The sequence below is a fragment of the Trachypithecus francoisi genome, unplaced genomic scaffold, assembly GCF_009764315.1.
Source record: "Trachypithecus francoisi isolate TF-2019V2 unplaced genomic scaffold, Tfra_2.0 Lachesis_group8, whole genome shotgun sequence".
Taxonomy (NCBI): domain Eukaryota; kingdom Metazoa; phylum Chordata; class Mammalia; order Primates; family Cercopithecidae; genus Trachypithecus; species Trachypithecus francoisi.
In genome coordinates this window covers 102388041-102676398 of record NW_022681473.1, presented here as the reverse complement: position 1 = coordinate 102676398, position 288358 = coordinate 102388041, and the positions used below count along the sequence as shown (strand labels likewise).

Below are 288358 nucleotides of genomic sequence, written 5' to 3'. Positions count from 1 at the left end.
AAAGAGAATTTGTATATAGGCAGCAGTCGTACCTTCTCCAGAGATGTTGGCCTTTCTGTTCCTGGAAAGATCTGACAAGATGCTCTGAAGTATGGAAATGGCTCTCACTGGAGACATTCCAGAGTCTCCTTCAAGCCTCAGACATTCTAAGCTGGCTCCCCTAATCTCCTGTGACCATGTGAAGGACTCAGATGAGGATTGTAAGCAGCTCACGATGTAAATGGCGACAGTGTGTTTTGAGAACCGAGTGCAGTTTTGTTCAGAATCAAAATATCTAGGCCACGAAGAGGCTTTGATGCTCAGTTCCCTCGGGTGGGAGGGAGCTCTCTGGTCGGAGGAATTGTGGATGTCCTTGTACCTAAGGTGATATTTCTTTTTATGCTCATCCACTGCCTGAGCACACAGCCATTTCCTCCAGGTTGAGCAGCCCAGGCACACTGTCAGCGAGATAATGGTAGAAAACTCAATGACTAGAGCTTTGGCCTTTTGCAAGTACCCAACATTGACATCAAAGAGTGTGGGGAATGATGATTGAGGTGTATTCCCTATAGAGAATTCTCTTATGCTACACAGGACCTTCTAGATCCTGGACAGTTGAGGCATGATGGTACTCTTCCTGGCATCACCAGATGCCAGGCTGCTGCCTGAAAGGCCCTCACACCCCAAGACCAAGTCCGGGTTATCCTTGGGTGCCAGTCTTGTCACTCTACTGCTGGGGAGCCTCTGCCAAGGCTCTGCAGTGCCTCTGCCATGCCCTGCACTTAGGTCTAATTTGGACAATTCACTTGCCAAACCTCCAATCTTCCTTGTTTCACCCATAAACAGAAAATCCCTCCATCCTCACAACCGCTTTGACCACTCGCCTTTTCCAACTAATGAGGGCATTCAGTCCTCTAGGGGATATGCATACGAGGTCCTGCCATCAACTCTGCCTCCTCCCAGAAGCCACTCCTCCTTCCTCTCTCACCAGTTGGGCCAATTGTCACTCTCAGTGGTTGAGTGGTCCCTTATGCTGAGGTCTTGTGGTTTTTTTTCTAGATATTTCTCCAAAAAGGCTTAGATCCATGGGCAGAATAACACAGCAATTAAGCATGTGGGCTTCTAGCCTATGTGAAAATCTTGCTACCACTACTAGCTATGTTACTATAGGCAAGTTTTACACTATCACTGCTAAGCCTTGGTTTCCCCACCCATAAAGTAGGAATAATGATAACAGCACATAATTCAGAGAATCCTTATGAGCACTGAATGCGCAAGTTGCATGTGGAAAACTGCATGGGAAGATCTCCATGTTCATCTGCTGTTGGCATTATTTCTTGTTGTATGTCAACTCCTCAAGGACCTCACACTGTAGTCACCAGACTCTAGTGGAAGAAAGGACATAAATTACCAACTTTCATTCAGAGTAATAAATGCTATAATAGAAATACAGTCAATTTTCATTATTCATGGATTCTAGATTTGCTGATTTTCCTGCTTACTAAAATTTGTAACCTCCAAATCGACACTTGCATCACATTTGTGGTCATTTATGGACACGTGGAGTGGTGAAACATCTGAGTTGCCCAGCACGCCTATTCTTAGCTGAGGTCGAACAAGGCAATGCTCTGTCTTTCTATTTCAGCTCTCATACTATAAACAAACATCCCTTTCATGGGCTGTTTAGTGCCATGTTTTTTTTGTTTGCTTGTTTTTACGTTTTTGTGCTTTTGGTTGGTTGTTTCACTCTTTAAAATGACCCCAAAGCATAGTGAAGTGCTGTCTTCTGTTCCTAAGCACAAGATGGCTGTGATGTGCCTTACAGGGAAAATACGCGTGTTAGATAAACATCGTGCAGGGGTGAGTCATAGTGCTGTGGGCCAAGAATTCAAAACCAATGAATCAACAATATACAGTAAATAAGGTGTTTTTAAAACAGAAAACAAAGTTATGCATTGGTCAGTTGATGAAAATTAACCAGAAGCTTGCAAGAAATTGACCCTGCAATTTTCCTAGGAGCAGTGGATCCATATTTACTAATTCAGTATTGTGATGATTTTATAGAATGTAATGACCACAGTAACAAGAAACAATTGTACATGGAAAGAACCCAGAGGAAGGTTTATCAGCTCTGCCAGAGGCAGGGACTTCTCAGCAGAGGGACTTCTAAGTTAACTTGACAAAGGACCCCAAGGCCAGGTCTGGGTCCCCTCTGGGTGCCAGCCTTGTCCCTCTGCTGCTGCGGAGCCTCCACCAAGGCCCTGCAGTGTCTCTACCACTGCCTCAGGCAGTTAGGTCCAAGTAGAAAAATTCATTTGCCAAGGCTAAGTACACACCTCACTTGTTTCATCTGTAAACAGAAAATCCTTCCTTCCACACAGTGGTTTTGACCAGTCACCTTCCTGGTGGATCCAGGTGACGTGTACAAACCCCGAAGGCCTGCAGGGCACATTTGTCAACCACTGAGATAAATGCCCAAAGACAACCCATGGTTCTTTCATTTAACAAGTATTTACTGAACACATTCGAAGTGTCAGGCATGTATGAATGAGGGCTGAGAGTGAGGGGCAGACGTAGGTGGGGCCATAGAGACAGACCCTGGACGCCATGCTAAGGGTTCTGAACTTGATCCCATGTGCCATGGAGAGTCACCAAAGGCTTACAGGCAGGAGTATGGAATGAGTAAATGTAGCCAGAGAGCAAAAGGCTTATGTAAAACTAAATATTTTCTTTCTTTTTTTCTTTATTTCTCCTAAAAAACAAAAAACAAAAATGGGATACATGTGCAGAATGTGCAGGTTTGTTACATAGGCATATGTGTGCCATGGTGGTTTGCTGCACCTATTGACCCGTCCTCTAAGTTCCATCCCCTCACCCTCCCACCCTCCAACAGGCCCTGGTGTGTGTTGCTCCCCTCTCTGTGTCCATGTTAAACATTTTCTTTCAGGACACGAACAGATACTTTTCAAAAGAAGACAGACACGTGGCCAACAAGCATATAAAAACAAAAGCTCAATGTTATCAATCATTAAAGAATTGCAAGTCAAAACCACAGTGAGATACCATATCACACCAGTCAGAATAGCTATTACCAAAAAGTCAAAAAATAACAGATGCTGGCGAGGTTGCAAAGAAAAGGGGATGCTTACGCACTGTTGGTGGGAGTGTAAATTAGTTCAGCCACTGTAGAAGGCAGTGTGGCAATTCCTCAAAGAGCTAAAAACAGAAATACCACTTGGCCCAGAAATTCCATTACTAGGTATATATCCAAAGGAATATAAATCATTCTAACATAAAGACACATACATGAGAATGTTCATTGCAGCAATATCCACAATAGCAAAGACAAGGAATCAAGCTAAAGGCCCATCAATGACAAATTGGATAAAGAAAACATGGTACATATATACCATGGAATACTATGCAGCCATAAAAGAGGAATAAGATCATATCCCTTGCACGAACATGGAAGGAGCTGGAAACCATTATCCTTAGCAGACTAACACAAGAACAGAAAACCAAATACTGCATGTTCTCACTTATAAGTGGGAGTTAAATGATGAGAACACATGGACACAATGGCAGGAACAACACACACTGGGGCCTACTTGAAGGTGGACGGTGGGAGGAGGGAGAAAAAATAACTTTTTTTTCTTTTGAGACTAAGTTTTGCTCTTGTCACCCAGGCTGAGTGCAATGGCACCATCTCGGCTCACTGTAACCTCCGCCTCCTGGGTTCAAGCAATTCTCCTGCCTCAGCCTCCCAAGTAGCTGGGATTACAGGCATGTGCCACCACACAGGGCTACTTTTTGTATTTTTAGTAGAGACAGGGTTTCACCATGTTGGCCAGGCTGGTCTCAAACTCTTGACCTTAAGTGACCCACTTGCCTTAGCCTCCCAAAGTGCTGGGATTACAGGCATGAGCCACTATACCAGAAAAAACAACTATTTAGTACTAGGCTTAGTACCTGGGTAACAAAATTATCTGTACAACAAACTCCTGTGACATGAGTTTACTTAAATAACAAACCTGCACATCAGAAAAAATAACTATTGGGTACCAGGCTTAGTACCTAGGTGATGAAATAATCCGTACAACAAATCTCTGTAACATGGGTTTATCTAAATAACAAACCTGCACATATACCCCTGAACCTAAAATAAAAGTTCAACAAAATGTTTCTTAAAAAACATTTTCTTTCAGTTACCCATTAGAATAAGCAACCCAAAGAAGCTATGGGTTCCCTCCCTGAAGCTATTGAAGGACAATAGAAGTCTGTGTTTCTCAAGGCCAGAACTTGTTACATCTTTCCTTAACTACCTTCAAGGGCCTTTCATTGTGCTTGTAATTAAGTACAAACAGTTTCAGTCTTTGTGACTCAGCTTTTGTTTCTCTCTTTAGTCCACCTGTAGCCAGCCATTTCCTCACTAGACTCTGTAGACCAGCCACATGGAACTTCCTTCGTGTCTTCACATGAGCCATGCTCTCTCCTGTCCCCAAGTCTTTGTTGCATTTTGTCTGGAATGTAGATCCTCCTCTCCCGACCCTTACCTGCAACATGCACCTTGCTGACTCTTCGTCCTCTAGGTCTTAGCTTGAAACTCACTTTCTCCAGCAAACCGTACCTACATGTGTTTCTATACGACCCTTTTCATACTGAATTGTTTTGTTTGATTTTATTGTCCATCTTTGCTGTGGTAGTCAGTTCCAGCTGCTCTAACACAATACCACAGACTGTGTGGTTTAAACAACAGATTTATTTCTTAGAGTTCTGGAGTCTGGGAAGTCTGAGATCAAGGTGCCAGCAGATCTGGTGCCTGTTGAAGGTCCTCTTCCTGGTTTGCAGATGACCCTCTTCCCCATATGTCCTCACATGGCACAGAGCTGAGCACAAGAGCAAAGCTCCTGTGTCTCCTTTTGTAAGGGCGCTAATCCCATTTATGTGGGCCCCAACTTCGTAACCCAGTTACCTCCCAAAGTCCCCACCCCTAATACCATCACACTGGGGGCTAGAAGGGGGGACTTTGGGAGGTAATGGGGTTATGAATTTATGAATATATATGAATTTTGAGGGACACAAACACTCAGTCCCTAGCACTTGGTAATCGACTACAAACTTGGAAAGGGCAGGGACCACGTATGTCCAATTTACTGTTTCTCTCCCTAGTACTTAGTGCCTGACACTTAGTAGGTGCCTCTGAGCCCAAACAGAGGGAAACAAACAGGTTCACCTAAGGAGACTTGGGCATTTAGCTCCCCTAGCCTAGGAATTAGTGGGGTTTTCCATTATGTGAAAGGTAAAATGTTCCATTCTCCACTATGGGGACTGTACTGTTCCCTGAGATCCAGGTTTCCTCGAGCCCCACTCTTCTAATGATTATAAAGTTACTAAGGGTGCTGAGTTTGCCCTCCAGCCAGCAGGGTCCTTTTTGAACTGTGAAACAATCAATTCTTCTCAAATGCACAAAGTACACTTAAATGTCTACAATTACAGTTGCATTTTCTAAAAGGACACTAATTATCTTTAATTCATGGATTATACTTACTGCCTGGGAGCAAGGAACTAAAAAGCACCTTGCATTTGTGGGGAGGCGTTCTGCTTCTTTGCCTCCCAGTGGGTCTTACTGGAGTTCTTTCTACTCACTCTTCAAGTTCCAGCTCCCATCCTGCCCCACTATGGGAGGTCATTCACCCTGATCTCTAGGAAATTAAAGAGAGGGATGAAAACATTTGGCTAGTGCAGGTTAAGTCTCAGAAAACATCAGTGTCTTATTTCAGTGTCTGGTCTTGTAGGTTAAGAAATGTGATTTTTTTATTACATCCGTGGCTGGTCTGGTTACTCACTTATGCAAGTCAGATTCATAAGAGACTGAATCAGCACCAGAGAGTGGACTCTGTTCACTTGGTATGAGAAGTTTGCATTTCCAGAATTTGGAATTTTGGAAGTTGTGATTCAGGGCATTTCTGTCCTCATATCCTAGAAGGTCAAAGAACATTAGATCCTCTCTCTCTCTCTTTTTCTTAGAGATGGGGTTGCACCATGTTAACAGCCTGGGCTGGTTTCAAACTTGTAGGCTCAAGCGATCCTCCTGCCTCGGCCTCCCAAACTGCTGGGACTACAGGCATGTGGCACCATGCTCAGTCATCTCTTGAGGAATGTTTTATGCTAGCTGTACACTGATAAAGCAGAGAGAACACAGATTACTATTCTCTCTTTGTAAAAGAGACTGAGGTTTTACCTGAATGTCATGATTTATTGGGTCTTGGAGTCATTATTTACAATTTAGGAGGCTGGAATAAGTCAAAGTTAAGTTTAATTTACTGTATTCCTAATAATCCAATTTAAATGGATGCATCACATAAGAATTTTCACTGAAAATGGTAGTAATTTAAGTTAGTAAAGCCTTAAACTGTTCACGGTTGGAGCTCAAATTTGGACCTAGTGCACAGGTCCAAATTTCAATTTCAACTTTTTTCCTTTGTCATAGTCTCGGTCAGGGTTCCACAGAAGCAGAGTCCAAGACAGGGATTTGGGAACATGTAATTCATTGAGGGAGTGCTCTTTAGGGAGAACTGGTTAGAGAGGGAGAAGGAGCCAGTCAGGGATGTGGCCTCAGGTAAAATCCAATCTTGGCCCGATCCACAAGGGGAGAGGTGCAGAAACAGAAACTGCATTGAAGAGTGTCCCCCAGTGCAGGAGGGGGACAAGGCTTTTGAATCCCCCTATCAGTCAGTCATGGCTATAGGTGAGGGAGGGGACAGTGACCTGTAACTTACTGTGTGTATCACTCTCACCTACCTGCCTCTACTGTGCTGTACTTGACTTCACTCAATTACTGACTGTTACTTGATGTTTTTCAGGTTTAAATCCTTTAGAAGAACATTGTGAAATCCTGTATGCAAAAAGCATTTACTGAGTACCTTTATTGAGGAGGTGGCTCTGATGAGCTAAGAGCAGTTCTCCTGAGAAGGAGCAGCTGTGAGCTGTGAGCTATGAGCACTCGGAGCAGCTGGGAGCTGGGTGTGCTGACCTGAAGAAGGGGGCCCAAGTGTAGCGCCGCAGCATCTACGAGGGTCACCAATCCTGTGTACCCTCCCTCTCACCTCTGGGTGTTCCCATACATGCTCTTCTCCCTGTCTAAAACTTGTTTTCTTCCCTTTTTCTTAGATAAATCTTACTTCACTTTAGATACCGCCTCCTCCAGGACACCTTTGCCAACCTTTCATGACTCGACTCGACTCTCCTGTGTTTTTGCGTCCACACGGCATTCCATATTAGAGCTGACAACCTGCTTATCTGGGCCCATCTTAACAGTGCGCTCCAGGAAGTCAGGGACCACATCTGTCTTGGGTTCCTCTTTATGTAACACTTGGACTCATTTCTGGCACTCAATAAATGCTTTTTGCATACAGGATTTCATAATGCTCTTCTAAAGGATTCAGACTTGGAAAACATCAAGTTACAATCAGTAATTGAGCGAAGCCAGGTACAACACGGTAGAGGCAGATAGGAGAGAGTAATACAAACACTATGACCCCATCATCATGAACTGTGAGTGAGTTTTCAGGGGAAAGTCGTGCTTGCGTTGAACAGCATTGTTTTGCGTGGATGAACAGGTGAACCTTGTAACTGATATTTCTCCTCTTTGCCTTGAAGGCTAGCAAGCTCAGAGCCCAAGCCCCTGATTAGGTAAAGGGGGAGAATTTTCTAATTTTAAATATGGGCACCAAAGTTCCTTTCAAGGAAAACACCTTGAAGGCTTCAAGGAAGTGAAGCCCCAGAGGTGTGGTCTCGGCTTGAAGAAGCAGGTGAAATGAAGAGATGAGTACAGGAATTCAGCAGGGAAGGCAAACAGCCCAAGAGGAGTGGGCTGGGGACCACAGAAGGGAGGATAGATGCCAGAGCAGCATGGCCAGGGTCAACTGAAGAAGACGAGTTTCTGAGAATTCCCCATGAGATTAACAGCAATGGTGCCAAGTATTTTAAGTTGGTAGGGTCCTAAGCACGAACCCCTTCTGTTGTCTTGAGGCTTTCGCAAAGGCTGCTATTTATATATTCTAGGGCCAGGGGAATTTCAGCAAATGAAGGGATCAGGATGGGTCTGGTTAGGGGTCATGTGCTGCAGAGAAGCATCAGGCCATGCTAGGAGTGAGTGATTCACACAATGGAACACAGACCGAGTGGAAGCTCCAATCCAGGGGTCACCAGGAGAAATACAAGTCACCACCCCCGACAGTTCCCTGCCAGACAAGAGGAATTATAGGCTATATGAAGGACACAGGGTTTGAGCCAATTTCACTTAAATCTTAAAGGATGGGATTAACCCAAGTGGTCCTTTAGTTAGAACTCTATTTTAACAAGTATTGTTCTCTAATTCATAAATCATAAAACACTGGACTTCACAGATATGTAATTCAGCTTTTCATTTTACAGTAGACTAAGGCACAGACAGGTAAAGTTCCTTGCCCCCTTAGAGTCTCCATTTCTTCACCCATAAAATAAGAGGTTTTGATTGGTAATTTTGTAAATGTTATCTCACAAGCAAGACTATAAATGCTGCAAGGGCAAAGGTCACATTAAACAAATGAGGTTTCTTTTTTTTATTTTTAAAAATACTTTTGTAGAGACAGGGTCTTGCTTTGTTGCCCAGGCTGGTCTCGAACTCCTGGATTCAAGTGATCCTCCTGCCTTGGCTTCCCAAAGTGCTGAGCCACCGTGCCTGGCCAACAACTGGGATTTCTATGGCATTTAACAAATATCAGGCAGCAGTGAGAAGGGGCCAGAAATGGGCCCTTGAGAGGTAAAGGAGCAATAAACTAACTGCTTACCCTCCCCTTTCTAGAAACCTCTTCCTCCTTCTAGTGCAAATGAAGTGTTTACATCCCTGCTCTTAAGAAGCATACCAGTCGCTTAGGTGGAAGGCTTCAAAGTGAGTTGGTTTTGCTATTACTGATGCTTCTTTTTTTTTTTTGGAGACAGAGTCTCGCTCTGTCTGCCAGACTGGAGTACAGTGGTGCGATCTTGGCTCGCTGCAACCTCCATCTCCTGGGTTCAAGCAATTTTCCTGCCTCAGCCTCCTAAGTAGCTGGGATTACAGGCATGCACCACCATGCCAGCTAATTTTTTTGTATTTTTAGTAGAGATGGGATTTCACCGTGTTGGTCAGGATGGTCTCCAACTCCTGACCTCAAATGATCCACCTGCCTCGGCCTCCCAAAGTGTTGGGATTACATGGGTGAGCCATTGCGCCTGGTTGCTATTACCGATCTTTCTAAAGAGCAGCCTAATGGTGTTTACAATTCTTTAACTCCTCTTCCGTTTAAACATTCAAAAGCTTTTCTCTGAAATGAAGAGAGACAATAACCTACCAGGAAAGAAACTACTTCCTAGCTTTCAATACTGAAGTCCAATAACTCAAAATTATTTGTTGAGAGTTTGAAATTCAACCCCAACCCTTCCCCCGAATTCATCAGACACTATTAAAGTACAAATTAAAGTGATAAGCATAGTGGCTTGGCCGGCAACTACACTCATAGAAAGACTTCTTCATTTTCTAAATATTAAAAGACTGGGGTTTGAAAAAGCACAAAAACCTTCTTTCTCTTCTTTGAATAAACAGCAAGTAGAAGGTGATGGTGAGTTAACTGCATAATCTAATAGTTATCATTTCTCATGCTAATCTGGCTAAGAGCCTCTCTACAGTTTATTAAAATTTGCATTTTGCGTATAGACCTAAAAGGGAAAATTTTAAATGTGTGTATCCATAAAAATAATTATCCATATTTTTGGTTAAAGAAAAATATGCTGAATTCCTCTTACCTTTTTCCTAGCAGCCTCAGAAGTAGAGTGTGAAAAAGGAGACACTGCGGAGAAGCTTCTTGTTTGGGAAGGTTTAACTCAATTTAAATTCCTTCGCGTATAAATGGTCAAATTCAGGAATGAAGGGCTTCAACAAGAGCCATGTGTACCCTCTGCTGGCAATCAGAGGGCCAAGGAAAGCGTTTGAAAGGCCGGGGAAAGCATCTGCTTTCAGTGTGAAACTGGCCAGCAAGGGAGATGAGAGGGCTAGACTCAGAAAGTTTAAATCCCTGCTTTCATTGGAAGACATGAAACAGAAAGCTTCAGTGACTTCACTCACAACGGTGTTTTTCTTTGTGATAATCTCCCTTAAACACATAATCCTAGCTCAAGACTTTTTTGAGTGAAGCTGATCTATGCATGAGAAGGTACAGCTGTAAGAAAGGCCTGGTTTGTCTCATTTGGGTGGGCAAAAGGTCCTGACTGGCTGACTTGAGTACCAAAAAAAAAAAAAATCTAGCACTTCTGCTCAGGCTGTGTCAGAGTATATTTCTTTCTGGTCTTCCTTGCTGGGATATAAGTCCCACGAGGCCAGAGACTGTGTCATCTTCAGTGTAGGATCCTCAGCTCAGGCCCAATGCCTAGCACATAACAGGGATGCAAGAAACATCTTCTGAATGAATCAGCAACTGTGAAGAAGGCTCTGGATTCAAGGTGCCTGTGGTGCTGACTTGCACAGAAAGCATATGCAAGACAGGTTTTGAAGGCCATACTCAGTTCATTAAGAAAGTTTTTCCAGTGTTAAGATTTTCTTACTTTCAATTTTGATTTTAGATTCGAGGGTATGTGTGCAGGTTTGTTACATGGATAGATTATGTGACGCTGAGGTTTGGGGTGTGATTGAACCCGTCACCCAGGTAGTGAACACAGTACCCAATAGGTAGTTTTCAACTCTGCCCCTCTCCCTCGTTCCCCCTTTTGTAGTCCCCAGTGTCTATTGTTCTCACCTTTGTGTCCATGGGGACCCCATGTTTAGCTTACACTTATACATGAGAACACGCGGTTTTGGGCTTTCTGTTTCTGGCTACTACACTGAGGAGAATGACCTCCAGCTGCATCCATGTTGGTGCAAAGGAAATGATTTCATTTTTTGTGGCCATATAGTATTCCATGGTGTAAATGTACCACATTTCCTTTATCCAATCCACCATTGATAGGCGCCTACTGGATTCCATGTCTTGCTACTGTGAGTAGTGCTGTGATGAACATATGGGTGCATATGTCTTTTTGGTAGAACGATTTATTTCCTCACTAAGGAACTGTTCACGAATGCAGCAACATGTGGCTTAATGGCTGTCCTAGAATGGGTTAATATTATCAGCGTTATCTAATACTTGTCACTTAACAGGTTACAAAATGTCTTCACAGGTACTTCACTTGATCTCAAAGCAGTCCTGAGAAATGATTATTATCCCTGTTTTCCAGAGGGGACCCAAGCCTGAGAAAGCTGGAATGATGCTCTTAATGACAATCAAGTGGTCAAACTGAGATTCACACATGTTTTCTCTCCCTTAGTCCTGTGCTTGTTCCATGTTCTCTGAGCCTCCGTAAGCTTTATTGGTCGCCTTGTATTCTCCGAGTTGACTGAGACTAAAATCAGAGGGGACAGGTACAGCTTTTAAAGCTCAGCCTAGTAAGTCGTACCATGGACATCTTTTATTACTTTTGACACCCAGATGATGGGAATCACGAAGACTGAGCTGCATGACAGCAAATGGGTTAACGACCTTTTTAATAGCTTTCTTCTCCCCACTCTTTCCCCAGGATGTTACACAGAGACTTGCAGCTTCCTGCGTCACAAAGGTTTGCTTAAAGTGAGACGGTTGAACATTTCCCCAGAAAGTGGGACCTTACAAAACCGGAGCTGGGTCAGTGGTCAAAGAGATTTACAAGTTGGGACCAGAATGACCCTAGTCCTTGTTTGCTCATGACTTGGTCGGTCTGTTTGATTTCAAGGAAAGCAAATGAAAAACCAGAAGCCAAATATTTACTTAGGTCCTGGCTTCAGTCGGAGAACAAACCTGTGAGGAGGCTGCTATCAGGAGGAGGAGTCATTTCATGTCTTTGTACACGTTGTTCCCTAGACTGCCCTTTTCCTCTCGGTTGCCAAACACACCCCTATTCAGTCTGCAAGGCCCAGAGCAAATGCCACCTTTCTTGCCATCCTCCCCCTTAGCACCCTGTGCTTACGCATCTCAGAGCCCTTGTCTCGCTGTGTCTTAACTGTTTGCATGTCTTAACTGTCTGCATGTCGATTTCTCCCCATGACTTGCAGTTCTTTAAGAACAGGGGCTATGGCTTTCATCTCTGTGGTAAAGAAAAATGTTCGTTATCAGAGAGGAGTCCCAGAGCCCAGAGAACAGCCCAGTGGCTTTCAAATGTTTTAAGAATCACAACCTAGATTAATAAATGCATGTTATATCAATAACAAATATGCATGTGTGAAAATAGATATTTGTAAAATGGAAACAAAATTTCCCCAAATAAGATACCACATGCAGTGCTAATATCTGAGATTCTGTTTTCTACTTTATTCTCTATTAGTTTTTAAAATATGGATTTGGTGCACCAAATTGATTTTATGATACACTGATGAATACAACTTGCAGTCTGAGAAATATTAGTGTAGGTAACACTTCATCTGCCATCCCCCACTGCCTTTGTTTTCTGATTTTCTGTTTGTGTCTATTGAATTATTGAATGCTTCATACTGGGGGAGGAAAGAGGAGTTTCTTTTTTTTTTTTTTTTTTTTTTTGAGATGGAGTCTCGCTTTGTCACCCAGGTCCAGGCAGTGGCGCGATCTTGGCTCACTGCAAGCTCCACCTCCCGGGTTCACGCCATTTGGAAGGAGGAGTTTTGATTGACTGAGCAAGAAACAGAGTGCTAGAGCAGGGATGGAGCACAGAGTAAACCATATTCTGCTATTTTCCATCCAGTCCCTTGGACTTGCCTTGAGCTCCCATAAGTAGAAACTGACCAGACTGTTCATGAGAAAATGTATACAGATGGTCCTTGGCTGATGATGAGGTAACATCCCAATAACCCATCATAAGTTGAGAATATCATAAGTCCAGAATAAATGTAATGCACCTAATGTATCAAACATCATAGTTTAGCCTAGCCTACCTTAAATATGCTCAGAACACTTTCATTAGCCAAAAACTGGACAACATCATCAAACACAAAGCAATTTTGTAACAATAAAAATAAAAGATCAAAATTCAAAATTTGAAGTACAATTGCTACTGAATGCATGTTAACATTTGCACCATCATAAAGGCCAAACATTGTAAGTCAAACGTAAGTTGGAGTTCGGGCATGGTGGCCCACTCCTGTAATCCCAGCACTTTGGGAGGCTGAGGTGGGCAGATCACTTGAAGTCAGCAGTTTGAGGCCAGCCTGGCCAATGTGGCTAAAATACAAAATACAAAAATTAGCTTGGCATAGTGGCACATGCCTGTAACCCCAGCTACTCAGGAGGCTGAGGCAGGAGAATTGCTTGAACCCGGAATGTGGAGGTTGCAGTGAGCCAAGATCACGCCACTGTACTCCAACCTGTGCTCCAAAGAAAGACTCCATCTCAAAAAAATAAAATAAAAGTAAATAAGTTGGGGATCATCTGTAAACTTCAGGCACAAACAAGGCTACTTAAGGGTCTAGATCAGGAGTCTACAAACTACAACCCTTGGGCCTAATCTATCCATCTGTTTTTACAAATAAAGTTTTATTGGAACAGAAATATGCACATTTGTTCACATACTGTCTATAGCTGCTTCTGCTACAACTGCAGAGTTGAGTAGTTGCAATTAAGACTGTATAACCCACAAAGCCAGACATATTTACTATCTGGGCCTTGACAGGAAAAGTTTACCAGTCCCTGGAATAAAGGGAAAGTGTTTCTTACCACTCTGGGAGGAAACCAGCACAGCTCTGAGGCATCTAAAGCAGAGTGTTAGGCATGGGCAGTATCTTTCTCAAAAGAGGGCATATTGACCCCTTTCCAGCATCCTCAGGCTGGGCTCAGGGCCACCAGCATTACAGCCTGAGCAGGAGAGCCTCAACAGAGGGGATTCTTGTGGGGGACTGCTGGTGCAGGTACACTACTGCCCTTGGAAGGACCTGGAAGCACTTAGGGTGTTTCTGGGACTATGAAGATGAGGGCTGTTGAGTCAGCTGACACTGGGATTTCATTTTCATTCTTGTGCCTGGTGCATGAAAGAAAGATGCTTGGAGAGTGCTAAATGTTTGGTAGAGATTTCTTAAATCAAAAAGGAATTGGCAGCATGTGGTATAGAAACCAAGTTTTATCACAGCCTCTCTCAAAGGCAATGCCAGTAAAGAGTCCAGTGCCTGCAGCCCAGAACAGGAATCCTCCCTCCTGCTTGGAGAACAAGCCATCTTTTTCTCAGCTGCTTTGGCAACTAATATTGATGATGATGCATATAATAATAATGATTATAACTAACATTTACTGAATGTTTATCAAGCACCATGCAATATTCTAGGTCCTTTACATGTAACAATTCACTTCATTTTATTTATTATTTTATTTTTTGAGACAGCATCTCACTCTGTCTGGAACACAGTGGTGCTATCTCAACTCATTGCAACCTCCACCTCCCGGGCTTAAGCCATCCTCCTACCTCAGCCTCCTGAATAGCTGGGACCACAGGCATGTGCCACCACACCCGGCTAATTTTTTTGTATTTTTAGCACAGGCAGGGTTTTGCATGTTCCCCAGGCTGGTCTCAAACTCCTGAGCTCAAGCAATCTGTCTGCCTCACCCAAAGTGCTGGGATTACAGGCATGAGCCACCGTGGCTGGCCACAATTCACTTTAATTATCTTAATAAAAAGACTATTTTAATCTCATTTTATATTTATAGGTGAGGAAACTGAGGCACTGCAAGGTTATGTAACTTGCCTAATGAGAAGCAGCTAATAAGTGGCAGAGTCTGAATTTGAAAATAGAGTGATCTTTGTAGCTCAAAAATTTTTTTGGATTGCTGGAATGAACAGAAATGCTGGACAGCTATTCTCTGGCCCCTGAGGCCAGAGTGGAGTCTAGCAAACAGCTATACCCACAGGGCAGCCTGAACAACGGCAGAGGCCAGGGTTTGGTAGACTCTCCAGGAAGAAGGCAAGAGTTGAAGAATAGGAGAAGCCCATTCCTGGGAAAGAAGGAGACAGCAGCGCCCCCTAGGAAACTAATAGTGAATAACTACAGACACTTCCCTGTAGGCAGGTATGGGCTTGAGTCCCCATAACTAGATGTTTAGGGAAGTGAGGTCTTCTTTTGTAAACACAGGCAATGAAGACTGGAATACCAATTGCTCATCTTTGGGTCCCATAGCACCAACATTTGTGTGAAGCTCCAAGTGGTCAGTGGATTGTTTGTAGACTGACCTCTCCAGTCCTGTCCTAGATGAACCATCAGGCCCCAACCACTGAGCCTCTACTCAGCACATGACTTGGCAGTTAGAACCAAGTACTGAAGTCAACTGGACAGGTCAAAGGAATTGCTTTAATTGAGGTCACAGGCATCACAGGGATCTGCTCAGCTTCCTCCCCACCAGGGAGAAAAGTCCTTCGTTGTTGGCCATGGTGGAAGAATAACTTTGTGAGATCACCTCAAACCATTCGATCGTGTAGCCAGCCTCTTTCACAGCAGCCTCTACTGCCTCCCGGCCCAGGGAGAGGCTGGAGAACTTCTGCTCGCCAATCATGTAGTAGCTGCTCTTCAGTGCGTCCATGATCACCAGGAAGCCCCCTGGCTTCAGTAGGCTGCCGAGGTTCCTGAGTGCCCTGCGGTAGGTGGGGAGGTCTGGGCAGGCAGCATCCAGACACAGCGTGCTAAGCAGGCAGTCAGCCAGGGGTAAGGGGACGGCCCCCAGCGGCTGGTTCTGAGTCACGTCACACTTCAGCACCTGCTTGACCGCCTGCCTCAACTTCTCCTCCTTCTCTGGACCCTTGACTCTGAAAAACACAAACCCACAAACATTGTTTTCCACTCCAGTCATGGGAAACCCAGATCTCTTGAGTCAAGGCTAAAAATGGCCATATTGTCCCAGTTGTGTATCCTTAGGGCCTCCTCTATTGGAAAAGGAGAGAAAGAAGAACCGAGGGGCCATTTTGGCATTTGAATGAGACGGTACTACCCCGAGCCACGTTGAATCTCTTTATAAAGTGAATAGTACGTGAAAATGATAATACCTAGCAGCCTGCCACTACCATGGACTTCCCTCCATGAAATGATTCCTCCTTCCCTGCTTAGTATAGCACTCACTTATACTATACTGGCTCATTTATTAGTATTTATTTGTTGTTATTATCATACTTGTCCCATCTTCCAAACTGTAAGGTAGTGGCTACTTGACCCATACAGAACAAGTATTAATAATAAAGGGTTTCAAATGCTGTAACATTATCTTTGCAGTAGTTGCTGATCAATAACAGTGGTGAGATCATCCATAGACCTTTTTAGGAACTATTGATCATCATCCCACAGCTGTGAACAGGGCACTCCTAGAGAGAAGAAAGCTACATTTCCCATTCTTAGATTCCAAAAAATATTGCAGATAGTATGTTTTCTGACAGAGATCGTGTTTTTGGTAGCCTAGGCAGGAACCCTGTCCTTTTCTGCCAAATCAATGGCATGTTTTGGGTTTTTTATTTTGTTTTGTTTCTCGAGACAGGGTCTTCTTCTGTTGCACAGGATGGAGTGCAGTGGCGCCATCATAGCTCACTGCAACCTCAAACTCCTGGGCACAAGGGATCCTCTCACTTCAGTCTCCCAAAGCACTGGGATTACAGTCATGCAACACCACTCTAGGCTAGTTTATTGTTTTATAGAGACAGGGTCTCCCTATGTTGCCCAGGCTGGTCTTGAACTTCTGGCCTCAAGTGATCCTCCCGCCTCAGCCTCTCAAACTGTTGGAATTACAGGTATGAGCCACCACCACACCTGGCCCAATGGTGATTCTCGAGAGAAAAATCAGTTAATAAAAGAATGAAAGAAGAGAAGGCAAGGGCAGGAGATGGGACAGAGTGGCTTGTATCCTATTTGAATTTGTTACAGGAGGAAGAAAGGAACAAACAAATGATCAAAATTCAATAAACAGAGTGCACAAGAGAAACTGGAGAGCAGGGGTGGACAAAGGAGAAAGAAGTAGCAGAAGATCAGATAAGTGACAAAAGGGGAAGAAACACTGAGTGTGTTAAGAGCCCAGGCCCCAGAGCACTAAGAATAGGAGTGACCCCTGGGTATTGAGCTCTTGGAAGGAGTTAACCAGCAAAGCATTGTGGAGCAGACCCAGTCTCATGCTCTGGAAATGCACACTCCACCATCTGATGCAGACTCCAGGAGAAGACGGCCACTTGGACATCAAGGCTTGACAGATAGCAGAGATGGCCCCACATTCCAGCAAGTGAGGGAGACTTTAACTGGGACAATTTCTAGTCATGAGGAAAAGTCAATGGTTTAAATAAAACTTGATTTGAGAGAGTAGACAGTAGACATGGGCATCTTAAATATTCACTTAAGATCTTAATCCTAGTGAATATAATCACTTCTTTGCAAACATGCTTTATGCTTGCTATAATTTTCCATTTAAGAAGCTTAGCAATTAGCATATGAAAACATGCTCAACATTGTCAGCCATCAGAGAAATGCAAATCAAAACCATGAGATAGCACTTCACATCACTATGATGGCTATAATAAAAAAGATAATATCAAGTGTTGGCAAGGATGTGCAGAAACTGGAACCTACATACACTGTTGCTGACAATGTAAAATAGTCCAGCTACTTTGGAAAACAGACTGGCAGTTCCTTAAAAGGTTAAATATAGAGTTACCACATGACCCAGGAAATCTGTCTAGGTATATACCCAAGAGAAATGAAAACATATGTCCATACAAAAACTTGTAATGAATGTTTATAAATAGCTAAAAGGTACAAACAATGCAACTGTCAACTTCTGAATAGGTAAATAAAATGTGATATACACATATAATGGAATATTTTTTGGCAACAAAAAGAAATGAAATTCTGACACATGCTATAACATGGATGGACCTTGAAGACATAGGTTAAATGAAAAAAGCCAGAACCAAAAGGCCACATATTGTATGATTCCATTTATATGAAATACCCAGAAAAGGCAAAGCTACAGAGACTGAAAGCAGACCAGTGGTTGCCAGGAACTGAGGGATTTGGAGAGAAATGGGAGTGGCTGCTAATGGGTACAGAGTTTCTTTTGAGAATTATGAAAATGTTGTAAAATTGATTGTGATGAAGGTTGCACAACTCTGAGAGTATACTAAAAACTACTGAATTTCACAATTTAAATGGGCACATTAATTGTACGGTATGTGAGTTATATCTCAATAAACTGTTATATTAAAAGAGAGAGAGAGAGAGAGATAAGCTTAGCAAGGTGTTGATTTCAGGGAATTCCTACCAACCACTACCTACCATTTAGTGTAGATACCACTAAACTGGTATCTACATAGAAAACAAAAATTATCCTTGGTTGGGTCTACCTGCTCCTTTGTCAAGGCTAGAAATGGTAGCAGGGTGACCACTTTGTCCTGATTTGCCTTGGATTTTCTAGTTTGAATCCTTAAAAATCCCATATTCTAAGTTCCCCTTGCAGTCCTGGACAAAGCAGACAGTTACTCATTCTAAGGTGGGAAACAAGTTACAAAGCTACCTCCCAGCCTTGATGCAACATGGATGATTTGATAGAACACCTTAAGAATAACAAAAAAAAAATGATTTAACACTGTGGAAGTGTGTGAGAAACATGCATTTGAATAGGCAAACTAGTCTAGAACAGAAAAACTTAAGTAACCTATCTGCACACAAGAATCATAATAAAGTGTATACCAAAAGGGAGAATAGTGACAACATGTTTTGGGGGATGTGTTTCGGGATGATCCTCTATAACGGGAACATTGTGGAAATGTTTGTTTGATTACATCAGAAGCAGAACCAATCTCTGTGCCCTATTGTGTATTAAGCTATTTGAAACTCTGAGTTACCACAGAACCAGAACTTGCCAGTCAGATGATGATGCAAATTGTTCCCAAACTGTGAGCCACACTGTGAAGTCTCCAAAGCTCACAGAGAATGTGCCAATTTGAGAGGGAAATTTGCTAGAAACACCCAGTGTGGTAGATCCCTGCTTGTCCTTGGACACACAGCAAACATTGGGGAAGTCAGTTGCCAAGGTAGCTGTGTAAAGCCTGCATACACCTTGGGGCAACGCAGGGAAATGGACTCACCGGAGACCCAGCCAATGACCACTTTGCCTCACATTTAGCTCATGGGGTGGGTAATAAACACACACCAGGAGAGTGCTATGCTGTTTTGCGGAAAGCTAACAGCGGCGTGGCCATTTCTTTAGTTCTAAAGATCTACCCTTTCACATGAAACAATATGCAAAAAAAGGCAGCCCTGTCCCCTGTAAATATGCATCTATAAAAGCCACACTGAGTGTGTTAAGAGCCCAGGCCCCAGAGCACTAAGAATAGGAGTGACCCCTGGGTATTGAGCTCTTGGAAGGAGTTAACCAGCAAAGCATTGTGGAGCAGACCCAGTCTCCACAAGGGGTATGGGGAGGGAGGGAGGGAGGCAAGAAAGGATGAAGAGGAGAGCCCCGGGAAGAACCCTTTCTGAGAATGTCTTCCCACATTCCAGGTGAACTATCCTGAGATTTAGAGGCGGTTCCTCCTGCCTTCTCTCGGCAACGCCAGCAGTGCATCAGAATCTCCCAGACAAGCTGTTTTTCATTGTTCTCACACCCCCAAAGCCCCAACCCCAGAAGTTCCTGCAGGCTCTCCTGAGAAAGAACCATCAAAACAGGTCAAGGAAATCAAGGCTAAGTAAGCTTGGAGGTCACTGTGAGAATTGTATGGGCAAGGAATAATCATTGGTGCACCTTTGATGCAGACCACACCCCACACCCAAATCAGGTGAACGATATTCTAGAAGGAAGAGTCTGAAAAGCAAAATGTGGGTATTCATGTATTTTCCAAATATGTTTTAAACCTCTATTATGTTACAGGAAATAGGCTGGGCACTGGGGCCACAAGGATGAACAAATGAGAAACAGATTCTAACCTCATGGAGATTGCAGACCAGTGGGTGGCGGGAGAAAGCATTAACCCGATGATCACTCACAGAAGTGGAAATTAAAACTGACAAACGCAAGGAAGGAAAGGAGCATGGCACTAATGGGGAGATGTTGGGAGCTCCCCTTGACTTAGAGAATCAGGAAAAGCTCTTCCAAAAGGGAGTCGGGCAAGCAGAGATATAGAGGATAAATATGTAGGAGTTAACCAGACCGAAGCAAGTAGGGAGGGCAGGAGGAAATTCCAGTAAGATGAAACCACAAGTGCAAAGGCCACGTGGTGGGAGGAAACAGAGGAGGAGAGTGCCAACGTGGCTGGATTGTGGGGAAACAGGTTGGCAGGAGCCAGACTAGGCAGGGCTTTGTGGACCATGACAGGAATTTTGCTTTTCATTCCAAAAGCTCCGGAGAGTCACTAGGGAGCACTAAAGAGGAGAGTGACATGATCGGATTTACATTTTGAGAGGGTCATTTGGGCTGCAGGGCAGAGAAGAATTGAGTGGCGGGGCAAGAGTGGAAGTGGGAGGGCAGTCAGGAGGGAAACGGGTAGCTGGGACCAGATGATGGTAAACATGGGAAGAAATGGGTTACAGAGGAAGTCAGGAAGTAAAACGGACAGAGCTTGATGTTAAGTTACATGTGGAACATGACAGAGAGGGAAAGGACAAGATTCACTTCCAGGTTCTGGCTTGTCCAATTTATTATATGATGGTGCCAATCAAGCAGCTAAAAATATCAGAAATAAAGCAGATCTGGAGCAGATCGTAGCTCTGTTTTGGACACACTGAGTTTGAGGTGCTCTGAGACCTGTGAGTAGAAATGTTTACAACTGAGGAAATAGTTAGTTGAAGGTTTTTCAACCTGCCCTGTGAATTTTCCCGGGGAGATAAGGTGGCAAGAGCACCTATTTAAGAGAGAGGCATCCTTGTAAAAGGCAGGAATGGTTCCTAGGTGTCACTGAAATAATTGTCATGATCATCAAGATCCTGGTTTTGAAAAAGCATATCAATATCCTTTTGCAAGTTGTGAAAGTCCAGAGATGCTTTAGAATAGAGGTGGTTCACTAGTTTGTGGAACACATTTGGCACAACTGTGTCTATATTTGGACAACATACAAACATCTTCTAAATAGAAATGGAGGTCTTTGCACAGATAGCATTTACCTCAGAGAACTACCACCTCGACAGGAGCCCAAGCTTTCTTCTCTCAGGTATGCTGAGGTTAAGAGGAGCATGCTACCTGACTTCAAACTATACTACAAGGCTACGGTATGTACTTTAAATTTCACATGGAACCAAAAAAGAGCCCATATAGCCAAGGCAATCCTAAGCAAAAAGAACAAAGCTGGAGGCATCACACTACCTGACTTGAAACTATACTACAAGGCTACAATAACCAAAACAGCATGGTACTGGTGCCAAAACAGAGATATAGATCAATGGAACAGAACACAGGCCTCAGAAATAACACCACACATCTACAACTATCTGATCTTTGACAAACCTGACAAAGACAAGAAATGGGAAAAGGATTCCCTATTTAATAAATGGTGTTGGAAAAACTGGCTAGCCATATACAGAAAACTGAAACTGGACCCCTTCCTTACACCTTATACAAAAATTAATTCGAGATGGATTAAAGACTTAAATATTAGACCTAAAACCATAAAAACCCTAGAAGAAAACCTATGCGATACCATTCAGGCCATAGGCATGGTCAAGGACTTTATGACTAAAACACCAAAAGCAATAGCAACAAAAGCCAAAATTGACAAATGGGATCTAATTAAACTAAAGAGCTTCTGCACAGCAAAAGAAACTACCATCAGAGTGAACAGGCAACCTACAGAATGGGGGAAAAATTTTACAATCTACCCATCTGAAAAAGGGATAATATCCAGAATCTACAAAGAACTTAAACAAATTTACAAGAAAAAAATCAAACAACCCTATCAAAAAGTGGGTGAAGGATATGAACAGACACTTCTCAAAAGAAGACATTTATGCAGCCAACAAATGCATGAAAAAATGCTCATCATCATTGGCCATCAGAGAAATGTAAATCAAAACCACAATGAGATACCATCTCACACCAGTTAGAATGGCAATCATTAAAAAGTCAGGCAACAACAGGTGCTGGAGAGGATGTGGAGAAATAGGAACACTTTTACACTGTCGGTTGGACTATAGTTCAACCATTGTGGAAGACAGTGTGGTGATTCCTCAAGGATCTAGAACTAGAAATACCATTTGACCCAGCCATCCCATTACTGGGTACATACCAAAGGGATTATAAATCATGCTGCTATAAAGACACATGCACACGTATGTTTATTGCGGCACTATTCACAATAGCAAAGACCTGGAACCAACCCAAATGTCCATCAATGGCAGACTGAATTAAGAAAATGTGGCACATATACACCATGGAATACTATGCAGCCATAAAAAAGGATGAGTTCATGTCTTTTGTAGGGACATGGATGAAGCTGGAAACCATCATTCTAAGCAAACTATCACAAGCACAGAAAACCAAACACCTCATGTTCTCACTCATAGGTGGGAATTGAACAATGAGAACACTTGGACACAGGGTGGGGAACATCACACACCGGGGTGAGGGGAGGGGAGAGGGATAGTATTAGGAGATATATCTAATGTTAATGACGAGTTAATGGGTGCAGTACACCAACATGGCATATGTACACATATGTAACAAACCTGCACGTTGTGCACATGTACCCTAGAACTTAAAATATAATAAAAAAAAAAAAAAGAAAAAATGAGGAGGAGCCACTCTCTACAGAGGCAACCAGGAGGTGCTCCAGGCCCTACCTGCTGTCCAGAAGGCCAAGGAAAACAGCTTGGACAGCATGCCTGCAGCTGATTCCCACCCACCTGTGTGTGTGTCCTGGCATACCTGGAGGGGAGCCCTGCTCCAGACACCAGTGCTTCTTCTACTGTAATGTGCATACCACCCTTAGCAGATATTACAGTGAAGGTTCTGATTCTGTAGGTAGCTAGTGGGGCCTGAGAGCCTGCATTTCCAAAAGCTCCCACATGTTGTCAAAACTACCAGTCCAGGGACCACAAGCCTAAGCTATGCATTCCAAGTTCCAGGAACCATAGGTTAAGTAATGCAGCTTCCACAATTCCTTAAGGAAAGAGCTCATATTCCTCTGTTCATGGAATAAGCTTGAGTAGTTGTATCTTAGTGTTTGACTTTCTTACGACTTTGTTAGATAGTTGTAAAAATGAAGGTTATTTATTTTTATTATTATTTTTGAGACAAAGTGTCACTCTGCCAGCCAGTCTGGAATGTGACCACAGCTCACTGCAGCCTCAATCTCCCAAGCTCAAGTGATCCTGTCTCCTCAGCCTCCCCAGTAGCTGGGAATATGGGTGTGTACCACCATGGCCAGCTAATTTAAAATGAGTGGTATTTAAATGCAGAGGTAGAAGAACAGGAGACAGTACATATGTCTTTGTCAGCCTTTAGCACAAGAAAAAGCTTCAGATAAAGAAGAAATCACCTTGACGTCTTGAAGGAAACAGGTTGTAGGTTGATAAAGCTACTTGAAGATGCAGGAAAGACATGAGTTACATAGGATCACTATCATTCTCAAAATAATTAAAGCTACAGGATCTAGCACAAGGATAACGGTAAGAATGCAGAAATTTACTGCCAAAAATGCAGTTTCCAACAGAGTTATTGGGAAGGGACAGTGTCTCAAGAGCCAGTTGTTCAAAGCTGACAATTCAGGTGTGAGATAAGCAATGCCTTTACTATCCTGTTAGATTGTAAGGGTTTATTTTTGAATGAGATGGAAAGGCCGGTGGTGGATACAGAAAGTGAGAACGAAGTTTCAAAAGCCTTCTTGACAGATGATTTGGACTTTGGAAAGGTGTGTTGTCTAACAATGACTGAAGACTTATTTATTTATTTATTTATTTTTACAAAGTTTCCCTGAGATTCTACAAATCCTGGGAATTTCCTTATTTACTAAATAATTTTAGATATTATCTAAATTGTCATAGCTGCAATTGCTTGTAGTTAATGTCAGTTTCATTCTGTGGAATCATATAGTCAAGAGAAAAAAAGGTGTATGAAATTATTTTTATGTTGAAGAATATAGCTCCACTTTGAAGGCTAGAGCCAACATAAAATTCTAAGTCAGGGGTATACAGGTAAAAATGGCATATGAAAATAGGCTCTCACCGGCCTGGGCAACAGAGCAAAACTCCCATCTCTACAAAAAATTAGCTAGTTACAGCAGTGTGGACCTGTAGTCCCAGCTACCCAGGAGGCTGAAGTAGGAAGATCACCTGAGCTCAGAAAGTCAAGGTTACAGTGAGATCTCACCACTGCACTCCAGTGTGGGTGACAGACCAAGACCCTGTCTCAAAAAAAATAGAATAACCTCTCTCAACTTCTTACTACATGTCAGGAAAAAATGGGGCAATATTTAAACAATTTTATGATTTTGTTCATGTGTAAGGGTGACAAATACATTCTCATATATGCATGGACTTAGAAAACATGTCACTGTGTGTTCTTCTTGAAACAAATATTTGAAGATCTATTCAGTTGACAGATGAATCAAAATTAAAGACTCAATATCTAGAAAACTTGTATAAAATGAGCACCAAATATGTCCAAATAATTCTAAATTTGATTACAAACCAAAAGCAAATGTCCAAACTGATCTTGAAAGAAAATATAAAAGTAATACTTTAAATTATAATATTTGAATTTTAAAATCTCAGGTTTCAATAATAAATACTGGGAAGAGAGATGCCAGGCGACTTTGGGTATCAAAAATTGTTAAATTCCTCAAGTTAGCAGAGAGGAAAACAATTACTAACTTTTTACCTGACTTGATAAGTTAAGAGAATTTGTCTCCAACAGACCTGCATTATAAGTAACACTAAAATAAGTTCTTCAGGTGAAGGAAAATGACGCCAAGCAGAAGAACAGATCCTGGGAATGGAATGAAAAACACTGGAGAAGAAAGGTATGTGGGTAAACATAAAAGATCTTAAACATATGCATAATATAGCCTTAGTTATTTTGGGCTCCTGTAACAGGATACCATAGACTGGTGGCTTATAAACAACAGAAATTTATTTCCCACAATTTTAAAGGCTGGAAGTCTGAGATTAGGATGCCAGCCTGGTCAGGGTCTGAATGAGGACTCTTCTGGACCACAGACAGCTGACTTCTTATTGTATCTTTATAAGGCAGAAGGAGAGCTAGAGAGCTCTCTGATGTTCCTTTTATTTTATTTTATTTTATTTTATTTTTATTTTTTTGAGGCGGAGTCTCGCTCTGTCGCCCGGACTGGAGTGCAGTGGCCGGATCTCAGCTCACTGCAAGCTCCGCCTCCCGGGTTCACGCCATTCTCCTGCCTCAGCCTCCCGAGTAGCTGGGACTACAGGCGCCCGCCACCTTGCCCAGCTAGTTTTTGTATTTTTAGTAGAGACGGGGTTTCACTGTGTTAGCCAGGATGGTCTCGATCTCCTGACCTCGTGATCCGCCCATCTCGGCCTCCCAAAATGCTGGGATTACAGGCTTGAGCCACCGCGCCGGCCTCTGGGGTTCCTTTTTTTGTTTGTTTGTTTGTTTTTTGTTTTTTTGAGGCGGAGTCTCGCTTTGTCGCCCGGACTGGAGTGCAGTGGCCGGATCTCAGCTCACTGCAAGCTCCGCCTCCCGGGTTTACGCCATTCTCCTGCCTCAGCCTCCCAAGTAGCTGGGACTACAGGCGCCTGCCACCTCGCCCGGCTAGTTTTTGTATTTTTAGTAGAGACGGGGTTTCACCGTGTTAGCCAGGATGGTCTCGATCTCCTGACCTCGTGATCCGCCCGTCTCGGCCTCCCAAAGTGCTGGGATTACAGGCTTGAGCCACCGCGCCCGGCCTGGGGTTCCTTTTATAAGGGCACTAATTCCATGCATGAAATCTCCACTTTCATGACCTATGACCTCTCAAAGCTCTGACCTCTTAATACCATCATAAGGGGGTTAGGATTTCAACACAGAAATTGGGAGAGAGGGATAAAAACATTCAGTCCAAAATTCCTATGTTTTTTGTATATTGTTATATGCATTGTTTAAAACTGTATACTGACGTATGTGACTGTACTTAACACTATTCAACTAACACTTAAACGTAGTAAACATAGTAAATTTTATTTTAAAAATCATAATTAAAAATAAGACAATAGAAATAAAAGCACTAACTAAAGCAAACTAATAACAATATATGTATTATAGTATTAAACATAGAAATAAAATATATGGCAAGAACATAAGGGCCAGGAAAGTCAGTTAAGGAAATTACACGTTGGAATATTTTACATCCTTCATGAGACAGTAGATATGTCAAGGATGCATATTGCAATTTCTAGAAAAACCATATAAACTCACACAAGACACAGAAGAGGTTAATAGAGGAGATAAAAAAAGAAATATTAAAAATATGTACACTTATACTAAATGGAATACTAAAAATTACTGCATTCACCAAGGGAAAACTGGAAGAAAGACACAGGTGAACAACAATCAGATGGGACAGATAGAAAACATATACCAAGATGGTAGACTTAAATTCAACCCTGTAATATTAGTAATTACATTATATGTAAATGGACTAAACAACCCAGTTAGAGGCAGAAATTGTCAGTCTGGATTAACAAGAGAAAACATAATCTGAAAACAGAAGGGTAGAAAAAGCTATGTAGATATATCATGTATATTAGTTATATATAACTGTAGGATAAATTATCCCCAAAATTTAGCAGCTAAAAATGACAAACATTTATTTCACTGTTTTTTGTGGTTCAACTGGGGGAAATTTAGTTCCAAGCTCACTCCCCAGGACGAGAGAGGAGGTAGAGAGAATACCCAATAAAAAGCTGTCATTTTTAAAAAATTGATTTTGTTTCTTACAGCAACATTAGGTTCACTGCAAAAATCAAGCAGAAGGCCTACATTGGCATACCATTATCACCCAAAGTCTATAATCTACATTAAGATTCACTCTTGGTATTGTACATTCCAGGGATTTGGACAAATATATAATGACATGTGTCCACCACTATAGTATCGTACGGAGTAGTCTCACTGCCCTAAAAAATCCTCTATACTCTACCTCCCTCCCTGACCCTGGCAACTGCTGATCTTCTTTACTTCTGCCCTAGTTTTGCATTTTCCAGAATGTCATATAGTTGGAATCATACATGTAGCCTTTTAAGATTTGCTTCTTTCAATTAGTAATTGTATTTACATTTCCTCCACATCTTTTTGTGGCTTGATAGCTCATTTCTTTTTAGCACTGGATATAATTTCATTGTCCAACTGTACCACAGTTTATTTGTTCATTCACCTACTGAAGGATATCTTCGTTGCTTTCAATTTTTGGCAATTATGAATATAGCTACTATAAACATCTGTGTACAGTTTTTTTGTGTGGATATAAGTTTTCGACTTTTTGGGTTACATACCAAGGAGTGCAACTGCTACATGGAATGGTTTTGCAAGGAATAGTCGAACTCTCTTCCAAAGTGGCTACACCATTTTTAATTCCCACAAACAATAAATGAGAGTTCCTGTTTCTCCACAGCCTCATCAGCATTTGGTGTTGTCAGTCTTCCAGATTCTGGCCTACATCTAATAGTGTAGTGGTGCTGTAGTCCTTTTTAATTTAATATCACAATTAAATTATGTGATATTATAATTTCACATAATTATATGTGGTATAATATAGCTGCATTCTACCAAATTTGTCAGTAATGAATCACTAAATCCAGTAGATATTCTAGGCAAGGGGATTACCCAAAGGTGAAAATACTGACACAAGGATTATTGGGGGCCATCTTAGAGGCTGCCCACCACACCATGCAAAATAGCAAGCACAGGAAGGCTGATGTAGCTATATTAACATCAGAAAAAGTAGACTTCAAGACAAATACATTACTGGAAATAAAGGGAGATATTTCACAATGGTAAAATGGTCAGTTCATCAAGAAGACATAACAATCTTAAAAATGTATATAACAGAGCTAAAAACAAGTGTCAAAATGCATAAAGCAAACGTTGACAGAACTACAGGGAGCAAAGGATAAATCAACAATCATAGTTTGAGACATGAACACCTCTCTCTCAGTAATTGACAGAGAGAGTAAACAAAACGTCAGTAAGGATGTAGAGAATTTGAACAATACTATCAACTGCCTGATTTAATTGATATCTATAGAAACTATACCTACAACTGAACAATATACACTCTTTTCAATGTAGAAAGCACATAGAACATTTACTGAGATCGACCATATGCAGAGCCACAAAATAAATCTCTGACTACAACAAAATTTAATTTGAAAGCAATAACAATAAGATATCTAGAAAAACCCCAATACTTTGGAAATTAAGCAGTATAATTCAAAATAATTTGCGGTCAAAAAAGAAATTACAAAGGAAATGAGACAGTAAGCTGAATTTGAAAATAAAAACACCACATACAAGAATCATGAGATGTAGTTAAAACAGTGCTAAAGGAAATTTGCAGCATTAAATGCCTACATTAGAAGAAAGAGATATGTGAAATAAATGGTATAAGCTTCCAACTTAAGAAGCTAAAAGAAGAATTAAAAACAAGAAATTTTAGAAAGCTAGAAAAAAATTAAACTAGAAAAGAATTAAAATTAAAATAAGTAGAAGAAAGAAAATTACCAAAAATAAGAGCAGAAACCAATGAAATAGAAAATGGACAGACAATAGAGAAAATTAACAAAGCCAAACTTTGGTTCTTGGAAAAGATTAATAAAATGATCAATCTGTAGAAAGGTTGATCAAGACAAAAGAAAGAAAACAAGACAAATTACCAGTATCAAGAATGAAAGAGGAGAGATCACTACAGATCCTACAGACATAACAAGGTATTAAAAGGATATTGTAAAAAAAAAAAAGTCAATAAAGTTGACAACCAAGATGAAAATGACAAACTTCTTGAAAAATACCACTTACCAAAACAGACCAAAGAAGAAACAGAAAATCCAAGTAACCATTAAAGAAATACTATTTTTAATACAGTCTTCTCTCACACAAACCTTTCAGATTCCCCTGGCTTCACTGGTGAATGCTATCAATCATTTCAGAAGGAAATTATACTAATAATACTCAAAGTCTTTCAGAAAATAGAAGAGGGGAAATCACTCCCAACTCATTTTATGACTCCAGCATCATGCTGATATCAAAATTTGTGAAGCACACTAGAAGAAAATTATAGCTCAATATCCCTCATAAATATAGATGCAAAAATCCTTAACAGAAAATTAGAAAACCACATCCAGCAATACATAAAAAGAATAATACTTCATGACCAAGCAGTTTATGCCACTTTGGTGTAACATTAAAAATCATCCAATGTAATTCACATTTTCAGAATACAGGAAGAAAATCATATGACCATCTTGATAAACGCAAACACATTTTGACAAAATTCAACATTTGATTAAAATTTCAAAAAAGCTAGGAATGCAGAACTTAGTCTGACAAAGAATATGAAAAATCGATAGTTAATATACTTAATGATAAATCATTGAACATTTTTTCTCCTAGAATATGGAACAAGGCACAGAGGTCTGCTGTCATCATTTCTATCCAAAATTGTATTGAAAGTTTTTGCAAACATAATAAGGGCAGAAAAATAAATAAAAAGTGTAAAGTTGGAATAGAAGAACAAAATCTAATTTTATTTGCAGATACTATAATTGCATACATTTGTCTTTTTATGCAGTTTGCAAAGAAGTCTGTGGGGTCTCAGCAATATGCATAGCAGCAGAGAAATGTTGCTCCAGGAGTGAATGATCAGTTGGGGAATAGACTGGAGATTGTCAGACAATCAGCAAAAGATGGAGATGCATAAGGACACGAGAAAGACAGTGAATTGCAGACATGGCTACCGCTGGCTAATAGGCTATTGCCAATTTCCCACGTTGGAAGAAATTAAAATTTATGTGAACAAATAAGATTCATTTGCATAAATTTATTTGTAGATATGGTAGAGTAAGATCTTGACCATTAGTTGTGAGCATATAAAGTCTACTTTCATGGATGGTGATTAATAAATTCTTCTCAAATAATTCCTTTATGTTGCTTACCTCAGTTTAAAAACCTAGTCAGCTTTTGGTTGTATCTGGTGATGTCAGCATTAGCCACACTCACAGACAAATTCTGTAGGCTTGGATGGCTATAACAGTGTGACAGTGAGGTGAGGGACAAGCCCTGACATCCAAAAGCTGCTGGTGAGAAGTTGGGTTAGCCTTTTACTTGCAGCTGTCCTAAACCTAGGTCCCAAGGTACTTGACTGCACACTGTTCTTGTCCCCACAGGCCTGGAAAGTTTGGGGGTTTACTCCTCTTTGCTCAGTATCCATTTCTTCCACCCTCTCCCTGTGTCTTCTGTTATTCTGGTGCACACATGCACGTGTACATACACAAATTTATAAACACGCATACACACAGGCCTATCTCATCTCTCTTGCTCTCGCTCTCTCGTTATCATTCATTCTCCACTTGGATTTCTCTTTGGTCCCTATCTGTTGCTTTTGCCAACCATCACTCAGGTAACTTCGAAAGCCAAGAAGTAGACACCAGTTTCTCTACCTGTTCCCTTCAAGATCACACACATAGGTCACCACTGGGGACCAGTCAAAGGCCTCTGGCTCTTTCTTCAGCCACTTCTTCAGCTCCTGCAGGTTCTGGTCTGAGTAGTCAGTGACGATGATCTCCTTAAAGGATTCACAAGCAGAAAGGAGCTGATAGATAGTGGGGCCAGAGCCGATGTCAATCAGCAGGTCTCCCTTCACACCATCTGGGTTAGCGGGAGGAACAAAGAGGAGAAGTCAGGCATCTCATGGCAGTGGGCAGAGTCAAATTTACATTGTCATCCCTGGGACTGTGCTGATGATCCTCAAAGACAGACCACTACTGTTCACAACTTTTCCCTCAAAATGTTCTTTTAAAACATCTTTTCTGGGCCAGGCACAGTGGATCATGCCTATAGTCCCAGTACTCTGGAAGGCCAAGGCAGGAGGATCATTTGAGGCCTGGAGGATGAGACCAGCCTGGACAACATAGTGAGACCTCATCTCCACAAAAAATTTTAAAAATTAGCTGGGCCTGGTGGCATGCACCTGAAGACCTAGTTATTGGAGAGGCTGAGGCAGAAGGATCCCTTGAGTCCAGGAGTTCGAGACTATGATGAGCTGTGATCACATCCCTGTACTCCATCCAGCCTCGGCAACAGAGTGAGACCTACATCTCCAAAAAATAAAAATAAAAAATAAAAATCCCATATTTTCCCAAAATCCCTGTAATTTACATCATAGTGACAAAGAAAATACAAATATCAAAAACACCAAAAATGTCTCACTTGAATTTTAAATAAAGCCCATGAAAAACCTCAAACATTAATACAATTTAAAGTAAAAAAGAAAAAGAAATCTTTTCATTTTTCATTCCCCAATCCAGAGTGGAGGCATGTCGCCAGGAATTTTAAGGTCTAGGAGAAGGTAAAAAAGATCTACTTCTGGTGTACAAACTGAACACCAGATCCAGAAAGGCTGTTGCACGAAGAATGTAAAAACTATTAAGCAATACTTTCAAGGAAAGTTAATTTAAAAAAAAAAATTGAGTTTATATAATGTATTTCTTCAAAAAGCACCCAGTTCTTCATATATTGGGAGGTCTTTATCTCACGCATATTCACAGCATTCCCTTGAGTTAGGATCAGAAAAGGTACTGTTTTAGAATTTCCACTTAAGTGGTCCTTTGAGGCTAAAAGTCTCCCTCAAGTCGCCTAGCAAATCAAGGTAGACTCAGGACAGCACTCCGGCCCTCTGGTTTCCTTTTGCATGACTAAGTGAGACAGTAGATACAAAAGCACTTTGTAAACTGTGGAATCGCTACACCAATATTCATTTTTATCCTAGTTAAATAAATGGGGATGCCAAAAGGGCTGTGAAGCAACAATGATAGACACAAAACCCAGTCATGCCCTGAGACTCTATCTATAGGACTCATGTTAGTGGGGAGACATGTGGACAACAGACTTACCTAGGCAGAATATCTTGAAAAGATTTTTCAGAAGGTGCTTAAGAATCTGGCTTTCTGCAGAGTGCCTAGACCCAAACTTATAATATTTTTCTAGGTAATCCCGAGGGTTAAAATGCCTTAGATAAGTGTCCTTGGAGGTGAAGCCTGATTCCATTGTGTCTCACTTCTGTGCCACTGGAGTGCTGCCCTCCTTCTGTCTCCTCCAGAGGCCAGGGAGTCACCCTGCAGAAGTTGTCTTCCTGAGTCTCAGGCTATCAGCATTTCTTCCATCAGTTCAGCCCTTCCTTTAGAATAGATGTTTGGTTAAACACTAACAGAGAAATAGACCACAAATGTTCTGGCTGTTCTAGGAAGTGATGAAATTCCTGGAGGAGGGAGCCTAGGAGAACAGGGGTGGAGGGTATGGTAGAGGGAGGGCCATGAGCTGTATGCAATGCTTGCCCAAGGGGTGAAGGACGGCCACCAGGGATTGTAGACCAGAGGGAGCACTTGGGCTCGTCAGGAAAATTATTTAATGCATAAGACCCCAAAGTTCAGAGAGACAGGACATCCCCTAACAAGCACCATCATTCTTCTCGGTCTTGCCATGATTCCCCCAGGAAAACAGGTCACAAAGAATGGTTTAAATTTAAACATGTAAAAGAAAGGAAAAAAGAAAAAAAAAGAGGAGAAAGATGAGGATAGGAAATGTATTCAGGGCTAAAGAATGTTGGCTGAAGAAGGAGTCTCAGATGAAGTCTGGAAAGAGTAATTTTAAAAGCCTGGATAAGGCTTTGTAAAGTCTAGTCCAGCCAAACATCCTTCATGCCCAGACCCCCTATCCATCCCTGCCCTAGGCTACTGCAGCTTCACCCACCACTGCCATGACCCAGTGTCTGGCAAGTACCTCCTCCCTAAGCCTCCCCACTCCTTTCGGTCAATCCAAATCCTGACAGTTCTTTCAAAGTTAACTTTACTTCCTTTAAGAATTCTTTAAGGCTGGGTGCAGTGGCTCACGTCTGTAATCCCAGCACTTTGGGAGGCCAAGGCGGGCGGATCACGACGTCAGGAGATCGAGACCATCCTGGCTAACATGGTGAAACCCCATCTCTACTAAAAATACAAAAAATTAGCCGGGTGTGGTGGCAGGTGCCTGTAGTCCCAGCTACTCGGCAGGCTGAGGCAGGAGAATGGTGTGAAGCGGGGAGGCGGAGCTTGCAGTGAGCCGAGATGGGGCCACTGCACTCCAGCCTGGGCGACAGAGTGAGACTCCATCTCAAACAAAAAAAAAAAAAAAAAAAGAATTCTTTAAATCCCCTTTTCTGAATTCACTTTGAGATAGAGTAGGGATGGGGCTTGGTTTCGGCTCACTCCCCACTAAAGCATTCTTTTATGCGTTCCCACTGATCACAAAACCCACACCACTACCTCACTGACGACATGTCCACTAGTCATCCTTTTACTTAATTCCAGGAACTGGCCTTAGGAGATAACCAATGTTGCAGGGTGTCCCACCTTGGGAAGGTATGCTGAGCAATTGATTTACAGTCTTGTTGCCACTGGCCAGACCACCAGGTGGCCCATTCCTCAAAATAACCATTGCAACCAGGTAATGCTGACCTGCATACCCTACTTCTCATGTGCTTTGCCCAGCAGCACACCCTACCTCTGACGTCAATTTCTGTGCTTTGCCTAATAAAAATTCCCTACCGGTTCTTTTCAAGGAGTCAGCAAGCCAGATAATTCTCTCTCTCTTTTGTTGTCTCTCTTATGCCAGGGCATAAGTTCCAGTAAAGCGTGTTTGGGAAGACTATTGGCCATGTGTCAATTTCTACACACTGAGAGCCAAAAAAACCCATGGTCAGTAACATTGTGGCCTTAGAATTTGTTCTACCCAGCCAGGCACTTGACCTTTTTTTTTTTTTTTTTTTCTTTTTTCTTTTCTCTCTCTCTCTTTTTTTTTTTTTTTTGGTCGCTATTTATTTTTCTTTTTAAAAACTTTTTGTGGGTACATAGTAGGTGTATATATTTACGGGTTACATGAGATATTCTGATAGAGGCCTGCAATACAAAATAATCACATCAGGGTAAATGGGGTATCCACCACTTCAAGCATGTATTTTTTTGTGTTACAAACAACCCAATTATACTTGCTTAGTTATTTTTGAAGGTACAATTAAATTATTTTTCACTATATTCACCCTGTTGTGCTAGCAAATACTAGGTCTTATTCAATCTTTCTAACTTTTTCTTCTTCTTCTTTTTTTTTTGAGATGGAGTCTCACTCTGTCACCCAGGCTGGAGTGCAGTGACAGGATCTCAGCTCACTGCAACCTTCACCTCTCGGGTTCCAGCGATTTTCCTGCCTCAGCCTCCTGAGCAGCTGGGACTACAGGTGCGCACCATCATGCCCAGCTAATTTTTATATTTTTAGTAGAGACGGGGTTTCATCATGTTGGCCAGGCTGGTCTTGAACTCCACCTCGGCCTCCCAAACTGCTGGAATTACAGGCATGGGCCACTGCACCTGGCCTCTAACTATTTTTTATACCCATTAATGATCCTCACATCCCCCCAACCCACCTCACTACCCTTCCCATCCTCTTGTAACCATCCTTCTACTCTATATGTCTGTGAGTTCAATTATTTTAATTTTTAGTTCCCACAAATAAGTGAGAACATGCAAAGTCTGTCTTTCTGTGCCTGGTTTATTTCACTCAACATTATGACCTCCAGTTCCATAAGAACAGGATCTAATTCTTCTTTATGACTGAATAGTACTCCATTATGTGTATGTACCACATTGCCTTTATCCATTCATGTGCTGATGGACACTTCGAGTACTTCCAAATCTTGGCTATTGTGAACAGTGCTGCAATAAACATGGGAGTGCTGATAGCTCTTGGATATACTGATTTCCTTTCCTCTGGGTATATACCTAGCAGTGGGATTGCTGCGTCATATGGTAGCTCTATGTTTAATTTTTTGAGGAACATCCAAACTGTTCTCCATAGTGGTTTTACTAATTTACATTCCAACCAACAGTGTACAAGGGTTCCCTTTTCTCCATATCCTTGCCAGCATTTGTTATTGTCTGTCTTTTGGATAAAAGTCATTTTAACTGAGGTGAGATCATATCTGGTAGTTTTGATTTGCATTTCTCTGATGATCAGTGATGTTGAGCACCTTTTCATATACCTGTTTGCCATTTATATGTCTTCTTTTGAGAAATGTCTATTCAGTTCTTTCGCTCATTTTTAAATCAGATTATTAGATATTTTACTGTAGAGTTGTTTGAGCTCCCTATATATTCTGTTTATTAATCCCTCATCAAGTGGTAGCTTGCAAATATCTTCTCTCATTCTTTGAGTTGTCTTTCACTTCATTGACTCTTTCCTCTGCTGAAGCACTTGATTTTGTGTTGGCACATATTTGTTCTCAGTTTTGTCTGTGTCAATGTTCCTTCTCACACTAAATTTTACATATATAGTCACCAGCTCAGTTAGCTCGAGGACTATTAATCAGTTCTCCTTGTATCCCCTATTCTACATCATGGGTTGGTCCACCTAGTAGGTGTTCAAAACATTGGTTGATTAATTGACTGTTGCCATATTGCACCAAATACAGTGGTATCCAATATTCCATGGATGATAACTTAGCAAGGACCCATTTGGTTACAAGGCACAGAAACTCACTCAAAGAATCTCAAGTTAAAAAGATAATTGTTAATAGAATAATATAATGGAAACAAATTTTAGGGTATCTAACTGGGCCTCAAGAAACAAAAAATCATTATTTAGCTCATTTATCTTTCTTTCTTTTTCTCTACTTCATGTTGCTTCTGTTAAAGGTCTATGGGCCCTATTCTCTGCAGACATTTGCTCATCCACTGCACACAGCTCCATTCTGGCAATTCCAAATGGTAACCTCTGCCCTTGAACTTAGATCACTCACTGATCCTGCTCACTGAGTGTGTTGGGGTGGGGAAAGGGAGTAAAGGAAACCTGTGTAGTATTAAGATTGCCCATTGCAAGAAGTTACATGTGGCAGGCAAATTGTCTCAGATTATCGCAACTGTTGTATCTTCAAATGTCAATTCACAGACTTAGGGGATGTAGAATGGAAGCCGGGTGTCTTTGTGGACTGACCCAAGGCACTGCTGCTGGAGCACAGACACTCCCTGCTTCTGCTGACTGCCCTAGTAATGGAGCACAGCAGGAGGCATCCAGAGAGTCCAAAGACGTAAGTTGTGATCCTGGTTTGCCACTAGCAATTTGTAAAATAGACAGCTGGAAAAACTAACTTTGGAGATTCTTAAGCCTCAGTTTTGGTGAGTAAAATGGACTTCACAGTACTTATTTTACTATTCAATGTGAGGTATTGAGGAATTTCAGTGATAGCTTTCCTTACGTTGAAGGCTTACCTTGGGAAATGTGTCCCATTCCCACTCATGGGTCAATTTACCAGGGAATTTTAGACATAGTGGTGATATAGCATATATGGGGCCTTGATAATGTACCCCTTTCCCCTCACTCTATTATTAATTTTTTCTACCCTCTCCAGACGTTTCCAAGATTTACAGTCAGAATCAGATTTTTTATTATAGATAGGAATCTGTTTCCTTGTAATGACCCTCTACCAACCCTTACATAAATGTTTGTTATGAGTAAATAAATGCACATACAAGGGAAGAAACACAGGGTGAGAAGGAAGGCAAGAAGAAAGAAAAACATGTTATTTCCATATTGTCTGGGTATTTGGTTCACTGGTGGCTGTTCTTCCCACATGGTCTGCTGGTAAAGAATTTGGTTCATCACCCCAGGCTATGACCTCATGAGAAAACAGTGCTACAATACTTAGTGTACAAAAAATCAATATAATGGGGCATTCTCCTAGAAAATAACACACTCTAGACTCCAGAGGTGCTAGATCAAATCCGTCGCTAGAAAATACTATACAAACCAAAAGTATAAACACCAGCATTGCTTATGTTGGTTGGGAAAAAATATTCCACATATTGACATATCATGTTCCAGTAATATGTCTGGCTAACTCTCAATATATATCCTTTTTCTGAAAGCCTAAAATATTAAAAAGCTAAAAATGCTGATATATAGATATACAATACCATGTATACCATATTAGCACTAGAGGAGTTTGACAGAATGACATATGTAATTGAATAGAACATTTGCAAATAGGAAGATACGCTAAAAAATTGTCCAAAATGTAACAGAGGGCAAAAGAGAAATAGAAAAAGTGAAAGAGAAAGCTAAGCGACATCAAGCATAGAGGAGAAAGGTCTGCTATATGTCAGACTGGAGTTCCCGAGAGAGAAGAGAGATCAAATGGACTAGAATAATATTTAAACAGATAAAGACAGAGAATTTTCCAGAACTGATGATAAATACTGTATCAGAATCCAGTCAGCAGACAGAAACCACCTTAAACTTGAGTCAAAAATTATTAATACAAAATTTAGTATAAAGAATTGACTAAGTAAAAAGTGGTTAACAGCTAAGAGAGTAAAGGTGGACTCTGGGGTGTAACAGAGGTGGCAAATGCAGAAAATCACCAGGCTGACAGAACAAGGAAACCAGAGGAAACTTAGAAACTTAGAGGACAAGTCCACAGAACCAAGCATCAAAAAGCTCTGATGAGAAAGCACAGCTACTGCAGGAATGCTGGACACCTGAGGAACCTAAGGAATGCCACTGCAGAGATGAGCCATGCATTGAGCCAAGAGCTGCATGAAGACAACCATTGCCAAGATTGCTCACAGCATCATAAGCCCACAACCAGACCTCAGTAAAAAAACAAAAAACAAGCAAACAAGCAAAAAAAAAAACAGGACATGGTAAGTCCCTTCCTCCTCCTTAAGCCTTGCATGTCCCTCCAGAATCTCTCATTGGCGGAACCTAACATAGAGGCACTGGCAAAGGAAAGTTGTGTGTGCAAAATCCAATTTGTAAATCTGTCCAATTTGCAATTGGAGGATAGGCTAAAAGAAATTATGCAAAATGTAGCAGAGGGAGAAAGGGAAATGGAAAAAATAAAAGAGAAAGCTAAGAGACATAGACTAGCTTTCACACCACAGAATACAGAAGGGTGGGTTGGAGCTATGAAGCAATGTATTAAGAACTGACACAGACATCAATACACAGAATCCAAAATAGGTAGCATTTATTGAGCACTTATTTGTGCAAGTACTGTTCTATATGTGCTTTACACATATGAACTCATTTAATCATTGTAACAGTCTAGGAAGGACTACATTTAGAAGTCCAGTGAGTCACAAGCAAAATATTTGAAAAGCAATTCCCTCCTAGACATTTTACTGATAAAAACCACAACACCAGAGACTACAAAAGATGTTAAAAACATCTAGAGAAAAAACACAAGAGATAGTTACACTAATAGCTGACTTTGCAGGACTAGGAAGCATGCTAGAAGATATGAGAATGATATTGTAAATGTGCTAAAACAAAGTAACTGTCAACTTAGAATTCTACAACCAGAAAAAGTCTTTGAAGAATTGGGACAAAATAAAGAAAGTAGCAGGCAAAACTAAAAGCTTGCCACTAGTATGTCCTCTCTAAAGGAAATTCTAAATGATGAATTTCAGACAGAAGGAATGTGAACCCCAGTGGACGGTCTGAAACGCAAGAAGGAATGAAGAATTAACTGAGAAGGCCAACATATGGGTGATTCTAATAGACATAAAAAAAATAATGCCATGTGTGGTCAAAAATAAGTAAGATGGAATTGAAGTGGCTGAGCCCTAGTTTTCCACATTAATCCACCCTGCGTCAGCTTGCTTGCTTTCTCTGCCTCACTTCCCCATTTCCTCAATGGTGCTTAGTGGGATCCAAAATAAAATACTTACACTCCAATTTTAGACACCACAAAATAATATAATCAAAGTGTATTAACTTCCAAATTAGTAGAGCAGGAGAACTAGAATGACAAAATACTGTCCATTCAAAGGAAGGCAAGAATGGAGAGAAAAAGAAACAGCTCTTGAAGGACAAATACAAAGTATCAAATAAGAAGATATTTGGTGGAGGATTAAAAACAGACAAAAGCCTCCGTTAAAATATATATTACATGAACAGCAGGATTAACCAACTTGATTTAATGGACATATACAATATACTGCACCAAAACACCCATTGCCATGATTTGCATGTTTGTCCCCCATCAAATTCATATGTTAAAATCATAATGCTCAACATGGTAGTATTAGGAGGTGGGGTCTTTTGGGAGGTGGTAGATCATGAAGGTAGAGCCCTCATGAATGGGATCAGTGCCCTCATGAAATAGGCCCAAGAGAGCTCATTCACCCTTTCGCCACATGAGGACACAGTGAGAACGTGCTATCTATGAAGAAGGAAACAGGTGCCCTCACCAGACACTGAATCTGTTGGTGCCTCGATCTTGTACTTCCCCGCCTCCAGAACTATGAGAATCAAATCTCTGTTGTTTATAAGCCACCTAGTTTATGGCATTTTGTTAGAGCATCCCAAATGGCCTAAGACACACATTTGTTTCAAGAATACATAGGCCCCTAATAAATTCCTGTACACTAGCCCATAAAGCAAGCCTCAACATGCTTCAAACGGCTGAAATGACATAGGACATGCTATTTGACCAATGCATTTAAGCTAAAAGTAAAAAATAAAAGATAACTAAAACACCCTTATTTGTTTGGAAATAAACACACAAACAACCTATGGGTCAAAGAAGAAATCATAATGGAAATTATAAAATATTTCTAGCTGAGTAGTAATAAAAATATTACATATCAAAATTCATGGGTTGCAGCTAAAGCAGGATTTAAAGGGAACGCTAGTCCTCAAATATGCATACTAGTAAAGAAGAAAAACTGAAAGTTAATGAGCTAAGGAAGTTAAGAAAGTAGCATCAAAATAGACAAAAGTAGAAAGAAGAGAATTCTGCAGAGCAGAAAAGCTAAGAATTAATAGGGAGAATCAACAGGCCCAAAAGTTGGTTCTCTGAAAAGATGAATACAATTAACCAATTTCTAGCTAGAATGATCAAGGCAAAAAAGAAAGAAGGCTCATATACCGTGTCAGGAATAAAAAGGGGAACCTCATGGCAGATGCTGCAGGCATTTAAAAAATAATAACAAGATATTAGAAATAACTTTATTTATTGTTATATGTATTGATTTGCCTATGTATTGAATTTATTGTTATATGTATTTATTGCCTATGTATTGAAACATTAAACTTAGAAGTTTCCAAATAAATACATAACACATATAAAATCTGAATTGCCTTGTAACCATTAAAGAATTTAAATGGAAAATTAATTTCATACAAAATCTTCAGGGCAGATGGCTTTACCAGTGAATTCTACCACATATTCAATTAATCAGTAATTCTAATCTTACACAAACTCAGAGAATAAAAAAAGAGAAAATACCCCTCAACTAATTTTATAAATCTAGCTAACACCTAATACCAAGGTTACTTATGAGAAGAAAAAATTTACAAGCTAAAAATCACCCATGAGCATGAGTATAAAAATCCTGAACAAGTTATTGTCTGGTCAATAAAGTAGCAAATATGTATTTGGTGCTTACTATTTTTCAGGAACTGCTTTAAGCATTTTGGACATATTAAAAAACTTTACAGTAGTTTTGTGAGTTAGGGGCTATTATTATCCCCATTTCAGCATATGAAAAAATCAAGGCATAAAGATGTAAAGTAACTTGCCCAGGTCACGTGCTAGACAGTGGTATAGCCAACTTTTAAACCTAGGCAGTCTAACACAAGAGCCTAGTTTTCTAGCAGCTATACGATGGCCAAGGTGAGTTTTTCCCAGGAATACAAAGTGATTTAACATTCAAAATTCAATTAATACAAATCATCACATGTACATGTTAAAGTAAAAATACTTTCTGATCCATTCAACAGATGCAGAAAAAAAAAAAAGAAAAAGCTTAAATTCTATATCCATTCACAACAAAAACAATTCTTGCCAAACTGGGAATAGAACAAGGCTTCCTTAATCAGATACAGATTACCTACAAAAACCTCAACGAACATCACTCTTCCTGATGACCCATTTACAAGCTTTCCTTTCAAGTTGAATAGACACAAAAATGCTAACAAATACCAATTTCATTCAACATCCTGGACAGTATAGTAAGGTTAAAAAAAAGTTTAAAATGTAAGTATTGAGGAGGAAAAAGAAAAATCTGTTATTATTAGCAGAAAACATGATGATATAGAGAGAGAATGAAAAAGTAATCTACAAGTAACTATTACAATTAATATAAGAGTTTAGCAAAATATCTGGATGTGAAATCAATATAAACATTAAATTCATTTCTAATCAGCAACAATGAAATTTAAAACAGACATTGCCCACAAATGGCATTGAAAAATATGAAGTACCTAAGAATAAATCCAGCAAACTATGTATAAGACATTAATGGAGAAAATAATAAAATTTTATTGAAAGACATTAAAGAAGACCTAAATAAATGGAGAAATACACCACTTCATGGATGGGGGGACTCCACATGGTAAAGATGTCATTTGTCGCCAAATTGATTTATAGACTCAGTAAAATCCCAATTAAAATCCCAATAGTTTTTTGGTGAAACTTGACAAGCTGGCTCTAAAATTTACATGACAGTGCCAAGGGCCAAGAGTAGCTACTCTTAAAGAAGAAAAATAAGGTGGGAGGACTTGCTCTACCAGATATAAATACTTATTATAAAGCTGTAGTAATTAAGACAGAGTAGTACTGGTAGTAGAATTGACAAATAGACCAATGGAACAGAGTAGAGAGCCCATAAACAGACCCGCACTTTTATGAACAGTTGATATATGACTGAGGTGATAGCTTAGATTGGTGGGGAAAAAGATAGACTTTTCAATAAATAGTGCTAAGATAATTGGGTATCTGTAGAGAGGAATAAGGAATTAGAACCCCACCTCACATTATGCACAGAAAACAATTCAGGCAGATTAACAAACTAAATATGAAGGGCAAAACTCTAAAGATTTAGAAGGTAATGTAAAAGAATATCTTCATGACCTTGGGTGCAGGTAAGGATTTCTTAAACCAGACACAAAGCCATTAATCATAAATAAAAGATTTATAAATGCTAGTGTATTACAATTAAGAATGTCTGTTCGACCAAAGACACTTTAAGGGTGAAGAGACATTCTACAGTGTGGGAAAAGATACTATAACACATAAAACTGACAAGTGAGAATTTATGAATTCTGACAACAGAATTTTCAAAGAACTTCTGTGAATCAATATGAAAATAAAACAAAAAACCTGAACAGACCCTTTCTGAGAAAGGAAATCCAAGTGACCGATGAACCTAGGAAAAGATACTTAATCTCATCAGTAGAATGCAAATTAAACCACAATGAGATACAATTACACAGCCATCAAACTGGCAAAAATCATATCTGACCAGCACCAAAGGCCTTGACCAACAGATGTCCTTGTGCATTTCTAGCAGGCGTATAACTTGATGCAGCATTATGAAAAACAGTCTGGCACTGACTGGCAGAGTTGAGTTGCTGCATACCCTATGCCCAGCAATTACAGTCCAGGTACACACCTAAAGAAAAATCCGGCACACAAACATGAATGTTCTTAGCGGCATTGTTTGGAACAGACTCCAACTAGAAATAACCTAAAAGTCCAACAACGGTAGAATAAATTGGAGTGCACCGCAATGAAAATGAACCAATTACAGCTACAAGCATCAACATGGATGATTCTCCAAATGATGTAGGGCGAAAGAAGAAAGTCCCAAGGAAGACCTCCTTTTCATTCCATCTAGAAAGTCCAAAAGCCCAAAACAAACAAGAGTAAATTTTATTATTTAGTGATGCATAAATGCGTGGGAAAACTCAAGAAAAACAATGAGATCATTACATTAGATGTCAGGATAGTGGTTGCCTGTGGGTGAGTGGGGAGTTCGAAGTTGTGCTCAGGCTACAGAACACAGCGGGAAGAGGGGCTTCAAAGATCCTGCAGTGCTAACTAGTGCTCATGCATTTTATATTAACCTTTATGCTCTATGTAAATGTTCTATGGACTTTTCTGTAGATGCATCTCACAATTTAAAAACCATCCTGCATATCCAGATGCAGAGTTCCTCGAAACAAGCACAAATTTAGAGATCAAGTCTACTTGATAATATTGGTCTTCCCAAGTTTCCTCTCTGAGTCAGGACCTAGCGTTTCTTTTTCACTTAATTTTACCCGGTGGGGCTAAACGACTCAATGGTACTAAAGGATAAACAATGATTTCTGCAAAAATGGGGCAAGGATGGAGGAGAACGTTACAGAAACTGCAGCTGAAGCTTTCCCTCCAAGCTTTTCTTTCCAATGCTGGAAGAAGTCCTTCTGTGCCTCAGATGACATCAAGGCCTACTGCAGATCAGAGGGCCCCAGGATGCTTCAGAGATGACACAGACTTCTGTAGGCAGTGATCTCTCTTTTGACACTCCTTGCCTTCTGCTTATCTCCAAGAAAGAAATGTACCCCTGGGTACACCACAGCAATTAGGAGCCTGCTCCCTTCACCTCTTCCTGCTGCAGTTGTGGGTGGGTATTCACATATGTTGCAGAGAAGCAACTTCTGAGCCTCTTCCTCTTTCTCTGTTCAAACCATACCTTGTGGCAGACATGAGTGCCCAGGAAAGAATTCCAAGGCAGAGCCAAATTAAGCAACTCCTAGAGTCAGAAGCATCAGTAATTTGGGAGCCTTTCATGTGCTTGGTAATTAACAAAAAATAAGCAAAATTATCACCAAAACTATAACTCATCAAATTTGATGTGCTCCCACAGGGCCTGCTCTAGATTTTAGTGGATATGTACGGTGAGTCCAGGGGTGATTAATATGAGCCTTAATTGCAGGGAGATAGGGAACCCTTTCTTGGAGTCCACAACCTGTCAGCTTCTCTCTTTTGTCACTCTTAAGTCGTGGCTACCTGTGGGGGTAAAAATGAGGCTGCAGACCATAAGGACATCACTGTATGTACACAGAAGGCTGCCTTCTGCCTCGTTCTCACTGTGTGCCCTCTCATAGAGCTTCGGGTTGAAAATCCATAGCCACAAAGACACTGATAAGGCCAGAAACTCTAGTTATCTAATTGGTTATCAACACTCAAGCGTCTCAAATATTTTAACTGGCTGCTAAATCCATTGCTCAGGTTACAGAAAGCATTGGGAAGGATGCCAAGGAGGGAGAGGAAGGGTGTAAGGTGGAAAGCTTCTTGGCTAAAGGAAGAAGAAGAATGATGGGAGAAAAGACATGTTGGGGCCAGGCACAGTCACTCGCACCTGTAATCCCAGTACTTTTGGAGGTCGAGGTGGGTGGATCAGGAGTTCGAGACTAGCCTGGCCAACATGATGAAACTCTGTCTCTACTAAAAATACAAAAATTAGCCAGGCGTAGAGGTATGCACCTGTAATCCCGGCTACTTGGGAGGCTAAGGCAGGAGAATCACTTGAACCCAGAAGGTGGAGGTTGTAGTTAGCAGAGTCTACACTACTGCACCCCAGCCTGGGTGACAGAGCAATACACTGCTTTAAAAAAAAAAAAAAAAAAAAAAAGACGGCTGGGCACGGTGGCTCATGCCTGTAATCTCAGCACTTTGGGAGGCCAAGGTGGGCAGATCACGAGGTCAGGAGATCGAGACTATCCTGTCTAACATGGTGAAATCCTGTCTCTACTAAAAATACAAAATTAGTTGGGTGTGGTGGCACGTGCCTGTAGTCCCAGCTACTCAGGAGGCTGAGGCAGGAGAATTGCTTGAACCTAGGAGGCCGAGGTTGCAGTGAGCCAAGATAGCATCACTGCACTCTAGCCTGGGCAAGACTCCATCTCAAAAATAAAAAAACAAAACAAAAACAAAAACAAAACAAAACAAAAATACATGTTGGGGTGAAGGTGGTTGAGGACTACTTGGAAAAGAAAGAGATTCCTGAGCCTCTGCCAGGATCAGTTTCCAGAGTCCAGCCACACGGTGTCCAGCCCTAACCCACCCCTGCTATACAGTTTGTAAACTGCAGGCAGATGGCATCTGGGGTGAGAGGGCCTTCGGCAGAGCCGGATACCAGCAGCGTTGCTGCAGCAGGTGGCCAGCTTGCTGGGGATCCACATCTGCCCGGCACAGGGAGGCTAGAAATCAGGGTGGACCCTCCCCAGTAACCTGCTGGCAAAAGCTGAAAGCCTGAGTGGCTTCTGTGCTATCTGCACTATTTGGCTTTGTTTCCTTTCCTCCTCTGCTTGATGCTCCTTTGTCACATGCTTACTTATAAAACTTACTGGGACCTGATTTAGGGCTATCTGCTCTGTTCCATTGATTTTTCTTTGCTTCCTACTAATTACTGTAATGGTACAATACCTACTTAGGACATCTGTCCTATCACTACTAATGCTATACAAATATCAAGATAATGGAGTTCACTCTTCTCACTCTGTTTATTACCTATGTAAAAAGCAAATCGTTTTATGTTCAGGGTAAAAGATGTTAGGACTAAGATTGGATCTTGTAATTCTCTTCTTCCTTTATTGTTTCATTTAGTTTAGTTTTTGAAAAAGCTTGAGGTCAAGTGGTTAAAAGAAAATGCTTATTAAATTGAAAAAAAGAGCAGCAAAGGCAGAATATAAGCTTTTTTAAAAATTGAGGATAGATGTAATAACCTCATGGAAATAAGATTCTGTAAAGAAAACTAAGCCTCAGAAGTAAAACAGCTGTGATTGTCAGTCTTCAATCTCTTGTCAAAACGCTTTCGGAATGAACTGAGAATCTGCACAGTGGAAGGAAATTCACTCATATGATTATATTTTCTTCCTCCCCTTTTATTTTCCACTATCATTTCCCTTTCACAGACAACCATCCCAAGGTGCTTGATGTCTATTCTTTATGTGCATTTTGGTAAAATGTGTGCTGCTGTTGCGTATGCATGTATTTTTATTTACATCATTTTCACTATACATTAAAGTCCTATCCCATTGTGTGTGTTCATGTGACCCACTGCTTCATGCCACTGCATAGTTCTTCATGATTTGCACCCCTCACTTATTTATCCACATCCCCAGTGGTGGACACCCAGATTGTTTCCAACTCCCCAGCACAATGATTCCAGAAACATCCTTGTCTCCTTCATATAGAGACCCATGTGAGAATTCCTATGGGGTGCATTCCCAGGAGTAGAACTGGTGAATCCTAAGGTATCCACATATTTAATTTGAGTAAGAACCACCAGATTGCCTCCAGCAAGGCTATACCAGTCTACATCCCCATCAGCAGTGTATGGGGTTTCTTGTATCACCACACCCCCTCCCATTCCTACCATCACTTTTTAGAGTGATCTGCTTTACTAATTTTTGCTAGTCTAACGAGAATAAGTGAAGTTGTATACTTTCTCTGATGAGTTTGAGCACTTCTAAACATGCATATCAGTATCAGCGAGGTAAGTTAAGTGATGTAACAGACCTCAAACCTCAGTGGCTTAACAAAATAAATGTTTGTGTTCACATCACAGACCATGGTAGGGAGCAAGGGAAGGGTACTCCCCCAGTGGTCCTTTGGGCACTCAGATTTCTTCCATTGTGTGGTTCGAGGGCCCCAGAGCCTTCCATTGGATTCTCTGCATCCAGCCAGGAGAGGAGGGGAGGGAGCTCACGGAGGAGACTGGAATGCGAGGGTTTTGAGGGCACAGTCTAAGTAGTGCTATACATTAATCTGTTCATATTCTTTGGGCCAGAACTCCATCACATGGCCTGAGGCACGGGGGCTGCAAAATACAGCCTGGATGTGTGCTGAAAAGAGGACATGCAAACTGGGGAGGAGTTAGACAATCTCTGTCACAAAATGCTTGCTAGCTTTTGGAGTTTCCTCTTCTATAAATTTCCTGATCACATTCTTGCTCCTTTTTGTCTTTAGACTTTTTCCTATTGTTGATTTGCAGTAGTTCCTTGTATATTCTAGAAGATATCTGTCCCCTGTTGGTTTTATTCACTGTAAATATTTCTTCCAGTCTGTCTGCCTGATCACTTTGGCAGGAATCTAATTATCAAGCAGGAATCTTTTTTAAAAAAAATTGTTTTTGTATTTGTTTACAATTTGGGGGTATTTATTTTTTGGTTTGTTTGTTGAGACAGGGTCTTACCAGGCTGGAGTTCACTGATGCAATCACAACTCCTTGCAGCCTCGACCTCCCAGGCTCAAGCGATCCTCCCATCTCAGGCTCCTGAGTAGCTGGGACTTCAGGTACATGCCACCATGCCTGGAGTTTTTAATTTTTAGTAGAGTCGAGATCTCACTACATTGCCCAGGCTGGGGTTTACAATCTTAACCTCTGGATTCCTCTTGAGTGTACTTCGTATCAGGCACAGAAGTCTTTAGTCACTTTACCTTCCTTTGTCAATTTTCTCATCGGTCTCCAGTTTGCAGAGGAGTCACTTGTTCAGGCACAGGGAAAAAGACGTTCTCCCAGAGAAAAAGGCCTGCTAGAAAGCTAATTTCCCTGCCTCTAATTCTCTTTTTCGCCATCCAATTTCCCGTAATCCTGTAGTCCCTAGTCTAGAGAAACTCGGTTCTCCAAAGCCTCTATGGAAATGGGCAAAACTGTTCAAGAAGCCCTTTCAACTGGCTGAAGAGGGAGACAAGAGCCAGCTCATGGAGCGTGTATCTATTAAAATGGTTGCAACAGTAAACAGCGCCAAACTGGAACTTTCTCAAACACACTGGAACTTCTAATCCATCTCATGTTGTGTGTTGACTTTGATTTCTTGCTCACACTGTCTGACCCTTTCCCTGAAAAGCCCTCCCTCCCTTTGCTTGTCTAAATTATTTTATCTTTAGTACTCAGCTTGGGCATGAATTCCAGGAAGCCTTCACTGACCTCCCTCCACCACACTCCCAGGGCTAGGTTAATGGACCTCTTCTATACTCCCCGGTGCCCTGAACATCTCTCTCTCACTAAACTTGCCACATGATGCTGCAATGGCCATTTGTCCACTAGACGGTAAGCTTTTTGGAAGAGCCTGAATCCCATTCATCTTTGTATTCCTCCCACTTACATGGGCCCTAATGCATGGATTGGCCTTAACAGCCGTTGAACGGATCTAGTGAGTTAATTGTGCCCCATCTGCTGCAATTGGCCCTACTACCCCAGCTTCATCGGCTTTAAGGAGGTTTTCACTACAGCAGAGAGAGGCTGGAAGCATTCTCCTGCAGGGGCCAGCTGGTGTGCCTCTCCCTTGGTCTGTCATCCAGGCAGCATATGGGCTAGCCTACATCCCTAGTGGGACCCTGGGCCAGCAGGTCTGGGTTCACTTTCCTGGGCCTCAGCTTCTGCGGTGGAGGCGGGGCAACACATAGAATACATGGCCCGGTGCAGGTCAGGGCACTCTGCGCTGGCTGCGGCCCTCCCCTTCCCGCTTTCCCCATTCAGAGGTCAGGATCTGGGAGAACAGGAGAACAGGCTGCAGGCAAATGAGCAGGCGGTGGACAAGCAAAGGAGGGAAGAGCCCTCCCACCTCACTGGCCCTGCAGCCCGCCAAGCTCGAGATTCGGCTGCCCTCTTGTGCCCAGAGAGTGAAAAACAAGGGAAATAACCCCCAAACAGGTCTCGGTCTGGTGACCGCAGCCACCCTGCTGTCCTTGTGCCTCCTGTTCCCAAAGGGCACATCCCAGAGACACACATGCAGTAGGATGACCTGGCTTGTCCCCAAGAATGGACTGTCCACCCCAGTCACTGCCTGTACCTTCCCCTGGAGGTCTGAGTACCTAAGACCCTTCTCTGGAAAGGAAAAAGGAAGGGCTTGAAAATGTATAAGGGAATCCTCGGGGGCAGGCTGGGCAGACAGGGTGTGGAACAGGTGGGATCAGCTCCTGTCTGCCTGTAGATTCTGCTTTTGGAGGTGTTCTCTGCTCCACCTTTGGAGAGCTCTGGTCCAGTGAAAGGGTGACTGCTGGGCTCAACACCCCTGCCCCAGGGGCTCCCCGCTCTCACACCACCATCTGGCTGTGTGAGCCCAGTCCAGGTCTGTCTATCCCAGGGACTTGTACTCAGCCCTCCCTCCAGCCCTCTGTCCCAGGTACTCTCCACAGTGCCATGCTGTGGGTTTTCTACTTTTAGGGCTTCTCCCACTCTGAAAGTCATATCCCCATCTTTATTTATTTTTTCATTGTCTGCCTTCCCTTCCCTTCTCTTCCCTTCCTAACTAGAATGAGAGCAGGGCCCTGTTGGACTTATTCTCCGTGGCCTCAGAATGCAGAACGGGGCCCGGCACATAGCAGACTCTCAGAACATGTTTCCTGATCGAGGTTTCCCAAACACGCTCAACATCCTTCCATGGCCCCACCTTTGTCACGTGGCTTCTTCCACCTTCAACACCTTCAACACCCTAGCCCACCACCACCTTCATCTCACTGCCTGCCTGGTAACCTGCTGGTTCCTGTTAGTTCAAACTCAGTGTGGACATATTCCTCTTTGTGAAGACTCTCTTATCTCTCCCAAATTCGGCATTTCTTTCTGTGTGCTCTCACCTCCTATAAGCTGCTGCCGTTACTGTCTGCAAGCCCAGCAAGGGCAAAAATTGTTATCCTCACATTCTTAGTGCCAGGCAGATCACAGATGATATATGAACACTTACTGGTGAACTCTGATTACAGGGGCTCCTAGACCCATGCCTGAGCTACCTTCCTAGCATTGTCTCCTTCTGCTCTGGCATAGGCAGCCCACCCTTGAGCTAAATGAAACGTCACATCATTCACCCAGCATCTTCCTAAGCTCCCCTTGGATGGGGTTAACACTCAGCCTCGGTCCCATCTGCTGCAAGATTCTCCTGGTATCCAACTCCTGATCTGAAACCCAGCACCATACTTTCAGCAGTGTTGTTTCCTCTAGCAGGAATGCCTTTCCAACCATCACCCTCCTTGAAGACTCATCTTCGCTGCAGCTTCCTCCAGGAAGTCTTCCCTGGTTCCCCAGCAGGAACTAATCCCTTCCTCTTCTGTGCTTCCCATCATCCCCTCGTATCAGAATTAGCCAATTCTGCCTTGTAGTAGAGTCCCATGCCTACTCAGTGGGGACTTAATAAAAGTACGTTGTGTGTTTTTTAATAAATTCAGTGAATTGTAAGCTCTTTACTGTCACTAGCCACGTCTTGTACATGTCAGTATCACCCTCCCTCCTGTGAGGCCAATAGCAATACCTACTCACACTAGGCCCATGTGTACATGGTGACTTGAGGATCAAAGGAGTCAATAGTCTCCCAATGTGAATGCTCATGTAACTAACACCAGGTCCTTAGAAGAACCTATCCCAGGACACACACTCTCATCCTGTGTGGCCCACGCTGGCACATCCTACCTTATGTAGCAAATAGGGCACCAGACAACCCAGTCCTGCCTAAGACACTGACTCTGGAAACCCTGGACATGTGCCTGGCTGCCTTGTTCTTTGCCTTATGCCTTCCCATCCCATCACAGCTTTCCAGCTGCACACTCCTGTGTACACTTGGAGCTCCCCTTGGATGGAGTTAGCACTCAGCCTCTGGTCCTATCTGCTGCAAGCTTCTCCTGGTATCCAACTTACGATCTGACTCCAGTGCCTGGGATCCGACCTCATTCATCACCCATGTGGTAGCAGCACTGGCAGATCTAGCCACCTTCCACTGCTTGAATCATCCCACATACATGCGCACACACTCACATATGCATACATAATACACACACACACACACACATGTGTGTGAAGATTAGGTCCACCTCCCACCCCTCCCAACAGTCACCTCTGGTACTCTCTGCCTGCTTGGAGCACTGGCCCGTTCTATCACACCAGGTGCCCAGAACATTAGTAGTGCCTTCTGGGGACAGTGTCACAACCTTTGTACATAAGTACAAAGAGAGTGTTCTTGATGTAGCTGATATAGTTTGGATATTTGTCCCCTCCAAATCTCATGTTGAATGTAATTCTCAGTGTGGGAGGTGGGACCTGGTAGTCGGTGTGTGAGTCGTAGGGGCAAATCCCTCATGAATGGCTTAGTGCCATCCTCGCAGTAATGAGTGAGCTCTTTCACAAGACAGCAGATCATTAACAGAAGCCTGGCCCCTCCTCCTCTCTCTCTTGCTCCCTCTCTCGCCATGTGACATGCCTGCTCCTCCCTTGCCTTCTGCCATGATTGTGAGCTTCCTGAGGCCTCAACAGAAGTTGAGCGGATATTAATGCCATGCTTGTACAGCGGGCAGGACCATGAGCAAAATAAAGCTCTTTTCTTTACAGATTTACCCAGTCTCAGGTATTCCTTTACAGCATTGCAAAATGGACTAACATAGTAGCCAATGTATTTCTTCTTTTAGTAATGGGTAAAGGATAAGGTAAAAACCACCAATGTCAGCACTAACGGAGAGAAAAGAGGCAGAGTAGGCGCATGAGGCAGAATGTGGTCAAGGGCTTATGTGTTGCAACTATGTTTAGTGTGAGGACCAGCCCTGGGCAAAGGTTTTGATGCTGAGCTTAGCACTGAGCTTTAGAGTACTCCACAAATATTTGTTGAATGAATCGATCACTTACCTGCCCACCTCCCATGCCTATCAAAGGTTACCTCTGGTCCTCTCTGCCGGCTTGGAGCACTGTTCTGTTCTACCACAGCCTTAGTAGTGCCCTCTAGGGATAGTGCCACAATAACATCTAAGGTTCTTTCACTTATCTTGAAGTTCACCTATGTTATTTCTTCTCCAGGTCTCAGGATGTGGGAATTCCTGCTCTTTACCCCCCAACCCCATTCCTTCACGTGGCTTACCATTAAATATCCTTTACATCTCACCAATGTGCTGCTACTTCCTTCAAAAAGTCTTTCCCTGAGTGCCTCCTCCCTGTCTCAGACTAGGTTAGATGGTTTGCATTGGATCAAGAAAGAAGATAGCTTCTCCAGCTCTCTAGCACCTCTCATTTCATGCATACAAATAAAGTTAGCCAAAACTCTTACATACTACATCACACACATAATTATTTACTAAGTGCATTCCTATTATATCTTTGGGGTTTTACGATAACCCTGGGGACAGGTATTATTATTTCTATTTCTTTCTTTCTTTTCTATTTATTTATTTATTTATTTTTGAGACAGAGTCTTGCTGTGTCACCCAGGTTGGAGTGCAGTGGCACGATCTCGGCTAACTGCAACCTCTGCCTCCCGGGTTCAAGTGATTCTCCTGCCTCAGCCTCCTGAGTAGCTGGGATAACAGGTATGAGCCCCAACGTCCAGCTAATTTTTGTATATTTTGTAGAGATGAGATTTCGCCATGTTGACCAGGCTGGTCTTGAACTCTTGACCTCAGGTGATCCACCCGCCTCAGCCTCTCAAAGTGTTGGGATTACAGGCGTGAGCCATCGCACCTGGCAATTATTTCCATTTCAGAGATGAGGAAACTGAGGCTCTGAGATATTAATGACCCACCAAACGTCACAGAGCAAGTAAGCCAGAGCCAAAGAGGAAAAGCCATGTCTCCTGATGCAGAAACTTGTGTTCATCTCATTTCATGGGGTGGGGCTGCAGTATTCGCAGGGGTGAGGATGGAGGTGCTGAATGCGCTCAGAAGTTGTGTGGTGACAAATTGCCTAAACTAGGAGATCATGGGGGGCTCTCCCCTCTTCTCTCTATGCAACCTTGCAGAGCCCTTGAAACAAGAAGCAGCACAGCTTTATTTCTCTGGTCCATTTCTTTCTCCCCCTCCCTGGGCCACAAGTGGAGCATATTATAAACCTCTCTGTTTGAGATCAACATTCCTATTTACCTGGCAATCATGTATAATAAGACTCTAAAAGCATTTGCTGGTAAGGGTTCTAAATAAAACGGACTAATTGGAGAGGAAAGCAAATGAGGTAGCAGGATGGTGGCTGCAAATCCCGCCCCTATGCACTCCCAGCTCCTACCAAGTCTGCTGCATCAGTCCCTTTGCCCGGCCGCAGAGAACATCCCCGGGTCATCTGAGCAGTCATGGAAGTGGCTCTCAGCTGCCTGCTGAGCCTTCTCCAACTTCTCAAAATCCAAGCCTGTCTTCTGCAGGGGCTTCTGCAGAAATTCCTCTCCAGGGGCAGTATGGAGAACCTCCTGTCCAACGCCATGTGGAAGGCTGGTCTCAAAGCCTCTGCCTGTTGCATACAGCCCCTGGATTGAAGCAGGGTCCCAAGTTGGCACAAGGTATCTTGGCAAGTACCCGGGGAGGGTGGGGGGAGCAGCCTGAAACCACAGGGAGAAAATGAGGCAGTCGGCCAGGGGCAGGACTGCAGGTTTCAGAGGCCATTCTTTCCAAATGTCACATGTAAGCACACTTGAGTAGCTTTCCTTAACCACTCCTCCTTTTCAGCCCACTTCTCTCTAGAAAGAAGGAAATGGAAGAGTGGCCAGCTGGGTCACGCTTACCTCATGGGACATATAGATTGCTCCTGGTCATTCTCTGTGTCTCATACACACACTTGCAGGATAACAGTATTTTCTAACCCTAATCCTAACTATAACCCTAACCCTAACCTATACACAACTCACAGGATATCAGAATATTCTAACCCTAACCCTAACCCTAACCATAACCATAACCATTACCCATACACACACTCGCAAGATATCAGAATATTCTAACCCAAAACCTAACCATAACCCTAACCGCAACCCATACACACACTCACAGAATCTCAGAATATCAGAATCAGGTCATTCCTTTTACAGATGAAGACACTGAGTCCTGGAGACATAGTTGTGACATCAGCTATTGGCACAGTCAAGCCTAGGGCCTGCCAACCCTGCAGTCAGTGCTCTTTCCACTTGCCGGCTCTCTCTCTGCAATGTGCTTCTGACAATCAGCCCATTCTTCTTTCTCTGCCTGGTCCATGGCTTAAAACAAGTCAGGCAAGTGCAAAGGGAAATAGAAAGTCTGCTTGGAACCAGCAGAGCAAAACTATTCATACAAAGTGAGCTTGGTAGACGTTGTTGAAGATGTCCAGTACCTCCATCATCTTTCCCTCCCAGTGTCCCCTGGCCACACACTCCACTCAGTTGTCACACACATTCTCTTCTTAAATACCTATTATAGGATGTGAGGCTCATTCATACTCAGGTATAAATAAGGACGAGCACTTAAAGGGTTACTCTTTACAGCTCTTCAATAGTATATTACAAATGTCATTGTCTTAATCAAAAGGAAGAAGGACTTAATGAACAACTTCAACCTTCTTACTTAACTGGGGTATGGGGTATTTTGGGAGTGAAGATGCTACGGCAGACTTTCCTGGTGCCCCGAAATTACACAAGCTAAGTAAATTCTATTCTGCCTCAAAGTTAGATTGGTCTTAATTCCATTCACAACTCCAATCCCAGTGATGGCCTTCTCTGTGTTGCCCTGTTCCCAGCAGTGAAAGGTCACTTCAGGAGACCCACAGAAACGTTCCACAGGTTTGGGGTCAAAAGTCTGGAGGTTGTAATTGGAACAACAGGAACACTGACCAGTCAGAACAGTTGCCTGCCATCAAAAGCCAGCAGACTATCATCCTGCCTGTTATGCATACGCCTGGGCTCAGATCTTGGCATCTGGGACAGTTTCCTTCTGGCTCCAGGCTTGTCTCTAGCCATCTATTTCGGTTCCCTCCTTTGGGCTTTATAGAACTCACTCTTCCTTTCTTCTTCCTGCAGTTCCACTGACATCCTTCTTTCTTAGTCTCCATCTTTCTTGCCATTTCTACATGAGCCCCACAGAAAATTCTTGATTCAGAGAGCCATGTGAAGCTCTGGCATCCTGAAGGTGCAAAAACAAACACCGAACTCCTTGCCTAATCAAGCTCACATACATATTTTACCACTGGAGACCAGTCAAATGACTGCAGCCTCTGTCTCTGCCACCTGTTCAGCTCTAGGCCATTCTTGTCCATGTAGTTGGAAGCAATGGTCTCCTAGACAGACTCCCAGGCAGAGAGGAGCTGATAATGGTAGCCTCAGGGACAATGCCAATTAGTCACTTTCCTATCAGCCCACCTATTTTAGAATAAGAATATTTCTAAATCATCAGTACTGAAGCATGGCTCTGAGGTCCACCCAAAAGGTTCTACTTTCTCTAAACTTATTAGAGAGACATGCTTGTTTGGGGTGAAGAGAGTCAACCACTTGGGAATGCAAACTCTAAGATTTGGAATTTAATCTGCCCTAACAGCCTTAGGCACCACTGAGCACAGTCCCCAGCATGGAGCAGGAATGCTTTGGGTAGGAGGGGAGTGTTAGGAGCAGGAAGGCACTGAGGGGTGGGGCAGCAATGAGTACAGAATCAGCTTTGTCACCTCAACTGCCAATCAACCACTGTAAATCAACTGTTTGGAGACACCTGGTCACATTCACGAGGACACCTGCTTTCCTATTCCAAGTGTTCTTCACTGAAGTGCTGTATGGCCGCACTGAGACCATCTGTAACGTGGTCTCAATTTTTTTTTTTTTTTTTTTTTTTTTGAGATGAAATCTCACTCCGTTGCCCAGGCGGGAGTGCAATGGAGTGATCTCAGCTCACTGCAACCTCCAACTCCTGAGCTCAAGTGATTCTCCTGCTTCAGCCTCCCGAGTAGCTGGGATTACAGGCACATGCCACCATACCTGGCTAATTTTTGTATTTTTAGTAGAGACGGGGTTTCACCATGTTGGCCAGGCTGGACTCACACTCCCGACCTCAGGTGATCCACCCACCCCAGCCTCCCAAAGTGCTGGGATTACAGGCGTGAGCCACCGCACCCAGCCTTAAACATTTATTAAGTGTCAACTGTGTTCTAAGAATCTCACTTGGCAGCATGGGGACTAAAATGAGAATATAGGGTCTACACACAGAACCCTTGGTCTCTTATTCCTATCTTGCCTTCTCTCCAGCTAGGGAGAGACTGGGTTGACACAAAATATCAATATCATTTGGATTCTGGCAAGGGGCTTCCAAAATGAACAAGGCAGTGAAGAGAGAAAACAAGCTGAACCTGTTATAATTCCTCCTCTGGCCCAGCCTCTAACCTCTTGTTCAGCAAGAAGCACCTCTTGCCATCTGCCTAAGCTGGAAGCTTTCACCCTCTTATCCCTGAGTTGTAACTGGTCTTTAAATGTCTTCAGATGGCAGAGCACCTGGAAGTCTTGGTCCTTTTTGTAGAATGACAGGAAATAGTCATCTCTTTAATTCTAATACACAAATTATGAACAATTTTGCCAGCAGGAAACATACCACACTACGGTAGTCAGGTCCATAGGCAATATAAATTCAGAGGCACATACATGCAGATCCAGGAAATACAGAAACACAGGCTATCGAACTTAGCATGCTTATTCACTCCTGGATTCTGCTGCTACTCTTCATTTGCTCCTCGCTCATTTGTTTTACCCATAGGGTACAGTGGCAGATAGGTTGAGGCAGGCATCAGAGGTTTAAGAAAAGTTTATGGCAGAAAAATTTTAAGTGGGAAAAGTCTACCTAGTGGGTTATGTTATTTTTTCCCCTGTTAATCATGAAAAGATACCCATTATTTGATTTCAATGGTCTAACCTGGCTAGTACCATTGTTTCCCTAGGGGCAAATCTGGACGCCATCCACAATGATGTTTTCATGAGCCACAGTGGTGACGGGGCAGAGCGGTCAAGGCCACCCTGCAGATGGAGAGAGGCTTCCTGCTTTCCGATGCCTCCGCAGCTTCACTCAGGACCATCAAAGATACAGCTCTTAGACTTTATGGGGGCAGAAACTCTAGACCTCGGAAACGTCGGAGACTTTGAAGGTCTCCCACCATGGACCATGTATCAAGTGGAACTAAAATTTTCCCATAGGGCAGTTTCACACACTCTGAAGGTCCAAAGTGTCTGTCAGTTACCTGGTGGCTCTCACCACCCCTGCCCCAGGGTTGAAGTAGATCTGCACCTGATTTAAAGTTTTCACAGCTACCCTGAGCACCCACAGACCTCCCGCAAGGTTGAAGGAGATCAGCATCTGACTTAATCATGTCATCGTAGTCCTTCTGCAGGAAATGGAAGAATCCATTTCCCAAAAGATGCTGGCCGGATTTGAAGTAGTCCAGGCGAGCTGTGGGCTCACAATCCACCCGAAAGATGTCAGGTGCTGTGGGTCTCCGAAGAGTCATGGAGGGCAGGGAGTTTGTCCAGGAAGGAGCAAACCATCTGATCTCCTGGGCCCTTCTTGACTGAGTTCAGACTCAGTAACCATCCCCCCAACCCCAGCTCCACCTCTAGACATTTAGGTGAAGAATTGAACAGCTGACGAAGGAAGTTTCCTGAACCTTCCTGTCCCAGGTATTCACCTCTGTCACAACCACCTCTCCCTCCTTCCAGTTCTTTCTCTGCACAGACGCCCCCCTCAGCCAGCCCCCAGGCTTTTCAGCGGCTTAGGGTTTCCCATCTCTTCTGCTCCACTGTACTGCACTCTCTTCTACAGTGGGTTTTTAAGTAGCATACATAATTAATTTTTAAACAAAATCTCATGTGAACCCCCAGGAGCTGTGAGATACTAGGATGAAGATGTCTTCACTGGGTTTTAGTCTTTAGTGTTTTCAGCTCCCGAACACAACACCCTGGTTTTTGTGCCAGACCACTGAGTGGATGCTGATAATTCGTAAACTAGGGAACACAGGAAGAAGAACAGGTTTAGATGAGGGTGAAGAGGATGACATGACGAGAAATGAGGAGTTTCATTTGGAGCATGCTTGGCTTAAGGTTGAAAAATTGACTCTAACCCAGATGCAGGTCAAAAACACAGAGAGACCTGAGTTGCAGCCATAGATGCAGTGGGATAAGTGTACAAAAAGCACCTGCTCTATAACTGCACTGAATTTCTTCTTCAAGTCCCCATTCAAATGGGTAGCAGACATTAAATCTCCATCATTTAGAGGCTCCCGTCACTGGGGTTGGGGTGGGTGGTACTTAGTGCCAGACACGAGGGCTAACATTTGTCCCTACTACTGTCACCTACTGAGATTATATTGTATAATTTGGTCTGAGATCACAGATTTTACAAGGTTGCAACATCCCCTTTACCCAATCTCAACATCTTTCTCCCTTTTAAAACAAACTTCCCTCTCTCTTTTATCCTCATTCTCCACTTTTATGGACTGAATTATGCCTTCCTCCCTGCCCCCTCCCAAAATTCATATGTTGAACCCCTTGGCTCCAATATGATTACTGTATTTGGACATAGAGCCTTTACAAAGGTAATTAGGGGCCGAGCACGGTGGTTCACACCTGTAATCTCAGCACTTTGGAAGGCTGAGGCAGGTGGATCACTTGAGGTTAGGAGCTCCAGACCAGCCTGGCCAACATGGTGAAACCCTGTCGCTACTAGAAAAAATACAAAAATTAGCAGGGTGTGGTGGTACATGCTTGTAATCCCAGCTACTCGGGAGGCTGAGGCAGGAGAATTGCTTGAACCTGAGAGGCAAAGGTTGCAGTGAGCCGAGATCGTGCCACTGCACTCCAGCCTTGGCAACAAACCGAGACAAGAAAAAAATAAAAGAACTAAATAAAAAGGTAACTAGGGTTATATAAGGTCATAGAATAGGGCCCTAATCCAGTAGGATTGCTATCCTTATCAGAAGAGGGAAGCATACACAGAGAAAAGGCCACAGGAGGACATAGTGAGAAGGTGGCCATCTGCAAGCCAAGGAGAGAGACCTCACTAGAAACTAACCCTACTGCCACCTTGATCTTGGACTTCCATCCTCCCAAATAGTGAGAAAATAAATTTCTGCTGTTGAAGCCACCCAGTCTGTGATCTTTTGTTATGGTAACACTAGCAAACTCATACACTCACCTGGGAGTAAGGGAAATCACTCTCCCTCTGCTTACAATACTCAGGGCTGTGAAACAACCATCAAAGCATTGCTTCTGCTTCAGCACGACATTGAGAATAGAGATGAGTCTGGGGTCTTGGCACTTTCTAGGCTATGCCCAGGGAAAGTGCACAGGTTTCCTCTGTTCACATGTTCCTATGTAAATGTGAATATAGAAGATATTAAAATGTAATTAATAATTCAAATCTAGTTAATTCACATATTGAATAGTCTAATCTAAAAATAGAAAATATACCTTCTTTTCAAGGTACCCATGGAATATTCACAAAAACTGACTACATAAAAAGCCATAAAGAAATTGTTTAAATTCTCAAAAGGTAGAAATAATACAAAATATTTTCTGATCAAATTGCAACAAAATAAATATTCAGTACAAAAACAAAAAGACTCTACCACCCAGAAATTTTAAATTTTTTTCTTAAACATTTTTGGACCAAAGAAGAAACCAAAAAAATTGAAAACTATCTAGAATTTTTTAAAATCTACACATAAGAATCTATAGGACACAAAGGATAGGAAAATCTATGACTTTAATTACTTACATTAATAACAGAAGATAATTAATACATGAATTAAGCATCTAAATCAAGAAGTTAAAAAAATAACAAGTACATTTAAATAACACTCAATGACAAAATTAATAAAAATAAAAGCTAACACTAGTAAATGAATAAAGTAATGAGTACAGAAGCCAGACTGCAGTGCTGGAGGTGAGAGGGTGTTGAGGAAGTGCAGGCAGAAAATGCAAACACCACCTCTGAAAGCTTGGCTGTGAAAGGGAAGAAAGACAGGGCAGTAGCTAAAAGTGGATGAGCCTCTGATAAACACTAAATACGTTGACAGTGGAGGAAAGGCAAGGACAGACGCCAATACAAGTCAAATTTATAAGGGATAAGTAGAAAATCAAGAGTTCACGCGGTAAATGGTGTTTTTCCTGAAAATAATGAATAGGGAGGTGCAGGTGTTTGAGATTTGGACAAAAACCCTATGGAAAACAGAAGGCAAAAACTAGGGAAATACAGAATTATTAGGGATCGTTGAGGGCCCAGATAACCTGACAGGAATTCAATCTGCCCAGAAGTAGGATTTTCTGCAGTGTGCTGAGGCGTCTCGGTGCAGAAGAGAAGACATTGGATTGAGGTAAGGTTGAGGTTTTTCTGGCAAGGAGAACAGAAGTTAAATGGGCAAGAAAGAAGAGAAAGTCTTCACTGCATTTATCCAAAATACATTCATTAAGCAGATATTATGTAAGATAATAGGTTGATGTATAAGAGCACAGAGTCTGGAGCTAAACTGCCTAGACTCAAAATCTGGCTCTAACACTTACAAAAATGTGTCTATAGATTAGTTGTTTAGTCTCATTTTGCCCCAACTTTTTTTTTAAATGTGTGAAAACACAAGGATACTAACCTACCTCTTAGAGTTGGTGAAAGGATTAAATGAATGAATTCAAATTTAAAAATCAGAATAGAAGTTTTTCTTCTGGCCATGACAGAATAACAGTTACTGGAATGGCCTTTCACCATAAACAACTACAAAACTGGACAAAACTGGACAAAACCTATGACATAGCTGCTTGCAGTTTCCCAGGTAGAGCACGCCCACAGATTCTGATTCAGGAGGTCTAAGGCAGGGAACCAGCTGTTTCAGCATAGTTTTAAACAGTCATAAGCTTGGTTGCACGGCTGGTTTGGGAACCATAGTAAGTCCCATGTATGGAGGCTGACCCTCTCCTAACAAGCTCCAGAGGAGGCAAGATAAAGAGGGAACTTTGTGAACAAGTGGGAGGACTGTACAGATGTTCTGCCTCGCTGGGAGAGGCTGGAAAAGTGACTAAAACAAGAGGTACAATTAGCTCATCTGTGAGGTTTCCTTCAGCTGTCACACGAGGGGCCCTGTTAGAGGAAACAAGCCACTGTTGATCTTGTAGCTCCCAAGCGTCTCAGAAAGGTCAGCGATGTCACCAGTCCACTGGCATAAAGCTGGGTTAACCAGATGACTCTGCTCCATAAAGTCTCTTCAGATCATTTCCTCCTTTCATTCCTGCTACCCAGCCCCATTTCAGGCCCTCATCATCTCATAACTGAATAGTTAATAATAATCACCCCTTTCTACAACAAGTTAACAGCATGGAGAAAATGAAACTTAAGAGGAATAACAAATCAATGCAGTGTGTGGGTATGATTTCATTCCTAATTCAAATAAATCAACTTTAAAAAGTTATTTCTGAAGCCATCAGGAACATCTGAATACAGACTGAGTGAGGATACTGAGGAATCATTCCTAATTTTGGAAAGATATAAATGGCATTGAGGTTAAATGAGAAAAATTCATTTTGAAAAATGCATGAATTGGAGAATGTCGTGATGAAACAACATGATGTCTGGGATTTTATTTAAAACATTTCAACAGAAACAAAAGAAAGAAAAAAGAAATGAAAGACAGAAAAGGAACAAAAGACAGAAGAATAGATGAAGCAAGTGTGGCAAAATCTGGACAATGTTGAATCTGGGTGATGGGGATTATGTGGGGTTCATCATATTATTCTATTTTTATGTATATTTGAAATATACATAATTCATTAAAAATATTAAAATATTGTTAACAGAGAAATAAAACAGTGTCTGGCATCCAATGACTATTATGTAGGTATTAGTATTCGTAGTCATAACAATTGTGTGGCAAGCACAGTTCCTAACGCCAAGGATATGGTGGCAGACAAGGCCCTGGCTCTCACAGGGTCCACATACCAGGGACTAGGACTTGATGTGACAAGTAAACGAACAAAGAAGATCATATCAAACAGTGTAAATGCTAGGAAAAACAAACTTTATTTTTATTTATTTATTTATTTATTTATTTGAGATGGAGTCTCGCTCTCTTGCCCAGGCTGCAGTGGCATGATCTTTGTGAACTGCAACTTCTGCCACCTGGGTTCAAGCGATTCTCCTGCCCCAGCCTCACGAGTAGCTGAGATTACAGGTGTGCACCACCACTCCCCCCTCATTTTTGTATTTTTAGTAGAGATGGGGCTTCATCGTGTTGGCCATGTTGGTCTTGAACTCCTGACCTCATTTGATTTGCCTGCCTTGGCCTCCAAAAGTGCTGGGATTACAGGTGTGAGCCACCGTGCCCAGCTGAAAATAAACTTTAGATGGGATGGTGTCTCAGTCTATTTTCTGTTGTTATAATTAATACCATTTTTCAAAGAATAAAAGTTTATTCAGCTCATGGTTTGGAGGCTAGGAAGTCCAAGGGCATGGCACCAGCATCTGGTGTGGGCCTTTATGCTGTCATCACATGGTAAAATAATTGCATGGCAAGACAGAGCAAGCAAGCCAGAGAGAGCTTGTTTTTCTAACAAAGCCACTATCAAGGTAAGAAACCTACTCCCATGATAATATTAATCCATTCATGAAGGCAGAGGAATTAAGTTTCCAACACATAAACTTCTGGGGGACACATTCAAACCATAGCAGATGGTCAGGTAAGACCCCACTGAGAGGCAATATTTGAGCTGAGACCTAAACTATATGTGAAGGAGGCAGCCATGCAAAGATATGGGGTAGGATTGGGGGTGGGGGTAGGCAAGGAGCTCTTGGCAGTGGGAACAGCACATGCAAAGGCCTGCCTTGTTTTGGAAACAAATGGATCAGAGTGAGGCTGGGTATAGAGGAGGGAAAAGAGTGGAAGAAGATGGTCAGAAGAAGATAGACAGTGGCAAGTTTATTTAGAGCCTTTGCTGGCAGCAAGAAGAGAAAGATGGCTAGTTAGAAAGAGCCCTGTGATAGGCATGAATAAAACATTTAGGAAAACTCTTGTCTGCAACAACTTAAAAGGTAAACTAAGTCAAGTATATACTAAGTCTATAGTTCTAAGGGAAACAGCGAGGTGGGGTGGGGGACGTAATATTAGTACGTGTTGATTGTTCCTTGGTGTTTGTAGCAAGATATTACTATGAAGAGATGCGTTCAGGTAATAACTGACAATTTCCCAAGAAGAAATGAATATAAGTAGGAGGAATCCAAAAATTTGGGTTTTCTTGGATATAGGAAACCTAACTGCTTCTGGACTCTAAATTACAGGAATTGAAACTGGAAAAGGCTTCAAGCATTAAAGGCTCACTATTAAAAATTATCTTACAAAGAGAGTACTGTGATAAACATCAGATTAAAGGTGTTGCTTTTCCCACCCAAGCTGACTTTCAGATGACCCCAAAGTAGCCACCAGGAAGATGACAAGGAGACTTGGAGGTGCAGAAGAAAACATAATAATAATAACAGATTGGACAACTAAGTCCAGGAAAGAACTTTAATTGTGGTTAATGGATTACTGGCATAAGAAATCGACTGGAAGCAAACACAGCCAAAGGCTATTTGTGGAGAAACTGAATTTGCCAAAAGTCCATGAACCTGGCCTGATAATGTCTTTGACTCTCAAAGCTAAAAACCACACTCAGTCTCCCAGACTTGCACAAGCAGGAATTGGGCTGGTCCTGAAAGCCAGGCTGTCCCAAGGCAGACTCAATCCCAGGACTCTCTTCAAACATGGCCAGGACACAGTTAAGGAATAATCTCCCAGAGGTACACCCTAAAAGCAACAGAAATAGATGAGACATCAGGGTGGGGGAGAATGTAACTAGATAAGGGAAGAGCGTCAAGGAACCTTTCAGAGATTGTCTAACATCCAGAGCTCCAGCGGGAGATGATGGGGCGAGCCAACGAGACTGAGAAGCAGCAGCCAGTGAGGGAGGGGAAACCAGAAGTGTTTCCAAAAGGAGCAAGTCAGTTATGTAGAAAGCTGTTGGGAGATCAAGGAAGATAAAGCCAGCTGTGATATTGTGAAATATATATTTGGTCTTCGTCCCTGTCTCTTGGCGTACAACTCCTAAAATCCTTGAAAGCTTCAAAGTGATTTTATGCTGAAAGTGCCTTTTCACATGTGAATGAGTTTACTGGGGGTTGGCAGCCCATAGGCAGCTTCAGGATGGGGGCTGGTTGCTGGAAAGACCAAGGCAGGATTAGAGGGTTGGCACTTTCACCCCCACCCCGCAACATCCAGGAAGGGGAGAGGGACTGAAGGTTGAGTTGATCTCCAATGGCCAGTAACTTAATCAATCATGCCTACAAAATGAAGCTTCCATAAGAACCCAAAAGGACAGGGTTCAGAGAGCTTCCAGACAGCTGCATCCCTGGAAGTTCCTGGAGAGTGGCACACCCAGGGAGGGCATGGAAGTGCCAAGCCCCTTCCCATACCTCGCCCTACATACCTCTTCAACTGTATCCTTTGTAATATCCTTTATAGTAAATAGGTAAATGTGGATGTTTCCCTGAGTTCAGTGAACCACTCTAGCATATTAATCAAACCCAATGAGGAGGTTGTGGGAACCCTGATATACAGCCGGTCATCAGAAGCACGGGTCAAACAACCTAGAGCTTGCGATTGGCATTGGACGTGAGAAGCACTTTTGTGGGACTGAACCCTTAACCTGTGGGATCTGATGCTATCTCCAGGTAGGTAGTGTTGGAATTGAATTAGAGGGCACCCAGCTGGTGGTGTCAGCTGCTGGAGGAGTGCTTGCTTGGTGTGTGGGGAGAAGCCTCCTACATTAGGTGTCAGAAGCTGTGTGTGACTATGTTGTGAGAGGGTAGCAGGAAGAAACTGAGTTTGTTAATCCTATACTTTCAGACCAGCAAAGAAGCCATTGCATTTTGCATGGTGGAACCACTAATGAACTTGAAAAGACAATGTTAAAGGAATAACAGAGATAAAACTCCAATTGGAAATTGTTGTAAGAAAAAGGAAGGAAGACAGGGTCTGCAGACAGCTCTCTAGAATTTTGCTCTTCCAAGAAAGAGAGCAATATGGGTGGAAGCTAAAGGGGGATGTGCGTTCAAGGAAAGGTTTGCTAAAATGGGAGGTGTTCTATGCTGATGTGAATAATCAGGAAGAGAGGGGGAAATGGATGTAGCAAAGAGAAGACAAGCACAGGAGCAAAGAGCTTGGAAAGACTGAGAGGATATGATCCAGAGCGCAAGAGTAGCTGACTTTAAGAGGAGGACAGACACATAGTCCATTAGAAACAGGAAGCCCACGTCACTCTGGGTCTCATTTTATCAGACTTATCAGTGGCTGGGATTAAAGATGGGCCCTGTCTCCTGAAACAGGCAGAGAACCAGGCAGGAAGGCATGATATGGGAGACCCATGCTGCTGCCTGTGAACCGGATGATCTAAAGTTATGCTGTTCTTAGTGTAACCAAAATGGAGGTTCAGTCGCTTGCCACTTGTAGAGTTCAACTAACAAGAGGTCTGGTATAAAGACACTGACTTTATTCCAAATTTTAGCTTAGGGGAGGAAGTCCAGGCTTCTGCATTTAAGGCTAGCACTGCACTTTTGGGGCAGAAAGTTGGGGCTTTTAAAGGGGGACTTGGTATGTACGGCATACAAGGGAGGGAGTGAGTAGGTGTGGGGTCTACATGGTTTGTGCGTTATCTACCAAGTGGTTGGGCTGGTGCCATCATGGGCAGAGCTAGGTTACAAAGTGGCCATGATCTTGAGATACTCTTCAGGTGGGAAAGAGTTTTGTAGTGGGCACACTTCAGGTTGTAAATTCAGGTTGTAAATTGACTGCTGTCTCTCAACACAGGCTACTGGTAGGAAAGAGTTCGGCTCTGGAGCTGCTAAGTAAGCACACAATCAGAGAAGTCTGCCCAGCAGGGAGTGTGTGGTGAAGGGAAGGTCAAGGTTATAATCATTTCTAAAGAGCTAAGTAGGAAGCAGGGAACAGGAGAAAGGAGAAAAGAGAAAAGAAAATAATCATAATTGTAAAAAATTAACTTTTTTTCTCTTAGAAACATGGGGGTAGTCAGTTTCATTGGTGCTTGTTTTCTTTTGCCATCCTTGAGACTTCAGAGAAATCTAATTTAAATGTCCCGGGCTGGTCTCAGCTGTGCCAGAGAATTCAGGAAAAGAATTCAGCTGGTCTCAGCTGTGGAGAATTCAGGAAAAGGTCAAGTACCCATGCTTGGGATGGCGGTGGAGGAGGAATGGTAATCGGCAGATTTCCGAGAGTAAGGTGAGTATCCTCAAGCTGAGCTGGTGGGGGCCAGTGTCCCCATCTCCCCTGCCATTTGTGATCCCTTCTTCCCAAATGGGGAGTTACTAGGGAAGATCTTTCCCTTACCTCGTCCATCAGAGGAGCCGTCATGATGCACCTCCTCTTTCTCTCCAGCTCGTGTCACTAGAAGCTCACTCTATGCTGAAGACCACACTGATCGTTGTGGAGGGGAACACAAAGTGAAATCTCCTGCTTTAAAAAGCGCTGACAGGCGATAGGAAGCCAGGGGTATGTGTTGCTCTGAGGATCTTGATAGTTGGCTCTATAGTACAGTCCTAGAATCCTAGAAGTTTTGGGTTGTAGGAGTTTTCCAAACCATTTAGTTGCATCCATCTGAGATGGCTGGAGGTGCCCAGAGGCAAGGAGAGTGACAAGATGGCCTGTCCTAAGATCGCTTCCAATCAAATCATCTGCGGACCCAGAGTCCAGAGGTTGGCTGGTCAACCGGTTCTTAGAGCTGGAAGTGGGGTGTGGAGGGTTTAGGACAGGTGCCAGGCTCACTCACTGCATTAAAAGGGCAGTTCGACAGAAAACCAAACACTGCATGTTCTCACTTATAAGTGGGAGCCGAACAATGAGAACACATGGACACATGGAGGGGAGCAGCACACACTAGGGCCTGTGTTGGTTAGGGGGTGAAAGGGAGAGCATCAGGAAGAATAGCTAACGAATGCTGGGTTTAATAACTAGGTGATGGGATGATCTGTGCAGCAAACCACCATGGCACATGTTTGCCTGTGTAACAAACCTGCACATCCTGCATGTGTACCCTTGAACTTAAAAGCTGAAGACAAAAAATGAAAATAAAAAAAATTAAAAAGGGCAGTTGGATTTAAAGGCAGGAGCTGACTTCAGCGACCCTCCATTATGGGTTTTTAGGCTCTTGGAAGGTCCAGGACCTCAGGAAGTAAGAGTTTGTCCCATTGCTCTGCAGCCTCTTACTGTCACGTCCCAGGGTCTCAGTGACCAAGCCCTAGGGACACTCTGGGCTCCTTCTGCAAACTCTTCGAGGACTGCTTGCTTCTTTCCCAGTCACAAAGCTTTCGAGGAGCTGAATTCCAGCTGAGTTTGATCTTACCTCAATACAAGAAGAGGCCTCGTGTATCCCTGGGGTTGGGGCTGACCCACAACAGCTTCCCATTCAGCTTTTTAGGGATGGGAGGAGTTGGCTTTGATATGGCCAGTTGGTGGACGGGAGAAGAACAGTCCAGAAAGAAATGATGAGTCAGGAGGACTTCTGGAAAGGCCCAGCTGAACACCGCCCCCCAACCCCGAGTAGTTTAAAGCGTTTCTTCTCTGGCACAAATCTGGACCACATTCCCTCCTTACTCAGCCCTACCCTGACCTGGGATAGCAGGGGACCCAAAGGAACCAAGGCAGCTTATTTGTTTTGAGACGAAGTTTCACTCTTGTTGTCTAGGCTGGAATGCAATGGCGCCATCTCGGCTCACCTCAATCTCCGCCTCCCGGATTCAAGCGATTGTCCTGCCTCAGCCTCCGGAGTAGCTGGGATTACAGGCATGCACCACCACCCCCGACTAATTCATTTTATTTTTGATTTTAGTAGAGATGGGGTTTCTCCATGTTGCTTAGGCTGGTCTCAAACTCCCAACTTCAGGTGATCCACCCGCCTTGGCCTCCCAATGTGCTGGATTAAAGGTGTGAGCCATCGCGCCCGGTAGAAATAAAAGGCAGGTTCTTTTTCGTTGTTTTTTTTTTTTTTTTTGAGACCGAGTCTCGCTCTGTCGCCCACTCTGGAGTGCAGTGGCGCCATCTTGGCTCACTGCAAGCTCCGCCTTCCGGGTTTACGCCATTCTCCTGCCTCAGCCTCCGGAGTAGCTGGGACTACAGGCGCCCGCCACCGCGCCCAGCTAAGTTTTGTTTTTTTGGTTTGTGTGTGTGTGTGTGTGTGGTGTGTGTGTGTGTGGTATTTTCAGTAGAGACGGGGTTTCACTGTGTTAGCCAGGACTGTCTTGATCTCCTGACCTCGTGATCCGCCTGCCTCGGCCTCCCAAAGTGCTGGGATTACAGGCGTGAGCCACCGCGCCCGGCCCCAAGGCAGCTTTTAAAGGGATGTGCAACCCCAGTTGCTTTCTGGGCGGCCTTAGCAGCAGAAGCACCTGCAGTCAGTGCCCACTAGGTGGAGACAGAGTCCCGGAGATGCCGGCAGCAGCCTCACTCACTCCAGAACGCCAGGCCCCTGGGTCCCGGCCCCGGGCTCCCCTTCCAGACCAGCCACAGTCTGTCCCCACTGATAACTCACGTTTATAGCATCGTGGTGTTTAGAAAGCTGATTCACATCGTTACTTTAGTCGGCTGCACACTTGTCCTGAAGATGGGTGGGCCAGGTAGTGCTGACCCCAGTCTTATGGTTGAGGAAATGGGGCCTTCGGGAGCCTTTGAGATGCAGTGAAGGTCACGCAGTGCACAGCAGAGCTGGCCTCAAACCCAGGTCCCCTCGACTGAATCCCAGATTCGGCCACATCTCAGCTGCCCCTCTTCTCTGGGGTGCACCGCATCGCAGCCACCAGGCTATCTGGCATCAGAGTAGAGCCTGGATACTTGGTTCCTTGGGTCTGTATGCTGCACCCTGATGGGGCCCATCTGGTCTTCAGAGAGCTGCTGTGCCCCAAGGCCAAGGCCCAGCTCTGCCTCAGGGGATTTGAGGGCACTCAGAGATGCAGGCAAGGACAGCGGTGTGTTTATGGGCACTTCCGTACCCCAGAATGGGAGAACCGGCGGGGCTTGACCATAGGGGAGTCCTCTCCCCAGACATCCCTGGGTGTGTGAGTGCTGGAGGGAAGTGGGGACTGGTGTCAAAGGTCTGACTTGGACCGGCTTGGTAAAGGCTGAGAGTGAAGGAAAGCCTCTATTCCCAAAGTTGCCAGCAAATTCTGGACAAGCAGGTGAATGAGGCAGAAGAGCTGAGAGCAAAAAAGCAGTTTCAGTTCCACTTAGGGAATGGCTTCCTTTGTGGTGGCAAGGGGTAGAAGTTATGGGAACACACAACAGAAATTGTCAAACCTGGCTGGGTGGGGGCAAGTGGGGTGGCCATCTCCTCGATGGACAGCATGCCTGAGACACCGCCTACCAGCTGTGGAGTCACAGCCTCAGTTTGCCCATCTGTAAAATGAGGCCAGTACTCAGCACCTCATTCCACAAGTGACGGCTGAACGGCAGCATTCTGAGTGTGCTGTGAATAGCAGATGCCTCTGGTTGGTAAGCTGTTGTGTGTTGTGTGCTCCCACTCTGTCAGAGTCAGAATAAGAGGAGCCCCGTTGGGTCCCGGAGCAGGTATGGCTGAAGCCAATGATTTCTCATGTTGTCTGGCCCTGAAGACTCAGTCAGGGTGGTGGGTAATGGGCCCTGTGCCAGGCTGCATCTCTGCACCCCGCCTCCCTAGGAAGATATGAGGGAATGGGTGCAGCCAGCCGGTGTACAGTTGGGAACGGCTGAACGCAGCGTGGCTTTGCTATTAATGTAGTCAGTAAATAAATAAAGGAGGGCTTAAGCTTAGTGTACAGCAATCAGTTTAGAACTACAGGGTAATTAGCGCTGCAGGGGGCCGCAGGGCTGCAGAGTCAGGTTTAAATGAGTGAGTTCACTTTCACTGAGGCACCCCCTGGGGAGCAGAAAACGCAGCCTGGAGAGGAACCTGCCCTCCTGCCAGCCCATGAGTGGAAGTGGGGATGGCGGCAGGGCTGGGCCTGAAACCACACAGAGAGCTGGGGGATGAACCTGCCCCCATGGGCCAAGGACCAGGTGTCTACATGTGCACCCCCTCACCCCCTTTCCTGCCCCACATCCTGCCCAGCAACACCCAGGCAGCTCCCAACTATGAAGTGCCACTGCCCTGTTGCCTCCTGCTCCTTCTTCTGGCATGTGGCAGACACGGGTCAGTCAGGTGGTCTATGAATCGGCATGAGCACAGGTGTGGGGATGCAGGAGTCCCCCACTGGGCCTCTGCCGCGTGTGTACACGTGTCCTGGGGAGGTGCGCGAGTGGGCATGTGATGTTCCTCCGTCGCTGCTTTCACTCGCCCCTGACAACTGCAACATGCGCCCCGGAGTGCTAATTACCTCTCTGTTTCCCTCCATCTCCCTCTCCTTCTTTCAGCCATTTGTACAACAAAGATTTACCAGGTGCCTGTCATGTGCCAGGCAGCGTGAGGCTCTGGGAACAAAAAGGTAGACAGCACACAATTCCTGACCTCAAGGAACTGACAGTCTGGTCGTGGTGACAGTTAAGGAAACAGGTGACTAAATGGTGCTATAGAGACTCTGTGCCTAATTCAGGTTCTGGGGTCCAGGGAAGGTTTCCTGAGAAGGTTTGAGCTGAAAAGTGAATAAGGAGAAGCTGAGAGAGCCAGACAGAGGGTGTGTGTGTTCGTGCAGCTCTCAGAAGAGGAAACAGCACGCGCACAGGCCCACAGGGGAATGGAGCTCGGTGCGGCCCAGCACACCCGCGGTCCCATCGGCTGAAGCAGAGTAGGGGTTGGCCAAGGGGCTCGAGTGATCCTGAGACCAAGTTGGGGTACTGAGCAGGGGCTCTGTCACTGAGGGTGTCTTGGAACTTTGTTAAGGAGTTTGAATTCCATCCTCAGAGTACTGAGGAGTCACCGGGGACTCTCATCCAGGGAGCGACATGATACTATTTGCATTTTTGGAAAATCGCTCTGGGCGGCAAGCAAAGCAGAGGATGGAAGCGAGAGAGGGCCTGGGCCGAGGCAGAGCACTGAGGTCAGCCATCTTCAGATCGCCAGTCCCCTCCCTTCCTGGTGCCAGGGCAGCGAGGGGCTCCCACGTGGGAAGGCCTGACCGTGCTGAGTGGAGGGAGGCAGCCTTGGCCTTGGCTTCTCTTATGCCTCTTCTCATGGGATGCAACTTGCTCGAGTCTTCAGCAAGCCTCTGCTGGCACCGGGCCTCCGCTCTCCACCTTGGGCAGGGGAGGAGTCCCTCAGAGGCACTGGGAGGAGAGCTGCTAAGGCTGACATGACCCAAACGCCTCCTTGAACGCAGCCAAGACTACGAGGCATGCAGGGAGCTCCTGCTTAAGGTCCCTGGAGAACACCCTACAGCCCCGCGGTGGCATCTTCCCAGCCCCTGCCTCGGGGCCTGTCCCCTCTTCTGACCCCAGCAATGTGCCCTCCTGGCGAGTGTGTTCTGGAGGAGGCTGCCCACAATTGCCAGGGCTGGGGCAGAGGGCAGCGGTGGCCGGGGCTGGCAGGGGGCGGCAGTGGGGCCGCCTTCCCCGGGCAGGGAGGAGAGGGGTTGAGTCAGGCCACGGAGGGAGCATTCTCAGGCTGGCCTGGCCAGGGCCCCTTTCTCTCCATGAGATCATATCTGGGTCAAAGAGCATGTAAAGCTGGCAGAGCCGGCGGCCACACAAAGCCCATTCAGCCCAGCCCCTATTCACTCACCTCCTCTCCCCAGCGCCCGCGCCGCCGCGACCCCAGCACAGCGCCTAAGCCCCAGCTTTGATGTCCAAGAACAGAAAACGGCGATTAAATGTTGTTTTAAAGAGGGAGTGCTCACTGCCCTCCCATCTGTCAAGAGAAAGCTGAGGCCTGAGGGAGGAGAGGGAAGCTGGGGGAGGGGCGAGGAGGCGTGTGTGTGTGTGTGTGTGTGTGTGTGTGTGTGTGTCAGGGAGTTGGAGCAGAGTGAAGGGGTGAGGAAATAGGCAGGGGCCCAAGAAAAGCTGGGATCAGGATGGCTTGGGGGAATGGAAGCAACCGCTCAAAATCGAAACATACAGAATTTTGGTTAAGGACTGGTTTCTCAGATGAGAAATATGTGGAGAGGGAAAATAAGGTGGGACAGAGAAACAAAAGCAAAAAGAAAGGAGAAAAGACAACAGATGAGGAAGAGGGGGAGGAGTGGAAAGGAGAAAAAAGACTGGGAGACAGGAAAAAGGTGAGGGGCAGGAGGGACGAACAAAGCAGAGCAGGCGGCAAAGAGGGAGGGGAGAAAGCAAAGACAGAGAAGCAACTTTTAGGGGCTGGAGGCCCCCGGGTTGCACCTGTTCCTTCTCTTGGGACGACTGTCCAGGGGTAAGGGTAGCTCCAGGTGGTTCTCTGCTCAGCAACCCCAGGGTCAGACAGACCCCGGCCTTGGGACCAGGAGAACAGAGCTGAAAAGTAACCCTCCCAGTGCCACCCCTGGCAGGCCGGGTCTTGTTTGGTTCCCCAGGTGCGTGGTGGTGACGCATGGGGTGATGGCTCCCCACGACTCCTGGTGATGCTGGAGACCAGGCCTGATGCTTGGCATGGGTTTACCACACCGGAGGGACCCAGCACAAGAATCATGGCTGTGTCCCCTAGGTCTTGTGAGGAGAGGGATTATTTTGGTCAGAGACAGACAGTGAGGAAGGCCTCAGGCAGAGGTGCTGAAGCACCATGTCTAGGATTGAGTGACTTTGGTTTTACAGCTACAGATAGGGCGATGCTTCCATCCCTGATAAGAGGAACAGGGAGAGGGCCAGAGAAGAGGGCTTGGCCCAGACACAGGGAGATGAGACAGGGAGGGATCATACCCATCGAGTGTTGCGGAAATCCTTTATTCTGTCCATGACAATGCAGAGCTTGCACGGCCGCCTCCCACCCACCCCCTCGCCTGCACGAGGCCACCTGCTCCAATCTCCTTTCTTAACAGCTCTTGGCTGCTACAGACGCAGGCAGGGACCTTTGATTGGGTGGAAGCTTCTTGTTGAGACATTTCTGAAGCTTGCTTAGCTGCTAAGGAGCCAGTGGAAAATGTCTCTCTAAAGACTGAGACGGGAGACTCCTGCTTTGGGAGCTCTGGAATAAAGGACACTGAGCTGGTGTCACGAGAGGTGGATGGAGTTCTGACTGCTGCTCACCAGCCGTGCAATCCCGAGCAAGTTATCCTAACATAGCAACGGACTCCGACTCAGCGGCTCGCTAGCGTGGTAGCCCCAGGGCAGCCAGGGTCTGTCTGTTTCCTCCCCTGCTGTAGTTCCCAGTGCCGACAACAGTAACTGGTACACGGTGGTCTTGCTGAGTGAGTGAACGAGTGCCTACCTAGCACCCTGTACCAAGGATCATACGATAGTCATGTATTTAACAATTTTTTTAAGTAAAAAGTATTAGGAGAATGTTATTCAGTGTGTATGTACCTTGTAAATGTGGCATAAAAGTGACACATAGATAAGGCTAAATATGTGTAATACAGAACTTTCTTTTTCCCAGTCCCCACACAGAAATCCTAATTCCTCTACCGTGTTCCCCACACAAGAAAAGGCAAAAAAAAAAAAAAGAAAAGAAAAGAAAAAAAACCAAGTACTTCAATAAAAAGGTGGGACGCTTCAAGCGAGAGACAACTGAATTAACTTTATTCTCTTCTAACTGCAGATTCAAGGTATACAACTGAACATTGCTATTTTTCTTATGAGACTTATAAATAAAAATACAAAAAATGTTCACTACAAAAAAATCTACTGTTAGTAGGATGTAAAAAATATTCTCTTTGCTATAGAAGGCACAAACTTCACTTAGTGACACATGGAGAGAGAAAAAACCTGCAGCAGGAAATTCATTTTTTTCTTATTTTTTTTTCCTTTTTTTTTTTTTTTAAATCTTGTCAGAAACACTGAAATTACAAAGAAACGCGTCAATCTACACGAAACGAAGGCAGATGCGGAAAGCTGCAACCAGGACTGCACAACTTCGAGTGAAACTGCTTCGGAACTAGAACAGATAAGGAGCGGCGAGCACAACTCAGGGAAGTGGGCTGGGGAGGGGCAGCAGGAGGCAGGAGAGAAGGAGAGAGAATGGAGCCGACAGAAATGAGAGGGGGAGCCAGAGGGAGGAGGGGAGGGTGAGAGGGGCAGAGGGAGAGGGCAAGGGTGAGAGGTGGGGAGGAGAGAAAGAGAAAGAGATTGATTTGTACAAAAAGTAACCAGTAAAATTGAAGAAACAAAATTGGGCAACCTCCTAAAATTAGGCTAAGAGGAGGTGCTGAGGTAGACATTAACTAGAACATCGATGAATTAAAAACACTATTATGTAATACAGAGCAATCCGACTGGCACTTGTGCTGTCACGACATAAGACAAGCCACAAAAACAAACAAATAACAAAACAAAACATAATACCCAAACCAAAAGGCTTAGTTTTGCTTGGTCCAGCAGGGCAGCAGGGCCCTCAGTGCTATAATTTACATACATATATATATATATTTATCTTTATTTATATGGGTCGGATGTCATGGTGCACCACCACGGTTTCTTAACCTTACGAAGATCATGCATAACACTATGTGAACAAATCCTATGATACACACCAGGAGGCTGGTACCCTGTCTGCGAAGTGGGATGCCAAGGGCCCAGGGAGGCCGCAGCTGCTGGCTAACCGGCCTGCAGGGCCTGCACCCCTCTTTCTCCCCGCCTTTTTCCCCCGACCCAACCTCTCTGGTTTGTCCTGCGCCCCTCTCCTGGCCATCTCTGCCTTTTTCCTCTCCCCATCCGTCCCACCGCATAGGGTGAGTCTCGCTTTTCGTCCTCCCACTGAAATATCCAGGTAAGTGCCACCATTACAGCCAAGTCGGCAGAGGCTCCAGAAAGGAGGAGGTAAGATGGGAGGGGAAAGATGACCACAGGGTGGGCCTAGGAAAAGTGAATGAACAGAGTCTAATCTTCTGCTTTTCTGTCTCACATCCTGGTGCGCCCCCAGTTTTCACCCTAGCTCGGCTTGCCGGGAAACAGGCCCCAAAACTACCCCAACCCTGCCACCCTTCATGGACAGAGTCAAAAGGCTGCCCCACCTCTGCTCACTCCTCTATAAGGAGGTAAGCTCAGTGGCCCTCTTCCATCCACAGCAGTTGTACCAATAGCATCCAGAAAGGTACCATACACTTGTGAAAAATTGCAGCACTTTTGTTTCTTTTTTTCTCAACATGGAAAAACTGTTCAGGCACAAAGATTAAACAAGCCCGCGTTGCACCCCTTGGATTGTACTGAATCACTGGGTCCCCCAGCCTCCCGACCCACCCCTGCACCCCAGATCTGCCTTCCCCATATTCATGGCCTCCTCCTCCAAAGCAGCCCAAAGCAGCAATGATATTTACTATTTTATATCAATCTCTTGCTATATATATATATCTATATATCTATATATTTGTCTATCCTATATATACATAGGATTTTAATGCTTTGAATGAGTGAAGGAATGAACAGGGAAAGAGCACATGAGTGAGGTGTAAATGTCACCAAACGCATTAAGGGACACACTTGTAGGAGCTGGATACGGGAAAGGGACTATTAGCCAACGTGGCCTTGCCAGGCTGGAGAAGTTTTTCACTGTGCTGGATAAGGCAGTAGCAAGCAGGGTGACCAGCAGTGCCACAGCTAAAGGCAGCCAGGTGGCCGAAGGAGTCAGACAGCGTGAAGAGGAGGGGAGGACAGATATTCAGATCCCACCTGCGGAGAGACCTCCCTCTACCCTCCTCCTCTCCCCTCAACTCCAGACACATATAAAGCCTCCAGACAGCCTCTCAGCTTGCCCCCGGCCACTAGGCCTTGCAACATTAGAACTGTTATGTCGTTGTGGGTAGGAAGTTGGAGAAGAGGCATGTTAGACTCTATTCAGGTGTCTTCATGGGGAGAGGAGGGTACAGCAAATTCAGAGGTGTCCCCAAACAGTAGCCCTCAGAAACCACACTCCTCTGAGCTCTCCCCCTACCTCCCTACTGGGGTCTGCAGGGCCCATCGGGTTGGGTGGGGCATCCGGGTGCTGATTTAGTACCATCCAATGCTGCAACACCAGATTACGACAATACTGCATGATTTAACACACAACCACACACACAAAGCACACACGCACACGCACACACATGTACAAAGGGATATTTTGGTGGTGGTGGACTTTTTTTTTTCTTTTGTCTTCCTATTCACATTACAAAAGGAAAGGGCAAGGTTCTGCAGAACTGACCAAGGAAATAACAGATACTACAAAAATATTACAATTTGTAAAGATTAGCTCAACCCTCTCAGCTTTTATGAATGGAGGGGGGAGGGGCCCAGGCTGAGTGGGAAGGGCAAGGGAGTGAGGGGGTAAGCTAGTTCTATGGAATAGTTTGATTTTTTCTCTTCCTTCCCCACCAATGTTGAATGACATCTTGCTGTTAAAAATACTGTTTTCTGGGATTTACAGATCCCCTGAGGGCCAGCCAGTCCCTGCTTCTTCCCAGACCAGAGGAGGAAGCCATAGTGCATACTGATTTCTTACAGACGGCCCCTCCCCCAAATGATTTCACCCTTTTCACATTATAAACATGACAACTGTTCTAGTCACATATTTCAAGTTTAACTTCTTTTCCTTTCCAAAACACTAAGTCGTTATTACAGTTGCAAAATAGCGCCCTCCCTACTTCATCATCCCTAATCAACCGTCTAGTGACACCGTCCTCCCAATTTGCATCCTCCCAACACACAATTTTAAGGCCTTCAGATTTGGTGGATGAGATTGAAGGGGAGGGCAGGAGGGCTGGGGCCGAGGGACAGGGAGGTCGTCACAGCAGCACCCATCCCTCCGGCTTCCCTACATTCCTCGTGATCCTTCTCCCCAAAACCGCTTCCCTAAACCACTTTGTAAAACCTAAGATCAAAACGCAGCCACAACTTTCTCGGCAAGAGAAAGGAAAGAAAAAATAACAATAAAAAACTCTTACACATAAAGCATGAGATGAAACGGAGGGTCCGTCCCAAAGCAAACACGAATATTGCAAATATGCTTTCCAAAATTCAGGAGGGTCGGGGGAGGTTGGGGAAAAGAGGGAGGAAGAGCAGCAGAGTGGGAGGCGGGAAAGGAACAAAAGAACTGGACAAACATAAGAGGTAGCTTTTAGAAAAACAACACCCCCACCCCAACACAACAAAACAAAGGCTGGATCCCGCCCCCCTCCCCAAAGACCAGCCGTGAAAAGAGGCCAATTCTGGCAATGAGAATGCACACAGAGGTGAGACCACACAGTTGCAAAGATCCAAACACAGGCCCTCAAACCTCAATGGCCCAGCGACTTGTAAGAAAGGTGGGATTCTCTCCAGAGTGTTTTAGGCTGAACGGATGGTGGCCACAGGTGACTTCGTGCACCGGCGGAGCCGACAGTGACTCCCTAGTGCCCTTTGGGGACCATGGGATCCCCATGCAACATCCCCTCCCCACCCACGTTTTTTGCCCTCCCCGGCCCTCACATTCAGATCCTGAGTATCAACTCCTCCTGCACAGTTCCTTCCAGCTGGGAGGCTGGTCTCCAGGGGCACGGGGAGGGTCTTGGCCAGCTGAAGTCTATAAAAACAACTATTAATTTACACAAGAAACAGAAAAGAACACCCTCCCCATTCCTCCAAGCCCCAACCAAAAAAAGAGATACAGAGGTTAAAAAAGCTCATGAGGTCACAAAAAACTGAGGTAATTCAAGTACAATGTGCTAACAGGAGACACAGAAAAGAAGCAAAACAACACAAGGCCAAAGCGCTTTCAACTCCTCCTCCTCCTGCTGCTCCTCCTCCTCCTGCTGCTCCTCCTCCTCCTTCTGCTCCTCCTCCTCTCCACTGTGGACCGAGGGGCGCTGTGAGTCAGGAATTCTGTGCAACTCTCTCTGGACCTGGCTTTTCTTGCTGAGCTCACTACATCTGGGGTCCCCAGTGTGACTCAACAACTTTCTCCCTTGCCCAGCTTCCCTCACCCCACGGGCTGGGTGTCCCCTTCCCCAGGTGTAGGGCCCCTCTAGAGACAGACATCCACAACCTCCCCTTGGAACATCAGCCCTTTCATGGATTCCTTCTCCTGGGACTGAAGTAGGGCCACGTAGGGACTGTGGTTTGTTTGGCAAAATATTAGGTATTTAGTTGTGATGCATTTCCATTTTGGAAGCAGCGCAGCAGGCATCTTGCTCACGATGGGTCTGGACTAGGGTGGGGTATTGGATTTGTTTTGTGTTCTCAGAAGGCTGAGGGAAGGAGGGGCTCTGAAGTCAGAGGCAGCTGTCCCACTAGGGAACTGGAGAAGGATGGAGACACCGCCAGGTCCCTGAGGGGCTGAGACTCCCCTGGGACTTGGAGGACAGGAGTCAAGGGGAGGCTGGGGACAAAGAGCTGGGGGAGGGGCAGGGGTCCAGAGGCTCTCAGAGACCACCAGGGGACACCCAGATGTGGCAAAGCAGAGGGAAGCAGCAGGTGGGCTGAGTGGTGGGAAGAGAAACAGAGCCCTTCCTCTCCCCAGTCGGCCGCCAGCAAACTAGAGCTGCCGTTTTGAGCAGCTAGTGACCCAGCCCAGCCCCATCGGCAGGGGAGCACCCTTCTGACTCCCCTCTTCCCTGCCTTCATCTTCTGGAGGTCTTGCGGGAACAAGGCCGGCAGAGACTGAGTGACTCTGATCAGAGGACCTCTCACCTGCTTTCTAGCCTCCGTTTCTGGACACATAAAGGAAGATCTGGATGAAGGGAGGAGAAAAATGTGCCACCATTTGAGTGAACAAAATATCCCACCCCATCCCACAAAATCAGGCAAACCTCCAGCCAGGAGAGGAGGGTGGAGGCCCCCAGAGGAGGGGTAGTGGCTTGGCATCCAGGTCATCTGGAGCCCAGAGAGAATCCAAGGCCAAAAAGCTATCAGGTTTCCTTTTTCTTCTCTTTTTTTTTTCTTTTCCTTATTTTTCATAGTCCTTCCTTCATCTCGCTCCAACACTTCTTTCCTGGCTCCCCGCTCGGCTCCACCGCCGCGGGCCTCCCTTCACACGTAGCACAGGTAGAGGTACGTCTTCTCTATCCTCCAGTCGGGCGGGATCTCCTCAGGCTTGTGGCCTTTCATGTGCTTCTGCATGGAGGAGAGGCTGGGGCAGTACTCTGTGCAGATGGTGCACTGGTAGGGCGAGGCGCCGTTGTGCGTTCTCAGGTGCTTGATCATGGCCGAGTAGTCCCGGGAGCGCTGGTGGCACAGCTTACACTCAAAGGGCTTCTCACCTGAGGGCGGAGCGACAGGGCAGGAGAAAGTGAGGACAGACAGAGGGCAGTGAGGGCACCATGTCACCCTCAGGCGTGCCAGGGAAGCTGGGTTCCTCCTGCTGGGCTTGTTACAACAGAACTTTCTGGGACAATGAAGGCACCACCCAAGACGGCAGCCACCAGTCACACATGGCTATGAATGAGGCTGGTGCGACTGGAGCTCTACAGTTTTCTAATTTTATTTCATTGTAACCAATTTAAATAGCTACATGTAGCTCGTGGACTACTGGATTGCCCAGTTCCTTGTCTTACTATTCTTAACTCCCAAGGCCACAGTCTTTTCCCTTTCTAATTAAGGAAATGGGTGTCTAGAAAGAGAAAGGCCCCTAAGTCCTCAGGAACGGCTCTTCAAGCCGCAGTTCCATCCAGGGAGCAGGTGGATCGAGACCTTTCAGGGCTACAGATGGTGGGGAGCAGGGGTGGGGGAAAATTGAGGGAACCCAGTCCTTCAAATATGCTGCACCTGGGAACCTCTATCCAGCTAAAGCCTTTTTTTTTTTTTTTTTTCTTTTTGAGATGGAGTCTCACTGTGTTGCCCAGGCTGGAATGCAGTGGTACGATCTCAGCTCACTGCAACCTCTGCCTCCTGAGTTCAAGTGATTCTCCTGCCTCAGCCTCCCAAGTAGCTGCCACCAGGCCTGGCTAATTTTTGTATTTTTAGTAGAGACGGGGTTTCACCATGTTGGCTGGGCTGGGCTGGGCTTGAACTCCTGACTTCAAGTGATCTGCCTGCCTCGGCCTCCCAAAGTCCTGGGATTATAGGCATGAGCCACCGCACCCAGCCTATCCTGCTAAAACTGCTAAGACCTTGCCCTAGACCCTGCCTCCCTCCTGAGGCTGGAATTGGGGGTGGGGTGGGATGGGAAGGATAAAGCACCTTGGAGTACACAGCCACACCCTAGCCTTCTATACCCCAACTTTCCTTCCAGAGAGTCTCCTAGAGCCGAGCAGAGGATGTAAGGGAACCTTGTTGCAATACAGTAATTAACTGGCCAGCCATCTCGCTATCAATACTCCTCCGTGCACAGGCCCCAGCAAATAATGAAGTAATGAACATCCAAAGTGATCTAACCATCGACCAGCTATTTACAATAGTCACTGCCAATACAGTTAATGATCCACCTGCCAGGTCACATCCCCGACAAGGGGCTAAGGAAACCCCAGGGCTCTGGGAAATCCTCTGGGTCACTACAGTTGTCAGCAATGGACACCCAACCCTGTCCTTGTGGGCTCAAACTGGGGCACGAAAACTGAGCTCTGACAACATGTAGCTCTGCTTACTGCTCCTTCTGTCCACCCTTCCCCTCCAAAGGCAATGTACTCTCTAAGCCAGCAGGACCTGCCTGAAGCCTCTCCCCCTTCCTCTGGACAGGACAGCTGTCTCCCCTGATCAGAGGGGGTGTCTTTGTTTTCCATGTTCCACTACCTCTTACCCTTCTGTAAATCAGCCTTCCCCACAACCAGCAATGTGCTGGTGGTAAATGTTTAACAACTGGCTTTCCAAAAAGCCCTGGTTTGTAGCATCTGCTGATTGCTATGATGTGAATACTCCTACCAGGGCCAATTTTAAGCAACTAAGGTGATGTCGTTGAACTTGAAGTTGTGAAGAAATGTGAAAAATTAGCTTTCAAAAGCAAGCTCCAGGACTCCACTGCCCCCAACCTCGGAAACTGTGGAAGACCCTTCACTTCTTTTGTCTTCTGACCTCAGGAAAGCAGTGGTCCACATTTCTTTTTCCAATACAAAAAATAATGTGACCGGGCACGGTGGCTCATGCCTGTAATCCCAGCACTTTGGAGGCTGAGATGGGTGAATCACTTGAGGTCAGGAGTTCGAGACCAGACTGACCAACATGGCAAACCCGTCTCTACTAAAAAAAAAATACAAGGCCGGGCGCGGTGGCTCAAGCCTGTAATCCCAGCACTTTGGGAGGCCAAGACGGGCGGATCACGAGGTCAGGAGATCGAGACCATCCTGGCTAACATGGTAAAACCCCGTCTCTACTAAAAAAATACAAAACAAACTAGCCGGGCGAGGTGGTGGGCGCCTGTGGTTCCAGCTACTCGGGAGGCTGAGGCAGGAGAATGGCGTAAACCCGGGAGGCGGAGCTTGCAGTGAGCTGATATCCGGCCACTGCACTCCAGCCCGGGTGACAGAGCGAGACTCCGTCTCAAAAAAAAAAAAAAAAAAATACAAAATTAGCCAGGCATGGTGGCACATGCCTGTAATCCCAGGTAATCGGGAGGCTGAGGCAGGAGAATTGCTTGAACCCAGGAGGCAGAGATTGCAGTGAGCTGAGATCATGCCATTGCACTCCAGCCTGGGCAACAAGAGCGAAACTCCGTCTAAAAAAAAAAATGTGAAGGCACTCTGAAATGGTAAAACATCATATGCATACAAGGATTATTAAATATATCTGCTCTTCTAATCTCAGAACCAAACACAATCTAACTTTACAATTTCCCAACTTCCATAATAACCTAATTCAATGCATCCTAATTCTTACTGTAACCCTTGAGTAACATGAAATTACCCCTAACCTTCACTTCCAGCTAATTGGACCAACTTACCCCTAATTCAGGACTCATATACAGATATCATTTTGCATGTCACCTCTGAACTATTGGTGTAGCTGCCTGGAGAGCTGGTGGGGGCTCATTGGAAAGTGTGCTGGGATTGATTAGTAATGTCTGCCTTGGCCTTGACTGGTGGCCCTCAGGCCACCTTGACTGGGGTGTGGTGGCCCTCGGGCCACCATACCAGCCTTTAATAGAACCTCTTCTCCTCTTTGATACAGCCTGGGATCATCCTCACTTAGGCTTCTCCAGGAGACCATCTGCTTCCCACCTCCACCCAGGTCCCAGAGCCAGCTCAGACCCCTCCCTGGCCTTCGGTACCTGTGTGCACCCTATAGTGCGTCTCCAGCTGATGCTTGAGGCTGAACTTCTTGCCACAGCCATTGCATTCATAGGGTTTCTCACCCGTGTGGATGCGTTTGTGGCTCTTGAGTGTGCTCTCATCCCGGAAGCAGCTGCCACAGAACTCACACTCGTAGGGGTGGTCGCCTGTGGAGACAAGCGGCTGGATCAGGCATTTGCCTCTCCCTGCCCCCTCTTCAGAGGACAGTAGGGCACATTCAGTGCATGAGAAGGATGAGACGGCCTGTATTCACCACCTCCAAAGACAACTTAGGGATCCACAGCCACACCTCCATTGAATAAACAAGCAATATCTGTGTTCACACATGTCCACACTTTACCGTGGCCCCATGATCATCCGCGGGGCAAGGGCCAGTCCTGGGAAAAGAGAGCCCATTTGGTTCAGGGATGGACAGCAGTCCCCAGAAAGCAAGCCCTCATGTGGATACATGAGACCTCACCATGTTGCTTCTCAGATGACCTCTTCTCCCCTTCCTTTAGGTTAAGAGTGAAAGTCACTCCAGGCTGACTCCTCAACCTTCAAAGAAATCTCTCCAATTCTGGGAACTTCACATTGTTCCCCAAATACCTTCTACAGTCCCCAATTTCCTTCCTCCACAGTCTCACATAGCTGTTTCCTCTGCTCGATTTCTTCTTTTCTCCCTGGTGAACTCCTAATCATCCTTCAAAGCCCAGCTCATATGATACCCCTGTGTGGACGCTTCCCTTTGGTTCTCCAGGCAGAATGAATCACACTTTCCTCTGTGTCCCCAAAGAGAAGAAATGCCCAGAATTTTGTTCTTTTATTAGTGTGGTATAATTTTTATGGCACTTTCGCATTAAAATGGCCCACGTTTCCTGAGCACTCAGATGTGTGATGTGATCGCATAAGGTGATCATGGCAACAACCTTAAAGAAAGATATTATTCTCATTTTATAGTTGAGAAAAAATGAGATGCTTGGAGATGCTTCAACATCATCCCTGAGGTGAAATAGCAAGTAAAGAGCTGAGCTGGGATTCAGGTTTGGGTCTGGCTCTAGAGTCTGAGTACCATATACTTGTCAGCTTGCTGACACTGTGCTGTATCTACTGGCTTGCCCACCCTACCTCCGGCATGGAAGCACCACCAGGATAAGAAGCAAGCCTCACCCATCCTTGTAGTCTCAGTGCATCACACAGGGAGGATCCAGAACAGACTCAGGAAATAGTGGGTCCATGAAACTTGGAGAGAACTACCTTTTCTTTTTTGAGGATCCCACTCTGAAATCTCCAGAGCATGAGAGGTTGGGGTGTGGAGAATAACCATCTTGCCTTTCATACCCAAAGTGGGGGACTTGGGGGATGAAAGGTGAGGACTCCAGCTACTTATTTATTACAGGAGTGAAGGCACAGACAATAAAGATAGATTGATCACCCCAGACTTTGTTCATGAATATTTAAATATCGCTGATTCGTCTTGTCACTGTAATTACAATTTCTCTGGGCTGCATCTCCAACAACCACAGTTTATGGTAAAGAATGGCCCACTGTATTTCACTTGTCCCTCTGCAGATGTGCGGGGCTGCCAACCGTGTAATGTCCTCTGCATTTCATACATTTTCTTCAGCTGCTGAAGGTTTAAGTCATCCACAATGACCTACGTTTTTTCATTATCCCCATGTCAAACTGCGCTCGTGCCTGGGCATAAATTGTCCTTCTCGTTATAGACTCGCATGCCTGTGCCTTCACTTCCTTTTTAAAATGATATTTTACTCTCTCCTCTCTCTCCCCTCCTCGGGCCACTAACCAAAGCTCCCCCCTCCCAAAGCTAGGCCCCTGTACCCACATAAATTCTCATCTCTTCTGATGGCTCTGAGGGGTTTTTAGTAAGGCTCTGTGGGGAGCGGATGCTGGGGTCTGATCAGTGACTTTCTCATGGGTGAAAGATTTGCAAGAAGCACCCATGCCATGTGAGAGGCACTTCCATCAAGTAATCAGATGGAAGAAGCTCAAAGAGTGGCATCGTGCCTTGACACCAGTTCACCCCAATTTATGGGGTGCTGCACTGGCTCAGAGGCTCAGCCAGTGAGTCCCGCACCTGCAGATCTGGGAATGGGCCAAGGCCTGGGGTTCTCAAAATTGCTACTTGCCCATCCTCACTGTCAGAGCCATGGGACTTCCTGGCCCCTAGTCCCATCAAATTCAAGGGGAGTGGAGGCCTGTGCAAACCCTGGTACTAATTAGTTGTGTGTCTAACACAGTAAGGGCCAGTCTGTGTGTGTGCGCCTGAACCCCCTCTCTGTGTGTCTGCACTCATAGTCCCGTCTGGTCTGACATCCAACTCCCCCTCCTTACTGAATCGGCAACGATTACGACTTTAATCAAAGATTCAGTATCCTCATTAAGGTATAAATAAATAAATAAAGCCAAGGCCACGTGAGACTTCAGCCGGAGCCGGTAATTAAAACGTACATCGGGCAGTCGCCCAGCTGGGGGGAAGGCAGCGGTGGGGGGGCGGGGGGCAGCTGCCTGTGCCTTTCACCTCCAGAGGGGTCCCTAACAATTTAAAAAACAAGGGGTTAAGACAGAGGAGTTTCTTTGATCCAATTTTTATGAATTTAATTATGAAGTGGAGCACATGTTAAATGAGTTTAAATAGGAAATCTCCTGAGTCTGCCCAGGGAAAAGAATAAAAAGACTTTAGAAGGAAAAATAACAACAAAAAAAGAAAGAGAAAGAAAGAAAAAGAAAAGTCACCAACACACACGTACCCCCATCCCGATTTGGGAGCACGGTGCGCACCTGGCGTGAAGTCCTCACCCTGAGAGCTGATTGTGTCAGTGTGGCCATAATGTACACAAAACTGGCTGCAGAACTCAAAATCCAATTTGTGGTATGTTGATTAACTCTGTAGCCTCTTTAATGAGCTTGACATTAAGTGCAGGACAAACGAGACTAATTAGAGCCCCCTCCAGCCTGCCCGGTGCACCTGTGACCCCCCCACTCCCCCCCCATCTGTCCTTACTTGGTGCTTTCTCTGGCACTGGCCAAGCCCAGTGTCTGTCGTCCTCCCCACCCCAGCCCCATCCTGCTGGCTCTTCAGGCCCCTCCCTCCTGGCCCCTCCCTTCAGCACAGCTGAGAGTTTATTATATGATGAGCCGTGTGAATCAGGGATCCATCAATGCCAAGAGCACGGCTGGACTAACCTACCAAACACAGCTGCTGATGCTAAACACCCGGCCCCAGCAGCAAATGGGCCAAGAACAACGGAATATTAATGAGGCATTGTGTGTGGGGTGTGCACAGCCTGTATATGGCTTGTGTGCACAGTGCCTCACTGGTGTGAAAACTGATGGGTGTTTCTCTGTGTGTGCACAGGCAGTACACATGCTCTCTGTGTCCTAGAATAAGAGGGGCTTCTCCCTATCTCTGCAAACAGCCCCTCCCTGTGGATCTGAGCCATGACTGACACAAGGGCATGTGACATTTTCATATCTGAGCTCTGAGAAGGTGGCATGGACAGAGGAGGGCATATCCTGGGTGGATTTAGCAGGACTGAGATCATTCAAGTCACATGAAGCCAACTGGTTGGACCCAGTGGCATGCTCAGAAGTGGCTGAAAGGTATCTAGCCATCTTTCGTCAGACCAAATGAACCTGGGGACCCGTTGAGGGAGGCGTTCACAGGAAGATGCACATACTTGCAGGGGAGACGCTTATGCAGTCCCTGCAGAGAACGTCCTTGTCAACATCCCACCCTCCTGGGCCCTTCTTATTGAGCCCACCCCTCTGGGCCCTACCTCCATCCTATCCCAGAAATTTTAAGTAGTTCTGTGCAAATCTGGTGGTGCTAAGGCAATGTGCTCCCCTGAACAAAATGGCATCCAAAAGTGAGAGCCAGGAAGGCTCCTTAACGAGGATACCTACTGCTGGCAGGCCAGGCCAGCTCAGTCCCTGAGAAGTAAAGCTCTTCCCTTATTTAGCAGAGCCTGCCACCCATGCAAGACCTGGTCTGCATACTCAATCTCTGAGCTGTGACAAGACTCTCACACTGAGGAGAGGGCCTACTGTTCCTTAACGTGGCATGCAGAGGTTTTGATGAGTATATGCTCTGTTACATACCCAGATAGAGACCTGACCCCAACCCTCCCTACAAACACAGCACACAAAGGCAGAGACACATGCAGACTCAGAAATGCGCATTCCTTTACCCAGGTACAGTCAGCAGAGTCCCAGTTTTGTCATAGAGAAAATAAGGAATTTAAGCCGTCCACTCCCCTGTTAGGGAAGACCGGGGGCTGCTGCAGGAAAGCAAATGCCTCTTGGCCATCAGGGACCAAGTGTCCCCATCCCTGAAGCCCTAGAGGCTGGTGGCAGGGAATGGCCAGCCTCTGGGCACCTGGCCCAGCCTCCTTAGCTCATAACCCCTCCCTTGTCCCATCACCTGGAACTGGCTGAGAAGCAATATTTCATTGCTCATCGTTTAAATCCCCTCCTTGTCTTCCCTAAACAGGGTTAAGTTCCGAGTACAGGCCTTTGTTATTGTGGGGAAAGTAGGACTTCTTCAACTTGCCCTCAGAAGCCCGAAGCTGACTTCAGAAATGTGTGTGGATGGAGTGGAGGGGCATCAAGAGTGGTGGGAGGCAGGGCAGACACTGTTAAGAGACCCAGCAGGTCAGTTTTTCTCAAAATTCATTTTGGGTCTACCTACATGAGAATCCCTTGGGAATACATATTAATAATGCTGAATCTGGGACCCCACCCTGGCCCCACGGAATAAAAGTTTCTGAGAGTGGGACCCAAGAGCCTGCCGTTTTAATGAGCATCCTGTGCTGAACATGGAAAGACTGTGAACCGACGGTCCGCAGGAGGGGGCTGGGAGAACTGTCCACATTTACCTGCATGACAGGCAGCCCCTGCATGTCCAAGCCTTGAGCAGAAGGACTGAGGGCTGACTCAGCCCACCACGTCCACTTTATGTCCTTAGAGGTAAACATAGAGACTGGCTCCCAGAGACCCCGATCCACCCATCAGCTTCACTGACCTACCTGTATGTGAGCGCAGGTGGCGTTTGAGGGCCGTGTGGCTGGGGAAGGTGCGGTTGCACTCGCTGCAGATGTAGCTGCGCACGCCCGCGTGGACCTCCATGTGCTGCTGCAGCGCGCTCTGCGCCTGGAAGCGCTTCCCACACAGCAGACAGAAGACGGCCATGTCAGTGCCTGCGGGAGACAGGAAAGGGGGCGCCTCAGAAGGCTGGGAACACAAGGCGCATTCTTTACCCACCTGGAGTGAGAGCCAGTGTCGGGACTCACATCTCCAAATCCCCGTGCTCAGGGGCAAATCCAGAGTTGGCCCAGGCTGGGTAACACTGAGCACCCAGTATGTGGCCCCAGGGATGGGCAAAATCGACGTCGTTCCTGAGCTCTGGAAGCTAAAGTCTAGTGGGAGAAGGAGAGACACTGATCAAATACATCACAACAGCAAGGGTAATGTGCAACTGTGTCAGGCAGTATATAAAAGGCAGCAAAATACTAAGAGGGCACATACCAGATGGACTTCACAGAGTCCAGGGCAAAAAGTGGGGGAGGCAAGGTAGACCCTGTGAGGACAAACACTGACAAAGATACCACGAGCCAGCTATTGTTCTAACGTAACTAATACAAATCCAAAACTCCAAAAGCTAGCCTCTGTTATCCTCACCCCTTAGACAAGGAGACTGAGGCACAGAGAGATTAACTATTTAGGCCAAAATCCCATAGAGCAGCAGTCCCCAACATTTTTGGCACCAGGGACTGGTTTCATGAAAGGCAATTTTTCCACGTATGGTGGGGGGATGGTTTCGGGATGATTCAAGCGCATTAATCATTAGACTCTCTTAAGGAGCGTGCAACCTGGATCCCCTGAATGCACAGTTCCCTATAAGGTTTATGCTCCTATGAGAATCTAATGTCGCCACTAATATGACAGGAGGTGGAGCTCAGCTTCACTCGCTCGCCTCCTGCTATGCAGCCCAGCTCCTCACAGGCCATGGCCCAGGGGTTGGGGACTCCTGCCACAGAGTTCATAAGTGGCAGGGCTGGGATTCACACCCACGCACCCTAGATTTTAATGCTTTCCCAAGACGAGATACAGACCCTTTTTTTTTTTTTTAACTACTTCTCCACTCACTAAAGCATGAATCTTAGGTTCATTCACTCAACAAGTATTACTTGGTGCCTTCTACAAGTAACGTTGTCTTTTTGGCACTGGGGATATAACCACGGAAGAGCATGCCAAGTGCCTGCTCTCATGACCGACGTTACCCTGAACACCAGGTGAATGGCGGAATCCAGAAGATGGAATAGTGTCTGTGAACACTCTGGGCCAAAGGGAAACGTGGCTGGTGGGAGGATCAGACAGAGGAATGGTGCAGTGCAGCTGGGGAAGAAGAAGAGGCTAAAGGGAACCGTAAGGGCCAGGCCATGCAGGGTCTTGCAAATCACGTTAAGAGCTTTAGGTTCCATCCTAAACCCGATGGGCAACTGTCAAATGATTGAAAGCTAGCGAGTGATGTGAGATTTTCATTTAATTCTAACTGGCTGTTCACTCCCACAGTACCCCACAAATATAGGCTGCTGTTTTCTGTTTGTTACCAACCCCTTTCTGATGCTGCTCTGGAGCCATGGCCGAAATTTCCAGCTACAGCACCACGGGAGGAAGAATCTGACCTTGTGTGTGAGTCCTAACTGGCAGCTCGGTGCCTAGCCTTTTGGGCTCTGTTTTCCTGAGCACAGGAGCCCCCTGGCAGGCCCATCTGTATGTCTCTGTGCTGGTACCTGGGCAATATCACTTGCACTTGGCCCCACACTGCTGTCCCCTGTGTGGGGGGCACAAGCAGGAAAGGTAAGTAGGCCTAGCATCTGTCAGCCCAGTCCAGAGTGGGTGGGGGCAGGGGGCAAAGCTTTGGCTGCCGGAAGCCATGGGCTGCTCAGCATGGAATCGGGAAGTGTCTGGTGGAAGGTAGGGGGAAGAGAAGGGATGGCACGAAGAACCTCCCTGCCTTCCTGGCCCATCGATAGAGGTAGCAAGGAGAGACCTGGTCCTCACCACCTCCGTCCCATTCATTGCTGGGTTAGGATGGACTAGTAGGCAGGCAAGGTCCACCTCTCACAGTCCCCCACACTTCTGTGCCCCTCATACTCACCCTGATACCCCTTCCCTTTGCAGACACTGAAGTCTAAGCACCTGGAGCCACACCCCATCTCGCCAGCAATCAGGAAGGCTGAGCAGGGAATAGGAATAGCAGCCAGCACTGGATTTTTGTCCTGGCCATCAAAAAGCAGGAAGGAAGGGGAGCAAAACTAGGCGTTATGCTAGGTGCTTTTTCTATGTTGTCAGCTCATTTAAAACTTGCAATCCTACAAGGCAGGCATTCTTATCCCCCTTTTCACTAGTGGAAAACAGAGAGATTAAATAACTTGCCTAAGATCACACAGAAAGAGGCAGAGTTGGGATCTGAAAATATCTCGGTGTGTCTGCTTTCAGAAACCACGGCGCTGGGCTCAGTGCTGCCTCTGGGGCCAGCTGCCCGCCTGTCTGCGCTTACCCTGGAAGAGGCCCAGTAAGGACAGTACAGAGCACCCCTGCCTCTAGTACAGCTCCAGCAATGGCTAGAGACCCCCTGGCCAGGAGTAGGCGGATGCTGGGGCTGGGTCACAAGACATAGCTCTCTGAGGCCGTGCAATCCCACTGGGAGCCACCAGGGTCTCTCGGAAATGTTGAGTAGGGTATTCAGCTCCACTTGCTGGAGGGGGACATAATGAGAGATGTATCTTTCCGGACAGAAGCAGTGCCAAGAGTTGACAGTGAGTCTTCAATGTCCCTCTCTGCTTGGCCTACACACAAAAGAGCACAGTGCATCTGCAATGCGTTCTGTGCCCGGTGGCCCCCAGTCCTTCAACTTGAGGGCCCCCAGCATCTACCCCCTTTCTGCCCTTAACCCCCACCCCACAGAGAGCCCAAATTAAGCCAGGTGTTCAAACAGCTGCCTTAAATCAGTAGGATTGAGTAGGCTTTGTGGGTCAGCCATGCCCTTTAAGAGCCAAGACTCCCCCTTACGCATCCTCTGAGATCCCCCGCATGGAAGGAACCTGGGCAGAGGGAACATGAATGGCATTGCCAGTGGGACATCTCAGCCTACACAGCCAGACCCAGAGGTGCTCTGAGGGTCAATATCACCCAGCAAGGCAGGCCACGGCACTCTCCCCCCTTGGTCTTCCCAAGACCCCTAGATGCTGCCCCACTATGCTGTCCCTACTTCTCAGGGTGGCCTGAACCCACTTCATGTCCATTCAGTCAACTCACTGAGCCACTACCAAGTGCAGGCACTGTGCTAGGTGACCAGGGGCAGGCTGAGGCTGAGCAGAGAAACTGGGTCCCAGACTAGTGGGAGACGCTGAGTTAACAACCACCCAGAGGGTAAGGCAGGGCAACTCCAAGAGCTCCTGAGATTTTGAGTTAGGCTTTTACAAGTAAAGAGTGTTTGAGAAGCAAAGGACAAGAAATTGGGACACATGTGCCAGGCTAAGGAGAGAGACACCACTGGCAAATGTCAGAGCAGATGGGGCCAAGGTCAGGCCCTGGGGATAGAGACAAGCTGGGAGGGTGATGGGAGTCAGACCACAGAGGGCTGCACATGCCAGGTAGGACAGATGGGACTTTATTCTACAGGCAATGCAGTGCCATGAAAGGACCGAGGGTTGGTATGATCCTAATGTCTGGGTCCCCCTCCAATTCCTTTTTTGAAATCCTAACCCCTAAGGTGATGGTATTAGGAAGTGGGGCCTGAGGGCAGATAATTAGGTAATTAAAATGGGATGAGTATCCTTGTAAAAGAGGGCCCAGAGAGCTAGCTAGCCCCTTCTACATGTGAGGACACAGAGAAGTCAGCAATCTGCAACCAGGAGGAGGACCCTCACCAGAACTTGAACGTGCTGGCACCCTGATCACAGACATCCTAGCCTCCAGAGCTGTGAGAAGTGCATGTCTGCTGTGTATAAGCCACCTAGTCTGTGGTAGTTTGTTATAGCAGCCTGAATTGACTAAGATGAGTGGTGCTAGCACGATCCGACCTGTGTTTGAAGCCAGTGACTCTGGACACACATAGGAACTAACAGCAGCAGCAAGTGGTGAGAAGCAGCGAGAGAGCTGATGCGCCACTGGAGGAGGGTGGGGACCAGACCAGGGCAGAGGCTGCCAGGGCAAGGGGAGACAGAAAATCCTAGAAAGGTGGGACAACAAGGGAGGAGTGGCACGCACAAAATCCCAGATGGCAAGTTCCACACCTGGCCAACAGGCTGGAAGTTATATTGTCACCACCTGGAAAGGAAATGCCATGATGTCCCTACAGTGGTCTCTCTCCCCTTCCTGGGACATTCCACAAGGTGCAGGGGTGCTCCTTGGCCACGTATCCACCAACCAAGGCTCCCAGGGCAAGAAAGGGGGGCCTCTGAGACTCAGCATCCACTTCCCCCATTCTTCTGCTTGGAGACGAACAGCTATGATGATAGAAAAGTATTTAAAAAAAAAAAAAAGGAAAGGGCGGGGGAGATGTGGATGAGACACAAGAAAAGCTATTGGTGCATGTGAGTTAAAAATCTAGAGACTAGATGTGAGTTATTAAACAATTTGCTGCTGTTTCAGCCTAGCTGATTGTTCGCATGTATGATGAGTCAGGGCAGATTCTATTACACTGGGAGATTAAGCAAATAAATGCTAGCTTTTGGAAACACATTAAAATGTGAGACTATGGAAATAAAATTATCTAGAAAATTGTATTAGCAATTCATTAGCTGCAGTGAGATGTGCGGCGGGGCGGGGGGCCTGGAAGCACTGGAACGCTCTGCTCCCTTCAACACCTGGGTTCTGTCCTCTGCTATGGAGAGACGTCAGGCCTCGTACCATTGGGGAGAGGGGCGGTGCTCTGACAAGACCCTCAGAAGTCAGATGGTCCGCATGACACAGGGGAAGGAAAAGAAGCACGGGGTCCCAGCTCTCCCATATACTTGCCTTGTGGCCCTGAGCAAGTCATTTTACTTCGCCAGATCCATTTGCTCCTTATCCACCATATTGTGGTTATCAAGAACATCCAATGAGACATCCACACCAAAAAACTTTATAATGTGGTCACAGAGCCAATGCCAGCCAAACAACACCTTCATCTGAATTAGAAAATCATGTCTCCTCCTCCGGGCAGCCCCACAGACCTGGTGAGCACAGAGAGGGCTGGGTTTTGGGCTCTTTCCTCTTCAGCTGGGTACCCTTGTGCAGTGAACAACCTGGATCGTGAGTCATGGCATGAGTCATGGCAGCCCTGCACAGTACACATGCCTAAGCTGTTTTGTTGTCTCTGGGCTGCTGCTTTCTGGGAAGCCTAGAGAAGGCATCTTTGAGGAATTACACCACTTAGGATTCAGTGCCAACAACACCATCTTCCTCTGAAATCCCTCACTGTTGTATCTGGTGTGGTAAAGCCCTGTATTGCATTTATTTTGGACTTTCAGCTCTGCCTAATAGATTATAAGCCTCCAAAGTAGGAACTATTGTATTCATCTTTATATTCCCCAACACACAGCACATGGCCTGATATAGAGTAGGCACTTAATAACTGCATGTTGAATTAGTAAATAAATAAGGGGCTGTGAGACAGTCACAAAGGGTGGGGGAGGAGGTATGAGGAGAGCCATGGTACAGACAGAGGGCTAGGGATGAGGAAAGTTCAGACCACAGTCCACAAACGAAACCACGACTAAGAGCATCCAACCGCTCTCCTTGGAAATCAGTAATGACAAGTGACCCACAGGCAGCAGATCTCAGTGAGGCCTCCTGTGTCTGTCTGGTGGGCTGGACAGGACTCCTTAGTTCTTACTCCATGTCTGAGCTCTGTTGCTCAGAAGCAAAGACCCAGACCATAGAAGGATTGGTTTTGCCATATTATACAGTGAAACAGTACAAAGATCCCAATTCTGGCCCAGAGGTGCAGCCCTTCTTGGATTTGTGATCCTAGTCCAGGCAGCTGTTGTCCTTAACCTCAGTTTCTTCATCTAGGAAAGAGAATTCATAACTAATCTGCCCTTTCCAGCCCTAACTTCACAGTCCTGTTAGGATGCAACTGACAAATGTTTTTGATTATGTAAATCCTACAAATGTATTGCTTTCTATCAATGTACATTTCAATGTAAATCAGATATATAAGTCAGCTTTTACCCAAGAAAATAATTTTTCAGGTCAAGGAATTAGCACCTCTGCTCTTCTGAAGAATGAATGGGACTCAGTCTTAGCCTGGACTCCCAGGGTATCTGCTCAAAGGGAATCTGAAGTAGGAAAAGGGGATGCATGTGGAAAGGATGACGCTATCAAGACTCAAGGAGCACGACTCTTAGTAATATGGGCAGGGTCCATGCAAATATCTGGGACCACATTTGCATAAATCGTATCTCCAGGGAAGGTGACCCACACCAGACCCCCGAGTGGCAACACAGCCAGTTTTGACTATAGGGCATGTATGACTCAAAGTCTTCCAATTTAAAACAAGCTTAATTTTAGTGAAACCAAAAAAAAGGAGAATGAAAGAAAAGAAAAGAGAAAAAGAGAGAAAGGGAGAAAGCCAGGCCAGGGTGGAATAGTAGGCAGAAGGGGTGACACAGACCTAGGGTATTTCACCCAGATGATGACGGGGTCTGAAATTATGAAACACAAAACCCCTCATGTTTACACCTGTGCCATTTCCATACCAATTATCTCTTTAATAGATGGGAAGGAAGAGGATCAGAGGGGGACACAGCTGGAGAAGAAAGATGTTCAGGTGCTACACCTTCTTGGAGCAAAGCTCTTATTATCTCCTGCTATAAGCAGTTTCTTAATCAAAGGAGCAGAGGGATCTAAATATACTCCAGCTTTTTTTGGTAAGCAGGCTGGGACTGCTGTGTGTGCATGTGCTGGGGCGTGTGCATGCCCGTGTGTGCGTGTGCATGCACATGTACCCCGGAGGGGCTTCTCATGTCCAGTCCTACCCAACCTCACCCAACAAAGGAAGGACTTCCTCCCCTGCCACCCCAAGAGCTTCTTCTCCCCACAGAAAGAAAATATCAAATTTAGGAGGGTGTGAAAACCTTGATTTAAACTAGAAACTTCCCCTCCCTCCACCCCTAGACCCCAAATCCTTCAGATATGTCTTTCTGCTCCCTCTGACATCCTGGGGGATTACTCTTTCCTAAGACACCATCTCCAGCATGGGCAACCTTCGTGACCACACACTCAAACCTTGGCATAAACTGATGGCCTTTTCCTTTTGCCCATATTCTCCTCCCTTTGCCCCCAGGATGCTGCTGAAAAAAGGTAGCAGAGTTGCACCATCCACTCTGCAAGACAGAAAGAGAGGCAGAGACAAGCAGCACCGGGCTGACTCCTACCCAAGGCAGGAAGGCTCTGTCTTCATCTTAAGAGGATGGAGAAGGCTGGGGTGAGGTGAGGAATAGACAGAAAGGAACAAAGTCCAGCCCCTGAATCTGAGTGGCTCCCCCATTTTGACTTCACCTGTGCTATCATTTAGGGCTCAGCTCCTTTTCAAGGAATCTACTGGATTAAGGGCCAATAGCCCTCTCTTTATTTCTCTGGTTGTCCTCTTGAGCATGAGTTTCAGGATCATTTAGGATGCACTATTACACTCCCAGCGTTCCTCAGAAGGCTAGCTATGTGGGCACTGAAAGCCAAATCAGCCCATTGAACCCTGGAAACTCCAGTCAGCTGCTGGTGAGTAAGAGACAAGTTTCCCAGTTGCTTTTACTGGGGTAGGATACACTAAGACACCATCTTGGAAGACTTGTCTCAAACTCAATTAGCTTTGAGCTCACGCATGGGTGTTTGTCTCCTGTGTATAGAGTCACCTACTGCTGAGGTACTCAGTTACATCTTCCCAAACCAAGCCAAGAGCCAAAAACCTTAGCATCAGTTGTCAATTTCATCCTTGTCAATTTTAGGTCTCTTTATCCAGCCCTCTCTGCCTCTTTTTCCTTCCTTTCTTATCTGTGTAGAATCACGGAAGGCATCTATACATCTGTATGACATTCCATTTCCACAAGAGAAAGGGGGAATGTTATGGTTTCAATACCGTCAGTCAAGGGAGCAAAAGCATCTTCATTGCATAACAAAAAAAGGGGAGGAGCTTGAGCAGCTGATTCAGATTTGTTTTAAAACTAGGCAATGGATGGGAGAGTGATTACATTTTTTAAAACACATGCACACATACAACTTTCAGTCTCTTGGGGAATGTGGCTGCATCCTCAGGCACAGCAGCTAGCAGAGCTGGCTCCCGGAAAACCGTGTATTTGTTTAGCAGTGAGCTGCAGACACAAGTGCATTTCATTACTCGGCACCTCCAGCTACAGTAAACAAATTTGTCAGCTCACTAGCTCATTAAGGTGCGCCCTGGACATGGGGGATTTATTGAGACCTGCACAATAAAAGTAACATGAATGGATTTACTAATTTTGTCAATCACTCCAACAAACGAGCCCAAGAAGGGGAGAAAATGAGGGAGGGGGACAAGAAAAGGGGTGGATAAAAAAAGGGAAGGAGGTTTTAAAAAAAGGAGGAGATGAGTTTGGTTTGCAAGAAGAGAGAGAATAAACGGGTTAAGAGGGGACAAGATCTGCATCTTCGTACTGGGCTACAAAACCACCTTCACATTCAATCTACCTCCTACTCTGGGTTGCCCTTTCTAGGGTTCAGGGGCCTCTGGCAGGAAGGGTACATGCTAAGTTGGAAGATGCCAAATCAAGTCCTGGTTCCCTGGCAGTGCCACACCGATGGCAACATCCTCCTCCCTTCCTCCCAGCATCCGATATGGAACTAATGAATCCGAGGATTAAAAACCTTGTTCCAGGAAGTAGCTGCTTCCAGGCACATCAGCGGAGACTAATATCCTCGGCTAGTACCTCCCACCTGCCCCAGCAGCTCCTTCTTGGTTTCCAGTCCAGTGGCTGGACCCTTCCAGACATTCCAGAATGAATTAAAACTTCTCCAAGAGCAAGCGGAGGAAGAAGGAAAGGGATTGTGTGTGTGTGTGTGTGTGTGTGTGTGCGCACGCGCATGCACGCGCGTGCAGCGGCTGGGGGGCGGGTGAGTTGGGGTGGAAAGTAAATCCGGAGAAGTATGCAGCCCTCTGGTCTGTAACTTTCAAAATGACAGCAGGACTAGGGCAAAGGTCACGGGGTCCAAGGCCTTAAGCACCTCCGCCAGCTGTGGCAGAGAAGCCTGGAGCCCGCAGGACGCCTGCCCGTATAAATCAGCGGTAAGCAGCACCCGCTGGGGGCGAGGACAATGGGCCCACACGGGGGTGGGCGGCAGAACAATGGGGCCTGGCCAGTGCGCAGGCCCGGAACAAATGTGCCTTGGCACCACGGGGGCCCCCATTTGTGAAACTAATTGGCCCACGATTGAAAAATCGGACCAACTTCAACAACGCAGAGAGAAGGGCAGCTTGCAGTAGCCTAACCTAGCCCAGCTCTGCAGAGCAAGCCTAGCCTAGCCTAGCCCAGCCCAACCCAGCCCATCCCTGGTGGGGCATGTGCTGTGGAAGCCTCTCTCAGGTACTGCCCATGCTGGCAGAGAGGTGCCTCTGAGATGGGATCAGGCTGGGAGAATGATGGACCGTGGGATGGAGCAGGTAGGCATGGTGCCGACTTGAGGGCCCCGTGCTCAACAACTTCTCCCAAGATGCAGGGAACTGTTTTCCTCGGTTTCTCTACACTGCTTGTTCTGTAGAAATAAAGTTCAAAGGAGAGAGACAGGCACCTGTTTACTCTCAGGATTCCTAAAGCCAAAGGGCTCCCTACTTCCTGCATTTGGGGGTAGGTGGGTAGCAAATAAATCAAAAGCTACAATCAGTTTCTTCCTAAATCCATTCCCTGGCATGTATTCTGCCTGTAACGCTCTGCAAGGTTGCATGAGCACTGCAAGAAACGTGGGTCCCTTGGTCTCAAATTCAGCTAATCTTAGAGGCTTCCAGGAAAAGAAGCCCCAAAGCGGGTGGGGGAACATCGGGACACAGCATGAAAGGGCAGGCCAGGATCTTCACATCCCAGGCATCCTCTTGCCCTCATGTGGCTTTTTACTGCAGACTCCCAACTGAACAGGAACAAAAGAGTAGAAAACCTGGCCTCTAGTCCTGGCTCAGTGACTAACTCGCTGTGCACTCCTGGGTGGGTTACTAGACCTCTCTGGGCCTCAGTTTCCTCATCAGTAAAATGAAGAGGGATATAAGTGATCCTTAAAGGGTTTTTCTCCACTCTAATATTCAATAATTCTATTGAAGAGGGTGCTGGCTGGTTGAATGGTCCTTTCTCCCACTGAGATGGACGTCAGCATTTTCTCTTTCAAAGTCAGACTTGACAGCCTTCTTTTAGCTAAAGAGAATCCCTTTAACTAAAAGGGAACCACATTCTTAGGCTAACAGAGGGACAGTCACAGACAAGGCAAAGAAAGGATCCAACATTGACTGGGCACCTACTGGGTGCCAATCTACATTCAACCTTTCTCAAGCAGCACTGTGAGATGGGGATTTTTAGAAAGATGGGAAAATTTCACAAGACTTGAGAGAACCTCTAGGTCCCTTTTCTAGGGGACTACCAGTTAGCAGCTTAAGACCTCCTAGAACTGGCTGAACACTCACAGAGGCAATTATTGAGTAGCTGGGTCTGAGAGTACCTGAAGCCCCTCTGTGCCAGGTGAGGGCTGGGCAGTTGGGGTGGCGAGTATGGAGGGGGAGCTTTCTCTCCCAAGCCCCCAGCACCAGAGTGATAGAGAAGACCCCCAAGAAATCCTACATAGAGGGCAAGTCACAGAACCAGACCCTCTGAATCTAGCAGTTTCACTACAAGACCATAGTGTCCAACACATAGTAGGCATTTACATTCTGGCAGTGTGTCCAGAGCTTAACGGGAGGCATGGGAGCTTCCGTGTGAAGGTAAGACCCAATTTCCTTGTCTGGACAATAAGTTATTCCCAGGACTCTTTCATCTCTAGTATTCTTCAAGTGTTAAAGATGCTTTCTATAGACGGTCACTCTCTCTAGTTTCAGACATTCCCAAAGTCATCCTGAGGCCCCGGGAGAGAAACTGCAGCTCAGGAGTGGGGTCTCTGGGGAAAAAAAACCCCAAAAACCTCAGCTAGGCTCTCATGTACAATTTCCAGTAAACCCCAATGTATTTCAGAGATAGGGAGGTGGAGGCAGAGGCAGGAGGCAGGAGGAGACCCAGACAGAAAAGAGAGAGAGACAGAGGCAAGACAAAGGCCCAGGGAGACAGAATGGAGTGGGGAGGGGAGCAGGGGTTGGGCGAGACAGAAATTCAAAATAAAACGAAATACTGATTGTTTCAGCGCCATTTAAATACCTCACAAACACTAGCCAATGAAAACAAAAACTACCCCATATAAATAAGCAAAACAAAATAACAAAAAAGGAGAGGGTGTACTCATTTTACTGACATTTTAATGGCGCCTCTCCTTCCCCCCACCCCCCCAGAAGATGATTACAAATTAAGCAGCATTTAAACGCTTTTTACTGTCAACAATTACAAGGAGGGCTGTGGGCCTGAGAGTGTGGTGGGCATTCATTCCCACGGTAACCAGGCTATCAATATCACAGACACCATGTGGCCTTCCCATACTGTACGGCACACAATAGCCAAAAAGGGAGAAGTGCAGACAGATACTGTTAATTTTGCAGGACATTCAGAAGCAAATCAAAATATTAAAAAGTTCCCAGCACATACACAGACACCAACAACAAGGGCAGGGCAGGTTGAGCTCATGGAGTTGGTCTTAGCAGTGGCAGAACGTACGCACAGCCTGGTTACACCTGATTCAGGGTTCCTTGCGTTTGTTTCATGGGCGTGCATGTGTGCGTGTGTGTGTTGCACACGCACGTGCACAATATAGGAAGGACCCAAGGGCAGAGGTTGTTTTGCTAGGGTCAGAGGAATAAACAATAAATCGAGCCCAGGAGCTCTACGCCAGACCCAGAACCAGCCAGGGAGTAGAAAGAGGACACGCCCACTGCCCCAACCTGGGCTTCAACTGAGATGGTGCGACCACCAACATTTACCCTTCCAGCACCTGCACCACGGCCTTCTCCACTGGACCACAGGCAGAAATCAAGTGATTCTGATTTCACTGTGTTCAGAGGAAGGGATTTCATCATTCCAGGTGGACCAAAGGGACACATTTGATTTTTCAGAAACTGACTCTCTTTTCACTATTCAAACTATCATTACCAATTCATGCCCACCCCCTGCCTGCCCCCGCCCAATACCACCCCCCTTCACATCTTTCTGAAAGGCTAAAACCTCATCTGTGTTAGGTCCTGGTAAATTCTGTTGCTAGAACTCTCTTTTAGCTAACTCAATATAGTTTCTCAGCATCCATATCATCACAGGTACCTTTGAAAATAATGGAATAATGAAAAGTCATTTCCAGAATAAAGGGGAAGAAAAGAAAAGGGTTAAAAAGATAAAGGAGCAAAGAATGTAGCTACCAATTTCCTTTCCGGTCCTTCAGAGAGGGAGACGGAAATCACAGAAAGTGAGAGTGGGCTACCAGGTGGAGGGCGAGAGGCTGGATTTAGAAGCAGCCGGGTACACTTCTGTACCGTAAAGTTTAATATGCAGGAGGGATGACAGAGAAATAAAAGAGACACGTCCCCTTTAAAAGGAAATATAATTTACAGTGTGCAGCCAGGCGGCCCATAGTTTCAATCTCGTTTACTATAGAGAAAACTCTGCTAGCTGTTCTCTATCCCACAAATCCGATTTAATCAGACAAGCCAGCCAGCGTGGCTTGGAGTAAAAACGGATAATTAGTAAACAGAGAGCTACTCCAGTGCTTCATTGGCATTCGAGTTGGGCTACTGTGTCGCATTTAAAATGCAGTCTGATGAAGTTTACAAAATCAAACCATTTGTTACTCCTATTGAAGAGGCTTGAGGCCACTTGCAATTAAATTGGAATTAGTGCTCAGAATGAGACACAGCAAATTCATACTAAAAAGGGATCTGACTTTGAGACATTTGACTTCACTTCAACAGTTTTCTGTGTGTGTGTGTGTGTGTGGGTGTTACTGAAAGACTCCTCACTCACCCCGACTCTGCAGGGCTCCCCGACTCCCCACAACCTGCTACTCTCTGGGCTGGCTGCGGGGGATGGGGCACCAGGGAAGGGGAGGGACAGCTGACACCAGGGCGCCCGCCAGGCCCGGCATTCACACCAGGAAGATACTGTACTAGGGAAAATGTGTCCACAAAGGACCATATGGCTACCTTCTGCATTGAGCCCTTGGACAAGAGGGTGGAAGGGGGCGGGGGAAGCTGCCAGAAGGCACACTTCTAGGGGGCACTGGCCCCGCCCACCTCAGACAGCAGGCTGGCGGCCTGGGGAGAGTGGGGGCACCTTTTCCCCTTGGCTGGGCTCCTGTGACGCCCTACACAGGGACAGCGTCACTCACGACGTCCTATGTATGCATCCGCACGCTCCCAGCCCCGTGCACGGCCCCTCTAGGCAGAAAACGGGAGTAAGCTCAGGTCTAGGCACGGCTTCTTAACCTGGAGTCCACGGAACCCCTAAGCTGTCCAGGGACAGAATTCAGGAGGTTGGTGAACTGAGAGAGGGAAAAAGTGACATCTTGATTTTCACCAACCTCCAACTGAAATTCAGTAGCTCCTTCCATTAGGAATATAAGCAACCAGCCAGTCCTATGGGCAGTACTGGTAACTCATTGGTCACCGGTAGACACGATGGGCATTTTCACATCGCACTAGAAATGTTGCAGTCATCTCAAAATATCATCTATGGAAGCCACTCCTGCAAAAATATGGTAGTTATTCAACCACGGCCTGATCTTACTGGTTAACGGGATAACAAAGAATCACACATATTACTATATTACAAATGGTCTTTTAAAAATATTTTGGCACCTGTATTTCAAGTTTCCATGACAATCCTATGTATTTTACTTTCTGCATTTACAGACCTGATTCTGAGGAAGGGTTCTGAGGTTTCGCCAGACTGCCCAGGGAGTCCATGGCACAAAAAAGTTAAGAATCCCTGTCTAGGCACCAGGGAAGGAATGGGGAGTTAGTGTGTAAAGGGTACGAAGTTTCTGTTTTATAGGATTATATGAGTTCTGAAGATAGAGTGTGTTGATGGTTGCATGACAGTGTGAATGTATTTAATGCCACTGAATTGTCCTCTTAAAATGGTTAAAAAGGCAAATTTACGTGACATATAATTTACCAAAATTAAAAACCAATCCTAGTCTGAAACTACATGTATCCTTCTGCTGCCCAAAAGTATCTAGTCCAAACTGAGATTTATTCCCTCAAACTTCTCCATCTGCAATGGAGAGCCAAACTAAATGCTTGGCCTCCCAGGAAGCAGGGAGTGTGGGGCCTTGCAAAGGACACTACAGGAGGCCCAGCCTCAGTCTTCAACTGTGACACCCACAAGACTTAGAGACTTGCTTTAAGTTCAAGGTTTGCTGTCTTCCCCACCTGTCAGAATGAAAGCTGCATGAGAGCCGCGACCTCACTTCTCTCATACAGCACTGTATCTCTTGGTTCTGACAAGTGTTCAATGAATATTTATTGGATGGAGAGAAGGACGAATAGATGGATAAAGGCTTGCACAAATTTATTTGATTTCTCTGGACTTCAACTCATCTGTAACATGAGGGGGACAGGCTTTGTGATCCTGTGATGCTCCTATTGTTCTAAGGGGCTTCTCCAGCATGACATCCTCCCGTCTGCTGACCACACCTTCCCCCAGCACATGGGGCCCAGGAGGTGGAGGGTGGGGGTGTGCACGGTGCACACAGGTGGGGGACACCTGATGTGCAATATTGGAGGTGATGGGCCACTGTCCTCCTGGGCCCCAGGAGTTTCCTGCAGGCCTCAGAGACAGCGCTGCCCCAGCTGCTGCACAAAGCAGTATCCACCTTGCTGCAGTCCTGCTGGAGTCCACTGGGCTCACCAGGACACCTTCCCTGCCACAACAGGCTGGTGGTGATGGTGGTGGACAGGGGACAGTAAATTTATAGGCTTACGGAACAGGCAAGCAATGAGAGGGAGTCCGTAGGCCTGAGGGAGAGGCTTTTATGCAACGTCAGGTGGCATGCAAAGGCTTTTAAAACCTGGAAGGAAGATACTGTCCTTCTTGCTCTTTGGGGAGGGAGAGACAGGAATCTGATTATGGTCAAGAAAAAAATAAACGACCACATTGCCCATTAGCCCTTCCCATTACCCCCACATCTGGAACTACCCTCCTTTCAAGTAGGCTGGTCTCCTGATTCTATAAATCAGTTTCAAGAAAGGAAGATGAGTGTCTGGCAGGCATCCAGCTGGACATCAAGGTCATGTTAGGTGGCGTGCATGCTCCTCAGTGGTAGCGTGGTCCTCCCCCAACACCCGCACATGTTCAGATGCGCCAACCCTGGATACTCTGAAGGAGGGTCTGGAGAGAAACCCCAGCCTCAGATACTGACACTAAAAGGAAATGTGAAGTGGAACGTCACTTCGTGGTCTGGGGTTCTCTCCTCCTGTGTGGGTTTTGTTACTTAGGTACCTCCCCTTTCAGCTCCTCCTCTGGAGTTTCTAGGCCGCTCCCTGACAGCTCTGGAGCCTGGAGTTGATATGGGGGCAGATGGAGGCCTTCAGGCTGACTCTCTCAGGCCAACCACAGGCTCTCCAGCACCCTGGTCAGAAACAGTAGTGAGGAGAGACATCTCTGTTCTAACTACCCAACACCAGCATTGCTTGATGGCCAAATCCTTCTGCTCTCCCTTTCTTCCATCCAATGCTCTTTATTTCTCTCTTTGGGTGATGGTGCTTTATCTCCCTTGGGGAACAGCATTAGAGAGTTACTTTATGTACCCCTCTCTCAATTACTCCCTCACTCACACACCTCGTATTTCTTGAGTTCCAATTCTATATAGGAATCAAACCCGGAGGCTACGCAATGATAAGAAAATACTTCTTGGCCCCAAGAAGCTTACAGTCTGAGAAGTACAAAGCAAAGAGCCTGGGCTTTGAACTCAGACCATACCTGGGTTCAAATTCTGACTCTTCCATTTATTTACTAGCTACATAATCATATGCAAATCACTTAGTATCGCTGGGTCTTAGCTTCCTTTCTGTATTAGAGTCATAGTACCCACCATGCAAGGTTGCTGGGCAGATTAGAGATAATATATGAAAAATGTCTATCACAGTGACACATGATTAGGGGAAGGAGAAAAAGTAGCTGCTTACAACACTGATGCAGTGGGTTGGGTGAAGAAGGGTGTCGGGTACAGATATTTAAATCAGTGGGCTGTGGTGTTTTAACTTAGGTACTTCTGTGGTTTAAATATGTCCCCCAAAGTTCCTGTGTTGGAAGCTTGATCTTAATACAGCAGTGTTAGGAGGTGGGGCTTCATGAGAGGTGTTTGGGTCACAGGGGTTCTGCCCTCACGCATGGAATGTCATTCTCAAGGGAGTGGGTTCCTTAGGAAAAAATGAATCTGGCCCCCTCTTGCGCTCTGCTCTCTCTTGCCCTCTCGCCTTCCACCATGGAGCGGTGCAGCAAGAAGGCCCTTGCCAGATGCTGGCATTCTGATCTTGGACTTAGCCTTCAAAACTGTGAACTAAATACATTTTTGTTCTGTATACATTATCCACTCTCAGGCATTCTGTTACAGCAGCACAAAACAGACTAAGACAGGTACCATGAGCTGCACTTAGGCCCCCTCTAGGAGGTGCTTATAGAGAACGCTCCATGTCTTTCATCACCAAGACGAGCTCTATCTCTATAGTGTTATATTCAAACCTCACTCCCACCCTTTAAATTCTCCCATCCAGTTTCTCCCACCAAACCCATCATTTGATCTTCAGAAATCTCCCTAGCATGTCTTTCTTTTCCTTAGTTCTTTCATATTCAGCCCACACTTCAAGGCCCATCGTCCAACTACCCACTGACTTCTGGCCAGTTCCTGAACTCCCCTGCCTGGGATCCTTCAATTTCACCAGCCTGCTGTACCCCTAAGCTTGGATCAGTCTAACTAGTCACCTCCTCCACTCCCAGAGCTGCCTACCCATGCTGCCTCTATCTCCCAAGTGCTCACTAACTCCTCAGTCCACTGTAATCCCACTCCTGCTTCTATCACTCCACTGAGACCAAAGCTGTTTGCCTTTGATACCCAGTGACTGCCATGTCACTAAGTGCAACAGACATTTTTTAGTCTTCCTCTTAGGGGACTTCTCAGCACCATTTAAAACTGACTGCTTTTTTCTTTTTGAAACCTCCTCCTTTAGTTTCCATGACACCACACTCTTCTGGTCTCCCTCCTATTTCTTCCAGCGACTCCTCAATCTCCACCATGGATTGGGATTGTTCTGGAGGGGTGGAATATGTTGGGGTTCCTCTGGATTCTATTCCAAGCTCTCTTCTCTCTCCATATTCTCTTGTTATATAAACTCACCCACTTCCAAGGCTTCAATGAGCATTTATATGTTGATGACAGCTCCAAAATTAACATATCCAGTGGATCTCTCTCTTCTGAATTCCAGATACATCTGTATACCCACATGCCTCCTAGGCACACCCTACCTTTGGACATCATGCACACCTTGCTACTGTAATATGAAAACTGTTCAGTATCCTAACAACAACAATACAAAAGCTCTTTTTTTGGTATTCTTCATTTCAGTAAAGAACTCCACTATCACTCAGTTGCCTAAGCAAGAAAGGTGGGCATTAGCCTAGATTCCTCTCTCACCTCTCAGAAGAGATCAATGACCAAATGTCTTCGGATTTCTAGTATCTTTTTCTGCATTTATTTATCCACCCCCTCATAGAGTGACACTGGTCCAGACTACCATATTTTTTGCCTAAATGATGGCAATATTATCCCAATCTCCCTGCCTTCAGCTTAGACCCTCCAGTTGAGTCACAACTATGTAGTCAAAGTAACTTTTCCACGACATCACCTGATGTTCCTCTCCTGATTAAGATCCTTTCATTACTTCCCTATTGCCCCCAGAAAAAGGCAAAAACTATTTAAAATGGTTTTCAGGGGCCTTTCACCAGTTAATGCCCATTTACTCCTCCAAGCTCAGATCTCAGCCCTCCTCCCCACTCCCATTTTCAGTTCCATGAACTTGTCTTACTGTCTTCCTACCCTGGACGTTTACCTACGTTGACTCTCAGCCTGGCATTCTTCCCTTTCTCCCCCATTCCTTCATTGTCTTAATTTCTTCTCATCCTTCAGATGACAGCTTAGATGACACCACCTCCAGGAAGGCTCCCCAGTACCCCATCCAAGTTGGAGGTTGCTCATGTGTGCTCTAATAACATCCTATACCTCCAACATAACATTATTTATCCTGTATATGACTTGCTTATTTTCTTATATGTCTCCCTAGAAGGTACGAAACTCATGAAGACATGGGTTCTGATTTGCTCACCACTGTATTCCCAGAGCCTAATATACTCCTAAGTACAAACGGGTGTTCAATAAATATTTACTGAATGAATTAACAAACAAATATATTAAAAATAACCTATTTATACTTCTGTGGGCTTGGGCCAGAGCTCCAAGCAAGTTATAATTTTCAGAGCCTAAGCTATTACTATCTGATTCTGACCAACCTCAACTCAAGTAAATATGCTGGTTTACTCTCCTTTCTCAAGCCACCCACCCACCCACCAGCCCCAATTCCCTATGAGTTGCAGGCTTCTGAGCCCATATATTCCCGTATCTTTTAATACGTGTGATTTTTAGGTGTACACTCATATCCACATGTGTTAGGAGCAGGGCATAGGCTTTTGCAGGTTTGGTCTCTCCTCTCAACCTGGAAGTATTCATTCATGTGGTACCCAGTGCAGTGCTACCCAGATGTCCCTACCTGATGAGGAGTCATTCACATCAATTGAAGACACAGATCTCTGGGTGAGAGGCCTGCAGAACTGCTATTACACTATGACCAAAGCTGTGAGATTGCAGCCAACAAGCCCCTACAGTTTGGGATCTGAAGTCAAACCTGAAACTTCTGGGCACTGCTGGAACATGGACCTGAGGCTATAGATGTCTCCTGGTGCACATTTCCTGTCTCTTTCTCCTCCAAGACCAGGGCAGGCTCTCAGCTCTCCCTGCAGGGCCTGCTGTGAGCTGCCCTCAGGCACATAAGCTGACCTCAGAGGCTGAACCCTCTACACTCAAGCAATGAACTCCCACAAATCACACTTGGTGGGGTTTCGTCCCTCTTCAGATGGTGATTATATATGATATACTGTTTTGAGATCAATTTTCACAGCATATGGGGACTCTCTGGAACAGGGATGCTAATGGAAATGCCGAAAGCCATGTCACTAGCATGCCCAGAAATGACGACCTCCGACACCCTCCTGCTAGGAAAATAAAAAGTGGATTTCTTTTACGAGGTGAATAGGCTTTTGTCAGATGTGAGTTGCTCTCAGTCCTGGCCAAAGATCCTGGTTCTTGTGGATCTAGAGATGATCTGACAGTGGTGGATACAATGCCAGGTGTCCTCACAAGCAAATGTGACAATACAGGCAGCCCCAGGGATTTACCAGCTACCAGACAAAGGATCCCTCATCCTTATCACATCCATTCAGGTTTCTGCCCAGAATCACTTTGTTCACTCCTACATTTCCTGATCCTTCTCTCTCAAAGAACCCCTAAAAATAAGAAGGACAAGCCGTAGTGTTTATTCCATCACTTTTATGCTTCTTTCTTAACGTTTATTTTGGGGGTTGGGGGAACTGTGACTTTCAGGCTGGTCCAAGAGGCCACTGAGAATTAAACAGCATGGATGATGCTTTCTGTTCATTCAGGTTACAGTAATTGTGGGCTTGGATTCTTCGGGCAAAAGTCATTGAAAGGAGTGGATTTGAAGAACCTTCTAAATGTCCCCATTTTAACCCAGATGGAAGTTCTGTGAAGTTTTCTTTTTTTTTTTTTTTTTTTTTTTTTTTTTTTTTTTGAGGCGGAGTCTCGCTCTGTCGCCCGGGCTGGAGTGCAGTGGCCGGATCTCAGCTCACTGCAAGCTCCGCCTCCCGGGTTTACGCCATTCTCCTGCCTCAGCCTCCCAAGTAGCTGGGACTACAGGCGCCCGCCATCTCGCCCGGCTAGTTTTTTGTATTTTTAGTAGAGACGGGGTTTCACTGTGTTAGCCAGGATGGTCTCGATCTCCTGACCTCGTGATCCGCCCGTCTCGGCCTCCCAAAGTGCTGGGATTACAGGCTTGAGCCACCGCGCCCGGCCTCTGTGAAGTTTTCAGCACCTCAAGGATCAGTGAGAAAGGCAAGAATGAAAGACCCTGTGATTCCAAAGACGCTTACACCAAACATGGTTCCACACCACCCCTCACCCAAGACTCACTTGTTTCATTAGTGTATTTTCTGCAGGCGACAGCAGAGCCAAGCTGGATGGTCATGCATGATCATGGACACTCTGTAACATGGGTCTCCTCTTGCCACATACCCATCCTTTATTCCTCCTTTATTCACTCCAAAAGCTCCTGGGCCATACATTTCACTCATCCTATTCCCCTTTCCTTCCTCTTCCTGAGTCATTCAGTTGCCGTTGTTTTCTGAAATAGCCTTTTAGGAGAAGACTGTTGTTTCCTAGTAATACCAGCACAGTCAGATAATGCTAAAGACTGCCTCCCTCAGAGGGGCCGTGGAATGAAACGCTCAAGATAGGGCCCAGAGGACCATTCAGGATCTCAGATATGAATGGGACAGAAACAACCCCCAAGTCACCCACCTCGGACCTCTGGCAGCCTGAGTCTTGGGTCTTCTGAAGCACCTTACAGTGAGTGCAAAGTCAGGATAGCATGACGGGGGGTGGAGTGGAGAAGGGAGATGGGTGTGGAGTCCCTGCAACATTCTCTAACTCAAATGCTTCCAGGTCTAAGGTGTCTTCAGTGGTCTCCACTGTCATTTGCTTAATATGCACTTAATTTTAAGTTTTAAGACATGGCAACTTATTTAATCTCCCAACAGGCAAGATCTGGCTTGATTCTCCAATGGAGCTTATTCCCCAAAGGATGAAAGACCCCAGTGATCTGATTTAAGCAGAGCTGGATCAGCAGTTACACACGGTTGGTACAGAAAGACTGCCTCAGAACACGAGGACAAAGCGTTCATATTAATTAAGATCTTCATAGAAAGAAAACTCTCTCCAGGGAGTATCTGCTTGATTATTCCTATTTACTCAGTGATATTGCTGCTTGGCTCTACCCTACCCTCCTTCCTAAGAAGCCTGAATGGGTTCTGAAGGGAAAAGGAACTAGCACAGCCTTTGAATGGAGACTGTAGGGCATGAGGGGGGAGTGGGTGGGCTCTTCCCTTGCAATGTTGGCCACTATGCCAGAAAAACCACCACGGATTGCCGTGATGCTCACACGTATTCTACGACCTGCACATGCCTGCACGTCTTCAACCCGGGAAACTGGGGAAGCTGTCTACCTAGAAAACTTTTATGACAGAAACTCCTGCTCTAAAGCCACATTATCTGTGGAGTGTCCCAAGTACAGAAATAAACGACCTGCACCACCCAAAACTCTATGAAACTGCTGTGGTGCCCATCCTCACCCCAGCTCACTCTGTCCTTATGACTGTCCCTAGAGGGAAGTTGTGGGAGGAATAGCTGATACATTCATTTACTTATATGCTACTTCATTAACGGGGACTGTGACTGCAAGGCAATGGAGAAAAATAAGAATGTTGCTAGAACTTTTCTCCGTCTATGTCTATCAAGCACCCACCAGCCCCTGTGCTAGGTGGTGTCTGGGGAGCCACTGATACAGACTCGTGTATGAGACTGACACAGTCCCTGCCCTGGTAGGGCTTCCCATCTACTGAAGGACACATTAATCAAATGACTCCAGTACTTACACAACTCTCAGGGTTGGAATTTAAAGTTGAGAAGGGCTCCAAGGTAAAAATCTCCCTGCACCAGCTCCTTGCAACACAAACATCCACTCTTCTGTAAGCATCGGAGGCTAGAACATGACATATTTATACATACTCACATGCATGCATTGCTCACACACTTACACGCATGCATTGCACACACACATCCCCCATCCCAACACCCACAGTGGAGGCCTGAATGGCTGCTATTCAGGGCCAGGGGCCTGGGCTATGTCATTAGAGAATAGCAGGCAAGCAGTTGCTCCTACTTCCTTGTACTGGAAGTCTGCTTCTGCCTGAGCTGATTTATTCCAAGGACCATCTGGGCCCAGAGAACAATGTGCTCTCCTATCTGAATGACCAGCCTATTAGTCATACCCTCTTAACTCGACCCCTCCGTCCACTAATCTTCACACTTTCCTTCATTCCCTTTGACGGAGGCCAAGGACTGGCTCTCTTTTCTCACCTCTCTCTAGGCTGGAGAAGTTCTTCTGGGACAAAGAGCTCTGGCCTCATGCCTGTGGGTCCAGCAGTCAAACTGGGACAGGCTACGTGAAAAGGGACCCGCAGCATTCCCCCTCATTCTCCTAGCCCTGTGGCCTGGTTTAGACATGGGGTGAGCTCACCCTGACAGTGTTCACCCCAGGCTTTCCAAGGCTTCCAGACCCCAAGCCCAACAGAATGGAGAATTCGCTCAAGATAACTCAGGCCTAAAAGCTCCCTTGGAACTCACTCCACACCACTCTGCACACTTCCCAGAACATCTGCAAACAGCTTATATAATGCCATCACATCCTTACTCACATTTGTCTTAAATTGTCCTCTGACTGTTTGAAAGACTTTTTTTTTAAAGCTACAGTTCCTCCAGGGCAAGAAAAAAAAAGACCGACTTTTATCTCCCTCACAGCCCGGGACATAGCTAGGCCCAGAGCCACAACTCGATTTTGCAGTAAGAATGAGTGACCTCAACACAGAAACCATAAATCTTCTGGTTGGAGTAAGGAGCCTAAGATGCTTCCCATCCCACTCCCCAGCACCCCATCCAAAGGCCAGGCATCTCTGGAATGGGAAAGACCCAGCCACTCACTCAGACCCCTCATCCAGCATCACACACTTGCTCAGGGAATTCTTTTTGACATTTTAACTTGGATGCTACAGGTCGCTCATGTCTGTGACCTGGAGTGTTTTGTTGGTTGGTTTGTTGGTTGGTTGGGGCTTTTTGTTTTGTTTTTTTTACTTAACTAGAAAGAGTGACGAAAAAAGGGAACTCTGATCCATGGGGATGTAATAATCTTCAACTCTTCCTTCCCTACCCTGGTTCCCACATGATGCCTCCCTGCTGTTGTCTCCTCCATTCTAATGAGGTGGAGATCAGTGAGTGCATCCACCACTCTGCCCTAGCCCCACTATACATACACACGCATGTACATGCATACGCATGCCAGCACATGGGTGTGCACATGTGCGCGTGCACACACACACACACAGCTCTCACTTTATGCCTTGTGCCAAGACAGAATTGATGGTGATGAGCGAAAGAGACAGGAAAAAACTCAAGCGGACGATTAGCTGGGTGAGGTTTATGGCAACAGGCAACAAACTCACTCATTTCATGTTTTGCAGAATATAAAAGCGCTGAAACATTTTAATTTTAAATTCTTATCATTGAATTTACTGCTTTTCCCTCGCAATGATTTGTGTTGCTTTTTAATTTTTACAGTCTCTACAGAAGCCAGATGCTACTGCCTAAGGACAAAATAATAAAAACCTACTGCAGTCATGAGTTACAGAACAAAAAAGAAACAAGCAGTTGACAGAAGTTAATATCTCAATTTAACAGTGCTGCTTTGCTAATGATCCTTTGATATGTGTTTATTTAGAAAGGTCTGATCTTGACCTTGAAGGCAAACTCAACCACAAAGTCTTCATGAGAAAAGAAAAAGACTTTATTTATAGATTGGCTTTATGTCAATCACTCCAGCAGCTGGTCCCACAGTGCCAAGCCACTGGAGGAGGGTGTAGAGGGAGAACAGCCACCCCTCCCAAGTGGAGTGCTCATTCCACGATCAGTGTGGGAGACGAGAAGTGGAACAGGGGTTTCAGGAAATGTAAAGCCCCAATGGAGCAGGACCCAGGGTCCTGTACTCCCCTTCTTTGGAAGGAATCAGGGCACTTGTATTCCCTCCAGACAACGCAACAGAACCAAGCATGACGACCCTCAGAAAAGAGACACATGTGCAAAGGGATGGTATGTGCAGCAATGGAACCAGCAAGAAGGGTTTACCTGGGTTGGACTTCCAGGAAGGTCCGTGCAGCAGAGCAGGTCCTTCGCTGAGAGCTTTCCAACAACAGCCCAGAGGATTGCCCATCCAATGCCCCTGGACCAAGAGGGTGGATCTGCAATCCCGTAAATCCCCACCAGTTCTGAGATTATTCTTCAGCCTGTCGGCCTCTTCTCTCCCACTCCGGGGCCAGGGCCCTGTTCACAGGAAATCCCTGGGATTTGAGAATGCCAGGAGCTGGGAGAGGAGAGCACTCCTCACCCTGGAGAGCCCCATCTGTCTGCAGGGATCCTCACACTGGGCCATACCTTGAGAATCCTCCTCTGAGAAGCCCTCTGCACCTGAGGTCCCAGGCTTCCTGCCTTCCTCACCTTCCAGGGAGCCTAAGATGCTGGCTGAAGGAGGCCGTTCTCTGCTGAGCAATGCCCTTTGCCCCAACTCTCATCCCCACTATGGTGTTCTGCCCTTAACTCATGATGCTTCATGCCCTGACATCTGCCCAGGTGAACTCTACTCTCATAGTCTCAGTGACCATGAGGAAGCCAGGAGGCCTCCAGCCCAGACCTCTCTTCTGAGCGCATACACCCAGCTGCTCCCTAGATGTTCCACAGGCATCTTATATTCAGCCTGAATATCCAAACCTGAAACCCACATCTTCGCTTCTCAAACCTGCTCGGCCTGGATCTCCATCTCAGCTGTCAGCACTAACATCCTCTTGTCACTCAAGCTAGATGCCTGGATGTCACCCCGAAGGTGTCGATGTCCTCCTGCCTGACATTGGGATTGGGATACCCCAATCCAGCTCATTTTCTATCATGTAAGCATCCCTCATCAGGATAGCCACAAAAGTCTCCTAAACACAGCTCACCTCCCTCTGATCTCAGCTGCACAGCACCACCAGTGCGACCTATCCAAAATGTATCTGATCTCATAACTTCCTTTTTAAAGGCTTCCAAGAACTCCTTGTCATCTGTGGATAAAATCTAGGCTCCTAAGCACAGCCTAACAAGGTTCTGTGGCCTGGGCCTGCCTATGCCTCCAACTGCATCTGCCATGTTCTGTCTCAGCTGAGCTACTCAGAACACAGCGTCACTGTTTCTAAACACATACAGTTCCATTTCTTCTGTCCTTCTCCCCCTTCATCCTGGCTACTTTCTACTTCTTTAAAATCTTGTGGTGTCTTCCTCTCTAGAAGCCTTATCTGTCGCCTGGGTATCTGCTGAGCACCCTTCCTCTGGGCTCCCACAGTATCCTGTGTATAAATATCTCTATCGCTGCACTCAGCATTCTGCATTATAATTGCCTGTTTATGTGTCTGTCTTCCTCACAACTCTGAATTCCTTGAATCAAGAGACTGGGTTTAGTCATCTTTCTATTCCCAGCATTTAAGCACATAGTAGACATGCAATAAATGTTGAATGAATGAGAGGCGAGCTGTCTTGGTTCTTCCGAAAATAATAGAGAATGGGGGATCTTTTAGTGGCATGCCGACTCAGTGAGAAGAGGGGGCGAGGCGTGGTGACTTCTTATTTCCCTCCATGTCCAGTCTCCCATAAGTCAAGAGAAATGTGTGCGTGCTACAGGCTGCCTCCAGTGTGATGAGTTTAGGCTGATAGCACTGTCTTGCCAGAATGTTCCTATGGGCCCCAAACCAGCTGGGTGTGCATCCCCTGCCAAAGGTTGCCAGTGTCCGAATGCTGGGCTGGTGCAGCAGCCCCTCCCCCTGTCCTTGTCACCCAGCCTTCTTCTGACCAAAGATAAGGGCTGGGTCAGAGCCCCTGTTGACCAGAACAGCAATTCATCAGCCTGGTAAGGGTGGGACAAGGCAGAAGATGGCCCACCAGCCAGTCTGAGCACAAGGCCAGCAGAGGCAAGACTCAGATCACGGGCAACAAATGTCCTAGTCCACCCCCTGGCTCTGTTAGGAAGTAATCAGCACCCAGAACAGGGACTGCATTTGTCCCCACCCATCCAATAGACCAAAGCTGCAGCCTTTACAGGTGCCTGTGTGTGCAAGGGAGAGGGTGCACTGGGAAAAGAGGGTGGGAGAGCTCGTATCTGTCCTCTTCACAGCTCAACAGCTCCATGGAAAGGTTCGCTCAGAGCTGTAGGGCCTGTTCTCACTCAAGATAAGCGAGAGAGGTCGTAACAAATGGAAGCCACAGCCTTATCTTGGCCTTCCTTCATCAACGCTCCCACACCCCTACCCTGTCTGCTCTGTTCAAGAGCTTCCCTCCTCCAAAAGCCCTTCCATTTCTGGGCTGTCTCCCTGAGTGGTGTACTGGCCTGTGAGTCCAGGCTCCTGCCCCTGACTATTGCAGATGGGAACAGCCAACCTTTCTCAAATAGCCATCAGAGAATGCCTGAATATTGTACCTAACTCTACCTATAAGATTTGTAATCACAAAATAATTCAAATTAAAATTTCAAAACATAAAAAAAGACAAAAACTATAAAACGATAAGGGCATCTATATATGTGCCCACTCCCAACTGAAGCAGCTCTAGAGATGGATGGTTATCAGTCTCTCTTAGGAACATCTTTGCAACTCAGGAAGGTCTCACCAATGTCTAACCTAATGCGGCTGCTGCAGCTTTAAAGCTCTTTACCTCTTGCTGTAGGGTAAAGACAAAAGGAATCTTTCTCTTAATTTCTCTTTTCTTCCCTAGCACACCAGGCAACTTCTAGGTAGAAGCACTATGCTGCACCAGAGAGACATCTAAATGAGCCACCATATCTTTTCCTTCCCCTTTTTTGGAAACAGCCAATGAGATGTGAGGTCTTGGTCATCCTGGACTGGCAGGGAAGGTAGTCTATCTCAGTCCTCCAGAATGAGAAGTCCAAGCCTGATCTTCAATGAGAAGAAAGAGCAGAGAAGGGAACAAGTGAATTCCTGGGCCACTCAAGAGAAGCAAGAAGGCCAACTTCTTTTTTTTTTTTTTTTGAGACGGAGTCTCGCTCTGTCTCCCAGGCTGGAGTGCAGTGGCCGGATCTCAGCTCACTGCAAGCTCCACCTCCCGGGTTTACGCCATTCTCTCGCCTCAGCCTCCCGAGTAGCTGGGACTACAGGCGCCCGCCACCTCGCCCGGCTAGTTTTTTGTATTTTTTTAGTAGAGACGGGGTTTCACCGTGTTAGCCAGGATGGTCTCGATCTCCTGACCTCGTGATCCGCCTGTCTCGGCCTCCCAAAGTGCTGGGATTACAGGCTTGAGCCACCGCGCCCGGCCAAGAAGGCCAACTTCTAAAACAAGTTATTTTACGGCAGGCAGCCAGTGTAGGTCCAGACTGAGTTATGTGTCCTTTGTGTTGAACAACTACTAGTTATCAGGTAAGTCATAAAGGAACATTCGTAAAATTAGATTCACCACTTGTTTTTATAGCACTCATTAAGGGACATAAAAGACAATTCTTTTCAGCATTTTGGTGCTGAATTATAAATTCAATTAACTGGACACAGTTAACCTCATAGATCCAGAAATCCTTATATCAAAGAAGCAACTTCCACCTATAAGCAGGAAAAAAAAAAAGGATAAGCTCCTCTCTCCACCTTCCAAATCCCTCCACCCCAATTGAGCAGTCTCTCTGACATCGTCACTCATGTCTGCTTTTTCCCCTTCACTTGTGCCTTCTTCTCTGCTTTAGAAAAAAAAATAATTTCAAAATCAAGAAAACAAACAAACAAACAACCACAGTCTGGCCAACATGACAAAACCCCGTCTCCGCTAAAAATATAAAAATTAGCCGGATGTGGTGGCGCATGCCTGTAGTCCCAGCTACTCATGAGGCTAAGGTATGAGAATCACTCGAACTGGGAGGCAGAGATTGCAGTGAGCCAAAATCACGCCACTGCACTCCAGCCTGGGTGACAGAGCAAGACCCTGTCTCAAAAAAAAAAAAAACAAAAAACAAAAAACAAAACCGCCAACCACCCTGAGACTTTAAATCTTCCAGCAAAATACAGAACCTCTCTTCAGCCTCAGTTTACTCCAGGGATAGTAATAGCCATAATAATAGCCATAGGGCTGCTGTGAGAGTTAAATACAACATAATAATAACATAAACAATAAACCTAGCTGAGTACCTGGCAAGTATGCCATAGAAGATAATGCCATTAATATCATTTTCAAAAAACCTCACAAATAACTATCACGGTTATTAACATCATTTTCAAAAAACTTCAAGTCCCATCTCCTCTACTAACTCTTCCCAGTAATGTAATCAGCACTTATCGAACATATAACGTGTACCAGGCCCTAACTTAGGTCCTGGGGATGGAAAGATGAGTAAGGCTCTGTCCCCTTACTATGGGGGTCCAGACATGAGACTAAATACTATATCCTCGTTAACATATTCCTTCTCTAAATTCCTCTCCACGCACCACCCAGGCTGGCATCTGATTACACAGTGACCTTTGGCTGGTCTCTGGCTGATTTATACATGCCTATTATATATGTCTATATATAGTGTCTCCCCAGCAGATTGATGTCAGAATAGTAGGAAAAGACAAAACACAACACAAGCGCCAGCATCAGGAAGATGGGGGTTCCAGGCCAGCTCTACAGCTTAAAGAGGCAGAGCAGCAAGTAGTGCAAGTGTGAACTCTGCAGTCATTCATGATGGATCAAATCCCACTCCACCACTACTACTGCTGTGTGACCTTAGGTAAGTTACCTAACTCCTCTGTGCCTGTTTCATCTAAAACCAGGATAACAACAATCCCTATCTCACTGGGATTTTATGTGGATTCAAAAAGACGACGTGTTAACATGTTTAATACTACTTAGCTTAAAGCAAATTATACCCCAGAGAAGGCTACCTATGTCTAGCCCCTGGTGTTTCTCATCTGGACACAGGAATGTTCATCTTGGAACGTTAATACGAGGACCAAATAAAATAGTCTGAGGTAAGCACTGGCACAGTGTGTGGCACCCAGTGACTTCAGTGAGAATCCAATTACTGCTGGGGTCTCCTCTCACGAGCAAGAAGCAGATCTTTCTTCACACCTTCTTCACAGTGGTGTCCCATCAGTCCAAATTAGCATTCGCTAATTTAATTTGAATGGGAATTGGAGGGAATGGAAAAGAATGAGGATTTCTAAAGCTATTCTTTAGAAGACAATTCTTTGTATTGCATTTTTTAAATGAGGAGGTGATGGGATGGGGAAGACAAACAACAGGATACAGGACACGTGAATTTCATGCAAGTCCTACAAATACCTATCTCTTGGCAAATGATTTTTCTGCCCGGTGTCCACCTTGGTTCAATGAGTTGAAAGCGATGGCAAAGCATTTCATCAAGGCCTCACGTCACCGAAAGCCTGGGTGAGAGTTAAGAGGGTCAATGTTTCCCTGCAGCAGCCAGGCCATGGTGGAGCAGCACAATAGACTGAAGTGTCCTGGCCAGTCACAGCTCTGGGGAGCCCCCTGTGGGCACACAGGGGGTCGGGGGGAAGGGGGAACAGACAGACAATCTTCCATGAGTGGGCCACTCCTGAGCCACAGGAGGAAGAAACAAAGTTGACTGTTTAGAAGAACATCCAGACCATCCAGTGATGAAGGGAGGGGTGCTGGCATTTTCTACCAAGCAGAAAACACAGAGCCTTCCTTTGCAGATTTTTAGAAAAGGGATCCACAGCAATTCCTCTGGCACATGTGAGCACGGACTGCCCGCTCTGAGGCAGGCGATGGGGAATGGGGGCATAAGCCAGGTGGTCCCTCAGGGACCCTTCCAGCCCAAGGAATCTAAGAGTTGTTCCCAAGTCCCGAACATCCAGGACTGAACGACAATAATGGTATCATTACGTTCATCTTCACTTGGCATCCGAAGCAGTTCAGGAAGCAACCTGGCAGGCTCAAAGGAGCACTAGGAAATATAGAGAATCAGAGCCCAGTGCCTGACTCCGCAACCGTGTAGCTGTGTGACTCTGTAGCAAAGTCTTTTCACCTGTCAAGGCCCAGTTTCTTCATCTATAACAGGAGAAAACTGGAGCAGAGAATCCCCAAGTCCCTTTCTAAATTTGTATGGCTATGTTAAAGGAGACGAATGACCTCTTCCCTTCCTGCTTTCCCAAGCAGGGTCCACATCAGACAGGAGTGGACAAGAACTCCAGGAAACTTTGGAAATGCCTGGGGGAGGGGGAGAGACACAACAAAGCCCCTTACTTTCTTTCTTTCTTTCAAAGTCACTCCCAGCTTCTTTGGGACACAAAAGTATCTGTTAAGGTAAGTTAAACCTTCTCAAGATGAATTTTCCTGCTACTTTTAATTAAAAGTTCTTTAGAATTTAAAGAACACTATTCAGAAAAGGATGAAAAAAAAAAAATTCATTGACACTCCCCCCTCCCCCTCTCCCCTTTCCCAAGGAAAAGAAAAAGCTGTTTTGTGCACAGCTCGCCCGGTCCACACTGTACAAAAGGAGGTGGGCTGGCGGCAAGACACATGAGATGACCCTTTGACCCCGAACCGCTGACAAGTCCTCAATGGCATAAATACCAGATAATCAATCACATGCCAGGAGGGAGAGTCCCCCTGCCCTCGCCCCAGCATTGGGGTTTATGAGAGATACACTGTAAATAGACACTGGCTTCTTAAAAGAGGCCCCCCTCAGCATTCCAGGGGCCAGCCATAATCCCGAACCGGGCCTGGCCAGATCCTTGACCATCTCGTTTTACAGCTTTCATCGCGAGCTTATAAAGCGCTCTGCTCTCCCAATCCCCTGCTGCAAGCTGGCCTTCTTGGTCTGAAATGAAGTCAAACTCCCCACTGTGAACGCAAACGGGGACTCTGGAAATCACTGCAAAGAAGGCGAGGGCAGAGGACAAGCAGGAAATGGGGCAGGTTGCCAGTAACAGCCCAATGCGGGGGAGAGGGGAAGGGAGCCAACCAGGACCTGGGGAAGTGACGAAGAATCAATAAGGATGATACTGATGACAGTGGTAACAACTGTGCTAACAGTAAGTTAGTACTGGCTCAACACTTAGTAAGCACCAAACTCCACAGTAAGCACTTCATGTGCATTGTGTTATCTATCCTCAAAAATAACTCCAGGAGGTGGGCACTATTACTGCTATGCCCATTTTACAGATAAGGAAGCTAGGTGGAGGGCTCAGAGTTCAAATAATTTGTCCAAGGCCACAATGACAGTTAATGACAGGGAGGATGAGATTTAAACCCACGGAAATGGCTCAGGTCTAGATATACCTCCACCCCACACCACGAAGTCTATAGATTTCTGCCCGGAAGGAGAAGAAGGCAGAAATCAATCTGCACTTTTAGGTCACTCACATGGCTCATGCCTGTAATTCCAGTACTTTGGGAGGCCAAGGAGGGTGGATCAACTGAGGTCAAGAGTTTGAGACCAGCCTGGCCAAAATGGTGAAACCCCTGTCTCTACTAAAAATACAAAAACTAGCTGGGTGTGGTGGCGCACATCTGTAATCCCAGCTACTGGGGAGGTTTAGGCAGAAGAATCACTCGAACCCAGGAGGCGGAGGTTGCAGGGAGCTGAGCTCACTCCACTGCACTTCTGCCTGGGCAACAGAGTGAGACTCCATCTTAAAAAAAAAAAAAAAAAATATATATATATATATATATATCTCAACATATCATCTGAATAGTCAAATCTCCAAGATAGCCAGAAACTAGGCTAGTTTTACAGGAGAAAGAGTTTTTACATCCAACCCACAAATTCTGAACCCCACTGTGGTACAAGATTCTCATCTCTGTCCTTTAACCCACCTTAGACCCCAGGAGCCCTGGCAGTGAACGCCGTGTCCGGAATGTCTCTAAGGCAATGATGGCCTTCCAAAATTTTGCTCTTGCTCTGAAGCAGTTTACCAAGATTCTAAACTAGCCCTGGCAAACAGGGAAGTGGGCGAGGAGAAGAAGACAGATGCTCTTGGTAACTAATTTTGATATGCTTTTGTTTCAGGGTCAAAGGTTAAATATGGCCACACTAATCCACTGCTTCCAAAATTAAAGCACAAGGGAGATTTTTCTGTAGCTTACCAAGAGGGCTTTTTCTCATTGCTGGGGAAATGGTACTGATCCCGCCCATTGAAGGGGGATGCTCGGCTGTTCAAGACAGAGATTTATGCTAATTTGGACAGAACATCCCAGCTCCTGGCTGCAGCGTTAAAGTTATTTATTATTAAGACCAAAGTGAAAGAAATGCAAAGTGATTCTTAAAAATTTTAATAGTCCCTCTGTCCCACCCCACCGGCTTTTGAATAATGATTCCTGAAATGTCCTACAAAGGAGAGAAGAGAGTAAATGCTTGGGAACCTGATACTCACAAACTGTACACACACACACACACACACCACACACACACACACACACACCAGCTTTAGCTGTAAGAGAAACCATTAATGATCAACCCGCACATTTGCAGTGTTTCACAGAGTGCAAAGTACGCCTCCTTCATCTGCTCTTCTCAGCAGGCTCACTGGGCAAGTGGCTTTTTGACTCTCTTCTACCAATGAGGAAACCAAGCTTCTAAAAGGACAAGCAATTTGCCCGAAGTCTTGCTCCTAATAAGTAGCAGCACCAGGGCTAGAAATTTCTTTGTTCCTGTGGCTGCATTCCTGAGACTGTAGCAGGCATACAGATATCCTTCATGAAGAAATACGGGGTCCCCTCAACAAACCTGAGACCCACAGCAGGATGCCAGAAAGAACTCTGGTCAGAAATGCCTCTCCCGAACCCATTTTCCTGAAGCTTATCCCTGGGCTATGGTGTACTCCTGAAGTGGCAGGTGAGAGAGGGGTGAACACGCCTGGGGGCCTGAAATTGAAGATTCTCTCTCCTTGCCTCCTGCTCTGACCAACAGCTAAGTTTTCTCTTCCTTAACGCTGGCTGGGGGAATAATCACCACCCTAAGGCAGAGGAGAGCTCCCCAGGGAGGCAGTTGCCTTGCAAGAAATGATTGTCCAAGTGTCAACAACCTGCTGCTTCCCAGAGCCTCAGGGTCAGAGGCCAGGAGGGAGCACAATGGCTTTCTGGAGCTGAAGGGTCCGGGGAGAGGGGCCTCTGGGGATCTCTGGAATGTGAAGGCTCTGAATCCAGGCACGGGGTCTCCTGTTTTTGCCCTTTTTTATCCTTCCTCCCTCCTCAAATCCCAGACAACACTAACCTGAAAAACAGTAGATCAAGAAAGGAAGGGGATTAGTAACAGCCTACATACACATGCATACACAAAAAAGTTTATTTCACAAGAAATGGCCAGCAAATCCTTCTCCGGCACCCAAAGTAAGTGCACCCCAAAGCAGCTTTGAGTGTCTCCTCCTCCTGCTTCCAAACCTTCTCTGCCCACTCACCCCACCAGAGTTGGGTTATTCACCTTTTCTGCACCCATCATGCAAGCCACAAAGAGATCTCCTTTGTCTCTGCCCTCTTCTTGTCTGCTGGCTCCTGAGGGCAAGTCATCTTCGGATGCAGGCACCTGCACAAGTGGCTGCTTGTCAAATCTCACTGAATGAATGAGATTTGCAACAGAATTATACAGTTTGGGGAATCTCTTCCTTCTGAAACTTTCTACAATCTAGAGGTTATGGATCTGGAATGGTTTGCCTGTGGAATCTGTCTCATTGACCCATTTGGATGACACTGAATCAAAAACCTTAAGATAATCTCTCTTCCTAACTTCTGCCCACCACCTAACACTGAATACTTAATTACTGAATACTTAATCACTGAATGGACCAGTGTTTCCCTCATTATTTTCTCTATCATTCAAAACAATAGTGATTAACTTGCTTTTGTACCGCACTGGAGGCCGTGGTATGTACAGGGAGAGAGCCAGGCAGGTGCAAGATAAAAGAAGCCAAGGGAAGAAAAGGGCCCAGAAAAGCTGGGATGGGAGGCTGTGCAGAGGGCACAGACTGGGGTGTATTGGCATTGCAGGGCACCCTGAAGCCAGAGCCCATGACAGGAAACCCCAGCAACAGGAAACATCACAATGACATCACCTTACATCTGAATCGTGCTTTACTGCTTGCAAAGACCCTACCCCATTCTAAGACCATTTGGTCCTCACATCCCTTTTTGAGGTATGAAGGGCAGGTATGGTGTCCTAATTTTTCAGACAAGGAATCTGAGACTTGCAAAGGTTGAGTGACTCATCCAAGGTCCTTCAGCTGACAAGTGAAGAGCAAAAATCTGAAGCCAGACAAAAACAGATTCTTCATTCCTGCTTCTAATCGGGAAGCTCCCTTTTGTTTTTGATAAGTCATGCAATAAACATTTATTGAATGACTATTTGAACTGACACAGTAGAAAGGCCCAAGGCCCCAAGGTGGTTCAATCTTCACCCTAACTCATGGAGTGGCAAGATGGCTAAGGGCAAGTGGTGTACATCTATGGTGCCGGACACCAGAAGGGGGTCAGCTGTGAAAAAGGTGTCATAGAGAAGACAAATGAGCTGAGAAGACTCTATTAACACCAGGCAGGCAAGGCTAGGCACGGTGGCTCATGCCTCTAATCCCAACACTTTGGGAGGCCGAAGTGGGCAGATCACCTGAGGTCAGGAGTTCAGGACAAGCCTGGCCAACATAGTGAAACCCCGTCTCTAATAAAAAATACAAAAATTAGCTGGGCATGGTGGCGCACGCCTGTAATCCCAGTACTTTGGGAGGCCAAGGCAGGAGGATCACCTGAGGTCAGGAGTTCGAGACCAGCCTGGTCAACATAGTGAAACACTGTCTCTACTAAAAATACAAAAATTAGCCCGGTGTGGTGGCACATGCCTGTAGTCCCAGCTTCTCAGGAGGCTGAGGCAGGAGAATCGCTTGAACCCAGGAGACAGAGGTTGCATTGAGCTGAGATCTTGCCACTGCACTCCAGCCTGGGTGACAAAGCGAAACTCTGCCTCAATATATGTGTGTGTGTGTGTGTGTGTGTGTGTGTGTGTGTGTATACACACATATGTATATATATGTGCATATATGTGTGTGTGTATATATATATACGCATATATACACACATATATATCAGGCAGACAAGACACATGAGAGTGTGGGGGTTAGTGGAAGATGTATGGAGGAGAAAAACAGCCAGGAGAGTCTGGGAAATTCTCAGTGGCTCAGTACACGCATCATAGGGGGTGGCAAAAGATGAGGCCTGTGACTCTGATTGTGAGGGACCTTCTAGGCCATGCAGTAGAGTCTAATATTATCTGGAAATTCTAAACCCTGGTTATACATAGGAATCTCCTGGGGAGCTTGAAAATACATCCATATCTGAGCCCCATGTGGGAGATTCTGATTCATCCGGGTTGAGGTGGGAGACTTTGCTTGCTATTAATACATTTTTTTCATAAAGTTCCTCTAAATGATTTCACTGTGTAGCTAGGGTAAGACAACAAGGATCCTTTGAAGGATAGGAGAGAGAGATGCGAGAGTAGGTATGGGTGTTAAGATGCCAGAGCCATCCTTACCTAGGATGTAACACGTGAGGTCAAGCACCAAAACCCTGGGCTGCAGCCATCAACTCTGCATCCACCCTCCATTGCCACCTTTGTCTTATAGGAGTGAGGCAGTCATTCAAAGACAACAGGGCATGCCACCATCCTGGGGTCTTCTGTGATAAAACTCTCACTAGGGTCCTTTGCCGGTGTCCCTTGCCTTCAGACCAACAAGCTGCAGCTGTCAAACCAAGGGCTCCTGAGAGATCAGGCAGAGAAGTAACATGGGGGAAATAGGTGTCTGGCCACAGCAGACTGGATTTGGGGCAGACAAAGGGATGGGGAACCTAAAAACATCACTCCTCAATTTTCAGTGCAGGTATATCACATCCAATTGCCTTGTTTTATTACTTATCTTTTTAGATATGTATGTTTTCCTCCCTAGCAATAGTTAGCTTTCTGAAAGCAGGGCTGAGCCCTGATTTTTCTATTTTGTAAACATGTACAGAGTGCTCAGAACAGCACAGCTAGTAGGCAGTGAGGTTGGAGAAACTCCAGGCCATCAGCATCAGGCTTGCTACTGGGGCTCCTCAGGCCCATGTAGAGCCCTAGGGCAGACCCTGACTCACAGATGGCCAAGGAGGGCTGCCTAGGGGCAGAATCTCCTACTCTGGAGATTTCCAGGAAAGGGAAAGAGGAGCTTTTCTGGAGATGGCACAGGGTTGTGGGTAGAGGGAGTGGTCTAAGACCAGGGATTCCTGGGTTCTGGCCTACAGTGCGTCTCTCTAGCCTGCTGTGTGATCCCAAGCAAATCAAAGAACCCCTCTGAAGCTCAGCATCATGCTCCCTAAAGCCCCTTAAAACGGTTCTACAGTCTAGGAGTCTACAGATTTTAGAATTCTAGGATCCCTAATTAGTCTCTCCCAATGTGAAAACACCCCAACACTGGGCTCAGTATATGTAAATGGCAATTCCAGGCTGTACTTTTGAAAGGTGGGCGATGTGGCACCATGACTTGGTACTGGATGAGACATGACTCGGTACTGGATGAGACAAGTCCTCTTTCTGAGTAGCAGCCAGGCTCCCTCTTGACATCCAGGGGCATAAGATTTGGAGCCCAGTGAGTATCCCAGAAAAAGGAATCTAAGCTAGGGAGCCAGACGAGGTCAGTGCCAAGACCTTGTCCTCTGGACCACTTCTCTGGAGACAGGGGATCCCGAGCCATTTCAAAATAGAAAAACCCTTGGTGCTCATTCATTTGTCAAAAGCCTCAAGTGTGTTCCCCAGAGGAGAGCAGTCAGAGCGACTCTAGGGCCCAAGGGGCAGCTTTCAAATGCAGAGTCTCTCCCTTGTCAATTCCTGTAACTAAAATGAATATGGAAAAGATAATTACCTTTAAAACATACTTAATACTTGAACACATTATCTCTACCTGCAGAAAAAGAATGTTATCTGATGGGATCTTCCCCATAAGCTTAATCAAATTGCTATCTTAAAACTCTCTGGAGTCCTGTGAAACAGTAATAGAAAATCCGAAGCAGAGGCTGGAAGCATTTTATATTTGTTTGGTTGAGGGGAACGCACGTCCCATCTGACAATGCACACTTAAGAGACAAAGTCATTTCCAATCTGTAATGGATCTTCTCCTACTGGGGGCAGGGAACATTGCATCTGACCCAAACCTGCGATCCCTCTGTTAGCTAACTTCTCCTAAGGTTCAGAGAAGAATTTTTTTTTTTAATGCCTTTTTCCTAATGCCTAGTTGGGGCTCATCAGCTCCAGGAAATCTTCCCTAGTTGAGCCTGGGATACTTAATGTATGGAGATGCTTAACTTGTTACTTAACTCTGGGTTTTAACGTGGCAAATGAATTGATGCCTGTATTTTCCTCAGTCTGCCCAACCCCCGGGCAGCGCCATTCGTTAAATTAGTAGCAGAAGTAAATTACCTGCCCCAATCCGGCTCAGGGCGAGTGACCATTTGCAAGCCTAGAGAAAACCAAAAGGGAAACAATTTCTAAGAAGACTGAATGTGGGGATTGGATGTGTTCCCAGCATCTCAAGCTTGCCTGGAATGGTCGAGTAAACAGCTACTGCAAAACTGCTTGGCGGGCCCAGTTTATCTTGTTGACAGAAGCAGCAATAGGTGAGAGGTGGTAATGAGTTGCATCTCTGTTAGACACTTCTCCTGCCTAGAGCCCCTGGAAGGTCCTCTGGATACCGGGTCTGGTCCCTAGTGCACAAGTAAGGAACATCAGAGATTACGGGGGAAAAAAATGAATGGGTGTAGGGAGAACACTAGGAAACCATCAAAATGATCATCAAGACATAGGTCTGTTGGTAGGCAAATCACAGATTACAAAACAGCATGCACTGAATCTCATAGCCCCATTTGTGATTAAAAGAAAAATGAGACCGGGTGTGGTGACTCACGCCTGTAATCCCAGCACTTTAAGAGGATAAAGCAGGTGGATCACCTGAGGTCAGGAGTTTGAGGCCAGCCTGGCCAACATGGTGAAAGCCCATCTCCACTAAAAAATACAAAAATTAGCCGGGTGTGGTGTTGCATGCCTATAATCTCAGCTACTCAGGAGGCTGAGGCAGGATAATCGCCTGAACCCGGAAGGTAGAGGTTGCAGTGAGCCGAGATCATGCCATGGCACTCCAGCCTAGGTGACATAGCAAGACTCTGTCTCGGGGGAAAATAAAGATAGTGGGACAGAGAGAACATATTTCTTTTGTTTGTAAGTATTTTCTAATTTCCCCACACTGAAACCGTATTACAGGTATGATTTTTCTTAAAATGGGGTGCCTGGGTCAATACTGTCCACATCTTGTTTTTGACAAGAGTGACTCCTCCCAAGCCAGATGATGGTTGGTTTCTCTTCTAGAAATCTACACAGAATGCAACTACCCCGTCTCCTCCTGACTTTGCAGATGTCAGACTCACTACTTCACTAGATCAGAGTCCGGACCTGATCCTTCCTCCCTGTTTCTGAAAAAGGAGGAATGAGGAGGGCAAGGAGGCATCCTGGAGCCACCCCACTCCCTGCTGCCTTCTGTGAATAGAATGATTCTAAAGGTGCCACAGTCCTGCACTGTCTGAATGGTCACTATATATATATATAATATATATATATAATGCAAAGTGTTACCTAGACAGTCCTGTGATGCTGCAGGTATAGGAGACAAGGTTAAGTCTGTAAGAACCAACAACATACCTGGAAGTTGTTTTTTATTTTAATTGAAATATAATTCATGTACCATAAAATTCCACCCTTTTAATTTTTGTTGTTGTTGCCGTTTTTGCGGGGGGGTGTTTTTAACAGGCAGGGTCTTGCTCTGTTACCCAGCCTGGAGTACAGTGGTGCCACCAAAGCTCACTGCAGCCTCAAGCTCCTGGGCTCAAGTGATCCTTCTGCCTCAACCTTCCAAAGCATGAGCCACTGTGCCCGGCCCTTTTATTGGTTTTTAATATATTCACAAAGCTGAATACCATCACTACCACTATCTAATTCCAGAATATCTTCATCACTCCAAAAAGGACCCACATACCCATTAGTAGTCACTTCCCATTTTCCCCTCCCCAAAGCCTGTGGCACCCACTAACCTACTAACCGTCTAGAGCTTTCTGTTCTGAACATTTTCACATAGACGGAATCATATAATTCATGGCCTTTCATGTCTTGCTTGTTTCACTTAGCACGGGATTTCCGAAGTTCATCCATGCTGTAACATGTATCAATATTTTACTCTTCTTATGGCCAAATTACAGTCCATGGTATATGGATATACCACATTTGTATATCCATGCATCAGCTGATAGACAGTTGGGTAGTTTCCACTTTGATTGGCTACTGTGAACAACACTGCTATGAATGTTCATGAGGAAGTTTTTACATGGACACATTTTCAATTCTCTTGGGTTGGGAGTTACTTTCTGAAAATAAATTCTTGTTATTAGGTTGTCATTTGTCCCTCTCCCACATTAAAACCAAAAAGAGCACAGGATAGTTAAAAAGATCTGAGACGTCCAACTACTTGGGTTCCAAATAATTGATACCTGCCTGTCCTTACAACACTCCAATCTCTCACACACACTTTAACTGCATCCCCTCTACTCCCTCAGCCCGGGGCTCCACAGGACCCCATCCTTAACCCACAGCCCTCACCAGCCCAAATTATGCCTCTAAGCAGGAATCTTCACTGCAGCATATGAAATATTTAAGCTGCTTTTCTAAATATATACATTATTTAACCTACAGTCTATAAAATATTTATACTGTTTGTCTCTACCACCCCCAAATATCTGCATTATTTACAGTACAGTTGGGGAAACATTAACCTGTGGGTTTTGCCTTGTGCATTTTTGTTCCTATTCCCTGTGTCACTGGGGCACACACAGACTGGAGAGAGGCAATAGTGACAGTTCTCTTGCCCAGGTCACACAGAAGGCCCTGGGAATGCAGGAGATAACAGTGTCCAAAGCCAGATGGTCAGCACTGTAGTCACCTCTGCGACCTCGTGGTACCATGGGAACAGGCAGCAAACACCCCGTTATTTCCTGAGGACAGTTTTGTATTCCAAACTCAGTGCCCCACTGCTGTTGATATTTAATTGATCCCCAAGTCTCCCACATGGGGAGTCACTCCCACTTCCAGCTGAGCTCATTCTTATTTGTGGCCTCTGTCACCCCCTCCAGGTGTGACCGCAGTCCTTATGTCACTGTAAGAAAAAGCTCTCTTCTTACTCACTTCCTCTGTCAGGCCCATAGTGAACAGAACAGCAGCCCTGACCTCTGAGTGCTGGCACAGGCCCATTCCCCTGTGCTGCATTCTCCATCTGGCATTTATCTGTTCTAACAGCGGGAAACTGAGGCATCTGCCAGTGTGGCTGAGATACTGATGTCCATGAATGCTCCCAAAACTCATTTACTTGTACTTGCAGCCTTTTCTTTTTAGAAGTCCTCCTTCCATAGACAGAGACTCGAAGGTGATACTTTTCTTATTTATAAAGTGACTTTAATTTTTAAAATTATGTAAGTGATATGTGCTTGTAAATCATCACTATTATTACTCAAAAATAGATAAAACAGAAAGTAAAACACCTTTGCCCTATAATCCCACTTCTAAAGATCATCATTGTTAACAGGTATAGAACATTACAGAGTCTTACAGGATAACTTCAGTATTTTATATGAAATGGGACCACACTACATAACCTGTTTTCTCTAACCAGCTTTTATCATGCAAAACATCATGGGCATCTTTCCATACCACCATTAACAGACTCCTTACCTTTGGATATTTAGGCCATGCTCATTGCTTTGTAATTACAAATAATGTTGCAATCAGCATCCCTAAGGAACGTTTAGAAACTCTGGTATATAAAGGCCAAAGTCGGGAATGAAACGCCAAGGGTTTCTGAGCCTTTGCCACACTGTCTCAGGAGCCTGCTGATAACAGGCCCTACTGCCACTGCGGTCGGTGGTTGAGACACTGGTCCCCGGACTCCTCAGGGAGCAACCCTGGGCCCGGCTTGGCGGCACACCCCTCCTTAACTTAGACACCTCCAATGAAATGCTGAGAGTGTGCAATGAACTTTCTCCTCTCCTGGCTGTCTAACACAGAAGGTTGTCTCCAACTCCTCCTCCTCCTCTTCCTCCTCCTTCTACTCCTCCTCCTCCTCCTCCTCCCACCTCCACTACCCTTGGGTACCTCTACTTACCCTGCCTCTGTTTTGAATCTCTAAAATAATGTGACAAGTTAATGATGGTACAATTATCTAAATGTTTAACAGACATGTTATCTAAGTGAGTCGGATTGAGATTCCATCCTGCTGACAATAAACATCAATGGTGGAGCAGAAAGCGATAGGCAAATTATAGCAAACCCTGCAATTTCAATGCTATTAACTTTGGAGGAATAACAGCCTTGAGGCCTGTAAACTCTGAATAAAATAGGCCCTTGTGTTTGTCCAACTATTAAATCAAAATGCTACCAACATCCTAGAAAAAACAAGGCGATTTATGGCCTTTCAAGTTTCAGTTACACATTGGTTTTTATTAACTCCTTTCTGTCATCGGGCAGCCGTGGCGTCACTAAGGAGAAGGGTGAGAAGTCAGAGAGGAAAGACAGGAGTGGACGGACAGTGGGAGAGAGAGGGATAAAGGAGAAGCTTGTGGGGCTGAACATGGGCACGAGGGGAGACAAGTGGAAACTCCAGAGCAAGACTGAGGTTGATTATCAGGACTCAGATGTGGGGACAATTCTGAGAGTGAAGGGGCAACTCAGACCAGTGAGTACGGTGAGTCCCACCAGATCACCCCAAGAAACACCAACCTGGAATCCCAGTCCTGCCACTGGATGAGTCATATTATTTAAGCCTCTCTGAGTCTGTGATTCCGCATCAGTGATGCAGACAGCAAAGCCCCCTTAGTGGTGTCCTGATGACTATATTGGACCATACATGAAAAGCAACAGTGCTGGGCACAGACCATGCTCTGAATAATCGTCCTCAAAGATCAGACTCTATCCTTCCCCTCCAATTTCTAGAACAGTTTTTAAGAGGCAAAAGATCGTCATCTTTAATCCCTTCTTCACACACAGTAGGTATTTAATACATTGTTACTGAATAAGCTACTAAATAAAGTGGAGGAATTCTTGTCTACTGGTGAGGGACAGAAGTTGCAGGCCTCTAAAAATAACAGTAGCAAGCAGCTACCACTTATGCATACATCAGTCCTCCTTTCCAGGGCTCAGGGCTTCACGTGTATGATTTTTTTTCTTTTTTTCTTTTTTTTGTTGAGATGGAGTCTCACTCTGTCACCCAGGCAGGAGTGCGGTGGTGTGATCTCTGCTTGCTGCAAGCTCCGCCTCCCAGGTTCACACCATTCTCCTGCCTCAGCCTCCCAAGTAGCTGGGACTACAGGCGCCCACCACCACGCCTGGCTAATTTTTTGTATTTTTAGTAGAGATGGGGTTTCACCGTGTTAGCCAGGATGGTCTTGATCTCCTGACCTCATGATCCGCCCACCTCAGCCTCCCAAAGTGCTGGGATTACAGGGGTCAGCCGCCACACCTGGCCCCACATGTATGATTTTATGTATTTCTTACGGCAACCATTATGATTATTCATCATAGTTTACAAACGTGAAAAACTAAGGCTGAGAAAAATACAGACCATCAACACAAGATCAGAATCTTAGGCTGTCCTTGGAACCAGAGAAACCGCCAAAGAGCACTTTTCTTGCCCAATTCCCACACCCTACCTTGAGAGAAGCAAGGAAACGAAGCCATTTGCCCTATATGAAGCAAGTCCATAGCAGAGCCAGGATAGGAACCTAGTCCTCCTTCTCCTAATTCATTATTGCTTCCAAACACCATGCTGCCTCCACATCCCCAGTGATAATTTGCAATCACATTTCTGCTAGGGTGAGAGGCCGGGGAAGGGCAAGGTCTGTGTTCTGCCCCCTGCCCAACGGCATCCATGTCCGGCATCCCCATCCCGGGGCCCAGCATCCATGTCCAGTATCCCTGTCCCGGGATCCAGCAGCATCCATGTCCGGCATCCCCGTCCTGGGGCCCAACATCCATGTCCGGCATCCCCCTCCTGGGGCCCGGTGGCATCCATGTCCGACATCCCTGTCCCAGGACCCAGTGGCATCCATGTCCGGCATCCCCATTCCAGGGGCCCAGCATCCATGTCTGGCATCCCAGTCCCAGGTCCCAGCATACATGTCCAACATCGCTATCCCAGGACCCAGCATCCATGTCTGGCATCAAGCGACACTCAAGATGTCTGTGGAGGAAATGAGCTTCAGCCCTTTCTAATCCAACCCTGCCTTGCATGGATTCTCCTTCTCCAATCCCAAAACACCATTGATCCCCTCAAATCATTGTCCAGGAGAGTGATGCTTCATATAAAATGCGCTGGGGTGATGAAAGGGCAGAGCACAAAGGACTTTCAGGACAGTGAAGTGGCTATTCTGTATGATACAACAATGGTGGGTGCCTGTCCTTACACGTCTGTCCAAATCCAAAGACCGTATTTTGAGTAGAGATGGGGGTCTCTAGTACCGAGGGTCCACAGGAGGGAACCCTCATGTGAACTGTGGGCCCTGGGTGACAGTGATGTGCCAGCGTGGGCTCACTGATTGTGACAAACGCACCACCAATGTGGTGTGGGATGTTGATGGTGGAGGAGGCTGCACACTTGCGCGTGAGGATAGGGGGTACAACGAGAACTCTATACTTCCCATTCCATTTTTCTATAACCTAAAGCTGCTCTTAAAAAAATGAAATTTATTAATTTAAAAAATAGTATCGGGGGCCCCTCCAGAAGGTGGCCAGAGGGGCCCTGGGAGCCGCTAGGATGAATAATGGAGAGAAAGAATGGTTGGTCTGGGCCAGCAGGAGATGGCTGGGTTGTTCCTCCCTACTCTACAGCAAGCGGCTCCAGCACAGCCGAGAGCCTGTGCTTGGAAAATAAAACTCTATATTAGGCATCAAACATGCCTTTATAGTAACAGCATGAAATTAGGTCAAGAGTAAATCTATGCTGGGGCACTGACTGTACAAACAGCAGCACATGACCCTCCTCCCAAAGTGCCTATGACGTTCCACGGCCGTTCTTGAGCCTGAGCTTTCTCATGTTAAATTCCTTGGCACAGAATGTGAAATGCTATACAAATCACCTCTGATATTTATAAAAGTCAAATGCCATTATGTTTTCAATGGGGAGGTCACAGCAAACCACATGGAGTCTGCTTGACCCTCTGATGACTCACTGTCCTATCCTCCCCGATACCCTCCATCTTGGGCAGGGGTTTGAGGCTTGTTCAGACTTTTTTTTTTTTTTTTTCCATGTAAAGTTTAGGTAGATTATTTGTCATCATCTGGTCCCCTCCCAGCTCCTCCGGCACCGGCCACTGGGAGGCTGTTCTTGAGAGGAGGAACCAGAACAGTTGCTACTTTTCCTATCATTACAGGACTCCTTGGTGCCCAGCACTGTCCCTCGTGCCAAGCTCAGGGCAGGAGGGGGCAAGGCCAGCAGCTATCCTGAGGGAAGCAGCGATGCTGCTCACCCTTTTAAATCCTCTGCCTTCTGCACTCCAGCCGGCTCTGTCTCAAAAATAATAATAATAATAATAAAATACAATACAATAAAATAAATCCTCTGCCTTGCCTGCTACTCCCACTCTACCCCCTTCCCCCACCATGATGACGCACTACAGAAAATTCTCCAAACAAGGACTTCATTTTCTACTCTGAAGTTCAGAGCCAGGGACTGTCCCTGAAGCTTCCTCCAAATATTATTAACATATCAGGAGAGAGAGAGGGGCCAGTGCAAGCAGGCAGCCAACAGCAAGATTGGAGACACAGTTCTGCACCTCCAAAGGGGGAAGCCACACAGTGCAAACAGAAAGGGAAACAGAGAGAAACAGAGAGTGCGGGGAAGAGAGAGTATATGCCTCCTAGCCTCCTTCACACTGAAACCAAGAGGACCCTTTGGGTGGGGTTCCCTCCAATGCCCACTCCCTACTAGGAGGGAAGAGCAGAATCTGCAGCATAGACCCTCAGCTGCCAGAGGTGTGCTGTTTCTGGACTGCAAGACTCTTGCAGCCAACACAGTGGAGGAGGACCAGCATCTCAACATTTGCATCTGGTTGAGTGGCTTCCCCTGTCACACAGTAATGTGGAAACTAAGCAACTTTTTCTAGGCCAGTAAAAGAAAGTACTTATTTTGCAATCACAGTGGAGAGAACCTTGGGCTGAACTTGTGGGCCCTAATTCTAGTTTGGATTGTTCTTAACTGACCCCCTTTTTCAAATAGGGGCTTTGATCCATTGATCCGCACATGAGAGCTGATAGCCAGGCCACCACAGGGAGGGAAGACAATGCTAACATGTAGGCTCTGGGGTACAGAAGGCCAAGGCACACATTCAAGTCCTGCCCCAGATTAGTCTTCCTTAACCTTTCTGGGACTCAGTTTTCTCTGGCAAAGATTAGGGAGGAAAAAAGGTCTCTATTTTTGGACTATAGTGAAGACTTCATAAAATAATAACTCAAAAGTATCCAAAAGAGTACAACTATTGAATTATCTGTGCCTGAGGCAAGTTCAGCCTACATGCTCATTTCCTTCACAACACCGTAACCGTCAGGAAGGCAGGGCCCAATTTCTGTTCACTATTACGTATTAAGTCCACAAAGTACCGAGCATACAGTAGGTACCTAAAAACTCAGAGAACGAGGAAATGAAGGAACTACAGGATAAGCCAGCTATACACGCTGTTCTGACACCAAACTTGAGTCACTAACCTGGCAGACCTTGCAGGGCAGGTTGAGGGCCAGAAGAGAGAGCTGAATTGCTCCAGGGTAAGTCTAGGGTCTAGTTCAACCTAGTACACTAGGCCTGCAGAGGGTACCCTTAAGCTTCCCAGCTTCAGAACTTCTAAACCTAGGAATGACCTGAGCTATCTTTGTCTGCTTCTTTGCCTCTTTTTTCTTACTGGGGAAAAGGTAGGATGAGGTAGAAGGTTCTGTTTGAAGAAGTCAAGAGATAGGGAATACCCAGGTTCCTGGTGATAGCAGACATGGTTCAGGACCCCACCAGCAACCCAAAATTCCTGAGCCTTCACCAGTCACTGAAGCCTCCTCTAAGATGTGGAAGGGCACAGGCCTGGTGCTCCTGGAGGCTGGTATACCTGCTTAGTCTCGATTCCAGTTTTGCGGCCTGTCTGGCCTGGGTTTACATATCATGTATTTAGATATCAACAGGGAATGGTTCCTTTGAGAATCTTTGGGCATTCCAGACCTCAGGGCCTTAAGATCTACCAAATCTGCTCCATGAGATTGCTCAAGGTATGGAGCTTCAATCTGTCCTCACTTCTCTCAACTCTTAGTTCAGTAGGCACATTGCAAATGTCCTCTTGGCCAGAGGACATAGTCAAGGATCCTGGAAGACCTCACCATGGCCTTGCAAAGCAGGTGTATACTGTTCCTTTTCCTCCATTACCATCCTCACTGACTTGGCCCTTCCCCGTCACCAACCCAGTGGGAGAAATACATGTTCTCAGAGGCCTCTAAGGAAGACGAGGATGATGCAATGAGAGAAACTGGCACCTCCATTTCCTGAGCGCTTACTCCATGCAAGGCCTATATTGAGATTATTCAGTCTGTAATGGGGCTGGAATTGGAATCTAGATAGTCTGACACCAGATCCCAAGTTCTGGGTCACTATGCACCAAATACCCTGCACTTGACACCCCGATTTTAGGCTTCCTGGGGTTCCTCTTCCCTGCAATTTGCATGACAAACCTGCACCACTCTGTTAGGGCTCAAACTTTCCTAGGAAGTAATGCCCTCTAGAGATCATCCCATCCACTTCCCTGCCTTCATGCAGGTCTTGTGTCCCCAGGCAGTCATTTGCCCATCCCCCTTTCCTGCTCCCTGACACCCTCAGTCTCTCTGGCCAGGTCCACACAGACCAGCCCTGGCCCCAACTCCCCCATGTTCAGATTACAAATAGGTAGCTGCTCTGTGTCCCCTACAGATGGACTGAAAGAGTTGAAGGTTCCTACAGGTCACCCTGGTGGCCTCTTCACTCAGACCTCCCATTTTCTCCCGAGGGCATGCTGAAGACTGCCCAGCCTCCTACCCTGGAGCTCAGCAGCCAAGTTATCTCACTGCCCTCTAATTAACACCACGGATCCTGTCTGTTGCCCCCAGGCCTGTTCAAGTCCCAAATGGGGATGTACAGTGGCTTGAACAACATTATGATTTGTAAAACCCACTCCTAATTAGTTTGACTTTGAATAAAGAGGGTAATTATTTTTAAATTTATTAACTGCTGCCTGGCCAGAGAAGTTTCCAGATCAAATGACATGGAGAAGCTATTTCTGCTCAGTGATGCAGCAATTTATATTACTGATCGGTCATTAAAACCTCTGGCACAAAACCACTTGTGTTTCCTGAGCCAAGATAGTGTCCGTGTGTCAAATTTCAAACCCACAGTATAAATTAAGCCATTAATGGTATTTATCAGTTTATCTGGACTTAAAGAACTACTTGCTAATTTAAGACATTCCTGATATAGAAGCCAGGTGGTGCGGTGGGTGTGCACGTGGGTGTGCACGTGTGTGTATGTGTGTTTTCTCACTTTTATTTCACTGAACAGTGTAAAAAAATTCTGATGTGTAAATGAAGCACAAGCATCTCGGGAACTGCCTAGCTGTTAATTCCTCACTGCTCTGCAACCCAAACATTTTGGAAGCAGCAGTGTTTTGCAATATGTATTTGTCATAATATAAAAGGTGTAAAATGATCTCTGTTTATCTCCTCAAAGTCTTCGTTGTACCAAAACAGAAAACTGAATGTGACAACAAAGCCTGAGCCCAGCCCAACCGTCGTCAGCGTGGCCTCCTAGAACACCAGCTTGAGCCCGTCAAGATCTTGAGGGCAGGGGGCATGGAGGGGTCACACACACCAGGACAGAAATCCAGGTCAAGTAGGGTCAAAAGGGGTGAGATGTGAAGATGCCATTCTCTTGCATAGACTGGAATTGGAAATAGTTTCCATTAAGTTCATTTTCCAGTTTCAAGAATACCTGTACGACACCATAACCACCTGCCCTATGCAAAGCCACATGTGAACTCCATGAACTCCCACGTGGCAGCCTTGGATATGAAACTGATCTGATTCAGGCAAACTGTATCCTACTCCAGGAGGAGGATGTGCACATCAAGGTGTTGGGGCTTCACAGTGCAATGGGGCACAGGGATCCAAAAGAGCTCTTCCCAGGCAGGGCCATGAGCTCAATGACCTCTAAACAGGATCACTCTGAACCATTTAGCCTACAGACTCTTGGACAACGCTCAGTCAATGCGGAGGCAGCCAGGGAGTAGTAGAAAGAGCACTTGAGTTGGAGTTGGGTCAAGTTCCAGTTCTCCACTTCCTAGTGGGTAGTGTCTAGGGCCCCATGGTCTCCTCTGTTAAATGGTATAATAGACGAAAGTGTTTTATAAACTAAGGTAGCAAAAATATCAAGTGGCATTGGCAGTATTTTCACTGTCCCAGGGTCTCCATTCCTTCTCTTTTTTTTTTTTTTTTTGAGATGGAGTCTCGCTCTGTCGCCCAGGTTGGAGTGCAGTGACACGATCTCGGCTTACTGCAAGCTCTGCCTCCTGGGTTCATGCCATTCTCCCGCCTCAGCCTCCCGAGTAGCTGGGACTACAGGCACCCACCACCATGCCTGGCTAATTTTTTGTATTTTTAGTAGAGACGGGGTTTCACTGTGTTAGCCAGGATGGTCTCATCTCCTGACCTTGTGATCCGCCCACCTCAGCCTCCCAAAGTGCTGGGATTACAGGCGTGAGCCACCATGCCTGGCCCATTCCTTCTCTTTTTCAGAGCGCTTCCCTACCTACTCTTCTGTTGGCTTCCCAACGATACCTGGTCCCCCACCTGGCTTTTCCCACTCCAACAGCTTTAGTGATATTTTCAGCGTTCCCTGTCATCAGGCAACTCCCTTCCTCCAGGGTCCCCTTTCCTGGAATAGAGAGGGGCAAATAGATTTCAGATTGTATTCTCTCATTGATTATTAGGGGAACTGAAAATCCACCTGAGTTCAGCAGGAAGTAGCGCTATGAGTGATGAATGAGCTCCGCCACATGTCAGAAAGAGTCACCAGGGTCACACAGGACCCCTCTTTGCCAGCCCTATCCTGAGGATAAGGCTGCTGTCAAATCTCCCCTCGGCACTGAGCACAACACCTGCCCCACACAAGGAAGTGGCTCTTCCCTGCTGGGGGAGCTCGCCCACAACTCACACTAAGACTGGCAGGGAGCCTTTCTCAAAGCATCCACCTTGGTCTCTCACCCCTAATTTGGATTCATTTTCTCCATTCCCCATCCTTTCAAGAGCTCAGTTTACTCAATCTCTATTGAGCACACCACATGTGGCCTATTGAGCAAGCCACATTTTACCTTAACATCAGCAGGGGGCACTCGGTAGCTGACCTCTCCCTCCTCCAGCAGAGAAGCCCCATCCACAAGATCTTTGGGGGAAAACAAAGGGCCCAGACCACCATATTCAGACCTTCAGCTTCTTTCAAGAACACGGCGTGTGCCTGAATTGGTCACCATCATATCCCCAGCGGGTGCCAGGCGCACAGGGGATGCTCCATACATCTGGGGTCTGCCTGGGAACAACCTCCACAGCTGCTCATCCCTCGGGGACTCAGCTTGCTCCCCTGCCTCTGGCTGAGAGGGCAGCTTGCTTCCTGATGCTGCAAATGTAATCGGGATGGACAGAATTAAGCTGCTTGGCAAAGCTGGCTCACAGCTCATTCCCCCAGATTAGAACTCTCAGAGTGGGATTCTCAGTTACCTGCGGTCTAGCAATAAGAAAATGGCTGGGACCCTGGGAGACTCGGTTCTCCCCTTGCTTTCATGACAAGCAGCTCTGGAACCCTGGGCAAAATAACCTAGTCAGGTCACCTTCTCTATAACTGAGCTAGGGACACGCTGACTGGAATGTCAGCTCACCTGTAAAGCTCTCCTCCCATCATGACAGGGCAAGACCCCTCCAGGCCAAAGCTCAAGGTACCATTTAGGAGGCATGTTGTCCACTCAGAAAAGGACAAGAATGCTGAAATATTGATGACAATAATCTTAACAGCAGCTGACTGGTGTCCTTCCTTCTTCCACTTGAGTCCCCTGTGGCAGCTTGTTTCCAAAGATGGCTGCCATCAATTCCTCCTTCCCTATAGGTTTCTGTCGCTTCCCTACTGAGAAGGAGAGTCCAGCCTTCCACCACCTTCCATCTGGGGCTGACCTATGACTATCGAATTGATGAAACATGGTGGAAGTAATGCTGTGTACTTCCAGCCTAGCTTTTAGAGGGCTGGCAGTTCCTGTGTCCTGACTCCTGGAAACCTGAGCTGTCACACAACAAATGCAGGTTACTCTGCTGAAGAGAGAAGCCATGCAAAGGAACACTGAGACTCAGATAATTGAGTGAAGGAGCCATCTCGGACATCCAGCCCAGTTGAGTCTTCAGATAACATCAGCTCCAGCCATTACCTGATGGAAACCACATGAGACCCCAAGTGAAAACCACCCAGCTGAGTCCAGTTACCCACAGAACTGTCGGAGACAATAACACTTTACTGTTTCAAGCTACTGTTGCAATGGTTTGTTACATGACAATACTCTCTATGGTCAATCCTCAACACAAGAGCCAGAATAATCTTTTAAACACATAAATCAAGTCATATCATTCTCCCAGTCAAAACCCTTCAACGGACTACTTTTCCACTTTCTCTATAAATGCGCATCTCTGTGTGTGTGTGTATGTATTATATCTCAGTAAAGCTATGTATGTATGTGTGTGTGTGCATGTGTGTGTACAATCAAATGTCACTTAGTGATAAGGATATGTTCTGAGAAATGTTTCATTAGGCAATTTTGTCTTAAATAGGGCACAGGGAGCCAAAAGAGCCCTGCCCATGATGGGGTACTGAGCTAAACGATCCTGAGCCTTTTAGCCCATGGACAACACTCAGTCAATGTGCAGGCAGTTGGGGAGTCATGGAAAGAGCACATGAGTTGGGTCAAGTTCCAGTTCTCCACTTCCTAGTGAGTAGCTTCTAGGCTACATCCTAGAGCACACTTACATAGGCCTAGATGGTACGGCCTTCTACACACCAAGGCTATATGGGACAGCCAATTGCTCCTAGGCTACAAACCTTTAGAGCATGCTACTGTACTAAACACTGCAGGCAATTATAACACAATGGTAAGTATTTATGTATCTAAACACATCTAAATGTAGAAAAGGTACAGTAAAAATATGGTATTATAATCTTATGAGACCACTGTCATATATGCAATCCATTGTTGACCAAAATGTCATTATATGGTGTGATGTAGTTTGGATATTTGTCCTGCCCAAATCTCATATTGAACTGTAATCCCCAGTGTTGGAGGTGGGGCCTGGTGCGAGGCGATTGGATCATGGGGATGGGTTTACCCTGAATGGTTTAGTACCATCCTCTTGGTGCTATTCTCATGACAATGAGTGAGTTCTCTTAGAGAACTCGTCATTTAAAAGTGTGCAGCTGCTTCCCCCTCGCCCAACTCTCTCTCTCTCTAGCTCCTGCTCTGGCCATGTGACATGCCTGCTCCCCCTTTGCCTTCCACCATGGTTGTAAGCTTCCTGAGGCCTCCCCAGAGCCTGAGCAGATGCCAGCATCATGCTTCCTGGAAAGCCTGCAGAACTGTGAGCCAATTAAACCTCTTTGTAAATTACCCAGTCTCAGGTATTTCTTTACTGCAATGCAAGAACGGTTTAATATATGGCACATCACTCTGTGCGTATATGTGTGTGTATGTATACATATGTGTGTATATATGCGTGTGTGTGTGTATCTACATATGAAAGAGAGGTGGCATGAGTGATGCCAGTGACTCTTCCTGACACTGGCAGAGCTCATTTATATACATGTACACACCCATGCCACTTTTCAGAGATCTAATACACATACCATACAATATAAAATTCATGTATTTTAAAGTGTACAGTTCAACTAATACATAGAATGGTCCCTGACTTAGGATTTTTCAACTTTATAATTGTGGGAAACCATCACAGCTTTGAAGTAATGTACAGGATATAATAAATTCCATGAGATCTTCAACACTTTTATTATAAAATAGGTTTTATATTAGATGATTTTGCCCAACTGTTGGCTAATGTAAGTGTTCGGAGCACATTTAAGGTAGGCTAGGCTAAGCTATGATGTTCAGTAGGTTAGTTGTATTAAATGCATTTTCAATTTATTATCTTTTCAACTTATGATGGGTTTATCAGGACACAGCTCCATTGTAAGTCGAGGAGCCTCAGTATTCAAAGCTGTGCAGTCATCACCACAATCAATTTTAAAACATTTTCATCACTCCACGAAGAAACTCCGGCTTCATCAGCAGTCACTCTCCATTTCCTCATAACTTCCCCAGCCCCTGGCACCTGCTAATTTACTTTCTGTCTCTATAGATTTGCCTATTCTTGATATTTCACATGAACACAATCATTTTGCATCTGGCTTCTTCCACGGAGCATGTTCAAGTTCACCTGTGTTGTAGTATGTATCAGTACTTCATTCCTTTTTAGGGCCAAACAGTATACCATGGTATGAATATACCACACTTGGTTTATCCATTCATCAGTTGATACACATTGGGTTGTTTCCATTTTTTTTTGGCTATTATGAATAATGCTGCTATAAACATTCATGTACAGGTTCTTGTGAACATATCTTCTCAGTTCTCTTGGTTGTATACCTAAGAGAAGAACTGCTGTGTCATATGGTAATTCTATGTTTAACCTTTTTTTTTTTTTTTTTTTGAGACAGAGTCTCACTCTGATGCCAGGCTGGAGTGGCGCAATCTCAGCTCACTGCAACCTCCGACTCCCTGGTTCAAGTGATTTTCCTTCCTCAGCCTCCCGAGTAGCTGGGATTACAAACACATGCAACTATGCCCAGCTAATTTTTGTGCTTTTTTGGTAGAGATGGGGTTTCACCATGTTGGCCAGGATGGTCTTGATCTCCTGACCTTGTGACCTACCTGCCTCAGCTAACCTCTTGAGGAATCGCCAGAATGTTTTCCAAAGTGGCTGCACCATTTTACACTCCCACCAGCATAGCATGAGAATTCTGGTTTCTCCACATTTTTGATAACACTTGTTATTATCTGTATTTTTTATTGTAGCCACATTGTAGTGGGTGTGAAGCAGTATCTCACTGTGGTTTTGGTTTGCATCTACCTGATGGTGAATGCAGTTGAGCATCTTTTTCATGTGCTCATTGGCTATTTGTCTATCTTTGGAGACACATCTGTTCAAAACCTTTGCCCATTATTTAATTTGATTATTTGTTTATGTTTTTTGAATTGTAAGACTTCTTTCTATTTCTAGCTATAAGTTCCTCATCAAATACATGATTTGCAAATATATTCTCATCCTCCAAAGGACTCTTAGCACATGCAGAATAAAACCCAGATCTTTTACCAGGGCTGAGAGACTTGCCAGATCCTGTCCTCATCCCTCACCACTCTCTACACATCACTCCCAGCTCTCTGGCCACCACTGCTCTGCATGCGGGTCCTTAAACCTGTCAGACTTGACCCAGCCTCGGGGCTTCTGTAAGTGCTCCCTTTGCTTAGATATTCTTCCCAGAAAATTTCTGAGTGGCTTACTCCTTCTCTTTTTAAGACTCTGCCCAGATACCACCTTCTTGGAGACGCCTTCCCTAACCATTTTATCTACAACATTTCTCCCTAAATATCCATGATATTTCTTCTCTCCCTATTATTCTCTACTCCTTATCCTTTTCTTAGTAGCACTTAGTATGTCTCAGCAGACATGATATCGTACACTTATTTGCTGATTCTGTCTCCCAGCTAGAAGCTCAGTTCCATGAGGGGCAGGAATGTCGTCTGTCTCATGCACTACTACATCTTAAATGCCTAAACAGTGCCAGGCACATTGTAGAAACTCAATAAATATCTACTACATTAAATATACCTACTACTACTTATTGAGTGCTTACTATGAGCCAAACACGCCATGAAATACTTCAAATAAAATACCTTATTTCATCCCCACAACAACCCTAATGCTAGGAGGTAGACACTAATATTACTCCACTTTTCTAGCAGATGAGAAATCTATATTTAGAGAGTTTAAATAATTTATCCATGGCCCCACAAATAGGAAGTGGCAGTCAGGATGAAACTCATGCAGTCTCAGCTCTGAACTATATGGCTCTACCACACGTGTCCCCATTACCAACTCCAGCAAGTCACTTTCCCTCCTTTCAGCCTCAGTTTCCTCATCTGTGACGTAAGAGTAGCCTCCGACCTTACCTTACAGTGTTACTGAGAGATTGGCCAGGTGGGATCACGTAAAGCAGTGGTCCCCAACCTTTTTGGCACCAGGGATCAGTTTTATGGAAGACAACTTTTTCACATACGGCAGGGTACAGGAGGGTGTTCCTGGGATGATTTAAGCACATTACATTTATTGTGTACTTTATTTCTATTATTACATTATAATATATAATGAACTAATTATACAACTCACCATAATGTAGAATTAGTGGGAGCCCTGAGCTCCTGCAACTAGATGGTCCCATTTGGGGGTGACGAGAGACAGTGACAGATCATCAGGCATTAGATTCTCATAAGGAGCACACAACCTAGACCCCTTGCGTGCACAGTTCACAGTAGAGTTTGTGCTCCTATGAGAATCTAATGCTGCTGCTGCTGCTGCTCTGACGCGAGGAGGAGCTCAGGTGGTAACGCGAGCAATGAGGAGCAGCTGTAAATACAGATGAAGTTTCACTTGCTCGCCCACTGCTCGCCTCTTGCCATGCAGCCTGGTTGCTAACAGACCACCACGGACACCAGTCCATGATCCCGGAGTTGGGGATCCCTGACGTAAAGCCCTGAGAACAGTGCCTGCCTCACTGTGAGTGTTAAGTATGAGCTGCTGTGACGATCTGGTGACAACTCTGATCACAATGATCAGATGACTTTGGTGCAGTGAAATCAATCCCCTTGAAATCAAATAAAGCTCTATCATGTAAGTTAGTATTGTTCAAATGCATCCTGTGTACAGACTGATTTTAGACAATGTCTCAGCTCTCGCAGAGGGAGGACCAGCCCACCATGGCCACAAGAGGGTTTCAGTCTCATCAGATGGGTGTGACAGATTTCCTGACCAAAGGAAGAAGATGTTTTGGTAACATCACAGACTAAGGCCTCAACAAGAGCGTACTAGATACCTACAAGAAAATGGGGTCTCAGTGGCTGCTCAGAGACAGATCCTGGCCTAATCTAGGACAGTCATTCTCATGGGGCCATGTCATAATTGTAAACTTCTGCTGGGCCAGCCACACAGCCAAGGGTAACTGAACATGGCAGAAGCCCACCGTACTCACAGCTCCCCCAGGAAATTACTGGATGTTACATTTGCTAAAAAGAGGTTGCCCCCCAGACAGTTCATGTCCATGTGCTACCAACACTGTGGAAAACCTGGAGAATAGGAATCCAAGTCAACTCACCAGTATGGGTCTGCCTGTGCGTCTCCAGGGCATCCTCCTTCGAAAACTGTGCACCGCACTGATCACAGACAAAGGCTTTGGCACCCGCTGAAAGAAAGGAGAGGCAGTTACCACTAGAACAATAGTCCATTGGTGAGGGGGGAGGTCCTGGGCCACAACTGTGCAGGTGGACACTAGGGGAGGGGACTGGACACCTGCGAAAATCCTGAGTGAGGGATCATCCACAGTTCAGACCCTCCTCTAAGAGGTGAACATTCACCCAACTGAGTTCCAAATGCCCTTGTCTAGGGCTCTTCCAGAGAGAAGGAGAAACAAAATCAGAATAACCAAGATAAACAGAAATGGGCTCCAAGTTAGATACCTCAAGAAGAAGGAGGATCTGAAGACCTACCTCCAGGTGATGGGAGGACAGGAGAAAAATGATACCAACGCAGGGAAATGTGTCCTGTCGCCTAAACTATACTTTATGGGAAGGTAAGAATTGCTGACATACCTCTACCTGGATGAACACAGGGACCTCTGACTCAGTGTGTCCAAAACTAAACCCACCGTCTACCCCCAACTGCTGCCTGCATCTGACCATTTAAAACCCCTGAATGACTCCCCAGTGCCTGGAGAACAAGGTTCAAACTCCTTACTGTGACTCACAAAGCACTTCTCGGTATGCTCCTCTTTCCTGCTTCGTCTCTCACACCTCACTCTTGCTCTCTTTTCTCCAGCTACACTGAACCACGAGGGCTCCCTGGAGGAACCATATTCTTCCTCATTGCTAGGCCTGAGCACATTCTTCTGCATGTCCTCTGCCTCTGACATTCTCCCACGCTTCCCTGGCTGCTATGGTGCGGTTGGAGGTCCTATTCATCATTCATGCATCAACTTCAATACCCGGGCCCCCATGTGTAGGTGAGGCAAGGCTCCTTTATGCTCCAATAGCACCTGGTATGTTCCAGTTCTTGGCCCTTGCTGTGCTCCATTCCAAATGCCCGTGGCCCTGTCTTTCTCTCTCACCACATGGTAAGTTCCCTGGCGGAGGGACCATGTCATCTTGTGCACAGCTGCATCTGCCTGACACACAGTGGAAACCTATTACTATACATATTTGTGGAATAAATAAGATTAATTCAGTGCAACTCAATTTAATAAACTTTCTCAGAACTGTCATTTAGAAGGCTTAAAGTGATAATGCCACCATGTCAAGATGAAACAGTACTTTTTATCATTGGCTAATAGTCTTCATGGCTCTACTATATTATCTGATCCAGGGGTTACCTGTCACAAGCCTTGGCATTTTTCCTTCAAGATGTCTCGTAGATGTACTCTTCCACGGCATTTGGTGCAGTGATTCCACTGCAGTCACCACCCCATTCAGGCCCTTGCACCGTCACACTCAGAACACTGTAAGACGTGAGGTGGTTTCCACACCACCAGCCACCCGCAATCTACTCAACACATGCAGGTTCCTCTACGGCCACTTGATTTCTCACACTCTCTTACTCAAGAAGATACAATGCCTCCCAATGTGTACTGACTCTAAATTCCTCTACTTGGCTTCAAGGCCTTCCATAACCTGTCCTGGTTAGCCACCCACCTCCATAGGTAAGCTGTCCTCACCAGCCCTCTCTGGGTACTGCTTGACCTTCCCAGAGTCGCTGTGCTTGAGCAATGCTCAGTCCTGTTCCTCCACCTGTTCCAATCCCACTCCATTTTCAAGGCCCGAGTTTTTGGACATCAAGCTCTCCAGCCCCTTTCTGCCCTTTCCAATCTGCCACTGCACTCTGTTCCTTTCAACACATCTTAGCACTTTGTTGTTGTCATTGTTTTTGAGATAGGATCTCTGTCTGTCACCCAGGCTGGAGTGCAGTGGTACAATCATAGCTTACAGCAGCCTCAACCTCCTGGGTTCAAGCGATCCTCCCACCTCAGCCTCCTGAGTAGCTGGGACTACAGGTGCACGCCACCATGCCTGACTAATTCCGTTTGTTTGTTTGTTTGTTTGTTGTTTTTTATTTAGAGATGAGATCTCACTGTGTTTCCCAGGTTGGTCTTGAGCTCCTGGGCTTAAGTGATCCTCCCACCTTGGTCTCCCAGAGTGCTGGGGGGTTCCAGGTGTGAGCCAGTGTGTCTGGTCATCTTCGCTCTTCTTTATATATGCCTGTGTTTTAGTTTTGTATTAGAGCCTCATACGAGCCAGAACTACTTTTTACACAAATTTGTAGCCCACACTGCTGTTTTCAAATCACACCTCAGATTTCCTGAGTCTTGACTATATACCAGGCATGATGCTAGATGCTTGATATGTATCATTCGTCCTAACAACCACCATTTATATAGTACATGCTATCATTATCCCCATGTAGCAGATGAGTACATTCAAGCCCAGAGAGGGTAAGCACTTTGCCCAACGCCACACAGTGGTTAACATAGTAAAGGTGAATTCAAACACAGGCAGCCTCATTTCAGAGCCTGATTTGAGAGTAATCCCCGTACCCTTCGGCCTCCCTAGGGTTCCATCGGCAAAGATGCTTTGTGGATAAGACTCCAGGGGTGGGGTCTGAGCTCCTATCTCTGAGTGAAAATTCAATTTACCTATTTTACACATCAGGGCTTTGGGGCTGGAAAAATGGCTCCACTACTTTTCTAGAAATTTGGAAACCTCTGCCTTGGAGAATCAGCACATACTGAAGGAATGTAACTCCAAATACAAGCTGTTCCAGCACAGACTTCAATACCAATAAATGCTTCTTGCAGTGAAGAATATGAGGACCCTAGAAGAAGTCTGGAATGTGGGGTCCTCTGGAGGTATCGACTTTCTCTGTCTCACTGACACCTATCTTCCCACTGATGAGCAGGATATACTCCAGCAGGTGCTCAATAAATGTGAGTAGACTGGCCAGATAAGTGGGTGACAAAGTACCCCAGGGAGGACATGAACTCGCTTTTCCTGAAAAGCTTTAAAAATAAATATTGTCATTTGCCTTAGGTGGCTGGGGTTGAATTTCACCTGGAGGCACGGAGAATCCCATGGTGACCTCTGGGTGTCCCTTCAAGCCACAGGGCACCCTCAGGCCAAGCACCTGATACACGGCTTAGAGAGCTTTGAAGAAAGAGCCAAGAAAACTTCTAGCCCCTAGTGATGGCAAAGCAGTGGTGACGTGTGTGAGCAAGGGTAGCAGCCAAGACTACCTTTCATCCATTCACACTGGAAATGCAGAAAGCACCTCCAAGAGCAGAGTGGGCCTGGATGGGAAAGCTGGGGCTGGACGAAGTCACAGCTCCCTCACAGTTAGAAACTGCCCCCAGTCCCAAATCATTAGCCATCAGTGATTTTCTGTGGATCTGTAAGGAATCTGATTTTAATTGTTACTTCTTCCTTGGGTTCTATCCGCTCTCACGGCTCCGTAAAGGAGAAAGGGGAAGCAAAGGCCGGAAGAGGGAAGCACTGGCTGGGAAGGGGAGGGCACCCTGTGGGCTCCCACACTGGAGCCCTGCAGTCGGCAAGGAGCCCACCATGCCACAGGCTTCCAAGGGATGTGGTCCGGAGGGTTCTTAGAAAACAGCCATCACTGTGGGCTGGAGAAGCTTCTCGCTTTAATGACTGAGAAGCAGAGAGAAAGGAAGGAGGCCAGGTAGGAAATAAAGGGCCGGATGTGTACCATCAGACAAGTGCAGAGGAAGATGAAGACAGATAAGCACACATGATCTAGTAAAAGCGGCTGCCTCGGCCCAAGCCTGACCACATCTGCTTGCCTTCAAAGTCCCACCACTCCACCCCCACCTCGCTGAAGTCACGACACTCAGCTGAGCGTGTGAAAGCCTCTGTCCTCACTGACTCTGGGCCAGGTCCCTCCTTACACGTGGATAACACAAATGTCAGCTCCCACTGCTAGCCCCCACTCGCAAAGCCCCAATACTCCCACGCCCACCCGGACAGGCTCTGACTTCCCCCAACTCTCCAGGGTGAGAGCAAAGACAGGCAGTTCCACGGACACGTGAGCGGAGCAGAGCGAGACAGACAAAATCCTCTCTCCCAAGGAGTCTTGTGCCTTTAAATTGTCTCTGTAATGGCTGGCTCAGAGGCAGAAATATTTGGCAGCCCTGAAATTAAAAGTGATAAATTTCCTCGCCAAGCTTTGATCGATAATAGAGGCCTCATCTGTTAATCAATAAGACAGTCTCTGCCTGTTTACTGTGCATATGTTGTTCACTGCTGCCTTCAGTATGATGTCAGGTTTGCATTCAAAGCAACTCAAGTGTGTATAAACCACATGGCTATTCCCAAAATGCATTACGGTGACATCATGCAGCCACTAATACATTTATAAAGCATCAATGGGAGGGGGTAAAGGAGGAGGGAAGAAGGTCATGCCAGCTGAACACAGCGGGTGTGCATGGACCTAGCAGCAGCATTTACACCCACAAAATTTTCTGGGGCTCAACCTGGAGTAGGGAGAACTCCAGGCACACAGCTCTGGGATGGCCATGACTTGCCATATCCTTCCTACACATGGGAGCTGGTTTTTGAATGTCCAGTAACTATATGCCAAGAGGTAGATTACAGGAAATAAACAAAAGAGACGAAATCCCTGCCCTCAGGGAGCTTATGTTCAAGAGGGGAGGGCGGATTTTTAAAGAGCAAGTAAATATAAAACAGGCCAGGTGGTGATAAGTGATAAAAAGAGAAATAAATTAAGTGAAGAGGGCCAGGCACAATGGCTCAGGCCTATAATCCCAGCACTTTGGGAGGCCGGGATGGGTAGATCACTTGAGCTCAGGAGTTCAAGACCAGCTTGGCCAACACGGTGCAACCCCATCTCCACTACAAATACAAAAACTGACCAGGCATGGTGGCTGATTTTAAATCCCAGCTACTCAGGAAGCTGAGGCAGGAGAAAAGCTTCAGCCCGGAAGGCAGAGGTTGCAGTGAGCTGAGATCACACCATTGCACTCCAGCCTGGGGAACAGGAGTGAAACCCTATCTCAAAACAACAACAACAACAACAACAAAGCATTAAGTGAAGATAAACAGAGAGTACCAGGGGCTGTTCTTTTACACAGGCTAGTCAGGGAGGCCCTAGCTGATGCACTGACATCTGCATACAGCAAGGCCACCACGTGACAACATCCACGCTAGGCAAGGGAAGAGGAGCAAGGAGGCCAGCTGCATGGGATGGACAGAGGTTGAGGTGGGAGACGCGGGGATGGGGGAAGTTAAGGGATAGATTGTGGGAAAGAAATTAAATAGCAGAGGAGAATAGTGGAAGATAAAGGGCGCTAGACCCTTGCTATCCATAGCAATCACAGATCCAAGCAAACCAAGGACAACAGCAGGATCTAGAGGTGCAGGCATGAGATCCCACGCCTAACCTGGCCACTCACAACTAGTCATCACACCTCGATGAACTGATTTCCCAATCTGTAAAATGGGCGTAAGCCTATCTGTCTGCCTCCCTGAGGCTGCCGTGAGGAGCAAACAAGATAATAGACATGAATGAATACGAAACTCCTTGCAGATCACAAAACACTCTGTGGACAGCACAGGTCCTTGGTACCATTTATACCTCAGGAGGCTGCACAGTGTGGTTACGAGCTCAACATTTAGGTCAGACAGATCAGAGGTCAAATCCCAGGCAAGCTAGTCGCCAGCTGTGACCCTCAGCAAGCTGCCAATCTCAGGGAGCCTGTCGCCTCAGCTGTAAAATGGAAACAGTAAGGAGAGGTCCCTCAGAGAGTTGCGACAAGCTGGGGAAAGTGCTCCACCCCACAGCTGGTGGACAGATATACAGAATCAGTAAGTCGCAGCTACCATTTATCTCCAGTCACTTTTCCTTTAAAGAAACAGCTCCCTTCATGCAATTAAAGTATGGCTGATTTTACTGGAATTGGATGTACAGTTATTTGGGGGCCATTTAGCTTGTGTAAAGTGAGTCTCACATTCATAAAGACATATGGCACCACACGTGCACATACATGAACACACACACACACCCCACCTTGTTCCTCTAATTTAAAGATGAGTGATTGTTTTGTTCAGGGGAGCAGAAAAATGTGCCATCGAACCAATATGTCCGTATCAGCAGCTATTCACCAACCTGGCTCTGAAATCTCCTCTGGATAAGCCCCTGGAGCCCCATTCAACTGTCCTGTATTTGGGGCTCTTTTCCATCTTCCCAGTGGACTGTAAGCTCTGTGAGAGCAGGTTCCCACCTGTCTTGGGCTTTACCATATCCCCGATGCCCTGCGCCATGCCTGGCACACAGTCTGTGCCTACTAAATGCTTGTTAAGCAAAGAAAGCCCTAGGCAGGTTCCTAGGTGCAGAACTCACCTGGGAAGGGCGCAATGGCCACTCAGGGCACTGCCAAGCTGTCTGTCCCCTAGGGGGTGGCAGAGTCCTTATTCTGCACACTCAGTTCTCTACTAACCCCTATTTAAAACTCAAGGACATGGTCTCTGGCTAGGTCTTAGGCAGCTGAGAGGAAAAGAAAGGAAAGGTTAGGAAGTGGGGCTGTCTGCTTCCTCTGGTGCGAGACCTCCCTCTCTCATCAGTGTGTCTGCTGCCAACCCAGTCCAATGCTCACTGTGGCAGCCAACAAACAAGCCTTCCCTCCACTACAGTCAGTGAGCCTCCTACCCCCAGGCAGTGATCTGCCGAGTGACTACTCCGTCCCCCAGGCTCTGAGTTTACCTGAGATTCCAGGTACCCAGCTGTGAAAGAGACAGGCAGACATCCTTGCCCCTGCCAGTCTCCCAGGGACCCTGCAGATGAGGGCTTCGGGATGTTCTAAGCACCGCCTTGCAAGGAGCTCCCTGATCATTTTGGGTTCTCCAGACCCCTACTCTTCTCCTCCTTTTTCCCTGACTTCCTGACACCTCCAGAAGGTTGGGGATAAAGGAAGGAGGAAGGTTCAAAGCTGGTTAAAGTTTGGTGGAAAGAGAGGACGCACATGCCAGAGGTGGGACTGAGGCCTCCGTGTGTGGGAGCAGCTCTCCCTCTGTGCCAAGGATCACCCCAACTCACAGGAATCAAAGTCGGGAACAGCCAGCAGGGTACTTTCAAAAATATAAAGCTTTCTCTAAAAGCCCAGGATCCCGATGACAATTAAAGCTGAAATCCAGTAGAAGCCATGACAAGCTCCCTGCAGCTGCCCCTCTCCAGACCCTTGACAAAGAGCCTCTCTCCCTACCTGCCCTAACCAGAAATGAGGCTGAGGAGGTCCCGGGCATCCAGGAAGGAAGCAGAAGACTTGGACTGCAATCAGATATGGGGTGGTGTCTCTCTGAAGGAAAGAAGGCAGAAGCCAATGAGTGAAGAAAAAAAAATCCAAATCCCTCCCTCTCCAAAACGTCTCCCACCCCCATGCTAATAATAAGAAGGGGGAAAAAAAGAACCACTGAAAAAACACCTAATGTTTGCCAGCATCTAATGCTGAGTGGTGTGTCCTTTTTTCAAAATTCCTTGAGATTTTAAAATAAACATCTTGAATGTTCTGATGAGATCTGCACGCCTGCTTACATAAGGAAGTACAGAGTGTACCAAAACAGCAGACCCAAAAAAAGCATAAGCTGTCAGAACAATGAGTACAGACGCGGGGCATTTTACAACAGGCCACGGTGTACAGTTTTATTTACAGTACCTCTTATCAGACAGAGAACAGCACACTGGCTGCCAATTCCAAAGGCCGGCACTGTGTGTTCTTTCCCTCAAGGAGATGTGTACTCCCGGAGAGGAGCTTGAAGGCTCTCTCTCTCTCTCTCTCGCGCTCTCTCACTCTTGCTCTTTCTCCTTTATCAACAAAACAAAAAGCTGATCCAGAACCAGAGTTTCTGGAAGGTACACAGACTCAGGAAAGAGGGAAAAGGGAAAGCAGGTGAACAAATGCTGGCTGAAAGGAAAACAACCAGCCCCATCAATCCGTCCAGGATATGGTTCAAGGGTAGCTGTGGTTGACGAGGCTGTGGGGAAAGGTCCTCAGAGCCCAGCCTCACTACAGGATGGGAGGGTGAATGAACTAATGATACAGGACCGAGAAAGACACCAGGAAAGTCTCCTGGGCTGAGCAACAGAAAAATGGGAGTCACCTGGGATTGAGGACAGGTGGTTTTCAGATCTCCAAAAGCCAGTGTCCTGCCAGTGACCTGGCAAATGACTGACACCTTATGTGTGGCTAAATATCCACTCTGCAAAAGAGGAAACCCTGGAATGGGTCAGGAGGAAATGCTGAGACATCTCTATGGCTGAGAGAACATTTCTTATCCTACCTAATAAATGTGATGCTACTAGGAAGCTGCATGGTGCCCTTGTCTCTTAACTGGGATCCTGGAGTCCCTCTCTCAAGTCGCACAGGGAGCACACGGTCTACCTTGTCCCTTATCCCTGCAACTCAGTTCTCAGCCAGAGTGGCTTGGAAAGCTCTTTTGTTACTCCTTTTAGCACCAGCAGGTAATCCAACAGGCTTAGAAACACTGACCACAGCCAGAACACACACATGCACTCAATATCAAGCTGCACAGGAAGGTAGTGAAGAGCACACTCTCTGGAATCAAACAAACTCTGGTTCAAGTCCCAGTTCTACCATGTCTAGCTACCACCCTGGAGATTGAATTATCTTTTCTGGGCCTGTTTCTTACCTAGAAAACTGGGCTCAAAGTGTTTATGCCACACTTTGAGGGATGATTAATGTAAATAATATATGTAAAGTGTTTAATACACTGTCTGGCATACAGTAACTGCCCAATAAATGCTGGTTGTCATTAACACCAACATCATCATTGACACGAGGAGATAAAATAACAGCAAGGTATAAGACACACACAAACGCCAAATGCATGCAAGAGATACATCACGCCATTTAAAATATTCTTACCTTTCCAGCCAAAACACACCAGTAAAGACGGGGTCAGATCAGTCTTCCCCAGGAGGAGATCAGGCCCCTACCATCAGCTGCCATCATCACTCATGGCCAATGTTTAATGGTATTATTACCCTCCTACTGCCTACCCAGAAGGGAACCAGAGAATGCAAACCAGTTTGAGATGATTTATGTTTTTAAAAATACATGAGTGAATTATTTTAAATAAAATGCAAGTAAGATAGTAAATTTGTTGTAGATTTTTAAAAAATACAGACCAGGTGCAGTAGCTTGTGCCTGCAACCCCAGCCTGGGTGACAGAGCCATACTCTGTCTCCAAAAAAAAAAATACAAATCTTCCTGAAGTCTAGGAGTAGTGACTCAGGGGTTCACCTTACCATTGCTTCTAATCTCTTTCTTCTCCTGGCAACTTCCATGACTGGGCAATCATGGTATGGTGGTGATCAGCACAAGGACACAAACTCTCTCTTACTACAGGAATGTCAGCCCCTGCTGTGATGAACCAGACTTCCTTCCAGACATGCCTTGCCAACTGAGAGATCTCTCAGAGGTTAATGGTCAGGCCCCTCATAATGAAGTTTCAGGCCGGGTGCAGTGGCTCATGCCTATAATCCCAACACCTTGGGAGGCTGAGGCAGGTGGATCATCTGAGGTCGGGAGTCCGAGACCAGCCTGACCAACATGGAGAAACCCCATCTCTACTAAAAACACGAAATTAGCCCGGCGTGGTGGTGCATGCCTGTAATCCCAGCTACTCAGGAGGTGGGGGCAGAAGAATCGCTTGAACCCTGGAGGCAGAGGTTGTGGTGAGCCAAGATCGCGCCATTGCCCTCCAGCCTGGCGACAGAGCAAGTCTCTGTCTCAAAAAAAAAGGGGGGGGGGAAATAAAAGAAGTCCCACAGCAGCTCAAAGCCAGAGACAGCTTTAGGGCTCTACTGCTCATTGATGGTATGGTACTAGCATCAACTTCACAGCCTCACTTCCCTCCTGAGAACGAAGCTATTCATCCTCACGTGACAGCTTAAACAAGAACCTGTATGAAGTACCTGGCATACAGCAGGTGCTCAAGTCACAGTAATTATCACGATTATGGAATAATTTCACTTCATCAAGCTGATGAGCTCCAGGAGGACAGACCCTGGCCACAGCCTACAGGGTATGCAGCCCACAGTATTTCCAGCCCCACAGCTCTGGGAGGAGGCCCACTCGCAATAAGTAAATGGCCTGTGTAAATGAGATACTACGTTCTCTGGGGTTCTCGTATAGATGATATTATGCTATTGGGAATGGGAGACAGGACCAGCCTTAGGTGAGGCAGGGTAGATAATTGGCTCAAGGAGGGTTCTGTTGGCCAGCACATCCAAGATTTTCCAAAGTACCAAAAGAAACTGACTTGGGGTCTTGACTGTCACTGCCTGAGCTGTGTAATGTAACCTCGATGAATCCTTTCATCTGTCCATCTTGAAATGACAAGTTTTAAACTGGGACCTCTCTAAGGGAGAAAAGATGAACAGGTGTTCATGAGAAGCTGAGCACTCATGGCAAAGAAAGTTAAACATGGCCGTACCCGAGATCTCAAATGCTTACAAGCCTTGGTGTTTGGAAGGTGCTGTTGAGACCAAATGAGGGCTGGGTTCCCGGGTTCAGCCAGCAGAATCCTTCTCAAGGTGAATACTCTGCTCTATCAGGCAGGTAAAGTGGAACAGAGAGTCCAGACATTGGGAGAATCATTAGCCAGAGTCAGGCTGGGCCAGTGCGGCTGTGCCAAAGACTGACCCGAGTTCCAGGGAACACCTGGGCTTTCAAGTGTTCATAACTTTGTTTTGTTTAAGAGAGAGAGCTTTGCAAGCTTGGCATTTGTGAGAGGCTGGATAATAAAGCCAGGGACATAAGAGTAAGGGTTTCTGCCATGATTTTATGGGACACCTCCGCAACTCCTAAACACCAACAATCACCCTCCTCCCAGGTCTCTACTTGGGGATTCTCAGGAGAGAAGTTCAGAATGAAAAGAGAAGTTTCTGCTGGTCCCCAGCAGCCCCAAACTCGGCCTGTGATCTGAGCCTTCGGTCTCCTCTTACCCTCATTTATTCTGCTCCTTTCTTCTGAAGCAACTTCAGAATGCTCCGTCACAGGCCCCCACCCTAAAGGTGGCATGGAGGATTTTACGCACATTCACACACACACACCCGTCTCCCCTGAGTAGGATTCACAATACTGGCTGGGAAATGGAAAAAAGAAAACTAAGACCCCTCCAGGGTTGGTGGCAAGGATCCAAGTGCCTACTCCACCCATTTCAAGCTGATACCTGGCCCCACCCCGGTCCCCCAGCATCTCCTGCCACTCCTGCCAACTGACTTTTCATTGGCGGTATTTTAAAGGGAATAGGAGGCAGTGTTCCTCAGCCTCGACGGTGTGCTGGACCTCCCTCACTTTCTCCAGGGTGGTTCCTGCCTCCCTCATTTCCCACTGACTGAAGAGAATGCTGAGTCCTCTCACAATGTTGAGATCTCCTTGGGATCTCGATATTGATAATTCCTTCACTGCTTGGTTCTCAGAATCCCCTGTCCTCTCCATTCTCCTAGCATCTCTCTCCAATGCCACTTGCAACTGTCTTTGTAGTGTGTATGTGTGTATTTTGTTTCTAAGACAGAACATCCTTAGGTAATATTTCAACAAATGAAAAGAAATAAAGCCTTTTAGAAGGCTCCAGATGCTGTCACAAGTGTGATAACCGTTGCACTCTTCAAGAAACCAATTGGCAGAGCTCTGCATACAAGTTATCTGCTGACAAGTGGCTGTGAGCTGTACAAGCTCTGCAGATGAGAGCATCTCTTCTCCTGGAAAAGTCCACAAGGAAGCAGTGCCATAGACCCTGAAGACATCCAGATCAAGCTGCAGGGAAGAGGCAGGGTTCAGTATGCATAGAAGGCTGTCTAAGCTGGGCCCTTGCTCCCATCACAGGCAGTTTAGTGGAGAACCTGGGTTTGATGTTGACAGAACTTAGATGTTAGCTCAGCTACCCACTAGCTAAATCAGGAGTGTTAGCAGCTAAACTCTCTGAGCCTTGGTTTCCTCACCTGTTAAAGAGATAATGATACATCCTTCCTACCCTAAAAGCAGGACTTCAAAGTTGCACAACAGCAGTGACACCACTCACTCAGAAGTGGGACTATAAGGTTGTTGGAAGGTTTAAATAAAATGATACACATGAAGGTGCCCAGCACAGAGTGTGGAGCTCAACAGACACACACCACCAATACCTTTACACCTTCCCTTCCAAGATCCTACAAAGGCTGCCCTGCAATGAGGAGTCACAATGCTGCTGCTGCCAGTGTTGACAGTAATCACAATAAAAATACTAATAACATGTGTTGCCCATTCATTATGATGCAAGCATTGTGCTAACTACTTTATATGCAATATGCCATTGAATTCTCCCAACGACTCTAAGATTACCCCCCATTTTATACATAAAATGTATACAAAAAAAATAAAAACTTTTCTTTTTTTTTTTTTTTTGTTGAGACAGAGTCTCATTCTGTTGCCCATGCTGGAGTGCAGTGGCGGGATTTTAGCTCACCACAACCTCCTCTCCCGGGTTCAAGTGATTCTCCTGCCTCAGTCTCCCAAGTAGCTGGGATTACAGGCACATGCCACCACACCCGGCTAATTGTTGTACTTTTAGTAGAGATGGAGTTTCACCATGTTAGCCAAGCTGGTCTCAAACTTCTGATCTCAGGTGATCCGCCTTGGCTTCCCAGAGTACTGGGATTACAGGCAGGAGCCACCATGCCTGGCCTTAAATGTGCAAACTGAGGTTTAAAAAGCTTACTTCTCTTGCCCAGGGTTTCATAGCTAGTAGCTTTAAAAAAAAAAAAAAAAAAACCCTCCATCAGGATGGCAGCATGGGAAGCCCACCTAACTCTCTTCTCCAAGTCCTTTGCCCATTAAGAACAATGCTCACCTCCTGGTCCAGGCATGAAACAACACTGTCTATCCGAGAAAGCCTGGGCTGGGAGCAACACAGGGTCTAGACCTGCCTCTGCTTAGATTTCAGTGTATTCTAAGATCCTGCTTTTCTTGGCTTGTTTCTCCATCTACCAAGTGGAAGTCATGTTCCTTGCCCCTCCCAGCACTTAAAGCTATTATAGAGAGGAATGAGCTCAAAGGTATGAAAACATGTAGGAAGGAAAAGGTATAACCCATCTTCTAGAGTGACTTATAATAAAACTCTAGACATATACCTCCATGCTTGACTCCCTTCTTAGGCATTCTCCTTTCGACTTCTAAGCAAGCAAGATGTTCTATCATAAAAAGACAATCAGTTGCATTCGCTGAAAGTAGAAAAATGGACTCTCACATTGATGAATGATAGCAAACGACAAAGACCGATGTAGACAAGGTTTCTTGGTTAACCTTCCGTTCACCAAAAAGTCCTTTGATGACATCTTCTCTGAGCACCCTAGTTAATCAAGGCTTTGCCGAGCAGATCCTCACTCTCAGCTGTAAAGGCCTCTGCTCTTCCCCATGTCCCTCTGCTTGTGCCCCTTATAGTCTGCCCTTTACTCACTGCCCAGATTGGACTCCTTCCCCCAGAAGAGCAGGTGGATTCAATTATCTTGGGGCTGAGTGCGTACATTTTAGAACCAGGCATCCCTCCTAGAGACTCCGGAGTTGTCAGTTACTTTAAATTCATTAATACACATATACAGGTACAGATGTGCTTCCACTGTGCTTCCACTCTCGGCGAGAGCTGGGAAAGAGGCCCCACCACCTGACCCATCCGTCACAACACCCACCATCCCCATCTCAGACACGGAGCCCCAGAGACTGCCACCCTCCCTTCCCCTTCCCCGGGCCCCTCAGTGGCACCTCGAGGCTGCCAGTCTCTCCAGGCCTGCTGTGGCTTTTAGAAAACAGAGCATGTCTATTTTTAGCCCTTCTCAGCCTAATAATACTCCCCAACACCCATTCAGCTTAATCACTTTATTGAGGACAAGAAGCGGGCTCTCTAGCCCGGGTGCTTCTGATGTTAGGAAGTAGTAAAATGTTCAAACTGGTTAAAAATGACACTCATTGGCTTGCCTTTGGTGTTTCTGAAACCTTAATTGTGGCTCAGGCTGTGGATCTAAAGAGCCTTGCAGGTTTCAGAGTCTGGCTTCCTTACCCCCTGCACCATAATTGAGGTGTTACATTACAACGACGGCACTGACATTTGCAGGCTCAAAATTCAGAAGCCTTAAAATGCCACACTTTTCAAAACAGAAATATTGCCTGCCACACTTAATGCCCATTCTAAGTATGAACCACCTCCCTGCCGGAAAAAAACCAAAGCAAAACAAAACAAAATTCGTCTTTTCTGGCTGCCCCCATGCCAAAGGCCCAGGTGGGAAACTATTTGCCATATTAAGCCCATAGTTGCTTGAAAACAGAAATGTTTGTTTGGTGTAATTAGAAGACCTGCAAGTTCGGTGTGTGCAGAAAATAGACTGTTGGCAGCTCTTCCGCGCGCACCTTTGAGACCGTGACTTCCAAAGCTTCGGGGTGAGCATCTGCAAGCGTGCAATCTGTACCACGTGAGCCATGGGCTGCGAGAAGTGGGCAGCCTGGAAAGGGGATGGAAACAACTTTGCCTCAGACCAGGGGCTTCAGGGTCAAGCGGCCCTGGGGTCACAGCACAGCTCTGTCTCTTACTTGCTAGGTGACCTTAGGCGAGTAAACTCAGTCTCCTCATCTGTAAAATGGACATCCTAACAATACCAACTTGAAATGGGTCTTGTGAGGCTCAAATGAGATGATGAAGTAAAGCAATCTGGCACGGTACCTGGCACCTGTAGGCCTCCAGGAAATGTTAGCTGCCACTGTCATTATCTTTGGTTTCCTCCTTTCTACCATGGGCTCCTTCTAAGACAAAGTGTTTAGTTTTTGTCTCTTCTGCCTTGCCCAGGACAAAAAGGACATCTGGGCACTAGAATGGCTAACCATGGCCAGCTGCGTGCGGTCGCGGGACATTCTCGGACATGCAGTAGGGAACTCCCATGGACTTGGAGTGGGTAGATGGAGCTGGAACCAAAGCAGGAGCATTGAGGGGATGACTTCTCAGGTCCCATTCAGCTAAGCGAGTAAAGGTCACATCCAAGGCCTGGAAATTCACCTGGACCAGGCTCTTCCACATTCCTGGGCAGCTTCCCCTGCTGCTCCTGTCTCTCTTTCCTTCCTTCTCAGGCAGGGTGCTTCGAAGCACCTTCATAAACGTCCTGCTCTTCAGCAGGCAGAGGCGGAATGCCTCATTAACTTTCCTAGCTAATTTTACAATTTAACCAAACACCACATTCCTGCTTCGATTCAGCCAGCCTCTGACTGTGACAAACTTTTATAATGTTGAGATGGAGGAAGGAAGCAGAGAGTCCATGCCAGAGACTGAAGATGAAGTTCCGAAAACTAAAGTGGGAGACGGAGAGTAGGAAAAAAAAATAGCTCTATGAGCTCTAGGTATGCCCCCAGAGCAGAATTCCAGGCTGTGCAGGGCTGAGCAGTAGGGAAGAAAGCCATGCCGGCCTTGTGGTGTCAGAAAGATGGAGTGCTCCCGTGACAATGACTCTTCCTGTCACCTCGGGGGGGCGGGGGCTATATTGGGAAGCACAGTGACATGCTGTCCTCTGAGGGGCACGATTCAATCCTAATGGGCAGCAGGCCAGAGGTGAGGCAGGCCACCCAGAGGACGTGTTCAGCTTGGCAAGGGCCCAGCTTTGCAGGGCCCCTTCCAAAGGGTACTGAAAGGCCCTTCCCAGCCCACTGAGCCGGCTCCCAGCTCCCGATGGAGATTCTGGCGGGGGGTGGAGTTCGGTGGGAGACTGCATGTCTAGGAATGTTTCCCCATCAAGAATCCCATGGGCTAGAAAAGATCCCCAGGGTAGTCATCACAGTCCTACACACGCTGGTCCACGCTTTGCTCGGCCGGGACAGACAGGACCTCATTAGAGACAGAGAGTATCATTCGGCCTCATTATCTATAATCAGACCCTGCTCTCGGTGGACAGATAAGTAATGAAGACAGTGCACCGTGATTCTCTCTACTCCCAGTTCAGCTTCAAAGGCTGCACCTGTCCCTCTCGAGCCTGTACTCCAGAGCGTCTGACTCCAGACCCCAAATCTCAATGAATCCAAAACTGGCCCCCCAGCAGTGCTCTCTCAGATGTGCTGTATTATGTCCATTAGGCCCCAGTGAAGGCACTGGGAGATCTGGGACATTCAGGCAAGATAGTGGCCTCCCAAAATATCTAGTCTCTGGGCCTTTATCCTGGGTTCATATTAGCAAAGGCAACTGAGGAAGTAAGACTCCAGCAAATCCAAAGTTTCAGAGAGTTCTGTCTTTACCCGGAGTTACCTTGTTACTGAAAACGACTGTGGCCTTGCATAATTACTCCAACAAAAATGCAGCCGCCAATGAGCTCCCTGTGCTCAATTAGCTTATAATAGTCAGTGAGAGAGCTGCTGAGGTTTAATCCAACTACCCCAGAAGACTTTTTATCCCAACTACCTAATGAAAAGTTTAGAATTTGCTTTTTTTTTTTTTTTTCCCTTGTCCCAGGCAAGTGAAAGAATTCCAATCAAAATGGGACTGGTTTGGGGGAAGGAGGAGGGAGTGCGTTAACTACTGGGGAAAAGTCTGGAAGAGATGTCTTTGTCAGGTTGAATCCTGGAGAGAGCCAACAAAAGGAGCCCCTGACTACAGAGGCATCCGCCCCTCTCTCCCACTGGCTTCCATCTATGCGGTGAACAAGCACAGTCTTCACTAAAGGCATACACAGGGGCTTTACCCATGTGGACTGAGGAGGTGGGCCGGAGCACATCCTGAGACGGTCCTCGGACACTTCCTCCATTTGCCCTCCAGGGTGACCAACTCTGTCCTCAGCCTCACCCAGAGGCAGCCTTCTGATCTGTCTTCTCAACCTAGGCTTTGTGGGGTTCTAGGTACTCATAACATAATTTTTTAGTCCATCAAGTCCTATATGAGAAATTTACAATCTTCTGGGTCTGCACCCAATGTTAAGCCTCGCTTTCACATGTGTGTTTGTTTCGTGGATGCCTCAACTTGGAGGGGCACCCTGAAGTGGCAGCTTTTCATCTTTAATGCAGTGTTTCTCAACCTCCAGGCCAAGGAGGCCCATAGCCATCTCAGGGATCGGAGGACTCCCAAGTGCAAGAAACTGGGCTCTAAGTCTCTGCTCGGTGGCTGGGGGCAGAGGAGGATGAGGAGGAAAGAGGTGCCTGCCTGGCTGGTTCCAACTCACGGAAGCTCTTGCTTCCTCTTGTCCAGAAAAGTACGCCCACTCCCACCACAGCACTCCTTCTGGATACTCTAGCAGCAAAGACCTCATCAAAATCCCATGAACCTCCTTCCCGAAGCTTTCCTCATCCCCCTGGTTCATAGGAACTTCTCCCTGCTCTAAATGCCTGCAGCGCTCAGCCTTTCCCCTTGTGGTCACAGTGAGCACACCCAGCCTTGCTCAACGCCTTCTCTTGCCAGAGGGCTTGTGTCACCCTCTCAGCCAGACCACCAGCTTCTTGCAGACAAGGACACTGGCTTCAACCTCTCTGTCCGCCCTGCCTAGCTTTGCACACCACTGGCCCTAGGTCCAGTTGCTAACTGATGAATGACTTCACAAACGATTTCCCACAAAAGAGGGCCACACGTGTGATCCAGAGTAGTCATCGAGGTTTCTCTGCTGCTCAGCCTTCACCATCTGGTTCCCATTTGGCTGATGTTTCGCTCCCCAGAGAAAGCTCCAGCATCCCCAGCATGTGCCTGGGGAAGATGAGGCTGTCAGAGAACGGACATAACCAGCCTCATGTTAAATGGTCCAGCTTCACTGGACACAATCTGAAAGGTCAGGGAGGCCACAACCTTCCTGACATGTCATACTCCAAGACGCCTGAAGTCTAAGGTGCTAGTAATAGCCCAAGTGGTCACAGCTCTCACATTTCTAGGCTGCAGCACAGGTCAGCTGCCCCTTTCACCCCACTCCAGCATCACAGGGTGTGTCTGCCAGAAGCAGAGCACCCAGTTGCATCACCACGCAGGAGGGACCACAGGCAGCTCTCTCCTCCTACTCCGCCTCTCTACGTGGCAGGGTAGTGGAAAGGAGGAATGGGGGGCATGACACAGTCAAGCTCTCCCTGGGTGGGAGGGCCACACACTAACCCACAGACCCTCCTGCAATGTTCCCAGAACCCTCCTATGCCCAACCCTACGGCACTGCAGAGAACTCACAGCCACAACTCACAACCACTGAACACATGCTCCTCTGGCAGAACAGGAAGAGGCTAATAAGCCACACCTGCTCCTGGTGGCACAGGTGCAAGGCACTCAGGCAGCAGCCAATTACTATGCCACCTTCCCCACCCCCAGGACCCTTGGGCACAGGGCCTTCCTGGTCTTAGCTCCCCAGTTTGAGAGATTGGTTACCTCTACAAACAGAGAAGCAGGCATTTAGGCACTCATACAGCACAAGGCCAGGGGCTAGGTATAGCAGCATGCTATACTATAGTAGAAAAGCAAGATGCAGGGTGGAAGGAGAGAGAAAGAGAGGGAGATTTGAGTCCAGCTCTGCTACTTTCTAGCTTTATGATCTTAGGCAAGTTAACTCTTTATTGTCCTCATCTGCAAAACAGAATCGGCATATCTGTCTTCCAAAGTTGAAGAAAGATTGAGTTCAGATGTGCAGAACACACAGCACTGTGCCTGGAACACAGCAAGTTTCAATAAATGTCTTTCTCTCCTTCCTGCATCCAAACCATGCATCCTGAGCGCTTCACTTCTTCAACAGATATTTCCTGAGAGCCTGCTATGTGTCCGGCTGTGAGGATGCAACAGAGCATACTACTGACAAGGTCCCCGCCTTCCATCCTTGTCTTCTCATCCAGACTGCTGACTCCTGGGGCCGGAGGGAAGCAGGCAGCATCTCAGGTCTGTTCCTTACCATGTGCATGCCTGCTCACTCACCCATTAGGTTATTTTTCAAATGACTGAGTTATAACCACCATTTGGGTTACTAAGCAAGTAGTATAAGGGGACACGAATCACATGTTCTCAAGAAACTTAGAGTCTAGTAGGCAAAAAAGGCCAAGCAAATAAATAGCTGTGTAACAAAGAAGGTGACAGGTGCTGTAAGAGGGGGATAGATAAATGGCTAAGAGCGATCAGACGGGGGCGGCCTCTCGTCTTGCCCAGACAGACGCATCCTAGGGCTGAGTCGGCTGACTTTTCAAAAGAGAAGAGAAAAAGGAACACTCGCCGGTGGGGCACCAGTCCTAGCATGGGAAACAGGCAGGACCCATTTAAAACAACTAGAGGCAGCTTAAAGCCTTTTCTGGCAAGTCCCAAAACTCGTGGAGCTGACCAGACAACCAGATAGAACCAATACTGTCAAAATCCTACAGATTTTTAGAAAACCATTTAGCTGTTACCGGGATGATAAAAGAATCTTGCCATTCTAAGGGAAGGTTTGGGCTCAGAGGAAGGAGGGGTTGCTGAGAGAGGAGGAGGGGGTTGGGGAGAAAAGGGAACGCCCTACAAATATAGATCAGGGTTAGGGAGAAAAACCAGACGGCCAAGGACATTTATGCATTGTAGTTGCTTTACTACCTAATTAATTCAGTAATTTCAAAAACAATTTTATTTATGTTCCATTTACCACATCAAAGGTGAAAAAAAATCCTACTGATGCTAAAATAATACCTTAAAGCATCTATTTTTAATCAGTTAAAAAAAAAAAAGCGAGGGGTGGAGGAAGAGTTTTAAAAAAAAAAAAAAACTCGCCCTGGTTTCTATACAATCTCTCCTGGGCAGACCACCAACCTGAGAGAGAGGGAGAGGGAGAGAGAGAGAGAGAGAGAGAGAGAGAGAGAGAGAGAGAGGGAGGGAGAGGGAGGGAGGGAGGGAGGGAGGGAGAGAGAGAGAGAGAGAGAGAGAGAGAGAGAGAGAGAGAGAGAGAGAGAGAGAGAGAGAGAGAGAGAGAAACACAGCCAAGCCCTCTCTGAGAGCCTTCCTGGCTGCTGAAAACCAAGCTTGTCAAAAAAAAAAAAAAAAAAAAAAAAACCCACAAATCCATAATGGCCCGAGGCTCCTCTCCAATCTATTTTCTGCTCAGCTGGTTTTAAATGAAGTTATTATGAGTCATTAAAACACCCGCAAGCCAGTGGAAGTCAGCCAATTACAATTTTAAATTTAGCCTGTTCTCTGCCCCATTCTCTTGTTTTCTTCCTTTGCCCACAGAATGCTGCTGCTGTTATTTTTTCCCTCCCTTCCTTTACCCAAAGTGAAAGAGACAGTTATGAAAATGCATAGTATTGCACAGAGCACAGAATCATTCATATGAAACTCAAATTATTAAATTAAAAAAATACAAACTTCTGCCCCCTCTAAAGTCAACCCAAGTCTTGCCTCAGCCCACTGGATTCCTCAGAAACTCCAGTCTAAGCCCTAAAGGTCATGGGGATATTTTTAAAATGAAAAGGTTCTTCTGTGGGGTCTTGTTGAGAAATGTTCACATCCATCACACAAAATCAACATTTTCATGGCTGAATCCAAAAAGTGGAAACACACCACCACCATCTGAGAATTAATAACAAACAATGAAGTTGAAATTCAAAGGTAAAGCAGGCTTTGCAATCAAGCATGAATGTCGGTGGAAGTCACTTGATATGATGAGCTCATTTAGTTTTTAAATCTTCAAGGTAATGGTCTGTGCGGGCCCATTACAGCAAAGGAACAAATTTGAGTATTTCATGTAAATGCTTCTTCTCAATCTCTTTTTTCCCATGCTTGCACACACAAACACACACATGCACACATGGTGTTCTGATGAGGACTCTGTCCCCATTTCTAGGAATATCACTGCAGCCTTTCCATACCCTCCAACAAGTGAGTCCCTCTACCAAAAGGACTGTCTAATCCTGCAATCTTCACCAACCTTAGTTAATGGATGAGTCTGCAAGCTCCACAGAACAGATGCCCAGATGTCTGCAAACACTTTCCATCACCTCCAGACCCCCTCTCCCTCATGGTTACACACACACACATACACACACATAGACCAGTCCTCTGCGCCACCATACTTGCAGTTCTACTGCCCCAAGAAGGCAGCAGAGCCCCAGCCACAGACCCAGGCAGTTGAACACCTGGGAGAGGAGTGGATGCCATGCCATTTCATTGATAGTCACCGAGAGTCAGTGTGGAGGCCAGGATGCTACCAACAGTGGCTGCCTACCTGGTGGCTCTGGGTGAGCTGGAACTCAGGGTCCATCCCTACCAAGCAGCCTCACTGAGAAGAGCGTGTGAAATACCATGATGTTTCCAGGCCCACTGCGACCTGCAGCCATTTACCAAAGGCAGGAGGATTTGGCCTGACCTCTATGGAACATAAACCTGAGGCCTGTGAGCACAGATGTCCCAGGCTCTGAAGGTCCCCAGAGCTGGGCAGATGTCACCCTCCTATCTTCACCCCACTCAGTAGTTCCAAGTGGCACCCCTCACAGCAACCTGTCAAGTGGCTCACCGAGACCTGTTCTCCCAGAAGCCAGTAAGGCTGAAGCTTCAGGCCTCTCCCTGGCACTGACCCCTTCCCTGAGAGGGGCTCTAACACTTGGTATTTATAATCCTTTTCTGAGAGACAGCACCCAAAACTGAGTACTCTTCAGGCCCCACCAAACCCAGATCTGCCCTAGTAGTACAAACACTTTTATAACAGGATATTCATTTATTCGACAAATACTATCAGTGCACAACACTGCTATGTGCCAGGCACTCTGCCAGGGCATGAGTACATGAGGGCGGCTGCTGAGTCCTGCACTCAGGTGCACAGTACAGGCCCAGGCGAGCACAGTACCAGCAAAGTCCAATAAGGGCCTTGCAGAGTCTAACCCTGCTCAACTACTTGCCCATCCTCAACACAACTGGGGTTTGCTGGGAACATCCAGAGACCTAGGAAAAGCAGGGGCCAAGCCAGAGAAGCCCCACTCTGGCCCCTGAGAGGCAAGGGACAAGGGCACACGAGGTTCTAGGTGCTGGGAGCATTCTAGGGACACCGGCTCAAGAGTCTTCCCCTCCGGGGAGACCTCTGGGCCAGAGTGACATTTTGTTTTCCATTCCAACCACTGCCCAGCTTCCTAGCTAAAAACACTTTGAGGTGGTGGGTTAGGACAGGGAGACAGGGAGGCAGGGAGAGACAGAGACAAAGACAGAGACAGAGAAAAGACCAACCAAGACAGATAGAGACAAAGACAGATGAAGACATAAGAAGGAAGACAGAAAATACACAGGAGTGTCAAGAAAAGGCCGAAGCTGACACAGACACAAAGGACAGGGACAAAGAGATGAAGTGAGATGAAAGCAGACTGGGGAGAAATAGAAGAAGAGAAGAGCTGAAAAATAAATACCTGCCACCACAGAGACCTGGACGAGAGCACTGAAAGTAAGAGCCACAGTAGCGTGATGGATGCCTAAAGCAGGGTGGGGCCCCTTGGGCACAGCCTGGATACAGAGACCCAGGCCCACCCTGGTTAGAGGGCTGGGAAATGGGGCCAAGGGCAAGAGAAACCAAGGCCAGGCCTCCTAAGAACTCTTCCGGCAGGGTGTGTGTCTGCGAAGCCAAGGGAAGACGAAAAGACCCTGGAAATCAGAAATGGCATTGCCACTATCAAGTTGATCCCATGTAAATATCCCTCCCCAATAACCCCTTATCCATCCATCCTCAGACAATAACAAGGGCCAGCAAGGCAGCCCAGAATGGAGGAAGGATGGCAGGAGCAAAGGAGAGGAAAGGGAGACTAGGAGAATCAATGGCAGACAGGCAGATGTCCTAGCATCCATCCCTCTAGGGCACCATTCATTTCCTAATAAGACCGTCATCCTCTAGCTGTGCAAAATCATGTGGTGGCATGAGAGAGGGTATGTGTGGAAGAAACCACCCTATGCTGAGATAGAAAAATCATCGAGAGAGGGAGAAGGAAGAAGGTTATTACATAATTTCCACTTTCTTCCCTCCACCCTCAAAGTAATGTTCTATCTGACAGGCTCCTCTCTGAGGGGGGAAAAATGACAAATCCAATCCAAAATTCAACAGCCTGTGTTCTGTTCAGAGAGCACACAGTGTACTGTACAGCCCATAAAACTCCAAACAGCCTCCAGACACTGCCGCAATCGTCCTCCATCAAAACACTTTGTCTTGCATACAAAAATAAGATACAGCGCTGAACAGAATACAAAATCAGCCCATTACAGTACAGGGAGACTGCTACTTAGCAACGAGGGGGCTCTAAAGCCTCGATGCTCTACAGGAAGCAAAATCTGTCGAGCCTGTTGGGCAAATGATAAACATTAGCAGTATTAAAAAACACAAAAGCCATGTAAATGGATAGACATAATGTGGAAACGAATTTATAGAATAAATTGGGATGGGGGATTTGCGTGGTGGGAGGAGAGGCTGGGATCCAGAGGGGTAGATGGAACAAGCTTCCCCAACCCCTGCTAAGGCACCATATGGAGACAGAGACATGTGTATTTGGGGGCAGGGACATGTGAACCCCCTCTTCACACAGGGGCTGTAGGTGAAGGGGTGGGAGAGAACTGGTGAAAACACTGTTTAAAACCATGACCTGCAATGAACTTTCCCAACTTTCTCAGTTCAGCTGGCCTGACTAGGGCCGGGGGACCCAGGCACAGAACCGCAGCACTAAGGTGGCAGTTATGTGGGGGATTTATCTGCCCTGGGGCCAGCATCGCACCCAGCACCATCACGGAACCTGATACTTGCTGTAAACAAAATCCCTGGCCAAAAAACAAAAACCAAAAAACACAAAAACAACCCAGATAACAAAACCAAAAACACCCCATCTGGGCTGGAAAATCAGTATATTTCATCAGGTAAAGGGGAAAAATACTCTGGCTGTGAATCAGCAGCAGGGTTTCGGATCCCAGCCAAAACAGGAGCTAAAAAGCAAAACCATATTCTTCTGGTCTCAGTTTAGGCTCTTGAGGCAGAAAGCGAGAAGGGGCGGGGGGTGGGGGTGGGGGGGACTGAGGACGGGTGGGGGGTGGAGAGTAAAAGGGGAGAGGCAAGAAATGTATTTTTCATCAGCTAGTGTATAATTTATAAACAGCATTAAACAGTTTTTGTTTTCTTTTTCCTCTCTCCCGTGTATGGGCTTGGACGGTAGTCAAGCCTGCATTAATTTCTGCTTTGGGTACAGTGTGTTCTTGGAGGCGCATCTGCAAGCGATCATAAACTCTCTGGAATGCTGGCAGAACATCCAGACCTGCCGGCAGGCCAGTGACGACACCACTCTGGGAAAAAGTTCGGGAAGCAAGCCAAATTCAGAGTAGGGAGAGAGAGAGAGAAAGAGAAGTGTGTTCAAGAGCAAGCTGGGGGAAAGTGGCTCCCTTCACCCTTTCCTCTCTCTACATCCACATCACCCATGCGGACCGAAGGGAGGACAGCCCAGCCTCTGAGCCAGCCCCATCTGATCTTCTCCACTTCCTTGACCCAAAAACCAAAGGTTCCCCCACATAAGGAATGTGGAGGGAGTCGAGGAACATGAACAAAGTTTCTTCCTGGTCATCTCCCGGGCTTGCCCTGGTGGTAGGAAGCTAACCACAAGGGAAAGTTGGTATTGACTGGAGAGTGGGCAGAGGGTGCATGGATTGGCCATGGGCTCTCACAAGCCTGGGCAGCCCCCAGTCTCTTGCTCTGAACAGATACCTAATCTGGGAGGAGAGAGGTAAATGGGAGGAGAGACAAGGTGATGGGGAGCCATCTTTGGACTCAAAGGCAGCTCTCCAATCATCAGCGTGGGGACCACCTCACTCCATCTCCTCCCAGTCACATGGAATTTTCCAGCTACCTCTCTTCCCCCACCTTCTCTATCTTTGAGAAGAAGAAACTGAAACCCACAGCTCAGTGCTCCAAAAAAGAATAAATAAATAAAACAGAACAAGGACAACCCACAGATCTTTGCCATCTTGTAATGCTTTTTTTCCTCCATCCAACCGCGACAGAAGAAAGTCTAACAGATCCAATCTTGCGGACCCCTCCAGCCCTTTTCCCTGCCAGGAGGGTGACCCAGGTCCCAGGTGATAAGCCCCAGCCACTCCATGCTGCTGCTGAAATCAGAAAATCTATCAACGAAAGCCCTCATTCTTTCCCCATGGCTCTGACTCTGGGGAAGAGCCTTGTCTCAGGGACGCTCCTCAATAGCCAGGGCTTACAGTGCCTGACAAGGGCAAGAGAGGAGTGGAAGGATGGGGCCTCCCACCTGGCAGAATGGGGCCACATGGCCCTAACCAGCACAGAAGGCACAGGCCTCTCAACACTCCAGCCACACCCCAACATAGATGACCAGTCTTCATGTTCTCTATGGGGCTTTATTTACCCTATATTCTAGCCTAGTGTATATAAAAAAGCCCAACAGTCCCTTCTATTCCAGACACAAAAATGGGTCAACTTCTTACTCAATCATTCAGTGGCTCTCCAGTGCTTCAGGGAGAATGTAGATCATTTTGCTACTCCTTCCACAGATGTATCTCATCCATCTCTTCTAAACCCTGCACTCTGCTCTCTCCCTGCAGGCCCAGCCTACACGCGCAGGTTACACCACCCACCTCCATAGGTGGCTTGGGCTTCCCCTCACTGAGTCCTTTCCAAATGCTGTTCTGTTACCCTCTGGCACAAAACACCCTCCTACTCCGACTTTCTCCTAGATTTCTTAGCACTTTGCACACATTACCATCTTGTATGATGATTGGATAGTCATACTCATCTCCCACGCTAGACTTAAGCTCCTTGAGGGCAGGGATGCTGTAGTAGTCTTCACTGTTACGTGCACAGAGCCTGACACATAATTTGTGCTTATTAAATATTCTCTGGTTCCAAAAATGAATAACACTCCCAGAATAGGAGCAGGCCATACGAATACTCAAACCCTAATCGTATGCAGCCGAGTCAAAAATAGGGACAAGCAGTTCTAGGCATGCTCACTTATAAGCCACCAGGACGTTAAGCCACGCTGTGGGAAATCTACCTGATAGGAAACCTTACACTGGCCCATCTCAGAACCAACTTGAGTCACTGCATGTGTCTGTGGTCTCTGCATGGACATCTCAGAGCTAGGAATCACTTCTCATGTTACAACAAGGAGTGGCAAAGAGACAGCGGATCCATAGATGCTTCAAGGCCAGATCCCCAGAAGGGGTCAGGTAGCAGAGGATGAGGAGAGACACAGTCTTCCTGGGACACAGGAAGGGGAGGGGCCACAGTCCTACACCCAAGCTTCACCCTCCACCAGGGCTGGCTTTGCAAAGCCTTGGAGACCATCTCTCTTCCCACCCCAAGCCTCTTTCCCCAGTACACAAACCCTTCTGACCCCCAAAACCACCTCTGAGAATGCAGGGCCTGGTCAGATCATCTCATTAGTTAATGAGTTCAGTTACTGATGGGTAAACTTATTGTGATCACAGGTATAGCTCATAAACACTTGATTAGTTCACACATTCAAACTGAAATTAAAACTTCAATTAAACTGAAATTCACTACTACCATTTAGGGTCTTTAAAACAAACCCTAAAAACAGAAAGTAAGGGAGAGAGAAAAAGGGAAGGCACTGTGTCTCAGAAGGGCCTCCTACAGGGCAAACTTCTAATTAAACAAATTGTCAATTTCAACACAATGAAAACTGATTTAGGAGTGTAATTTTAGTATTCTAGTCACTGAAAATAAGAACTGCATTGTCGATCTCCTATAGGCTGATTTCGTGTGATAGGGAAATGAAGAGGAGAGGAGGACGACAGGGAGAGAAAGGAGGAAAAACTGCGAAGGGAGAACAAGCCGGAGCGCTGTCTCCCTTTCAGAAATGACATCTCTGCGGAATTCAATGCGGCCTATTCTCAAGCATCGGAGAAACTATTTTCTTGCCTCCTCCTTCACCCCACCCCAACCAGATTAGAAAAAAAAAATTAATCGTGTATGATGACAAACTTGGCTCGGTACTCACTGTACATACTGTACCCACAAGTCTGGCTCCCAGCCAGGCCTGGCCTGGAGCCAGAACTACAATAACAAACACAGGCAATGCTAGCCAAGAGGGGGTGGGGCAGCACGCAGAGCTAGCCAGGAAGTGAGCGCCGTTCAGCTCCGCTGAACAGAAGAAAACAGCAGGAATGTGCCAGTGCAAGGGTGGCAACATTTAAGGGGGCAACCACGACCCCTACCCAGATCCTGGACTTGTTTCTCCACAGCCTGCCCCTTTTGAAAAAAAAAAAAAAAGCCACCCGCCGCCCCTCCGCCCCCCACCTAGGATTCTAGAGCAACTACTGTTCTTCCAGGCTGTGGGCTGCTTCAACCCTTGGTCATCTTCTGTAGAATGAGTCTACTCTATAGACCTGGAGCACCCATTCTCACTGTCCACTTTCTTCATGGAGCCTTCAAACTAGAGCAGCAGGAAAACCTCACATCATCTAATTCAATGTCTCTTCTAAAACATCATCTAGTTCTGTGTTCAGGCATCTGGGAGTAGGCATCAGAATATGTAAACCACCACTGGAATCTGTAAGAAGACCCAGCGACACCAGCCCAAGCCTCTGACCCCAACTACCCAAAAAGGCCAGGTCACTCCAGAGGCCCCCAGGGCCTGTTTAACAGGGGCCAAAAAATTCAGGAAATAGAGTAGCCTCTAGCCTCACTAAGCCCTTTGTGCTGTTTTATTTTGAAGACCTCTCAGCATGGGGGGGTGAGGAGTATGCTGGACAACAGAAAGAAAAAAAGAATAGAAATATCAGAATGTAGGCTGGGAGCTATCTGCAAGGGTGAATTAAAACACGACTATGACTCATCACACCTGCCTAATCATCAAATCATCCTTTCCAAGGGCACTGGCAAGTCACTAGCAGAGGGAGAAATCATTGCACATAATCAGCCTTCAGTGCCCAGTAAGACAGGCATGGAAAGGAAAAACTAGGAAAACAGGACCCAACTCCCAAAGCCTCTGGAGCAGCCATATGAGATCAGGGGATCTGGAGGCAGCATCTTAGGTGGGACCAAAGTCAGCTTCCCCAGGGAACTGCCAGCTCCGCAGGGCAGTTGCTCAAAGTCGCGCTCTTGTCTGAACTGGGGACACCGGGCCCACCTGACATGAGTATGCAAGCAGCCCTTTCCTCTCTTCAGCCGCTCCCACCAGCCCACCAATGCCGCTGATGTGTGATTCACAGCAGAGACACTGGCTAACTCACACTGGGTCACGCTGCCTGGAAGAGGGATACAATATGAGCCAGGGGCTCCTGGCTGTCCCCTCCAGTGAGTCCTTGGGACATAAACAGTTCCTACCATAGGAGGGACTTGTCCGGAGAGAGGAGTTTCCCTGTTCATCGGCCTCCCAGGCTGCATCATTCACTCAACAAATACTTGCTGGCACCAATAATGTGCCAGGCAGTGTGCTGGACATAATGCAGACAGGATCTGACCCCATTACATGTTAGGCATGGTGGTATGTATTCAAGGTGAGCCTCACAGTTTCTCTGAGATAGCGTTAAATATTTTCATTTTACAGATGAGGATACTGAGGCTGTAAGAGCTTATGGTTCTTGCCCCAGATCACATCAGCAGTAGGTAGGTGTCCAGATTTCTTCCACTGTGTAACCCCGCCTCCCAAGTAAGGGAGATAAGGCAAGTCCATAAATAACCGTAACACAGAAGAAAAACTGCACCCAAAAACAGCTTCAAATGAAGAAATATGGGCACAGAGAAGGCACGATTGCTTCTGGCTGGAGGTGGGGAACAGCTGGGAACGGCATCATGGAAGGGACCTTGGAAGATCTGGGAAGATGGGAGATGGGTTATTCCAAGCAGACAGAATGGGGCAAACAAAGCCACAGAGCTCAGAAAGCAACAAGCCCATGAAGCAAACCAAGAAGATTAGTCTGGCTAGAGCACTGGACTCAAGGAAAGGGCAATAAGAAAGGATGCTTACTGGGGCTGAAAAGGCAAAGAGGCTTTACCAACAGGCTAGAAGTGCGCTGCCCCAAAAGTGCCCAGCACCACACAGGGGTCTAGGGCAGGACACGCCACACTTTGCAGTAAGGCAGTGGTGAACTAAAGCAGAAAAAATCAAGACCAAGAAAGCAAGGGAAGGGTAACCAACCTGGTAGGCAGACAGGTCATGAAACCCACCACACCCTGAACCTTAAGTAGCGTACAAAGCTGAAGGGAAGCGCAGAGATACAAGGTGTAAGTCACTAAAACAGAAGAAAAAGTATACGTGAGTGCCAAGCAGATCCGGACGCAGGAATGCCTGGAAGTTAGGGCTCTGGGCCGAGGTGAGACAAGTGGGCAGGAGGAGGATGATTGAGGGGAGCCAGGGGTCGGGTAGGGAGGGCCCACAGGAAGGAGGAACAGAATGCACGAAGACACAGGGACGGTAGACATGCGGAGACAGATAGCTGCCAGCTGCCTGCTGTGGACAAATCCCTGCGCCTGGAAGAGGGAAGAATGGGAAGTGAGAAAGACTTAGGACACTTAGGAAGGACCATGAGGACCAGGGGGAGAGGCCACATCCAACACAATGCAGAACCACATGGGCCCTGCAGCAAGGCAGTGGTGAGCTGAAGCAGAAAAAGCGACCGAAGAGCACTTCCACGACTGTACACAGGATGGGCTCAGGGGAAAGAGAGTACAAGCGGCCAGGCAGGCAGGGAACCAGCGGATGGGGACACACCTCCGGGGCAACAGGCTCAGAAACAAGGATGAGGGAGGAAGGTGCAAGCAGAAACCGTTAACATTTATTAAATGCCAACTGTATGCCAGCGGCTTACTACAGATGCCTTCAACATATATTCTGTCACCTAATCCTCCAAAAAATTATGTGTTAACACCACCAGCACTTGACAGATGCAGAAACTGAGGTTCACAAGATGAATGCAGCTAAGTTCACACAGCACATATCACAGACAGGATTTGAACCTTTGTCTGCCCAACCCCGAAGCCCATTTCACAAAAGCCAAACTGCTTGGAGAGCCAGTTTCTGGAGCCAATATGGGGAAAGGGGAAGCAGGCCTTGGCCTACATGAGGAGAAGACAAAACCAAATAAAACAACAGCCCTCTCTTCTCCCCTAAAAAATGACTCCGACCAGGCGCGGTGGCTCAAGCCTGTAATCCCAGCACTTTGGGAGGCCGAGACAGGCGGATCACGAGGTCAGGAGGTCGAGACCATCCTGGCTAACACGGTGAAACCCCGTCTCTACTAAAAAAAATACAAAAAACTAGCCGGGCAAGGTGGCGGGCGCCTGTAGTCCCAGCTACTCGGGAGGCTGAGGCAGGAGAATGGCGTAAACCCCGGAGGTGGAGCTTGCAGTGAGCTGAGATCCAGCCACTGCACTCCAGCCTGGGCGACAGAGCAAGACTCCGTCTCAAAAAAAGAAAAAAAAAAAAAAATGACTCCAAGGTTGGAAGGCAAGGGAATTAAAGGGAAGAGAATATGCGCCTGGCAAAGAAGAGTTGAGGCCTCCACAACTAAAGTCAGGTGACCTAGGCCTCAAAGCCACCGTATCAGACCTGCTAGATCCTTCCCTCCACCAAGAACACCCGGGCCTGTCAAATGTCAGGTGCTTCTCCCCATTCCAGGCCTGGTGAAGCAGAGCAGCTTTGCCCAAACATGAGCAAAATTACCAGCAGCCACCCAGTCGACCTCACTAGAATTGAATAAAATTAACTTGCAAAAGACAGCAGGCTATAACTAGCTTTGTGTTCCAACCTTTCTATATCTATTTAATTAAAGGCTCCTGTATAATGTGAACCCAATAGTCAGATTCATTAGACAGCGAGAACTTAATTCCACAACTGTTTCGCTAATGCAACTGCAGTCTACTTTGGAAGGTAGATCACACGGAGCACTGGTTACCAGTGATGCCTAGGAAACCGAGGAGAGCTTGAAGGTGGGTTCATCCAGGTAGCCCCACCATCAGGATGGATCTTCTGTGTCATGAGCCTGGAGGGAGGGTCCAGGGAACAAGATAGACCAGGGCCCCAGTGGGCAGTGGGGACATGCAGGCCGCAGCAGGCTCTGACTAGGAGGGAAGGCAGGCAGGAGATAGTTGCCTGTATCTGAACGGGTCACTAAGGTGACCTTGCCTACCTGAATGAGCCAGTAAGTGCATTCTCAGCCGCAAACTATCCAGGAACCGCTTCCCGCAGAGCTCGCACCCGTACGTCTTCATCCCACTGTGCAGCTTCCTGTAAGGGAAAGGAAAAGAGAGGTTGCTGCTGCTCTGGCTGGATGGGAGGCATAGCCATCCACCACCTGGCTTGGCAGCCATCCCTCCAGCAGGTGACAGGCGGAAGGGAGCAGGAGGGCATCAATGGAAACCCATCCCTGGATCCTCAGACAGTGTAAATCATGCCCTCTGCCCAGGGACTGCTGCCAGTGAAGCACCCATTCCTGGTCTTGTCCATGGGCTTTACCGCTGGCACATGGACCGAGAAAAAAAATCAGATCCATTTCCAGAGGGAGAAAGGATGAAACACCCAGGACAGTCAGACAGACATAATGCTCACTGTCAAACCAGCACAGACCTCACAGGAGGCCCGCAGCCTCTGCTCACCTCTGTGCAGCACTGCCTTCCCCGGGTGGTGACTGTGAACAAGCCCATTGGACCCAGGAGGGCTACACCCGTATCTTTTCTCTCTCCTACCTCCAACTTCCACTACAGTGACTGACATAAAGGAGGCTCTGAATAAGCCTATGAATAAATGAATGCCCTTATAGACACAAGATACTTCTTTCTCTGGCATCCAGATGTTCTTAGGACTGCAGTGACCCCCCCCAACATGCACAGCTTTCCCCCAAGGCTCGGCTTTAGAAGTATCTTCCCTCTGTCTTGCCCCAGCAGAAAGCAGAGTTTCAAGAAACTGGATAACATCATTCTATAAATGTAGGGTGGTCATAGTCATCTGTAGCTCTTCATACACATTCTCTCATTTTGCCATCACTATGATTCTGTGAGGTGGACTGGTCCCATGTCATCACCCCTGGGAAGACCAAGGTCTCAGTAACAACCGGTCACAGGCCCAAACTGCAGCAGTGCTCCTATCCCAACTCCCAACCCAGGGCCTCTCCCACCAGACCCCTGGCTCAGTCACGAGCTAGCACGGGAGCTGGTAAGATGCAGGGAACCGGGTGCGCAATCAGGGAGCCGAGCACTGGGGAGAGGCTCCAAGCTGCCGCCCACCCACACTTCTGTTGTCAGGCCCATATATGCTATTGCCAGATCCAGGATCCGGCCTCCACCTCCACCCCAGTCTCTGCACCATCCCCGCAACTTCCCCAGGGGCCTTGGCCCTCAGGACAGGGCAGGCGTGGCAGCCAGAAGCAGGATCTGTGGGCGGTGGAGCAGGCAGAAGAGAAAACAAAGCCCTCCCTCTCCATCAAAATGTTGACGTGTTAAGACCGTAGTAAAAGGCTGGAGAGCTGGTACTGACAACAGATAAAACTGCAGGTGGGGAGAGGGAGTATCACACACTCAAGCTGGCAGCATCTAGATGGTAGCAAAACCGAGCCACCCACTGCCACCACCTTCCAAGTCCCAGAATGACAAGCCAGCAGTGTGTCAAGACCATGTGGTGGACCCAGGTGAGCCTCTTTAGCGCCACAGTCAATGGGCTCCCGCAGCATGGGGACCAGCATACGGTATCCACTGTGGGCGGCCTTCTGATAGGGATCACACAAAGTTCTCTCCGCAGAGCTCTTTCTCAATCACATTGTTTTGTTTGCATGCTTTCCCTTTCCCTACTTGCCAAAGACAAATGATTTCTCAATCACAAACACATACACACACACACCCTTATCTATGACACTGTAGGGGTACCACCCCCTCCATGTTCTCTTGCTCCTTGCCACGCTGATCCACCCAAATTGGGAAATATTAACAGTACAGAACATTTTAACTGAACATTCTTAACTCTAAATAGATTTCACAATGTTGGGCACTGGGACATGTCCTAATAGCATTTTGGACAAAGTATCTTTTAAACCACGTACCTAGGTCTGTGAGTGCAAACATACACAATGGTGGAGTATTCCTGTCACTTGCCCGGGCATGAAAGATACTTGCTTCTCTAAGAGATGTTCTATAGGGTGGCAAAGGCTCTATTCACAAAGGGTTCAGCAGATGAACTCACACACAGTCATGGTAAAATCTGGTGGATGGCAACATAAGGGTTTCAGTTTATTTTCATCCTTTTCTTCACCAGGGATTTGTTAGCTCCTGGGGTGCTCACTTCTCAGGGGTGGCTGTCAAGAGGAACAGGAGGACGAACACCCATTTGTATTTATTTTCCAAAAGGACACTAAAATGACTGGTCTTCAGATTTAGGAGCCACCACCAGGCTAAACTCCCCTCTGGGTCTCCCATCTCTTCTCCTTGAGGGTTCCAGATCAAATCCCTCACCATGATAAACACTCTTGGTTTCGGTAACACCATTGCCTTTTCTTTAGCTGTGAATGGATTTGCCTGGCAATTGGTGGAAGTGGCTTATCTTGGCCAACTGGATCGGCTTGGTGTGAAAGATGACAGGCACTTGCCCTTTTACTACAGAGGTGGCAGAGTACAGAGAAGAATGCCCAGCTAGCAGCCAGAAGCCCTGCATCCTCCCACCTGACTCAGCCATTAACATTGGACAAGTCATGCTATCACAATCTCTCTGCATTGGATCATCTATAAAGTGATGTAGATCACATCAAATATTTTGAATAGAGACAAAATTTTATCATTCCAAAGTCTTACCCATATTCTTTTACCTAGCCTACAAGGTGGTCCTCTAAGGGGCACTATTATTCTCCCTGAGCCATGTCCCACTTGTTACGGTGCACTGTGATGTCCTCTGACACTGTGGCAGCCAGGCTAGGATCGCCCAAGCAAACCTCTAGACCCAATCCCAGCAATCTGGTCATTTAAAATCTATTCCAAGTGGCCTGAGTTTACTCCTTCACTCACTTGCTCTTTGTCTTTCAGTGAAAGAAACTTCCAGAAGTTACCACCAGCCTGTCCTCAGAATGACTCTGTTGTCACGCATTTCCCTGCCTTCAGAGACCCGGGTGTCCTATCCTGTCTAATCCTCAGGATAAGGTGACTGCCCTGCAACTGACCCACTAACTCAGTGCCCCATCCAGGTTGCCAGAGATTAATATGGTGGCCATGTGATTCCACATGAAGTACAAGGGCAAAGGTCTTTCCTCACTGGCAGAGAGACCTGGGCAAAGCACACAAAGTTCATTAGAGAAAAAGGGAACAACCTCACAGGCCCAGGAGTTCAACAGAGCCCAGCACTGGTTTGCTCATATCTTTAATTCTTGTTCACATACCAAACGAAGAATGTGGAAAAGTGAAGGCTTCTCCTAATTCAAAGAAAATAATGGTGGAGAATTTCAGTGCATTTGAGGGACCTGGCTACCAGCAGACTCTCCATGGCACAGTCTGCAGAACAGCCAATGTGGAAATAGAATTCCAACTGGTTCCTGGAGCAAAAGTGCAAATTCGTGTGAACTCACAGTCTATTCCCTCTTTAGACCACAACCTCCCACCACTACCATCACCACATTATGCAACTGCAAAGCATTTAGATCAAAATGGAAATTCTATCCACCTCCTTCTTCCTTACCACATACTCACATCTTCCCAATCTAGTCCTGTCTTTTCATAAGGTTTAATTGCACGTGGCCATCTGAGATTATCAGCCTCCACTGTGACAGGAAAGGAAGACATCTGGGGACATGTTTGCACCTTTCTGCACACTGCCTTAGTTGGTGGTAGAGTTTTCACACTCTCTTCTCTGAGAAGAAGCTACCTTGCTGAACACCATTTTGAAAGTAACCCAGTTCTAGTACAGCCCACGCATCTCCAACCTATACTCAGTGGAGATTCCATTGCCCCATATGCTTCAGGTCCTCACCCAGGTTCCTGGGGAACAGACTCAAGTTCTCCCCAACTCTCAGTGGCTCATTAGGTAAACTCACCTTGCATGTAACAGATTTTCACTTATGTCCAAAAAGACAAAGAACACATTAACCTCTAACAAGTTTCTATTTTCTCAAGAAAGCTGAATCATTATGAGAAATTCAAGCTAAACAAATCTGAACCTTTTAACAAGTAACTGAAGAGAAGAATTCACTCCTTCTCACTGGTTTTCAACCACACAACTCTCACTAGTCAAACGAAGCTAGCAAGATACAAGCTCATCGTTTGAACCATTTCTGTGCCACTGTGAGTCTGAAAACTCACAAAGATTTCACCTGGTTTAGAGTGCAAACTCCATAATGGCAGAGACCATGCCTATATTTCCTTTCCTCATGAGGCCTCATTCAAAAGGGACTGATCAAGGATGCTGGAGAAATCCCTCTCTGTAAAGTGGCATCTATGGCATTCCTTTGCTCATCCTAACAATATTTCAAGTACAACAGCTTCATAGGCGGCCTCCAATTAAAAACTGGACCCTGTCCTGTGGCTCCTAAAGTCCATACAAGGAAGGCTAATGGCTACTGCATAGAAGCATGAAGCCATTAGACCAACCTGTCATCTTCAGGATAAGCCTTGATCAACCTAGCCTACCTAGAAGAGCAACAGCAGCATAAAGGGCAGCGAGGAGAGACCCAAGCCATACTCTATCCTCCCTACCTTCAGCTTCCAGAGAGAGCTGACCACAACAGTTGACCCCCAAGGGGGCATTCACCATGTCTACTCTCTGCAGGGTAAGCTCGGCCCACTTCTGTCCTATGCAGCCAGGGACCAAGGGGAGAAGGCTATGAGAAGAGCTCACTGCACTACCAGGTGTCAAAGGGAAAAGCCCAGCAGCACTGCCTAGCTGAAAGAGAGAGGTTCATGTCCCAGCACTGCCAATGTCACATTGCTTCCCAGGTTCCTGAGCCCAGGGGCAAATGCTCAAGTTGGAGCAGACCAACAGGCAGGGAAGGTTTAGAGAAAGAAACCTCAGTTTCAGTAATCCAAGGGTTGAAATTGTCTGACCTGTGAGTTTTGCTGGAAAGACCAGCATGGGGAACTAGGACCTGTAATTGGGAAAAGTGAATGGGAGGGCTCCACAGCTGGACTACCCACTGCTCTCTCCCGTCTTTGAATGAGGAAAAATAAAGTGGGAAATCCATCCTGTAAGGGTATTTATAAGATGATGTTGTCCTTGTTTTCAGCCTAACTGATCCATCCTCTGAACCAACACTCAGACCACATCAATGCAGTATATAAGGTCCTTCTAAACTCACCCTATTGTAGGTATGAGGCCACTCCACATGCAAAAGTCACCTCAATGCTTTGGATTTTTGCTTTCTGGTTCTATGACCATCAATTTGACCACATTAGTGCAAAAGTCACCCCGATGCTTTGGGCTTTTTGATCCTATGACCATCCCTTTCTGATCCCATGACCATAAATTTGACCTTCTCAGTGCTTCAGGCTTTTTGATCCTATGACCACCCCTTTCTGACCATAAATTTGATCTTCTCAGTGCTTCAGAGGAGTACTCAGAATAGATAGGAAGCAGATGGGAGATTCTGTAAGATCCAAGCCATGACCTAAATGATCCTCTCTTCTCCAAAATGTCTGCCGTCCCCATGAGAACCAACACTCTCCAGGATCATCTACTTACCCAGCCACCATGCAAACTTTCTGGTCCTCTGGAGCAGGACCTGGGCAGTTGGTGCTGACATGCAGACTTGGGCCCCACGTGGGGACAGCATAAGGTAGGTCCCTTTATGGAGCTCTGCCAGTGCTCTCAGCCTCAAAAGCAACTGACTCCTAAGCTCGGTGATAAGAGAACCTCACCCTAGCCTCATTCACCTGTCCAAGTAGACACAGAATTGAGTAAAGGGAAAGCTTAAGTACTTTAGTAATGGGCTCACTCTTCCTCCTTAGACCTTTTAGTCAAAAACACACTTTCAATGTCCACTTACCTTTAATTCAAATGACAAAGGAAAGGTGAAATAGTCAATGCCATTCTGTGCTCTAATTTTGAGAGGAAGGGATGAATGAAAAGTTATGAGGCTATCAGTATTTCCTCCCCAGAGCAACTTCCAGGGACACTGCAGAGTGTTTCCATATTCAGTCCATTCTCCTGTACTTTCTTTTTTAAAAAATTGTTTTTAATAGAGACGAGGTCTTGCTATGTTGCCTGGCTGGTCTTGAACTCCTGGGCTCAAGTGATCCTCCCATCTCGGCCTCCCAAAGTGCTGAGATTATAGGCATGAGCCACCATGCCCAGCCATTCTCCTGTACTTTCTATGTGTCTTTTTGTGGGAAAGGAATACTCTAAACAGAATCTGTTCTACTAGCGGCCTCCACCCTAAGCCAGACTATGTTACTCATAGGGCATCAGGATACTCTGGGGAATGTTCCCTTCCTTCTAAGGGTGACATCATGTCTTCCCAAGGAATGTCTCTTCATGCCACCAAAAGTGCCATATTCCAGGCTATGTAGGCCATTAGTCACACCCAGTGTCACTCTCCTTACATATTTTGTAGGAATATTAAGTTCAAGATTCAAGACTAAACCATTTATAAGTTCCTTAAGACTATACACTCTGTGGGGGCAAGCACTAGGTCTTTATCTCTGTCTTTCATGGCCTCAGCACAGATTTAGGCAGCCGGAACAGATATGTGAGAAGTTATTGCTAGTGAAGCAATTTCCAAGCACCCTAAGACAAAGGGACACCTAACTACTAAAATCTAGCCCTGGGACTGCCTGGAACCAGAGAGGAGGCCTGGTATCCCAGGGGAGAAAAAGAAGCACTCATTCTAATGTTGGCTGGGGAATGGGTCACTTTCATTTTCTTAAGGCATAAGGGAAATTACCCTTTTGCCCACTTTTTTTAATGTTGAGATTAGATAGTCATTTGACAAGCTGTGAATGCTTAGCGGGTATTACTACAAATTATCCTTCTAGCAATAGAGTTCGTTGCTCCCTGACTAGTCAATATTAATAAACATTACCGAATGCTTTTACAACACAATTTATTTTTTAATACAGCTCTTTATGTATGCCATAAAGTAAATATACCAATAAAAGTCAAGGATTTCAAACAACAGATTAAGAAAAACAACCAAGAACTAACTGAGTGCTAGTTAACACCTTCCATGCTGCAGGTTTTGGGAGCACACAGCAGGTGCCTGTCTGCTGGGGATCCAGACCAGGAGAGTTATGGAAAACAGTGGCCATTTGGTTGTTTTGGAGCCATTTAAAGGGAGGGGGAGAAAAATACCAAACCAGCTGTGTTTTCTTAAGAATCACCTTTAAAAAAGTGGTATATTGACCATGTATATATGTGTACATATATATACACTGGACTGAGTGCAGGGGACTCGGCTTTCACTCCAGCTGTGCAAATGTCCATTAAATAACCTTGGCCAAACCACTTAGTTTCTCTAGATTTCACCTGACACCTCTGCAACAATGCAAAGGTTGAGTTAGATGGCTTCTTAGGCTCTTTCCAATCAGGTTTATAAAACTGAAAGGCTGTGGGGCTGACATGGGTCTGTGCTGGCTGGATTAGATCTCCTGCATAAGGGTCCATACCAGATTCGTCCTCTCAGTCTTCCTTGCTGACCTCAGAACATAGCAGGGGCTCATTTTTGTTGACTGAATGAGCAAACAAACAAGAAAGGGAATCGGAAGAGAAAAATGTAGAGGTGGAAAAAACTCACCCTGTGTACACACATATGCAGACACACAGACACACACACACACACACACCAGTCAAAGAACAGTTTCCCCTACCATCCAAAAGAGAAGCTCTCTATGGGATTCTTAGAAAGAAAGCCATGCAGCTGGGCGCAGTGGCTCACACCTGTAATCCTAACACTTTGGGAGGCCGTGACCAGCGGATAACAAGGTCAGGAGATCGAGACCATCCTGGCTAACATGGTGAAACTCCATCTCTACTAAAAATCCAAAAAAATAGCCAGGCATAGTAGCAGATGCCTGTAGTCCCAGCTACTCAGGAGGCTGAGGCAGGAGAATCACTTGAACCCACGAGGCGGAGGTTGCAGTGAGCCGAGATCACGCCACTGCACTCCAGCCTGGGTGACAGACGAGACTCCATCTCAAAAGAAAAGAAAGAAAGTCATGCATCCTATGCATCCTGCCTCGGCATGGATGAAGGCCAATCTAGAGCTGACTGAAGAGTGGAGGGAACTGTCCTGAGCCTTGAAAATATGAGGAAGGGCCGGGCGCGGTGGCTCAAGCCTGTAATCCCAGCACTTTGGGAGGCCGAGACGGGCGGATCACGAGGTCAGGAGATCGAGACCATCCTGGCTAACACTGTGAAACCCCGTCTCTACTAAAAAAATACAAAAAACTAGCCGGGCGAAGTGGCGGGCGCCTGTAGTCCCAGCTACTCGGGAGGCTGAGGCAGGAGAATGGCGTGAACCCGGGAGGCGGAGCTTGCAGTGAGCTGAGATCCGGCCACTGCACTCCAGCCCTGGCGACAGAGCGAGACTCCGTCTCAAAAAAAAAAAAAAAAAAAAAAAGAAAATATGAGGAAGGACAACGGCATTCCCTGGGGCCATGACCACAGCGAGTACAGCACTTTCAGATCAGGCTGCCTGCCAGTGCTAAAACACAATGTCAGAAATGACAAAGGGCACACTAATCTCCCTGCAGCAACTGCTCAAGGAGGGATCTTCATGGCTGCGGAGCACCAGGAGGCCTGGGCTTCTGGCTGTTACGTAACCGGTCCTTTGTTTTAAAATACTGAGTTCTCCTAAGTCATTTATTTGAAATATCTCTATCAACAATTTCACCAAGAACAAAAGTTTTTCATTTGTGCACTGGGCTATAGGATGATCTTATCGCACACAATCTCATACAGTCTCTTTCAACAAGGTCTTAGCGTGCTTATCTGTGAAGTTCCTGGTAGCCAAATATGATTGAAATGTTCTATTTATGCTCACTGGATTAAGGAGATGTTGCAAAACTGCACAAAAACCTGGCAGATGTAAGCAAGGTATTACAGCCAGGGCAGTTAAGATCCAGGGGGAAGAGATCAATACACACTTTTGTAGTTTCCTTTCTTTTTCTTTTTCTTTTAAGAGACCAGAAAAGTTATGCTTTTAGAAAAGGAAAAGGAAAAAATAGTAAAATGCCTTAAAGATTTATAGCTTCTCTGAGCTTTTTCCAAACCCAAAACAGGGCACCATGATGCATACTTGATGATGTCAGCCCAAGGGAAACAAAAATAAATCCAAAATATTCTCTCCAGATCCTAAAAGGCCCTATAAGGGAATTAAACTATGATTATGGATGAACAGGGTTTTTGTTCTCCCTCTCCCGTACAAGGCTTTCAACCAGCACAAATAACCAATTCCTGGGAAAACAGTTCTCAAAAAGCTACAGACTTTTCCTTTATCTCCTTGATTTGCCTGGATACATGTGGAGGAAGTGTTGTCTCCTGGTTATCTAGGATCATTTTTATATGTTTCCACTCTAGCCAGGAAGCCACAATGCTACCTTCAGATCCCATGGACCAGCCATGGAAACTCAGAGATTGTTGAGAATAACTGAGGTTTATTAAAGGCCTAAGAAGAAATTTCCTCTGGAATTAAACCATTCTGAACACCTTTTTAATGTATATGGCCTCATTCTTTCTGCTTTGGTACACTGAAAATTAAATTACTTTTCTATGAGGATTCTGAGCTGGAGAGCTATCACTCTAAACATCAATTATGAACACAAGATAAGAGATTGAACGGATTACCTGTACGGGCACCAAATCACACTGTAAACATTATCATCATTTTAATGAAGAAAAAAGGCAAAAGCCAAATAGATATTAGCTTCTTTACTGGTTCTTTCTTCTTTTCTTCTAGAAAAATGCAAAAAAGAATATCTCGTCAACTGAGGCTTTTTTTGTTTCGTTTTTGTTTTTAAGATGGAATCTCACTCTATCACCCAGGCTGGAGTGCAGTGGCACGATCTCGGCTCACTGCAACCTCTGCCTCCCAGGTTCAGGCGATTCTCATGCCTCAACCTCCCGAGTAGCTGAGACTACAGGCACATGCCACCATGCCCAGCTAATTTTTTTTTTAATTTTTAGTAGAGAGGGGGTTTCACCTCATTGGCCAGGCTGTCTGCAACTCCTGACCTCAAGCGATCCACCCGCCTCAGCCTCCCAAAATGCTGGAATTACAGGCATGAGCCACCACGCCTAGCCCCAACTGAGGTTTTAATAATAAAGAAGGTAATGCATTTATAGATCATGTCTGACTTTGAAAGGGCTTCTTGAGGATCATCTCAACCACCTTGTGGCTGACATGGAGAGTACAGAGCCCATTTTGTGGATGGGGAAAGTGAGGCCACATGACTTACTTGCCCATATAAACAGACAGACATGGCCAGACTTCTCACCTCAGGGTCTGCCTTCATATTCCTACCTAAGCCAGAGTCCTTCCCTGAAAGGGGCAGGAAAACCAGCAGCTAAAAAGGAGTCACCGAGAACATTCCTGGGCTTTTCCCAAACTAATTGAATAGAAACAAGAACAGAGAGGCCTCTAAGAAAAACAGTAAATTGAATGATGGCACCCAGAGTCCGCTGACAGGCTGTGAGTTTCACAGGGACTTCATAACCTCCTACAGGGAAGGCATGCCGACTCATGCCCCACTGCTACTCACCCTAGATCTGTTAAGCGCCTACTGTTTGCTGGACTTCAGTAAAGTCAGGCTGCTCCTGAATCACAGCCCATCTAGGTAGGTTGTCCATCAACACAATTTTTCATCATTGCATTTTGTTGATTTCCTCTATCACATTTAACACAATTTTCAGTTATATATTTTTTATTAGTATTCTTTATCTCTACTAGACTATAAGTTACATTAAGGCAGAAATCATCCACTATAACCTCAGAGTATGCCAGTGTGTGCTGTACAGAGTAGGCATTCAGTACACTTTCCTAAATAGCTTTGTTGCGATACTTTCCACGTACCGTAAAATTTAGCCTTGTCAAGTATGCCATTCACTGGTTTGTAGCATATTCATAGAACTGTGCAACTATCATCACTATCAAATTCCAGAATATTTTCATCACCCTGAAAAGGAACCTTGTACCCATGAGCAGTCACTCTCCATTCCCCTCTGCCCCCAGCCTTTGGCAACCACAAATGTACTATCTTCCTCTACAGATTTGCCTATTTTGAACATTTCATAGAAATGGTATCATACAATATGCACCCTTTGGGGTCTGGCTTCTCTCACACAGCACGTTTTTCAGGCTTCATTCCTATGACGGGTTGTATCAGTACTTTGTTCCTCTGTAGGGATATACCACATTTTATTTATCATTCATCGGTTGATGGACATTTGGTGGTTTCGACCTTTTGGCTATTACGAATAATGCTGCTACGAACATTTGTGTACAAGTTTTATGTGTGGACATATGTTTTCACTTCTCTTGGGTATATACCTAGGAGCAGAATTGCCAGCTCATATGGTAACTCTATGTTCAACCTTTTAAGGAACTGCCAGACTGTTTTCCAAAGCAGCTATACCATTTTACATTCCCATCAGCAATGTATGAGGTTTCCAATTTCTCAATACATTTTTGGACTAAGTGAATAAATGAATAAAGATTCCTCCTGCTGTAAAAGCCCCTGAAAAAGGGGATACAGTTCTGAGGCTTCTTTAGTAAACGAGCATCTTCATCTGCAGACATGACATGCTACACTCATGTTTAACAGAAACCCCAAAGAATGCTATTTATATGTAGTTCCTTTTAGAGAATCAAGTGAGAAATGAAAAAAAGGAAAGAAAAACACCAGACAGCTCAAAGTGGGCACTGCTTTCACGTATGTGATTTCAACTCCTACCCTCCAGCCCATGTCTAAACTCAATAATTTAATAACGCACATTCCTTGAACAGATTTAGTTGAAAATATAAAAGGGATCCTAACTCAACTGAAGTCAGCTTTGATTTGGTCAACAGTGAGGAAAACATGATTTGACAGCCCTCCTGTCTCTGGTAGAAAGCTTGAAAATATACTTAATAATAATAATTAAAACAAAAATGCATGAACAAAAATATCCCAGGCAAGCTCCAGGAGTGGGACCCACGGTGCTGGAACCTGTTGAGAAGACAGCCAAGGGCGAGAGCCTCTCTTCTTGGGCTTGTTACAGTGGGCAGGGTGTCCCAGAGCAGGCTGCGGCAAGAAGCTCCATTAAGGGTTCCCCAAACTTCTTTTTCTCCCCCTTTTCTTTTTTGTAAAAGAAGTCAGCCGTACTCCTTTTTGCACAGACTTCTTGCAAAGAACAAACAAACAAAGGCTGGGACAGAGCAAGGCCCTTTGCAAGCTGCAGGTAATTAAAACGGCCTGTAAATGCCCCAGCAGAAAGCACTTCAAAGAGACAGTAATTCCAGCAATGGCTAGTCAAGGCTGTATGGTGTAAAAATTATGAGTTTTCCCAACAGGGAGCTTTGTGTGAAAAGGACAGGGGTTGGTGGCAAAAGGAGGGTGAACCACAAAGACAAGGTTTACAATTGGTGTCCATGCCCAGTGTGCGTGGGAGTGTGTGTGTGTGTGTGTGTGTGTGTACGTGTTTGTGTCTGGCAAACACAGGCCAGAGAAAGGGGATTGTGTGCATGTTTGTGAGAGCACACATTTATCAATGCTGAGACGGTCCAAGCGTGTGGGCATGGAGATAAAAGGAAAAATAAAATAAAAGCAACAAATACGAATCCTCTTCCCTGCTGGGCCTCATTTTCATGGGGAAAAGTACCAGGCAGCTTGCGTGCTCCTCTTGCTCCTTACATGCAAGGCTGCCGAGCACACAGGAAATGCATAACACCCTTGACTCCAGGCCCAAAGAGCACCGAGGCCAAGCAGCGGCTCTCTGGAAACGTCCACACTTTCAGTCTCACAACACGACACAATAGCCAACAACGTACTTCATGCTATGTAATCTCAAAACAGAGAATGAAGAGATAGACTCTTAACCTCGACTCTGACTGCATTTGCTAAGTCACCTGTGCTACCGCCTGGGTGCCCTGTGCTTAGATGATGCAGCGATGGTGCATGGCCTGGAGGAGAAGGGAGGCTGGAGCCTCAATGCACAAGGATGTTGGCCCCAATATTACAATACACTGACACACATCAGTGATCACCTGACCACAACATCACACATCTGGGACAGAGGGAGGACCTGTCACTAGCATATTTTTTCTACGTTTTTGTGTGATCTCCCTGCAGGAACCTGATACTTTCAAAAGGACATTTCACTAGGCAAGAGGGTCACTACCATTCCTAGAAGCCTTCTCAGTTGCTCCCCTCTGTCCCCTCTCAAAGCTGACCCCCTTTTCCCCCCAGCCCCTGCATTTTAAGTGGGTTTCTGTTGGAGCAGATGTACTCACTAGGGTGCATCTGCTTGTTTCTCTGTCTCTCCAGCTGGATGGGCAGCTACATGAAGACAGGGCTTTGCCTCATTCATCTTGTATTCTCAAGCCTTGCAAAGGGCACAGCACTAGTGGATGGATGAGGGGTGGATGCATCCTGGCTGTACAGTGGGTAATAAATCAATTGGGATTTGGATGGAGTAGAGCATAATGCTTAGAGCCGGGTACCCACTGCTCCTCACCCTCATCAGCCAGCACATGTTCATCCTGTGCACAGGAGCCTCAGAACCTGGGAGGGTAGGTAGGAGCAAGCCCACGCTCGCCAAGGCGGCAGAGAAACCAACGCTGGCCAGGGGCTTTATTTCCCCACAAACAAAATCCTGTTCTGCCTCCCTCACAGCCCCACTCACTAACTCCTCCCTGACATTGCTGGTTTTAAGCCCACACATAAAAATGTCCTTTACTATTTTTATTTAATGAGCTTTCATTTTTCCTCCCCGTTTTTGTAAATAAGAAAGGAAAGCCCACCTCCTAATGGGGATGGGGGGAGGAAGCAGAGTGGAATCTTTTTTAAACGGGCCATAACTTCATGAAAAGCTTTCTCCTCCACAATCCCCCCAGCTCCCCCTCCCCAAGGCCCCATGTTCCTCCATCCTCCCTACATCCTCCCTTCCCACCATTCAAAACAAGATGCATGGATTTTGGACATTTGATTACTTTTAAGTATATATTTTTCCCTCAAATAGACTGAATACAATGGTTAGGAAATGTGACAGAAAACTATTCTGAGCCATTTATTGCCTTAATACCCACCTTTGTCCAACAGGCAGTTTTGACAACAGCGATAAATTCCAAATTTATGTCAACAGAGCATATGTTGAACACCTCATTTCTGAGCTAAAGCGGCATGCTGCCCTATAAATCACCATTCTGTTTGAAATGAAAGTAGATTACAGGCCTGTGTTATTGAGCAGTTAGAGCTATAGTCATATAAATCAGAACTTTTAACTCTAGGCAATCCGTTGTGCAATTAACTAAAGGGTACTTTGTCATTTCAAGGCTTGTGCACAGACTTGGCAGGGCATAGAGCTACTGGGGAAGGGGGTGGGAAGGAAAAAAAGTTTTTAGGCAACAGGAAGGTTGTTGGCTGTGGCCTCCACCATACTCCATACAATGCCTTAACCCCCAAGCACTACTGCCACAAGAACCTGCCAAGCCTGAATACAGGCAAAGACAACCTCATAATCAGCATCTGCCACAAAGACAACATCACACTGAGGATTTGTCACCACGTCACCTCCAGAAACCCAAATGCCTTTTCAGTCATTCATTAAGCATTTCCTGAGCACAAGCCAAGAGCAAAACATCATCTCAGGTGCTAAAATGATGTCCGAGAAGGCCGGGAGCGGTGGCTCACGCCTGTAATCCCAGCACTTTGGGAGGCCGAGGCGGGCGGATCACAAGGTCAGGAGATCGAGACCATGGTGAAACCCCGTCTCTACTAAAAATACAAAAAATTAGCCGGGCGCGGTGGCGGGCGCCTATAGTCCCAGCTACTCAGGAGGCTGAGGCAGGAGAATGGCGTGAACCCGGGAGGCGGAGCTTGCAGTGAGCCAAGATCGCGCCACTGCACTCCAGCCTGGGCGACAGAGCGAGACTCCGTCTCAAAAAAAAAAAAAAAAAAAGATGTCCGAGACACAAAAAGTGATAACTATAATACCAACAAGAATGTTTAGATGATATTGATGATGAAGAAAAATTAGAAGCAAATCTGTACAAGACATATGTGAGCACTTACTATGTGCCAGGCACTATTCTGTGCATTTTTATGCCTTATCTCATTCAATCCTCAGGACAACTCTATGAAGCAGATATTTTTATTTCTATTTCTTTCTGAGGCACAAGGAAATAAACAACTCACTGAGGGTCATTAAGCTTGTAAGCGGCACAACCTGATACAACTAGTTAGTAGAACGAAAAGTTTAAGAACTTAGGCTGACACCAGCCCTGTTTGCCAATTCCGGATCTACAACTTACTAGGCTCTAAGACTTTGGGATCCTCCAAGTCTCGGTTTTCTTATCTGTCAAGTAGACTAACAATACTGTTACCTCAGAAGGTAGATAAATGTGACTGTGCATGCGAAACAACTTAGCATAACACTGAGACCATAATGTCTTTATGAATAAACGTGTAGCTACTGTAAGTCTAAAGAAGAAGAAAGGCCCCTGTTCCTGGCCAGTCCATAACCTGGTGGACAACAAGGCAGAGCTGGAGAAAGAGACAGAGGAGGACGTGGTGATGTGCCAATATGTCAACAAATGACTGTGGGTGTGCAGAAGAGGAGCAGACCAATAGCAGCTGCCGTCACGGGAGATGGTCTGAGGACATGGTGAGATTCAGTTGGTCCTTTCGGGGGCTCTGGAAGTTCCGAAGGGTGCTAGCTACCCATGTTTGGAAATGTTAAGAATGGAAAAGCCTTGGATGAGACGGGGAGCACCGTGTGATGGGGGCATTGCATAAGCCAGGACTTGGTGTTAGAAAAGCATGTCCTGCCGGGCAAGCCTTCAGGAGGCTGGCCTGGCTTATCCACGGTGGGCAGGCGGTGAAGACAGTGGCGAGGAGCCTGCGGAGGCGGCAGAGTGGGCTGATGATGCCGAGTCCTGAGACTGATGCTGAGGACTTTGGTCCCAGTGCCGCAGTCATTGAGCAGCCCCAATGTCCGTCTTGAAACAATGGAGCTGGCTGGGCGTGGGAGGCTAAGCGTGGGCAAGGACCATGGAAGGAGACAGACAGAGAAAAGGGCCTAAATTCTAAATTGAGAAGGAGAATGTTTCCAAAGACAGTAGTTAGGTCAGCCTTCCAGAACAAAATGCCAACATGATATCACCGTCACACATCTACAGGACATTTCTATTCCCTAGGAAGGTACAAGAAAAGTGAGACTGGAACAAACCTCCTATTTCTATCTACTCCCGAGCAGGTGCCTGAGTGACTCCACGGAGTACGAGTTACCACGGCAGGGCACTCAAAAGAGCTGTTGCTTCTGTTTGTTACCTCCATCCAACTAAACATGCCATCCTGTACTCATCAGAACGCAGATGGCAGCAAGAATGGGCAGTCGAGGAGCTACACTTCTTCCCTTCAGCACCCTGCACTGGCTACTGACTCAACATGGCTAGGAGGCAGGTATCCTCTGTCCTGGGCCTAGGCAAGTTGAGAATCCATTGATTTGATTGATTGATTGATTGATTGATTGATTGACTGGTATTTATTTGGCATAGTGAAGGATACAGCCAAAGCATAAGACATCAACCTACCCTCCTAAAGCTTTAGTTGAAGAGGGAAGACAACGCACACTATAACAGAAACCTGTACTTACATGTGCACGTCAGGTCCTTAGGACAATCTCAACACCCAGCCTGAGTGCAAATCAAAAGCTCAGGCCTCGCCGAGGAGGGGGGCTCATGCCTGGGCTCAGAAGATACCAAGGAGGCAGCAGACATAGAAGAGGAGATGGTTGTTTCAGATGAGGGGGAAACAGGCACCAAAACAGCATCATTCCAGAAAAAGGGACAGCCAGCCTGGGGCCAGGCAAAGCAGAGGCGAGGTGAGTGTCGTGGAGGGGTGTCAATAATGAGTTTAGACCAGAAAGCTCATGGAGAAAGAGGTGTGGCTGAAAAACAGACAGAGAGGGAGGCATTGTTCATTCTTGACCGAGGACGGAAGGGGGCATGAGGATTACAGAGTTCAAGAGCTGAGGTCTGACACGCTCTAGGAGCCCTCGGTGCTATCCTTCCTATCCTGACATATGGTACTACAGAACATCTGGCCGTGGAGGCTGGCCAGCCACTTGCTCCCCCGGCCTCCTCCACAGCCGCCCATTCATGGAGAAGCAGATTCTTTGCACGAATATCAGGGTGATGGGCCTTCCGGACACTCGCTCTGTTTGGTCACTTGCCAGGATGCTCTGTCTTGTCCGTAGTTGGATGCCAAAAAGGCAAGAAGATGCTGCAGAAACTGGCACCTTCCATAAGAATCCCCTACTACACACACACACACACACACACCACACACACACACACATACACGTGGACCGCGGGCACATACCCACACACGCCATCTCTCGCCATCTGTTTGTGCAAACTGCTGGTCTCTGAGCAGGGGGGAAAGGAAACCTCTTAGAGATATTTGTTTAATATCTGAGCAGTGGGGGAGCAGATGAAGTATGCAAGTTTCATTTAGAAAATCGTCAAGAAACTATTATAGTAAAATGAGGCTTCCAGTTTCCAAATAAAGCTAAAATGATCACACGGAACAAACTGGCGAAGCTGGAGAGTGAAGAAGCAGGAAGGAAGTACAATAAAAATAATAACAGGAGGAAAATAGGAAGTCATGAGATGCCAGGAATTAGCAGCAGACCCCATCCCCTTCAGGACTGCGGATCAGAGAATCAGTGTGAGCAAATGGCAATGGGAAAACCACAAATCAAAAGCAACAGCCTGGAGAAGGGTCTCCTTCCATCTTCAGAAGTGTGGTCTCCATGCTCCAGCAATTCCTCTGTTCCTAGACGTCCATTTGCATCTCAAGATTTGCATTGTATAAATCCTCACAAAATCACTTTGGAGGAGAAAGAGACTAGCATCCATCTCTTACCTCTTTTTTTTAGAAAATTGGGCTGAGAAAGCAGGTGAGGATCAGGAAATGAGTAAGTAGCCCTGTAAGAGGAAGGGAGAAAGATGGGCACAGTGGCTCACGCCTGTAATCCCAGCACTTTGGGAGGCAGAGATGGGTAGATCACTTGAGGTCAGGAGTTTGAGACCAGCCTGGCCAACATGGTGAAACCCCGCCTTTACTAAAAATACAAAAATTAGCCAGGCATGGTGGTGCACACCTGTAATCCCAGCTACTCAGGAGGCTGAGGCAGGAAAATCTCTTGAACTCGGGAGACAGAGATTGCAGTGAGCTGAGATCGCACCACTGCACTATAGCCTGGGCAACTGAGCAAGACTCTGTCTCAAATAAAAAATAAAAAAAAATTTTTTTAAATAAAAATAAATTTAAAAAAAGAGGAGGGGAGAAAAGAGTGGTAGTTGACTCAAAAGTCAACACAAGCTTATTGCCTACTAAATGCAGGGCATAGCATTAGCCACTACAGAGAGATTCAAAGAAACATAATACACAGGCACTGCCTTCAAGGAGCTTAAAATTAAGTAGGGAATGCAAGACATATGTATGTAAAAGACTTTAAAACAGTGCACACTAATAATATGTGACAGGAATAAGAGAGATGCAAAACTTAGTGCTAGATGAAGAGGACTGAAAGTTTAGAACATAGGCTCCAGGCAACCTAAGTAGAAAATAACCTCTTCTCTGCGTGAAGCTGTTTGCCGTCTGGGAATACCACACCCACCTCCAAACACCTATGCCTCTGTCCTGCAGCTCTCACATCCTCTCCTGGCCTCCAATGCAAAATTCTACATCTACCAAGCTTAAAATATGAATGCTACCTGCTCGTCAGTCACATGGCCTGTTTTACTCTAAAATGGCAACCCCCATAACTGTCATTTTACATCAGACCCATGACCGGTCCTCCTGCCCTACCATGCCACTTGCCTCTCTCTCCAGTGTGGGAACAGAGCCTGGCAGCTGGGCCTGCCAACAGGTCCTGTGCACACTTTCATCCTGCTCCATGACAGGCTCTGCCCCAAGGGCCCCAGAGCCCACACCTTGCTCCCTGCCTTCTTAAGAAGCTGCCAGAACAGCAGCACCTGCCTGAGCGGTCCTCTCATCGATGCACAGCATGGGGCTGGCCACACTCACCACCAGAACACACGGATGTGCTCAGAGCAGCCAGACAGCACCTTTCCCACTTCTGTCCTATTCCCTAGGGGAGGAAGGAGACTCCATCCAGGTCCCAGAAAGCCCCCTACTCCAGTGTGGGCATTTCTCCATTGCCTTGCTACACTGTTTTCTCCAGAGAATCCATCCTATTCCCTCTGCCCAAAGAAAAGGGCATGGTCAACCTTAATGAAATAAACTGTAATAGAGTAGGCAGGGAACTTCATCTCCCTTCCAGAAGACACAATCTAATTCACACTCTAATTGTCTCACTGGAAGCCTCCGGGCCTCTCTCCACAAGCGGGCTGGAAGGATGTGGAAGTGTCATGGCCTGGAAATCCTGGAGTCTAGTCATATAAATACTTAATTGCCACTGCAACATCCACATTGTGTCACTTTGGTATATCCAACCAATGCGTGGCCAAGTTCCTTCCCTGGTGAGGCTGAGACATGGGAAGTGCCATCAGCGGCCTTTTCATCTTTCTCTTTCCACTTCCATTTCTTTCCCAAGAGACTTCCATCTTGGAGAGCTCTTCCTCCTGAGAGCTAGGATGAGGGCAGCGGTATGAGTGGGAAGAGCAATGGCTTCTTTAACTGCTGCTGGCTGTAACCTTAATCATGACAATGAAGTTTAGTTTCTCTTTTGGTAGAGAGATGAGAATAGCAGAACTTCAAATGGTAGAAAAGGGTCGGTCTCCTGAACAATGTACCCCAAAGGTCACTGCTGCAAGCAGGAAACAAGAGAAGACACAGATGCAATGTCTGTTTCCATAACAGTTTAACCTTCTAAGAATCAGAGGGCTCAGAGAGCCTGGGATGTCCCTGGACCCTCTATGCGTGCAGGAATAAATGAATGTACTCAAGCATTCCAGACAGATCTCCCAGAATATTTTTAAAGACCTCCAGAAAATAAATGCTGTATAGAACCTGGGATAATTGTGGTGATCTTGGTGAGGCAGGAAAATGGGATAGTAAGTGTGAGTATAGGACATGTGGCTAAGGAATGAGAGCTAAACCCCAGAGACAGCACAAGGTGACCTACAAGGCGGCTAATGCCCTGCAGTTAAAACTACACTTGAATCTTAAAAATAAAACGGAAGCAGCAAAGACAAAGTCATCCTCAGTAGAAATATTCTCAGGTTCTGTGACGAAGAGTAAAACCTTCCCCCCAAAAAACCCACCCCTTTTCGTAGGCAGTGATGTGCCTGATGGTTACTTCCATTCATCTCTTGGTGGGGGCACACTGGAAAGCTCATCTCTGTAGCTACCACAACTCATCCACAGCCCTCAAACTGACAACAGTAGAAGGTAAGAACCTCAGAACATTCCAAACATCGCCAAAGTAGGGAGAACAGCTCTCAGACTGTCACAAACTCTCTGTAAGATCTCGCATGGACCACTTAAGTTCTCGAGGCCTCAGTTTCCACATCTGTAAAATAAGATGTTCTTTCCTACTGAGAGCCCGTGGACAGATCTGTAATCTATGAGCTCAGGAGTCCCTCCCTTATGTGCACAACACCTGGAGAGACAAACCAGACTCCGTTTCCACAGCTGCTTTTGGGTGGCCCTACATAGAGCACCCTCAGCCCCCAAACAATGCGGGCTTTAACCTTTGCAAAATGCTGAGACAGTACTTGAAGGCTCATGCTATTTTTAACACTTCTAGGAGAATTTGCTTATTTTAAAAACCACACCCAGGTTGTTCACAAAAGGAAGACAAGTTACAAGAAGGACTCCAGCAAAGGAAGGTTGGGAAGGATATCAGCACCCCAGGAACACTCTCTAGGGTCCAAGCCTAATGAATTCAATGGCATTCCATGCAACCCTCATCCTTTACTCGGAGCCCTTGTCATGAGATTCCACACCACAAAGTGAACTCACTGCAGAAAAGGAACCTCCCCAACAAGAAGGAAGTGAGGGGTACAGAGAAGATGTAGGGAAAAGGCAGATGTTCTTTCCTTTGAGCTGAATAGGAAACCAGCTGAGTAAGAGTCCATCCTCCCTGGCATTTCAGATAAAAAAGGACTTCTGCAAGTCACTTCTTGTGGCAAGAGCGCCTGAAAAAGTAAAAGGACAGCACTGGCTCCCATTTGCCTAAGGATGAGCCACTCAGATTTCTTCTGACTCACTGTATTAGTTCGTATTAGTTCCCTTTTGTTGCTATAACAAATTACCATAAACTGAGTGGCTTAAAATGGCACAAATGTGTTATCTTATAGTTCTGTAGGGAAGGAGTTCAAAATGGGTCTTGCTAGGCTAAAATCAAGGTGCTGGCAGGACTTTGTGGATTCTGGAGTGTCAAGGGGAGACTGTCCCCCTACCTTGTTCAGCGTCCAGAGGCTGCTCTCATTCCTGGGCCCATGGCTCACTCCTCCTCTGACTCTGACACTGACACTGACTCTTCTGCCTCCCTCTTCCACATTTGAAGACCCTTGAGGTTATGTTGGTTACAATGGATCCAGGTGGATAACTCAGCATAATTTCTCTATCTTAGTCAGCTGGTAAATAGCCTTAAGTCATTTCTTTGCCATGTAATCTAACATACTCACGGGTTACAGAGACTAGGATGAGAACATCTTTAGGGAGTCACTATTTTGTCTACCACACTCACAAATTGTACATCTTTAGGAGTGGGTGTTTCATTTCATCATGGCAGCCACAAGCTGCCATAAGGAGGTGGAGTATCCCACAGAAGGACTCACAAGTCACCTTCCTAAAAGCCCAGGCACAGTATACCAGGAATTTCTGGAGCACTTGAATGTATAGTTCCCACCCGCATGATCCACCAGCTGTATCTGCCTCTGTGTGTGCACACATGGGTATACAGGTATGTGATCTCAACCCTCAAGAGAAAGAACTACAGCCTATATGCATTCTTGCATCTTCCAGGGGATCTGGCACAACTCTGGAGTCTGAATGACTCAGTGAATACTGGTGGCTTATCTGATCCTAGGGCCAAATAATCCCAGAACCAGGGAACTGCTAAATCTTAGCTTTGGAATTAATCTGAAAGGTATTTATTTAAAAGAACATGGCAGTGTCTACCATACAACACGCACTTAAAAGTTTTTCCCTCTTGCTTCTCTCTCTGGTTCCATTTCTTTTATCCATTTTCATTGTTTAAAAAAATGACTTCTCCTGGCTAGCTCGGTGAAACCACGTCTCTACTAAAAATACAAAAAATTAGCTGGGCATGGTGGTGGGCGCCTGTAGTCCCAGCTACTCAGGATGCTGAGGCAGGAGAATGGTGTGAACCTGGGAGGCAGAGCTTGCAGTGAGCCGAGATGGCGCCACTGTACTCCAGCCTGGGCAACAGAGCGAGACTCCGTTTCAAAAAAAAAAAAAAATGACTTCACAGATGAGGAGGGTGAGTTAAAAATATGCAATATGAGTAAGCACCAATAATGAAGCTTTTAGCATATTTGAGGATTTTCAATTCTTTGAGCCTTACCTATCTCCCACCCATCAACTTCATGGTCCTAGGAACCCTAAATTTCAACTGTGCTAATTATACTCCAACTGTGCTAATTAATTTCAACTGTGTGGTCAATCCTAAGTATAAAGGGTTGTGCCCAGTTTCTCCAGTAAGCCATGGACTGATCCCATTCCCATTTATCAAAAATAGTAACTAACCCTTTCCTTACCCTCACATCTTAAGAGACAAATGAGCTTCTAAGCCTATGATACCAAAAGCCCTCTATTTCCCACCTTGCCTTCTGCTACCACTGAGTTTGGATACCAAAAAGTAGAAAAGGAAAAAAGAAAGAAAGAAAAGACAATGAAAGACCCAGTACGAAGCTGTCATGTGAAAATACAGCTCTGTTTGGTGGTAACGCAACCAGAGTTGGGAGATCAAACCAAATCTGCCGGAGGTTTGCAAAGCATTCTTTCCCTTTACCTACTTTGGTGCCAAGACAAACACCAGGGACACAGCAGAACGCCAATGCAATGATTCTGGTGAGCTCCCAGAGTCCTACTGAATTAAGTGTGGAGCCCATATTCAGATTATGTTAAGCATTTTTCACAGCCCTGCCCATGCTAAGAAAAACTGTCATGATCCAGTGTGGAGACACAATCAGCTGTGCTCCTGTGCGTCTCAGAAGCCACACTTCACGCCTGCCAAGCTCTCCACTTTGGGCTTTTTGGGTACTGGTGAAAAGACGAGGCCACTGAGCCCACCTCCATGGGAGATATCAATATTTCACCAGCCTGTGGGGGCCTCTAAGGAGATCCATGAGGGCTAGCTGCCTGAGAAAGGTGTTCTTTGACACTGTAATCTGGCCATCAGCCTGTTCTGCGGTCCTGCTATAATCATAATAGGTTTCTGAGGACCACGGGGCCAAGCCAGTGGAACACCTGTGCCACGATGCCCTTGGGCATTTTCCATGGATGGAAAATTTCCATGGATGCTGACCTGCCAGGAGACCCATTTCCTCTACTTACAGTCCCTGATCTAGTAAACCAGGGCCAAGACCACTGAGGCGCCATTTTCCTGCCTTATGCGTGGGGTCACTGAAGGGACCACAGGAAGAGGACCTGAGAGGGAAATCTTAACAGCCCGATGACTGCTCTGTGCCAGGGCTTCAGCTGAAGCTCAGGCCTTAAAATTTAAAAGCCCCTCAGGGGTCTGTTGGACCTCAAACTTACCTGTTGCTTTTTAAATTCCAAGATCAGAGTGAACTTTGGAGAGGCTGGGCCACCTCCACTCAGTGGCTAGTGGGCACGCAGGAAAGGGGCACGGCAGAAAAGGCAGATGCAGACCTTCCATGGAAGACCCAGTGGGCACTCTGCCAGCAGGCCCTGCTGGGGCTGACCAGCACCACAAGGTGCCAGGGGGTGGGGCAGAGCTGGGGAGGAGCCAACACCTCTGGTTTAGGGCATTCACTAGGATTGAAAACTGCACCCCCACATTTTGTAAATGGACCCATCCACCAAGAGACTCTGGACACCTCAGCGAGGCAGGACACCAGTCAATTTTGTGAAGAAGGGAGTAGAGAGATGGACAGGCAGCAATTTTGATTTTGGCGAGATTTGGAAGGTTACCAGCCCTGTGAGTAGCTGCACTATAAAAAGAGTCAGACACTAAGTATTTCCTTTCCCATAAAATATTCATTGCCGCATGGAAGAGCCAAGAAGCCGAAACCTCAAGCATTTCTAACTTTGTACTGCAGTAATAACAGAGTTTTATAGGAACCTTCTGATTGTACTTACACCAGGCTATAAATACACTTCTATCTCAGAGAAAGGAGGGGAGACACATCTAGCCCCCCTCAGAGTCCGTACTGTAACAAGAAAGACCCCAGGTACACCCACAACTCCATTTAGCATTTTGGCTAGCAAGCAGCAGATGGAGTGATCCGTGATAACAGTTCTTAAAGGAGCACCTGCCGAGAGGCTCCGGCCTCTCTCACAAACAATGCTCGAGATGGACTCGAAACCTGGTTTATAAATGGTATTGCCGTTGCTTAACAATGGAACGATGTCCAGAGCACTTGATGTTTACTCAGCTCTTGGCAATTTACAGAGGGCTTTCCCGTCCCTTCATCCTGAAAACAAGCTTGCAAGGGGACAGGATGGAGGCTCAGGGAGGGTCAGCAACTTGTCCAAGGTCACACAGCTAGAGGGCAGCGGAACTTCCTCCCTCACTCTGCCCCCAGGCCTCTGGTGCTGCCATTGTCCCTACTGACAGACCTTGTAAGGCAAAAGGCAAAAATATAACTTGAGAGATGAACTGTGTTTGGGCTGCACGGCTGCCCTCTGTGAGTGATGTAGAAAATCAGTCAGTCTTGCAGGAATAGTTTTTTCCTTTTTACTTTATACGAAATAATGAGCCCCTGCCAGAGGTTACCATGATAGGTAATCGGCACAATAAACCAAGTATTGAATGGTGTATCTCTAACTACTCATATGCATTCACCAGACACACACAGACTTCATTTAACCCGTCTTGTACAGCATTCTAGACCTAACAGGTGTCGGTTAATAAAATGATGTGACAGTTCCAGAACATTTGACACCAAAGTTTCATTTGAAATTAAGTTTAAAAGTAAAAGATTTTTCTTCGCTGTCATAAAGGAGGTCCTTCAGTCTTCCTAACTTCCCCCGCTCCCCCTTTCACACACACCCGGTTAGATTCTGCATAAGACTTTTTTGTTATGTGAACTCATTGACTTCCAAGTATTTTCTCAAAGAAAGTTAAAGATACAGAGTATGCAAAATCTCCCCATTTTCCCCAAGATACATATATCATACCAAAACCAGACAGATTCTGCCGAAGACTCACTTAGAGCCATTCAAAACCAATGAACATGTTTATACATTCTGAAAGCAGTTCTAAGTCTGTCATCGTCAGATTGTCTCTGACCTGCGGTAAGCAGAATAAACCTTGCATCATTAGAAAGTGCTACCGCAAGTCTCTGAGCATTGTAGTTTGAACTGCAATGAAAAAAAGGGGGTGAGCTATGTCCCCCTCTCGGATTGTTTCTTCTGCCTAGCTCAACTTAAAGCCAGTGTGGCCCTCATGGTTTTTAATGGCCCTAAATGACTGAATGAATTTGGGCATTCACTGGAGGGCCATCTGGGGACAGGCCTGCCTATCTGCAAACTGGCAGGCTTCCCTATTTGTTCTGTGGAACAATAAACGTCAATGAATTCGAAGTTTCAATTATTCAGAACGTTTCCAGCACCTGACTCTTAAAAAGAAAAAAACAGAGAAAACAAAAGATTTTATGTGCAAGAATTTAGTAAAAATTTTTGGACAAAAATTTTGAAAGGGTTACTCAACCTCAGCACTATTGGCATTTAGGACTAAATAATTCTTTGTAGTAGGGTGGGGGAGCAGAAGAAGGAGACTGTCCTTCATGATAGGAAATTCAGAAACAGCCCCAGCCTCTACCCACTATGCATCAGTAAACAACCTCCTAGGTTGTGACAAGCAAACATGTCTCAGGCACTGCCAAATGTGCCCTGGAGGACAAAACCGTCCCCCCGTTAAGAATCATCATGGAAGGGTCAACACGAATCCAAGCAAGTTCTCTACCTCCTGTATGCCACTGTGCAATCACAAATGATAACCAAAATACCAGCCCTCGCATGCTGCAAGATCATGAAACATCAAAGGATGCAATTACTTCACTACCTTCTACTTACAAAAGCAGGAAAATATCCTACTCTGTTTTGCAAAGTATTTCAGCAGCGCTTAAACCAAAAGGATTTTCCAGTTAAGCCTCCGTTAGCCAGAAAATGTAATGAATTACCATCGCTCCATCCTGAATATTCCAGTTAACTGTTTCATTTTCTTTACATGCGCGTACACACACATGCATGGTATCACCTTAAGCCACGCTTACTTAGCCTCATAAAGAAATTCAACTCTCACCTGAAAGCATCTATTTTATTGGGAGAGTGAATTGGGAAAGCAACTGCAGAGGAGATAAAATGAAGTTTTGATCACCTCACTGGATGCTGTCTTTTTGGTTGTCCAGAGCTCGCTAATAAAAGCCACTGCAAGCCTAGGGAACGTTGCCTCCCCACATTCATAGTCAACCCATATACAAAGCTCATACAGATCTTTAGATGTGCGTGCTTGCAAGCACACATGCCCATACACAGCCAGCCATCGATGCTGACACTTATGAATTATACACAGTCATGCCCTTGGGGCACAGCATTAGTCCTAGATTCGCAAGTGCCACATCTCAACTAACCTGAAATATGAAAGTGGAAGTGACCAGCGAGAAGGCCACTCTCCAATCAAGATCCTCCACCCTGCTGGGCGCACAAGGGCCTCCAACACACCTTCAGAGTTTTTCAGCTCTCTCCAAAGACAATGCAGCTGACACAGTCCAGAGGGATGCATTCCCTAAAGCCCTAGACGGTCTCCTGGATGGCACAGTCTTCTCAGAGATCAGGACACACCCTTGAGACATTTGCTGTTTACCCCCAGAAAGAGAGTGCACCTACAAAGCAAACAGGCCTCTCTCCCAAGCTAACAAGCAGAAACTTTTCATAAGTGAGAGAAAAACAAAGCCTGCTCCTCCCTAGGCATCCTGCCTCTCTCTAGGACTATCATTAAGAGACGCTTGATTTCCACACACACCTTGCTCGTCCAAGGAAATCAATATGAAAATCAATTCATCCACTGATATATTTTATCAAGATACATGTGGCAATGCCACATTTCATTTACAGTGCGGCACTCAGAGAAACCAAGGTCACTGGATAGAAAGCGGGCTGCAGGAGAGAAGGAGGGGGGAGAAGCCCAGATTCTGTGCTGGTTGCAAATAGAAAAGTGAATGAAATAGGAACAGAGATAGAAAAGGGAGCCTAGGGATGCAACAATTACTGTATGTAGGAGGCGCAGCGTCATTGCGGCTTGCCAGCTTGTTTAAATGTGAAATAGTTGGTAGATTTAAATTGCTAACTATTTTTCTTCTGACCATGGCAAACGAAAAATGGTTTCACAAGCATGCCGGTCAGTAGAATATAAAATATTTTTGAGCAGGAAATGAAGAGGGAGGAAGGAAAAAAAAAGGGGGGGGTGCGGAGGGCAAGAGAGACTAGACAGAATCTGGCCAAGACAAAGAATGAAAGGGAACAGGCAGGTGGGCCAAGGGGCACATGCTGGGAGCCGGCGTAAGGCAGGAAGCAAATGGGCATTTCAACAAACCTCGGGGAGGAAAATTATGATATCTGCATGGCTGCAAAGGGGCATATTTTTAGTAAATTTGAAAGTGATTTGCCACACACGACACCATCCTACTCCGAGGGTTCTCCGCCGGCTCTGGTGGCTGCGCCACGGATCAAATGTACTCAGTAATTGCAGAGTCACTGCTACCCTCTCACCTCTAAACAGAGCAGATTAAAATAGCATGAACAGCTATAATAACAGGTTTGGGATTCAGCTTTTTACAGCCAGAAAAATGCTTATGGAAATAAGGATTTTGCTGACTATTTTCAAAGTGAAGCAAAGGAGAGAAAAGTAGCCACTGGAGCTGAAGACAAAACTGTACCTGGTGCCAAGTGGGCTCTGGGCTACCACACACCCCCAGCCATGCAGACCCATATGAAAGTGGCCAAACAGATTCCGGGCACCTGAATGCACATGGGGAGCGGCGCTCTGCTCCCTCCCAGCCCACCGCTGACACTGGGGCCTGTCTCTGTCCCTTTCCTTCTTGCTCCAGAGCTCAAGAGGTCCTGCAAACTCTATTGGGGTCTTGGAGACTCTATTTCTCCCTGGTGCTTGCAGTAGCCTCCTCTGGGCTGCTTCAGTGCCCCAGGGCTTGGCAGGATAAGTAGCACATCGGTGGCAGGTGACAGACGTGTGCCCACCTCTAGGGAAGGCATTAACTTAAACCCTTTCTAAACTGTCCAGGCCTTCAGTGGCCAGAACTCAAAAACCAGACACCACTTGTCTCTGAGGACCTGAACTTCACTTTACAAGATCACAAGTCTCCTCCAAACACACCCAGGAACAACAAGCATAGTTAACCCTCATGAAGTGCTTACTGTGGGCCAGGTGCTAACAAGGGTTTTACTGGCTTCACCTCACTGCATCCCGTAACACACCCTAGGAGCTAGTTGCAGTTTTTACCCACCATTTTGCAGGTGAAAAAACTAAAGGTCAGATGTTTAAGCAATTTGCCTAAGATCCTACAGCTGAAAGTGTCAGAGCTGGGATTCAAACCCAGGACTGTCTGACTCCAGAGGCTGAGCTCTTCACTCCACCCCACTGTGCCCATGTGGCTGTGGCCATGCAGAAGTAGTGGGTAGTTGTCATATCCAGGAGGTGCTCCCAGGTGTTCAGGTTGGCATAGGGCAGGTGCCTAGGCAAATTGATCCTGGTTATGCAAGGTCATTGCCCTTCCAAACCACCAACACCTTGGGATCCCCCCTAGGCTCTCCTAAGGAAGGGACATAGCTCTAGTGGCTTCTCACCCATCGCTGCAATGGTGGACACACCGTACTAAAGCCAGAGACCAGATGGGACTGAGTTCCCAGAAAGAGAGACAGAGATTTTCCAAAGTCTATCAAAACTGAGTAAGAAAGGCTTAGATCCAGACAACTCCCAGCCCTGTACCCTTCCCACTGAATCTTCCTTAACTTGCTGCAAGTCGCTAGCAATGCAGTCAGGAGGCTGGGGCTGGAGGATGGACTTCCTTACTCTCAGTGCCAAGACTCTAGCCTTCCAAGGAGGAAACGGCACCAAGATTCTGCAGCTCCATCCCAAGACATGTGCTGAGCTTAGCTGTGCTGTCCAGGGCAAAAGCCTAATCACATAACCCAAAGCTCCACTTCCGGACTGTGGAGGAAGCAAGCATGGCATCAGATGGGAACCAGAGTCTGCATAGCCATGCGCTAACAGTGGATGGAAGAGTCAGACTTCACCAGCAATGCAGTAGGCCCCTTTCTGAGTTCTTCTGACTCCCCAGCCCCCAAATAACCCCATTCTGAGGTCCTCTTTCTGATCCTTCCCTCCTCTAACTATTGACACAATTCCCAGTCAAGAACTCAAAATCAGGCACTGCCTCCTACCCATCCACAAAAGCCCGAAAAGCAAAGTATTCTTAGCAGCCGCAGAAGCAGCCGTTTAACAGAGTGTGTATGTGTGTGTGCATGCATGTGTGTGTGTGTACTGGGGTGGGGAGTGTGAGGGACATCAGACCATTCCAGTGGTTCTCTAACTTTAGTGTACATTGGAATTATCTACGGGGGCTTATTTAATACACAGTTCTGCTCCCACTCCAGGAATTCTGATTCTGACCCATCGGTGAGGAATTTTCACATGCACCCCATGGGAGTCCAATGCACGTGGCTCAGCAGGTCACTTTGAGAACCCCTTGATCTGCAGTGAAAGAGAAGAGACATCTAGGATAGGGATTCTCATGAGAGGAGCCACGCCGGGAGGGTACATCACACCGGAAAGGCTTTGAAAATGCACACAACCTCCTCACACCATCATGCTGAGCTGAAGGGGGTACGCTGCTGTCACCAAGATGGTGATCCAGGGGAATGGTGGAGTTGGGGGGCAAGGGGGAACTGCAAGAGCCAGGGAATGCTAACCCTGGGGCCCAAGGCTAGGTCCAGAAGCCAGTATTCCTTAACCTCTGCTCCAATGGAAGAAGAAAGGACAAGGTCCTGGCCTTCAAGATGCTTACAACCTGCTGCGGAGAAGAGGCTATTACACCCAAAACAATCAAGGAACATGACAAGCTGATTTCAAAATAGCCACAATTTTGTCAGGCAGAGACTCCATTCTAGAGTCAACTGGGAATGGGAGAAAACAGGATGGCCCCTCCTAGGTCAAGGAGCTCACTGGGTCCTCAGGCCATGAGTGGCTTCTCTCCCAAGGTCATGTAACCTGGGCCTCTAGTTTCAGCCAAGGACACACAGGGGCTCCCTCCAGTTTGTGAAAGTCTTCAAGGAATAGACCTTCAGAACCTCGCTCAAGAAACAGTAATGTCTGACCATCCCTTCAACCTCTTACCTCACCAGTGTCACTGCAGCCAGATCCCTAACCCCATCCTCGATGAAGACAATGCCAGGGCCACTCTCAACAACAATACCCAGCTTCCTTAAAATGGACGTGAAAGGCCTCCCTACCTTCTCTGTTCTAGACTACATCCACCCAGCTCTACCCAGAACCAACCCCAGAAGACCCAGTTGAACAGGCTGGCCCAGACCTGTAGTCACCCACAGCCACTACCACCTCAGTAACTTGACATGTCCCAGAGGTGAGAATGAGGCCAGAATGGACAGCTGCCAAGAAAACTTTGCATGGATAATGAAACAGAGAGAAAGAGTTATTATGGTTCGTATTTTATGGCTCCTTCTAGATCACATATTTCAATACAGAGCAGCAGATTCACCTCGTTTTAAGACCAGATGGGGCAGAGCTGGCATTAGACAAAAGCATTATCCACGCCTGGGCAAAAGGAATGGATTCCAATGAGAGATCACAGAAGCAAAAGGCTCAGTGCCAGAACGATCCTAAAAATGGCAGAACCTATGGGGGCCAGCTTGTTCCAACCTTTCCATCTAGGAGTACACATTTAGCAGGAGCAGGAGGCTGTGGATATGACTGACAACTTGCTTCCCAACGTACTCCAGACCTCACCTTTTACAAATAAGGACACATCACTGCAAGAGTTGGAGTGTGCAAACCCAGATCTGGCTCCAAAAGGCAGTGATATTTTCACCTCTTCATGAGAGTGCTGCTTTGCTCATTTTGTTCCTTCTGTTGCCTCTTCATGTGAAAACACACATGTATTGGGGAGTGAATTTCCTTTATTGAGGTCAAGAAGGACCCTAAAAGACCTCCTCTAGCTGTCTGAAACGAAAAAGGTCTAAAGCAAGATGGCGCTCCTGCAACAAACAGCACCTGCACCCCCTCCAGCCAGTCCTGCTTCTGCCCTAGACGGAAAACCAAAGGAAGCCGCCAGGGCCCATTGATCTAGGGAGGAGACTGGGAGGACGCCTTTTACCTTCTACTTTCCTGCAACCATCTCCTCCTTGTGAAGGAAAGATAGGCCCCTTCTGCAGCCTTGATGAAAAAAAAAAAAATCCTACGAGGAAAGACAAAAATGAAAACAAGAACGACATCATGGGGAATTTGTGTGGGAAACCTGTTGTCGGATAGTTAGATAACCTTAGGCACACTCCTCAGCTCCATGGGCCACAGCTTTCTCACCTCTAACACAGGAAAACATAAACCTGTCTCCTGCCTCGAAAGGCTGCTCTATGGTTACGCAGATTAGGAAGGAAAGCAGTGGGGCAAGCTACTAAAAATCAGTAAACTCCAAATGGGTAAGGTGATACGGGTGCTCTCTGTATTATTCTTGAAACTTTTCTGTAAGCTTGAAATTATTTCATAAAATAAAACACATTCATTTCCCTAGAGGACAGTTGAAATGGAGAGCAAATAAGGAATACTGTTAACTCTTTATCGATACCGTTGTACTGCCTCTCTTGTTAAAATGAGTGTGTGTTACTGCTACCGCTGTTATTTGTTTTTTTTTTGTTTTGTTTTGTTTTGTTTTGTTTGAGATGGAGTCTCGCTCTGACACCCAGGCTGGAGTGCAGTGGCGCTATCTCGGCTCACTGCAAGCTCCGCCTCCCGGGTTCACGCCATTCTCCTGCCTCAGCCTCCTGAGAAGCTGGGACTACAGGCACCTGCCACCACGCCCGGCTAATTTTTTTGTATTTTTAGTAGAGACGGGGTTTCACCGTGTTAGCTAGGATGGTCTCGATCTCCTGACCTTGTGATCCACCCGCCTCGGCCTCCCAAAGTGCTGGGATTACAGGCGTTAGCCACTGCGCCCGGCCTGTCATTTGTTTTCTAACTCAAACAAAACTATAAAGGAAAACAGGCAGATGGGGAAGGTAAAGGATCTGGGATCTGTGGCTGATTCCAAGAAGAGGGTCAGGCCCAGTAAATATCTGTCTCCCTCCCACCCCTTAGCCCACTCCCTTTGTGCTGGGAGAGCAAGAGAGTGGGCATGACCATGCCTCCCCAAACACAGTGCAAGCTTCCTGAGGTCAAGAGACCACTTCTCTCTTCTTGCTCATGAACACTCCTCCTCCATAGCCCCATCATGCTGCACTCCACACTCAGTGGTCATTCAATACCTATGTCCAACTGACAATGAGAGCAAGTGAGAGGCTGGAACAGGTGAACCCTGCACAGTCATTAGAAGGGAGAGATTTTCATCAGCCTGACTTGGCTTAACTGTCTCCTTCTGGTACATAAAAAGCTCAGGTTTCAGGGATATGGCCAAGAGATGCTGATTTGCCAGTGGCCAAAATGATGAGGTCTTCTCAGTGCTAAGGACCCAAGGGGTTAATGTTGGGTGCTTTTTTTTTTTTTTTTTCTCCTATTCCCCCATCCCCTTTCCAAATGACTGGACTTAATCCCAGAGCTTAGCAAGGCTTGAATTCCAGAACACCTCAGTTCCGGACCTTGTTTGGTAGGGGGTTGGGGAAAGAGGTTCAGGGAAGAGATGCTAAGAGAGAAGAGAGGGTGGGAGAAGCATTTGGGGGTAAATCTGAGGGCTCTGTTGCATGCTGTGGCCTTTTCAGTCATCATAGCCATGAACACATGGCCACCCAGAGCCCCTCTTCTTGTAATAACCCCTGGCAAAAGCGCGGGTGACAGTGATGTATTAAAAAATAAAGAAGCCTGTTTACTTCCATGAGTTACTCTGACCCCACGATGAGGGCCTCACATCCCACTTACGGTGACTGCTAAATTGAGCAAACATGACACAGATGTCCTAAGAGTCACGAAGAGAATCAGGCTGGACTTCACTCCCCATTACCCCCGACCATCTCCCCAAAGCAGAGTGACCTTAAAAGCAGAATACATCTGCTGAAACCCTGTTGAAATTATTCATATGTTTTGATTCCTAATTCAGAAATAATAAGTGGTTCATGGGTTCCAAGTTTAAAAATATATTCATCATCTGGTCTCTGTTGCGGCACGTATCCCACTGGCACGGGAGGAGATGCCACAAAAGGCTCCCGTAGCAGCCTGGCACCCGTATATCCATTTAGCCATAGGTGACAGGGTGGGTGGCTCCACTGCTCCTCTTTTCATTTTATTAAAACCCTATTTTAAGGCCATTGTCAAGAAGAGTGACTTAATTCCTTTGGAACATAGAGCTAAGAGACTGGCAAACTGTAAATCTGGCTCTTTCTTGACTGTTCCTCAGAAAGTACAAGAAATGGGAATTTAGACTCAATTTCAAATACCATGTGTAAACTGACACACAGGGCAGCTCATTTGGAGTGTATTCACAGCCAACAGGAACCCAAGGCCACCCTCAAACATTCCTTTTCCAGAAAGTCCTCTCTAATTATACACACACACACACACACACACAAACATATACAGACATGTGTATACATACGTATGCGTGTATATATATGCCTGTACATGTGTATATATGCACACACCTAGTATATGGATACACACACGCACAGCAGTGCTATTCACCCCAAGTGCAAGGTGTTTGAGTTCGACAATCAAGTTTAGATTATAATCTGGCACATGACATTTTCTTGGCAGGATGTTCAACCTTCTCATCTGCAGTGGTCTCCTTCTGGGGGAACCAATGAGCCCCATTCCATTCCCAAGGCCCAAGAGTGGATCCCAGCAGCCATGTTATCCTACATGACTGCTGTGGACTGAATTGTACCCCTCTAAAATTAGTATGTTGAAGCTCTAATCCCGAATGTGACTGTTATTTGGAGACAGAACCCATAAGGAAGTAATTAAGATTAAATGAGGTCCTAGGGGTGGGTTCCTGATCTGATAGAATAGTGTCTTTGTAAGAAGAGACACCAGCTCACTGTCTCTTTCTCCACCCTGGGAGGACTCGGCGAGAAGGAGGCCATCAACAAACCAGAAAAAGAGCCCTCCCCAGCCAAATCTGCTGCCACTTTAATCTTGGATTTTCCAGCCTCCAGAACTGTGAGAAATAAATTTCTGTTGTTTGAGCCACCCAGCCTGTAGTATCTTGTTATGATAGCCTGAGCAGACTTAGATAAACAACACCACAAAGCCTTCGGTGAGTGATTGGCCAAGAGTAGATAACTATCCAAGCTGCATCAGACAGACTGTGCCTCTTTCTAGAATTTGGAATACACACAGGGAAAGCTGAATCCAGCCTGGTCACATGTAAGCCTAGGAGTCCTGGGGTGGTCATTTTTCGACTCTGTGGTCTGCATGGAGGTGAAAATGAAACTAGGTACAAAGACTAAACAAGCATGAGAAAGAGAGAAAGAATTCCACCTAAGTTTCTAACAGCTCATTCTTAGTTCCGTCCACTTGCCTTTCAAAGATGAGGCCATGCTCCTGTCCCTGGGCTCCATAAAACCCTCCTTTATTATGATATTAAATCCTCTTGTTTAACTTAGGCTGGCATAAATTGGTTATTTTACTCTCCACCAAAAAAAGCCCTACGTAATATACATTTACATAGACGTCATGATCTTTAAGAGCCAAGCCAGTGTCTTCTCTCTGCTTATTAGCCACCTACCCCCACAGTAAATGTGCATATTTTGCAGAGACCAAATGACAAACATCCATTGAATTGAAACCAACAGGTACATCTGCCAAAGAACACGCCACAAACCAAACACAGCCCAACTCAAGTTCCAGATAAAAAGCAGTCTGAAGCAACACGTATTTCTTTCCTGAGCCATAGATCTATTACAGATTCTAAGGATGCCATGTTTTTCCTCCTATATGCCTCACATACAGGGCGTGCATTCAGGAAGTGAAGAATAAAAGGCCGTTTCCATTTTTGATCCCACCCTCTCTGCCAACCATACCAGGCACACATCTGCTAGAATAAATGGTTGCTATAGAAATCACCATTTTTGGAACAGGCAAACTCAGTGTCTACGAAGAATGCAGCCATTTCAATCCTCAGTGAAATCTGTGGACCTGGGACTCAGGAAGTGTCTTAGAGGACAGCCAGTACCTTGCAGCCAAACTTACCAAACACAGGGTCATGACATTTCACATCTCAGGAAATGCATCTTGACAGCCCAAAATGAAGGGCTTTGTTCCTGCCAACAGGAACAAAGGTTATACCAGAGGACCCTGCATTGAGAGTAGACTCAGAATTTGGAGATGTCTGTGAAAAGCTACAAAACTGCGAGTACAACATACTGGGCAAGGATTTGGGATCCGGGATCAGACAGTCATGATTTCAAATTTCAGTTCTACCACTCAAAGGCTGTAGAACCCTGTGCAAATTACTGACCCACTCTGTGCCTCAGTTTCCTCACCTGCAAAATGGAGATAATACTAGTCCCTATGTCACGGGATTACTGTCATGACTAAATGAGATAATGGATGTAGGCATTCAACCAATGGCAGCAGTATGAGTGGGATCCTGAAATAGCCGTGGTGCTAGCCACAATCAAGAACCAGGCATGAGAATAAGAAACACAACACAGCCAGGGTTTTGTGTTTTGATTTGGTGAGAAAATGATCTCCCCACCTTACTGACAGCCCCACCAAGGATTCAACTTCCACTCTAGAGCCTAGCAACTAGGACTCCTAGCGCTTCCACACTTGCGTTCAGAAGCCACGGTGCCCTGGAGCTGGTTCGCACCACTGTGTACACCTTTTCTCAACTCCGCCTCCAGTGACCACACCAGCAGCTTGGAACTAGCCACGGTGGGAGTATTTCCACCACAGAAATCGCAAACACTACCTATCTGGTATTTCTCACCTGGATTAAACATTTCCTAGCACATCAGCAGAAGAATATTCTCACCAGGAAAGTGGGATCTGAGAAACCCAGTTTGATACCTAAGGTTCTGTACAATTCTATGGTGTCTCTGAACGTGGGTCAGGCAGGATTCACACTGACCACAAGTGAGCATTCCTGATTGGCTCTCCAGTCTTTTTTCCAACCACTTAACTATGCAGACTGACTCCCTGAGTAGGTGCTGCCCAAGGATGCACCCTCTTGAAGTGGCCAAGGCTATGCGGCTTCCCAGGAGAGGGAAGGTAGAGTCCGAAAGGCTGAAGAGGAGACAGGTCCAGCATCCACGCTGCCCTGCCCTCCTTCCCCTTTCTTCTACAGTTCCCATTGCTTCACCCCGACTCCAGACCAGTCACCATCCCCACAACCTGCAGACTCTGACAAAGGCCCTCTGCTCCCCGGAAAGGCCCTAATGTGACACTGCTACCCTTTAGAGCCTGTGGTTGGCTTAAGTAAATAAAGCAACCGAAGACATGCAGAGAAAGTGTGCGGGAGGGTCTCAAATTCAGGGGTTGCCAGCGGTGAGAGTAGAGCAGGGACCGAGAGGAAGAAGGGTTGAAGAAAATGGAACAAATTGGAAGAGCAACTTTCATCTCACAGGACAGTGATCTGAGGAGTCAGGATTTCCTTCTTTTCACTTCAGGAAAGAGGATTCGGTTTTAAAGGATGAGATCCAGGGTGGACTGAAGGAAAGGGATGAAACAGCAGAAGAGGTGAAGGGAGTTCAAGACGAACAAAGCCAGGGGGAGCCAGGGGAAGTCTGTTGGAAGGGAAAACTCACTAGGTGGTCTTTAACCTCACCTGCTCCCGGCCTGCTGCCCTGCCCCTTGTCCCCATTCATCCCATAACATCAGGATGCGGTGTCGACACTCCCTGCAGTGGTTCTGAGAGAACCTCAGAAACAAAGGCCTGAGGAGTCTGGGGTGGCTCCCGGGAAGGTATGGAAAGATACTCTCTGGCCTCAGCCAACCACGTTCCAAGTGATCGAAGGTAGAGTCCCATCTCCTCTCCTTTACAGATTTCCCTCCTGAAAAAGCTCCAAGAGGCCACCTGGCTCATTCCACTGCCTCCAGACAAGACCCTCCAACTGTGTCCACAGGACTCTGCCCTTCTTGTAATCATGAGAGAAGACCCTGCAATCTTTCTCCAAGAAACCCCTTCTCTAAGAAAGACGCTCACTCTAGAGTAAACAACTCCCAGCAGTGAGAGCTTTCCACACTGAATGCCAGAAGGAGGCAGCATGCCGCATGCCGTGGAAGTGGGGAAACTGCGGTAATAGTCAAGCTCCTGGCTCCATCGCTTGCTAGCTGTGCGACACCAGGCAAAGTGCTTAACCACCCTGAGCTTCCATTTGTCCTCTGCACTCTGATTTAACAACACCGCAAAACTGTGAGGATTAACAAAACTCTGGCTTTTAAAGAACCTAACACAGAGACTGACATGATACAGGTGCTCAAGATACAGCTGCTACTCTGGTGTTAAAAATCCACATTCCTCCATCACTGCAGAGACCCAAACAGAAGTTTTCTATCCATCCTTGAGTGCCCCACCAACTCTAAACTTCTCTGATCCTACAACCCCCATACAAAAAACACAGCACCTGTTACACTTTCTCGTTCCAGCTTCCCCAGGACAGTGCTGGGCCTCACTGAGAACAGCAGTGGACACTGCGTTAGAGGGCTCCTGGTGGGAAAGCCAGCGGGCCAGTCCAGGTCAGCAAAGGGGAAAGCAGTGGTAGAGAGTGAACCTGTACACACGTGCAAACACACACAGACACACACATCTGTACACATGTGCGCACACACACACAAACTCATATACAACACCCCCTAACGATGCCCCCTAAATTCTCTTTTTTTTTTTTTTTTGAGACAGAGTCTCACTCTGCCGCCCAGGCTGGAGTGGAGTGGTGTGATTTCAGCTCACTGCAACCTCCACCTCTCAGGTTCAAGCGATTCTCCTGCCTCAGCCTCCCGGGTAGCTGGGACTAAGGCACCCACCACCACATCCGGCTAATTTTTTGTATTTTTAGTAGAGACACGGTTTCACCATGTTGGCCAGGCCAGTCTTGCACTCCTGACCTCAAGTGATCCGCCTGCCTCAGCCTCCCAAAGTGTGGGATTGCAGGCGTGAGCCACCGTACGTGGCCCCCTCTAAATTCTTTGTAACAGAAGTCAACCTGAAACGTCAACCTGAACTCCAAGTCACTGTCTGAGCCATCTGTGCATCCTCCATTCCTCACTGTTACAATCTAGAGCTTGTTCCTTTCAGACAGGGAAAACCACGAAAGCCAGAACACTCTGTCTCATCACGGAAACGCACACCCTCCTTTTATTAGAAACATTTGTCTCTTCATAACCCCTCGCTCAACACAAATTATCTTTTACTTGTTCTCCTAGGGGTGAGAGTAGAAATGCAATATGAAGCAGAAGGCCCCAGTTCCAGTCACTTCATCTCCCCCGGGCCTAAGTGTCCTCAGGCAAGATAACAAATTGTGTGATCCCCAAGTGCTAAGATTCCATGATAGACATTTGAGAATTACTCATGATGACAGATAGGTAAATAAATTCAATAAATCCTTTCCAAGACTGCCCAATAAATAAATAGATACATAAATAAACAAATCCCTCCCAAAACTCTAGCCTGGGCCAGACACGGTGGCTCACGTCTGTAATCCCAGAACTTTGAGAGGCTGAGGCGAGCACATCACTTGAGGCCAGTAGTTTGAGACCAGTCTGGCCAACATGGTAAAACCCTGTCTCTACTAAAAATACAAAAATTTGCCGGGTGTGATGTCAGGTGCCTGTAGTCCCAGCTACTTGGGAGGCTGAGGCAGGAGAATCACTTGAACCCAGGAGGCAGAGGTTGCGGTGAGCCAGGATCGCACCACTGCACTCCAGCCTGGGCAACAGAGCAAGCCTCTGTCTCAACAACAACAACAAAAATCAAAAACACCTCTAGCCTGTTTTCTCTAGGCCCTGAGAATTTTAGAAAGTAATCAAATATGCAGTTAGATTCAAAACACTCATTTCAGACACACACACCTGGGGTCCTGTGATAAACTCACTTATGCCTCTACACCCAAGGATTAAAATTTCATAGAGTCATGATTTCATCAGTCAGTAACTACAAAGGATTAATTAGGAGCAAGGGAAGAGTTTATAGCTCACGAACCCAGACCTACGGAAAATATCTATCTCTGTTCTCCAGATGTCAGCACACATGAATGAAGGTCTTTGATGAAAACACTTTCTATTATTCAAGGGACTCCAAAAATACTATTTTCTGCCAGGGAATTAAGATACTTCTCATTCTTGTTCATTCTAAAATATCATCAGAACTCAATGAATGCAAGTGAATTAGTATACCGACAACTTCTGCTTATCAAAATCTTTCCTTCAAGACCCACTGCAAATATACAGACTACCTCTACATAGTTTTTCCAAGACCTCCTCAAACACCATGTCCAAAACAGAGACTTTGGTTTTCCACCCAGAACTCCTTCTCTATTCCCACCATCCACCAGTTATCCAAGCCAAAAGCTCAGACTCTCAACCAACTCCTTCCTCAAACTTCACCCCCAATCAACAAGACCTGCTCATTTCCCGCTACAAAGTGCCCTTCTCTCTCCACCTCCTTTGCTACTTTCCTACCTCTGCTTGTTCTCTCTCACCTAGACCACTCGACGGGCTCCTAGGTGGTTCCCCTGACTCCCACATATCCATCCTCAATGCTGTACTCAGGGTGCTCCAAGTCATAATTCCTATTATTTCACTCCCAGGATTAAAACCTTTCAACACCTTCTCCCAAATTACAGAATGAAAGGTCAGCTTCTGTCTCTGCTGCATAAGCAAGACCTTCATGATAGGCTCACAACCACACCTCCAGCTAGCATCTCTACCAACCTCTTTATACATCTCAAGCTCTGGTGAAACCAAATGGCCTGCAGCTCTCTCTCCCTGCTTCCCCCGGCCTTCGGCCTCCGAGTGTACTGTAACCTCTACCTGGAATGTCTTTCCCTCTGGTCTAACCAGCAATCTTCCTCTCGTCTTTTAAGATCTTCCTTACAAGTCACCTTCTCAGCAAAGTCTTATCTATAGCCCCTCCCAAAGCCTAGTCAATTGCTGCTTCACTTCCATTTCCTCTACACTTTGTTCTACATTTTATTACCCTTGTATTCTACTATGAAGTGCTGCTATGTCTCAGTGTCTGCCTCCCCTACTAGCTTATTAGATTCTTGGGGACGAGGGTCAAGTTTTTGGACTTCTGTATCTCCATTGGCTGGTATACAGTAGGACTCAATAAACACTCACTGAATAAATAAGTCAGATGTGATCATGCCCCGCTTGGAGCTTTCACTGCATTTACCAATTGTCTTAGGGAACAAGTTTTATTCTTTTATTACAGCCATGTGTGTACTAGTTCTAACCCCAAATTAAAAGCTAGGAAAGCATTACGCCTCACCATTACTTCTCCAACACAGCCAAACATATCTAGTAGGTATTCAGTAAATATCTCAAATAAAGTGAGTTCAAAGCCGCTCCCCAGTGGATGGGACCTAACTTTAAAAGAAGACGACGACGATGCAATGACGCAATGTTCAATCACATACTTAGGAGGCCCTGAGAGGTTTCCAAATGCTCAAATACCCATCTTCAGAGCTGAGGGTTACCGAAGGTGAGATTCCAACCTAAGCATGAGGAAAAGTTCAGTAAAGCCTAAAGGAAGACTGTACCATTTCAGGTCAGTGGCTCCCCAGCCATTGATGTCCCCATCACCCCTCATTTCGCCGAGGCTGTCCATTAAGCACACTTAAACACATGTACCCATATTCTTATTTCTTCTAGAGCTTTCTGCCCCCAATTTCAGCAAACCTTGAAGCTTGGAGTGAAAACCTTGAAGCTTGAAGTGAAAATTTTCTTGCGAATAGAAGAAGACAACCTAAACCTATCTATCTGCAGTAGCTGCTTCCAGTGGTTTTGATTCCCTGCTTCATGGACAGGGTGGGGAGGGGGTATAGCCAGCTGCCCATGGCTCTGCACGAAAAAGTGAAGCCCGGGGCACCGTCCCCTAGAGTTAGCATGGGAGCACATGCTCACTGCGAGCCGGCATGGAGATCCCTACTGCAGGGCAGGGGCAGCGCCTGCCTCTCTGTCCTTCTCCCCTCCCCTCCTCTGGGAAAGATAAATTAGCAGGCTGTCAGCGGAGGACAGCCACAGCAGTTGTGTTTCTGTAAAGGGGCAGTGGAAGTGTCTTTGATTAATGAAACCTTAATATGTGGCTGTTAGACAACCTCTCTTCAGCTGCTCTGAAGGAAGACAGATCCCTTCAGACAGGCTTTACAAAGACGGGAAGGAAAGCTGGTGTATACCCAGTACCCCACTGGGAGACGTCCTCAGCAAGCGGCCAGAGAAGAGGCGCAGCAGGAACTTCTGCTCTAGGGGTAGGAATGTGGTGGGACCCATCTCTCTCCCTGGAAGAATGTGGGACTCTCGCCTGCTCACTAAAACCAACACCTGCCGATGTGCTAAGAGTCCTCTTGAAGTCCCAACAATAGACATCAAAGCTGATGTTTGGAAGTTGAGATAACAAGGAAACGGAGTTTGAAAAAAAAAAAGAGGAAGGAGGGAGGGAAACAACACCAACAAAAAGTCTGTCTCACCTTTGACCTCTGGTGAGGCAACACACCAAACACTTTAAACTATGCTGGAGGACACGCACCGTCCCTGCTCACCTATCAAAGCAATGGTTCCCTTCTCTAGAACGTCTTTCCCAAAGATGGTAGTAAAGGGCTCCAGTGTCTCAGGCGAGGGTAGAGAAATTAAAGAAGTATACAGGTTTGCAGCAATATTCCATCCTTACACAACTCTCTCCTACCGTCCTCTTAACAAAAAAAGAAAAGGAAGAAAGAGAAGAGTGAGTGCCCTGAGATCTTTATCTCTGTGCTCCTGTAGCCCATCAGCACGGAGTGACCTGGGCTGGGTGCAGTGGCTCACACCTGTAATCCCAGCACTTTGGGAGGCTGAGGTGGGAGGATCGCTTGAACTTAAGAGTTCGAGACCAGCCTGGGCAACATGGCAAAACCCTGTCTCTACAAAAAAAAATATACAAAAATTGGTTGGGCATGGTGGTGCAAACCTTGTACTCCCAGCTACTCGGGAGGCTGATGCAGGAGGATCGCTTGAGCCTGGGAGGCAGAGGTTGCAGTAAGCTAAGACTGTACCACTACATTCTAGCCTGGGTGAAAGAGTGAGACCCTGCCTCAAAAATTAAAAAAAAAAAAAAAAAAAAATACATAGCATAGAATGATCTGTAGGACCTCTATGCAAATCAGTTCAGGGCTGGAACATTCCAGGGAACATATTTACTTCCATTCTGATTTTCATCCCATATAATGAAAAGTATGTTCTGTTCCTGGAAAGAACTTTTTGATAAAAACTGAAACAAACTATTTTTACAAACACTATGCCTTTCTAAGGCATAGTGTAAGATGACTTACAAACAGTCATCTCCCTGTTCCCTCTGTTGAGCTAAGCCCGGAACTCAGCAGCAAAGATAAAGATCAACCAAGTAAGAGAATAACAAGAAACTGTTTAAATATTTCAGGCATTCGAACGGTCTAACAAATGATAGCAAACTACTCATATACACTGAAGCCCCGTGGTCCTTCCCCAATCAGGTTTCCCTCCCATCCCTGTCATCCCAGAGTAACAGCTCTTGTAAATTTCCTACCGTTGGACTTCATCCATTATTCTGTCTTTCAACAGACATTCATTGCTCCCCAACGTTGTGGCCAAGATGTGCCAAGTCTCAGGGACATGTTCTCCAGAAATCATCTCCAACTAGAATATCAAGTTATTCTGGACCCCAGTATCTCTACTTATTTCCCAAAAATGTATCATGGAGATAGAAACAGCACTATTTCTACTGAATCACCTGGAGGTTCTAAGACAGCCATGGAATGAGTTTTTATCCCTACAACCCATTACTGCCACTAATAAATCAGCTTTCTAATAGAAAAGAAATGGGTGTTTAGCCATACCACAGATTTAAACTTGGCTAATTTAGCTAATATTGATTGTGCAACTGTTTGTTGACTAACTGAATAAATGAATATAAAAATAAAAGAATGACTTCCAGGTTTCAGTTCAGGACTAACTGGATGATAAGATGACTAACTTACATCTGCCCCAATAACCTCCATAGAATTGATTTTGAAAAAGACAGCAGTAGTCAAAGTAGAAAAAGGGATTACGTAGAAGGGTCATTTACAGTAAGTCTCTATTTTTTAAGCCCTCTTCCTGAACAAATTTTCTAAATCCCAAACTGGAGAACAGCTTCAGAAGGGCAAAGATCTTTAGTTCTCCTATTTGCCCTATAGTGTCTCACTCAAAGCAAAACACTTGTCAGGTACTCAACAAATATCTGTTGAATAAGCTGCCATGAACTCACCTTTGGGAATAGATTGGGAATACTCTGAGATCAATGGTACCAACTCTAGAATTCCTTCTTCCTTGGTTCTCTCTCCTTCATTCTTCCCAAAATTCCAACCAATTCCTCAACCTAATTTATACCAAATACCCAAATTGTTAGACTTCAAGGCCCCAAATATCTGTTATGAAGAATGTCCCAGAAGAATGTATAGGAGGAAAGAATGGATAAGAATTGACACGTCTGGTAAACCACTTACGTATTTATAAATGGTAATTACACACTGCTAAAGACAGTATAGAATTCAAAGACGAGTGAGACAGAAGACAGGGTCTCTGCTATCAAGTGACACTCTAAGAAGAAAGATCAGACATGCAGAAATATATCTTCCATAAGCCAGAAAGCAGCAGATACCCTGAGGGTGAAAATGAAGTGTGTGTGCTGGATGCAGTGGCTCATGCCTGCAATCCCGGCATTTTAGAAGACCTAAGGGGGAGAATGGCTTGAGCCCAGGAGGTCATGATCAGCCTGGGCAACACAGTCAGATGCCATCTCTAAGAAAAAGTAAAAAAATTTAAAAACCTAGGTATGGTGGTGGTACTTTCCCTGTAGTCATAGCTACTTGGGAAACTAAGGAGGGAGGATCACTTGTGCCCAGAAGGTCGAGCTACAGTGAGCTATATAATCAGGCCAGCCTGCAGTATATAATACTGCACTCCAGCCTGGGTGACAATGCGAGACCCTGTCTTAAAAAAAAAAAAAAAGAAAATGAAGTGTGTGAAAATAGAAATGGCTTTATGGAGCCTACATTTCAACTAGGTCTTAAAGACTGGGTAGAGCTGTGAGAGAGAACAGTAGGACCGCCTTCTGGACAGGCAACTCTTAGGAGAGGTCTCTTCACAGTATAAAAATCTTTACGGTTCAAGTACATGCCAAAAGGGCAGTATTCGCTTTAGAGAGAAGGCGTGTTCTGAAGACAGCCAACTTTTTTTTTTTTTTTTTTTTGAGACGGAGTCTCGCTCTGTCGCCCAGGCTGGAGTGCAGTGGCCAGATCTCAGCTCACTGCAAGCTCCGCCTCCTGGGTTCACGCCATTCTCCTGCCTCAGCCTCCCGAGTAACTGGGACTACGGGCGCCCATCACATCGCCCGGCTAGTTTTTTCGTATTTTTTTAGTAGAGACGGGGTTTCACCGTGTTAGCCAGGATGGTCTCGATCTCCTGACCTCGTGATCCACCCGTCTCGGCCTCCCAAAGTGCTGGGATTACAGGCTTGAGGACAGCCAACTTTTTTACAGGAAGAAAAATCAATATTTTAATACCATTCATTCTCACCAGTCTTTCTTCTCTTCCTCATCCCTCCCTTCCTCGCCTTCATGCCCTCTCTACACCTCCCCTGCTCTCCCTCTACCCTCTCCATCTCTCATTATCCAAATACTCTTCCCAAATTTAAATTATAAAATGTGACCATCAGATGTATTATAAAATCTACTCTACAGACATCATTGTGACATTTTTTAGTTAAATAAATAATAGAAATATTCTGTGATGAAAGGAACCATAATCAAAACTGTAGGACAAATGATAGACTGGGAAAAATCTTTGCCATGCATTTGACAGAAAAAAGATTCATATTTCTGATTTATATTGAAAGAGAACCATCAAATGTGCAAGGAAAAAGCAAAACTCCAAAAGAAAAATCATGCAAAAAGTTTTAAATTTTTGATGTAGTCGAATTTACACATCTTTTCCTCTATAACCTTTGGGTTTTATTTACAACCTTTTACATATCTATTATATTATTTAAAATATATATTCCCCACAAAAAAAACTGACAAATGGATACCAGAGAGAAATTCTTTCTCTATTGAAGTAGGTCTGTAAGTCTCAAAAAAAAAAAAAAAAAGTTTAAAACAGACTTAGGGTAAAAGGGGAAGAGGAAGAATGTGTCTCAACAGTAGCCAACAAAAACATTCAAGATAAATAAATTCAGCATTCTGGCATCTGAAGACCCAGAAAAACTAGGCTGCAGATTAACTTAATTAGGAAAACCACCCACAACAAACCAGGAGCACCAGGAGAGGGGGACGGAAAGAAGAGACTGAAAGACTGAAGCTTTGTCAAAACAGAGGTGTCAGAATCCCAAGTAAAATAACTCCCAAAGGAACTCTCAGCCCTTCATAGGACATGGTGGTCTCTGCATCTCATTCATAATGTTTGCCTTGGCTGAGGTTCTAAACCACAAAAACATCTGTACAGAAGGAAGCAACCAATTTCAGTGAAATCATACTGGAAACTTTTAACATTATTTAGAGTCATTTCATGAGAGGACAATGCAGTTAATGTTCCCCACTGGAAGGACCGTCTTGTGGTTCGCAGCGCTGGGCAGTTTCTCTCTCTCTCTCTCTCTCTATTGGTTTAAAAGTGACAGAGAAAGAAGGCCGGGCACGGTGGTTCATGCCTGTAATCCCAGCACTTTGGGAGGCTGAGGTGGGCGGATCACAAGGTCAGGAGATCGAGACCATCCTGGCTAACACGGTGAAACCCTGTCTCTGCCAAAAATACAAAAAACTAGCCAGGCGTGGTGGCACATGGCTGTAGTCCCAGCTACTCGGGAGGTTGAGGCAGAAGAATGGCGTGAACCCAGGAGGCGGAGCTTGCAGTGAGCTGAGATCTCACCACTGCACTCCAGCCCGGGAGACAGAGCGAGACTCCGTCTCAAAAAAAAAAGTGAAAGAGGAAGAAAAGGGGGATTTCAGAAATGGAGGGAAGAAAGAGATAAACCATTTAAGGAGCACAGCCAATTATATAGGTTGGCTTTAATTTTCAAACTAGTGCTTAAATACCAACGGTATTATTGCCTTTAGCTCTCTGGAAACTACAGTGTAATTAGGTTCACTCAACTTAACTTAAAACATGCCCAGTCATTAAAATTTTTCTTGATCCAACCAAGTTATCTCACACACACGCACACGCACACACACACACACACACACACACAGCCCAGATCTCTAAGCCAAAAGTACATCACGTCCCCAAGAAACGGCAAAAACATGTCACTGCTTTTCGGAAATCATGCTCATGTTTCGTGACCTTCCTTAAAGATAATGTTCTCACGATTAATTAATTTATGAATCTTTTCCCCCCAATATGCACAACAGGTTCCATGCAAATTCTTGAGCTTTTAAATTATACTGTTAATGAAGGCAAATAAAGGCAGTTAAAAGGCAATTTGCTCAATTGGTGTTAATATTTAAGCACAGCATGTGTAAAAACAAGATCACAGAATTCAGTTTTTACCAAGAAAACTTTAATCCAACTTCATTTCCAAAAGATCAAACATGTTGCCAAGAATATTTTTTCCCTCTACCCTTCAGCATCAGGTAATGAAGCTTTTTATTAAGTAAATATTTCACATTAACCTCATCAGTTTCTATCACTTAGAAATTCTAATCTATAAAATCAAATCAGCTTAATCATGTTTAGATTAGATGCTGCATCCTGAAGGCAAACTAAATTATTTATATCCTCACTCTCCTTGGCACATTTGAGTACCAAGACTTGAAGACATCAGAATAGACACCTTCCTATTCCTGAGGTCTCCCTGGCCCTCCTTCTTTAAATCTGCATCAGTGAAACCAATATAGCAGCCTTAGCATTGGCAAATTCTTCTAAACCAACTTCACACAAAAGCCCGAAAAGTTTCCTGGCTGGGCAAAGGCTTGGCTGTGGCTTTCCCTGGAGTATTTCTAGATTCCCCTATGAAAAAGAAAACTACCCGGGTCAGATTAGTAACAGTAACTTCCCCTGGTGACCCCAGATTGCTGCTTTGGGGGTCTGTGCACAGGTTGCCACAGAAGACTGCTCTGTGACTGATCTTTGGTCGTAGGGTTTGAGTGAAATGCTCCACATCTCCAGGGAAGTCTGAGCCCCTCATGGAGGGGTCGCTTCTCCATGATATGAGGGGCTCCACCAAGAGCCCTAAATACCCCCAGCACACACATTCGCACCGAATTCCCCCACATTCTTCATGCCCCTTCTCTGAGAGTCTAGTCTCCTCAAAATAGTTTCAAAATGTTACAATGTTAAATAGATGTTGAAGGCCTTCAAGGGAGTTGAATTGTGGGCTCCTTCCCGAAGTCCTCCTGTGGCCCCCTGTCTGCTCTATCCTTTGGTCCTGCTCTTCTAACACACTTCAGTTTCCCTTGCTGCTCTGCCCAGCTGTTCAGTCAAACCGTGATTTCCTTCCTTTCCCTCAACCTATCACACTGTCTGAGAGAACCAAGTTCCCTAAGAGAACCATTCCAGTTTGCACTGCGCCAACTCCATGAAGCCAGTTTTCTGTCAGGACCGCTGGGAGGATGGCCCCCCGACAGCTCTCTCCGAGTTCAATCCCTAAATCTCTCCCCTCCCCCAACTCTTCATTTCCTACCTCCCCCACCCCCAAGTTGCTCATCCCCCAAACCATTTCTATTTGATTAAGGAGATGGCCTCGGCAAGGATGTTTACATTAGGCTCACTTCCAGGCCATAACCCATCCTGCGGGAACACATTCCTGGTCGGGGTAGTGGAAGGAACTATGCAAAACATCTCGGCCTCGCTGTGTTCCCCAACTCCAGCCTAGGAGAACTCCATTGACCTCCAGGTCTCTCCAACAGTTAAGGGGCAACAGGGCATGGCAGACAGAGCCCGGCTGCAAGAATCTGAGATGTGAGGAAAAGGCGCAGACATTCGTAGTCGAGCCAAAGACCTGACTAAGCCAAAGATGTCACACCTCAAGACACAATGACCCAACCTCACTCACCATAGACCAGCTGTTATTTCTGGGAAACCAGCATTTTCTAGAAGAGCAATGAAGCCAGATAGCGCTAGGACAAAATTCCTGAGACAACTGCCACATTCAGATGGAGAGCTACTGAAAGACCAAAGTGAAGTCCACTAGAAGAACAGACATCTGGAGGATGGGGCACACCCCATGCTCCTCTCCTTCCACCTGACTGCCCCCAAAGCCTCCACTCCTGCAGTGCCAGGTCTCAGCTCCATTAGGCCTGTTACGGATTAGGACACAAATCAGCCCCGTCCCCAATCCAAAAAAGCCCTACTAGGGAAGCACACACAGGAGGTAGGCAGAGTGGCAATTTGGTGAAGCCAGGTCCGGCTGGGTACCCTTACCTGTCCATCAACACTGAGGCCAGCCTGTCCCAATAGCCACAAAGAAAATCCAAGAAGGCATTAAGAGGTCAAGCCAAGCAATCAGGAAAACCTGTACTTGATTTCCAGCTACCAAACTTAAAAGCATGAGCTAAACATCTAACCTCTTTGAACTTCTCTGTAAAGCTGAAATTTCTCATCTGTAATGCCAGGATGCCAGAGGCCTGTTGCAGGGATTGAAAGGGGCTGTGTGTACCATCGCCACATTCAGAGGCTGGCAGACGGTAGGTGTTCAACTCGGGCAGCCACCCCTATCAAGCCTCATCAGCCCTGACTGGAAATTTCTTAATAGCAGAAGTGTCTTCTAGAGAGTTGAGCAGGGAAGGGGAAGGTGGACAGGGGAAGAAGGGAGATGAGCTCAAAGTTTCACCAGTGTTAACAGAACTCCTTCCAGAACAAGAAGACAGACAGCAATTACTAAGGAGACCCACCAATAAGCCCATGGCCATCAATTTCACTCTAAAAATCAGATACTGTGACCACTGCTGCAGTAATAGAAGCTGGCTCACGGATTCACACTGAGCTTTTTAGAAAAGGAAAAAGACCTGAAAAGGGATTCTCCAGATGCTGGAGATGATAGGTGTTCTAGCTCCTGAGCTTCAAGACTCAGGAGCAGCTTTCTAACGGCTGGAAATATTCTGCACACTCAGCTGCTCTCTGCACCCTCTTTTGTCAGGGCCTGGGGTCTCAGAGCTAATGCAGGCACCAAAAGACCATCTGGGGCTGCCGTCTTACACACAGAAGTTTAAATAGCTCTATGAATGAACCCAGGAATTAATGAATGATAAATCCATATGGTCTCATCCTTTCCTCTCACAAGCAGCATTCAAACCTTCCCAGCATCTTTACAATGCTTCCTAAGTACAAACTAATAATAATAATGACAATCATAATCATAATAAAGCTGGGAGGAGAGGAGGTGAAAATGGCATCCCACTATAAGGAACGCAGGCTTTAAAAGGAAAATCCCAAATTGCCACTGTATTTTCTGTTCACTCCAAACTAATTTGAAAATCTCTCTCCTCAAATAAAACAGAAAACAAAAAAATGTAGACTGCACACCATCTCCAATCCAAGCTCCACTCTTCTCAGCCCAGCTCTGTTCCTCTTTGAAAATTATTCATCACCAAGGTCATTTTTACCAACATATTATAGAATCAGACGCATATTATGCATCTCCTCCCAAGATGCATATATATCTCCATATCACACATTGAGAAAAAGTCAATGTTTCGCACCCACCCTGGGAAAAGAAAATAATCTTTTAGTCGCTTCTCACAGCTACACAATAGTTCTTCAGGGGTGGAAATTTTAGCACAGTAATCACTTTGGTAGGCTCAGAAATCATGCTCTTTGGAGGAGAGACACCAAGGGAGAAAAGATCCCTTTGAAAAGTGACCTGCACAGAGAACACCTTGGCGGAGTTGTTGGATTTGTTCACTCTAAACAACCAAGCATGTCATCACCGGGAGGACAGGACACAAGAACACGGGGTTAATCTGAGACTTGACAGAGTGAAGTTAGATCTAAATGCAAAGTGTTTTACAATGCACATTACAAGGTCTATAAAGTTCTTCTCTGGACATCATCAGAAACAAAACACAAGCAGATTTTCAAGGCAGGTGAGACTTATATCTCCCGTGCGCCTGGGAAGTGGATCTCATCCTGGCTATGACCCTTGTTGACAGCATGACCTTGGGCAAGTCACTGATCCCTCTGTGATTCCATTCCCTTATCTCACCTAGAAAATCAGAGTGATCACCAGGGCCCTGGCGCCTCGTGGCTGGGATCACTCTAGCAGGTTCCAGAGCTGTCTTTCTCAGGGGCATCTATAAGTATGTGCATTTATCTCCATCTGCATCCTGCCCCTTCCCAAGTTCAACTGTTGAAAATAAAACTCGCCAAAACTTCTGTGTTTTCAAAAATAAAAAGCCCATCTAGCAGGGCCTGGGCTATGGGGGCTGGTATGAAGGAAAAAGTCTGGGATCAGGGGAAACTTCCATTACGAAATAAGAAAGACCAATGCCATGGGGAAGTCACAACATTTTGGAAGCAGGATAAAAAAGAATGAAAAAGAGCTAGATTTCTTATCCATCAGAAAAGAGAAGATGGGACAGGCATGGTAGCTCATGCCTATAACTCCGGCACTTTGGGAGGCTGAGGTGGGAGGATCACTTGAGGTCAGGAGTTTAAGATCAGCCTGGCCAACATGGTGAATACCCAACTCTACTAAAAAAAACAATTAAACATTAGCTAGGCGTGGTGGCGCACGCCTATAGTCCCAGCGACTCGGGAGGCTGAGGCAGGAGAATCGCTTAAACTCCCGAGGTGGAAACTGCAGTGAGCCAAGATCGTGCCACTGCACTCAAGCCTGGGTGACAGAGCAAGACTCTGTCTCAAAAAAAAAAAAAAGAGAGAGAGACAGAGAAGAGGGTGAAATCACAGACCAATGTATACAAGTTTCTTCTAATGAAATTATTCGAAAGAAACCAGAGCTAAATGTTGGGGTTTTATTTCCTTTTTAATTTTCCCATGTAATCCATCATAATGATGCTTCTTAAAAGGCAGCAATGGGAGTAGGAGCCACAGTGACCCCCTAAAGGGGGTAAATATAGGCATGAAACAGGCCAAGGGGGAAGGGATGAGTAGTCTCTTTCTTACAGAAGCTACAGAACACTTGAGAAAGGCCCGTGGCTGTCGTGCTGCTGTACTTGGTTGGCGGGAAGGGGAGGCAGAGAGGCACCATCCAGACCAGTGTTTTCCTCATAACAACCCTCCGCTATGAAAGGTTAATACAGGCTGGAGGGGTGGGGGTGGACGCAGGGGAGAGGGAGGGGATAGAAAAGCATTATGCAATATTAGAATGCTACTTTTATTTTAAAAGCCATCATGTGTAAAGCATTAGTGTTTTTGAAATTGCATTCTTGAGTTAATTAAATGGACAATCTTTTATACATAAAAGTGAAAGAAAGCAATTAAAAGCTAAATGAAGAAAAACCACTTTCCCCTGGTGATCTGGGCTACCCCAATCCCTCTGTATTAACATGAAGCCAACAACTACTGTCCAAATGTCTCTTTTATGGCACCCTCGGTGACAGTTTGAGAAGTATTTGTCTTCCTTCTAAGTTTACCTATGAGACTGTTAGGATAAGAGGAGGAGAAGAAAACAGAAGGGTGATGGAGGATCAGGGGAAAAAGTTCACTTAAGCAGTTTACAAACAAACAAGGGAACTCATGGAGGGGACAGATCTCTGTCTCAAATGAAACTAAAATCAATACCTCAACTCTTTTTTGTTACCTCCACCAAAAAGCAGCCCCAACCAGTAGGTCACTCAAGAGAATTGGGCTGGGTGCTGTGGCTCATGCCTGCAATCCCAAAACTTTGGGATGCCAAGGTTGGTGGATCACCTGAGATCAGGAGTTTGAGACCAGCCTAGCCAACACGGCGAAACCCCGTCTTTACTAAAAATACAAAAATCAGCTGGGCATGGTGGCGATGCCTGTAGTCCCAGCTACTCGGGAGGCTGAGGCAGGAGAATTGCTTGGACCCAGGAGGTGGAGGTTGCAGTGAGCTGAGATCATGCCACTGCACTCCAGCCTGGGTAACAGAGCGAGACTCCACATATCAAAAAAAAAAAAAAAAAAGAGAGAGAGACAAAATTAATTCAGAGTTTTGGGCTGTCGAGCCAGCCTCCACTCATGGACTTTTTCAAAGAATCAGAGAAGTATATTCAGATTACAGCCAGAAAAACTAAGTTAGTTATCAAGAGGAACTTCCTCAATGTCCCACTATGTCTACCTAACAAGTGCCAAATCACCAACTGGTCTATTGTTTTGCAAATGTGTCTTCTACAGGTGATGGGTGGCGAGGGGTTAAGTAGCTGTCCTGCTCTGCAAAATTGGTCAGGCAAAGGCAAGTACCACGGCCTGTGTGGTAACAACAGCAATGACACACTCCCTTTCCGATGCCCCAGTGGACTTAATCTTTACTCAGAATGGTTGCAATGACTCTGGTGCTCCTACAAGAACATCTAGATGACAAGAGACACCACCTCTCTCTTTGGTACCAGAAAGAAGAAAAGCAAGAATTGGTCTATGTCCATTCAACAGATAGTTTTCCAGTGGAACATGATGCAGACGTTACAATGATGTTTCCTATTTCACAGGCTGAGTCCTGTGGTGAGTTGTTCCCAGGACTCAGGCCTCCGGGTTCCCAGGCCACAGAATCTCCTATCTCTCAGCTTCCTGCAGGTCCATCCCTTCACTGAATCTGACAGTCATCCAAGAGAGATTTTGGAAAACACACAGCAAACCACAGCAAAACAACACCGATCCACTCTCTCGTAGAGGCTCCAGTGCTGACTGCGGGCTGCTCCAGGGTACTTTCCTTTCCCTTCCTGCCATGAAAGAAGGAGGTGGGTGAAAGAAAAGGCAAAGCAGAGATAGCCTGATCCAGGAAGAGTAAGAAATGTTTACATCTTGGGTGCTGGGAGTGAAAACTGATGTATTCCCCCAGGTAACTCTGTCTTTCCCCAGTAGCAGGCAATGTCTACAGGCTCACACATGCTTGGTATTTACTTGCAGTTATGGTAAACCACTCCCTATGCTACTTCTATCGTTTCTGCCTTCAAAGTAGCAATGACCATGAGACTGAAGAGAAGAACATGGTTAGGTCCCAGTTTTCTACACATGTTCAGCCTGCGATAAAAGAGAAAATCTAAAACTCTGCATAATCCAAATGCACCATTGTAGAAAAGAGCCTCGTGTTGCCAGACAGGTGCCTAATTTAGTTTCTACTCCGTTCCCTACTTGCCTTTGGCAAATGAGCTCAAACTGGGCACCTTGGCCAAAATGCTGGTCTGTGAGGAAGGAGGGAGGATGAAAAGAGAGAAGAAACTGATGTGGATAACCCACAAATTCATTCAGCCCACACGTGAAAAAGAATAGTTTGTTAGATTTCTCTTCGATTCGCTGGGCTCCAAACCCACACGCTAGGGTCAGGGAGGGGTGTTCAGTGCGCCACTGATGCCACCACAAGCCCCCACACCTCTGTTTGAAATAGAAGGCCCAACATTGTTTGCTCCAGCTAAGCCTCCCTCTGCTCTGTGGCTGAGTTCATGAAAGGAATCCAGGATGGGTTAAACGTTACCTCTATCTCCACCCCGCATCTTCTAAAGCATCTGATAAGTGCTAGAGAAAACATCCTGTGTGCAGAGGTTTAGATGCTGACACAGGGAGGGGGAGCACCAACGACCCAGGGGCCACAAGGAGTTAATCCCCCGAGAGATAGGGGCCTACTCTTTGGAAAGTTCAGAGAAAGCAAAGAGAAGAAAGATTCCACCGGCTGTTACATGTGGTTACCAAAACACAAAACACAAATGTAGGTAGAGACTCTGTAGCCCCAAATTAAGAAAACAACCACCAAAACTTCTTTAGTCCAAGCAGACGGTACACACAAAAAAGGAAAATAAAAAGGTTTTAAGCAGAGTGTTCAGCCAACTGCTAATTCTGGGGCAGTCCCCTCCCTCTGCACATGACCCATGACAGAGTTAAACTGTGCTTTGGTCTCAGACTGGTGGGGGGTGGGGGTCTACCTTCTGAATTCCAGGTCACCATCTATCTTAATTCCCTCTCTGCACACTCCACACTTGTCTCTCCCACTGATAACATAGGCCTGGCCTAAAGGCAGGAGAATGTTTCCAATGGCCTCAAGGCTCCTTCAGCCCTTACAGTTGTACCTCAATAATCAGTGTTGTGGTTCAAAGCAGCAACAATTATCAATGCAATGAAGTGCCACTGACAGACCTCCAGTTTCAGCATCACTGATACAGTAATGTTTGCCTTCAAATAAGGTTCTTTTAATGTTCCCAGCAGCTGAGAGGAGCAAGACATAATGGTTTGGAAGGGTACCCACATTTGATTAGATGGGTTAATATGGGCACACAGAAAGAGCTGTAGCTGGCTCTATTGTCCCTCCCCGATGTGTGGGTGGCATTGGGGGCTACTATGAATGTTGGCGAGCATCAAAGACTTCAAGCCCAAGAAGGGAGCCACACAAAAAGCTCTAGGATTGGCCTTTTTTTCTGGAATAGCTCTAGGCTCTCCTGCCCATAAAATTCTCCAGGCACCCAATAAATAATTAAATGACTGTTCAGCTCTTACTAAACCACACCTCAGGATTACAGGACCAACTCCTGGGCTATCAGCAAAAGCACCCCTCTTCCTACATATGCTAAAATCATCCCAGAAACACAGGCCCATGAATTTCCCAACAGATTCACTTCCCAGAAAATGAGGAAGGGCAGGGGCAGCCGGGGGGGACTTACCTGGAAGAAAAAAAATTTTGAACAACTGATTCTACCTTCTCCCTCTAACCACTGTTACCACTGCTGTGATGAATGAGAACGGTAATGATGAATGACAAACCTTTCTCCTGAAAACCCCAGAGTAAAAAAAAAAATCCACCAAGGATCCAGAAGACAGTCTATGCATAAAAACACAAGGGCATGTTAGGAATAGCAGTTCTGCAGCCTCAACCCCCAGTGAGATTTAAACCCAAACTTGGCTGCCAGCAACCCACTAGCACCACAGAGCCACGATAAGAAAGCCTTCCTAAAGCATTTGGTTAAGGAGTTTTTTTTTTTTTTTCCTCGAAAGGCAAATAGCAACTGAGAACAAGTCTGCAGGGCAAAGCAGCTGAGACCCACGTTTTGGAGGTCTGGGAATGAGGACGTCCCAACCATCATTGGTGTGTTCACTGCCATCCCTGGCATGCTCAGACAAGACCCACACCAACAGAAAGAGGTCCTCACTGCAGAAGCCAAAAGGCAAGGGAAAACGTGACCATTCCAGAGACATCTATTCCCTAGAGCCACATCCAATTTCATAAAGAAATTAAAAGGCACTGATAAAACCTTACCTGCCCCCCCATCTGAGATACCCACCAGTTTCTTTATCACCACTGTAACATATACAAAAATAAGCAACAAATATATGAATGTATCTCCCTTTGTGCAATGACATGAAAAATGCAAAGAAATAAAATCAGGCCTTCTGCTCTCAAGAAGAAAATGGAGGATAAGGGAACTAACATTTACTGGGCACTCCAATAACAGTCAGGAGATCTACATGTATTTTTTCATTGGATCTTTGCAAGAACCTTCCAAGTTAGGCAATATCGTCCCCAATTCACGGGAGAGAAAACTGAGTCTCAGAATGTTTATGGGGCTAAGGATACAAAATTTTAAAAGTCGCCAAGCTCTCAATCTAGGCCTGTAGGCCTGTCTTGATCCAAAATTAGGGATCTTTCTACCAAATCACACCATGTTGCTCTCTTCAGTCACTCAATTTATATCAAACCCTTCAAAAAAACCTGGTTAAATACACGAACCAATCAGTCTTGGAAAATTTTACATACTTCTATGGCCCCAAAGCAACTCGATGATAGAGAATGCAGGAAAGACTGGATCATAAATGAGTGGGTATTCTAAATTCCTTTATGGGTAACTATCCCAAACAAACAAACAAACAAACCCCAAACAAGGCCTGGCGCTGTGGCTCACACCTGTAATCCCAGCAGTTTGAGAGGACAAGGTAGGAAGATTGAGCCGAGGAGCTCAAGATCAGCCTGGGCAATGCAGTGAAACCTCATCTCTACAACAAATTTAAAAATTAGCAGGATGTGGTGGCATACACCTGTAATCCCAGCTACTTGGGAGGCTAATGTGGGAGAACTGCTTGAGCCTGGGAAGGCAAGCAAGGTTGCAGTGAGCCAAGATTATGCCACTGCACTCCAGCCTGGGCAACAGAGTAAGACCCTGTCTCAAAACAAACAAACAAACAAACCAGCTTGCAATGTTCTTGGCCATGAACTGCCCTGGGGACCCCCGAGATGCTGGCTCCCATGAGTATCTCCTCATTAAAAACCACTCTAGGGTCACTCACCACGCTAGGGGCTGTCTGGATTCCCAAGTCAGCATTAAGTTTCACGAAAGCTGTAGATCGCTGATCTTTAGAAGAGAGGATTCTGACAGTCACTGCCTCATTCTGCTGTAAGTTTGTAAGTATCCCGGTCTTAAAAAGGGTTAATAATTCATTATTATTTTAAAATTATCAATAATTTTAAGGTTAATAATAACCTTAAAAAATGTTAATAATAACAAAGCGAAATGTGTCACATGTCACAAAAGGGTCCATCAGAAAAGTCAGTCGCGTCAGTTCTCAGTACTGTTTGACAAAAGTCTTCCCCCAAAACTAAAATAATGAGAAGGGTCCTCATTGGGTTTCATCTTTTTCTATCTGTGCCTGAGTCAACTCAAGAGGAAAGGGGCCAGACTTGCCAGCATCTCCAAATCCCCACACTGTTCTATGCCCATATTCTCCCGAGAGGGAGGATAAAATACGTGCTCCAGTCGGTCTTAGTTTCAATACTTTTATCATCCATCCAGGCCAGGGCTACAAAAATTAGATGAAATACTAAATACATACTAGTCCCCTCGAAATAAGTCAACCCCCATGCCTACTATATTACTGGGAAGTAGGGGGCATAGAGGGTGGTAAGGAAAGAATATTTTTACTTGAATCCCTGGATCACAACACAGCCTTTCAAACAGCTATGCAGACACAGCTTCAGTCTCCCTGGGTTTGACCTGTGCAGCCAAAATCACCAAGTCTTCCTACCCCAAGCTGCCTCCATCCAATTTTAAATGTCACCTTGGGCTGACCATGAGCAGAGAGAGATGACTGGATAAGCCATTTAGCATTATGTGGAGAAAGGAAAGAGACATTTTGCCACTACTGATTAAGAAGAAACTGCCAACCTGGGTTAAAAAACACCCAAACAAAAAATCAGATCTCAGAATATATTAGTGTCATTAAGAGATCATGTTCTCAGTCCACGGGAATCCCAGGGCAGGGCACCAACTCAAGAACGCGGCTGCTTCTGGGGTGCTCTAAAAGGGAGCTCATGTTTCTTTTTAAACCTTTTAAGGAGGGCTGACTGTGTATGTATCAATCCACTAGACGTCAGAGGACACACACTGGGGTTGAGAAAGACAGACACCTCTTAGGAAGGCACAGAAGCATTGAAGAGTGTGTGTCATGGGCACCCACAAGTGCACCAACACAATCCATGTTTTACACTGACGCTAGCACAACGCGTTTGGAAATGTATTTTTTTTCTACTGAATCCCTTGGGCAAGAAGAGAAGTTGTATCATCGCTTCTGTTTTCCAAAATGGAAGGCCACGTGAAGAAGACCCAGGCTATCTCCCTTCTCTCTCCAAGGCGGACTACCTCATCATACCCCTTCACCCTCCAATGCACACATACCACACACTGCTTCGCTCACTCGAGCTGACACCACACAGCTTTAAGAACCATTGACTCATCAGCTGGCTAAGCCATGAGACTACAGTATCATCCACGGGTTAAACTAAAACCACACTGGAGACTTATGTTAAAACTTGCATGCTTCCCAGCAGCTGCTGCTTCTTGTTACTACTTTTTTTTTTTTTTAAGCCAGGTGCCAAGAGAGGAGATAAATCTAAATAATACCTACACTTCCTTATTATATAAACTACACTCCTTTTTTAACTGACCACATCGTAAACATTATAAAATAGATTTATTTTATATGTGTGTATGTGTATATATACATATATATTCAGAGTATCTACATCTCATGGGGAAAAAAAAAATCACAGGCTGCAAGACCACTGTTTAGAAGTGTAATTCCATACTTAGAAAAACTAAAATCAATATCTGTTGTAGCACCTCTCTCTCCCCCAGTAAGATCACGGTTGTTTTAGGAGGACACAAGCTTCTGAAATGCAGCCTTAACAAACAGAACATTGCTCAACTGTTCTAGAGGCAGGTGTCATAAACAAGCAGCCACATGGCAAACATATTGATTTCCCAGCCCTTATCTCACAGCAACCAGTGCTCAGTTACCAGGCTACTTTAATATGTAATTTACTGCAGGGAAAGGAGAACAGGGCTGAGGATGTCTGAAATATTTACCGTAGAATTCGGCAGTGCCATAGAGGCTTGCAAGTAAATATGAAGAATTCTGGGCTGAAAACCACAAATAGTCATTAATATTTCCAAACTGTTGAGTGAAAAGACCCTTCCCCCATTGCCTTTTCCCCTCACCAAGAACCCATTATTTGGTATTATTGATCTTCAGCAACTATGCTTATGCTATGAAAATCCAACCTACCACTACCTTTATCTAAATACAGATGCCTAATTTCTGCCAAAACAGTCCAAGGAAATTACCTCCATCTATTACGTATGTTACATTGGACTCTTTCCTTGCTTCTTGGCCCACCTGACTCAAGACAAAAATAAAGAAGACAAGGAGGTTAGAATTTCTAAGGCTCCCGTGCTGGTTTCTGCAAGACTCGTGAGAATGTCAGGAGTTAGCTTTTCTTTCTTTTTTTTTTTAATTTAAGTCAGACTTTTTATATATACCAAGCTGCAAAACACCAAAAAAGATCCAACACTAATTAAAAGCAATCAATGTATAGTTACATTAAGTGGGAAAGAAGCTCTGTGTCTGGCGTTAAAGGTTGTAAGTTTAAAATAAACCTAGAAATGCCAAACTTAAGCTTTTTCAGATCCGCGCCAGTGCGCCCACACGCCTGGTACTATATATACGGCATGCCCCTACCTTCGCATGCAGTCCATTAAACCTTCAAAAGCACAGAACGAGGCTGCTGGCTATGATACCACCATGGAGGCAGAGGAAACTTCCATTTCCAGAACTTATATTTTCATCTTGAGATCCTGACTTATTTGGGCATAGATTTTTCACTTTGAATTTCCTTATGAGTCTTTACATTTTCATGTGAATAAAAACCAAACAAAGAGGAAGGGAAGAAGAGCAGGAAAAAGATGCTGTCGAGAAGCTCACAAAATCTCTGGCTACATCTGCCACCAGTTGCAGGAGGAGACAAGGCCCGTCACAGATGGTGAATACAAAACCTCTAAAAACCTGACCACATACGTACCAAGTCTAAAAGCAGAAACACCTCTCCCATAATTTTCAGACATTTTGCAAATGTAGTTGAATTTTCTTCCTCACTGAAACCTCCCTGTGTTGTAAGGCCACAGATATTATTTAATTATTTAAGTGCAGAAAAAAAAAAATCAAGAGTGGAAGATTTTCCTTAACTTCCCTCTAGGAAGAGGTCAATTAGAGAATGTCTCAGAACCAAAAAGGGGGAGATTTTTCTAGAATCACATGACAAATACCAACACAAGACCTCAACAAGTAATCATACCACTTGAGAGATAGCACTTAATAAAAATCACTTTAACAACAACAATAATGATAGTTAAAAGGCAATGCTAGACTGATCGCTGATACTCAAGAGTACAGGCAATGTGTGTTTTTAAAAAAAACAAAATCAGCAGAGGGTTTTTATCTGTATGATATTCTCAGTATTTTCTAAGAATTTTTTCTCAAATGCCACGTATGGAAATTAACACAAAAGACATTTTTATTGTAGGAAAACTATGTAACTAAAATTTACCATCTTAATGATTACAAGTGCAGAGATCAGTGCCATTTAGTACATTCCTGATGTTGTGCAACCATTACTACCATCCAGCCACAGAACTTTTTCATCTCCCCCAACTGAAATTCGGTACCCATTCAACCTTAATTCCCCATTCCCCTCTCTCCCCAGCTCCTGGCAACATCTATTCTAGTTCGTGTTTCTACAAATCTGCTTTATGTAAGCATAGATACCTCACATAGATGGAACCATACACTATCTGTCCTTTGCTATCTAGCTTATTTCACCTAGTATAATGTCCTCAGAGTTCATCTGTATTGTACCATGGATCAGCATTTCCTTCCTTGTTAAGACTGAATAATATTCCATTATATGTATATACTACATTTTATCAATTTATCCATGGGTCAATGAACATTTGAATTATTTCCACCTTTTGGCTATTTTGGCTAATGCTGCTATGAACATGGGTGTGCAAATATCTGTTCAAGTTCCTGCTTTCAGTTATTTAGGGTGTGCGTGTATGTGTGTATACACATACACTCCCAGAAGTAAAACTGCTCACAAAATATATTTTTGTTCTTTCAAAAGGAATCCATCGTTTGTGCTTTGGTATCCAACACTCTCATCAAAACCAAAAAAGAAAAAAAGACAGAATTAGATTAGAAAACTGAAGTCAACAACGCTGCTGAAGCGGAAAGCCACGCAAGGGTACTCAGTCGCAAAAGTGCCCATAAAATTCTGGGCTGCAACCCCTCAGGTTTCCTTATTTTATGGGAGTGAGCAGTTTTAGTTCAACCCCAAAAATGCACCTTAATAAAAGGTTCCTCGGGTGCAGGAAATGCGGCTGCTCAGTCTATGAACAGTCTCAATATGCCATTACTGCCCAGCACATTTATGAGACAACAATGTTAAAAAAACATGGACATATTTTTTCACGCAACCTTATTTAAATCTGCTGGGGACTTACTGTACGAGGCAGCACATGAAAACCAGCATGCTGACATTTTAGGATGAGGAAGCACACAGGAGACCACAGAGGTCTATTCTCCCATCTCTCAACGGCTTAATAACTTAACATGCTAAGATAAAATTTGTGGGTATCTCTTTAAGACAGCATATTTTACAGGTTTATGTCTTACCACAAATCAGAAATAATAGATAAGTCAAAACCTCCAAATTTTAATGAAAGCCGAAACCACATCAGCTCTCCAATATCCAAAGCCTGGCAACATATTTCAGAAGCTCAACTGTAGATAAAAACGAGAGACAAGGGAAAAAGGCAATTTTAGGTGCCTCCAAGGGAAGTCTGGAGCTTTGATATTAAAATATCTCTAGTTGCTTAGACCATGAGGAATTTACTTTTTCATAGAATAAACTTTTCTTTTATACTCCTTTTTTAATACAGTGTCTTAAGTAGATCTTTTGGAATTTACAAGATAAATACTGGTAATTTGATTCTTATCTTCTCTAAATCCAATTCTAAGCCAATTTTGTGTAAAGGACACTAATTATAGCCTACAGGGAGAGAAAAGGTAACCTATCAGACAGAATACACTTGAAACATTTAAAAGGCTAGGGGACCCTGAAAAGTTCAACAGATTTCAAATCTCTTGGAGTAAGAATAATAATGAGTTAAATGGAAATTATTCCCAGACCCTGGTCTGCTTCCCATGGGCACTTCAGAGCCTTGTCAACACAGCGCCCAAGCATGCTAGAGTGAAGGGGATTTAGGGTTTACTCTCTTCGCCCCCTAGGCCTGAGCCTCGCAGTTGCTTTAAAAAGACCCTGCCTTGGTGAGTGAAAGTATGAGAAAGTGGGTGAGTGAAGAAGGTCTTCTTGCAATGGTCCCCATTCTGCCTTGTTTGCATGTCTCTTTCTTCCCGCTCCATAACTTATGTATAAGAAATTGGCAGCCAGGCGCGGTGGCTCATGCCTGTAATCCCAGCACTTTGGGAGGCCAAGGTAGGCGGATCACGAGATCAGGAGATTGAGACTATCCTGGCCAACATGGCGAAACCCTGCCTCTACTAAAAATACAAAAAAATTAACTGGGTGTAGTGGTGCACACCTGTAGTCCCAGCTGCTTGGGAGGCTGAGGCAGGAGAGTTGCTTAAACCCAGGAGGCAGAGGTTGCAGTCAGCTGAGATTGAGCCACTGCACTCCAGCCTGGGTGACAGAGCAAGACACAAGACTCCCTCTCAAAAAAAAAAAAAAAGAAAAGAAAAAGAAAAAAAGAAACGAAAGAAAAGAAAGAAAGAAAAAAGAAATTGGTTACATAAGACACAACGCTGTGGTTTTCCAAACTAAACCCTAAAGATCGCATTGACTGAGACTGCAGGGTGCGTGCACGTGCATCTTCATTCCTCATCACTCCTACATCTTTGTGCTATTTTTCTTGGCCTTGGTCACAAGAGACAGTCATGCTAAAAGGGTGCCATAAACCCCATCTCACGTTTGCAGGCAGCTTTACGGATGCCAGAACACACAGACAGGCCTCCAGCTTCTCTGGTGTGGGGCCACAGTGACCTGCAGCCCAGTGCGAAGCACCCTGGAGGGGTCTCTGGGCTAATAGGGCACATAAGCTGGTTGAAGGATCAGTGAAACTGATCTCAGAGGCCTTGGCCTTTGGACACTTTGAACTGATAGCTCAAAACATCTCACCAGAACAGCTTTCGGTTCACGACCACTCCAACCACGGAAGCCCCTTGGGCCAGGGACCTCCTGCCTCTGATTGAGGGGCAAACAGGTTTGAGGTGCAGCCCCAACCAGCTCACCATGGGACAGACCCTAGTTAAGAGCCACATCCATCCACAACAAGGGTGCTTTTTCTAATTCACACAAAAGCACTGTGGGGACCACTAGCAACCGTGCTTGAGCCCAGAAAGAAACTTCTTGAGCCCCAGCAATGGCTCTCTCTGGAAGCTACCTCCTCCTTCCTACTGCCTGCACACCCAAGTTTGCCACCACCCCCTAGAAGCTGGGTGCCACCTAAACAGCCACAGCATTGCAATCCATGGGGTGGTCCATGCCCTTCATCAATGAGAGAAACCTTCCAAAGTGGCCTATTCCAATATCCCAGCGTTGAGATTAACCAACATCTTAGACTTTACATGGACTCGTTTGGTTTTTGTTTTACTGGAAAAGTCCATTTTTTTTTTTTTTTTTTTGAGAAGGAGTCTCGCTCTGTCCCCCATCCTGGAGTGCAGTAGCACAATCTCAGCTCACTGTAAACTCTGCCTCCCAGGTTCACGCCATTCTCCTGCCTCAGCCTCCCGAGTAGCTGGGACTACAGGCACCCGCCACTACGCCCGGCTAATTTTTTGTATTTTTAGTAAAGACAGGGTTTCACCGTGTTAGCCAGGATGGTCTCGATCTCCTGACCTCATGATCCACCCGCCTCGGCCTCCCAAAGTGCTGGGATTACAGGTGTGAGCCACCGCGCCCGGCCCTGAAAAGTCAAAACTATTGTTACCAAAGAGCCTAACCAGAAGAGGGCTCAAAGTCTGAACCAATCATGTTGTCACTATTCCAAACACACAGACACAGAAAGAAAAAATGTCCATTGACAATTCAGTTTTATTCCACCCAAAACCAACAGTTGCATATGACATGTTGTCTCAAAGAGCTAGTGTGATGCCTTTTTTAGAAACTATCTAGAAAATGGACATAGGTTAAAGGGCAGAAATAAAGCTCTCCACTGTTCTTACAGATTAGGCCTCCTGAGAAACCAGGCAGCAGAGAAATCAGTGCTGGCTGAATGGGAAAATTTCCTATACTACGTCTTTCCCATCTTTCCTCTACGAGCTCCAGCTGCTGGACACAGAAGTGGCCCAAGAGGCGAGAATATGGTAAACAGAGCCTCAGAGGCTATAGTCCTGGTTCTACCTTTCAGGACGATGCTCCACCCTCTTGGGCCACACACTCATCTCCTTCTAGGGGTCCTGTTGCTTCTACTTGCCTTGCTGTTTATTCACCGCCTCTCTCAAAGATGGGCAAGGACAAGCAGCAGGGCTGAGTATAGTGGAGGAAGAGAGGGGAATCAGGGAACAAAAGGCTGAAAAGGAAGCCGGGCCTTTCTGTAACAGGGAAACAGCAACACCCCCCACCCCGCAATACGGTGTTCACCTCTCCACAATACAGACCACCCAGAACTTTTCAGACAACCCAAGCCTCTCTGGGATAGGCCTAAATGGAACCATTCTGTGCCACTGCCAAACTGTGGCTGTGATTTCTGGTTCTGAAAATATGGTCCTGAGGATGCAATTAAAGGACACAGGCAAAAACACGTGGGGCCTTAACACCCCATGTGGACGCAGCCACTGAAGTCAGGCAGGTCAGTGACGTCAGCATTATCAGGCTTGCCAGAGTTTACCAACGTAGGGCAGGCACCGGCGGTTTTTCAATCTTCTTTAAAAGGGTGATTTTGGGGTATGCTGTGGTGTGTGTGTGTGTTTTCACATATTCTACAACCTCAAACGTTAATCCTTCAAATATTCTTCTGAAAAATGTATCTTCCCTACATAATAATGGAGACCAGAGGGGGACAAGCCCAAAGAACCCCCAAGAGCCAGGGAAAGGTGGAAGGAAGATTGGGGGTACTAGAGAGTGGGGTCTTCATTTTGGCTCCTCAGACTCACAAAAGGACCATGGCCTGACCAGTCTGAAAGGAGAGAGCCTGTTCAAGCCAACCCCAGGAGTTATGGGACCTAAGCCTTACAACGGCCCTATATATTAGGCAGGGGCTAGCACCTCCCAAGCCCATTTTAGAGATGCACAAACTAAGGCCGAGCAAGATAATACACGGAGACAAAGAATCAAGAAATGAAAGCTACAAGGAACAAAGGCCCCACAGAAGTCTATTGCTGTCCCTGAAACCTCTCTTTGGAGAGACGACGGGGAGTGGAGGAGAGTGGGGTCTCCTCCGCACTGTATCCTCAACCACGGCTGATGTGAGGACAACAGAACCATCCGGAGAACACAAGGAGAGAGGAATCACTTGGCTCCACACAACAAGAGGATGGAGGCTGTGTGCCCCCGCCCCAACCCCAGACCACAAAATGGGTTTTAAGGAGCAGCCGGGAGCTGTCTCAACAGGCACTTGCTCACAATCCTAGAGGCGGCTCCCACGCTGGCTCTCCCTCGCTTCTCCCCTAAGCCAAACTGCCAATGACAAAAAACCCCTTCAGTGCTCCGGGTGCCCCCACCTTTGTAGCCAGCCCTGGAAGGCCTGAATGCACAAACACAGTGCCCTTTCACCGGAGCCTCTCGGGTCTCCTGTTTCAGTGAGGCCGTGAAAGAGAGCACTGTAAATAAAAGAGGCCTGTTTGACCTGCCCCTCTGGCCGGGACCTCCTTCCACTCTACTGTAACCGAGCTGCCGGCCAGCACAGCCTCGGCCCCTCTGCTCAGTCCCACTGCCCACGCCCACTGGGCACCAAGGGGCAGCAAGACAAAAGGGTGAGACTCAGCCTGGTCTAAGGGTGTCCGTGAGAAGGGGTGCACAGGCCTGGTCACTCCAATGACTCGTAAGCATCAAAGCACTTGTTTAAATGGTTGCAGGGAAAATCATCCCAGAACACCACTGCTTGACCGGTTTAGGAGAGGGGGAGGGGAGGCCATTTGGTTTTGTTCTCTTTGTCCAGCCAACTGGACAAAAACAAGGGGAAGGGGAGTGGGCTGGGGCACTGGAACCCACCCTCAGTCACCGCATACAGAGGAGACTGTCCCAGCAAGTCTGAAGAATAAATAGGAACTGTGTCATGCTAGGTGCAGCCATATACTTTAAACAGGAAAGCAGAAGGAAGGGAGGAAGAGAGGGAGGGAGGGAGGGAGAAAAGATTGGGGAAAAGAAAGAAAAAGAAAGCACAAAGAAGGCTAGAAGTGGCAACCACACTCACAAGTATAGAGAAAACACAAGCCAAAGCCCCAGCGGCTGCTCGGACAGCCACAGTGACCACCCAGCACCAACATTTATAGAAACGGACATCCACAGGCTAAGAGTTGAGAGTTCATGCCAGGGGGTGCAGGAGAGGAAAGGAGACAGGAAAACATGCTTTGTTGTTGTTGTTGTTGTTGTTGTTGTTGTTGTTCTGAGACAGGGTCCCATTCTGTCACCCAGCTGAAGTGCAGTGGTGCAGTCTCGCCTCACTGCAGTCTCCACCTCTCAGGTTCAAGCACTTCTCGCGCCCCAGCCTCCCAAGTAGCTGGGACTATAGGTGCATGCCCCCACATCCGGCTAAAATTTTTATATTTTTTTAGAGTTGTGGTTTCACCATGCTGCCCAAGCTGGTCTCAAACTCCAGGGCTCAAGCAATCCTCCCACCTCAGCCTCTCAAAGTGCTGGGATTATAGGTGTGAGCCACCGCACCCAGCTCAAAGGGTCTTGACTAAAGAAGGTTCACTGCCTCAGTCTGCGCCACCGGGTATGAGGATGTATGGCTCTTTAACCATCCCACTACACACGCTGCAATTTGCACTAGCCCCACCTTAGGGCAGGCAGAAGGGGTGGAGAAGGATGAAATCTGAAACTCAGAGGGGAAAATAAAGAAGTGGAAACCAAAAAGCCATACATATGTTTCTTAAAATTTCCCACAAAGACAAAATGCTACAGAAAAAAAGCAGAAACCAACCGAGAGTTTGGGAGGGACATTAGTGTCTTCCAGGAATAGGGCAGCAGGGAATCCATGAGTACATACTCCCAGCCTGTCCAGGAAACTGAAGTGGGTTTCAGGCCTCTCCACAACAGCCCAGGGCCTGCCCACATAGCATCCAATAGAATGAAGTCCTTTTTTAAGTTTTAAAATGAGTCTCCCAGGATTGAGGGATGAAAAGGCTGAGAATCGAAGCCACACATTTGGAAGTTCTTGCCTGCCTAGACCTCAGCCCAGCCTCCAAAACCATCTTCTCACCACCAGAAAGTCCACACGTGTTTATGATGGGGGTGGAAAGAGGGGCAGCAAAGGGGAGAGAGGGAGCTCCCCTGGCTAGGCCAGGCATCCCTACCCTGCTTCCCATGCCAGTAGCCTCCCAAAGCTGACCAGACAAGGCCTCAACTCAGAAAGATCCAAAAGTTCCAGAGTTCATTCTGTCTTCCTCCATCCTTTCCCCATGTTACAGCCCCAGGAATAGAACCAGGGCACTCCCCAACATGCTCAGGCCTCACCCCACAGAGAAAGGACCTCGTTAGCTGAGACAAGACCCCTCCCCTAACCATCCGCAGAATATCCTGGCAGGGAACAGAACAGCAGGGAGCCACATTTAATGGCTGGAATAGCCACTCTACCTCTGCAGGCCTCAGTCACTTATCCAGAAAGTGGGCATGAGGCATGAGAGCAATAATGCTACTTTTCTTGCCTGAGAGCCATGAGATGACCTAGATGACCTCCGTATGTTCCTTAGGGATCTAAGATCTTAATTGTAGGAACAATCGCAGCTGCAGCAAGCAAGAGCAGCCAAGTGACCCAGAATCAGTGGCTTCCTGCCCTGAGCCTGGCTGGCTGCCCCAGGGAGGCCCCAAGCAGAGTTAGAGACCTACACATGCTATCTGGATGTCTATAAAACCTCTGAACCTTTACATGGCACACATCTTGGGATTTACCTGCAAAGTCTAGAGGAGGAGCAGCCAGACCTCCTGGTCTCTCTCACCTCTGTTTCCAGCTCACACCCACACCAGGTTTACAAATTCTACAGAGCATGCACAGCACATTGACTAACTCAGATGCAAAAAGATGATTCCCCAGTGGGCACATGAGGACCGTAGCTAGGTCATCATCTTCTTTGCCTCCCCGCCAGCTACTTCAGCAGCCTCCGTCTCCCACTGGCCAAGCCCAAGTTGGAGACAAGAGGATTCCCAGGCCGCCTGGAGACGACTGTCCCCCATCTTTGGGATCAGAGGCAGCCTCTACAATTCAACCTATTAAACATCGTGGATCATTGCAGCTGTGCTGCCTGCCAGGTTGGGCACTGGGGTAGAGAAAAGAAAAGATCACAGTCACTGTCCTCAATGATCTCCCAATTTTCCTGAAGAAAATGGCATGAACAATTAATATCGTGGTGTAGCAACTGGGTTAACCAAACCAGCAAGAGGTACTGAAGCCTATAATGTACAAATGAGACATTATGAAGCCTAAGCCAGCAAGAGGTACTGAATACCTACGATGTACAAACGAGACATCCCTGCTTGCCAAAGATCAGACACCTGTCTGTCCCTCCAGGATCCACTCTTCACAGGACATCACCCATAGGAAAGCCCCAGCTTGAACCAGCAACGCCCCCCCCGCCCCCCCCCAGATCCCTGCCTGCCACTCCCAGCAAAGCTCTTCATTAAGGCTCTTCCACAATGACTGCTTATTACTGGGATGTGGCCCAGTCAGGTGGGTACTAGGTGGGGGTGAGGCAGGAGAAAAGAGGATCCAGCTGCAGGCCTCGTAGTCCTCATCCCCAGGCCTTGCTCGTGGTCACCCTGTGGGTGCACACAGGCTGCCATGCGTTCATACCTATGCCTGCACCATCAGGCATTGTGTGTGGGGCCCCCAGGCCACCTCCCTTCACACAGACTTCACACTCCCCCAGCCCTGCCTGGCCTATTCCTGCCATAATAAAGATGCCAATTAGGACAAGGTTTCCCCCAATTAAAAAAGAAAAGAAAAGATAAAAGAAAAAGCTTCAGAGCAAAGATGACTCTACTTTGACAATACCTGAGTCTGGGCCTGCTTCTGGGGCCCCTCCCCACCAGTACTGCCTGGGTAGTTAACCCCTTACCACAATGCAGATATTCAAACAGCTCAGCCACCCCTGCTTCAGAGGAACACCCTGTCCATCAGGCATCCTCCTGTTCCTAAGCCAGCAAGAGGTACTGAATACCTGTGATGTCCAGGGCACTAGACTCTGAAGGGGAGCAGTGGACGAAGGGGGTCTGTATAACTGAATAGGACTCCAGGTCCTACCTACAAAAACGTAGGATTTCTTAGGGAAGAAATGAACAGAAGTACGAATACTAAAAGATCCAGGCCGGGTGCAGTGACTCACACCTATAATCCTAGCACTTCAGGAGGCCAAGGCAGGAAGATCACTTGAGGCAAGGAGTTGGGGACCAGCCTGGCCAACATGGTAAAACCCCATCTCTACTAAAAACACAAAAATTAGCCAGGCGTGGTGGTGGGCACTTATAATCCCAGCGACTTGGGAGGCTGAGACACAAGAACCACTTGAACCCAGGAGGTAGAGGTTGCAGTGAGCCAAGTTCATGACACTACACTCCAGCCTGGGCAACAGAGTGAGACTCTGTCTCAAAAAAAAAAAAAAAAAAAAAAACTATCTGGCTTTATCTATACCTCTTTTGGTGTGGGAGTTCAATGGAGGGACATATTATTTCCAACTGGATGCAAGGAGGAAGAATGCCCCAGGAAAAGGATGCTTCAAGGAGAGGGCATTTACGCTGGAGCATGAGAGTTGTGGCCCTGCTACGATGACCAGAGAAGGATATGGCATGGGAAGGAAAGCAGGAGAGTTTGCTCAACAGCAGCATCTGCTGAGCTGCCGTATGCTAGGGAGTGGACTAAAAGGTTGTAGCACAGATGTGAAAAAGATGGTCCCTGCCTTGAGGGGTGCACATTCTAAGACACATGCAGAGAAAGGGAAGAGGAGTGAAAATGTAGCTGGAATCTGGGATCCCGGATGATTTTGAATGCCACGCTAAGAATTCTCTCGTTTCTTCTTTAGAACAGGCCATAGTGAGCCACTGCAGGGTTCGGAGCAGGACAGCAACCCCATCAGAGCCCTACTCTGCTCAGGGAAGTGGGGTGATGAGCCTTGGGGGGTAGGGGGGCACTGCAAGAAGGCTGGTGAGGAAATCAGGACAGCCATCTGGTTAAGTAGGCTGGAGAGGCAAATGGTGAATGTGGACGGCAAAGGGAAGGCAGGAGTCACAGATGATGCCAAAGTCTGCAGTTGGGTGCCTGGAAGAAGGCAGAGTCCACGAAACATGAAGACACAGGAGACGATTCGAGAGGAAGGTGTTGAACTAGCTCAAACACATCACATTCTAGATCCTTGCAGGACTGGTGTGCCCATGAGGCAACTGGAAAAGAATGTGTGAAACACAAGAAAAGACAAAAAATGAAAAACAACTAGAGGTAGAGATCTGGAAATCACCCAGAGAGGGGTGCTTGTGGAAACCACGAGATTGTCGAGAAAGACACTGGAGAGACAGGAGAACTGGTAAGGTCATCTTCTTTTGAAGCATCTATATTAGGCAGAGACGGTCACAGTTTCAAAAGACATTGATGAACAATCGCCACCTTTCCTGTGAGAGGAGAAACGATCAGCATTTTGCAGATAATGAAACAGACTCAGGGAGCGGGGGAGGTGGCCAAAGCGTTTGCCACGTAGAAAGTGGCAGTGTCAGGATTCAAACACAGATCCCAGGGAGTTCCAGGCACCACATGGCACTGACCCTAGGGAGGGAGTTCCAGGAAATCCCAGAGGAGGAGGGGGAGAAGTGGGCAGTAACAGGAGGGGTCAATGGAGCCAATACTGGAGTCCAGGGAAGTATTAGTTGGCGCAAAAGTAATTGCAGTTTTTGCCATTGAAAGTAATGTCTAAAATAGCAATTACTTTTGCATCAACCTAATACAATGCTCTTGAGAACTAAGAGGTCACAAGCAACCTTTGAAAGAACAGCATCAACATAGTTGAGGAGCTCTTAAGGCAAATGAACTGAGAAGTCCCAAGTTAGAGAGAATAACTCTGAAAGCACCCACTATTCCTTTTAATAGGATTCACCTCACAGGTGGTTGTAAGGATGGGATGTGTTAATGCAAGTAAAGTGCTTTGTCCATAGTAAAAGCTCAATTAGCTATTATTTACTGAGTACCTATACTATGTATTCAGCATGGTGCCAGCAGACAGCTGAGGAAAAGAAGATAAACCACAATCACATCCTCGTGGAACTTAGGTTTTGGTTGGGGAGATAAAACTTAAACAAGGCAGCAGAGTTTACACTCAAATAGTGAAAACTGGAGATGGCACAGGAGGCAGAAGAAGAGGAAGCCAGCAAGCACCAAGACAGACAGACAGCACTTCCCAGAGAAGCCTGACTTGAGGAGGTCTTGAAGGCTGGACAGGATGAGAGACACCAAGGAGTAAAAGAAGGACAATCCAAGTGGCAGTGGGGATGGGGGAGTAGTGAACACCAAAAACAAAAGCACTTCCGTTCCAAATCCTGTTCTCCTGGCCACGCCTGGCTCCTCTGAGGCCCAGGGCTGAGTTTGCACTGCTGCATAACGTTTGCAAAGGGTACAGCATGAATGTGAAAAAGGACAGGTGTGTGACTAGCCTAATGCCCCATTCAGCAGGCTCCGCAGAGCAGGGCAGGAGTTAGCAGGCATAAGAACTTCAGACAAACAGTAAGCACCCAAGCCAGGCTGCCTGCAAGGCTCTTTACCACCACCACCCCCATCACTAAATATGTAGAAGGCTGGGGACATCAGAGGGCCTCCACATTCTGAGCAGCCACATGGTCTCACACCCTCCCGTTTTGTCGTCCAATAAAATCTCAACGATCCAACCGCCTATCAAGTATGCCTTACAAATGTCCAGAAAGCTAGCTTGGTACTCAAATCATTCTAGGACCTGGCCCCAATCCACTTTCCCTGCTTCATCTCCCATCCCACCCCCATGCCCATCTCCCCATTCCAGCACACTACCCTGTATATGGGCACCTGCTCCCACTCATACACTGCCACACCTTAGCTCATCTCCTACCTCAAAATGGCAGTTCCTATCTCCACTTGTCCAATGCCTAGCCATTCTCCAAAACCTGGCCAAATGCCACCTCCTCCATGAAGCCCTCCTGAATCTTCAATCAAAATTCAAAATTCAATTCCTCTCCTCTGCTCCCCCATACCTCGCTTATATAATATTTGAACATACAGTCTGATATATATATCATATATATACACACACACATACACACACACAAAGTCATACACATATGGCTGTCATTTCTGTTTCACAGTAAGCTCTTACAGTGATGTATTGATTTCTCTGCATTACCCCCATAGCATTTAGCAACCACCCAGTACCCAGCTGATGCTCAGTAAATGCTTTCTGAATTGAGTATCTATGGCTAAGGACTCACTGTTTGGCTAAGGACTCTCCTCAAACCATGGGTGGCCATCCATTACTGGGTGGGTCTTCATTAACGTTCTTAAATGAAATAAGATAGAATGGAAGAGAAGGTACCAGAGCATACAGTAAAGATAATAGAGTTTCACTGAACCTTTGGTTTGAGGTACGTTTGTCCGTGCACTGGCTTGAGATAGAAAACGTGCTACTTGCTGTGGGCCACAGCATCCATTCTAGGATAAACCAGCAAATTAAAAACCCACCTTATCAGAGGTATCGTCAAAATCACAACTTCAGAAGAATTCCTGGGGGTCACTACACACTCCATTCAATCACCGCCTACCGCAGCTTCAGAACAGCATCAGCACAGCAGGTTTTTGGAATCTGGACAAGAGTCCTCAATCACTGAACATTCCACAGGTCCCCTAGACTCTGCCCACTAAGGCGGGAAAGCACTGGGTTCCAAGGTGGGCAGATCTGAACTGGCTTGATGACTAAAAACGGGATGCAGGATTTAACCCTTGGCTAACCAGATCATGTACCTGAACAGCAGTTCATCTAAACATGGACTGTATTTTTAAACCCAGAAAGCAATATTCCCAGATGATCCTGAGCAATGAGGCCTCCTTCCAGGATTTCTAACTTGAGGCCTCACATGGAGAAGGGTGTCAGACCTGGGCTTGGAGGAACAGGGCTCTGGGATGATGCATGGAGTGGGGGCTCCCTTCCCTGCCTGACCCTGGCACCTGCTTCTTCTCACCCCTCTCATCAACCCTCACCCCCTCACCTGCTACCTGAGACTCATGCAGCTGGCCACAGATCTCTACATTAGTTCAAAACCTAGTTCAAAAAGAGCTCTTCCTCTGGAGCTCTTATCCCTCTAAATAATGAATTTCTCAGCCCTAATTAATGCAAGAAAAGGGATGATATACATTTCTCTGTTGCTTTAAGTTACAGCTAGTTGGACACTTTAAGGGAAGAACAGCCTCTAGCTAAAGGGTTAGATAAGCTAAAATCAATGTGAGCCACCGCCTCCAAATCTTTTAAATCATCACCTTCTCTCCCCTGACTATCTCTAACCCAGATCCCTACAGTAGGCATACAGCAATGTGTAAGCCTGGAAATGACCACCCATTCAAGCTCATGGTAAGAGAGAGATCAATCCCCTACTCCCACCAAAAAATAAAATAAATAAAATAACTGCAACCTCTGGGAGCAATCAGACAGCCAAGAACAAAGGAAATAACCTGACAGCATGCAATGCAAACAATAGGATGAAGACACTCAGTGGACAGATGAGTAGAAACATAACATCTTAAACAATGGAGGTGAGAGCCTGGCTCTCCTACCAACTGATCAAAGCCACCTGGTTATGCCACTGAATATAATCACCCTGATGTGACCAGATGAAACAGCGATAGAAGATTTATCATCCTGGAAGCATCTGAGAGAGGGTTACAAGAATCATGAGAGGAACTAAAATCACAGAAGAGAAACTGCTGCCTAAATAAGGAAGCCATGGAGTTACCTTATAAATATCACCCACAGAGCAGAAATCCTGGAGGTCAGGGGGCATCAAGAATACTTTGGAAATGAAGTGTCCTGCTTAAAGAACGGTTACTTCCCTCTCCTGGCTGTGGGGGCGGGAGGATCCAAGGGGAAGCTGGGTGGTATAGAACACGAGAGAGCCTCTGAAGTTCCTTCCCGTCCATTTCCCATCACAGTAGAACAGGGCAACCCCAGATGCCAGGGTACTGGATTCTACCACCCTAAGAGGGCAGAGGGCACAGTGCTAGGGCTCAGCTCATCTGAAAGGGCTGTGGGTGGCTAAGGAAGCCTGAAGGGGAAAGGCAGCTGAAGTACAATATATGTTCTACCATGGCTCCCTGGAGTCAGCGACGGGGACGTGAGACAAGTGGGCACAGCTCCTTTTCAAGCCAGAGTTCTCCAAAACCAATTTCTTAAAGCTAGCCTCCAGTGGCCAGTGGGTTTCAGGCAGGGAAGGAGGATGTCTATACTGCAGGTTGAAGCTTAATTTATATTTAGGAACTGTTTGTTTTATTTGGTTCTGGGTTAAAAGTGGTAGGTGCCAAGCAAGACTGTCCCCCTTTCAACTTCTTTTTAAAAAAAAAAAGACAAAGAGAAAAACAAAACAACCAAACACCCGTAGCCCAAGGCCATGCTGCGCTGTGGGCGGCCTACATGAGCTTCCTTTATCCAACCACAAAAAGGCATCCGTGGAACCAGCGAGGGGCCCTGGAACGGCGTTTCCAAGGCCGGCCCGCTCCTCCGTTGAGGTTAGCAGTTACCCAGGGGCCAGGAGCCACTCGGGCAAACAGCCCATGCCCCTCGTTACACAACGTCGGGGCCCTTATCTCCCCGTGCCACTGTCGGTTTGCAGACATTGCGTAGTGCTACGACCACAGCCGAGACTGGCCCGCGGGAGATAGCGTCGCTGCTCGCTATCAGGGAGGCAAGAGGGGAGACTGGGTTTCTATTAAAAGAGAGTCAGAGAGACGGGTAACAGTCCGGCAGACCAGCTTCAGAGTGTCACTTCCTTTGATCCTGACAGCTGAAGACCCCCTCTCCCGAGCCCCCCTCTCCCAGCTCCCCCGCCCACCGAGAGGTGGCAAGGGTCCATTTCATGTCTTTTCATCAAATCTTGGTAGACTGCCAGGTACAAGATGCAGGGGAGAGGTCTTCTTAGGAGTTGATGATCACCCTCTAAACTCCTTTTCAGACAGGCTCGTGAAGGCAGGGAAGGAGCAGGGGGCAGTCAGACACATGCCTAGTGGATGTCACGTCAGTATGGAGCACTCCAGTCATGTCACTCTCCTTTTCAAATGCCTTCCAAGGCTCCAACTCCCCCGGGATAAAGTCCAAAAAGAAACAGCAGTTAAAACAAACAGCAGCTATGTTTATTGAGCAACTACATTGTTCCAGGCACTGTGCAGGGTGTGTTAAGTACACTACCCCAAATCATCAGAATATCCCACACACTAACTGCGCTGTAGGAATGAAGAAGCTACAGTTCATGGTTTGTGTTGTTGTTGTTGTTAAATAGAGATAGGGTTTCACTTTGTTGCCCAGGCTGAAGTGCAGTGGCGTGATCATAGCTCACCACAGCCTCGAACTCGTAAGTTCAAGCCATCCTCCCTCTTCAGCCACCCAAGGAGCTGGGATTATGGGCACGCACAGCTGCACCTGGCTAATTTTTTAATTTTTTTTTTTTTTTTTTGTAAAGATGGAGTCTTGCTATGTTGCCCAAGCTGGTCTCAAACTTCTCGCCTCATGCAATCCTCCTGCCTTGGCCTCCCAAAGCACTGGGATGACAGGTGTGAGTCACTGCACCCAGCCAGTTCACGGTGCTAGAAGGCCAAAATCACAGTTTGCAAGTGCCAGCATGAAAATCTGAACCTGGGTCTGCTCAGCTTCAAACTCATTTTCTCTCCATTCTTCATGCTGCCTTCTCTAATCTCTCTCCCTGCATTTATAGCACTACAGTCTGACCCCAGCCTACCATTCCAGCATGAATCACCCTCATTCCTGCCAAAGAAAGTTACTCCTTGTTTTCTCCCCTGGCCCTGACCACCATTTTCCTTCTTTCTGTCCCCGTCTTCAAAACCTACTTATCCTTTAATATCCTACTCATGTGCTACTTCATCCAGGATCCCAACATGTATCAAAATCGCCCTTACACAGTTGTGGTCAGGACTGCTAGGTAAGTAAGGATCTTTCTCCCCCGTTAGGAAAGCCCCAGAAGGGCAGACGTCTTGTCTGTCTTGCTCATCACAGTATTCCCAGGGCCTACCCGGGTGCCCAGCAGACAGTAAGTGCTCAACAAGGTTTTAAAATTTAAAATGAATCACTCCAGACAGAAGTCATTTCAACTCTGAATATATATATCATATAGTCTTTCCATTTTCTATTCTCTGTCATAGTTATAAGCATACATATTTTAACTCTTCTGTTCAAAGTATAAGCTCTTCAAGGAAAAGTCCCATTGTCTTAGCAATCTTTGGATCTCAAAACCCCTAACACAGGGCATTGCCTGTAAATCCTAAGGAACTGATGTACATTAGTCTGCTCAGGCTGAGCAGCAGAGGGGTTAATGAGCGCCCCAGGAGGTAAGTCACCATGACAAAAGCCACCCAGCACCCCTCACAGACAAAGATCTGAAACTGCTCTCAAGTCAGATTCTAGTCTTACCTCTCCCTTGGTAGAAGCTGAGAACAGAATTGGGTAATCACAGGCAGGCTTGTGAAGGAGGAACTAAAGTGGGCTGGGAGTGAGGGATATGGTCTGGTCCTGGTTTTGCCACTAGCTTGCTGTGTGACCTCAGGAAAACCACAGAACCTCTCTGGACCTCCACTTATTCCTCCCTAAATAAGCATGTTGCAATAAATGATTCTAAGGGCCCTTCAGCTCTGACTGTGATTCCTGGACACCTTGAGAGCCCATGCCTGCAAAGCAGGTGGAGAGTGCCTTCCTCAACAGGTGGCAAGAGGAGGAATGGAGACAGGAACACTTAGACAACCCCTCTGTGCTATTCCTCAACCTTCCGAAAATAAACAAACCTTAGCTGGTGAATAAGCCAGTCCCTCTCGTTAGCCAGAACAACAAGCATGATATGAATATGGATCTGAAGTAAACAGAAGGGAGAAAGCAGATACTGAAATGGATTTTCAATAAATAACTTCCCTCTAGTTAAACCTGAATTTTTTCCCACATATGTATGCTTTCACAGATCCAGTTTGGGAGCATTCAAATTAGCACAACCTGGCCTTAAATACTGCACAAAACACATAGTAAGCATTTTGCTTTTATTTATGTCATCAATGGTTTCAATGGGAATGACTCATCCTTCCTCTTTAACACTCTGTTCTAATATGGTTTACTATAAATAATGCAGAGAGGGAGAGAGAGAGAGGGAGCATCAGCGAGAGCGAGCATGTGCAGCTCAGCACAAGGCCCCTGCGCTGCTAGGTCACAAAAGAGCCGAGTCCAACAGACAATCCTAAGGTGAATCTCGGGCTCAGTGGATGGGCGAGTGATGGTTCAATGGAGAGGAAAAGCAAACATTTCTCTCTACACTATCCAAGTGTTTGGGGCAGGGAACGTTGTCAGGAAAGGGGAAAAAAATACATGCTGAGTATGTGCCAGGTACCAGGCTAGGATTTGAACACATAAGCTCCTTTAACCTTCCAGAGCCTTCCAAAGATGCAGAGACAGAATTCAAACTCAGGCCACTGTGCCTCCCAGGCTTCCCTCCTCCCCGGGGTGTAGGGATCAAAACTCAACCCATTCTTTCTAGCCCCAACCAACATCTACCAGTGACAGTCCTGTTTTTTTGTTTTGTTTTGTTTTGTTTTGTTTTTTTAACAACAGAAGTGCCTCCCAGGAGCCCAAACTCACAGGAGGCCAAACCACAAATGCAGAAACATTACAGCAGTTAAGAGGAGTCTTCCCAGTCCCAGGCAATCCATGGCAGCGAATCCTTCCTCACTGGGAGTCCAGCCACCGTAGCTGGAAATCAAAAGCCCCTTGGCCTTGTCCACTTCCCACCTAAGAAGTGAGGCCAACACTCACCCCAGAGCTGAGCCAACAAGTCTTCCCCACACACCCCTTCCAGAATCTGCCTTCCGAGTCAAACACAGCAGCCGACGGTGCTTACCACTCACTATAGTCACCAGATTTGTTACTGCATTATTTTGACCATTTCCAAAAGTCACATCTACCCTCCCAAAAGGCAAAGCAAAAGAATGCAGCACGGACTTCACAAAGAATTCCCAAAGAAGATTTCCAAATTCTGTGGGGCTGTGGCAGCATCGCAGGATTAAGCCATCATTTATTAGAAATGTGGCTTCTTTAGAACAGCAGTAGCACTTCGCAAATGGAAACTTGTATATTCAGAATGTACTAACATTATTCACCTATTATTTCACCTGCTGGCTGCTAGCACCGGGTTAGTACTATCATCAATTTAGCAGTGCCCAAAACAAAAGATTTCACTGGTTCCTTTCATAGTCTCTCCACTGGGCCATAACAGGGCTACAGTACCATCATACCTGTCTACCCAGTACACCTTCACTCTGCTATGCCTTTACACATATTTTATCCTCATCACCATGGACAAGGTAGTCATTTTTCAAAAGAAAAGTAAACAGGGGCTCAGAGAAGCTAAGCCACTTGCCCAAACACACAGATAGTAAATTCTGGAGCCTGAGTCTCCATCCAGGGTGCCTCCTTCTTCTTCTTCTTCTTTTTTTAATGAGACAAAGTCTTGGGCTGGAGTGCAATGGCAGGATCTGGGCTCACTGCAACCTCTGCCTCCCAGGTTCAAGCGATTTTCCTGCCTCAGCCTCTCCCGACTAGCTGGGATTACAGGTACCCGCCACCATACCCAGCTAATTTTTGTATTTTTAGTAGAGACGGGGTTTCACCATGTTGGCCAGGTTGGTCTCAAACTCCTGACCTCAGGTGACCCGCCTGCCTCAGCCTCCCACAGGGTACCTCCTTCTAAAGCCTACCTTCTTCCCTTCATTCCATACTATCCCTAGAAAATACCACTCCCGCTCCCTCCCAGAAAGTCTCCTTCTTGAGTGAGGAACCCCCTCCCCCTCAATTCCTGGGCTGCATTTCACTATCTTTAGCATCTCTTGGACTTTGAGCTAGCTGTTTCAACTTCCCAGTGAGTCTGTCCCAGTAGATGCCCCCTGCTCTAAATAGCACCCTCCGCGATCCGCAAACATTACAAGGATACCAAAACAAAGCTATCAGGTGGGTTCCTAGCTTTAGCAGCCAGTCTAAACTTTTTTGTTTGCTTCTCAGACAGCTTATTGACTAGGTGATAAGGTCAGAAGTTTTCTTTTCTCCTAGGCTCTTCAAAAAGCACCTGCAAAGTCAGGGCAGGTAGAAAAAGTCCACCCATTTAAGATTTCAGATGTACATCATTTTTCTGAGCACCAATTGCTTACCAACCAACAACCTGTAGGGTGGGAGAGGACTAAGGGAGAAAAAGACGGGAACTTAAAAAGCAAAGATAACCTCCACCCTTTCCCGTCTGTTATTAACATGGGCATGGGCAACCCACTCCATGAAATGTTCTCAGAGACCCTGCATGTCCACATGAAGGAGGAGAAAAGTAGGTGAGGGCAGGAAGCTGATCAACTGTACGATAAATGCAGCTGTTGTATGTAACAAGCTACCTGTTTTCTTTCATGAGGCTCTTTCACACTTCTCCACCCCGGCTAAAAGAGGGTCCTGGCTCCCCACCTGTCCCCTCGTTCATAACACACCACCCCTCACCCTGACCCCAACAGTTTATCTTTGCATATTGGAAATACTGGCATTTATCAAGTAATCTACTCCTCATAGGTTGTTAAACAGACCACAGGGTTATCAGTGGGGCTGATACAGGAAGATAAACAGCAACCTCTTATGCAAATAGCACTAGAATGTGGGACTGGCCACAGGACAAAAGCAGAATTTAGGAGAACATGAATCTTAACACTTTTCTTCAGTTGCAACCCTGGAAACCCACAGGAGCCTGGAGAAGGTTCTCTTGGGTGGGTTTCCCCCTCCCTTTCTTGCAGGGAGGGGCAGGTGTGTTGGGAGGTGCAGCCTACTCTGCAAGGCAAGGTGGCGGCTTCATGTCTGATGAGGCAACTCCTTTCTGTGGCCACAACCCTCTCCTCTGCGCAACAGCCGTTTCATTTTTTCTGAGATTTCGGACCCACTGGAACGTGCTTAGTTCAGGTTGAGGAGGTATCAGACTAACTGAGAGAAAGAGAAGGTGTTCTTCAAGGTGAGAGTGGGGGGTCAGAGGGCAGTAGGGAAAAAAAAAAAGAAACACACAGAAAACCAGGAGTTCTGGGTTCCAAGATGCAACCCACGTGACCAGGAGATGCTCTTCAGATCTGCCTTTGCTGGGAAAGAGGCGGGAGGTGGCCTGGGGTCCAGGTGGCATCTTTTCAAACCCTTCTCATTATTTTAAGGGCAAACTCACATCAAGAACCAAGAGGAGAGTGGCTCCAAGTGACAAAAGAATTACACTTGGAGGAACAGAGCAAGCGGCTTCTCACACCAGGCTGCAGGCTGGGGAGGGGGAAAATGGGAGCAGAATGACAGAATCCAGGGCTGGCCAGAATGAAAGACTGAATGGAATAGGCTAATTTACACAGGAAGTAAGCACTTACCAGACCCTTCATCTCAACACACAAAACCCTCGGCCATATCTGGAAGCAATTACATCCAGTTAACATGATCTGCTTGCCACTAAAATTAACTGCAAACAGAAATATTTTTCACTTTTGCAACAGGGGATGCCAAGGTTTGGCCTATTCTCCCCCCAGCCATTGAATCTGGCTGCTGGGGAATATTTAGCAGCTACTCAGCTCAAAAAAACAAAAACTACTCTTGTAGCTGTCAGGACACAGAAAGTAAAATAGTGGATAATTATGAAGGGGGAAAAGACGCGGGAGAGGTGGCAATGAAAACCATTGTGCTAGAAACTGAGGAAAGGGGCCAGGCACATGGGCCCTATATAGGTCTGCATCCCTGACAAGTCCAGTCTGGTTTTCCACACTGAACTTCAAGGAAAGAAAAATGTTTTTAGAGTCACTCGATTTAGCAGCCGCTTCACATTGTTTTTAGGTACCATCTTTATCCCTTCTGCCAAGGGGGCGGGGGTGGGGGTGGGGGGGATGCAGGGAGGTAGACTCACAAATGTTAGAGGATCCTTAATTTAGCAGATCATTTAGGGGACAACTGTCACGATTTAACTTTTGCATTGAACATTTCCAATCTCTACTCTACAAACGCCTTCGAAGCAGCTTTCACCGGCTCTAAGCGGGGCAAGAGCTGCTTTTAATTTGAGACGTACACAGTTTTTCCACGTAAAGTGAAGAGAAGCCCACAAGGAGGTGAGAAGTTACCTCCGTGAGCGTGCGTGCCCAGTAATGAGCCAGTGGCCCTTTCTCCAAAACTCCAGATCCAGCCGCCCGACTCACCGGCCACTCTAGTCCTTTGGCTTTGCAATCAGCCCCACAATCAGATAAGAACTTATTTTTATTTTTCCGTGAACTGCTGTCAACGATGCCATAAATGCCAGAGACAGATGGACAGATTTCTTTTAAAGTTCCTGAGGAGGCGTCATCTCCAAACCCTTCCCCCAGCGGCCCCTCTTTTCTGGGCCAGATTCCGGCATGCTTTCCCCTAAAGTGCAGTTCACTCCTTTGTCACCAGGGGCCTTTAAAACAGCAGCGGCAGCAACAGCAGCAAAAGTAATGCATCCATTTGCCAGACAACTCACAAACATTGTTTCTCAAGAAGAGGCAGGCAGAAAAGTTCCCCTCAAGAATGAGGTCAGACACTGCTGTTCTCTGCAAAAATCACACTTAGAAACATTACTCGTGGGGGAAACAAAAGAAAACGAACAACTTAAGTAGCCTTTCTTTAGGACTTTGGGCTATGATGGGGAGGAAACGGTTTTGATCTGCTAAAGAGCAAAAAAGCACTATGCCATTCTTTATAATTTTTAAAAACTTATGCCAGGTGTGGTGGCTCACGCCTATAATCCCAGCACTTTAGGAGGCTGAGACAGGCAGATCACCTGAGGTCGGGAGCTGGAGACCAGCCTGGCCAACATGGCGAAACCCCACCTCTACTAAAAAAAAATATATATATATATATATACATATACACACACACACACACAAAAATTAGCCAGATATGGTGGTGCACCCCTGTGGTCCCAGCTACTTGGGAGGCTGAGGCACGAGAATCACTTGGACCTAGGAGGCAGAAGTTACAGTGAGCCGAGATTACACCACTGCACTCAAGCCTGGGCAACAAAGTAGGACTCTGTCTCAAGAAAAAGAAAAAAAAAAAAAAAAAACTAAATCTTACAATGGAAAAAATACTGAAGTATAAACATCCTTTCAAGTATACAACCTGAGGTCACACCACTGGCCTGACGCTGGGCCATGTATTCTCTATACATCACCTACGTAACGACACTGCTCCACCACCAGTAGGAATCAGAAGTTATTAATTTCATCTCACAGATGAGGAAGTGAGCGGTGAGGAATCTTGCCATGGTCACACGGCCTCTAAGAGACAGAAGACTAATTTGAACCCAGGTTCAATTCCAGACACAATGCTCTCCAGCTTCTTACCACTTTGCAGCCAACAATCGCAGGAAATGTAGAGGCTGCAAGAATGCAAGAAAAAGAAAAAAGAAACGGAATCCTCCCCTGAAATCTACCCCCTCCCAGAAATAGCTCCTGCTAGCATGTGGGGGTCTCTCCTTCCCCTTGACCACCCCACACACACGTACCTAGGCACATACGCTCACAACACGGCACAGCCGTCCAGGCATGGAAACGGTTAAGTCGCCCTCACTGCGTAAATCAAAAGTTCAAGGCTGAAACATACCACAATGATTCCCTCTTTACATATGACAAGAACCAGAGAGGGGCTGAAATCCCAAGCATCCTGCACAGGGTCTCCCTGGCCCGCACAGGTTATGCCGCCAGGGTCAGGGCCGCGGACCTTTAGCGGCAACATTCATTTCCTGAACAGGACAAGTTCTCCTGACCATAAAGCTAATAGGAACTTCCTCGCACGGCGAGCTCCGGCTGACAGGGCTACTTGTCACTGGCCACGCAGGAGGAGAGCACTGGTTCCCATTAGTGGGTTATGATGCCAGGTGCTACTAATAAGGTACATCGGCAAGAAACAAGAGCCTGCTAAGTTGTCTCTCCAACTCTGGAAGTAATCAGGCCTGGGCTTCGGTGTTGGGGAGGGACTTTCCTTAAAGAGATGGGCGGGGGGAGCTGAGGTTTTGCCATAGTAGACCCCAGCAGCAGCTAACCCGCTGAACAGCTTAAATAAATTTCCAACAATCCCTCCACATTTCCCCCAGCTACCATAAAAAGCTCCCCCAAATTAACACTAATAATGGTCACCCCAGCACTGTGGACCCGATGGATCACCCTAAGGGCCATTATGGTCGGCCACATCTGCTTCTCACTACGGCAAGGAGAGCCATGCCAACAGGTCTAATGGCATTAAGATCGCAATGCTGAGCTAATCCACTTAGAGCACAACGCTGGGTGAGGGTGGCAGGGGGCTCAGCAGCTCCCTTGTCAGGCTGGGGTCATGAGAGAAGCAGGAAGTAGGGAGGTGGCCTCACACTCTGTGTGCTTTAGGTTACAAGTGATCTCATTAATATACTTTAAAAACCACATTGCGAGGTAGGGGCTAACCTCGCTTCACAGAAGAGGATACTGCTGCTTCATGGAGGTGAAGTCATTTGCCCAAATTCACCATGGAGCACCAGTATTCAAACCCAGGTCCATCAGACGTCAGTCTTTCTGCCCCTGCAGTGCCACCCCTTCTCCCACTGGTATGATGGCACATTTGACTTGTTCTTAGCAAGCCTGGTGGTGGTGATTTACATGCGTGTATATGTCTTTTCTTCTTATTTCCAGGGGAACCAAATGGCCCTAAAGAGAAAAGAACTCTAAAAACCACTGCTGCTGGCCCAGAATGTCCCCCCTTCATCAAAATGTCTATGACAGTCTTCTAACAACGTTCTAAGTAACACCCCAGTGTCTCAGGAAGTCCTTTCTCTTACCTAACTTGGAACCTTTCTACTGCAATGCTGAACACAATCTGTTCACACCGAAGAAAATCAGGTCCCGAGGACAGAGTTGAAAGTGAGCTAGGAATTCAGAATTAAGAAGGTTTTTCTAAGTATTTAGCCGAAGTTTCCACGCTGACAAAAAAGTGCCGGATCCCCTCCTTGCAGCTGCAGAGATAAGCCTCACGTAGGCAAAACCCAACCATAGTTTTTCCAGACTGCACCAGCATAATAAGGACACCGGGGCTTTTAAGGGGAAACAGTAGAAAGGGGAATTTCTGATTATGCTGGCATGAAATTAACAGCATGGGATTTTTATTTTTGTAAATGGATTTCTTTTTTCTCTCTTTTTCTGTTTTTCAAGTCAGCATAAAACGCCTCTATCACTAGAAGCTGATCTCTCTGTGTTGGTAAGAGATGACGTAGTAGTCCTTGGATCCATGTGGCCTGGGCCCCCAAAGAGCTGAACCCTCTGCAGTAACCTTCCTCCTCACAAGAGGCCACCAGAGGAACTGAGGCCAGAGCTGGTGAAAGCAGTGACCCCCCTGGTCACCCAGCTGCAGAGAGCATGGAGCCAGAAGACCTGGGCACAACTCCTGGTACAACTCTTTACTACAGAAAAGTCCACTAACGTCTTGGGCTTCCCTTGGACCATCTGAGAATGTGAAACTGATATCCACCTTACAGGACAGCTAGAGGGCTTACGGAGATGCTGGCTGTGAGTGCACTTAGCACAGAATCTGACAAGTAGCAAGCACTCAAAACCAAGTCTGCTGAGTCCACATTTTAGAAGCATCCTGCACTGACAGGCAGGCAAGGAAAGGAGCTCTGGAACCCCCAACACCCACAAGCCCAGTCCCAGGACCCCCATCAGTTAGGTGGTATCTGTGCTCCTCATCTCTGTCATAAGCACAGCGATGTGCACAGGCAACAAGACACCGCGTCGGTGAGCCTCCCCGGCATTTGGACCCGATGGCAGTGGAGTAGTGCCCAGCTAAATTTAAACGAGAACTGGAACGACTCACCGGGCCTCAGGTCAATGGGACAAAGAGTACCCTGGCCACCACAGTACAAGAGATCAGCTTCTGGGGAAGACGCAGATGCAGTGTCTCAGACCCAAACATGAGGTGCCCGAGGCAGCCGTTTTACAGCACTGTACGGATCGACACCTATGCGGAAGAACGGTCTCAGGAAGAAAGCAGGATCTGGACCAGCATGAACACATTTTTCACCCTGCACGACTAGCATAACCTACTTCACACAATGACAAGAAAAACACCCTAGCAAACACTTAGGGAGCACTGACTTTGTGCCACTATTCCTCACACAGGATAAATATTTTCTGATGAATCCTTATAACCACCCAATGAAGTAGCTACTACTATTATTTCTATTTCACAAAGGAGCAAACAGAGCACAGAGAAGTTAAGTAACACAACCACTGTCACAGTTAGTAAGTAGCAAAATCAGAATTCTGACCTGGACAGTCAAAGTGCACATTTCCTATCTGTAAAAGGTGGGGGGTGGGGGAGAGTCGTAGCAAATTTCTTACCACTTAAATAACTGCCAGAGAGTAAGAGCTTTCACCCCAGGCAACCAGCCAAAACACAATAGAAAATCTTTAGTTAGGGAAAATGCAGAAACCCTCCTCCAATGGACAAACTGAGGCACACCTGCATTCATTTAGTAAGACTCTAAATCGTATATACTTGGACTTTCAGCAGGACTTGATTTAAATTGATTAATAAAAAAAAAACTAAAGTGATTGGAAAGGTTTCTCTCCTGAATTAGCAAGAAATCAAAGAGCTGTGAATAGAATTTGATTTTAACGTTGAGGATAATCACTATTTTAAAGATTCATAATAGTTTTCCTAGCACGAGCAGGAGGAAAACGTGTTGCTAAACTATAGCTTTCTCCCTCCCAGCAATTAGCAGCTCCATCCAATAGTGACAGCAAATTAAAATGGAACTTCTCACTGAGATGAAAGAGTGGGCAACTTTCCTCCATTGAAAACAAAATAAAGGAAATCATCTTCAAAAGTTCCAAGAGTTCAGTCTAGATCCCAGATGGCTCAGTAACCCTAAGCAGGTTAAAGTATTTAAAAAAAAAAAAGTCAGAACACACAGAATCAAATCAAACTGACCCCCTACTTAGCTGGCTGAACTGCCAATCCAGATTCCAAAACAGCAAAATTCAATTAACCAAAGGACTTCATGAAGATATAAGTGGGTACACAAAGAATAAAAGAATTTTTTAAAGAGCTCAACAATCCAAAAGAGCTCACTGAAGTGCCTAGTTTTAAAAATGAAGAAGTTAAGGCTCACGATGAATAAAATGATGTCAATGGTGATAGAGCTGAAAAACGCAGAGCTGGGTCTAGACCTGGCCTCACCACTACAAAGCCTTCTGCCATCTTCCTATCTTCACAACCAACAACCTCTCCAAAAGACCAGATTTCCAGGAGCCCAGGAGATTATAAACTTAAGTTTATCATCACCCCTAAAAAGGATACTTCCTGGAAATAGAAATGGATTCAAAAAGGATTTTGGCAAATCTGTGAATGACAAGGCAGCCATAAATAGCTACTAAGAGAAGCTGGTATACACCTGACCTTTAGGATTGACGTCAAGGAAGATGGCTGTAGCCTCCAATGGTGGTGTCTTGGGGATGGTGTTGGCAACCAAAGACTAGGTCAGATGGATTTGACCCAGAAGAGCAATGCTCATGTTCTTATATGGCCTGGTGCAGAGCGCCCAGGACTGTGAATTAGAAGGCAAGCTGAGTGCCTGGTTTTACCCATTTATAGCTGTGTGACCATGGGCAAGTCACTTACTTGCTCCAAATCTCATTTTCCTCATTTGTCAATAGAGAATGATAATCATTCATAATCCCTTATCCAAAACCTCTGGACGACCAAAACCGTTCAGATCTTAGAAAGGTACTCTGACACCTATCATGTTTAACAGCGCCAGCGGAGTCTAGGGCAGCACTCTGTAATCAAATACATTAATATTTTTGCAGCAAAACATGAATATTCAAAATAAACAGGATAAATATAGCCTCACGTCAGTTCAGATCAGGTTTTGCCACTAAATGAGTTTACCGCAAACCTTTTAGTTTTCAGGGCTTTTCAGACTTCATTATCACAGATATGGAATTATGGACCTGTACCCCCTCAAGGAAGGCTGTGAGGGCAAGAGAGATAAAGTCATTAGAGGTGCTTTGCAAAGAAGAAAATGCTGCAACCGATAAAAGGTATTATTAATATTATTGCTGTGGCTATCACTATTCTACAGCACACCCTTTTCCAAACAGAATTTAGTTTGACATCAGAGGTTCTGGACAGGATGATGAAAGAAAACCAAGAGTCTCAGGAAACCTCAAAAATCCCAAAAGTAGCCTAAACCAAGGTCAACACCTGTTGGCCTTCTACATGATCAACCACTAAATACAGAGCAGCTGACCATCTGAGCGAGACCAAGGCCAAGGGCCAGGCAGAACTCTGATATCTTAGCCCCATGGCTCATGCACTATAGAGCTGGCTCCACAAAGCCTCTGGGAAGGGCTGTACACATGGATCCAGAAAGCTGGCTCAGACATTCCCTGTGGTTCCTAAGAATCCCTTCAAGAACCAGGCAAGAGGCCGGGTGTGGTGGCTCACACCTATAATCCCAGCACTTTGGGAGGCCGAGGTGGGCAGATCACGAGGTCAGGAGATTGAGACCATCCTGGCTAACATAGTGAAACCCCGTCTATACTAAAAATACAAAACATTAGCCAGGCATGGCAGTGGGCGCCTGCAGTCCCGGCTACTCGGGAGGCTGAGGCAGGAGAATGGCGTGAACCTGGGAGGCACAGCTTGCAGTGAGCCAAGATCACACCACTGCACTCCAGCCTGGGAGACACAGAGCGAGACTCCGTCTCCAAAAAAAAAAAAAAAAGGAACCAGGCAAAGAGTTGCGACGACATCCACTGCAGCTGACCTAAGTGCTTGTCTGTATAAGATCTAGGGGACCCTGGAAACCAGACCCCACTGTGCTTCTGTAGCACTAAATTCAGAAATACATAAAGACCAAGCTGTGTGAGCCACGGGAGACTAGGGACTATAAATGAGGACTATGTTCACACTTAAGTCAACTATACTGTTCCCTGTAATCTTATCGCGTATGTACGTAACTCTGAGAATGATCAGGTGCACCTGGCCTGGTTGAGCTGGTTCCTAGACCATATCCAGAGAAGCCTACATGCAGAACTGCTCCAGCCTTTCAGAATGAGAAAGGGAGAGTCTAGTGTTCCAGAATCCTGAGATGAGCTTCCCCTCCCTCAGGCATTATTCTCTGTAATGTGGACTCACTGGTAAAGATTTGGGAGCCCAAAACTTGCTCCTTCATCTGCCTGCAGAATACTGCTTATCTATCAGACCTTCTCACTGTCCTGACTTCCTTCTGGTTCATTTAGGTCAGTCCCATTTGATTTACCTGTGTGGTGCCTTTGTCTGATCTTCCCACCCATCCATGACTACACTTGACATTGCATCCATTTTACAGCATGTCATTTCTACAGTGGACGGCTTGTACATCTTGCTGTCTACTGTGGGAAACGGGATCTACAACTCCACTAAGTTTGATTCTCACTATCTGTTGAGCCAACAGGTTGCGCCTCCCTCCACACCAGCTTGGGATCAAATCATGGGGAAACCTACCAATGACATTCCATAATAAACTCCCTGCCTTCCTGCCTCACTTAGCAGCAGTCTGCCTTCATTTCCTCTCCATTCCCTTCTGCCCCCCACCGCAAGAAGAAATGCAAGAAGGATTGCTAGGTATCTAATCTTTACCAACACTCAGGCCTGTTGACTTAAAAATAAAATAAAATAAACCCTGTAGCCTGTTATTTTAACACCGATATATTTCCAGTGAATGCCACGGCTTCCTGGCATCAAAATCTCCCTTCCGATTTTTTTTTTTTTTTGTCTTGGCTTTTTGTTTGTACTGGTTGTAGGGCTGTTTTTCCTTTCACCACAGCATTTCTCAGACTGCTGATGGGTTGGGGGGAGACAGAGAACAGTAGAAAAAAGGGAATAGCACATTAATCCTGGAGTTTTGAGGGTGAGAGGGAGAAAAAAAGCCTTCCTCAAAGGACGTCTAGCTGGGACCCGAGGGGCTGCTGATCTGAGTGAGGGCCGAGCACACACACGATTATTTTCTCCCCTTTCTGATTTCTTTAGACCCCTAAGCTTCTCACCAAAGGCACTGTCCCTGGCTCTAGCTTCTTGGGCTGCAACAGCTGACTTTCCACCCTCAGTCAAAAGCACATCCTCGGCCGAGCAGGGTGGCACACGCATGTAATCCCAGCACTATGGGAGGCCGAGGCAGGTGGATCACTAAAGGCCAGGAGTTCCAGGCTAGCCTGGCCAACATGGTGAAACCCCATCTCTACTAAAAATACAAAAATCAGTCGGGCGTGGTGGTGCACATCTGTAGTCCCAGCTGCTCAGCAGGCTGAGGCAGGAGAATCATTTGAACCCGGGAAGTAGAGGTTGCAGTGAGCCGAGATCATGCCACTGCACTCCAGCCTGGGTGACAGAGTAAGACTCTGCCTGAACAACAACAACAACAACAACAAAAGCACATTCTTCCTGTCAGCAGACCACATGTGACACCGAGGATTCCAGGGCCAGTGTCTTGCTGTCATATGCTCACAAGGACAGGGACATTCTCTGCACCACCTCACAGTCAACACAACCCCCATGGAGGGTAGCACTGTGGACACTACACACTAGAACTCAGAGCCAATGAGGACCATGCAGAGATGAGGCCTAAACAACACAAGGGACAGAGGGTCAGTTCTTCACTGCCGCAGTGACTATGTGCCCATCCCAGCTCTAGTGATTTCTGGATTTGACTTCATTAATTTAGCACCAATCCTGTTGACCATCTCCATTTTAAAAAGTGAGTGAAGGCTGGGCGCACGGTGGCTCACACCTATAATCCCAGCACTTCAGGAGGCCGAGGCGGGCGGATCATGAGGTCAGGAGATCGAGACCATCCTGGCTAACGTGGTGAAACCCCATCTCTACTAAATAATACAAAAAAATTAGCCAGGCGTGGTGGTGGGCGCCTGTAGCTCCAGCCACCACTGGACTCCAGGCTGGTGACAGAGCGAGACTCTGTCTCAAAAAAAAAACAAAAGTAGTGAGTGAAACAAGGCCCAGAAAGGTTAAATAAGTATCACAGGCTCTCACCGCTAAATATGGCCAATTCCACTACCCAGGCTCTTTCGAATGCAACATGGCCAACCCTCCCTCTCTCCCCAGAGGAATGAGGGTCTTGCTGAAGGGGAACTTGGAACTCTCAAGAGAGTGGTATCTTTTGTGGCCCTCTCAGGTAAAGAAAAGCAATCAGGAACCAGGACCTGATGAGAGCTAGAAAAACAATTACTTCCCACCATACCCTAGTTCTCATAGCACACAGCCGAAATAATTCACATCCGGAAAGATGATACATAGATCTGGTCAACATTGGGGAGGGGGTTTCCTCTTTAGGAAAGTTTGAGCAGAAACAAACACAACCTCAGTCTATTTCTGAGCAGTAGAAGCACAAGAAGACACACCTTAGTGGCGGTTATTTTTCGCACCCACTGGAAAAAGTCGGCTACGTTTAGCTCTGCCGCACTTTCCACGAGGTAAGCCTCTGAGCTGTCGAAGAGGCAGGGTCAGAGCAGATTCCGGCTAGGGGTGATGAGATCAACTTCCAGATATCCCCACCCCAACCCCTCTCACTCACATCCCCCGTACCTGAATGAGCAACAGGGGAATGGGGGTGAAGCGGGGGAGGTAGAGAATCAGCAAAACAGCAGACCACAGGGTGTGCAGCAAAACGCTGTCATCAATGACAACAGAAAGCTGGATTTCTTGACTCCATTCATCTGACCCAGAAACTAGAGGGTAAAATGATGGGCATAGGGTTTATGACAGAGGCAAGGAAAAAAAACAAACTCGCTACTGATTCCCTCTGTTATTTACTCCACTTCCAACAAGCAATCTCCAAAACCCTCTGCTCCACAGACATGATCCTCTTCAAGGCAGCAGAGTACCAGGGGGTAAGGACCTAAGTTTGAATCCAGCCCTGCCTCTCCCTGTCTGTGTGACCCTGGAAAAGAGACTTGACATCTGAGCCTTAGTATTGTTCCATGTAAAAGAAGGACATTACTGGCCAGGCACAGTGGCTCACACCTGTAATCCAGCACTTTGGGAGGCCGAAGCAGGCAGATCACCTGAGGTCAGCAGCTCAACACCAGCCTGACCAACAGAGTGAAACCTCATCTCTACTAAAAACACAAAATTAGCTGGGTGTGGTGGTGCATGCCTGTAATCCCAACTACTCAGGAGGCTGAGGCAGAAGAATCGCTTTAACCCGGGAGGCGGAGGTTGCAGTGAGCCAAGATCACGCCATTGCACTCCAGTCTAGGCAATGAGAGCGAAACTTCATATCAAAAAAAAAAAAGAAGAAGAAGGAGGACATTACCTATCTCAAAGGGCTGTTGTAATGAAAATGCAACTCATGGAAAGTGCTTAGTACTGAACCAAACATGTCATAAGAGCTCAATGAATGGTTATTTCATAGAGAAGGAAACGGAAGCCGGAGGGAAGCCAATGCTAGCCTGAAGCGGCATTTAATTCAATGTGAGCAGAGATGGGATAAGAATGAGACTTCACAGGCTGCAAGACCAAGACTCTTACACCCATCCTTTCCCCTTGCATTTATATCAATTCCCCCTAAACGCATGTGCAGGATCAGAGAATAAGAAGGGAGACAGAGCAAGGAAATTAACTTTTACCAGGAATAAGGTTTGGAACCTGCAGCTGCTCTTGTGGCTTAAGTAGCCTCCAGCCCCTCCCATTCTCCCAAGCTGCAGAAAGCCTGTCTTTGCAGGGACCACTGCATGGGAACCCGAGGACCTGAAACCTAGTAACATGGTCAGATCCAGGGCACAAGAGACCCTCATCCCACTCCTTTTCTCCTTCTCTCCATTTTATTAGTCACTTCAAGCAAAGGAGAACAGACCAAACAGCAGAAAAAAAAAACAGGAGCCCAAAAGCAAAAAACAGAGGGAAGGGCCTATTAAGAAGCTGAGCCCATGAGTGTCCCCGGATGCTTTTTGGAAAGATCCTAGGCCCTCTCACTACACTCTAAAAAAATCTGCTCCCCTATCCCCCAGAACCTTAGAAGAAGTGTTTTTGGTTTTTTGACAAATTGCCAAGACAGGGGAGTGAGGCCCCTAACCTGGGAGCAGCCAGGGTGTGAAGAAGGGGTGTGAGGGCCTCAAGTCCCACATCAGGTGTGGGGCTGGAGCGGGGCCTACCTGTGCTGCTCCACAGCCTCGTTATCAGGAAGCTCGACCCCACACACGCTGCACTGCTCCCCGATGGTCCGGCTCTCTGACTTCATGCCCACAGCCAGCTCCCCCAGCTTGCTGAACAGCTCCCTCTGGATGAAGCCCTGGGGCAGCAGCCCCCCATAGGTGCTGAAGTCCATGGAGACAGCCAGGGCAGGCTGCACGTGGAGGCCAGAGGTCACCGAAGATGGCATGCTCAACACAGCGTCAGCCTTGTGGTTGGGCAACACGGAGTAGATGCCCAGATGCTTCTCAGGCGGGGGTGCTGGGTGCTCAGGTCGGCCAGTGGGGGCCTGGCCAGCCTCAGCTGGGGGTGGCAGCTGCTCAGCACTCTCCTCTCGCCCATAGTGTAGCTCCCTAGCACTGGTGATGACGCTGCTTCGAGTTGGGGTCCCAGGCCCCTCTTTGCCTCTTTCCTCAACTTTGTCCCCCATCCCTCCTGAGATGCTGGACTCAGCTGCCCCAGGGCTGTCCTGGCTGGGCACCTCATCCACCTGCATCATTTCCGTCTTCACCTCAGCCACCCCAGGGTGCCGCCCACCCCCAGCCAGAGTTGGCTCCTCGGGCCCTGCAGGTGGCTGAAGAGTTCCCTGCAGGAGAGACTGTCCTATGGTCATCAAACTGTCCACTGCAGCCTTGGTGGGACTCATGGCTGAAAGACCAAATGAGGTGGAGACTGAAGGGCTCTGGTCCACCATGGGCGCAGGGAGGCTCTGTCCAGCCACACTGGCATACCCACTCTCCTCGCTGGAATGCTTTGAGATGAAGATGTTCTTGAGGTACCGAGCCTTGCGGTCCTCTTCTTCCTCGGCCCCACCGTCGGCCATGGTGGCCTCCGTGTCATTGTCGTCTGAGGCCTGGATGGTCTCCAAGATCTTCAGGCACTGTTCCTCCAGGTACTCAATCTCCAGGATCTCGGCAGCATACAGCAGGTCATCCAGGTCCTCCGCCTTGGCTTGCAGCGTGGCTGTATATGCATACTCCAGAATCTGCTGGAAGGTCTTTGGCGAGAGGAAGTCCAGAGTATAGTGCTGACTGTTGCGGTGGAAGAGGATCTCAAACATCTTGCTAGTGCAGGCCAGCACCGTCCGGTGGGCGTGGAACTCCTGGCTGTCCACCATGATGACCACATCGCACAGAGTCCCGGCCAGCCGCATCTGGTTGGCCTTGCACAGCAGCCCCGTGGGGTGGCTAGGGTTCTGCAGCTGGATCATGCCCATTTTTGTCAGATCCATGGTGCTCCCCTCGGCTCAGGCATGAGGCTCTCTTTCCTTCTGGGCTCTGCGTGGCGGGGCAGGGTGGGCTTCCTGGGCCAATAGAGGAGGCTAGAGGAAAGAAGAGGGGAAGAAGCAAAAGAGATGAGAGAACAAAAGACAAATTCATCAGTGTCCCTAAAAGTAAGAATTCAACCACTACAACATGCCCCCTCCTCCCTGCTGCCAAACCCCTAGCAAGAGAATCTTAGAGATTTTAATTGAAGTAGCTTCCTAGAAATCTACAAATCTGCCTTTCAAGCCCAGGGATGCTAAGAGTGAAAAGAAGGTTCTGCCACAGCAGATGCCTAATTCACTACTCTATGACATCTGTTAGATGAAGTGAAATGAAAATTGTAGTGAAGCCCTGTAAGTCCTCAGCTTTCTCTGCATCTGAGAGTAGGAGCTCCCTAGGCAAGGCCAACATTCATTATGATGAAGTGCACTTACTTAAAATTAGCAAGACTTTAGCCCCTTCCTTGTCAGCTTCACGCCAACCCCCTGGATGTCAAACCTCATCTTTAAAACAAAGTTTTTCTAAACTCTGCCTCACTGCAGGAGCCCCAGAAGCAGAGTCAAACTCATTGGAGGCCAGGAGCCTGTAGTCATGGCCCACAGACATCTATGGACACTGGGCTCTCCTCCGCAAAGGCTATCCTCTCACCATCAGCCTTGGCCTCTGGCCTTCTACTATTCTCAAGGTTGCAAAGCACTGGCAGCCCCAAGCCCTGTCCCTATCCCTAGGTACTAACAGTCACATATATACAACCCACACACAAACTTAGGTCATTTCTACCCATGGAAGCCTCAAAGTTATTGTATGTATAATCTAAAATCTGAACTGTGTGTATGTACACCAGCCAGAGACAGACAGAAAGAGTGTGTGGGGCAGGGTGTGGTGTCTCACGCCTCTAATCCCAGAACTCTAGGAGGCCCAGGCAGGCGGATCACTTGGGGTCGGGAGTTCGAGACCAGCCTGACCAACGTGGAGAAGCCCCGTCTCTACAAAACATACAAAATTAGCCAGGCGCGGTGGCACCCGCCTGTAATCCCAGCTACTAGCGAGGCTGAGGCAGGAGAATCACTTGAACCCGGGAGGCGGAGGTTGCGGTGAGCCGAGATTGCGCCATTGCGCTCCAGCCTGGGCAACAACTGCAAAACTCCGTCTCAGAAATTTAAAAAAAAAAAAAGCGTGTGTGTGTTTACATACACACACACACACACTTATATAAGGTGCTGTACCTACCGTCCTGCCCACAACTGCCCGGTGGACAGGAGGATCTAAAAAACGAAGAAGGATGGATCATTAAGGTATGGAGAGAGACCACAGTAAATATGCTCCCCTACAGCCAGGAGCGCTCATGCTGGGCTGGGTGTGTGAACTCCAAGTGTGTCCCACAGGCTCCAAGGAGTCTGCAAGTCCTGTGACCAGGGGCAGCAAGGGATGCCGGACATGGCTCAGAGGTGCTGGAAGTGATATTGGCACCATCATCTGTGGTGTGAGTTACAACCAATACGAAGGGAAGACGGGGCTGGGAAACAAAGGCCTCTCCCAGAGCCTGTTTGGGATCAATAAGAGGGCTCCTAGACTCCAAACTCCGCTTAAGGAGTGTTAGAAAGACCGCGCAGGCCCAGGGCCCTCCCCGTGTCTGCCTTGCAGCGACCAATATTGCAGTGAATGCACTGAGACCAAGGAACAGCAAGGTCTCTCCCTCACTCTTCGAACACTGCTTGCTTGCCTCCACCCCCAAAAGAAGGTCTATCAGTTCAGGAGCCACCAAGCTCACGCAGAAAGGATTCACAGGACGGCTGGTCAAGACACTTTTGTTGCCTACCCCGGGGTGGGGACGGAGGCCGTCAAGGGTGGGATGAACATTCAGCAGAGCCTCGCCACCGCGTGCTTTCCCGCAGACATCGGGGCTTCTGAGAACTAGGAGGGAACAGCCAAAAGAATGGAAGCTTGGCGCCCCAAAACAAGCCCTTTGGGTCCTGAGGGAAATCGGGGCGCCCATGGGCAGCCGTCTTCCCCTCCCGCCGCTCGGCGCCCGCGATCCGGCCGGCGCTGTGGCTGCAGCGTCCAGCCTGGCGGCGCGGGGAAGAACCGGCGATAACCCGCCTGAGCTCCGGGGATCGACCGCGCTCTCACACGCCTCCAGTTCCCAGCGACCCCCACCGAGACTTGGAGACGACTTCAGGAAACTTGGGGAAGCAACTTTTCCCGAGGAGCTAGACGCCTGAAAGATGAAGAGCTGAGCTAGGGACGAGGGAAAGCGAAAGAGACTGGGAGGAAAGGCGACAGTCCGGGCGGGCTGGACTCCGCGGGGAGAGCAGCAGGGAGGCGGACCCGCCCCGCGGCTAAGGGGAAGCACAAAAGCCCCGCAAACGAGTTGTGGGAGGAAAGGCGAGAAGGGGTCTGCCCGCCCTCCCTCTCCGACCCAGGGCCGTGACCCCCGGGGAGCGACCGGCTGGGTCCCGGCCTCTGGCCAGCGGCGCCAGCGGCCAGCGCGCCCGGCCGAAGAACGGTGTGAGCGTCTCGGGGAAGCGGCGAGCGAGTCGGTGCGGAGCGCTCCGTGCGTCCCAGTGGGTACGTCGGCCGGCGGGACCCTGCGCATTTTAAGCGCGTGCGGGCGTGTGCGAGGCGCTGTGCGAGCTAGCGGCGGGCGCGCCAGGGTGGAAAAGGCATCCCGAACGCATCAGGTGCACAGACCCGCACCCACCGAGAGCGGCCGGGAGCGCACGGCGAGCTCCGGTGTCACCGCCGGTCCCGCCGAGAGCCGAGGAGGGCCCGCAGCGCTGGAGACCCTCTGGAGCTTCCCTCCCTCCCCTGCAAAAGGGGGGGATCAAGTCCAATCAATAAAAAGCCCACCACGTTTTTTCAAACAGAAACAAAACGTAAGCAGTCCCAGTCCTGTTCCCCTCCGCCCCCAGATCTACTCGTCAGCTCCTCCGATTCTAGCTTCCCAGCCGGCGAATAGACACACAAATAAATAAACCACAACCCTATCTCGCGCCGGCGCACCGGTCCGCATACATAAGAGCACCCACCGGCTCTTTTCCTCCGCTGGCCCCTGCCGGTACAAAGCCTCCGGATCCCCGACCCTCTGCTCACGCCCTCAGCCCCCGCAGACCGCTACGCCCCCCACCTCTCACCCCGACCGTGCCCTAGGAGAGGAAGGGCTGGGGAGGCAGCTGTGCCCAGGCTGACAGCCGGGGCTCCCCCTTCTAGCCGACCCCCAACCGGTTGCGGCGACGGCTGCAGCGGCAGGAAGGGAACACGCCAAATAAAAAAGGCACAAGCCCAGCGGCCGAGTGGCCGAAGCGAGCGCGCGCCCCCCAGACCTCTCCAGCCCCGGGGAGCCCCGGCGCGCGGCGCTCGCTCGGCGGTGCGCCTCTTCCCGGCCCCTCACTCACCGCAGCCGAGCCGGGCACTGTGGGGTGGGTGTGCGTGCCTGTCGGGGGGTGTGTGCCTGTGTCGGGGAGGGGTGTTGCTGGGGAACTGTTGCTCTCCGTATCACGGCGGCAGCGACAGCATCGCCCGGCAGTTCGCAGTACCCGCTCTCATCGCCCTCAACTCCTCTCTGCTGCGAGGTTAGCAAATCACCACCGGCTGCTGCGCCTCCGCCGCGTCCCACGTCAACGCCGAGCCCCCTCCCCTGCAAGGCCCCGGCGCCTCTCCATCTTTAGTGCTGGCGGCCGAGCCCGGCTCCCTGCCCACAGCTGCCCCCCTTCCCTCCCCCCTCCCCGTCCCCGGCTCAGCCCGCCCACCACCCCGCACTGGCCGAGCCCGCGCGCGCTCCCCGCCCCACCTCTCCTTTCCCCTCCCCTCCCTTCCCCGCGCTCCGCGCTCCGGGCTTCGCCTGACATCTAGCTGCTGCTGGGGCGCCGGCGGCCGCCGCTCACCGGCCGAGCGGAGAGGAAGGAAGGAGCTAGAAGACAGACGTGCAGGGGACGCGGAATCCTTAATAGGGGAACTGACGGTGAAGGGCGCGCAGCAGCCCCCACCTACTCCCAAGATGTTAATTTCCATTGGATACATTGTCCCCCCTCCCCTGCACCCCGGTGCTCAAGCATGCAGTTTTGTCCCCTTTTCCAATGTTTGCCTCAATTCAGTGCGTGTCATCTCGCCTTTAACTTTTTTCTCATGGCTCTGGGCTGCATTCCCAGTAGCCCCTGACATCTGTTTCAAAAGGCCGCTTTCCTAGCCCAAACCCGGGCCTCTCATCCTCTTGGCTACTGCGCGCCTCCCGGCTTGAGCATCCGGATTTCAAGAAGTCTCCCGAGGCAGAGTTCGAGGATCCTGGTGAACCAGGTGCCAGAAGGTCCGCGGAGATCTATTGTCGAAGCGAGACGTCCCTTTTTAGCTGTCGCGATTGCTGGAGGCCAAGGTCGAGTCCTGGGAGAAACTTTTCTCTCTCTCAGACTTGGACAGCCTCTCGGCTCTGCCCGCACCCGACCCCCGACCCCCAGCAATCTGGGTGCAAAGAGTTTCCGAGAACTGCGCCCAGCTCAGTGCACAGTCTTCAGGGGGCAGGGGGAAACTTGGAAAAGCTCTGGGCCCCTCAAAAGTGCGTCCTCCTTCAGCGGGCCGCCCTACTTTAGAGGGTAGAGCAGCCAAAGAAAATGTACCCTTCCTCTGACTACAGAAAGCTGCCCTCTCCTCTTTTCCCTGTAGCTGAGCGAAGGTAGAGTGCCAGAGGCGGGAAGCGCTCTTTGGGCACGGGCTGTGGATTCTGACCAAAACCCAGGAGGTTACGGTGGGAAGTGGGAGTGGCCGAGAGCGCCATCCAGGGGTCTCAGGCCAGTCAGCCCTCGAGGTCACGTGGTTTTAGCAATGCGGGGCTTATGTCACCGAGGCCTGGGTCTGCATGTTCTGTCCGTGACTCGCGGGTGGGCCAAAGGTTTTCCGCAGGACTCACCTAGAATCCACATCTCTATGCGTGCCTCTGGCACTGCCCCAGACGGAGAGTCAAGTCACTCTCCCATGAACTGTAGGGCCATGGAAGGTGGCAGAAATCTGTATCTGCCCGCTGAAGGCCAGACAGCAGAGTTTACACCTCGGAACTGATCCGGGTTCACAAGGGCCGCTCATGGGACAGCCCCAAAGACGGGTTAGTCCATCCCAGCAAGAGCCACTCCTGACTCCTAAGAGCAGGGAAACCTCAGCCCAGCAGGAGTCTGCAGAGAGAGCTGGGCAGGGGAACACACTTTTGTGAAGGAAGGACTCCTCTGATAGCACTGGATAGAACCACATCAAACCCAAGGCAAGGGAATGGGAAACCGAGTCCCTGGGTATTCATTTCATTAACAATACAGAGCAATTCCTTTTAGAGGCTACCTGTTTCTCTAACTAAGGTCTATACACCCTGTTAGGGATAGAAAGAAAGGGATTTAAAGAAAGTTAGGAAATAACTGGTCTGCAAGGAAAGCAAGAGTGGAGGGATGTAAGGAGAGGAGAAAAGACCCTCCTGGTGCCTCACCAGGGAAATAGAAGAAAGAATCATTACACTTGTTGAGCTTCTGCCTAGATAGTGCCTGCTGGAGGTTTCCGCTTTGCTGTCCACATCCACCTACCAGCCTCTCCTCAGTGCAGTAGCAGGAGAAGCACACAATTAACCCCCTGATCCTAATCTCCTATTAATCCTCAAATCAGAGAAAGAGAGAATCTCTGGAAACAATGGGAGAGAAAGCACAATCCTCCATGGCCCTGGCCTCCCCACCCCGGTGCCATATTCACTCTATGTGAAAATCTCCCTTGCTTCATAAACTCTGCCCATTAAAAAGCCCAGCCCTTGTTAGTAAGTGTTAAAGAGAGATTAATGCCTGAATTTAAGAGGTGGAGAAGGTAACAAAAAGGAAGAAGGCAGGCGAGGCTGTGGGCTGAATGCCAGCATTGGGCTCCAAGCATTTCCACTTAGCGCTGAAGGCTGGCTGCACAGCAGTTTGATAAGGTTTATTGGGCCCAGATAAAGCAGCAGCAGCTCCCCCACCAAAACTGGCACCATTTATAGCCAGAGCTATGTCCTTGGGTCCTGGGAAGGCTGATGAGAATCCTCAGTTCAGAGATTTCATATGGCAGCACCTAAAAACAAGCAGGATGGAAAATTACAAGAGAATACTCAATCGCTCTCTCGCGCGCATGCCCGCTGTCTTTCTGTCTCTCTCATGTTCATGTATTTAGAGTGATTTTTCTTTTACATTTTTTCTTGAAGGGTCTTGTAAGGGAAATCTGGGTATCAGTTCTAAAAATACAGGAGATCTCAATCTCAGGGGGAGATCATGCTAGAGACAGAGGAATAGATGAGCTGGCCTTTGCATGGAATTCCATTGCTAAATCTTCTTATTCTCTCATCTCCTTCTTTACCCATGTACCTCCCACCACTGGCAGTCTTTCAGAGCTCAGTTAGTGGAAGAGGAGGGTATAGCAGTTCTAAGAGATCATACAGGAATGAGACAGTGAAAATAATAACTCATTCTCAGCACTGACTATGAACCTTAACACATTACCTATGTTGTTTTATTTAATCCACATAACAATCCTATTAACGCAGGTGCTATTATTTTCCCAGTTTCTGTGGACATGAAAACTGAGGCTCAGAGAGATTAAGTGCCCTACTGCAGACTGTAGCTCTATTAAACATCAGAGCTGAAACTTTAAATCAGACCATTCTGACTGCAAAGCTCATGCTCTTAACTTCTAGATTATATAGCCTCTAGTGAAATGGATCAAGGAAACAAGGGCTTTTAACTTTCCTTCTTCTCTTGCTCTACTGAGGCCAAGATCTGTGCAGCAGCCAACCAAGCTGAGGACCAAATGGTTCTCAGCTTGGTCACCAGGTAAACAGACTTAGATCCCCCAGGATCTTACACTTTGTCTCCTCCCTCAGAATCTCAGGCAGAAGTTGTGGAGGGGGCTTTGAATTACAAAAAATCTTCAACTAAAGAGATAGGAAGAAGAATGTAGTGGTGTTTTGAGTATTCTGAGTATGAATGGAATGTTGCAACTCTTTAAGTTCCAACTCTTAATTTGGGACATATATTTAATTTTTTTATTTCAAAGTAAACTTTTCTATCACAATTTAAAAAAAAATCAAGGATCCCTACCTTTTGGGGAGAAGATGCTACTTTGCATTTCCCCAAAAACTTGTGATGAGTGGAGAGGAGAATGAAGCATGTTCAGGGAGAGATGCAGGTAGTGATGCCCTTGAGTAGAGGAAAAGTATTTTCTGCAGTTGAGAACTCCAGATTGCCACTGGGGAATGCACCAGGGCATCAGACCTTTACCCTACCGGGGACTGTTAGGGGAAGACACCGCAAACCTATTGTGTCCATTTCTGGAGTCAAAAAATCTTACAGTCTTACAGTCCTTCAGATCATCACTCCAGACATCTACTATAGAGCTGTGGGTGATGTCAACAATTGGGCAGAATAAGTTGGGCGCAGTGGCTCATGCCTATAATCTCAGCACTTTAGGAGGCCGAGGCAGGCAGATCTCTTGAGGTCAGGAGTTTGAGACCAGCCTGGCCAACATGGTGAAACCCTATCTCTACTAAAAATACAAAAATTAACCAGGCATGGTGACATGTGCCTGTAATACCAGCTACTTAGGAGGCTGAGGCAGGAGAATCGCTTGAACCCGGGAGGTGGTGGCTGCAGTGAGCTGAGATTGCACCACTGCACTCCAGTCTGGGCGACAGAGAAAGATCTCATCTCAAAAAAAAAAAAAAAAAAGTTAGGCAGAGGAGAATTTACTCCTGTATATGTTGACATTTTGTTTTTGTTTTTAAAGTTTAATTCTTTCATATTACTTCTTGGATGCCCCCTCCAAAAAGCAGAGGGGGAAAGAATCAGGTGATGTGTGTGTTATGTGTTCCAGTTAGTTGATGCTCAGCAAACCAAGTAAGACGGCTTCTTTGATTAGTGATTGCCATCATCCCTCATCCCCCACCCCACCACTACCACCACCATCACCGCCCCAACCAACAGAGACCTGGTTAGTGGTGTTTACAAACTTGAGTTTTTCTTCCAGGTGCCAAGTATGCCCTTCCCTCATCTGCAGAGCAGAGTGTAACTTTTGAAAAGGGCAGGAGGAGGGATTATTTTTTTCTTTTTTTTTTTTTTAGCCCCTGAGGCCTTGGGTCACTGTGACCCCAAGATCTTCATGATTGAGGAAGAAAAAGCTTCTTCTTCTCTATCTCTTTTCCCAACATATTGCAAATGGTGTTGGGACCTAATGTTGTCAACTCAGATAGCAAATCTGAGTTGTTATTAGTGCAAAGATGCCCTAAGGGGGTAGGCAGCGAGGATGAGATCTGCAACGAATGTTACAGGGAAGTGTGTTCATAATTATAATGGGATTTAATGTACACTGGGACCAGATGATGGCAGCCATTTAAAAAAGAGATGCTTAATAAGAGAGGTCCCTTAATGACAGGCAGCAGGGCTCAGGATATTATGGAAGAAGCACCATGTTTCACTGGGTGTCACAAACCATGTGCCAGGTTTTACGGGGTTCCTAACAAAGCTTTGGGGTGAAACACAGCAACCATTGATCGCTGTCAGCTATCAAGCATAATGTTTGAATATTGTCTTTGAAAGGGGCATATGCACTTACAGGAAGGCATTTTCTCCCTTTCGGATACACATACTCACATAAGCATGGACACATAGGCTCTAGGCCAACATTGAATAGTTTTTGGTGTTTCTGGAAATCTGCTTTGTTCTGCAAAAGCGAGCCTCAATTTCAAAACTAAAATTTCGTCACTAGGGAAGGGTGCATTTTCCATATCGTGTGCATGAAGTGAAGCAGCATGAGTCCTATTACGGGTAATGGGAGTCCCACAGATGAATCCCCAGACACCATGCTGAAAATTAACCCCCAAGTCCTCATGGGGAGACATGGGTGTTTTTAACAGTTTGATGTTTCTTTGTTGGGGGTCCAGGAAGAGGGGCTGTGTAACAGTTTCTTATGCTGTTTAACTATAATAGCGTACTGCTTAACTTTTGAGTTAACATTATGGATTTCGATCCACGGCAGCTGTTTTATAACAGGAGCGTTATAGTAATGGACAAAGCCATGCAAAAGGAAAACCATAATCCTTGGAGGTGCCACCATAGTCCAGAAATACAACTCCATGTCCTTTACCAAGTTTTTTTTTCTCTCTCTCTCTCTCCTGATGTGAAAGAAGCATATGAAAACCTCATTCAACAAATACAGGCCTCAACCATAGTTACTGTGTTGGCCGTTCACAAAACATGATATGGCCAGACTTAGGGTCCTTAAAGCAGAATATTCCATTTATCCCGAGAGGGAGAAAATGCAAGGGGTAAGCGAACACTCACCTTCCAGTCACACACGCTGAGAAGCTGAGTTTCTGGAGAAGCCTCTTTTCAAATAGCAGTGGTATGTCAGGGGTACACAAGCCATAAGATGAAGCTATTTTACTTGATAACAGGTAATTTATGCCAATCATATTAAAATTATAGCAAGACAAACGCTCGTATCTTGTGGAGTAGAATTGCAAATTTGTATGGATTTGTAAGACGAAATGAAAGATGTCCTTGGAGTTCTCCCTTGGGAGAAGCTCAGTGCCTTTCCCTGAAAGGACTGAGTGAGTGGAAGACCGGGAGATGCCTGTGAGCCAAGGCTGTGGTGGGCTCTGAGCCAGACACTTTGACTCTGCCTCCCTTGCCAGGCCAGGTTCATTTGTCTCTTTTGGAAGTCATTGCTGGATCTTGGATGTAATCTTCTCCACCCACCCTTGAGTCAGAATTAATTTCTCCCATTCTCCGTAAGCCCCTTAGCACTATTTGAACATTTATTATAGTATTTACCACCATCTGCCTTATATCTGACTGAGTCTTCATTCTGACCACCCCCTCCTTTGTGAGTTTCTGCAAGACAAGGCCTCAGTCTTGTTCAATTTAGTATTTCCACTCCCAAGCCGCAGAGCCTAGCACACTGTCAAACAGAGTAGATGTAAATGTTTGTTGATGAACTACCTGAAAGCATGCATGCATGAATGAATGAATGAACATAGAGACCAAATATTTCAGGAATTAGGGAGAGAGGGGACCATTCTATATTCAAACATTTAGGGCAGAATTCCTTGTGCTATGAGGTTTTCACCAGCCTTTGAAAGATGAATGGACTGTGGATAAGGGTTGAGGATATCTGTTGAATTTAATTGTATACAGCTAATTGAGGGTATAACTGGGCTGTTTCAGTTAATGTCTTCCCCAGGAGCCTAGAACCAAGCTTTTCTAAATATCCTAGGAGTTTTAATAAATGTTTATTAAATTGTCTAGGCATGGTGGCTTACGCCCGTAATCCCAGCATTTTGGGAGGCTGAGGCGGGAGGATCACGTGAGCTCAGGAGTTGGACACCAGCCTGGGCAACATAGTGAGACCTCCTGTCTACAAAAAAAATAAAAAATAAATGAACCGAACATGGCGGCATGTACCTGTAGTCCCAGCTACTTGGGAAGCTGGGAAAGGAGAATTGCGTGAGCCCAGGAGGCTGCTGTGAGCCGTAATCACACCACTGCACTCCAGTGTTGGCAACAGCATGAGAGCCCATCTCAAAAAAAAAAAAAAAATTGCATTGAATTGAAGTGAAATGAATTTGTTTGAATCACATTGCTTATCACTCCCACGATGGGCTTGTCATCCCAGGCCCAAGCAGCTACCCAGTTCAAGGCAGAGAGGAGAGCATCTGACCCCTCCTAGGAACCCCAGTGGATGTAGGACTGCTGACTGAATCTAGCACTAGCATTTGAGACACGCATTAGGCACGAGTACTGACAGATTCACTCTGCTGTTACCAGGTGTGGCAGAGACTGGCTAGCTGTTCCCCAAACTTCTTCCTGGGCACACCTACATTTTTTGGCTTACCGTGCAGTGAGGTGCAGGCCATGTGATTGAGTTCTGGCCAACAGATTGTGAGCAGAAATCCTCTGTGCCACTTCCAGGACTGGCCCATAAAAACTACTAAAAAACATCTATTTTGGATTTTATATAAATAAGAAATAAACTTCTGATATCTTCCCTAGGGCTGCCAAATAAAACAAATTAATGAAAATGTTAAATTTGAATCTCAGATAAACAATGAATAACTTTTTAGTATGTCTCAAATATTGCATGGAACATAATTATACTAAAAAATTGTTTATCTGAAATTCAAATTTCAATTTTTTGTTTGTTTTTATTTTCCTAAATCTAGCAACCCTAGTTTTTAGCTGTTACATATTTTTCAGCTTATTATAGTAACTAGCATTACCTTAATTAATACATCTTGGTTTCATTTGTCAGAAGCAGCAAGGATATATAGCACCTGAGCTGGGATTTCACTGGGACAAGGAGAGGCCTCCAGATCCACTTGATCACGAGGAAGTTATGCATTGGGCACCCTGTGTGGACAGGGCCAAAGGGCAAATGAGGAAAGATCCTGACAGTTTCTAGTTTACCCTTTTTCCTGTGAGCCTCTTTTTCCTTAGCAGCCTCTTCCACCCGACTGAGTTTCTATGGGTACAAGGATGGGGGCAGAAAGGAAGGCATCATAATGTGGATCTATTCCAGACCTTGGTCAAGCCAGTGATCTTCCCATCTTCCACTTCCTCCTTTGTACCATAAATACCCAGCATAGCATAAAGGCTAAGACTGTGGGCTTTGATTTAATCAGGTGGGTCTGTATTCAATACATCCACCACATTGGTCCTGGGTGGTCTCAAGAAAATTACTTAAGCTCTCTGATTTGCAATGTGCCCCCTGTAAATTGAGGACAATTAGAGTATCCACCTCACTAAAGATTCTGTGAGGATGCTCAAGGAGTGCCTGGCCCACAGTAAAAGATCTGAAAACATTAGGTAATATTAGTGTTGTCAGGTAATCTTTCTTTCTACCCTCCTCCTCCATAGTAACTTATAAATATTTGGAGTAAGACATTGTAATTAATTTTATTTTTGTTTTGTTTGGCTTTGGTTTTTGAGATGGAGTGTCGCTCTGTTGCCCAGGCTGGAGTAAAGTGGTGCGTTCTCAGCTCACTGCAACCTCCGCCTCCCTGGTTCAAGCGATTCTCCTGCCTCAGCCTCCCAAGTAGCTGAGAGGCACCCACCACTATGCCCAGCTAATTTTTGTATTTTCAGTAGAGATGGGTTTTCGCCATGTTAGCCAGGGTGGTCTCGAACTCCTGACCTCAGGTGATCTGTCCACTTTGGCCTCCCAAAGTGCTGGGACTACAGGCGTATGCCACTGTGCCCAGCCAATTTTAAATCTCTTTAAAAGAATGAAGCATGACCTGTGTTTCTTGGCTTCTAATTGCAGCTGAGCGCAGCTGTTTGTGGCCCTGTTCTCCCAGGCTCATCTCGTTCATTCTGTTGGGAGTGAGGTAAGCAGGCAAATGGGGAGCAAAGCAGGGTGTGCAGGGAGTGGTGTTAATTTTCACCTCGTAGCATGACATGTTTATTAGTGTGTACGTACGTTAAGCGCAGCAGCCTGGTTTCCTTGAGTTAAATAGCAGTCATGCCCAACTGGCTCTCCATGTACCATTACTCCAAGTGATTGAGCCAATTTCTCCCTCTGCCATGAGTTTAAGTTGTAAACCTCTCAGCCAGACAGGGAGGCAATGATGGGCTGCCTGTTGTGATTATTATTAACCTTTAGCATTACACTCACAAGACCAGGGGGGTCTGTAGAGACGCCCAGGGTGACGCAGGCACAGACTGCAGGCTCCCATCCACCCACCTCAGTTCAGCCTGCATCTCTTCTCCACAAGAAAGGGAAGCATGTGAGTGTTCACTTTGGCCATGCTGGGAGGCTCCAGCCTACCAGTCTGGGGTGAGAGATGGCTTGTGCTGGGTGAATAGAGAAATGTGGGTGTGCTCTGTTCCATTTGGGCAGAGGAAAAGACAGGGCATTGCAGGAAAGCTGGAAAAGAGATTTCTGTCTGTCTTTTTTTTTTTTTTTTCTGAGACAGCGTTTCGCTCTTGTTGCCCAGACTGGAGTGCAATGGCTCAATCTCAGCTCACTGCAACCTCCGCCTCCCAGGTTCAAGGGATTCTCCTGCCTCAGCCTCCCGAGTAGCTGGGATTACAGGCACCTGCCACCACGCCTAGCTAATTTTTTGTATTTTTAGTAGAGACAGGGTTTCACTATGTTGGCCAGGCTGGGTTGGCCAGGCTGGGTTTTTTTTTTTTGAGACAGTCTCGCTCTGTCGCCCAGGCTGAAGTGCAGTGGCCGGATCTCAGCTCACTGCAAGCTCCGCCTCCCGGGCTTACGCCATTCTCCTGCCTCAGCCTCCCCAGTAGCTGGGACTACAGGTGCCCGCCACCTCGCCTGGCTAGTTTTTTGTATTTTTTAGTAGAGACGGGGTTTCACTGTATTAGCCAGGATGGTCTCAATCTCCTGACCTCATGATCCGCCCATCTCGGCCTCCCAAAGTGCTGGGATTACAGGCTTGAGCCACTGCGCCCGGCCTGGCCAGGCTGATCTTAAACTCTTGACCTCAGGTGATCCACCCGCCTCAGCCTCCCAAAATGCTGGGATTACAGGCATGAGCCACTGTGTCTGGCTGGAAAAGAGATTTTCTAGGGGTGCCTCCATATTCAGAAATCATTTGCCAGCCAGAATTTTTTCTCTTTGCCATATATTTGTCAGCCAGCTGCTAAGTTATCCAGGCAAAATTTGCAGGGACAGCAGCTACCCACTAGCCGTTAGCTAGCTGACCAAGATCACATATATTTAGCATAATTATAGCAGGAACTTGGAGTCACAGAGGGCTACATGGAAGGAGAAAGTGTTAAGGAAGCTGTCTATCCCAGATCCACCACTCTCCGTGACTTTCCCCCTTCCAGTCCATATTTCTTTTATTTTCCTTCAAGGAACCAACCTTCTTCCTTGTTGATTAATCACGAATTGGCAGGGATGGCAGTTCCCTGAATGTGGGCAGCTTGTTTTGCTTTTCTGAACGGTTTGGTCTCTGAAAATCTCTGAGAAGAAAAAAAGTCCACCACTCAGCCCTACGGTGCTCGTGTTGCTGCTTTGTTAAAAATCCAAGTGTACCTTTGGGCTGGCACTGGGGGGAATCTGCAGTCAAAAAATAATTCTGCCCTCAGGAAGGTTACTGTTTAATAAGCAAGGCTGGAATCAGGAAGGGCAGGTGGTGGGAGGCCTTGTGTTACTGTTGTTTCCCAAAATGAAAGAGGATCAGGGAGGGGGAGGTGTTTGGGAGGACACCACCACACAGAGTCTGCCTGGGTCAAAGGTAACAGAGTAACCAATGAAGCCAAAATCTGACTTTTCCATTTCCTGTGATCTTGCTCAGCAATTTCCTTCAGTCTCTTGGAGGGGCACCTGCCAGCAGCATGATAAACTCTGTTGTTTATGTGGAATGAATATTGATTTGATAGGCGTAAACAAATTTAAGCCCTACCTTCCATTTATTTTGGCCGTGACATTTATTGAATACTGCTTATGAGGGAATAACCTATGGCTAACACAGGTTGAGGACTCACTCGGCACCAGGGTCTGGCTCTTGACATGTGACATCTCCTTTACTCATCCAACTAATCCCATGAGGTGTGGACTGTTGTCAAACCCATTTTACAGCTGAAGAAAATGAGACAGAGAGATAAAGCTGCCTTCCTGAGGCCACACAGCTAAAGGGCAGCCAGCTCCCACAGACTCCATGCCTGGACCGCTTGTCCTCATACTTCCTCTTTGGATTAATTTCCATTCCTGGTGGCAGAGGCATTTGGTCCTGCATCAAGAGAAGGGAAGGAGATGGGGCCCGGCTCATGGCTCACACCTGTAATCTCAGCACTTCAGGAGGCCAAGGCAGGCAGATCCAGAGTTTGAGACAAGCCTAGGCAACATGGCAAAACCCTGCTGTCTCTACAAATACATATATATTAATATGTAATTATATATATATATAAGCCAGGCATGGTAGCGCACCTGTAGTCCCAGCTACTTGGAAGACTAAGTTGGGAGAATCGGTTGAGCCCATGTGTTTGAGGTTACAGTGAGCTACAATCACACCACTGTACTCCAGCCCTCTGTGACTCCAGGTGCCTGGTATAATTAAGCTAAATATACATGGTCCCGGTCAACTAGCTAACAACTAGGGGCTGGCCATTGCCCTGCAAATTTCAGCTGGATAACTTAGCATCAGGCTGATTAATATATGGCAAAGAGAAAAAAAACTCTGGCTGGTGAATGATTTCTGAATATGGAGACACTCCCAGAAGGTCTCTTTTCTGGCTTTCTTGCCATGTCCCTTTCTTTCCCCTGCCAAATGTAACAGAGGACACACAACATTTCTCTCTTTGATTTTTTTTTTGGACAGTCTCTCTCTCTCTGTCGCCCAGGCTGGAGTGCAGTGGTGCGATCTCCGCTTACTGCAGCCTCCACCTCCCAGGTTCAAGTGATTCTTCTGCCTCAGCCTCCCAAGTAGCTGGGACTATAGGCATGCACCACCATGCCCAGCTAACTTTTGTATTTTTAGGAGAGACAGGGTTTCACCATATTGGCCAGGCTGATCTCAAATTCCTGACCTCAGGTGATCCGCCTCCCTCAGCCTCCCAAAGTGCTGAGATTACAGGCGTGAGCCACTGCGCCCGGCCTCTTTTTCTTTCCTCTAGGTTGAGGAGAGGAAATGGGGTGGTGGGTTAATGTGGAAAATAGATAGGCTGGTAAAGCTGTTATGTTCAATTTTAAATGAGTACCCACCAGGCACTCATGCCTATTCGTATACATTAGGTGTAATCAGATGGCAAGGCAGTTCACTTTTCCATAAGCTTGCATGAGTTTGCCCTCTTCAAAACAGTTGCCCTCTTCAAAATGCCAGATAGACTCTTACAAGCAAAAAAGACTTGAAATATCAACTAGTCCTAAGGTGAGTGGTGGGACTCGACTCCAGAGGCGGGGCTCAGACACCAGACCAAATTGAGGGCTAGCTAAAACAGACAGGCAGAAGCAGCTCTCCTATAAGACAGCCCACGTGTGTGCCATGTCAGTTTACCATTGCCATGGCAATACTTGGGAGTTATTGCCCCTTTCCTTAGCAGTGAACTGATGACCCAAAACTTCTACGTAAACTACCCCTAATCTGCCTGTAACTAAAAGTAGGTATAAATATGACTGCAAAGCTGCCCTGAGCGGCTGCTCTCTGCCTATGGAGTGGCCCTCATCTGCAGGAGCAGTCAGAGCTTACCACCACTGGAGCTGTAACATGGCTGCTTCAGTACAGCTGTTTTCTTCTACCTCAGCTTGCCCTTGAATTATTTCCTGGATGAAACCAACTCATGGGCTAAGCCCCACGTTGGAGTCCACCTGTCCTGCATCAGTCCAATCTCACCATTTTATAAGAGAGGAAGCAGAACGGAGAGGTGGCACAGTATTCCCAAAGTCATATGGCCAATGAGCACCAGGACTTGGGACCAGAGCCAATTTGGGACAATCATGAGGATGTCATGGAAGCCATTCAGCCATTCTTGGAGATCTTTTGGTATTGCCTTCCAAGTACATAGCATTATTTTTTAAAAAATCTTCAGTCATGGTGTGTTCAGAACTGGTGGGTTCCTGGTCTTGCTGACTTCAAGAATGAAGCCATGGTACCCTCACGGGGAGTGTTAAGCGTTCTTAAAGATGATGTGTCTGGAGTTTGTTCCTTCAGATGTTCAGATGTATCCGGAGCTTCTTCTTTCTGGTGGGTTCACAGTCTTGCTGACAGGAGTCAAGCTCCAGACCTTCACAGTGAGTGTTACAGCTCTTAAACGCAGCGTGGACTCAAAGAGCGAGCAGCAGCAAGACTTATCATAAAAAGCAAAAGAACACAGTTGCCACAGAGTAGAAGGAGAACCCAGCAGGTTGCTACTGTTGACTTGGGCAGCCTGCTTTTATTGCTTTATCTGACCCCACCCACATCCTGCTGACTGGTCCATTTTTCAGAGAGCTGATTGGTCTATTTTATAGACAACTGATTGGTCCATTTTGACAGAGTGCTGATTGGTGCATTTACAATCCCTGAGCTAGACACAGAGTGCTGATTGGTGCATTTACAATCCTTTAGCTAGACACAGAGTGCTAGACAGAAAAGTTCTCCAAGTCCCCACTAGGTTAGCTAGATACAGAGTACCCATTGGTGTATTTACAGACCTTGAACTAGATACAGAGTACTGATTGGTGTATTTACAAACCTTGAGCTAGACACAGGGTGCTGATTGGTGTATTTACAACCCCTTAGCTAGACATAAAGGTTCTCCAAGTCCCCACTAGACCCAGCAGCCCAGCTGGCTTCACCTAGTGGATCGTGCACCAGGGCAGCAGGCGGAGCTGCCCGCCAGTCCCAGGCCATGCACCCGCACTCCTCAGCCGTTGGGCAGTTGATGGGACCCAGTGCTGCGGAGCAGGGGGCAGCGCTCGTTGGGGAGGCTAGGGCTGTGCGGGAGCTCACCCTGGTCGCGGGGGGAGCGTGGATGGGGGCGGGGGGAGTTCGGGCATGGCGGGCTGCAGGTCCCGAGCCCTGCCCCGCGGGGAGGCAGCCGGAACTCACGCTCGACTGTGAGCGCCCAGCACAGCCCAAGTTCCCGCCCGCGCGCCTCTCCCTCCACACCTCCCCGCAAGCAGAGGGAGCCGGCTCCGGCCTCCGCTAGCCCAGAGCGGGACTCCCACAGTGCAATGGCGGGCTGAAGGGCTCCTCAAAAGCCGCCAGAGTGGTCGTCGAGCTTGAGGAGCGTCTGAGAGTGAGGGCTGGTAGCACGTTGTCACCTCTCAATGGCATGTCTTGCCCATAGAGGGAAGATTTGATTTTCAAAAACTAGCACCAATATCTCAAGAGGGTGGTGAACCCGGGTAATAAAATTTGAGGTCACAAACAAGGGGGACTAGGGAGCAGTAAAGTTGAAACCCTCCTGTGGCTCCTAACCCAGCAATAATAGCAACACGGTGGTAAGAATTCTATTCTCAGGGCCGTGGCTGACGCCTGTAATCTCAGCACTTTGGGAAGCCAAGGTAGGTGGATCACCTGAGGTGAGGAGTTTAAGACCAGCCTGGCCAACATGGTGAAACCCCATCTCTACTAAAAATACAAAAATTATACAAGCATGGTGGTGGGCGCCTGTAATTCCAGCTACTTGGGAGGCTGAGGCAGGAAAATTGCTTGAACCCAGGAAGCAAAGGTTGCAGCAAGTTGAGATGACACCACAGCACTCCACGCTGGACAACAGAGCAAGACTCGATCAAAAAAAAAAAAAGATATTCTCTTTCTCAATGTGTAATATATATTTTCTCAACATGTAATCTACATTTGGAGATATATTATCTCCATATCTGTATGTGTGTGTATTTGTGTGTGTGTATATATATAAAATGTATGTATACCTATGTGTGTAAACACCCATACAGGTGTATATAGTCATTCTGATATACTAGTTTAAAACTGATCCTGTTACTTGATAGGTGTGATTTCTACATGCACAATCCATTAATGTTTTTCTTTAAGGTGAGACATGATGAGATTCCATGGAGAAGCAATGTGCCATGTCAAGATCTAGGCTTTGAAATCATATTAATGTAGGTCTCGAACCAAGATCTGTCATTTAATAGCTGTGAAAGTTTGGCAGATTTCTTAAGCCTCAGTTTCTTTACTAGTATAATGATGATACCTAAGGTCTCTGTAACTTTGAAGAAGTTAAGGAACATGGCCAAGATCTCCCATTCATAAGAGATGAAGCTGGAAGTAAACCTAGGTCTATCAGATTCCCAAAGCTGGCCCTTTCCTGGACGCCCCTCTGCACCCCATGCATAGGGAAGCAGAGGGCATTTCCCTGGGAATGAATGCCACTTTTGGACTGGAGATAAGATGCCGATCCTGCCCGATCTGTTCTTTTTAAAGCTACCACTTTTGCCCTGTGTGAAAGCAGCAAATAGGTTAAGATTACGTATGTTTCTAGTGGTATGTGTATTAGACTCCAGTAAAAAAATAAAATTCCTCTCCCACTCCCTCACCCATGACTAAAAATAAAATGCCAAAAATATTGCCAGGAAGAGAAATTTGGTGAAAAGCAGGAAAGACTAAAATTGACTACAGTCTACTGCAAAACATGGATTTCTCTGGTTTCTTCGTTCTGTATAAACTCTCAGTCATCAGAAGAGATTTTCTTTTCAAGGAAAAGCATGCAAAGAAACTACACCAATATTTGACTGTGTAGAAGTTCTTCTCAAAGAAAGACAATATCCAATCTTTCCAGAAAGATAATTTTCCTTTATTGAGTTTACTACCTGCTGAGTGCCTTTAGTAAAAAGAAAAAGATAATGGAGGGGTGGTGATGTTTTTTCTCCCCCAGCATCTTTTTGGAATGTTCTGAAATGTTTACTTATTGATTTTCCATCAGACAGATTGTAGAGAGCATGGTGAAATGATGAGAACATTAGATTTCCACTCAGAAGGCCTAGATTCAAGGTCAGCTCTGCCAAACACTTCCTGTGTAGCCTTGGGAAATTCACTTAACCTCTCTGTGCTTCAACATTCTCCTCTGTAAAACTGGAGATATACAGAAAAAGTTTTGACCAGTTTAAAGTACTTGCTCGGTTCTTTGAGAAGAGCTCTAAGACTTGTGTCTAACTGACTCTGAGCTTCAGCAAGTTAATTCCCCTCCTTGGGTTCCTTGTAGAGAACATGAAGATGTTGAGTTAGTTTTATCACTAAACCTGCTCTACCTAGGAAATTCTATAATACTCTGTGAACTCTATCAGATGCACTGAAATGAGGTGCTGGCAGCTGTGGACGGAGAGAAGGTATGATGTGGGTGTGCTTAAAAGAAGGTCTCTATCACAACCTTGCCCCCTCTATCCTGAGGGTGCTCAGGAACTGGGAGGCCTCCACAGACAGGAGCAGAATGAGGAGAGTGAGCTCAAGCTGGGCTTCAACTTTAGCAGGAAATGGGAAGGAGCCTCTGCCAATGATGGCTCTCTGTGGCTCTGGAAAGGAAACAACATAGCAGCAGTGAAGCCACGGTCAGGTCATAGAGGAGGGAGTAGGAGAGGAGGACATGGCAACTGTAGTTATGGAGGCTTTAGCTGTGACCCAAATAGGGTCCGTGGTATAGAGGGGGATGATGAAGAACTAGAAAGAGATACAGATATGCTACTTTGAATCAGGTTTGCATACACATTTGTTCCTCCCTTGTTCAGAGATCATGCCCAAACAGCATATGCCCGACTCAAAACAGATAACATAACGGAAGATGGCTAGTGCCCACCTCAGGGCCTTGGCACTTGCTGCTCCCCCTGACTGTAGCTCTCTCTGCAGCACACAACACTCTTGTTTCCACTGGCCTTTTCTCAATATTTCCATTCAACAACTCTTCCCCGCTGAGAGCCAGAGCACCTCCTTACAACTGCCCCATCTGGAGCTGTCGCCCTCTCCTTCAGGGCCTCCTCTGGATTTGATTGTTTTTATAGTACTTGTTACTCCCAGAAATGGTTTCCTTTGTGTCTATGACCTTGTTTATTTCCTGCCGCCCCCCTTCCTGGAAACTCCCTAGGGCTCCCCTCTGGTTAGTG

The 288358-nt window shown here is 46.4% G+C and overlaps 2 protein-coding genes and 1 long non-coding RNA gene across 6 annotated transcripts; 1 reads left to right on the top strand and 2 right to left on the bottom strand.

Annotated features, from left to right (window-relative positions):
* Positions 1-15342: 15342 nt before the first annotated feature.
* NNMT (nicotinamide N-methyltransferase) lies at positions 15343-33206 on the bottom strand. The gene is made up of 3 exons (XM_033204709.1): positions 32090-33206; positions 30638-30845; positions 15343-15816 (listed from the first exon to the last, which is right to left on the bottom strand). Exons 1-3 carry the CDS (start codon positions 32241-32243, stop codon positions 15384-15386), a joined length of 795 nt encoding a protein of 264 aa, XP_033060600.1. The 5' UTR covers positions 32244-33206; the 3' UTR covers positions 15343-15383.
* A 32478-nt stretch (positions 33207-65684) lies between these two features.
* LOC117080114 lies at positions 65685-67554 on the top strand. Its single transcript, XR_004435720.1, has 3 exons — positions 65685-66037; positions 66194-66307; positions 67500-67554. It is a non-coding gene; the product is annotated as an uncharacterized LOC117080114 (long non-coding RNA).
* Positions 67555-73396: 5842 nt separating this feature from the next.
* Positions 73397-271527, bottom strand: ZBTB16 (zinc finger and BTB domain containing 16). Of its 4 annotated transcripts, none has more exons than XM_033207557.1 (7): positions 271210-271523; positions 266513-267870; positions 173854-173951; positions 142806-142892; positions 87045-87215; positions 81996-82163; positions 73397-79056 (listed from the first exon to the last, which is right to left on the bottom strand). In XM_033207557.1, the coding sequence occupies exons 2-7, from the start codon at positions 267778-267780 to the stop codon at positions 78827-78829; spliced, it is 2022 nt and encodes a 673-aa protein (XP_033063448.1). In that variant the 5' UTR covers positions 267781-267870; positions 271210-271523; the 3' UTR covers positions 73397-78826. The 4 variants fall into 4 exon arrangements, with proteins under 4 accessions (XP_033063448.1, XP_033063450.1, XP_033063449.1 ...); XM_033207559.1 differs by lacking the exon at positions 271210-271523 and adding an exon at positions 270844-270925; XM_033207558.1 differs by lacking the exon at positions 271210-271523 and adding an exon at positions 269634-269761 and having other exon boundaries at positions 73408-79056.
* Between the last annotated feature and the right edge of the window lie 16831 nt (positions 271528-288358).

Bases quoted from the DNA above. Each gene is read 5' to 3' on its own strand.
- NNMT (XM_033204709.1), bottom strand. From the start codon at position 32,243: ATGGAATCAGGCTTCACCTCCAAGGACACTTATCTAAGGCATTTTAAC. The intron at 30,846-32,089 runs GTAAGTCTGTTG...CCGCTAACCCAG, and splicing joins TTTCAAGATATTCTGCCTAG to ATGGTGTGAAGGGAGACCTG. The intron at 15,817-30,637 runs GTAGAGAAACTG...TGTGTTTTTCAG, and splicing joins TGTGATCTTGAAGGGAACAG to AGTCAAGGGTCCAGAGAAGG.
- ZBTB16 (XM_033207557.1), bottom strand. From the start codon at position 267,780: ATGGATCTGACAAAAATGGGCATGATCCAGCTGCAGAACCCTAGCCAC. The intron at 173,952-266,512 runs GTAGGCCCCGCT...TTTCCCTTACAG, and splicing joins GAGGCTGTGGAGCAGCACAG to GAAGCTGCACAGTGGGATGA. The intron at 87,216-142,805 runs GTGAGTTGACTT...TGTCTCCCGCAG, and splicing joins GCACAGGCAGACCCATACTG to GCACTGACATGGCCGTCTTC.